Genomic DNA, 284,999 nt, shown 5'->3' with positions numbered 1-284,999 from the left:
ACTCAATATGCTTCGCTTCAGTGCTAACCTCGAAGAGATGAGCTGAAACAACCAAAGATTTAAGGTTTGAAAAATGAGAGGAGAAGTGACTGAAAACGAAGTTTTTTGCTCCTGGCAAGATATAGTCTGGAGAAGATAGCCTCAAAGAAGCAAGCTGCTTAGCATCCTTAATAGAGAGAGTTATTTGTTTTCCGTCATACTTGAACGATATAAGATTTAGGGCAAAAACTTGCAAATATTCTAGGTCATGACAGCGGTACAACTCGAGTAATTTCAGCTTCAAGTGAGGAGCTGTATTTTTTGCATTCACTAGCCCATAACTAAACTCCAAAATAAATCTTTCAAGAGAAAAACAGCTAGATAAAATCAAGTTAAAAACATCGTCTGTGAGGTTTACAGATCTTAGGCAGAGATCGGTTAGAGACTCAAAGTGTTTCCTAACATTGGGAGAGGCAGTATGCAATGAACCAAAAACATGAGCAGGAAAATAATAATTTTTGGAATTACCAGGAGTAAAACCTACATTTAAGTTTAGCTCGAGTTCACAAACACCATAATTAATTGCAAACGAAATCCATTGATCAAGATATTTCTCACCAGATTTTACCCACGGGCGGACAATCCTAAATTTATGCAATTTTTGAGCATTATATTGTCGTAAAATATTATCAATGCATCGCACGTATGTTCGTTGGTCCATTTTTAATGGTTCCAAATAGGGGTGATAATGAGACTGAGCTATTCGTGAACTATTCGAGCTCGATTCGGTCAAAGCTCGATTCGTGGTGGCTCGACTCGGGTTTGAGCTCGGCTCGAGACCTTAACGAGCCAAGCTGAGTTATGCCAAGTTCGGCTCGAAAGTTCGTGAACAAACTCGATTATTTTTTTCATATAAAGAAATCATGTATATAAATATAAATATATTTATCAATAGATATTACACAATATTAAGTTAGTGTTTTCATTATTAAAAAAATAAACTTGTTGTAAAATAAAAAAAAATTAATAATAAACAATAAAGAAGACAAGTAAACTAGGGATAAGAATAAATCAAGTTTGTTCGTGAACAGTTCGAGTTCGGCTCGGTCAACGCTTAGTCAAAGCTCGGCTCGGTCAAAGCTCGACTCTTAAAGGTTTGAACTCGGTTCGAGTTCGAACAAATTTAAACGATCACGAGCCAAGCTGACCATAGTTCGGGCTCGGCTCGCCCGATTAGCACCCCTAGTTCCAAACATCCAAAGTTGAGATTAGGGCAGGAAGCCCATAAGTTTTTCCATCTCTTAGAAAGGATGCCAGTAGCTATTGCTTCCTTAAGTGTCAACCATGTCAAAATATGACACAGGATTTCATCTGGCAAATCACTAATCCGGTCCTCCGCTTCAATTCTTTTACATCTCTGATTAATCAAACAATAATTCAATTCAATTCAATTCTATTCCCAGTGAGTTGATTACTTTTGAATAAAATACTTAACCTAACCTCACTTTCAACTAAGCATAAAATTTAAATACAGAAACAATTCAAGCAAAGAACAAGTTATCAGTCAATTCAGAATAGAAAAAATCATATCTTTATACTGGTAAATTTTTACAGCTAAAAATTCCACAAATATTATAAAATTCTACATCTTCGCATAATAAAATAATATTCATGTCCCAAGCAACAATATTAACTAAAAAGAAAAATCAACAAAAATTGCACAAAATCTTAACTTTAAATTTCTAATAAGTATTTCAGCTAAATATATCCCGAAATTTACATCTCTGGTAATTCATAATACATTCAAATCCCAAGATATCATCCCAATTGTATGTCAAATCAAGAGGAGATCATAGAATCAAAATTACAGAAAATTGTATGTGTATTGGGAATTTAAGCTAGACATCAACATCAGGTTTGTATATCATTTGGGGATTCAAGAAATCAAAATTAATACTATACCAAGTATATATCTCCAAAATAACTTAAGCTCTCAAAGCTGAAAATTATTTGAACACTCCCTAATTTAAAGCAAAAAACCCAAAAAAAAAAAAAAAAAAAAAAAACAAAAAGCAAATATACTAACCTTCAATACATCAAATTGATGAAGATTCTGCAATTTTGTGGTGGCCATCGACTTAAATTACCAATCAATTCTATACTAGATCGAAACCAAAGAAATAAATTTATTTAAAGTAACGAGAATTGAGAATCCCATTCGAATACATGAAATACGCTGAGTAAAATTTATGTTTTTTTTTTAAATTTTATTTTTACGGCTGCGTAAAAATTATGTGGAAGTTGGATGTTCAAAGTTCAAAGTAGTTAATCCCAGAACTACGGAGTACTTAACTAAAGAAAATCAGGCGGTTCAGAAATAATCAAATGGGCAAATTTGTCATTAGCTGTTTTGTTTAAGTAATTCCAACATGTATGTTTTAGACCCCACCTTGTCCGACTAGGCTTCAACATACTGGTTATTGGGTAGGGTAGCCCAATGATAATAGAGTTAAGGCCAAGCGTTAAGGGCTTTTAATGGATACAGTTTTTAACGAACATGGCCCTTATTGGGTAGGATTAAAATAGGCCCAAAATGTTTTTCCAATTTAATAATCAAATAAAATAAATAATGTAAAAATAATTACGTTGATAAATTTGTATTCATGTATACCTAATTATGGCTTTGTTCATTATTATTTTAATTGATATATTGTTAACCCGCCCATCATCAACCCACAATTGACCCACAAACGCATTGGCTCGACCTGCTATTAACCCTATAAAATATGACCCTCTTTGATCCGACCCGCACCAACCTTGACTTGACGCGTCCAATAATCAGGGCTACGTGCAATTATACAGCCCACCCACAAAACTAAACTGTTTTATAACCCTAGATTAAGACTTTGTTTGGCAGTAGTTTTGAGGTAGAAAAAAAAAGTGAGTGTTTCGCATGGTAGTAGTTCGAGTAGCGGTTAGTGGTAGAGTGATGTAAGTCTTCTCAAACGTTAAAAAAATAGTAGGGTTTAGAAGTAACACGTAACATTTATCAAATTTATTTAGTTACTTTTTATATATATGAATTTTGACGTATTATTCTAGTAGTGCAATTGCTTCTTTTTTCAAACACTGATACTATCAACAGTTACTTTGATAGCTACCCACAACTAGTTGACAACTACTCACTACCCTAACAATTACCTGCTAATCAATCTCTAAAAACTACCCGCTAATCAATCTCTAAAAACTACCCGCTACCCAGAGCCGGCTAAGGCCCTGTGCATCCTGGTCCTCAGCACAGGGCCCCCGGATTTTGAGGGCCTCATAAGTATGGAGCCCAATTACCAAAGGATAAAAAAATATCATGTGTATTTAACTATGTTTTGATTCTGTCAACATTGTATTAACTACCCTAGGAATCAATGCAAGAGTTTAAATGCTTTTTTGTCTTTCCAATTTATATACCCCGTAATTCTAAAAGTAATTTAACTATGTAACCTCTTGAATTCCATTCAACTTATTTTCTTATTTTATCATACTATAGTATACTGTATTTTCTTGTTAAAAAACAATTGTATGAATTATTAGCAAGGATGAAAATTTAATTTTTTTTTTTTCTTATTCCTTTAATAAATTTTACTTCTATCTACTTTTAAGAATCCTTGAATTACCAACAACCAAAGAGATTCTCAATTATCTGTTTTAGAGGGAATTAAGATCTGCTTTATATCATCATACATATCATTCTTGATTCATTATACCTATTCTACAATTCTCCAATAATTTTTTTATTAACCTTCTGCTTTTGGGAAAAGGAAAGCCACCCCTGAGTCCACTATACATGCGAAAATTCAGATTGCATTTTATGTCAATCTTTTCAAGGTTAAGATTAATTTAGAGGTGTCAAATCGGGTACCTAGATGGAGTTTAGGTTGATCCACGACGGGTCGGGATGTTTGGGTCGGGTAATGATGGGTCATTTTAATCTTACAAACCAAATCAAATTGGGTCGAGCTTCATCAGATTCGGGTTAAAGTTGAGTTCAAGTATGGTCGGATACAAATCGAATTGGGTCGAGTCAAATTCAAATCGAGTCATATCATGTTAAGATGAAGTCGGATCCGGATTTTATTGGGTTTATTTGGGTCAAAGTGAATTTATTTGACTTTGGATCGGGTCATTTCCAATTCGATTAGATCTTGGTTCAAATCAATTCAATTCCGGTTAAAATTTGAATGTGATTGCTTCGATACAAAAATAATGGGTTAACTTATTACTTTATATTAAATTGTTGCAAATAATATGAAACGAAGGTAGTACAACACTCTTTGCTGAATTACTTCATTAATATGACATGTTAAGATCGAGCATATTGTATACAATAATCACCCCGGATCATATACGAGTCAACTTTGCAAGTGGATTGCTTCCATGTGAATTGTGGTACTCGAATAAACGATATTGTTGTATCCACTTATCTAATTAGCTACATTATTTAGGTATATAATGATAATATGGGATTTTTGACTTTAGAGTACTAAAATCATGGATTAATTCACAATTATATCGATCAATGTGCCGTTCCTATAATGTTGACTCGATTCAAACATATTCTTATTGCTTTGCTTTACTTTTGTGGTATCTCATTCATACGGAGTATCAATTATCATTCCTTTCTATGACTCTCTTCTTTGTTCTCTCTACAAATTCTACAATTCACAACTTGAATGTTGACTCTAGAAAAACTTCATCAAACAACGTAACTCAAATGTAAGGATATGATTCCAAGGTTGAGCCATCAAACATTCTCTACCACGAATGTACCAGTGGTAAAGAATTTGATTTCAAGATAGAACAAAAAGTTATGTTTAGAAACAAGTTGGGTTTAATTGAATTATGAGTGATTTCGGGTCGATTTTAATTGGGTCATGGGAAGTTTCAAATCGGATAATTAAAGGTCGGGTAAAAAGTGGTATTTATTCGGGTCTAAATGGTTTCAGGTAGATTTCATTTCGGGCTAGATCGAATTCAAACCTTATATTATCGGGTCTTATTGGTTTCAGTTTAAATATGAGTCGATTCCAAATTGGGTTTGGATCATAAATTATCAGGTGGAGTCGGTTTCGAGATAACGTCGAGTCGACTCTAGATCGGATTCGGATAAAAAATATCCGGGTCCTACCAGTTCGAAAACAATTCGGTTTCAAGTAAACCTTTCGGGTCGGGTAAGTTTTTGACACCCCTAGATTAATTGCAGATTTTGCTGGGCATTATCATGTTATTTGATTTCTATTTTTTTTACAAAAGTAAATTCCAGAAAAAGTTATTTAAGTTATTAATTAGAGCTGTATTTTTAAAATTTAGGGCCTCATCTAGAAAAATAGAACAAGGCCTCCAAAATGTATAAGACGGCCCTGCCGCTACCGCTAATTTTACCAAACAAGACCTACCTTTAAGGCTTTAAGGATCAAATTTTGAAGTAAAAAAAAAAAAAAAAGTCACAAATGTCCTAACTAATGTTTTATTTTGACTTTTTTTTTATCAAATCAAACTATTATTTTATTTTGAAGTCTCGGATCACTTAAGCACGAAATTGTTAAAGAGGGTCACTACTATAGAAAATCAAAAATTCAATATATTATTTTTGGTCACTTAAGAATTGTTACAAAACATGAGGTTGTTATACAAGTACGAAGTACTCTGTATATTGCCAATATCGGTATGTATAGAGAATTTCCTAAATTAACTACTGAATGCTCCATATTGAATTATTGTAATGCAACACTAACTAAGTAACCAACTTAAAACTTTCTCTGTTTTTATTTAGTTGACGCATTTAATTTAGGCACACATACATATTAAGGAGGAAAGAGGAATGAGAGATAATAATATGTTGGGTATACTAGTAAATGCAAGGTATAAAACTTACTCATTCAAAAAGGATATATGTATATCAACTAAAAATAAACTTCCTAAAAAGAAATACGTGTCAACTGAAAAATGGAAATAAGTATTAAATAATGATCAAACTGTTAGAATTGTTTAGTGGAAGTGGTAGTGGGTTATTGGTTTTAGTTAATAAATATTGAAGATGTTAGTATGAAAAATAAAGAGGAGAGTTAATGACTTTTTTTGTGGAAGAGGCTTTTTGTATTATATGGCTTCATTACTAATGAGAGCATGCAACACACATATATATACTACCTCTATGTCGGTGCTTCCACCGTCACTACGTTTCTACACTTTTCTTAATTCCTTCAAGAAAGATCTAGGCTATTATTTTTGCTAGCTTTCTAGATATTTCTAGGATATTTTATCATAGATTTTTCTTAACTTATTTCTAGATACATTTAGAGATGTTTATATTTCTCCTAGATTTTTCTAGATTAGTCTTTTCAACACTCCCCCTTAATCTGAAAAATCTTGAACACCGAGTTGTCTTCGAAAACGGAGGAATTTATCTGTTGGTAGTGCCTTAGTAAATATATCTGCAAGCTGCTCTCCCGTCTTGCAGAATTGTACCTCGATCTCCTGTTTCTCAACTAGTTCTCGAATAAAGTGATGTCGTATCTCGATGTGCTTCGTGCGACTGTGAAATACTGGATTCCTTGTCATGGCAATAGCTGACATATTGTCACAGTAGATGGTTGTTGGTTTTTCAGTGTCTTGCCGTAGATCTTGAAGAATTCTCCTTAGCCAGACCGCTTCACATGCTGCACTTGTAGCCGATATGTATTCTGCTTCTGATGATGATAGTGCCACCGTTGCCTGTTTCTTTGATGACCAGGAGATGGACTTTGATCCTATCTGGAACACGTATCCACTCGTACTTTTTCGATCATCGATGCTTCCAGCCCAGTCGCTGTCTGTGTAGCCTGTGAGCTTGTAGTCGTTCTCGGTCTCGTACATTATTCCATGGCTCTTCGTCCCTTTGATGTATCTGAGAATCCTCTTTACTGCTGCAAGATGTGTCTTTCTGGGTTCACTCATGAACCTAGAGACAATGCTGACTGCATGTACTATGTCGGGCCTTGTGTTTGTGAGATAGATGAGTGATCCGACCATGCTACGATAGAGCGATGTATCTACTTTCTCCTTTCCGTCATACTTGGAGAGTTTCTCATTCGTAGCCATTGGTGTCGCCATTGGCTTGCAATCGCTCATGTTGAAATTTTTGAGCATGTCTTCAACATATTTCTCTTGTGAGAGAAAAATTCTTCCTGGACTTTGCTTGACTTGCATGCCAAGGAAGTATTTCATAGCTCCAAGGTCGGTCATCTCATATTCCGACATCATAGCCTTCTTGAAATCTTCGATCATTTTTGAGTTGGTGCCCATGTAAATAAGATCATCTACATAAAGGCACAAGATGAGAAAATCATGTGACCCTTGGGTCTTGATGTAGAGTGATGGCTCACTTGGGCTTTTTGTAAACCCATTTTGAATAAGATAGCCATCAATATTGCTATTCCATGCACGAGGAGCTTGCTTGAGCCCATAGAGGGCCTTTCGAAGGCGATACACCTTTTTTTCCTTGCCTTCGATTACATATCCTTGCGGTTGCTCAACATATACTTCTTCTTTTAGCTCGCCATTAAGGAAAGCAGACTTGACATCTAATTGAAAAACTTGTAATTTAAGTTGAGCTGCGAGTGCAAGGACTGACCTGATCGTCTCCATTCGAACAACTGGTGCATATGTCTCGTTGAAATCAACTCCGGGTTGTTGTGAATAGCCTTTTGCAACTAGGCGAGCCTTGTATTTTTGAATGGAGCCATCTTCATTGTACTTGATTTTGTAGACCCATTTGAGGCCTATTATTTCTTTGTCTTGTGGCTTGTCAACAAGCTCCCATGTGCGATTCTTCTCAATCATCTTGATTTCTTCATTCATGGCGTCAATCCATTTTTCTTCTTGCGCCGCCTCTTGGAAGCCTTGTGGTTCGCTGGCAATGAGGGCCATGATAGCATGATTACACTGATATTTATCCAAGTAAGCTGGACGACGCCTTGGTCGTTGTGATCGTCGAACTTCTTGTGTTGGACTTGATTCTGGTGTTGAACCTGAGCTTGATGGTGACCTTGGGCTGCTCTGTGGTGATCTTGGGCTGCTTGGTGTTGATCTTGGGCTGCTTGGTCCTTCGTCTTGATCTGGACTTGAAAGTGGAATGACTGCTGCTGGAACTTCTAGATCGTGAACATCTAAATTGCTCTCGTTCCACTGCCATTGTCCTCCTTCGTTGAATATAACATCTCTGGAGATGATCAACTCCTTGGATTCGGGCTGATAGAGACGATATCCTTTTGACTCGTCACTGTATCCAATGAAGATACATTTTTCTCCTTTTCCATCTAACTTATCCCGATTCTCCTTCGGGATGTGGGCATATGCAATGCACCCGAAAACTTTGAGGTGCTCAACTCTTGGCTTTCGTTTGTGCCAAGCTTCATACGGCGTCATGCTTCTTATTGCTTTCGTGGGAGACCTGTTCAGGATGTAAAGAGCTGTGCGGACAGCTTCTGCCCAAAAATGTTTAGGCAGATTTTTTTCTTGCATCATACTCCGAGCCATTTCAGCAATTGTCCTGTTCCTCCTTTCTGCAACACCATTTTGCTGTGGTGTGCGTCTGACTGTAAGCTCCTTTTTTATGCCGTGCTCTTTACAGAATTTGTTGAATTCATTACTTGTGAATTCTCCCCCACGATCGGTTCTTAGAACCTTTATTGAATGCCCACTTTGTTTTTCTGTGAGGGCTTTAAATTGCATGAAGTGGGATAATGCTTCTGATTTTTTCTCCAAGAAATATACCCACATCATGCGTGAAAAATCATCAACAATCAACAGAAAGTACCTTTTTCCGCCAAGAGACGGATTCTTGGTAGGACCCCATATATCAGCATGGACAAGCTCTAATGGAGCTCTAGCCCTCCAAGATGAAGTTGGGAATGGTGATCTATGTATTTTGCCATAGATACAACCCTCACAAATTTTCTTTTCATTAGTGATTGGTGGTAGCCCAATCACCATTTCTCTGTTTTTTAACAGTTTTAAACTGTCAAAATTTAAATGCCCGAATCTCAAATGCCACAAGGTGGACTCATCCACTGTTGTGCTTAGGGCAATGTTTGACTCCAATTGCATCTTAAGTGGAAATATTTTATTTGGAGCCATTTTAGTGGTGGTGATTAATTGCCCCTTTTTCTTGTCATATATGTGGCATTGATTATTATCAAATTTCACCATATAGCCCTTTTGGACTAATTGGCCCACACTTAGTAAATTTTGTGCTAGCCCAGGAACATAAAAGACGTCGGGGATGTATTTAGAGGAGCCATTTTTTGTTTTAACAACAATTGTTCCCTTTCCGGAAACTTCTTGATTACTCCCATCACCAAGAGTAATTTGTGATTTTATATTTTCATCAAGAGTTACAAAGAAATTTTTATTTCCGGTCATGTGGTTGGAACAACCACTATCTATATACCATATGTCGTTTTGCTCTTCTTGAGCATTTAGATAGGTATAAAATAGTTGATCATTATTTTCAGTGAAGTTGGCCTCTTCTTTTTGCCGGAAATAACAATCTTTTTCAAAATGAGAGTGTCGTGTACATCTTTTGCATTTGTACCGACAATCTCTTGTGTTATGGCCATTTTTCTTGCATAATATGCAAAAAGAGTTATTATCTCGGCTCCCTTGATTTTTATAATTTCCTCTTCCCCGACCTCGATTAAAAATTTTCTTTTTTGGTTGAAAATTATTTTCATGGCCATTTTTATTTTCACCATTAGAAAATTTTAATTTAGCCTGAAAGGCTTGTTCTACTGGTTGCTCATCAAATCTACGCATTCTTTCTTCATGAGCCAGTAGAGAGCCCATTAGCTCAGTTATGCTGAGCAATTTTAAATCTTTATTAGACTCTTCTATAGCAGCCACTATGTGATCAAATTTTTTGGTGAGAGTGCGTAGTATTTTCCGGATTATTTTAACATCTTCAATTGTGTCTCCGTTAGATCGAATTTGGTTAACAATATTTGAGACTCGATCAACATAAGATTGAATTGATTCATTATCGGCCATTTGTAGACTATCAAATTGACCCCACAAAGATTGGAGTTTAAAGAGTATTACCTTTTCTGAGCCTCTGTATTTTGTCTCCAGGATACTCCACGCCTCCTTTGCCGTTGTAGCGGCCATGATCGTAGGTAGTATTGTTTCATCTACCCCACGATAAATAATGGAAAGGGCATAATGATCCCTTCTTATGTTTTGTTTGTATTGGCCTTTCTTGGAGGCATCCCAAGAAGCCTCTTCATTGGCATCTTTGGGTTTCTCATAACCAACTTCAATAATTTCCCAAATGTCTTGGGTGATGAAGATTGATTTCATTTGCATACTCCATTGATCAAATTTCTCCCCCTTAAATGTAGGTACCCAATTAACTTGGGGATTAAAATTGTTTGTGTTTGTGTTTAAGTTTGTGTTTGGATTTGGAATAGGGGAGGCCATTTGAATTTATGTGGAGTTGTTATATTTTAATTTGGATGATGAATGTAAAATGGAGGCTTTGGATTAAGTGGCTCTAGATACCAATTGTTAGAATTGTTTAGTGGAAGTGGTAGTGGGTTATTGGTTTTAGTTAATAAATATTGAAGATGTTAGTATGAAAAATAAAGAGGAGAGTTAATGACTTTTTTTGTGGAAGAGGCTTTTTGTATTATATGGCTTCATTACTAATGAGAGCATGCAACACACATATATATACTACCTCTATGTCGGTGCTTCCACCGTCACTACGTTTCTACACTTTTCTTAATTCCTTCAAGAAAGATCTAGGCTATTATTTTTGCTAGCTTTCTAGATATTTCTAGGATATTTTATCATAGATTTTTCTTAACTTATTTCTAGATACATTTAGAGATGTTTATATTTCTCCTAGATTTTTCTAGATTAGTCTTTTCAACACAAACTAGGAGCAAAGTAACGAACACCAGTAATTAAGTCAGTAATACTGAATAGTTACAACGAACATAAGTAAACACAATCAGATCAAACCTTTTTATTTTTAGTCAACAACATGCATAAAAGATAACCAAAGTCAAAGATGAAAGTGTACGAAATATATATGCACGCTTGATGAAATAATTCTTTTTTTTTTTTTGATGAAATAATTCTTTTTTTTTTTTGATGAAATAATTCTTAAAGATGAAAAATTGTAACATTGTATCCAACAATTGCATTAAAAGAAGTAAGGTTAAAGAAGTAGGTTTGAGCCACAGCATAACCACGAGCCATACGAAAAACCCCAGTCCCACCAACAACCGGGAACTCCCTAACCGGATTCATGATTGAGTTCCGGCCAAAAATAACCACGGAGCTCCCATTATAGATACCATCAACAAAGCCATAATTCAACCCCACGATCAAGTTCACACCTTCTTGTGAGGCTGCTCCATATAGACCTTGTGCGCGGCCAACAAGCTTGGAGGTCGGGTCAGGGCTTATGGTGAGTGGTTCATCGGCCATAAACAAGCTGCCAGAGCCCAAGGCCGAGTTGTTGCCTCCTATAGGTTGCGCGATTAAGGCCACAGTCGGGGAGTCCCCGTTCATTATGTCGTGGAAGTAGAATTGTAGGACAGTTTTACGCTCGTGGCCATAAGGCTCAGTTTTTGCCCATGTCTTAGCAAAACTTGCATTTACAATGTAGGATGATAATATCACAAATAATGTGATAATAGTGAATTATATTGATTTTGTCATGGTTTTTCCTATTTGGTTTATTTGTAATTGCAATTATATTATGTGGTTTATCGGCCGTTTTATGAGGAATATGTAATGCTTTAATTTGGTACTAGTGCCTTATTATATACTCCTTCCGTCCCTAAATTACATTCCTGTCTGGAAATTTACACGGGAATTAAGAAGGGAAGAATAAGACAAATAACAATAATTAAATAATGTAATGGGAAATTTATTACTCATGACAAGTCATCAATCCCTTGCAAAAAAAAAGGACCAATCACATGCTCTAATTAAAAAATTTTAACCAATCATATTCATTGTAATTTGGCACAAGGATTATGAGTGAGATTAGGTAAGGATGAGTGAGAAAGCATTAAATATAAAACAAAAAAAGAGAGTTGATTTACTAAAAAAAACTTACCAAAAATAGAAAGGAGGAATGTAATTTTGAAATACCAAAATTAGAAAGGAGGAATGTAATTTAGGGATGGAGGGAGTACAATGTGAGTAGCAACTTATGAAAGACAAGTACTTCACAACTTCTCAGGGTTGAATTGCATTAATTTTTATTATAATCATTAATCATAGGTGAATTAATTAATATGGTTTAATTTTTTTTCCTTATCTTCTCTGTCGTCTCTCAACTGGCAACTGATCAATTGAATTTTTATTTCTAGGACAAATTGTCTCTACGGTTATTTTTTTTTTATTAATTTTGTAATTTGATTATTATGCGTATGGTTTCTTATCTTGCCTATGGAGTATTAAAGATAATTGGTTTTTTTTAGTAATTTGAACTTTATAACTAAGTGAAACTTTTTTAGTTAAAAATTGAGTTAAGGTTACCTTTTTTTTTCTTGAACTTATTTTAATCTCTTAAGAGCTAGAACTCTTCACCTTTATAAAAATAGGTTTCAAAATTTATAAGTTTATATCAGTTCATATAAGTTACAACAAGATCCAATAAGTTTGATAAGGTCTAATAATTTAAAAAAGGATTAATAAGTTCTAATCAAGTCTAAAATATAGTATTAATCTTTACAATCTGTAATGCATGGCTAATTGTAACAAGTTGACCTTAGCTTCCATTGATTAACTAGCTGGATTATTAGCCAACAAACTTATTACGGCACTACCTTGCATCTTTTAAATATATATAACCTCATTCATACTTAAATTGCCGACCCCACTTTTGGGATTAAGGCTTTGATTGATTGATTGATTGATTCATACTTAAATTAATACGAATGTTAATCATCATCAGCTTGGTCAAGTATTGTTAATTATATAAAGTATTAATATTCATATAACGAACTTAAAATAATTATGTATGTATTAACATGTTGGCCTGTTCAAGTCTTCTATCTCCAGTCATTATTTCACTCATTCGCCATTAGGCCCATTATCAAACTAGTCTAGTACGTAATGCTGATGACCTGATGATAAAAGGTCAACTACTTTAGTTTGATTTATGCGAATAGTTATTATTTATCAAATTATTTTCGTCCCATTCGAATTGAAGATTACTAAGCTACTCCCTTTATTTATCTTAACTAGCACATATAATTCAAAAAAAAAAAAAAAAAATTATGTGACAAATTACGTAGAGATAAAAAATGTAGTGATTAATTTAGGACAACGTAATAAAAAATGTGAAAATTAATCTAAGATAGTGCTTCGGTGAAGCTATTATAAAAATAAAATAAAAATAAGATTATACAACATACAACTCTACAAGTAACATTGTAACATTAATACATTATACTGTTGTGCATTTTTTTATGAATGTGCAAAAATCCATCTTATTGGTGAACAACAGTAACATTATACCCTACAATAACAATCCCAGAAGTAACATTAAAATAGTATGTTTGGGCTATTGCATATCCACGGGCCATCCTAAAAAGCCCAGTACCACCAACAACCGGCATTTCTCTAACCGGGTTCAAGATCGAGTTCCGGCCCAAAATGTTGATGGAGCTCCCATTATAAATACCATCAACAAAGCTATAACACAAGCCCATAAAAGAGTTCACACCTTGTTGGGAGGCTGAGCCAGAGAAGCCCTGGGCCCGGCCTATAAACTTGGACTTTGGGTCCGGGCCCACAGTGAGTAGCTCGTCGGCCATATACAAGTTACCGAAGGCGAACGAGTTGTTCGGGTCAACGGGTTGGGCTTGGGCGATCAAGGCAACGGTGGAAGAGTTGCCAATTGCAATTTCATGGAAGTAGAATTGTAGGACAGTTTTGTGTTCATGGTGGCTATATGGTTCTGTTTTGGCCCATGTAGATGTTTCGGGCCAATCAGCCCTACCAAGGCCCAACTTTGCCACATAAGATGTGAATATCAAATATTTCAAAATAACAAATATTAACTTCATGTATTACTAAATTTGGTTGCTTAAAGTTGTTGATAAATTTTCCCTCAAAAAAAAAAAAAAAAAAAAAAAAGTTGATAAATTTGTTTGTTTGGAAAAGAGATAAAGGGGTGGATTTATATAGGGGATGTCTATCTACACAAGAATGGAAAAAGGGTTTTATTAATGCTACTACTTGTAAAAATGATGGATTCCTACTCTCTTCCAAGCAACGACCACACAAGACACAACTACATAATTTGACTTCTATTTTATATTCTACGGTGAAAACATTGCATGACTTTGAATTAAATTGAAATTGTATAAAGTCACAAGTAATGTATCTAAACATATTTTAAAATGATTAGAATATGAAAGGTTGGCATTGACTTTATTTGATGAGCAAGGTTAGCATTGACTTTTTTAAAAAATTTATTAAATACAACCCTTATGTAGTTATGTGTTACATAAGGTTATTATGAAGTATAATGATGGGATACTAGGATTGAGCCTTAAGAACAAGCCATTGATGTGTGTTACATAATGCATGCATTGTTTGTAAGTGCCGTATGACTATCTTTTATTAATGAAATCCTTTTCTTCTTGTCAAAAAAAATAAAAAATAAAAAGAAACATGCATGTTTTATCAACAAGAGTTGATCTAATTTCACCACTTTCTCAATTCATTGACAAATATAAATTGAATACAGTCAACACCAATTACAAACAACTAAAGGGGATGTAGCTCAGATGGTAGAGCGCTCGCTTAGCATGCGAGAGGTACGGGGATCGATACCCCGCATCTCCATGATTACGACTCCGTGGCCCAATGGATAAGGCGCTGGTCTACGAAACCAGAGATTCTGGGTTCGATCCCCAGCGGAGTCGTTTTGTGTCGTATATTCAAGTTATTTTTTAGCTACTGCTAAGAGCATGTTGGCATTAAGAAGTGTACTACCTCCGGAAAACAACTGGTTTAATCACAGTTGACCATTGAGGAGGAAAGATCAGTTCATCAAGTGTTATCTGAAAGCCGGTGACATTATAAGGTTTTGCACTTTGTTGAATATGGGATTTCATCAGTTGCAATACTTGCAAACATGCTAAAGATCAGACCAACAGCGCGTGCTTTAGCCAAGTAAAGCAACAGCGTTATGAATGTTGTTATGTACAAGACTAACCGAAAAGGGATAATATTACACATGTGGCAACGGACCTACAATTTCATTCCGATGTACAATAATGGTCTATTACAAATAATTCTTTTCGTTACCCTGAACTTCTACACTTAAGTGGTAATTTTAAATCACCATCAAATAAGAAGAAAAAGGTTAAAAGCCCTTCAATCATTGGGGGCTTAGCAATCCAGACAGCAAATGTGAATCAAATCAGACAGCATGGCCTTTGGTACATAGGATGCTGATAAATTCTCTGTATCATGTGGAATAATCTACTCACAGCTGCACAGATACACAACTTTTTGGAATCAGAAACAATATTAGTAATAATTGTCCAAGCAGTCATATCCCCACTGTCAACATAAAGCACAGCAAAATATAAAGATTAATTAGACAAACGGTTATCTACCGACTTCTTTGTATCCTACTATAAGTTGGAACAAATTGATGTCGTGACAAATCAACAGGTTGCAAGTTAATATAACAAGTGAATAATCCCATACCATAAACGTAACAGGTTCAAATGAATCATTTCATGCCATACTCAAATTTTTAGTATACCAAGGAAAAATCTAGGCCGTTTTCTGGGACAGGATAATTTTAGTTTGAAGTTACATTGATATTGAGATAAAGCATTTAATTTTGTATTGATTCTACAAAATATTATGCGATGCTATAGTTGATATAATTTTGGGTTGTGTTAGTGCTGTGGAGCTTAATTTTGAACTACACTTAAATTTGGATTATAATTTTTACACGGAAAGACAACAGACAAGAAAAGAAATCCAAGCTCATGCCAGCATCCTGGCATATCTGAGATTACACAGCAGTACAGCACACATTTAGTGGCATATTTCACAACTTTTAATATGAAAAAGAAAGAAAGCAGAAATACCTATCGTATTTGACCTAGCAGCTTAATCACGTTTCAGTTTGAGTGAACCAAATAGGGCACTGCAGAAAATCAAACAGAGAAAACATTTAGATCTTCAATTCAAAGGTAACATAAGAATATTACACAGAAAATGAAGCAACAGCATATATAAGTTCAGACATGCAGGATATTAAGGAGGAAAAAAGTGATATGTTTCCATGTCCTTCAGCCAGATATGGAGGTTTATTATACAGGCTGCTATGAGACATGCGTTACTAACAGCATAGGCCACATAGCCATGCCACGGCTGATTGGCAACAATTTAACTTCACCAAACGAACTAAATTACTCTTGCAGCCAAAACCCTACCACATGTACTAGAAAATACACTTGCCCAACAACTTTAAATGCTCCCATTTCTCAATGCACATGAAGGACCAACTTTTGAGCCAATCTTCAAATGAAGACAATTTGACAAACATTGAACATAAAACCTTGTTCATACTTCAATAAAAGTGGAAGGATAATGAAGGATCAGTGGCAGAATACATCAACATCATCCACTAGCAAATTTGCAATCTCGCATGCTTCAAATAATGAAGTTCAGTCAAAAAGGACCTATTGACATTTCTTGACTTACAGGTGAAAGGAAGAAATTTCTATTCAAAACTAAGTTTTCAAATTAGTCAGCAATATAAGCATATATGAGTAAAGCACTCAATTCCCTACATATCTTCCTAGCATCAAGCATCCTTCAGAGGAAACGCATTCTCATTCGTTTCATAAAGTTGAAAACTTGAAAAGCTTTCCAGCTTTACTTGAGAGGATAGTAAAACTTTCCAAAAGATGTATTTTCATATCCAACTATAAGGTATAAACCAAAAATCATTATCTATTTTCAGTGAAGCCACAGATTTACATTCCTTTTGGATTACAATGAACTGGACTCAGTGAAATTTCTGTGCTTAATTGTGGATTATCTGTAAAAGCAATCAGTAATGACGAATTGGATCAAAGGAGGAATCAACTCTTCACTATGTATAAGGTTGTGTACAATCAAATCCCCCTGTTCAGGAGCTTATTCAGAGGCATTTGGGTGTAATATAACAGTGTGACGTATAAACACTGTATCTCATTAGTAGAGGGAGAAACAAATGCATACAGGAAGGTAGATTATGAAATATAAAGGTTTTAATGTCTGCAAACTTTGCAGTAGATTAATTTTTTGACTTCCTAAGGAAAGCACTTACCCAGCAGGAAAATTGATAGCATCAAAATGAGTATGAGTCGCATGGAAGAGCTCAACTGTAAACGTCTTGAGCCTTGCATCCTATAACTTAAGCCACCGGAGCATGTAAAAAGCTGCAAAAAAGTAACCGTTAGTGGTAGTTTGTAGGTATCAAGGTCAATGAAAAATTAATCAAAATAAATAAGAGATAGAGGGGTGAGCCCCTAAATGACAAGGATTTTAATTCTAACATAGTGCAATACTTCAATCAGCAAGAGAGGCAGGGGACAGGGGTAGAGCGGTATCATGTAATTCAATGCTTTCCAGAACTTCATTAGTAAATTAATAAATCCACAGTTTTGGCTTGGATATTGTAAAAGCTTTTGAATGATCAAACAAAACAGAGCAGAAAGATGAATAAATCATGGAGGAGGAAAGGCCATCAATTGGGAACTTAAAATTTATAGAATTCCTTTTACAAGTGCAAGAGTTGAGGGGGAAAATGGGTGATTTGTAATGACTGAAATATATAATCACTATTCTGCAGGAATTGAGCATCAATTTCTGGAGATTAGTTCAACTAACCTTATTAATGCAACTAATTCCTCTGAATTGAAGTAAACTTGACGTTTTGAAGCCCTTCACCTTTGGTGTGGCCTCGATGGTTGACATAGTACTCATATTATCATCTCCGTTAGGAATCAAAATCTTTAATGAGCCAGAATTTGGTGATATATGAGTCCTCTTTGCACTGCGTGTTCTATCCGCGTCACAGTTCATATCACCCCTTGTCCCAATTGCTTCCCTTGTACTTAGTTCTACGAGAGAAATAGGTTGCTCCATGTTAATCACAATATCATCTTTCAAAGTAGGTGAACCTTTTCCCTGCATGTTGGATGCTGCACTGGTACTAGTGCTACAAGCAGCAAAGTCCAAATCTTTTTTCTTACATAAATTCTCTTCCGTTAGACTATTGGAAGATTTTGCAATTTTATTTCTTGCACTCTTAGTGAATGCTTCAGAACCAGAGAGGAACATAGCCAGGTCATCTCGTTCTTCTTCATCCAAATTCACCCATCGAAACGGTTGCTTTCCTTCCTCATTTAACGTATCCCTCAATGTATCTTCAACACGGGTTATCAAGCTTTCAATGGCAACAAGGAATTGCTGGTGCCTTGCCATTCTACTATGATCACGGCAATTTCCATAACTTAACCTCACAGCCTTCTCAAACTCTTCCAACTAATACCAATATAAAACAAAGATTACTAAATAACTTAAACAAACATCAAAATCAGACAACACACTACAGTTTGTACATACAATTAGAGCAGCTAAACAGAAATACTATTGGCAAGTACCTGCCATTTCGCGGTGCCAAGAGCTGTTTGAACTTCACGACGAAGCTCATCTAAATCATTCGAAGATAACCCATCTTTCTTCTGTCTAATCCATAATCGATAAGCTGATTCCAAGCTGAAGAAAACACCATTGAATTATTACAAAACACCCCTTATAAAATTCAAAAAGTTACCTAAGATTCTGGACTCAAAGATACATTTCCAACCATAGATAAACTTGAAATTCACTCTTTTCCTCAATAAAGTAGCTCATGATTTCAATTTCATTCTAAAACTAACATAATTTGAGGAGGAAAAAAAAAAACATCAATAGAATAATCCAAAAACACTACTTAAAGAATACAGACAAAATCCATTCACACTGACTAAAATTTGTACAGCATCATAATCATACCCCAGAAATAATCATATGAACAGCAATAATTATGCAATATTAAAGTTTTATTAATAAAATTAAACTAAAAACTACAACCCATAAAATACTGGCAATAATAAACCCTCTTCTACCAACCACCCAAAAAATAAAAAATTGGAAATAAAAAATTCAAAAATCCATGAAAAAAATAAAGGAAACCCAGATCGGAAAAAACCTAGAATAAGTAAACATACATGTCGGCAGATTCTTGAACTTCTTCAGCAGCAGAGAAGAACGCATCCCTTTGCCATAAATCAAAAGAATTAGAAACCAACATTCTTAAAATTCAAAAATATAGTTCAAATCAATTATAAATTGATTGAAATAATCGAATTTAATCCGCCCAAAGCAAGAAATTAGGGGAAAAAATAAATTTAAGGGTAAAGATTCTGGAGAAATTATTATTATTATTATTATTGTTGGGGTAAGATGGATAAGGGTTTTTGGGATTTTGCTTTCTTCTTCTTTATTCTCTTTTGATTGAAGAGAAAGAAGAAGAAACTGAAAGCAAAATAAAGAAAGAGGAGAGAGAAAGAAGGGTGGTTTTGCAGGCAATAAATCCAAAGAGAAGAAGGATGGTGGGAATCCTTTTTTGGTTTCTTTTTATTATTGTGTTGTGTTTTTGGTTGAATTATTAAATAATTTTCCATGTTTTTTGTTTAGTAGGACAAGATGATGAAGGGAAAAGGTAAACTAATTCTAATAGGATTTTTTTAAGAGAAATCTAATTTGTGGAAGAGAGCTAGTGTTGGTATGTGGTTATTGGTCTTTTTTTTTTTTTTTAATAAAAAAAAATTAAATAGAATTATAAATGTAAGAGCAAGATTAGCCCTGAGTCTTAAGACTCATGATGACATCATCATTTTTTGATTTTGTGATCTTAAGACAAGACTTTGTTTTTTTAATGCATTTAAGAAGCTAAGTCTTAACAAAATCTGAAGTGGAGTCTTGATAACTCAAGACTCAACTTAAGACTCAACTCTATACACTATACACAGTGTTTTCCCTATATATACATCAAAACAAGGTGTTTTGATAATAATTTTTTTTTTTTAGTTCTTTAAATACATTATAATTTATGTACATTTCTTTTAAAAAAAAAAATCTATGTACGTTGTTTAAAAAAAAAAAAATGTATGTACGTTGTTCCAAAATTTTTTTTTTATAGATATGAACGTTGTTTTTAATTTTTTGTATACAAAAATCATGTTGCTTGTTTTATATTATCTTAATTATGTATTTATCTTGTTGCAAAAAAAAAAAATATTCATACATACCAATCATGATTTAACAACGTTTGATTTCTTTCCAAAAAAAAAAAAAAAAACGTTTGATGACAATTATCAATAAAAAATATATTCAACGTTTATCAATTTAAATTATCCTATTTTTTTTGTTATTGTTGGTTGGTTTTTAATATCTATCATGTATGTACCTAGTCATAATTAAACTAGAGAACGTATAATATTATAGCTTTCTCTTAATATGAATCCCATTCAAAATTTTGATTTGCAATCTTTTATGAACTTGATTCAAAGCAATAAAAATCAAAATCTACCCTCACAATCAATGCAAAATTCCCAACTCCCTGAATTTTCTAGCCAACAAGGGTTGGAACATATTGAGGTACAAACTCCTCCTACGACTAGTCAAGGCCAAAATAGAAAATCGACTCCCTGGGACGATTAAAGATGATTTCAAAAAAATATATTGAAATACATATGTTAAAAGACAAAAAAAAAAAAATTAATAAATATTTTAAATAGATCTAAAATAAGTTTTAGGATTGAAGAGATAAATCTGATTGAGTTTTAAGGAGTCTTAACATAATTAAAATTAAAAAAAATAATTAAATTTAATATAAAATCTGATGTGGAAATTAGTTAAAATCTTAAGTCCAGACAGGGCTAATCTTGCTCTAAGGGTAAGGGAATTTGGGGGGGGGGGGGGAGGGAGGGTAAGGGAGTGCCTCTGAAGTTTAATCCCACAATCTCTTTGGTTGTGAGGTGACAAAGCTTACCACTAGACCAAACTTAGCTTAGTAATAAATATACACATTATAAGTGAACATAAATAAACTGAGAGGTAATTGTATATGGTTGTATATTTCCCTCAATTATTTACAAGCATCTCTTGATCAAAAGTCCAAAAATCACCCCTCAGCTCTATATGACCTTACAAAAAAATGATTTATCATATTCATGAATAATAAATTAATAACTATGAAACAATTATATATGTTAGTCAAAGTGTAACACTTATTAAAACACGGAGGGAGGAGTAATCTAAATAAGTACACTTATTAAAACACGAAGGGAGGAGTAATCTAAATAAGTTATAGTCCCCTAGCCTATATGTTGACATTGTATAAATTACAAAAACGGAATTCATTTGAAGCATTAAGTGACTTAGTCTTTGGAGACTTAATAGTGTTTACTTATTCATCAGTATACACAATTTACAGTTCATAAGTTGTTATAGTATACTCTATATAAATATTAAGTATTAGTTGTCTCCTCTAACGTTCCCCAATTGCAAGCTGGGATTTTATTTATTATTTTTTTATTTCTTCAAACACAATTTATTAAAAGTACTAGTGACTTATTTTTTTAACAATATGTTTCGCCGACATTTGTAAACAATTTGGTCAACAACAATACATACAAAGAAAATGATTAATTATATAAAGTTGTAATTAAGGAGAAAAGCGAGGAGATTACTACTCCATATCATCGAGTTATTATTCCCTTAGCTTCATTTAAAAATTAATAATCACGTTGATAATGCATGTAGTTTAGGCAGTAACTTCGTGACTAGTCGAATATTTTAGTTGATAACGTAATTAAGGTAAAACTAGGAAGGACGGAAGAAGGAAAAAAAAAAAAAAAAGGAAGCAGGGGTGGTTGGTTCATATTGTCGTTGGCCCGCCAACTAATACTGATTTTATCAAAGCTGGCAAAATCCAGCACCGTATTATACTACGGAGTACTACCATTTCTTTTTCCTTTTTTCTAGCGGGACTCAGCGTATTTTTCTACCGAGGACGAGGTACGTAGTACTCCGTATCTTTATACTTATGTTTAGAATAAAAAAATACGATTACTATAAAATCTCTTGATTTATAATACTTGTATTTCTCATATGTTAATTGAAATTGCACTTAAGAGATTATTGTTTATCAGTGGTGAATTTAATTATTGTGATCTTGTGAATGTCAACTAGTTTTGTTGGTAAATTTTGAAAGAGATACCTTAATTTTTAAGATCAAATTTTATGAGGTGAAAGCTAATTTCGTTCTCCCCCAAACTAAACATAAATTACTTAAAATAAACGTTGGATTTAGCCCTTTTAGTTTGTATGTATGTATGAATCACATTATTTTGTTGTCAATGGATTATTGGTAACTACGGAGTGTAACTCTATAAGATTAATACTCTATAAGATTAATTAGCTTAAGACATTATTTATATAAAAAGAAACTCTCTTTTTAATTTATTACATGATGATTATTCTACATATACTCTATATGTAGTATTAATTTTTGACGTAAGCTAGCTTCTCCTTGCAAGTACGTGTTTTTCTCATAAGAATATTTTGACATAACATAAGACCATTTTCCACGTTGAAAATGATGTCAACATCAATTTTTAAAGTGGAAAATTCATTTTGATTATAATTAGTACTTTTAAACAATACATGATGAAAACTTACAAGAAGTTTAATTAGCCTTTGGCCTTTGGTATCTAAAATAAAGTAATTGAAAAAAACATTATAATTGCCAGAATACAGGGCACTAACCAAACAATTATTTGTAGCAACATACTTTTTACATTTTCAAAGTTTAAAAGTTTTTAACAAGATTAATAGATTCGTATATATGGTTGTGACTGGAGACAGTTTGGCATAATAATGACGTCCAAGTTGTATGATGATATGAACATCATCAAATGAATACCTAACAAGTGTTGCCTGGCATAGTGCCTTGTCAACCTCATTATTTTGATGTATTCTTATTACTTATATATTTAATCATTTAATTTATTTACTAAGCCTTAATTTAATCTTATTATACCGAGTTTGAATTTTACTTTCAATTCAACGAACAAATTTGTATTACACAGAATATATCAGTTGTTTTTACGCTAATATTATCATTAGGTACGACTAAATAAAGCTTGACTCGCTTAGTAAGACTTTTTTTCTCAAATTTAATTGAGAGATTAGGGCTTAAATCTTGTCAACTAAGGGTGCCAGGGGGTAAAGATCCCTTTATCTTGCAAATATTTAACCAAAAAAAAGTTATGGTGATTAAATTTATTCCGAAGTTAGGGTTTCTCTTGCTTTTCCCCAACTCTCAAAATATTTACAAGATTGTGTGAGAATTTTTGGACCGAAACACATACTACCTCCGTTACATATTAGTTGCAACTTTGGGAATTATTTATGAGAGATAAAATATTTCAAAGTTGCAACTAATATGTAACGGAGGTAGTACAAAACATCAATATATATGTAGATAAGTCAAGGTTTAAAAATTCTTCGGCCTCCAAAGATTTAGTAACCTCTGTCGGTAGTGACAAAATCAGTTGCTTGATAGCAACATTTTAACAGGCACAGTATTTATGTGCAATAAGCATACAGACTAAGAGAGCAGCAATAAAGAAACATTTCCTTTCACCAAATTATTAATGTCTTCATTTTCCAACTCAAAGTGCATGATTGATCCCTTTGTGTCTGCGCTTCTTAATAATAAGTCACTCAAAACACATGAAAAAACTTTAAGTCAAATTTGGCACCCACCATGCCACCTCACGTTTTATTGCATATTTGCACGCCCTTTAGTAAATACGAGGGGATTATTATTTTATTTTATTTTATTTATTTTTCACACAATCTTACAATTTTTACTATCACACGGCTCACTATATGCAATAATAAGCTTACATGTAAATACACGATACTTTCTTTGTTTCCAAATACTACACAATATATAACATGTATGTCACATTTAGTATTTGAGATGCTTTTACGTGTATTATATTATAACAATATAATCAACATACTAGTGTCCCAAAAATATTTATAATATGATTGATCGATGTTTATTAATGTTTAAGAGTGTTCAGTGCCACAGTGATAAAATATATAGATCGATCACGGTGAAGGAACGCAATGCATGCTTACCTATATATTTTTGTTACTTTAACTAGCAGCCACCTATACTGTTATCTTTTGGTGATATGATTTTCATCTTTAGAAAGCACTACTGATGGTATTCAGATAGAGAGAGTCAGCAAGCATGATATAATAATATAATTAGGTCCAATATTCCCTTCAACTCCTTTGGTGGGAAAATGTTCAATCACCAATTAGTTGGAACGAACTTGGAATGGAAATCACCAACTTTTATTTAGTTTGGATTTGGATATTTTGGATATTTCACCTTACATTTATATTATACACCTCTTCATCACCATTCGTTGAGGCTCAAGGCCCAAACTCCTACTTTGAACTATATAGAGAATAAATATATTGCTTAATAAATTGACATAATAAATGGTTAACCTATAATAAGTAGTACAATTATACGAAGATTTTAACCAAGAAACATTATCACGATTTGTACTTTTGTAGTGAATTTATTTGGCAAGTACTTGAAAATTGAAATCTTCATAGAGGGGTATGTCAGCCCAATGCTTAGTTGGTACTTGGTAGGCCGCAGGCGCATGGGCCTTCAGCCCTTCACCTACTCAGTTTGAGACTTTGAGTTTAAAATAAAAGTTTAGGTTTTATTTTACTCTTAAAATCTTTGATGTTGGGACATACTCCGTATTTGTAATACTACGTATTTAAAATATGACTATATGGGCCTTGCTGATTTTCCACAGTCACAATCACCCCCTAAAATTGTGTAGCTATATACAATATGATTTTCCACGGTTACAATCACTTTTAAAATTATGTAGTTGTACAATGTATTGCAAGTAAATACAAACGTAGAAAATATGATTGTATGAGACTCACATGAAACTCGACTGCTCGAGCCATTACAATAGAAATAACCCCATTATATATGATAAAGTGATAGACAATATATTACGGAGTAATGTTATGGAATGCTCTTTAATTCTTTATTGCATAGCCTGATGTATGGAATTTAGAAGAGCAATTATCAAGTTATTCTCCAAGGCCAACCATAAGCTTCTTTGCCATTACCACCATAAGAATGTGGCTTTCTCACTACTCCATAGTACTTACAGCTTGATTACAACATATTTCACCGCAAATGTAGGATTCCACCCTAAGCTTGTCGGATCTCCCCTTCCTTATATTCACTCTCAATGGTGAAGTTTATCCATACCCTTCTCCTCCTACTTCTCTCAATTTCTCTTTCTCTCTCCTTTGACCTTGAATTGACCCACATGGCAAATAACGGTCAAGATTTCCCAATCGAAGAAGCTACAATCACAGCCATCCATCAAGCCTTCTCCCAAAACAAACTAACCTGTAGACAACTCGTTGACTATTACCTTAATCGCATCGAAACATTAAACCCTATCCTACGCGCAGTTGTTGAGGTTAACCCCGACGCGCAGGCTCTCGCCGACGTTGCCGACAAGGAAAGAGAAAATGGGTGTCAATTGGGCGCGTTGCACGGTATACCAGTGTTGGTGAAGGATACAATTGGGACAAAGGATAAATTGGGGACCACAGCTGGGTCGTACGCGCTGGTGGGGTCAGTGGTGGCGCGTGAGTCAACGGCTGTTGAGAGGTTGAGGAAATCTGGAGCAGTGATATTGGGGAAGGCTAGTTTGTCTGAGTGGTATAAACTTCGGTCTATTGATCATCTCCCCAATGGTTGGTCTGCTAGAGCTGGCCAAGGAGTGGTTAGTTCTCTAATTTTTTTATTTGAACAAATTTAATTTTTGGACATTTTTCATTTTTGTAGAATTAAAAGTTACTTTAAGACTCGTTTGATAGATTGTGATTAATGATGATTTGTTTGGATCCTTAGAGGGCTATACATGTCATTTTTATCTAATCCATTAAATTTAACTAGTGCTCTTTATGAATGAAACATGTATGTTTCTTGATCTTGATTAGTGACATGTTTATTTTTCTTGGGTCGAACTTTGAATTTGTCCTATGATGATAAAGATTACTCGTACAAAGTACTTTTTAAAATTATACTCCGTATTATGGTGGATTTTCCATTTGTTTAAGCATTGACATACGAAAAACCAATTGTTCTATGGTCATATGAAAAACCAGTCGTTCATAAAAATTGTTGGACATTTGTGTAAAAAACACTAATTCAAGGCGTAAATTGATGAAAGCTTGCATTAGAAATTAGATTTTAGTTGTTTACAGATCAATGAGACCCTTATTTACGTCTTCAATGGGGTAATGTGCGGTTGTTCAGGATAGAAACTTGTATTGTACTAGAAACTTAAGTTACTATGACTATCAATTTAGTGCATTTAGCTACTTAGCTGAGTTTATACGATTTTGATTTGCCAACCTCATCTTACTGATCTCGATCGAACCATGTAGAACCCATATGTAAAATCTGCTGATCCATGTGGCTCAAGCAGTGGTTCAGCTATATCTGTAGCGGCGAATCTGGTGGCTGTATCACTTGGTACTGATACTCACAGTTCCATCATCTGCCCTTCTGATCATAACTCTGCTGTGGGTCTTAGGCCTACCGTAGGACTTGTAAGCCGGGCTGGTGTAATTCCAATTTCATCCCGCCAAGACACCGTTGGGTAAGCAAGAGATAATCTAAACTAATCCATGTATCTTGTTATAACATCACTACATCAGAGTATACAGAGTATCAATTAAATCTTTGGTGACAATGTGATCAACTTGCAGGCCTATATGTAGGACTGTTTCTGATTGTGTATATGTCCTAGACGAGATTGCTGGTTACGACCCTAGGGATGAGGAAGCTACGAAAAGATCATCGAAATTCATACCTCAAGGTGGATACAAGCAATTCCTTAAAGAGGATGGACTTAAAGGAAAGCGGTTAGGCATTGTCAGACACCCCTTTGTGAGCTCCCTACATGAATCTACTGTGGCTCAAGCTTTCGAACGCCATCTCAAAACATTAAGGTATTGCTAAGCTAAACACCTACATTTGGTTTCCATGAATGAATTTGATTATTCAAGTTAGTAGGTTGAATTGTAAAAATGCAGGGAGAAAGGAGCAATATTAGTGGATGACCTTGAGATTTCGAACATTGGTGAGATCCTTAACCCTCATCATAGTGGTGAAATAACAGCAATGCTTGCTGACTTCAAGCACGCGATTCCTGAATACCTTGAGGGACTTGAGTCTTCACCCGTGAAGTCCCTAGCAGACATTATTGCGTTCAATGAGAACAATCCTGAACTGGTATGTAGTTAACCATTTAATTTCCTCTTATAAAACAATTACAATGAGCAGATTATTCTAAAATCTTGTCTGTTACAGGAGAGGACTAATGAGTACGGGCAAGATGGATTTATCGAGGCAGAAAATATGCAAGGAAACGAGGAGGAAATAGAGCAGATAGTCAAGCATCTTGACAAGCTGAACAAGGAAGGATTTGAGAAAATGATGGAAGAGAACAAATTGGACGCGATGGTGACTCCTGGAACAAAGGCTATCCCTGTGATGGCTATTGGAGGGTACCCTGGGATTACAATTCCAGCTGGTTATGATGAACATGGTATTCCCTTTGGAATGTTGTTCTCGGGGTTGAAAGGAACGGAACCAAAGCTAATCGAGAGTGCTTATGGGTTCGAACAAGCTACTCTGGCTCGGAAGCCTCCCCTGTTTGATTCACCTGAATGGCTTGAAGGGTGAAAAATGTGCCCTTACTATGACTCTTAATGTGCTTGACTTTGATAACCTTATGACTTGTGACATGTTGGCATTGATGATTTATTTTCATACTTTTAAAAGAAATGATTCTTAATGAATGATGTGGTTGTTAAATGTTAATTAAGTCTGCTAGCTACCACAAATTGCATACTAATACAAAATTTTCATGGGTAATTGGGTTATACAATCAAGGAAACATCAAGATGTAAATACACTTATATTGAAAATCTTGCAAAAATTGCCTCCATTTCCAAATTGACCCCAAAGTATCACAATTAATTAACAAAAATAAAACCAATGTTTCACAAATGAAATCAAAGTAAGAAACAAAATAATATTACAACTTAAGTTTGTTAAAGAAAAAAAATGTTACAGACATGTATTGAGTATGCCTTGCCCTAGCTAGCCATCTCGTTCGAGAAAATGATAATGGTGATCACCTACAAAGTATACCTGTGATTTAGCTCTTGGTCGTATGGGCTCTATGGGAGCATTGCCTAAGAGCTTTCTTATGCCAAAAAAAAAAAAAAAAAAAAAAAGGGTAAAAAAAGAAAAAATGCCCTGAATCTCTTTTCTCTGGGCAACAAGTATATATGAACCCCACCAAACTGTGTGGATAACAAAAATAATCCACCTTTTTCTTTTTTTTGGGTTGTTTTTATGATCAGTAAAATTGAATTTTTATGTTAGAGATATAATCTTATGAGTATTATATCATTATATGATATACTAGTATGTTGTATAGTAGTAGTAAGTTTGAAGCTTCTTTGATCAATCTTCTAGAGGCAGATTTATGGAAGTTCCTTGAGTTGAACAAAGATCAAATATGTCTTCAAACATAATTGCTCCTTTCATGTAATCCTTGAATTTGTCACACCCCAAGTTGCTCATTTCTTGATGATGATCTATTGGCTTCAATGACATTGTTGTCTCTGATATATTCATTTGAGGGAAATCATCTATCGCCAATGGCGGTAAATTGAAGTAATTGTTTGCCATTTGCATATCCTGTTGCAAATATATGTTACATTAGTATGAATTGCTAGAAATAGAGCATTTTACCTTAACAAATCACATTATGTTACAGGTCGAATGACATTATTAAATAATAATTAATTCTAGCATTGTATGGAATTATTAAGTTATCACGTTACTAGCTAGCTCATCAATTAATACTCTTAAGATGAATACGTGACTAGTTATCCTAGAAGGGCGGGCCGGGGCATAATAAAGGGGACACAAACAATTCAAGCTTATTTGGCTACTAAAAATGATGATAGGAAGTGAGGAAAATGAGGGAGAAAGTAGAAAAAGATGTTTAGAGTCAGTCAAAAGAAGTCATAGAAGTTGGTGAAGAAAGCTAGCTAAGCTCACTAGATAGATGATTCTCTAGTCATAACACAGTCAGTGAGTGAGTGAGTCAGTCCAAGCTAATTTTAAGAGAGATGAAGTAGAAGCAAATCTAATAAGCTTTATGAAAAGGAGGTAAATATATCACTTGGGAATTAGCCCTTTCTTACTTTAATTTTAGGATCAAAAGAGATACTCAAAGGTCTTATCTTTGTTGGACCATTTCCAGACTATGAGAAAACTCTTCTATCTACTTTACTCTTTTTTTCTTTGTGTAATAATCATTACTAGTTTTCTAACATCACAATCCTTTTTAATTTTTTTTTAAAGAAATTTTATAATCTTTCTACAGTAAAATTATTTGAGAGAATTCTCTTAAAATTTTAAGCAATAAACACAACAATTATTTTTTCAATGAAGTATCATCATTTTCTTATTACTGACAAAGTGATATTTATTCTAAATAATTAATATGCTCAAAAACCGAACAATTAGCTAAAAAAAAAAAACACTTTTCTCTTTATAAATTTAAGCAATGAAGAAGGGTCCATATAATTTCTACCATTTTATTTAATGTAAAGAGAATCACAAAAGACAATGATTAAATAGAATACGATCTCAAGTTTTAGGTCGTAGATATCACCCCAATAATTTCCCCAATTAAGCTAAATAGGACCCAAGCCACACAATTTTTCGAATGTGTTTGTTCAATAATTTTCCCTAAAAAATTTAAGTGTTTGAGTAAATATCTCCTCATAATTAAATAAACGGTAATGAGTTTGAAAGGCAGGAAAATTATTTGATAAGAAAAAACTTTCTTCCTCAAAGAAGAACATTAAAGCAACAAGTATCACATAGGGCCGCAAAACAAAAGAAGATACATGCTTAAAGAGTTAAAGCTTGATCAAAGACTCTTGACTTAGCTTGAAATGTAATTTGACCTCATGATTAATTGATTATTAAAGCTAAACAGTAAATTTCATGATAACTCAAATTTGATACTTTATTATATAATCTTTATAAACTTTTTCATTCAAAAAAAAATTTACCTGGTAAAGATTTGATGAGTAATCAAAGGCAAACGGGTAGAAATGTGCGGAACTATTAGCTTCATCTGCGGCAAATAATGGGGCTTGTACATCTTGGTCCGTACTTAGGGCACTTCCTGTTGGTGTACCTTCTTGATTAGTCAGCTCTGAAGATGCCTCTGAAGGAAACTTATTAAATCCCTCATTGTTATTAGGTCTTGACAAGTGATTTTGATTTTGATTTTGATTTGCTTCCCTAATTCGTCGAGAAATCTCAATCCCTCTTGCATGATCACCCCCTTGTACATCTTCGTCTATGCTTTCGTTATCTGGGATAAAAACATCTTCAACTTCTTTTGTCCTCGGATTGTTTTGAATTGTTTTCTTAAAAACACGGCATAATGCATATGATTCCTGAGATTTTTAGTTGAAAATAATTAGATAAATTAAAGCATTGGCATAATACATAAATATTAACATTATTATATGTATAAACAAAAGTATTGAGTATTCAATTTAATTAGGACTCAAATCGACAATGAATGACTAAATCTCGATTCGAAATTGATTAACACCCGTCAAAATCTAATCTTATGTGAGACGATTGTCTAGTAATAAGACAACATATATAAGATATTGTTCGACTATTATAATTAACTTCCAAATTAAGGTTACTTAAGAAGTATACTTAGCTTAATGATTGACATGATTTAGTAGTTTCACTAGTCAAATGAAATTGATATGATTTTTGAAATCATTATGATAATTATATACATTGTGATTAACAACATCATTTCAAACATTATGGTGAAATAATTATTGAAACTCATCACTTCAAATCACAATTTACGAAGCCGACATCTTTTATAGAAGGTGAGAAATAAAGGGTGATGATAAACCAAATTACAATGTATGTCATGATGATTTAGTGTTAAAATGTTTTAAAATATAGTCAAGAAATGAATAAATTAAAGGGGTTAGTTTTGAAATGATTCAAATTGATGAAATGTACGTATGTTTGCTACATGAAAAGAAGGGTTAAGGAAGATAAAGTAAAGAAGAATAATTAATGAATGATAAAAATGAAGGTTGGATCTAGGTTATGACGCGGTAATAGTAGAAAAAGACGATCAAGATGATGATTGCATGATTACTGTCGTCTACGTTTGCTGGATCTCATGCATATAATCATCATTTTTTATAGAATCTTGTCATGCAACGTTCCTTTCTTTTCTTTAATTTTTCAATGTTTTATTCCTTTATTTTATTTTATTATTAATCTTTCTTATTTAGCAAAATGCTCCTCGTGCTTTCAAATACTACAAACCCTAGATCACCACATTATTTTTAGTACTTCTGATTTTCACCCATACTTTTTATCTTTTCATTTTGTAGCTATACATAAATTTATTAATTTTTCAAACTTTGAAAAAATTTATAATTTGTACTCAATATAATATAATGTAAATTTCATATTTTCTCTCTCTCTTTCGATCCAGGCCCCAACCCTTTATTGTTTTTTAAACCTTTTTAATAGTTTTGCAAGATTTCATTGTAGGAAAATCGTAAAGGAATCTTACACGGTGTATCTGAGAGTACCTAAAACAATTCTTCTTATTTTACGTGTTATGTACGCGCTATGCACCGCCATATAAGTGTTAGAGAAATTTACAGTGTTTTATCTTGCCATTTTATATTAAGTATAATTTTTCTAGATTATATGTTGCATAACTTAAAAACTCAAAAAATGAAATGAAACCCCTACAATACATATATATATATATATATATATATATATATATATATATATATATATATATATATATATATATATATATATATATATATATATATATATATATATATATATATATATCTAGTAGACTAGTACTAATAGTGATAACTAAGAAATAATGCTCCGTATTAGCTGAAGGTATATGAACGTACCTTAAGGGAGGGAGTAGAGCCAGAAAGAGACTCAAGAAGGCGATATTCATGCATAACCCAATTAGTCCTAAGCCCGTGAGGAGCTCTCCCTTTGTAATACACCAAAGTCTTCTTCATCCCTACTGCCGTCTTCTGCGAGTGCACCGGTCTATCCTTCCCCGTTGCCTTCCAATAACCTGCCCTTGTTGCTCGGTTTGTCCTTGATCCGTTCGGGTACTTCCTGTCCCTTGGGCTGAAGAAGTACCACTCCAAGTCCTTCCCCGGCAAAAATGACTTGTCTGTACAACATCATTATTCACAATGCCTTTTTAGTACATTATAACTTAATCAAAATACTTAATTCCATCTAATGAGTGGCGTAAGAAAAATAAAAACCTAATTTTTGTAACTTTTTTTTTTTTTGACTTAATTTATTATGGAGACATAACACATAAGTGTACACTTATATTTTAGCTTGATTTAGCTACCTTAATATTCAAAAACTTAATTAAAAAAAATTATGTTAACTTGAATTTTTCAATAATACAGATATACAGCTAATCTATATTGCTATCTTTGTCTAATTTAGTTGTCATATTATTAGTAGTTCAAATTACAATATGAATATTGGATAAAGATCGAGAGTATATATATATGAAAAAGGGTTTATTAGAGTAGGAAATTAGATTACCAGGTAAATCCCAAGGCTCGCACTTGTAAAGATCGATTTCAGGAATAATCTCTAGGTCAATTTTACGACCAGTAATCTTCCTATCAAGATAATAAGCAACCAACTCTTCATCAGTAGGGTGAAATCGAAAACCCGGTGGTAGACTAACAGGCGCCATAGGAGAAGCGAGAGCGTACGAATTCGAAAGAGAGAGTATTAAATGAGCCGAGTTTGATGAAGAAGAGAAAAAGAAGTGACGAAGAAGCTAAGCTAATAGTATGTGATAAATCCTTTTTAGAGAAAGGAAAGTGGGGGGCCAAAGTAGAAGAGAATGAAGAAGAGAGAACAAAGAGAAGACAAGCTTGTACCTTATTGGAACTGAAATATATAGAACCTACTGTTGGGATCGTAAACTAAAGTTGATGTGCTATATTTTTGAGATTATAAATTACATACTTTGTTACTATAGTTTATGTTTATAACGTTTTTTATATTTGCTTTTGCGGCCTTTGCCCTTTGCTTTATTTTTATTTTTATTTTTTCCCCTTTTCCCATCTAATGTAAATGCCAAATAGTTTGGGTTTCAAAGTGAAAAGAATGACAACCACTTGATATGAATTAAGAAAGATGAGAGAGAGTGAGAAAGAGAGAGGTGTATAAGCCAAGACAAAACTAAGTGAGATATAATCTAAAAGGGGTGTGATCAATAAAGATACTATGGATAAAACATGATCAATCCAACAAGATTGTAGGCTCCAATTTTGGTGTACTTTTTAATTGATATGGCCCCCTACCCTTAGTGAAAATATCAGGAGTAGATGCTTAAGTTTCTTAATTAGGACATACAATTGCATTATTTGTGATAGTATTGGTTAATGTAAAATGAAAATTATTACGTAAAATGTAGCATGTATGTACTCCCTCCATCCCTAAATTACATTCCTCCTTTCTATTTTTGGTAAGTTTTTTTAGTAAATCAACTCTCTTTTTCTGTTTTATATTTAATGCTTTCTCACTCATCCTTACTTAATCTCACTCATAATCCTTGTGCCAAATTACAATGAATATGATTGGTTAAATTTTTTTAATTAGGAGCATGTGATTGGTCCTTTTTTTTTTGCAAATGATTGATGACTTGTCATGAGTAATAACTAATCTATCTTTGTACTTCCCATTGCATTATCTAATTATTATTATTTGTCTTATTCTTCCCTCCTTAATTCCCGTGCAAATTTCCAAAGAGGAATGTAATTTAGGGACGGAGGGAGTAGTGAACAATCCATTAAAATTTATAACACTTTTATTTTTTTATTCTTTTTGCATGTAAGGAGAAGGCCCTACTGTACCTGGTCAAAATCTCTCACTAGTTAATCCGGCTCCGGTTAATGGACTATAAGAGTAAGAAATTAAAACCCGGGTATAGATACGTACATCCAAATTTTCTATTCTCCATCCACCATTATATTGACAAGAGAGTGTCTAATATATAAGACTCAAAGCTAGGGTAGAATCAATCAATTAATGAATATAGACTCCATCATTATTTTTTTTATTATTTTTTTTTTTGAGGGAAAGACTCCATCATTAATTGTTCACAACAAAAATCAGCACAGCGAATGTCAACTAGTTTAAATACAACAATGAAAAAATATTAGCATTACATTATATGAAGTATTTCACAAGTACTACTATATCACAACAAGTATAGATCTTCACTACTACAAAAATTGGAAAAAGGACCCCTAATTATAGACCCGTTATCTTAACTAACGGGTATGTTTGATGTAAGAGATCCTTTAATAGAGACAACGGGTCTCTTATAAGCCCTTGGGCCCACAACTTTATTGAGAGGAGTGAGATAAGAAACCTGTTGTAGGAGCAACGGGTCTCTTACATTATTTTTACTTCTCATTATTTACGGGTGTAGTGCCATCCTTTTGGCCGCTCAATCTCTCTCCTCTACATCTCTTTCTATCTCACCGACATTGCTTTGCTAATTTTTTTCCTTAAAAACTCATTCCTCATTTACCTCTAATTGTGCCATAATTTTGCTCTATCACTCTGATCTGCATCTTTTATCACCGAATCCCTTTGTTATTTTTTGTCCTCAAAAACTCATTCTCTTTCACCTCCAATTTACTCCCTCTCATCAATGGCTTCTTCTACTTTTTTTTTCCCACCTTCATCAACGACTTCTTCGAGCATATGCATGCTCCTTGTATTTTGAGAAGTCTCCACCTTCAAGATCCCTCTTTGCTTAGCCTCCGACGACAGTTGCGAAGTGCTAATTCAGTGCAATAAGATCTAGATTTAAGCATTCAAGGTACAATTTTTGCAAAATTCACTGAGTTTATTCGAATTTCTTTCTTTTTTTTTCTGGATTGTTATGGGTTAGCGATGGTGGTGGGTAGACGTTTTTGATTTGTTTTGTGAGTTGTTTTTCTTTTGATTTTTGGTTTGTTTTGTGATTTGGTTTTTATTTGATTTTCGGTTTGTTTTGTGGTTTGAATTTTGTTGTTTGTTTTTGGGTTCATTGGTTTTTGGTTTGATTTAGATCTGCTGGGTTTCGTATAATTTTGGTTTGATTTAGATCTGCTGGGTTTCAATTCGTATATTTTTGGTTTGATGTAGATCTGCTGGAATTTCGGAATACCCAATTTTAACATAGAGTTGCAATTGATTTGGTAAGTGTTCATTTGATGAATTCTAATTTTTTCAATATGATTGTTTGATAATGTAATTACTTCTCAATTCAATTTAGTTTTTAAGTTATATGCTTTATTTTTCTTTTCGCTTCAATAATGTCTGATGAGCAATGGGCTTATCCTTGCAGAAATTCCCAACCCCAAAAATTCAGAGAGACCGGATCTTGACGAATGAAATTGCAGATTATGGAGTAGTACTCCAGCCTTATTGATATAATATAGCTGTAAATTTTAGCGACTTTAAATATTTTTGTGTTAATTTTGCTTGAATTTTATGTTAGGTTGTTTTTTTTTTTTTTTTTTGTATCTTATCAATTTTTTTTTTTACCGAGGCTAATTTCATATGGTCTAAAAGTATTGTAACTTACAATTTTTTAATTTTCTGCCAATTTGTGTAAAGCATAAAAATTCAAAATTCAAAATTCAAATGCAAACCACGTCTAAAGAAAATTTCTATTTTTTTTTATAAAAACAAAGAACAAAGAAACCCGTTAAGTTACATGACAGGTCTGTTTGATACCACCAAACAGACCCCTTATCTCAATCAACGGGTCTTTTTTCCTTCTAAATTATCAATTTTGAAACTTATGTAACATACCCGTTATCATTAACGACGGGTCTCTTTGTCCTCACAAACAGACCCCTTCTAAGGAACGGGTCTCTTTATCAAACAGACCTCTGAGATAGAGACCCGTTGTAAGGCGGTCTCTCAAGCATATTTTAACGGGTCTCTTTGCCATTTTTTGTAGTAGTGCTTTTTTATGGCGCGTGTAACTTGTACATGTATGTAGATCGGTAAGGTCCATGAACCTCACACGTAATTGCATTGTCTGCATCATACATATAATAAATAAATTATAGTATAACTAACCCTAATAGCGAGTGAGATATTCGTCCTGATATTAATATAACAAGACTTGATTATGATTTTAACATTCAAAACCCTAGCTAGCTAACTCAAACACAGTACGTGCAGTAAAGATCCAATTTGACGAGGATACGAGGTTACAATATTGCCTGTAAATCCAATTCGTTCCCACGCTATCTTGAGTAAACTTTTTTTTTTTTTCTTAAAATAACTATTTTTTCTAAAATCTTTAGCATGCAAGCTACTTGTCTAGGATCAATATGTTCATTATGTTACTTCCATTGTTTTTGGAAAATCAACTACTTGTAGTATGAAAAACATTCTACTCCGTAATATGGACTAACGCGTACCATTTGCCACATATATACAGTCCATATCAACAATGCAACATATATTTGCACTTTGGGAAAGGACAAGTACGTCGTGCTATTGTCAAGTACGTACTGTAGATATATGATGTGGGGCAATTCAATTCTTGTATTAGGCTATAATTATAGTTGGAATAATAAAGCAATCAACGACTATTACGTGTAAATTCAAAATGATTAGTAAGCTCTATGTCCCACAAGCAGTCAATCTCCCGTTCAAGCACCACATTTGGAAAATTACTTTTTGAACGAATAGTTTTACTTTCATTATACTCGTTCTAGAATTCATTAAATATTATTTCATGCATTTTATGAGTTCATAAAATAAGAAAATACAAAATTTGTTAATGTCAGATAATATAAACTCCTTAATCAGAGTGATTTTCATTGATCAATATTTATGGGTTACAATGAGAAACCTAATCATATTAGGTAACTATAAGATATGTACAGATATCAAAGATAATCTTATACAAAATATATCCTAAACCTAAGACGAGAATATTCTATGGATATTCTATATCACACCCCCGCAGTCAGAGCGGGAGAAAATCGGATGCTCAGACTGGATTTGAATCACGCATCGAACGGTAAGGATAGTATGATAACCCATGATCAAAAGAGAAGTAGTAGACATGTGCCGGTGATGACGACGAGAAGCAACAACCACAACCTACGTAGAGTAGAGATAAGCACTGCTAGGCCGGAGGAGAAGAGCCGCACACAGACTTGGGCTAAGTTGCAGATCCAGAGAAAAAGAAGCTAAGGTATCAAACCATCATTGGGAAGAAGACACTACACTACTACATGAAATCAAAGTCGAAGAAAAGCAAATAAATTTGCTCAAGAAGCTACTAAAATCCCACCACTTAACCACTTGATAAAATTACCTAAAAAAAAAAAAAAAATTGACCCGCAAAAGGAGATAAATTCCACCAAAAATAACCAAAGTTGCGGCTATGCACTTGTGACAAAAATAAAAATAAATTTTAAAAAAATTTGTTGCTGGTGCAAAAATAATCCAACACCTTCCTTTTAAGTAGTTGTACAGTAGTTGAATAAGGCTCCAACCAAAGAATATGACCTCCGCTGGGGAAGGGGGCTCGAAGTGAGCGAGACGACAACTAATTAAGGTGGTGGAGGGCGACTTTGTTGGTGGTGGTGCTATTGCTGAGGAAGATCCTGCCAACAACGACATCGAGAAAAAGACTAACAAAAAAGGTGGTTCGTGAGTCTGGTTCAACCAACTAACCAAGACTACTATAATTCATTGGAGACGGCGAAACGTTATGCAATCTTGCAATTCACTCACAGATTAGGCTAAAGAAGGAGGACTGAGAGTGAGTAGGGTGGCATAATAGGTGGAGAACCAAGAGGTAGAGGTGGACAAATCTTTGGTGTGTGGTGGGAAGTCGGAGCACATGAAGGCTGCCAGGCTGGTCAACCATCGTACTCCATAATTAAATCGCGGAAGCAAAATAAAACTATGTTTTGTATAATTGTTTGTGAATCCCGCCGGTGGGTTTAATTTTCTAACCCACCGGCAGGGGAAGAGAAAGTTTTAGATCTAAACAATCCCAAGATCTAACCTAAGCTGTGATACCATGTCAGATAATATAAACTCCTTAATCAGAGTGATTTCCATTGATCAATATTTATGGGTTACAATGAGAAACCTAATCATATTAGGTAACTATAAGATATGTACAGATATCAAAGATAATCTTATACAAAATATATCCTAAACCTAAGATGAGAATATTCTATGGATATTCTCTATCAGTTAACTTCATTCGTTCTTTTTTTTTCAATAATTTTCGTAACATTACTTTAATTTTACACTAATTATGAGCTATTGCCTAACTAAAATATAAACATAAGCTTGCTACAAAGTATTATGTGAAATATTATTGAATTAGTGTAGATTTATATATTAATTTTGAAATATAAATTTGTAATTTCATAATTTTTATCAACGGAACATTAATAATAAAAATTGATATTGCACATTAACAAATATAAATCTTAAATCATTTTAAATGTTAAAATTAAAGACAAAATAAGAATGAAGCTAAGTAATAAATAGTATCTTGCTAGTAATAAATAGCGAATGTCAACTAGTTTAAATACAACAATGAAAAAATACTAGCATTACATTATATGAAGTATTTCACAAGTACTACTATATCACAACAAGTATAGATCTTTCTTATGGCGCGTGTAACTTGTACATGTATGTAGATGGGTAAGGTCCATGAACCTCACACGTAGTTGCATTGTCTGCATCATACATAAAATAGATAAATTATAGTATAAACCTAATAGCGAGTGAGATATTTGTCCTGATATTAATATAACAAGACTTGATTATGATTTTAACATTCAAAACCCTAGCTAGCTAGCTCAAACACAGTGCGTGCAATAAAGATCCAATTTGACGAGGATACGAGGTTACAATATTGCCTGTAAATCCAATTCGTTCCCATGCTATCTTGAGTAAACTTATTTGTTTTTCTTCTTAAAATAACTATTTTTTCTAAAATCTTTAGCATGCAAGCTACTTGCCTACTTGTCTAGGATCAATATGTTCATTATGTTACTTCCATTGTTTTTGGAAAATCAACTACTTGTAGTATGAAAAACATTCTACTCCGTAATATGGACTAACGCGTACCATTTGCCACATATATATACAGTCCATGTCAACTATTCAACATATATTTGCACTTTGTGAAAGGACAAGAAGTCGTGTTATTGTCAAGTACGTACTGTAGATATATGATGTGGGGCAATTCAATTCTTGTATTAGGCTATAATTATAGTTGGAATAATAAAGCAATCAACGACTATTGCGTGTAAATTCAAAATGATTAGTAAGCTCTATGTCCCACAAGCAGTCAATCTCCCGTTCAAGCACCACATTTGGAAAACTACTTTTTGAACGAATAGTTTTACTTTCATTATACTCGTTCTAGAATTCATTAAATATTATTTCATGCATTTTATGAGTTCATAAAATAAGAAATACAAAATTTGTTAACTTCATTCATTCTTTATTTAATAATTTTCGTAGCAATTACTTTAATTTTACACTAATTATGAGCTATTGCCTAACTAATGTATAAACATAAGTTTGCTACAAAGTATTACGTGAAATATTATTGATTAGTGTATATTTATATATTAATTTTGAAATATGAATTTATAATTTCATAATTTTTATCAACGGAATATTAATAATAAAAATTGATATTGCACATTAACAAATATAAATCTTTAATCATTTTAAATGTTAAAATTAAAGACAAAATAAGAATGAAGCTAAGTAATAAATAGTATCTTGCTAATTTATATATATCGTACGTTTTCAATTCATTTCTATACCCTCATGTTAATAACTAACTTGTGATGATGAGGACAACTATTACATTGGGAATGTTAAAAACACTCTATTAAGATAAGTAATAATAATAAAATATATAAAAAAGGAGTAATATAGGCCTTATTAGATCTCTTAAACAATTTAATAACTCCATTAAAGGATAAAGTTAATTCTTTCATGTTGTGGGGTTAGGGGAGCAAGTGCATGGCAAAAATTAATATTATTACCAAATGACAAATGTGAATATAATTGTGTAAGGATTAAGATTAACAAGCTAAGATTGATAATATTTAATTAAGCAAATAATACATACTTTTAAGGCCAAAATTAGAGTTAAGCTAAGCTAAATAACTAGCATGACATGCCAGCCCAAGCTTATTACTTTGGCTTTTTTAGATTCTAATTTTAGAGAGAGAAAGAAGAGAGAGAAAGTAATAGAGAGGGGTAGTATTGGGTGTGAAAACCCACAGGAAGGATAAAAGAAGGTTCCCTGCTTTTGCCTGCTCTCATACTAACATCAATCATGTGGGCCCCTTTAAAAGTCATTTTGTGTGCCCCACTCAACCGTCCTATTCTCTACAGTGTTTCACGCAATTCTAGGATAATCTTTATTAATTAATTTAATTAACTATATTCTGATCAGATTGATCACATTATAGTAAATCATAAACATATGGTACGTACATTTTTTAATAATCTCAAAGTTTGATAAACTATGTTATGTTATGATAGTGTAGCAATGAAGTTGATAACAAATGTTTAATTTATTTGGTGATCACATTATCTTTGATGTTAATTATTCACTAATTAAACTATTTGTTGATAAATCTAGGGTTGTGGTATGTTGTCTTGTTTGGGAAGTGCAGCTTTCTTTAGAGAAGATTTGATCTCAATCTCTCTGCCCTAGGTTTGTTGTTCTTAGCTAAAGTGTTCCTCTTTATGTATTTTTTTACATGGTAGAAATTAAAGTGCTTGATCTTGTTAGTTGTTGCTATGGCGGTTGTGGTGGCACCTATAAGTGTACTAGGTTAATAGACTTGTAGTGTTTTATAAGCTTGTTTGATCTTAAAACTTATTGGTGGCAATTGGCATGCAACATGACATGAGCCTAAGTGGTAGAGGAAGGCACAACATGGCAAGCAAGAGAATTATCTAATACGGAATAACGAGTTGTAGGTTTTATTATATTGTTATCAAACGACAATAAGATCAGATTAAATTAAAGGTCGTCACCTAACCTATAAGTTAATATACAAAGTAAAATAAAAGCAGAAAAAACTACTCTATGTATCCGCAAGACTTATATGTACATATTCATACAATTATAAAAGAGATCGAGTAACTTTTGATTGAGGGTGTAAATAGTATACTTATATGCAAGTTTTTATAAATCTACAAAATCATTGTTTTTTTAAACAAAATATTTTATAGAAAAACAAAATGATTTTTTGTAGAGATGAGCTCATCAGGTAAAGAGTGCTAATGACTTTTACATACCTTGAAATAAGCAAAGGAGTCACTCATATCAACAAAAGATTGCTTTGAAACATACCAAATCATTGAATCAATCAGGCTTTTAGTAGGTTTTACCATCCCGTTGAGATTATTGGTTGACCAGCTTGGTAAAGATTAAAGATTTATTTACAAACATATTTTCTGTCAATAAAAAGAAGAGTAACTAGCTAACAACATCATTGCCTTGAGCTCAATGGTAACTTTCTCTCTGTCTTTCTCTATCAAAAAAAAAAAGTTTGAATGAAAGTTATTTAAATTTGAAACTTGTAGTATGGCTGTATTGATGCTAACACAGTACTAAGCATGATCAATCTCCCTATCATAACTTCCAAGAGGTTGATTTGCGATAGATTATGTTTCAATAGATACAAAATAAGGGCCTGTTCTCATTGACTGAACTCAGCTGAACTGGACTGAGCTGAATATTTTATAAGAGAAGGAAATTAGGAGCTGAAGTGAACTGAACTGAACTGAACTGAATTGAGCTGAACTGAACTGAGCTAAGCTGAACTGAACTGAACTAAATTTCAACGTAAGAGAACAGGCCCTAAAAGACTAATGATAAACACCACATTGTATACAACCAATTACGTGGTTCACTAACAAGTGTTTAATCAAGGAGAGTATATATACATATGCTTGGCCACGTATAATAAAACCAAAATTCTAAATTATGCTAGTACTGTTATTAGTTACATAATACTATATAGTAAAGGGTCATCACAAACTTATTATTCTGAGATAGAGAGAGTATGATATAATGACATGTCGCTAGAGCTCACGATGGGTATGACTCATTGCTCATCAGTCCACGATAATATCTAGCTTCAAGCCTTCAATTAATCAGGTAGTGCTTGTGAAGATGGAAATGAGAAGCGTGTAAATAACAAATGCGTGGGAATAAAGAGGGTGTACATACTATAAGGTTAATTTATATTATGAGAAAATAAAATTGTAACACAATATTCTTGGGATGATACGAGTCATAAGATTCATACATACGATAATGAGTATGTACGACCGACAATAATAATACCAGCTACGTAAGCCAGCCTTATTATTAAAGTACAAGTACAACCTTCCTATTCAAACACGTAGGGTATGTATCTTCTTCCTTTTTCTTTCCTCTCTAAACTGTAATCATGTCTCAACTATGCTACAAATACGCTCTATTTAAAGACTCCATTTATTTATTATTTTCTACTTCGTATCTTTGATTTTATACCTCGTGTTCAAATTGGCTTCATTATGTATTTCATTTTTCTCTAAAAAAATAATTCTAATTATCTGGATTTGGCCCACATTAACTGCTTAGTTTATTGTTAAATTGGGTCCATATACCTTAATTATCCATAGCTATATTCTGCATTTGAAGATTTCAGGTATGAGTACTAATTTTAAATGTTTTAAGGGACAAAAAATAATGTTCCAATATTAATATCTTTACTACACTTTGGAATACACATATATACTCTATAATTATCATAATTATCAACCTTAAGGGTATACACGTTAACACGTACAGTAGTAAGGCCAATTAAGTCACAACATTTTAAACCATAATATTATATATGTACTAGGTACTTAAGTTATCTAGATTATTATAATATAAACATTATTGGATATATTTCTTTTAAGTGAGGTTGAGGCGGTGGAGTAGTAGGTTCGCTCCCTACCTCAACTCGTATCCTTAAGCTAAGCTAAATTCTAAGGATCATGACTTCATGAGTAGCCAACAAATGTGTTATATACTAATTATAAGAAAAAAATTTGTTTTTTGGACTGTAATACACGAAATAGGAGCGATTTAAGAGGTATTGGGAGGTGGTGTTGGAATTTCACGGAACACTACGGGATGAATCTCGGGATCATATAATATTGTGTGGACCTATATATGACCATTATTCGGCGACGTAAAGGCACCGTGAGAGCTTATAGCCAATACAAGAGGCATGTACGAAAACGGGTAAAATGATCATAAGCTCTCATTTAAAGGCAAAGGTAAAATGAGAGCTTATGCCCTTATATGGTCATATTTATATAGAGTTTACAGGCACGTTTATGCTAGTTTTATAGTTGATTTTTGAGTCTTTTGTTGCTTTTTAGGTCGCAATTGCATAAGTTGTCCATTTTGTGCTCTATTACGCTTCGTTTGTGTTTTATTAATGTTTCAGGTAGTTTCTATAACTATTCGAACGCTTTCGGAGTGATTTTGGAAGAACGGGACTATGAAAGGATGAAAAGTCGATGAATCGAGGTCGCTCAATGAAGGATATGTGTTTGTGAAAGCTTGGGTTGAGGTTTATATGAATGATTAATAAATATAGAATTCACAAGGGTCGCTATGCATCTTTCGGAATTGAATTTGAGTTAGAAACGAAGAAAAACGATGTTTTACGAAGTGGCAAAACTGACCTTTGCTCACACTTTTGATCATAACTTGAGTTTTACAGATCAGATTGATGCAATTCAAATTGAGTTGGAAACTAGACTTGAAGAGCTTTCCAATGATAGGTCACACGCCCCGAGAAGATTCCTAGAACAGAAGTTATAAGCATTTGAATCTAAGCGTTGCAATCAGCCAACCGCAGGGGTGGCTGTGCCCCTGTCCCGCGCCCCCTCGAGGCTGCTGCCGCCACTGCCAGGGCGCGGGAACCACCCTGCGGCCGCGGGTTCTGACGAGCAGCCAAAGAAGCAACGTGAAGCTCGTTTTCTCGACTTCTCTTGCGGTTTTAAGCCACGTCATCTTCTATCATCCACTAATAATTCAACTTATGTAATTTATATTTTCTTATTTCTTTTCTTTAATTATTTTTAGATTAGTTTTAGGATAATATAAATACTCAAGGGATAATTATTTTCCCTTATGCCTTTTTATACTTTTTATTTTACGTTCTTTTGAGTTTTCTCTTGAACCCTAGTTTGTCATGGCATCTCCATGGATTCTTCCATGGATGATTCTTGGGTTTATAATTTTGATTCATTGAGGTATTTTTATTCCTATTTCTTGCTTTCAATTATGCTTTCTTTATTAGATCTAGTTTTTATTATTTATTTCATGTTTGAATAGTTTATTTCTAGGGTTTGGGAATCCATGTTTATACTATGAATCTTGATTGATATTATTAATATTTTGATTATTGATTTCTCTAATTGATAGTGTTTTATTGTTAATCTTGCAACCTGATCAATTGTATGATTAATTCATGTTAATAAGAGGTTGAATCGAAAGATCTTACTTTTAGAGGCTCACCTACAATTAGCAATTTTGATTATGTTAGCGACCGAACTACATATGTTGAATTGAGAGCGTTAAGACCCGACCGTAGGCTTAGCAATTGCTCTAGATAATTGATTTATTGAATTGTTATTGATTTTTGATAGATTTAGAACTACAAACATGGTGAACCATAACCCTAGGTCCTTTTATTAATTGTTTTATTTCTTTTTTTTAAATTTAGACTACTTCTCTTCCCCAATTTCGTGACATAGGTTAGTTTCTCCAATTTCTTAGAGGTTAGATTAATATTATCTCCCTGTGGATTCGACCCTACTTACCCTACTACATTGTTAGTTGGTTTTGTTAGGAATTTATTTTTGACAGGTGTAGGACAACCTATCAACCCGTTCAGAACTTGCAATGATTTCGTAAATTCAAGCCTACCACGGACGTTTATGACAACATATAATGATCATATATGGTTTCAAACGGCATTATATGACTTTGAGATTTATCCTTTAGGGTCTCAATGCTTTTCGTCACCGGGTTTCAAAACCTCAAAATTTCCTCAAAAAGCGTGGATTATAGTCTTCAATTTCGTAATTTTTTGACCTTTTTTCGTCCGGAAATAAAAATTGCCGAGATGTTTTCTATGGTCTCTAATACCCTCCGGGAGTACAATTGGGTCGGTGGAACCATCCAATATGCCCTTAAACAGTCATTTTTCCCGTTCACAACTTGTAGTGATTTCGTAAACTCAAGCCTACCACGTACGTTTATGAGAACATATAATGATCACATATGGTTTCAAATGGCATAATTTGACCCCGAGATGTATCCCCTAAAGTCTCAAGGCTTTTCGTCACCGGGTTTCAAGATTTCAAAAAGTGTGGATTATAATCTTCAATTTTGTAATTTTTTGACCTTTTTTCGTCTGGAAATAAAAATTGCCGAGATTTTTCTTATGGTCTCTAATACCCTCCGGGAGTACAATTGGGTCGGTGGAACCATCCAATATGCCCTTAAACGGTCATTTTACCCGTTCATAACTTGTAGTGATTTCATAAACTTAAGCCTAACACGTACGTTTAAGACAACATATAATGATCATATATGGTTTCAAATGACATTATTTGACCCAGGAATTCATCACCTAGGGTCTCAAGGCTTTTCGTCACCGGGTTTCAAAACCTCAAAAAGCGTGGATTATAGTCTTCAATTTTGTAATTTTTTGACCTTTTTTTCGTTTGGAAATAAAAATTGCCGAGATGTTTCCTATGGTCTCTAATACCCTCCGGGATTACAATTGGGCCGGTGGAACTAGCCAATATGCCATTAAACGAACGGTCATTTTCGTTCATAACTTGCAGTGATTTCGTAAACTCAAGCCTACCACGTATGTTTATGACAATATATAATGATCATATATGGTTTAAAACGGCAATATATGACTCCGAGATATATCTCCTAGGATCTCAACACATTTCGCCGTCGGGAGCTGAAACCTCCTAATTTCCTCAAAAAGCGTGGATTGACGCCTTTGATTTTGTAATTTTTTTGACCTTTTTTTTCGTCTGGAAATAAAAATTGCCGAGATATTTACCATGGTACCCAATACCCTCCAGAAGTCCAATTGGGTCGATGGAACCATCCAATATGCCCTTGAACAGTCATTTTACCCGTTCACAACTCGTAGTGATTTCGTAAACTCAAGCCTACCACGGACGTTTATGATAACATATAATGATTATATATATGCTTTCAAACGGCATTATATGACCTCGAGATGTATATTATAGCCTTATAGGGTCTCAAGGTTATTGGGCCCCAAAACCTCACAATTTCCTCAAAATACGTGGATTATAGCCTTCAATTTTGTAATTTTTTGACCTTTTTTCGCCCTAAAATAAAAATTGCCGAGATGTTTACCATGGTCCCTAATCTCCTCCGGCAGTGCAATTGGGTTGGTGGAACCATACAATATGCCTTTAAATGGTCATTTTACGCGTTCACAACTTGCAGTGATTTCATAAACTCACTACAAAAATTTGGCCTTTTAGCAACAGGTGAAATCCGTTGCTAATTGCTAAAAATCCGTCGCTAGACATAGCTAGCTACGGATATATCGACGGAATCACTCCGTTGGCAAAAACCTTGTCGCTAAATGAATTTAGAGACGGAAAAAAAAAATCCGTCGCTGGACTTAGCAACGGAAAAAAAAAACCGTCGCTGGACTTAGCAACGGAAAAAAAAAACCGTCGCTGGATTTAGCAACGGAAAAAATAAATCCGTCGCTGGATTTAGCAACGGAAAAATAAATCTGTCGCTAGCTTTAGCAACGGATTAAAAAAATCCGTTGCTAGATTCAGCAACGGAAAAAAAAATCCGTTGCTAGATTCAGCAACGGTAAAAAACTTTTTGAATCTAAAAAAGAGTTGCTATTTGGGTCGACCTCACTCGGGTCAAGGTCAATCCAACTCGGCTTTCCATGTAGCGCTCCTTGAATCTCTAATCGCAAGATTGTTGTTGGTAGGAGTCGAACCCGTGACCTCAATGTCAAATAGTGAAACTCTTACCAACTATACCAAATATTATTTGTTTACTTTTACGCACATAATTGATAATAAATGAAAGAAATATTAGAGACGGAATTTAAAATCCGTCTCTAGTTTAGAAACAGAATTTAAAATCCGTCTCTAATTTAGAAACGGATTTTCAAATCCGTTGCTAATTTAGAGACGGATTAAAAAATCTGTTTCTAGTTTAGAGACGGATTGAAAATCCGTTTCTAGTTTAGAAATGAATTTAACTTACATAATTCGCCTCTAATGTAATATTTTACATAATTAGTTTCAAAAATTATCTAGAGACGGAATCAAAAATCCGTCGCTCATATTAGCAACGGGAAAAAAAAATCCGTTGCTAACTTAGCAACGGGAAAAAAAATCCGTCTCTAAATTTAGCAACGGAAAATAAATCCGTTGCTATATTCAGCAACGGAAAAATATCCGTTGCTATATTCAACAACGGAAAAATATCCGTTGCTAATTTAGCAACGAAAAAAAATCCGTTTCTAATTTAGAGATGGATTTTCAATCCGTTGCTAATTTAGCGACGGAATTAAAAATTCCGTCTCTAATTTAGAAACGGATTTTTAAATTCCGTCTCTAAATTAATTTAGAGACGGATTTTTGGATTCCGTCTCTAATTTAGAAACGGATAAAATTCCGTTGCTAGAATTCCGTTTCTATATGGACATTTTTTTGTAGTGACTCAAGCCTAACACGGATGTTTATGACAACATATAATGATCATATATGGTTTCAAACGGCATTATATGACTCTTAGATGTATCCCTTATGGTCTCAAGGCTTTTTGTTACCGCGTTCTGAAACCTCAAAATTTTCTCAAAAAGCGTAGATTATATATATAGCCTTCAATTTTGTAATTATTTGACCTTTTTTCGCTCGGAAATAAAAATTGTCGAGATGCTTACCATGGTCCCTAATATCCTCCGGGAGTTAAATAAGGTCAGTGGAACAGTCCAATATGCACCTAAACGGTCATTTCACCCGTTCACAACTTGCAATAATTTCGTAAACTCAAGCCTACAATGGACGTTTATGATAACATATAATGATCATATGTGGTTTCAAACGTCATTATATGACCCCGAGATTTCTCCGTAAGGGTCTCAAGACTTTTTGCCACCGGCCCCTGAACCTCAAAATTTCCTCAAAAAACATGGATTATAACCTTCAATTTATAACCCAAAACCGATTTCCAGTATTTATAATGGCAAGCGGTTAAGCCCAAAACCGCTTGCCATTCCATATATGAGGTTTTTTTTGGTAGGCTTTTCGAAGCGGATTTGAAAAATTGTTTGTCATTTGGGGGCTTCGCATTTAGTTTTTTCTACTAGTGCTACCACGGACGTTTATAACAACATATAATGATCATATATGGTTTCAAATGGCATTATATGACACTGAGATATATCCCCTAGGGTCTCAACACTTTTCACCACCGGGTCCCGAAACCTTACAATTTCCTCAAAAAGCGTGGATTATAGCCTTCAATTTTGTAATTTTTTAACCTTTTTTCGCCCGAAAATTAAAATTATTAAGATGTTTACCATGGTCTCTAATACCCTCCGGGAGTCCAATTGGGTCGATGGAACCATCTATTTTGTCCTGAAAACTCAAATTTTCCTCAAAAAGCGTGGATTATAGCCTTTTATTTTTGTAATTTTTTTGACCTTTTTACTTTGGATATAAAAATTGCTGAGATGTTTACCATGGTCCTTAATACCCTCCGGGTGTCCAATCAGGTCGGTGGAACTATCCAATATGCCCTTAAACGATCATTTTACCCGTTCACAGCTTGTAGTGATTTCGTAAACTCAAGCCTACCACGTATGTTAATGACAACATATAATGATCATGCATGTATGGTTTCAAACGGCATTATATGGCCCCGAGATATATCCCCTACTCCCCTAGGGTCTCAACAATTTTTGCCACCGGGCTCCGAAACCTCAAAATTTCCACAAAAAGTGTGGATTATAGACTTTGAAGAGTAACAACGATTTAGTTCATAACGTTGTTGAGATCAAGTATACCAATAAAATAGGTCAAAAAAACAGCATACAATATATCTTAAATTAGTAATAGAAAATCAGACACATACCAACCAACAACTGATGTTACCTTCCAAAATTAATCTCTACATAAACAAACATGATATATAATCTATTAGATAATTTCGTAACATATTAAACTTAAGGACTACTATAGCTATAACAAATATATGTAGCAGCATACATAAATATATGGATCAATAACTAGCCAAGTAAATAAGCTTCTAAATTATTTATTTGCAAGCTTGAAATTTGCAAGGAACACGACCATAACCAGAATTAGCCCTCTTGAACCTCAAGGCAGTGAGGAGAACACTACGAGTAGAACCAGTCATCGCGGTGTTGAAGCTATGGAGCACTTGAATCGCGTTGTAAGGGAAATGGAAGCTGTTGTAGGAGTTAAGAAGTGCAGTTACAGTTTCCCTTAAGAGGGTCTTGTAAGGGTCACCTTTGCCTTTAAGTCCTGACCACAATGTTAAGTCATTGCCATATTTTTGGGCTGCTAAAGGTCCAAATACTAGAGCTACTGGCATTTCAGGGTTCACTAATTTCCAGTAGCATTTGTACTCTGGCTTCATCCAATATCTGCTCCATTCAATCAAATTGATTAGTTTTAATTTCACGTATAAATTAAAACTGAATATACTAATTAATTATTAAGTAATGGTACTTTTTTTTTTCATTATTAAGGAGTTATGTACTCCCGTATTTATTCGGCCTTAATAATCTATTTGGTGGGCTGCCAAAAAAATGGCCAAATAAACAAGTCGTGGTCCAAGGGCTAGAATTTCCTACATAGTAAAAAGCTTTTAAGGGACTTAATGTCAAAGGAAACTATCAAAATAATTACTACTCCTTAGAAAATGTGACAATGAATTGAGCATGCTACAAAATTATCATAATATAGATTTAGTAAAAAAATCTCATAGCTAGCCATTCTAATTTTTACATTCCCTTAAGATAAAGTTACCTTTTAACTAGTCCATCACCTAATCATCCCAAAATAGTTGACATTTTTATGCACTAGACTATAAGAATTTAAGATATGAAAGTGAAATTTCATTGAAAGAGTGACACAAGTAGTACTTTAAAAGAACATGTGGTTAGATAAGCCTTTTAAAAGAAATGGTGAAATTAGATGACCTATAAGTGAGGTGATTTAATGAGTTAATCTACCTTAAAAAAATTTAATACCAAAAAAAACACAATTGTACTTACTCATTGGAGCACGCCGAATTTTGTGTGAAAGGCGATGGTGGCATGTGAAACATAGGAGGAAGCTTAAAGCCGGGAGTCGTGGGAGTTTTAGGAGGGGCCGAGGGAGTGACCGGAGTGATGGGTGGAGGATTCGAAGTCGTAGGTGGTGGTAAAGAGACAGGAGTAGTATTAGGAGGTGATGATGAGGGTGAAGAAGTAGAACAATAAGACATAGGTTGAGCAGGTTGAGAAATTAAGGGATCAACAGAATACATCTCCATATCAAACATGCTAAACATTAGCCTAAGTGATTTGGGTGGACCAGTGGCAGCCCCACATTTGTTATTTGGGTCAGGCCCATTTTTAGGTGTGATCTGAACAAAACAACTACTTAAATCAGGTGAACCCCCAAAACTTATGGTATAGCTGCCCATCATGTTTGTGGTCTCTTGCCCAACAACTGTCTGCCCATTACTCCCTGGACATACCATTGCCACATTCATATCTGCAAATACATTCAAAAATAAATTCAATTCAATTCGGATCACTCAAATTAAATGAACTATTACATTGAGTAATGTGTACATATGTGTGTAAAATGAATTACTTCGTATGATATAAGGACCTGTACTTTATAAATTCCTTAAGTTGTTTTTAAATGAAATATAAAATAGGCTTATATTACTTTAAATTTTATTGAACTGAACTTTATTTTACTACTCGTAATAAAAATTGCTTTCAAGTTCTGTACTTATACTAGATTGTGCTTATAAGTTTATAACAATTGTTTTTGTTGGCTCAAAACAATCATACAAAGCTCTATTTTTGTTGTATACTGTTAACAATTTTTACTGATTAAGTCTAAGACGAGTTTTATTGTTTTAAACTTTACATCAGGGTTGGTTTTCTGATTAGGAAATTTAAAATTGATTTCTTGAAGAACAAAACTTTTTTTTTTTTTAATGATCAAATTTGATTATCAAAAGTGATTCTATTATTTGAATAAAGCTAGGCCTAAGTTGTTTGACATTGATCAAAACAATGACTACATGAATAAAAAACAATAATATTTATTTGAGGATGGAAATGGTTTTCTTTTTTTATCAATAAGAAAAAGTCATTTATTATATTTCCTTTGGGATGGGAATACAGAATACATCTATTTTAATGCTTTGAAACTACATACCTCCTAGACTTTTTGAAAAATAAAAATGCCATTTTTGGTAAGTAAATAATGAAATTACGTACTTTTATTGGGTTCAAATGAGCAACAATGGCTTTGTTGGTTAGCAAACACGTACTTCAAAATTATGTAGCACCCGCATACACTTAAGGATTCAATTTCCATGTAACCAATGCAACAAATTATGAATTTTAACATAACCAGCTTGTAATATATGGTTGACCTATTCAGAACCACAATATTAATCTATTAAACATTAAAACCAATTAGCACAATGCTTTAAAAATATTCCTAGCTACTTCTGTAAATTTATTCCTTCGTTCAGATTATGTTGTCACGTATAATATTCCTAGCTACTTTTGTAAATTTATTCCTTCGTTCAGATTTAGTTGTCACGTTATGATAACAAGATAGTTAAAAGTACACTATCAACGTACTCCTATAATTCTTAATCCCGAAAAAAATATCATATTGATGAAGAGTTGAAGAAACATACCAGATAGAGGATAATCAAAGATGGACACATGGCCATCTTTACATTGGTCACAAAAAACAGTACCAGTGATTATTGCTCCACCTTGAACTCCATGAATATCTACTACAGCAACAAAGACAGAAAAAACCAACAAAAAGTATAACTTGTTCATTGATGAATCAATCAATATACAATCTGAAAATTGAAGATAATTTGATGGGACCTTAAAATTTAAAAGGGAAAAAAGTTAGGAGAAAATTTAGTGTGAAGTTGGAATAAGATCAAGTGATGTTTTTATACGAGTAAAATCACATGAAGTAATAAATAACACTAGTAAGTTGCATCACCAACCTTCAACTGTCTACATTTATGATCTGTTTGAAATTAATGGTTACTACAAACGTTTATATTTTACAGTTTAGTCTATGCTATCATTTATACAACGGTGCTAGGCTGCTAGCTGCTTTCACATTTGTATTTGGCTAGCTTATGGTAAAAGTCTATATTTGTATGTTGATTTTATGGCAAATGTTTCTTTTACTGTCAAATAAATCAATCATAGCTAATTTTGGATGTTATGAATACTCGTATATGTTTTATGCTTAAGTTTTGGTCATATTATCATATAGGACGTACATACATATGTCATATGAATAGAAGTATTTTGTAGATATTTTTAAGAGTACTCTTAAGGATATAATGGCCGGATTTGTGAGAGCAGATATAAAACTAGGATATATAGTGTCAAAAATCATTGTACACTTGCATAAAGTTGTATAAGGTACGTGTTTCATGATTATTGTCTGTAACTTTTACTATAACACTTATGATTTCCCTAGTTTTATAGTAGATAATATCACTCCATATCAAGTTGAGGACACCCATCAAATGAAGTATAAGAACTCTATAAAATATTTTACTGTACATGATTTTCTAAGTCGTCATGCTTCAAAGTATAGCGACAATATCCATTCTTTATAGTTGAAAGAAATATGCATTAAATATTAATGGGGATCGAACCACTTGTCATCACCGACGTAATAATAATGCTTATCAAATATCTATGCATCAAATTTATCAAACTCAAATATCTTGACTCGGTTTGCTTAATAAAATTGCATGTAGCACCAACTTTTCTAGAATTCAAAGTTTTTTTTTTGTTTAAGATAATGGAATAATAGTACAATACGAGCAGTATAAGAAACAAAAGCTGATCATAGAATACTTTTGTTAGGGAAATATAAAGTAATAGTAATACTTAAAGAAATGCATATTAGATACTTACACCTAGTCTGTCTTTTTTTTTTTTTTTAGAATGACTCTGAGTAAATCTCAATTGCATTGTCACGTTTTTTTTTGGTTCAGTATTTGCGGGTTAGACACTTAAAGACTGAGGGGAAAAGAGTAAGGAATCTCCACCCTCAAAGTGTCTATAGTGGAATTGAACCCCCAACCTCAAGGTGGAAAGGTACAATCCTTACCAGTTACCACTAAATCGTCATTAATAAATAGGAAAACTATGTCATAACAAAATCGTCACTATTAAATACTCCGTACTTGGTAAATAAAAAGAGCGGATATAGCTGAATGACAGTTTAGAGAATTGTGGACAGTTGAGAGCTGCATAAATGGGCGACTGGGAAAGCAGGAAGGAGTCTGATTAAATATGTTCCACAAAAAAAAGAGGACTTTATGGATACAGAGTAACACTATTCATATGCTGATAATCTGTACACAACCATCTGGACTAATAATCTATTTTTGTGCGCGTATTGGTTAGCCGTTACAGGTTGTTGGACGCATTCATGAATGAGCTTCATTTTTTTTCATCAGATCATACTTTATACCAATATGAATGGAAGACAAACCAGAACAAAGAATTGGAACTTTCACATTGGTATATAATCAATACTAGCTCATTATATCTCGTGATTTCATGAATAGGCCAACTCAGACTAATGGAAAGTTCAAAGTTGCTTGGCCCTTTGTGATTTGGGAGAGTACTAAAAAGCATGCGGAGTTTTCAATCCTAGAGTGTTTAGGTTTGATCCGACTACAAACTTTCAGATTGTGTAAAATCCAATGAACATAACATTAAACACTATAAAAGGCCTTAGATGCTAAGGAGTTATACACGAGTTTTTTCATAATGTGAAGTTCATGTCAATAATTGTAATTGGTTTAGAATTCACCTTGTTAAAGGGAATTTTCCCGTTTTGAAATGCAATATTCTTGAACAATTTTGGATGTGGCACTGGCATCATATATAGTCTTGATAGCCAACTGCCTATCAAAGAATCTTAGCCCATAAGTAGGAATTTATAGAAAATTTAATTTACAATTTTAAAGGGGTCTCTAAACATGACTATTGATGCTCTATATATAAGGCAATCAATTTAAGTATTTGGTATCATCCCAAAGCATCAACATTTTCTACTACTGCTTAAGGTTTCAGAATAATTCACATAATTGAGCTAAACTATTGTACGAGATCCTGCTAGAAAATTTCGGGCACAAGAAGTTTAATTTAGTGTTTAAGACCCTCATTGATGGAAAAGAATAGAAGTTATCATAAATGCAAGAAGTATATACATCAAGTGTACATATTATTGGTTAGTGTTCCCGGCTCCAAAAGGAAAACCGGGCAAGGCAAGAGTTGGTGGCAATTGCTGCATCACTAGTGGGCAATGATGAGTAAACAATAGAGGTCTGGCTTGGCTATATCATGCATGGTAGCTAAAAAATTCGGATACAGCTCGATCAATTCAGAGATGCTGCCATGGTTATAGAGGTTGGAAGATCACGGATTCATCATTGTTGTCAAAAGTTTATCTAGTTGCAAAGATAAAAGTCCTAATAATGGTGTTGTGTTGGATCAAAGTTTAGTACTTTCAGAGACAAACCCACTAACAAGGCCAGTAAAACTTCTGGCACAAAAGCTCTCTAGACTCCTTTCAAGTTTTATTTTGGGTTATCTACTGAGTAACTTGCTAAATTCATCTTCAATCACATTGCTTAGGCACAAACTAGGAACCAAAAAGTCAAGATTTAAGTATCGAGAATTAGAAAAGCTATAGCTAAACAATCGTACATTGAATACAGAACTCCAAAGCATTTGCATAAATTTTATACTGAACTCTAAGTTTCTAAGGCCACAACCGAAAAACAGTTCAACAGTTACAAGATTTCAAAGGATTTACTAAATTAACACGGCAACAGCAGCCTAGCTGCTGTTATTGGATCCCTTTTATATCAATAATAACTCACTATCACACAAAAATCTTTTTGCAAAGCCAGATACTCCAAGCATAAGCAACGAAACTGTAGTTATAAGTTAAAACAAACATTAACACTTAACATTCAGGTGACCACCCTGCTACCCAAAAAAACAGCACAAACACTATGACCTTTCAGGTTTTCCAGGCCCTAAAGAATGTACCTATCTAAGACGACTATCAAAAATTGATTCTCAATTGATCAAAAACCCACGCTCCACTCTGCTATTCCATCATTGATGGTCTTCAGTTATCTTCTGAAACTTTCTCAACACTCTCAGAAGCGCTCTCAGTAGTACTCTCGGCTGTAATGGCGTTATTCTCTGTTGTATCAACACTATATCATATCCAATAGGAAGAAGAAAAACAAGAGCAATTAGAACTGTTATAAGAGAAATAGCTTATATTTTATATAAAAGATACACTAATATATATTATGATATAAATAAATAAACTGCATAAATTCTTCAATATTCCAAATTCAGAGAGTTCAAATGCAATGCTAACACATAAACAGACTATCCAGATGGAGACAGACTGATAAACTAAGAGAAAACAGATAACTTTCTGTGAATTCAAATAATAGAGAAAAACCACCACAGAATTTGAAAGATATATCTTAAGATCTAGTGCACTATCACGAATTCACAATTGTAGCAAACTGCCAAACAGCATCACATACTTGCAAGTTGCAACCCCCACCTCTTACAAAAAGATACCAAAAATGAGCAATAAATTTTTCTGATGAAAATAACAAGCAGTTCTAAATTGAATAATATGTGAATGCCGTATATTTTGTAATGAGAAGCTACGATATAATTCATGTCAAGTACTCAACAGTCAATTCTTTAGATAGCAAGGATCTAGTGCACTTAAGTTTTTTCCATGAAAAGGAATATTAAATTATTAATACTTCCCTACTCACATATATAACAATGGAAAGCATCAACATCCTTATTCTCATGTCCACACAATCATGAAACTTTCATGTCATGCTCATAAAATTCTGATCCCTAACAATATACAACACCAAGAATCAAAGTTATGAAGACCAAAACTAGCAGCCCAAGGCATTAATCCAATGCCAAATGAAGCCTATCCATAACTATTACCAAAAATCCATCAATCGAGTAATCGTAGTTTTTGATTGCCCAAACTCCAAACAATAGATACTGCAACAATATCCAATGATTTCTACACTCACATAACAGCAAGTAACTAATACTCTAAGATAAAAACATAACCCATGTCAAATTATCAACAACTAAAATGGCTTATAATGTCAATCTAGGGATTATTTGCAAACCCCACAAATTCATTGATTCTTCATTGCCCTAACAAGCATCTCAACAGCTTAATCCCAACCCCACTAATGATCATATTGATTACAATTTGCAAGCATCAACAATATACTACCATAATGCAATCTTCCAAAGAATGTATTCATAATAAATTCTCTAAACATTAACAACACAACCAATAAAAAATCAAAACAATGAGCTTTACACATTCACAATTAGAAAAGAACAGGATCAAACCTTGATCCAGGAGGAGAAGTAACAGCATCAGCCGATTCCGGCTTCCTCCAACTCTTAACATCATCACCAGAGTCAGACCTCCCAAGCCCAAACCCCCTTCTCCCAAACCCTTCACTCTTCTCACCATTAATCTTTACAGCCTCCAATTTCTCATCAATTTCCTTCCAATCCTTCCCTTTCTCTGCCAACACCTCCTCCCTAGGCCTCGCCTCCCCGAACGGATTCGCCCCTTTCGCCTTCACCTCGGTAGGAGTAAAACTCAGCCCGGAATTCACCCCTTTCGCCGCCTCAGTCGGAGTCACATTGTCATTACTCACAACAGGCAATGTCCTAGGCTGCAAATTCAATCTAGGCCTTCCACTTCCACCACCTCCAGCCCCAACACTCTCCCTCCTTCCCCAAGTATCCGCCTCAACACCACCACCACCAACACTCCCACCTCTCTCCTCCTTCGATTTCGACCAATTACCCGAATCCGGACCCGACCCATTTGAATACGACTCAAACCCCATCCGTCTCTCCCTCCTAGGCCCATCAACAGGGGCAGCAACAAAACTCTTATTAGAGGCCCAATTATCAACCTCATCAGCCCGACTCGAATTAAAGAACCCAACTTTCTCTCTCCTATCAGACCTCTCCGGCGCACCACCACCACCGAAAGAGCTAAACTTCTTCGTCTTAGACCAATCATCCGCTTCGTCGGCCCGAGAAGGGCCCATATCCCTATCTCTGCTAGAACTCCTATCAGAAACCCTAACCCTAGAATTATCATTATTGCCGCCGCCATAGTTTCGGAACCCACCACCAAGGCGAGGTCTTTCGAGCTCCTCGGCGGTTCGCTCGCGTGGTCCGGTGGGAAGAACGAGCATCTCATCTTGGGTTAGCCGTTGGGGGACGGCGAAAGCTTTGGGCTTGGGCTTTTGGGCCGGTGCCCCATAAGTGGTAAACTCAGCCAAAGAAAGGGTTTGGGCCTTGTTCTTCTTCTTGGGCTTGGCGGCGGCTGCGGCGGCTAAGGATGGGAAATCGGCGGCAGGTGGTTCGGGCTTAGTGGGCTGAGGCATGATCTGTTGGGTGAGTTCGTCTTCGTGTTCTTCGGAGTCTAAGGCCCAAGCTCCGGGCTTGGCCCAAACTGATGAAACAGTTGCCGCCATTGTTTCTCTCTCTAAAAGGGTGTCTGTTTGTTAATCTTTCTCTCTCTTCGAAGTTTGTGTGTGTGTGTGTGTGTTTGGAGATGTGAAGTGAGAAGAAGGATGAGGATATGTTAAAGAGGGGTATAAAAGGGAATCGAGTTGCGTGAGTTGGCAGCTAATTAAGGAAATTTTGGTCATACTAGGAATTGGGAAAAGTATAAATACAATTGGAATTTATTTTGGTTTTGTTTCCTAATTTTGAGTTGATTAGTGTTGTTTTGATTGTGTTTATACAAACTTTGATAAGGATTTAATTATGGTTTTTTTTTAAACCAAATTTCAATCCTAATGTCATTTGACTTCAACTTCGTATCAAAAGAAAAATTATTCAATAAAATACGTAAAATATATTAAATATTAATTAATTCAGATAATTTTAGATAAGATAATGTTTAGATTAGTAAAAATTACGTTAAAAAAAAAATAACTATTAGTAAAAATTACAATAGTAAAATAGGAAGTTTTTTTTTTTTTTTTTTCCCCCCCCTTAGATTGAAGGGAGGCCCAATATACATGTATTACGACAATATATTCTTCCACATCCTTCCAATAAACCAATTTTATCTCCGGAAGGTTTGAGAGACAACAATTGAAGAGAAATTCCTCATTGTATTTAGTTTCCTTGTAGTATGAATTATTCTACTAACAATATGAGGTTCATCATGTAATGTGACCTTAGAGCAAGTGGTCCAGCCTGGATATTTCTCAGAAATTTGGAGTATTGCACGTTCAACTTCATCATTTACTGTATTTGTCTAGACTCTAGACTGCATTCTCAAAATTCCACGTGTTTTTCCCAAATTGTGTAAGCTTCATAAATTGACACTTACTAACAGCACACCACATATTCTACAATGTATACCACTGAGTATTTTTTTGGAATTATATACAAATTGCATTATGCAAATTGCAAAACTCAGGTTTTCTGGCAAAAATAAAACCAATTATTTTTTATCAATTCAGAAGAATGTGAGTATGTGACTGTCAACAATAGGATTACATAAAAGATACAGACAGTGTTGCTCACAGAATGAATACATCAATTTAATCACAGAATAAAATCATATCTTCAAATGCCAGAAAACAATGGGGTTATGTACATGTATAGACTATGAGGCAAGCAACACACACAAAAATTAGATACAAACATTGCTGCTGGCCATCGCTGTATCTAGCAATGTGCTATCAGATGACTTGCAATCTGCAAAGGCAAGTAATTTCAAACCTTAATTGTTCAGACAGTGTTGCTCACTTCAGTGCCACAGGATTACCAGCACGCTCTAATTCATCACAACAGCGCACTTCCTACACAAGGCCATTATCGATAACGAAAAGCTCTTTCGAGCTTTAGCTGAAGGCACTGTCAGTGACTGCTTTCCTGAGTGGAAAAATGTCTCACCATACTTTTAAAATCGAGTTTATCTCAACCTTGTCATTCAAAAAAGTCTGTATTGTGCAATGTAATTAGGTGCTCCTCATCACCAAATTTTTGACTCTCTCCAGTTGAGTACCAATTGGCAGGTCCTGCATTGCCTCGTGAATCTGTAGTCATAAAACAGGAAATTGAATGAATGTGATGAAACAGAGCATAGTTTGTTAGATCTTTGGAAAAAATTGTTGTTGGTTATTCTATGGCATACTATGGTGATCATACATATTGCAAATCACAATTTTCGATTCAAGAAGCTGTTGTTTAAAGTCAACACAATATAAGAAGGATAAAAAGTGTCAGGTCAAGACAGACCATTTTCTGTTAATTGTAAGGGAAAGGTAAATTGATAAATAAAAATTAACTTAGGGAGTTAACATCATGCCGGATAACCTACCTGAGGTGGTGGTTTGTTCTTGTTCTCTTGTAGCATGTAGTATGATTGTACCAGTGAGAACTGTAATAAAGCCGCATATTTCAGAAGCTATGCTGCTTGCATCTTGACCAGACCAATCCTGAAATGATACATACGTTTTAAAGGTTATTCTCCCTACTTGGAGCATAATATTGATTAAACTCATAAAAGTATATAAAACAGAAAAAACTCGATGATTAGTCTACGAATCTACCTTGAACATGATTGCACTAGCAGCAATAGTCAGGGTCGTGAACATCACATAATATATTGGAGATACTAATGCCGCATTAAATGTATCAAGTGCCTGCAAGGAAGATATCACAGAATATAGACCTTAAAAAATGACATACTGAATTGTACCGCATTCGATTGATACATCATAAACCCTACATGGGCTATAGCAATGGAATAGGTAAATATTGAGAGTTCTTGATAACCCTTCCATTGTTTACTAAAACTAAAACCTTTACTTAAATCCTGGACGCAAGAGCTCATATAACATTCTATCTTTCATTCACATCTCAGCACTTAGGAGCAAGTGGCAAAGCCATACATCTAATACCAAGCCCCCAAAGGAAAAAAAAAAATAGCAACACCTTTGAAACAAAATGGGTTATAAGTCACAGATTAAAATTGAAAATACTTAAGTGATTAGGAAATGAGGTTCTGCAAGAATGTCTTGTCATCACTCAAATGTACATACATCCCAGGAAGAGAATATTATATAGCCAGAAATTGAGGAGAGAATTGATATTCACCACGATAATATTACTTTGATGGCTCGTATTAGCAACAAATCACTTCTAAAAAAAAATGAAAGGAGTCAAATTGAAAGATAAAAGAAAGAAAAGCATACAGTAAAACAATATGCAAACCTTGTTCAGGTAATTTAACTGTGTAATGACACAGACTGCTCCCACAGTCATGAAAAACCAAGTTTGTGGATAGATAAGCTGGTTTGTCCCCTCCAGAGTAAGTTTTATAGCTATTCCAATAGCCTTGATGCTCACTACCTGCAGAGTGGCTATATATTAAGACCCATAGTTTGAAGGAGGAAGCAAAAGTCAAATAGACAAGTGAATTTTCAAAGTATCAACAGAACTTTTTACCGTCAGTGAACCTATCAAAGAACATATCCCTAAGTAAACCAACAAATTTGTCTGCCCATAGAGTGGCTCCAAGTGCAAAATCAAAACTGCCACAATGGATAATGAAGCCGCCACATAAATCAAGAAATCTGATCATAGAAGAATATGATAATATCAGTTAGGATGACTATAGGCCAGAACAGGTATAACTAAATATATTGCTAGACGTCATTTGAAATGACCTGTTTGACTTGCCAGATCCCAAATTTGTTGAACAGAAGTTGGTGCTGCCTCCTGTGGGGCATGAAGAACAATTACCACCGACCCCACTATACAAGACACACATCCCAAGACACCAAGCTTTGACAGCCTTTCCTTGAGCATGAAGTGTGCTAAAACCGCACTGAACAAATCAGGCAAGTGAAATCAGATTATCAGACTAACTGCATTTGTAATTAACAATATTTCAAGATATTCAATCCAGTTTACCTAATTATAATACTTAACGCTCCAAGAGGTGTTACCAAAACAGCTGGAGCATAAGCATATGCCACAAAGTTTGCAGCCTCTCCAATAAACACTGTTTTTAAGAATTTCAGAGAGAAAAGATTTGATCTTTAAAAATGAGCAGTAACCCACACAAACATTAATAACTTAAAAGACTAGAGTTTAAGGCAGGGAAAGAGCCTGCACTCACTTAAGGACATTCCTGCCCACCAGAGTGGCTCTAGCAAATAAGTGTAGCCTCCATATCCTACATTGTCAGACAAAAATGATTTAAAATACAGAATAAGTAGGCTGACGGAGTAAAGGCATAATCAGCATTGATGCCAGTGAAATATAGAAAAACAGGTAAATAATAACTTTCTATTACCAAAACAAAATACCAGCACACTGTATATGGAGGATCATGGGAAACCTTTTGTGCACTATAAAATGACATGGCTCTATCACAGAACTATGAAAATATGCAGAGACCCTTAAGTGGTAGGTTGTTAACTGTTAGACAGATAGCATAGAAGGAAAAGAAGTTTATACCGTAAATACATTTGATTTGTCAAACAGTACCTGACTATGGGTGAATTATTTCATTTCTTTAGTGAATTTAATCATCGTTATTGAGAAATGGCATCTAGCATACCTGCAATAGAAATCAGATAACACTTGTAGATGCCCTCATTCTGATTAAATTAATATTAATCTAGAGGAACTCTTATTTTTTGATTTGGGAAGCATTAACAAAGGGAAGGGCATTTCTCACTGAAATTATTCTCACAAAAGGAAGGCAGATTCACTAAAGATAAGAAGGACAACAATGGTCATATGTTACATCTATGTATGCAAGTACTTATTGCATAAAAAGAGAGCAACTTCTAACCTATTGGAAAATAAATTTCTTAAGTGCACGAATCCAATATCTTTAATGCCTTTCGTACAGCGCCTACTGATTTAACGATCAATCCATGGCCATCAGAGTGATCAGACAGAATTCGGGATTAAAAAGCATAGCAGTCCAACAAGCTCCCAACTTTCAAACCATCCCACGTCACATACACTGCAGAACTACATACTGAGCCAGTGTTGCCTTAATTGTACTGTTTTACTGACACTAATTTTGTTTTACTACTACATATAGGCACTCTAGTTTCAACCGGTTGGGGTAAGACAAATTAGACCAGGATCACCATACACAACCAATGGTGTTGCTGCTGTATAACCACCTATCAGCTATCACACTAAGCAATTCGACTGTTGATTTCCACCGATTCAGGTAGCTACCATTTGCAACCTAATAAGTGAGCCAATTGACATGGTGTAGAACCCCCCTTCTCCTTACACTCACCACCCACCCCACCTCACCTCACCCCACCCCACCCTCCTTACAACCAACAAAGAAATACTTTTCACAGCCCAAAAAGGTCACCCACCCCAAACTTGTCATGTAAGCAACCCAAAATTTCATACTCCACGACGATGTCCACATAACTAATTCACTATTCCTTTTTGCATTCTCATGATTCAAGTTAATATCTAAGCCACCAAATATCATCCTTTTCACTAAAAGGAGGGAATTTCACACAGTAACTGACTAGAATTTCAAGTTCATATACCAGACAATTCGACTTCTTATTCAATCCAACATATATTAACTTGAAATTAACATACCAAACACTGCAAATCTACGAAGATCAACCCATAGACAAATATAAACAAACTAAAGAAGAGAACAACAGCAACAATTAACCATTTCAGAGCCAAAAAATGTTAAATTTTGTCAAATTGACAACATTCACAGGTCAATTGCTTAATCTATATTCAAAGTTTAATAACTACTATAATCATCAAATATTTAAATACCCAGAATCATACAACTCAAAAATAAGTCAATTAATAAAAAGCAAAAGTTGGACAAACCTGCACGGGTGCCATTAGCAGCAGCACGGCGAAGACCCTTCTTCTTCAAGATAAAGCTGGTTCCAATAAACACACTTGAACCCACTGCTAGTACCAACCCTCTTACATTATCCTCCGCCATTAACAAAACCCACTAACTTCCCGCCAAATCACCGATCCCCAATTACTAAAATCAAATACCCAGAAAATATTTGTCTCTAATTTCCAAAATTAATCAATCAAAAAGGTAAATTTCAGATCTTTCTTTTTTTTTAATTCTGGGTTCAGATTCCAATGGCCGGAAGTCACTCAATAATGATAAAGAAGACGAGTTATATTTGACTGATTACTTAAGATTGCTTTTTGTAATCATTCTACTGCAACGACCAAATTTATAATTTTTGTGGGTATTTTAATTTGATTTTGTACATCTTCTATGAACTGTCAATAATTCCGTAGGGTAGGATGTCAAAGTGATGAACTGGCATAATTACGCAGGATTCAATTAAGATAGAAGAGTGATCAAGAGAGAATTAAAGACGTGGTAAAGTTGATCATTTTGTTTGTCAAGACTATAATTATTGTGATTACAAATATTGGGCTGAGACAATATTATTCCTTGGACTCTTTGGTATAAAAATGTACAAATGGCCCCTTATACGAGTTTGGTGTTGATGGTTGCTTTTGCTTCTTTGGATTGGATTGGATTGGATTGGATTGCACAATTTTGTGTGGTTTGTGTTCGATCCACAACGTGATTAGACTATCTAACAATGTTGATTTTATGGACTTTGTTTCAAAATCATATTAATATCGTTTCATATTATTTGCAACGATAAAAATTGTCTAATTGTTACAAATAATATGAAACGGAAGTAGTATCGTATTAGTGATCTTGAAGTAACTCAATATTTATCAATGGCAATGTATTAAATAAGACATCTACGCATGTTAGCACACTTAGTGATTTTGGTGGACAAAATGTTAATAGACTATAACTAACTGAGCTCCAACCAATTATACATGGGCACTGAACAAGTTATAAAGAATCAATTTTCATAGCAATGAATAGAAGGAAGTAATTTCAACTTAATCAATTCCCGTAGAAATCTCATAAGATTATTGGACTATAGAGTACAATACTTTTTAATCCAAGTAATTTAAATGACAATACATCTATTTTTTTTTTAAGTAGTTTATGCAAAATACCATAGACTATGATGTAAGTAAGATTTAATCTCCTTTCTAATTTATCCCAAAATTTTATCAAACACTCATTACTAATTATAATATAATACCTTAATAAGCATACGTGTACCAAAGGGTCCACTGAACTACAAGTAGTCAAACTCTCAGTGCATTGTGCATATAATATGCCTTAAAGTTTCCACTCCAAACTTACGTCGGCGTCTCTTTATGCAAAGTTAGTTCACAACTTTACTCCCTCCCTAAAAATTCTACATCACCTATCACCGCATTTCATCATCATCCTCTTTGTGTTCTTGCTCCCTTTCTCACTCACTTCACCCCCTCTACATCCCACTTCCCCCTCACACCACCTCGGCCGCACCCGTCACCAAGAGAGAGAGTCCACTTAACCCGCTACGAACCAAACATGGGACTAAGTAACAATATAACAGCAATACTAAACTTCATAGCACTCCTATGTTCAATCCCAATCATTGCTTCGGGCCTATGGCTCGCTTCCAAGCCCGACAACGAGTGTGTCCACCTCTTCCGGTGGCCCGTTGTCGTGCTCGGCTTTCTTATCCTAGTCATCTCACTAATAGGCTTTGTTGGGGCTTATTGGTACAAAGAAAGCCTCTTAGCTCTTTATCTTTGTTGTATGGCTATCCTTATTACTCTCCTCCTTGTCCTCCTCATCTTCGCTTTCGTCGTAACCCGGCCCGATGGGTCGACACAGGTCCCGGGCCGGGGGTACAAGGAGTACCGCCTAGAAGGGTTCTCTAATTGGTTTAAGGACCATGTTACTAATGATGAGAATTGGTTTAAGATTAGAAACTGCTTGATTGATACCAATTTTTGTGCTAAGCTCAATTCTCAATTTGTGGGTGCTCCTGATTTTTTTGTTGCTCATATCTCACCTCTTCAGGTACACACTTTTCCTATTAATTATCTTATTCTTCTTGTGGAAAATTACTAATGTGACGCGTAATTTTGTTATGCAATTTCAATTTTATGTAACACTATAATTAGCATAATATTTGAAAATGTAAGACATTAACTGATTTAACTCGGATTAGAATAAATATTAAGACCACATATAAGGGTAGCACTAATTGTTACGGAGTTACTTTAGAAATACTAGCAATCCATAACTTATTTTTGTTGTTAGATTAAGGTTATAGAAATAGGGATTCGCATTTATGAAGTTATGAGTCTAAAATTAGTTTGGTTAGATGTTGAAACTTGAAAGAAAATGTTGAAAACTTGTCACACTTAAAGGTTGACTTGAAGTCTTGATAAGTACAAACAGTAAATCTGATCAAGAATGAAAGGCTAAGAAGGTACTCTGAAAGTAGCTTGGCGTTTTCATACGCTGCTTCTCTGACACACTCCCCTGCTTTGTACTAAACTTTTGAGGCCCATAATTAAGAAAATACGGATTTTGTTAAGTCTACTTAATTATACTTGAAGTACTGAGTATTTTTTACTCACATGATAATTACTCGTTCTCGTTTTAGGTAATGAAGTACTCGTATAAAACAAATTTCACTTATAATTAGCGTTTTTGGAATACTAATCTAATTTACCTTAACTACTTGTAACAACTTTGTACTGTAAGTACTTAAAGAGTTTAAAGGAACTAGTAGTACAGTACTAGATAGCTAGTTGAAATGATGAATATGTAGAAAGTGTTGATCATAGCTTAGAAATTGTGTATTTCTATAATGATCTAGATCTGGAATATCATAAAGTGGATCAAAATTATTGAGTGAAAACCATATGAATTATCTTTGCTGCTAATTAGTGGGTATGGTCCACCAGTGGTTGCACTATTTTTATCAGTCATGTGCTAACCAAAGTCAATTAAAATTGTTGTTTAGTTTAATATTAATCAATCACTAAAATTCCCACTATAAAAATTTAAAAACTCTATTCAAAATTTTATGAGAAACTTCTATAGTTAATCAGGTACTATGTGGGGAATCAATTTTATTTTGAAATTCAGAGAATCAATCTTTTTATCACTCAAAGAAAGTGGTCTGTTCTAGCCGAAAAAAGTAGAATAATTTAGAAAATATGGAATTGTCTTCATTGTAGCAGGTAGAAAAGCATTTTATTGTTTGCAAACTGATGCATGTCATCTTGTGAACCACTGGAATTATAAAACTAATTTTAAGTAGAAATTAGTGCATTTTTGCCTTTTGTTTCGGCTGTTAATTACCAGAATTTACGTTGATAATGTGGGGCATGCATATTCGCACTAAAACTTGTCACACTGTGTGGTGTTGTCTCATTGGTGGTACATAAAACACGAGATTCAATTCCATCTATATCATATCTATTGTAGCTCTTTCATCGCATCTATAACTCTAATAAAAGACGGTAATTGTTAATGTTGTCGAAACGAAACAAGTAATCACTTATCATTGGACCAAGACATCTAGCTAGTCATCTAGTTGTCAATAATAATCTAGTCATGGCCGTATCATAGTGTTAATGTTAATGTTTCCCTATATAGCATTAGGTGGGTCACATTAGCATGGTGTAACATTCATAAAATTCAATTATTGATGATCTTTTATCATTGAAAATATGAAATGACCTTATTGCCACTTTCAACTGCCCTTCATTAGCAAAACTAAAATGTTACAGTAATTGCTGAAAAATAGTGGACTTAAGATTTTGAAGTACTTTTCATTCCTGTTATTACAGTCAGGGTGCTGTAAACCTCCAGACATCTGTGGCTACCAATATGTGAACCCAACAATATGGACTAACCCTACAAACCCGGCAGCTGACCCGGATTGCACGTTATGGAGCTCCGATCAAAGCCAACTATGCTACAATTGTAACTCTTGTAAGGCAGGGCTTCTAGGAAACCTAAGGGATGAATGGAGGAAAGCCAATATCATCCTCATAATCACTGTCGTCGTGCTCATCTTTGTTTACGTAATCGCTTGTAGTGCATTCAGGAATGCTCAAACTGAGGATCTTTTTCGCAAGTATAAGCAAGGTTGGGCTTAACAAGACTTGAATCCAAAAAAAATTAATTTCATCTTTAAGCTAGTCAATTAGTTTAATTTATTTGTTTCATAGAAATTAGTTCAATTTTGTATATGGAATGCACAAGTGTATGTTCAAGTTTATAAGTATTCGATAGAATAGAGAACAAGTTGTAGTAGCATGCATTATTTTCAAAGAGATTCTCATAGTAAACCTTTTCTTTTCTTTGTAAGGATCAGATTCCAATCAATTATAAAAATAAAAAATAAAAAGAGAAATTAAATGTAATTGTTTGATTCCCATTTCTTTAGTGGATAGCTTTGTATTATCTGCTCCTATATGATTCAAGCGGGTATATCATATCACGACTTTCTTGCGTGCGCATGGTAGCGTGTGTAACATAACCTACAATCCTACACATACATAAGGAACGTATCAACAATCACATATATATTCACACGTACATAATTATTATAAAAGTAACTTATTGGTCATATAACGTTTATCTAGTCTCCTAACTCTTAAGGGTTCGTTCAATTAGTCATCATGTGTGTGAGTTACAGAGAAATAAACTTAAGAAAAATTGATGGTTAATCTATGAGGCAGAAGCTAACTTATTAACAAAGCCAAACAACATAATCTAGTGTATGATATCATAATGTTTTCGATCATCACTCTCATATAATTAATTGCCTGGTCTTTTATAATTGATCCATTTCAAATCTAAAAGAATCATTACGACTCATTTAATTTGTATATATAAATAGGTTTTTTTTTTTTTTTTTTTTTTTTTTTTTTTTTTTTTTGACAACAGCAGTATATATAAATAGTTATGACTTGTTTGTATGTAGGAATTGCAGCCCTAAACTTTCATTGGTTTATTTTGAGATATAATATTACCTATTTACCTATATTATTGATCTCGGAAATTATCAAGAAACTATGGTCTATGGACAACATATACTAATATAGAGAGACACTCTAACTCTTTATGTTGACGTGAGTTGACCACCGACTTTTATTCTTTCAACAATTCGATACCAATGTTGTCCTACTACGAAGAATCAATTATACTTCCAAGAAATTAATTTCTGTTAAATAATACTAATAATAATAATAATAGTAATAGTAATAATAATAATAATAAATAAATAAATAAATAAATAAATTAAAAACATCAATGTCAATAATAATAATGTAGATTTATCACATGGGATGTGCCCTAATTGTAGCTTTGACGTTGGTTCTTGGCAGCTTATAGTTGGAATAGTTCATTTTTTTTTTGACGGGATGGGAAAATTCTTAAAAGGCCACACTTTCTAGCCTTTTGAACATAATCTAGCAAACTTGAAATTTCTAGATTATTTCCTTTATTAAATGATGCCATCAAAACCAATTGTGTGATTGTGTCCGTGTGTCTACATGCTTAATTCCTTAAAGTTATCATCAAACCATATTACAAGAGTATATATATTATCTCAAGTCATGTACCAAGTACTTCCTCTGTTCTTTTTTACTTGACCTGTTTCTTTTATCACGCTTGCCAATGCAAAACTTTAATGATCAATGACTTAAATTCTCCATTAGTAATAATTATAAAAGTTATATACTATGATAGTTCTTATTGAGACGAATCCAAAAAATCATACATGAATATATTTTTCCTTACATATTATTCACAAAAGACGGTCAAAAGAGGGGTGGTGAATAGTGTAAAAGTCAAAGCGGGTCAAGTAATAAAGAACGGAGGAAGTATATAATAGTCATTAGAGATTTAGAGATTGGAGTACTTCATAAAAAGAGAAAAAATAAATTTATTACTTAACAAATATAGAAAGAAAAAAAAGTGAAGTAAATTAAGTTGAATGACACCTCGAATATTACAAATTAAAGTCACACGAATTTGGAGATTCGACCCACATATGTTGTGAAAAATGGCTAGGTTTTGATACTTTTGAAGGACCATCATAATATTTGTCAAGCATCCCATTTGTTATTTTAGAGGATTGGAGAGAATCCCTTGACTTCTTACCTCCTCCCTATACTATTTCAAAAATAAAAAAAATCACTAAATGCCACTGAGAACTTTAATAATTCACCAAATACCACCGAGTTTAAATTAAATTGACCGAGTGCCATTAATGACTAAAGGCCATGAGCTCTGTTAGTCATCAAGGCTAAATCATGACATATGTCATGATATATATGATTGGTTTAATTAAAAAAATCTAAAAAAAAAAAAGAAAAAAATTTAATAAAATTTTTTTTTTAAAAATTCCTAACCCTAACCCAGCTCCACCACCACCACTGTCGCAGTGCCGCTGTCAGCAGCCCAACCCCAGCCGTCGACACTTATTTGCCTCACCTCCACCGTCGAAACCAGCCTAACCACCACCCCTTAAACCAACGACTTAGTGCCTTCCGCTTTTCCCCCTCACGAAAAAACACCCAGGTTTTCCGACCACTACGCAAAACCACCCATCCTATATCCTCCACCCTTGAAACGACGAAATCGTCCATAAAAATCGACCATTCTAGTTTTCCAAGGTTGATTTCGGCCGTTTGAGCCTTTGAGGGTGAAGGGTTTCCATGGTCGGATTCTATTCTAGGTTTTCATGGTCGGTTTCGGTGGCTACGGTGATGCGTGATGTGGTTGTGCGGGCTGGGGTGGGGATTAGGGCGGGGTCGTCAGGAAGGCGGAGTTTTGTGGGTCGTCGGGCAGACGGAGTTATGGGCATGGCGTGAGACGGTTGCGGTGGCTGGGGTGGTTTTTCAGGAGGAGGAAAGGGAGATTAAGTGGAGTCGGCGGTTTTGGTGGGTCAAGGGGTTTCTGAGGGAGGTAAGGGGGTTCCGGCAAGTTCCGATAGCTAGACGGGAGGTTAGGGGGTTCCGGCAGGAGGTTAAGGAGTTCCGACGGTTGGCTTAGGACCGTCGGTTGGCTATGACAAGTGGTTACGATGGTGGGGCTCGATTAGGTTAGGATTTAGAGTTTTTTGTTTATCTTTTAATTTATCTTTTAAAAAAAAAACAAATAGCAGACTGATATGTGTCCACATGTGTCATGATTAAGCCCTAATGACTAACAAAGTTAACGGACATTAGTCATTAATGACACTTGGTGAATTTTTTAAAAACTCGGTGTCATTTGGGGAATTTTGAAAACCGTGATAGCATTGGTGAATTAATAAAGTGTTTATTGACCTTTGGTGAAGTAGCCGTTGTTAATAATACCAAAATGGGCCGAACCGGATTAAAATTTCTTTGTTAATAATAACGGGCCAAGTATATAGTCTTCCCCAGTCCCAACAACGTTAGTTTGAACTTCCAACTCCCACACACACAGAGGCACACAGCCATAAGTATAAAGCGTATCTTCGTGTTCGAATGGGGTTCTCAAATTCTCATTGAATCAAATAATTAATTTAATTAAAGATTAATTAGTCGATGGCCACCACAAATTTGCGGAAATTTGGTGTATTGAAGGTTAGTTTTTTTTAGTGTTCAAATAGTTTTTGGAGATTTTTATACTGATTAATTAACTAATACTCTCGATTGATATACAAACCTGATGTTGATGCGTAATTCAAATTCCCCTGATTCTATGATCTGCTCTTAATTTTGGATGAAATCCTGGGATTTGGATATTTTAAATTAAAAAAAAAAATAAAAAATTCTGGGTCTTTGTTTTAATTGTTTGATGATGTGAATATTGTTACTTATATATCTATGCTGGGACATGAATATTATTTGAATTTTGTAATATTTGGGGAATTTTTAGGTACCAGTATATGAATTTTCTATCTTAATTGACATACAATTTTTTAGTTGAAACAACATTAATGAGGTGACTGGGAATTGGATTTAATTGAATTGAATTATTGTTTGATTAATCAGAGATGTAAAAGAATTGGAGCGGAGGAGCGGATTAGTGATATGCCAGATGAAATCCTGTGTCATATTTTGACATGGTTGACACTCAAGGAAGCAATAGCTACTGGCGTCCTTTCAAAGAGATGGAAAAACTTGTGGGCTTCCTGCCCTAATCTCAACTTTGGATGTTTGAAACCATTAAAAATGGGCGAACGAACATATGTGCGATGCATTGATAATATTTTACGACAATATAATGCTCAAAATTTGCATAAATTTAGGATTGTACGTCCCTCAGAAATTAGTGGGAAATATCTTGATGAATGGATTTCCTTTGCAATTAATCATGGTGTTTGTGAGCTCGACCTTAACTTAAACGTATCTTTTAGTCCTGGTTATTCCAATAACTATTACTTTCCTGCTCATGTTTTTGCTTCTCCCAATGTCTTTCAGTCTCTAACAGATATCTGCCTAAGAACTGTAAACCTCACAGACGATGTTTTTAACTTGATTTTATCTAGCTGTTTTTCTCTTGAAAGATTTCTTTTGGAGTTTAGTTATGGCCTGGTAAATGCAATAAATACAGCTCCTCACCCAAACCTGAAATCACTCGAGTTGTACCGCTGTCATGACCTACAATATTTGCAAGTTTTTGCCCCAAATCTTATATCATTCAAGTATGATGGAAATATAACAACTCTCTCTATTAAGGATGCTAAGCAGCTTGCTTCCCTAAGGCTATCAATTCCTCCAGTCTGTAAATCAAGTGTGATCTTGCCTAGAGCAAAAAACTTCGTTTTCACTCAGTTCTCCTCTCATTTTTCAAATCTTAAATCTTTGGTTATTTCAGCTCATCTCTTCAAGGTTAGCACTGAACTGAAGGACATTCAGTTAGCATTTTTTTGTGTGTGTCTGTGGTTTTTGCCATTTACTGATGTATTGTTATGCGCCTTGTGCAGGACATGAGTGATTTTACGGAACTTTGTGTTTTTAGTAATCTAAAACAACTGGTCGTTGATGTTAAATTTACTTGGTTGACCTACCTGGGCTACAGTGTCGTTGCTTCCATAATCAGGGGAGCCCCTTTATTGGAGCTACTTGAGATAGTTGTAAGTACTTCTGAACTCCCATTTCCTGGCCAACACTTGAATGAATTCTTAAACATATACGTAGTATTTTTTTTTTAAAGAAAATAAAAAAGGGAAAGCTATTTGTTTCCGACAGGCTAGAGCATATGTTACTTGAAAACAGGTATGAATCCATTTGTTTCCTAGAGGGAGTGATAAAAGAGATGGGATAGGTGGTCAATATCATTTGTCTATGCTTCTATGCTTTTTTGTTTGTTGGGGGGTGGGGGGAGAGGGTCATAGTGAAGCATACATTATATCATTAACGTTGTAGCTTATGAAGTTACAATCATAGACGAACAAAGCAACAAAGGGTAAGACATTCTTACTAAGTAGGTACCCTAAGCTACTAAAACGTATGAAACAGCCAACTAACAGTTTATCCTAAACTTTTCAAGCCAAACAGTGAGAGTTTTCCACTTGCTAAGCTTAACAACATTAATACTTTTACAAATTTCTATTATAATAATCTTCTTCAGGACTGATGTAGTTAACACTTGGATCCTGACCATCCATAGATGATAGATCATTGCACAAAGCCATCATTTTTCTGATTTTCGAGCTTAACTAACTTCCCCCTTTTTCAATCATCTCTAAATAGTCTTGAGTGCTGAAACTGATGCCATTCCAGGAATATATACCACTGTGCTGAAAGGAGTGACAGGTGAAGTACATATGCTGAACTGATTACTTGTCTTGACTGCACATCTGACAACCTGATTGTGCACAGATTAAACTTTTACACTATTCTAGCCTCTGTTAGATGTGCTCCAGTCACCAATTCACTTTGTCTTGATTCCCTGTAACCAAGAAACCATTGGAAATGGCATACCTTTTTCTACTATCTGATTGCTTTTTTCAATAGAAAACAAGCCATCTGCAAACAAGATGTTCTAATACTTTAAAACAGTTGGATACAAAATACCTGTAACATAATGGCTACCATATCGTAAGAGCATTTGGAGGTTAATGACCTGTAAAAACAGTGTACTATATGCCAACAGCATTAACTGGGGAATATTGTACATTATTGTGCTAAATCTAGCACAATAATGTACAATATTCGGGGATGTTATACGGAGACCACAAGGTGTGCTGATACGAAGAGTGGAAGAGTGGGATCAAGGAGAGCTTAAGCGAGGTAGAGGGAGACCGAAAATGACTTGGTTGGAAGGAGTTAGGAAGGAAATGAAGCAAATGGACTTGTATGAGAATGAGGTATTTGATCGTAAGCGATGGAGGAAGAAGATTTTTGTGGATGAATATACGGTATACTCACTTTTGGTTCATGTAGCCGACCCCACTTTTGGGATTAAGACTTTGATTGATGATGATGATGATTGTGCTAAACCTAGCTTAGTAACATCAACTCTATTGTGCTAATGAATCATGATATCCACAATTTTTGGCCTTCTTATGTATCTTGTATTATTCCAGCAGTTTAACTGTTTGAGCTCTAGACATTACCTACTGTTGTATTTTGTATTTTGAAAAACAGTGTTTAGTAGCTCCCTAACCATCATTGAGCTTGATGTCAAACATATGTCACGTGTCTGCATTAGTGTCTCTAGCGAGTTTCATACTGTTTGTCAACATGCATGTGTTACATGTTAATATGTGCTAGATTGTCTTCATTAAGTTTGCTTCCAAAAGTCTTACAGACTTAAGTTTCAATTCATGAATTTCCATTTGTGCAGTGGATTATTTACTGCCTGCCTTATTGTTATAGATTGATTGGATAATGCTGATTGAAAAACTGTCTGCTGCTTGTAGCTCCCACCATGTATTCCTACATGGCAGGAATACCCTGCACTAGAATTGGCTTCTATGTCTCCGCACCAGAATCTAAAGGAGGTCAAATTATTTGGCTTTCGAGGTGATAAAAACACCATGGAATTTCTTTCCTATCTTTCTAAGAACACTGTTTCTCTTCAGAAGATCAATATTACTGCTTGTTTTGCTATAAGGCATGGAGAAGATCTGACAGTTAATGATTCATTACATTGGAAAATTGATGCTGCTGAACATGCTAAGAATTGTGTGGTGCAGCTTAGACAAACAATGCACGGAAATACCCAGCTGCTGTTTCATGATGGGTGACTACTAGTTCAGAACTTCAGAAGTGTGTTGTGGCCTGTGGTATGACCCAAGTGTTGCTCTGGGTTTTTAGTGTTTGTAATTTTGTTTTCTCTCAGATATTTATCAAATAGATTATTCCTGAGCTATACTTGGGTTTTGAAATGTATAGTATTTGAATTATAATAAGGATTTTGCTAATTTAAAATGTTACCTAAAGTGATATTAATTAGGGAAAGCATGACAAAATCACGCGTCAATCGGTGTATTTAATGTTAATTTAAATTAATCTTTAAGCTTATCCAACGCCCCCGGGGCGTTCGTTAGCTTTTGTTTATTTTATTATAATTCATATATTTATATAATGTGTATTAATTAGTTCAACTTTTTTTTTTTTTTTTTAATTATTATGGAGGAAATGAAACACTTCATTTTCTTCCTTGAATTTGCAAGTTATAGAATGCACAAAGACATAAATAAAAAAAATTAAAGGAGGTGACATGTGTCATATGGGGGTACAGTAGGGACAGGAAATTTCCGGTGGAGCGGTGAAATGCGGGGATAATGAGTGACTTGTGATGACATGTGTCATATGAAAAATTTGTGTTTTGTGTGTATTAAATACTTGTGGTTCAGATGGCTTTCGGGATTTGGGTTTCAAGCTAGCATGATGTGGAAAATGTCTCATTTTACTCAAAAAGCCTCATTTTAAAATAATAACCCGTGCCAAAGAGAACTTCATTTAGCATTGCTTGAAAAATATCTCAATTTACGTGCTATTATATTCAAGCCCATAAAATTGATGGTTTAAGGTTTTTGATCTCATTTGGTCCTTGAGGAACGAAATTGAGATCAAAATTGAAAAAAAAAAAAAAAAACAAAAAAAAAAAATAATAATAATAATAATAAAAAAGTGCAAAATTTATTTTTGGTAAATGTTTCTGTCCGACTAGCCTTGTATAATCCGAACTATATATATATGAATATGACTACATCAGATGATTGAAATAATTCGAACCTTCTATTGGGTGATCTGAAATCCGAATTGCCTGAACTAAAGTACGAGAAGTTTCATCTTTTAAAACTCGATTGAAAAAAATCATAAATCGATAACCCATTAACCCTAAGTCAGTTTTTCTATAAATATAACGCTAATAGGAGGATTTCACTGCCAAAAACTTACAAAAAATTCAAATTTCTTTAAAAGCGGGAAAGAGTCTTCACCTTACTACAGAGTTTGATAATGGAATTCTATGCACAATCACAGAGAAAGAGAAAGAGAGAAGTGATGAAGGTCGAGAAATGGTCCAAGGAGGAATTACGCAATACGCCTAATACATGTATGTAACTCTTTCTTCTTCCTTAATTAAGCTTCTGATATCTTCGATTTTGCTTGTATTTCAAGAATTTTACTCTAATTTTCTCTGCATTTCAAGAAACTTAATGTTATGATTACATTGTTTTGTACTGTAATTGTTAACTTGATAACTTAATTCTTTTCAAGAAATTTATGATTACTATTTTTGTGTGATCTTGACGTGTTGCTTTGATCTTTCCTGTTTCATTATTATTATTTTTTTTTGTGAAAAGAATTCCTGTGTTTATTATTGTATTTCCAGAAAATTTATGAACTAAATTAGTAATTACACTTAATTTTGTTATAATGGAATGAAAATGTCAATTATGAATTATGCGATAAATCTCAAGATTTGATCGAATTCTTCGGATAGAAACTCATAAATTTCCGGTGGAGAGAGAATGAAAAAAATGGGAGATGAAAAAATTATACGCAAATTTAGTGTTTCTGCTATGATGAGATGAAAAAATTGGTGCGAAATGTTGAATTTGAATTTTTGTGTTTATATGTTGAATTGCTGGTTAATTTATGAATTATTGTACTGTACTCTGTATTTTGTTCTGTGTTATGTGATTGTGGGTTAATTTTGTCTGATACGAAATGTCTGAACGAGGAAAATTGTGCTTACACGTGTATTTGTGTTGTGTCTTTGAAGCAATTTTAGTGGATAGTTTGTGCAGTACGAGTTTTGTCAATTCTTAACAAGTTTGTACTTTTAGGTGGGCTTAATAATTGGGGGTTTGTAGATTTTATCATATCTTATTTTTGCTTATTGTTTCTCCTGGTTGATAGGAGTAGACAATTAATGGATTTTGAATCTAAACATGTCTTAACAAGTTTTGTCAAATCTTAACAAGCAATTTTAGTGGGTAGTTTGTACAGTACGAGTTTTGTCAATTCTTAACAAGTTTGTACTTTGTAGCTTTGATTAGATGATGTATTGTCAAAAAAAAAAGATTGGATGATGTAATTTGCTAGGTAAGAATATTAATAGTCCAATGAAACGTGTGTTACCAATTACCAATTTTACCATCACTAACTTATGGTGTTAGACTATTACTCCGTAGCATAATTTCGCTTATTGTTTCTCCTGGTTGATAGGAGTAGACAATTAATGGGTTTTGAATCTAAACATGTCTTGGGCTTAATTGTTTAATGCTTCGAAAACTATTAACTTTTGATAATAAAAGGTCAAATGTGTTGGGTTGAGTTCAAGTATTTTATCAGGGATATGAGATTGGAAAATTTTCGTAGATATCATTAAGAGAATACTCGTAGTATTATTAAAGATATTAGTTAGAGAATATTTCTATAGGTTTATAATTATACTAGTGTATCTTTAAAGAAGATTTTTTTTTCCTATCTACCTATTGATCAATGTTAAATATATTGTATGAATATCTTGTAATCAACTAGTTTCCTAACTATCAGCCTATAATTTAGCCTATGATAAGGCTTGTATGATGTATTTATACGTTGCTCCTTTTTGTGAATAAGGAAAATATTCCCATACTCTTTCATAACTTAAACTATAGGCTGATAATTAGGAGACCTATATACCTTCACTTCCCCTAATCAAACTTTGAACTTGTGGAACTACTATTGTGTATCATAGTGGTAGTTATTGGCATATCACATATTTCATTATTTTACAACCTTTGCTGATGTTTTATTAACATTATTTCTATTTCAAGAGATTTATAATGAAAATTAATCCTCAATTATTTATGCAGCAACAGCAAGCAAGAATAAGAAAAGGAAGAATAAGAAAAAGAAGAATGTCAATGCAGATGAAAAGAAATATGGTGAGATAGGATATAGGATAAAGTATTAAAAAGATCTTATATTTAATAGTATGCATTTCCCAATTTTTACTCTTTGCTTTTGTTGGATAGATAAACTTGCAGAATTAACTTTTACATCTGGAGAATTGGAAAGAATTTCCGAAGAGACCGAGGAAAGGGCCAAGTCTATGAAGAGACTGGCAAAGAAGATGAGAATAAAGTTCAGGGTTTTAGATTCCAAATTACCAACTACTATGGCTAAGCATTATATGGCAAGATTGTAGTTGATGTGAAAAAGAAATCCAGAGGTTTGAAACAACATGCAAAAAAGCTACAAACAAGGCTAACAGCATTGCAGAATCTTGTAGAACAAGGCTTATATGAGAAGATATTATGGGATTTGGAGTGGGCTACTGACATTGAGGCCAATCAAGCTCTAATGGTGATGGCAAATCTAAGGCTAAGTGATGAAGCATCTGCTATAGCTAATCAGCATAAACTGCTTCTGGAAGAACCAGGGCAATCTAAACTCTGCAAAGAAATCCCTCTTAATACCATGACTAAGGCTTACAAGAAAGCGAGGGATTATATTGTACGGAAGTCAGCCAGGCCTAACAAATACTTGAAGAAAACACAACCTTATATATCATACAGAAGAAGCTTGGAAAGTGGGCTGGAAGTTCTTCAACAAAATGCTTCAAATTTTGCTGCTGAAGCCAGAAAACATTTTGAAATGGTGATGGTGAGGGACCCTTCAGAGCTTGAAAGAATGAATTCTGAAGAAGTAGAAACTAAGCCAAGGCTTGTAATTCCTGCACTTCCAGAGAGTAGAGAAGTATTGCAAGAAGAAATATCTCAAGGTTTTACTGTGATGCTTTTTTGACATCAGAGAAAGTCAATTTGTAGGAGAATGATGTGTTTGTTCACTTTGTTGTGCAATATAACTTGCTGGGAACTGATATTCTGTTTTGGTTTGTTTTTGGGTTTAACACTTGGGGGTAAAGACCAGCTTTAATGCAACAGGATTTATTGTATGTGGTAATGCCACATCAAAGTACTACTTTATGTAATGAATAAGCTCAGTGAGATATGCGTACCTGTTTTTCTCTAATAAAAGCAAGATAGCCGGATTGGCTGGCAAGTTATTGTCAAGAAACTTCTCATATTTGTCTTTCTTATTACTACCTCCGTTATACATCAGTTGCAACTTTAGAATATTTTATCTCTCACAAATAATGTCCAAAGTTGCAACTAATATGTAATGGAGGTAGTAAATTCTTTATATTCACACTTATGCTCTCCAAGTAATTAAAAATAACAAGCTAAATTTTGTGTAAGATAGTCTTATATTATTCAATTATGGATAGTCTTGAAGAGTTACTCTTTGAAGTTAAGAGAATATATATATATATATATATATATATATATATATATATATATATATATATATATATATATATATATATATATATATATATATATATATATATATATATATATATATGCTAATAGATAAGCAAATTAAACAAAAATACTTATCTTAATATATATATATATACATATATATATATATATACATGTACATATATATATATACATGTACATATATATATATATATATATATATATATATATATATATATATATATATATATATATATATATATATATGTACATGTATATATATATATATATGCTAGTAGATAAGCAAATTAAACAAAAATACTTATCTTAATGTTGTGTAGACCAATTGACAATTGCCGCGTCGTGGTAAACCACGCACTGACCTAAAAGACGATTCCGCGCTACCCCGGTGCAGTAGACATCTAGTGGTCGCCCTCCAGGATAAGCAGAATACTTGCCCAGAAAACATAAATGATTAAACTCGTGTTTAACAATTTTGAGAAGAGAGAAAGTGATGGTTATTATTTTTTATGACTGATAAGAGCAAGGGTATTTATAGGGAAAACAACTCATGGTAATCATACAAATGTGTCTAGGTTCATTCAGCCAAATGACTAGATACATCACAAACACAAAGGCGTCTAGGTTCATTTAGCTAAGTGACTGAATACGTTACAAACACAAAGGTGTCTACGTTCGTTCAACCAAGTGTCTAGGTTCTTTTAATGTGGGACATGTACCTCACATCAATACCACTCTTTTCTTGTTTTTTCATCAAGAATTTCCAACAATATATACATGTCTTATATTATTCAATTATGGATAGTCTTGAAGAGTTACTCTTTGAATGAAAACTGTGGATAATTTTACATCCAAATATGCATATTGTTTACTCCTCTTATTTCACCTAAACATAGGTATTTTGGCAGAGAATGCACGACATTACCAATTCCAGTAGACATTCCAAATTAGGGCTTGTTCACATTTACTTAATTTCAGTTCAGTTCAGCTCCAATCAGTTCAGTTCAGTTTAGCTCAGCTCTTAATTTCCCTCTGTCATAAAATATTTATTTCAGCTCAATTCAGTTCAGTTCAGTTCAGTTCAACTCTAAGCAGTTCAGTTCAGTTCAGTAAATGTGAACATGCCCTATTCTTTAGTTTTAATTTAGTTTCTTAGTTTTCTCGTTCATTCACCTAAAAACATAATGCTTATCTTCTCTCTCATCCTCGATCCATTTCCATTACTTAGTTTTGGAACAACATTCATTGGCGATCGTTGCGGGAGCCTCAAATAATGAAAATCTATGATCTAAATGGTGAAGATGACCATATTGCTTTTACTAGAAAGAAGGATTGAAGGCAAGGAAAAAACTATCATGAAACATGTGGGAAGAAGATAGAGAAAAGACAAATATATAGTAAAAATTGGGACAACGGCCATTCGTGATTAGATGGAAGTGTAGCATGAATTTGTGGGAACTAAGCTCTGTAATTAAGGATATTTAATCAGTAGAGAGATGGTGAGAGAGATGACGTAGAGAAGTGTGTTTTTTTGTTTCAATATCAACTGCTGGATTGCTCATAGAATGGTTGAGATTCCTTCTCATTGGATCACAACCCTTTCGCTATACTAGTATGACTCATCATATTGCTACCCTTGCCGTTGATTTCTTGGAATATACAACGTACATAGGATCTGACCGACCAGGATTGGGAGATATGTCTACAACCTGCAAATTATAGTGTAGAAACATAATTAAAGACGACAAACTTGCAAAAATTGTAAAGACAAAAGACAGATCTCAAGAAAATATAGGGTTTTCATTCAACAAGTACCTAAAGATGGTTAAAATGCAAGCCTATTTGTCACAATTTGTCAACTCAGAATACCTGAAGTTTTTACACAACAATACAATAAAATAAAATTTCATTTTTATACCTGATATGCATCTTACACAATATAGTGGAATGTTGACAGATTTATGCAACGAAAAGTTACAAAACTAGCTTAGTAGCTTAACAACATACTGATTAAACCAGTCTATTACATCTGAACATCAGATGTATGACATGTATCCCTATGGATAAATTTTTTGCTCTCCATAAGCGGCAGAGGTGGGATGCTCTGTTCATGCCTGAAGAAATTCTCAGGGTCATATTTTGTCTTAATCTTCACTAGCCTGTTGAAATTATCCTTATAGTACATGCTACCCCATGCACTTGCCTTTATAAAGTTAGCTTTGCCATCTTCATTCATACCCAAGTCAAGATCCTTATAGTTCACATATGCTTCCCTAGGGAGCATTGATACATAAGGTGTCATATAGTTATATAGCTTCCTAATCCATTCCATATGCCTACTTTTACTACTTTCCCCATCTTGCCATGTTACCACATACTGGATCATACATATGGTCCCATTTCTGTGAGGAAACGGGATTTGAGACTCCGGTATCTTACTCATCATCCCACCATAAGGATTCCAGATCATTAGGGAGCCCTCATCTTCCATAAGCTGTTTCCACAAACCTTCAAGTCCACTTGCTGGGATAGGTTCCCTAACAAAGTCCGACTTTGCCTTGAAATAATTAGTGAAAGTTGGCTTACCTTCAAGTAGGATTTCAGGCTTTGTGCCAGAGGGGTAGTTAGCAATATATAGAACTGATTCTATCCAGCTAATTTCAGAGGTATCTTTCTTTTGCAAGCCTAATTCAGGGAAGTCACGTTGCATAACCTTGAGCAGCTGATCAGCTTGTCCAAGATACAAGGCCTGGAACAAACCCATCACAGTTTTGTCACCCTTTGGGGTTTTGGAGTTCTGCATTATGACTCTGATGAAGAGATTTTCATCAATCTTATCAGCAATTTGTTGCCATTTAGATAAGATCTTTGTAAAACCCTGCTCCAAGGTTTTTGCAACAGTGAAAACTGTCACCTTTTCCGGTACTGGGACTAACTGAACCTTCCAAGCTAAGATGATCCCAAAATTCCCACCCCCACCTCCTCTAATGGCCCAAAACAAATCCTCCCCCATGGACTTACGATCGTGAATCTGACCATTGGCATCGACCATCCGAACATCAATGGCATTGTCGGCTCCAAGGCCATACTTTCTCATCATTGGACCATAGGCACCTCCTGTGATGTGGCCTCCCACACCCAAGCTGGAGCACAGCCCAGCAGGAAATCCATGGACCTTGCTCTCCACCGATATCCTGTAGTAGAGCTCACCTATGGTGGCACCAACCTGCACCCATGCACTATTCTCTTCGATCTCAACCGTTACTATTCGAAGTTTGGCCATGTCAAGGATAACAAATGGCTCTTCCATCTCAGATGCATATGAGCCCCCTTCGTAGTCATGGCCCCCACTACGAACTCTTAGCTGAACACCAAGCTTTTTAGCACATATAACAGCAGCTTGGACATGGGATTCATCAGTTGGCATAATAATTAGTTCAGGCTTTTTCACAGAAGGCAAGAGATACCTTAGATTTTGAGCTGTGGATTGGAGGACAATAGAGAATGATGTATTTGTTGGGCTATAACTTGCTGGGGGAACTGGGGCATTGGATATTCTGTTCTCGTTAAAACATTCAAGGAAATTCTCTTGGATTGAATCTCCTGAAGCCCATGAGGCATGTATTGTCAAAAATAGGAGAACTGACAGAAATTTCGAAGTGCCTGAAGGCATTGTCAACTTAGTTGTTTTTGGGTTAAACACTTGGGGAAAAGACCACCTTTGGGATTTTCTATAATGCAAGAGGATTTATAGAATCTGGTAATGCCACACTTGACATAAAGCATAGGTCATGCTTTTCTTTGAAGCTTTGAATGCTGTTTGTTCAGAGGTATATCTTTTGACTGATTATTTTATACTAATCCTAAATACTGGCTTTCCTTATTTTTATGTGCCCCCTCTAAACTAGTTGCTCACCACAAAATATTGGAGACTTTGGTTCAATTAACTGTAAAGTTGGATATTTCTGCAGAATCTGGATTAAGTGCTGACTACTCGAAGAAGAAATTATGAGCAAAGAAAGTTGGCATTATGTCACATCAGCATGATAAACTTAGAATTCTGTTTCTTTAAGGCTGATTTAGCTGTAAATATGTACTTTTCAAAGTATAATCTAGCTTATAGCTTCAAATTCTGACAAATGTTACTTTGAAGGTAAATTTATATCTGAAACTTGCACATTCTTGAATGCGACCTAAGCTTGCAGTCCCAGTAAGGTTTGTCCAATTAGAAACTTAACTTCTCACTTTCAGGCATTCTATGAGGCCACAAAATATACATACATGTATGTATAGATTCTATGTAATGTTCGAGATCTTTTTCTTTTAAACCAAGTTAAGCACTATTAAACTATTCCATCATCTTTCCAAAACACACTATCCCATAAAAAATAGCAGAAATTTGGGATAAATGCCCAAACAGTATGTGCATGAGAATTGAAACATACAAGAAATGACAGACACTAGGAAGAGAAAAATATACGGTAAAGTCAGAATTTACCTTTGGAGGTTCAAACCCTCCAGCATAATGGAAATACGCTCCAACAATCATAACATGATCAGCATCACTCGTCGATGTCCATATTGAGATTGCTTTTGTCCAAAAGCATCGATTAGAAAAGCTGTGTGTCACACAACTTATGATTACAGACGAGTACACAAAATAAAACTAGGGTGGGGTAGAGAGACAGCAGAAGTAAGATTTGACAGTTAAGATTTGGAAAGAAAATATAAAACTGTGGCAGAGATTTCAATTGCTCATCTTCAACCAAAAAAAAAAAGTCACAAAAGTCAGAATATAATGTAAATCTTTCATTGGTTCAGATACAAAATATATCTGCATAATAATATCATGACAACAGAGAAAGAGCATCATCCTTTTCTAAAATATCATGACAACAAGAAACAATTTCTTTGGTTGTAAGAAATTCTATAATCTAAATTGAAGAAGAAAAAGACTATAGCTATTAAATACGTTTGAAGCTAATGGTAAGCTAATTAACAAATTAGCTTGTTATGCCACATAAGATTATAAGCTAATCACTTTTGTAGCTAATTTCTACTCCAATGGTTAGCTAGTTGCTTGTGATTTAATTGAGTCTCAATTTGTTAATTATTTTTTTACATTTAATTTTAAAAATTTATAAACCTATCTTTTTGGCAAGTTTATTTCTCAAGCAAATTAGCTTAGCTAAGCTAATTTGCTTGACCAAGCTAATTTAATTTGGTAGCTCCAATGAATCTAGTGTTTGATAAGGGGTTAGAGAGAGGCCTTTTTTTCTGGCTGCTGTTAGCAGGTAGTTTCTCATAGCATGCACATAATCAGGCAAATTCAACGTCTATAACATGAAAGGGGCATTGACATATCACCTCATTATAGCCAAACCACCAGGCTTAAGAATTCGTTGCATTTCCTTGAATACCTCAAGCGGTTTTGTCAGATAGTCTACGCTTACCTGCACATTATTAAAAAAGAGATAACTTACATATAATATCATTCTTAGTGTTACATAAGCCATAAAACTTGCATCTAGTTCATAATTTTTTAAGGATCAAAATAGGCCATTATGTTCAATAGCAAACATATTATCGTCGCTCCTGAAAAGTTCAACTCACTTTCCATATAATGGTTTTACTTTTTACATACGATCTGCTAGTAGGGGTAAGGATTTTGAACTTCAAGGTCATGGCTCATGGCATCAAAGTGACAGATGTGCATACCACATTAGTGATAACGTCAAATGAGTTATCTTCGAATGGAAGCTTTGGATTAACATTCAAGTCTTGCACAATATATTCTGTCAGGACCTGCAGAAAGCAACTTGTTACACTTGCTGGGGATCAAACTAATATTCATCTTGAAGAAAACCAGAGGATCAGAGAAAGCATGAATATCAGAATTTGTCTTAGAGATTTTTCAGTAAATAAGTTGAAATTTATCATATAGCCGGCACTTGCTATAATTTGCTATTAAAAATGTAAGAAAATAGTAAAAGCAAAGATCAGCTTCCATCACTCATTTCAAGTAAAATACTAAAATCTCTAAGAGAAATACTTGTAAGAAGTATCTGTTAGCTATAAATTAGTAATACAACAATGATACTAGTTTGAAAAGTTTCAGATAATTAAGAAGTGCTACTGTGCGGTAAATGCTATTGTTGATTCTATCTACATAAAAATGCTCAGGCACTTGCATTTTAGGTCGGAGTTGATTGAAATAATGATAATTCTTTTGCAAAAGCAGAGAATCTACGAGTTCGATTTGTTTCTCTTTGCTTCCCAACCCCTTGTCAATCTAACTTTGTTATTTGCAACAACTTATTGAAACTCTGTATCATGGTTATCAACCTTTGAAGCTTGAAAGCCCTTTGTAGGATAGAAAGTCTAAATTGGTACTTAGCAAGGGAGGGGAGACAATAGAGTTAGAACTAGGATGATAAAAAAGAAAAGACATAGCAGGACTAGAGCAAAAAGAGAAGACCTAATTTACTTTCAAGTTTCAACATCCTAAAATGCATACTAACCCGACCTTGTGATATAACTTAATTCAGCAATAACTCCAACTTTATTTTAATCTTAACTTTTTGGAAAAAAAAAAGGAAACAAATTGGCAATTAAGCTTCCCAAAATCCTAACATTGCCTAAGATAAAAGTACAGGGTACCCTTTTATTTTTCTGAAGAATGTTTGATATAAATCATAAGAAAAATACAGTTGCTACACATTAGAAAAGTAGGAAACAGATCTTACTGGATTCCGCTTGAGCTCTTCTTCATTCAAGCCCATTCCCACTATCCTCTCTTGCTTGTACCCTTTTGGAAAATGGCTAACCTAGAGAAAAATTGAAATGCATGAAAATACATATATGCTCATAAAACATTCGTTGAGGTAACAAAATGATTTGAATTGGATTACTCACCCAGCTACTACACATATCCAGCATACTGACCCCTGGGGTATTACTGGGAGGGAAAACCTCTGAGTAATATTTAGTGAGTGCAGCAATAGCATAATCATCGATGTGAGTTACAAAACGTGGTGTATCATAGAACAATGTATCATTTGACCTGCAAGCAAAATTTGGTAAGAAAAATTAAGAGACCATAGGTTCTAGAGGCTCATGTGATACTACACAGCTGGTGCAAAAATCATCAAAGTCACATTTAGGTATACACACAATCTCAAGCTTGATGCCACTAGTTAATACAGGTTATACAGCAGCAGATTTATACATGGAATTCCAATGCTGATAAGATTATAGGCCCTAATGGCAAATGGTGTTTATTCATCGAAAACATGAAACATATGGCCAGACATAACACTATAGAATCACATATCCTGTACAAATCAGAATATCATAATGTGAGAGATAAAATAACAAACACAAGTAATTATATTAAATGCATCAAACAAATGTATCTAAAATTCTACTCGTGAATTTAAAAAAAAAAAAATACAGAGGAAGAAGTCTATACGGAGTAACGTAATCTAGATTTCTGTTAAAACAAAAGAGCTATAATATTTGTCGTGAGCAGCAAAGATGAGTTGAAGAAAGGTTGGTGTTGCTGCATTAATCACATCACCACATTCAGATTTATAAGTAGTCAGATAAATACCTTTTATCGCGTTTTTTCTTTCAGTTTTTTCAGCAATTAAAAATAAAATCTAATAACTCCATGGTACATGCAACATGCTCACTACATTAAAACACCTAGATAATAAGCTCCATCAGTACAACCGTACAGGTATACTATGCCAAAACTCACTTCTCAGCATCGAAAATTATAATATAAAAGTGATGTTTAGATGCAAAAAACTATGTATTTTAATGTGAATAGATCAATTCTGCTGATTATAACACCATTACTGTGTCCATCTATGTGACAAGATTATAACCTAAGTTACCATGCATCTAGATTCTAGAGTATGAGAAAGTTGCTGGAGATTGCATCAAATCAATGAAGCACTTATTTCAGGGGTTTAGATATCAAACACACAATGTCCCAAACTCTTAGCCTCAAGTATTCGACATGATTTACAGAAGAGACCCCAAAAAAAAAAAAAAAAAAAAGGTTTGACAATTTCTATCATCTTCCCATCACTAAAGCTAAGTACTTAAGCAGTCGTGGAGATCTAATCTATAGCTTTTCTTAAAACACTCTATATAAAACTCTGTCAATATTACATGATTACTACTACGTAAAAGAATTATATAAAGAAAGTAACTATTAAATACGAGTACAATTTCCGATAACTACTTGAAGCATAGCAATTCTTTAGAACCTTACTCATCATAGCGTTGGAAATCTTCATCCTTAAATGGAAACTGCTCCGGCCATTCCACATTCTTCAAAACCTACATGATTTAAAGAGAAAAAATTCACTAAACCAACAAACAATAGTTCCGTATAACACGTTTCTGCCCAAAAGTTTAATCTGAATATCACCATTATTCATTATCTAAGATATATAGCATTAGGTTCTTTATCATCAAAAACGTTCTAACATAATGTTTATTGATAAAAACAACTACAATACAATGGTTTGGAGTAATCATATAATTTGCCTAATAAATTGGTAGCATTAACAAATTTCCACAAAGGACCATATATAACAAGGTTTAGGGAGGTTAAGCCAGACTTTTTCTGAATCCTCCCATATCATTTTACAAAGAAGGTAATAGAATTCTGCTAACTCCAATATATCTGATCCAACAATTACAATAACACTACACTATTGCACAATGATGCTAAACAGTCATCAACACTATACACGAGTGGATGTCAACTAACTTAATTCGTTAAATTCTTAGAAATGAAATGATTGAAATAGAATCCGGTCTATATCACTAGCTAATTACCCATTCAGGGTCCCTTTACACCATAATCAAATCAACACAGAACAATAAATAACATTATAAAAAAGCCAAATTATAAATTAGGTCCAACATTAGCATGAATTATAAAAATTAGCATAAACCCATGAACATAAATGACATAAATACTAAAACCCAGAAGCAGAATTACAAAATTTTGTACCTCCTCAACAGCACTCTTCTCCCTAGCAGAAGCCAAGAAAGAATTCCCCTTTTGAAGGCCAAACATGCTCATAAACTGAGACCAAGATGAACAAACAACCCCAAATCCCAGAATTAAGCGACGATTTGTCCTGTTCTTGTTGTTCTTCAAAAGTCCAGCTTTCAATTTGGAGGGGAGAATTCTGGAATTGGAGAGAGAAAATGTGGCTACTAAATTAGATACTGATGAAATTGAAGGACCCGCGCAAATTGGTTTTAGACGGTTAGCCATTTAGATGGAATTTGAGGTGATCGTTTGGCTTCTGAAGATTGAATTATCATATTCATGACCTTAAAATATATTTATTGGTTCATATTTGTGATTTTAAATTAAGACACGATATGATTATGGTTTATGGGTGAGATTTAGGCTCTGTTATCTTACGTTGAAGTTCAGTTCAGTTCAGTTCAACTCCTAATTTCCTTCTCTTATAAAATATTCATTTTAGTTCAGTTCAATCAATGAAAACAAGCCCTTATTACATATTTACATGTGAATATTGATGTGTTTTTTTACTCTTCAAAGTGTAAAGTAGTGATGAGTTACAGCCTTGTAGATGGTGGTAGTTAGCTAGTGCACCACTTGAGCCAATAGCTCAATGCGACAAACAGTCAAACACGGGCAATGAAGTACGGTTTGATTCTAGGTTGGCCCGAGTAGGTAATAGGTATGTTGTGGGACAAAACTTAGTTAGGCTACGTTATTATGGGAGAGGGCGATTGAAGTTAGAAATGATAAAATATTTATGAAATCCGGAGTTATTTTTTCATTTTCAAGCATCCATAGGTCAAATTGGATGTAATTATTGGACTGATAGTTGACATCAAATCTTGTATAGGCTAAGTTTTTTTAGAATATCGTGCAGAGTGACTAAATTCACTAAATAGTCGTAATTACAATTTATGTCTATTTAATTTAATACTTGGGAAAAAAATATATATTAGAGCAAGTTCAAAGCTAATCACATCGGTAACACACAATGTTTGTTAGTATAATGCATTTTTTTAATTGTTGTATAATATTGTAAAAATTAAACAACATGATTTTTTTTTTTGAAGTTCAGAGTACAAAATGACTTTATTAGACAATGGCATAATAGAATATAATACGGAGTACGAGTAACACGATTATGAGTTAGATAACCATATAAGAAATGTCAAATTACCACCCAATCAATCCTTGCAATTCTACACCATCAAATTTTATTCACATTCGTTGTCAAAATAAAATTTAGAATAAGACGTATTTCATTCACTTTTCCAATAATTTTATTTATAAACTCAAATATCTAAATTATTTTTCATCACAAAGAATACTCCGTATATTATGTGTATAAGCACGGGTCATTTTACTCAATAGTATGAACTATGAAGTAACTATTAATTAAATGTCGAAAATACCTGATGAGTGAAAATAACCATGTACAAACTACGAAGTAATATTATTTAAGAAAAACAATCATTAACTTCCTCTTTAATTAATAATACTCTGTATGACTGTATCAAACAACATATCTAAGCTCTCCTTGGGTAACAAGTAACCGGGAACATATGTAACATAGTCGGTCATATACTATACTCATTTGTTTTCTATAAAATTAAATGTTGAGGTTCACTAATTCAGACAATTCTAATTCAGACAAGTAATTATCTAAACATGGGTAGTCAAACAAAATCAAAGATACTAACCCCAAAAACCCTAAAAAAGTTCAAGCAAAGGAAAGATGGGATCTTGAAGAAGGCATTCGAGCTTTCAACATTATGTGCAGTCGATGTTGGTGTAATTATTTTTGGCCCCGATGATGCTTCGCCTTCGATTTGGCCTAAGGAACCCGAAGTGTTACACAACATCGTTACAAGGTACCAAAAGACAAGTCCCGAGGAACGTCAAAAAAGGGCTAAGTATATGTCGTGTTTTCGTAACAATAAAAAAGATGGTAATTTGGTCACGGCTGAAGTTCCTACGTACAATCTTGACTATTTCTCGGCAGAAAAATTAATGGGTTTGTATTCTTCAATTGAAGAAAAGATTGAAGCTGTTAATGCTAGAATTAGTATGATGAAATATAACGGTCAAATTATACCTACTAATTATAGTATGTTTGAAGAGGTGCAATCTTACGGTGAGGGTTTAGGGTTAGACCAAAATTTGATGATGATGAATCAATTATTGGTTATGTCTAATTACTATCAATGTGGGTATCCTGTTAATGATGATCAGGCTAAGTATCTTGAAGATCAGAGGCTTAAATTAGAGTTGATGATGATGTACGATGGCGATTATCGCGATGTTGATTTGGGTGATTGCACTGGATTAATGCTTGGAGATGATTCTGATGGAGTAGTGTTGAGTGATGATACAAGTTCTTTGGAGTGGAGTGTTGAGGATCTTCTTAATGAGATACCAGAACAAGTTCAATATGGTGGTGATCACGGTCAAGGTCAAGGTCAAGTACCCTTTGATATCGATTTTTTTGATTTTGATGATATTAATTTTGATTTAATTGATTGCTGATTTATTCTTGAATCGCTAGTTTAAAGGGTTTAATTTCTCGAGTCAGATAATTATTAGTAGTAGCTATTTGATCCGTATATGTAACCTAGTGTAATCGGGAGATGATGCGTTTAGTTATTAGGTATCGTACTTAGTGTTGATTAATGTTTTGGCATCATCCCAATTTTGTAAACGGCATTCTTGTAATGAGTAGACCTTGAATTGTCTTTGAGGTATTTTCTTTTGTAGTCCATTGTTAATTAATCACGAATGAGATTCTTAAATGGGTAAGAGAAGATGTTATGAAATTGTTTGTGTTTTATTCTTTAAACTTTAAATCTCCAATGTTAGTTTCTCAAAGATACATCAAAATTACAAAAATTCATTATGTCATTTATTTTGTAATTTTCTTCCGGCAAATTTCATTCAAGTGATTAGCTGTAGGTCGGTGCTGTTGCGCCACGTTTTGCTTGCTGACATCAAAACTTAGTTCAATGTGTGTTCAATCATATTAGATGTTACCATAAATAAGAACCAAAATTTATGATTTGTTGATTAAAATATAAATATAGGAAGTAGAGTAATAGTAATTCAGCTGTGAATTGAGAATGTTTTTCCTAAGCGTGTAGAGGAGGGAATTTAATTTCCTAAAGTTTAATGTTGGTTAGATATTTTAAAGATTCTTTTCCTATTTATTTTGATATGTAAAGATTTTTTTTTCCTATTTATAAGATATGAAAAGATTCTATTCTAATTTGTTGCAATAATTCCACAATTGTGATTTTATTTTATAAAAAAAAAAAAAAACGTTTGCATATAATGATAAAATCCTAGATGAAGAGATTTATAGAAGTGGCTTTGTCAAAAAAAAAAAAAAAAAAAAAAAAAAAAAAAAAAAAAAAAAAATCACTTCAATAATGTTAAGCCTAGAATAGCTTAAAAAAACTACTGGTATATATCAATGCCTCACTTTCAGCAAAAATGGAGAATGCTTTACAATATTTCTAATTTTCTATGCATAAAGGTCTATATGTCTAATGTCACTGCCCCAATACAATAATCAGCCCAATGCAAAAATAATACACTTCAGTACACTCCTAGTCCTAGGTTAGCTATGTCACTGTTAAGTGTTAATTGCTAAGGTGTTTCAATTATTAGATACTACGGAGTACGGAGTATAATTTTCTATACGATTTTGTTTAGACCATTTAAGTAATAGTTTGCTTTAACAATAAATTATATAGTAGTTTGTGACGGCATTAATAGTTAAATTTACGTCCTTAAATATTAAATACAATCTACTTTATAAAGCGAAGTACAGAGTAGCATTTAAAAATATTTTACAGTATTATATTGGATCAAGCTAAAACCAATAAAGAAAATGTTTGTTTTTTTTACTTTCTTTATATCAAGCTAAATCCACTTTAGCATCTTATATGTTGAAGGAAACCCCTTCTTTTTTGTAAGCAGTGTTTAGTCCTTTCTCCTAGATGCCAATAATGAGTTATCGGTAGGATTATTTATTTATTTATTTTTTAAAAGAAAAATAATCAATGGAGCAGGAACTTAGGTAGTGGGTGAAGGGAAATTTGCTACCAGTGCTTTATTTATTTATTTATTTTTATTTTCATTTTCATTTTTTTTTCTTTTTTTTTTTTTTTTTTTTGTACAAAAGGGAAAGAATCAAAGCTTTTTTTCATTTTTTTTTTAAAAAAAACAACTTTTTGACTAAAAGTTTCCACCAATAGATATGCCAAATGCTAAAGCTGTGGTTATCAATTTTTATTTGCCACCAATATCCGTGTTTCATGAATCAAATATCAACATCTCTTTAGAAGAATGAGTTCTTCTTTTAGCGCTTTTTTCCCTCAATATTATCCACTGTATACATTGTTTTCACTTGACTTAGACAAGTAGTTAAAATTAGATAAACCTTAGGTGCAATGACTCAGATTAGATAGGGAGGAACAAGTGAGGGATTGAGCTTGGATGATCTAGTGATTTTTTCACGTACTACTCGTAAATATCATACTCCATGCACATAATATAACTAATCTAGAGGGTCCGATGGTACCTTTTAATACGTACTAATATCAATGACACTTTAAAAAAGAAAACAATAAAATAATCTAAAATACTAATGCAATCTTACATGTATTTAACCAATACCTTCATAAATATTAGTTATATATCAAATCTAGTGTAGAATTTATAAAGCAAAATTGCAAAATGGAAAGAATGTCTAGCAATTTTCTTAAATTACTCCGTAGTTGTTAATTTACGACTAAAAACTCTTCATTTTATTACCAATGGCGTTTTGTGTAACAAGTTCCTCTAATAATTGTAAAAAGTGATTTGATCCAAAAACAAAATTCAATTCTTCACAAATTTAATTTATTCAATTCTCAAGAACTTCTTTGGCAGTTGGACTACAAACTACATTTACCATCAATCCATTATTCATTCATTCTACTAAACCTCAAAATAGAACGATCTAAATAAACTGTATTTGCTCGGATTTTGGACTATTATAATTTGGACTATTCAAGTGATGTAAACAGCCCAACTACCAAGCCCAAGAAATAGATCATTCCAGAAACAGCCAAATAGTACCGCGTTTCACAGATATAATATTTTATTCATTTAATTAAATACGTGTCGAGTAATAAAACAGTCACGTGACCCACCCATAAAAATCCTCATCCAAATTTCCTACACCACACCCCCTCTGCTACTCTTTCATTACTTGTCATATTTTCCGTACTTTCTCTCTCCTCCCATTTTTTGTCTTCTTCCTTCATTACCAACCGTTAGATCCACACTCACTACCATCTGACACTTGATTTTTTTGGATGCCACTATTTTTCTTATTTTTGCGTTTTCATAAGGATTGATCATAATTAAAAATCCGAAGGGATAGACGAGATTTGATCACAAGTTTTACGAGTCATTACTCGAACACGAACATGATAGACGAGAATTGATTGCTAGTCAATATGAAAAACAAGTGAAATAGAGATTAAACTAGAGAATATTCATTATTAACCCAAATGCCCTAAGAAGAGAAACATGATCATCATCAAACAACACCATAACACAAACGAAAAACACAGAAAAAAAAAACTGAATAAAAATCACAATATCTCTCCTCTTCTCTCAAACGTTCCTTCTCCTAAAACCCTAAAAAAACAACCATATTATTTGACTAATAGATAGATAAACGAAGATCAGATCTAAGATCTAAGATCAGACCAAACGATAGTTGAAGATGAAGATGATGATGATACGATCAAATCTCCTCAAAGTTGACCACAATCAGCAATAACAACAGGCTTAGAACACTTTCCACTTCCAGATCCAACCTTCTCGATGTTTCTAACAACATCCATACCTTCAATCACCTTACCGAACACACAGTGCTTGCCATCGAGCCACTCGGTCTTCTCAGTGCAGATGAAGAACTGCGACCCGTTGGTGTTGGGACCAGCGTTAGCCATGGAAAGGATTCCGGGACCAGTGTGCTTCAAAGTGAAGTTTTCATCGGCGAATTTGTCACCGTAGATTGACTCGCCGCCGGTGCCATTTCCGGCGGTGAAATCACCACCTTGACACATGAATTTCGGGATCACACGGTGGAATCCGGAGCCCTTGTAGTGGAGTGGCTTGCCTTTACGGCCGACGCCCCTCTCGCCGGTGCAAAGAGCACGGAAATTCTCAGCGGTTCTTGGGACGACATCGGCGAAAAGCTCCATCACGATTCTTCCGGCGGGTTCGCCGCCGACTGTCATGTCGAAGAAGACCTTTGGGTTCGACATTTTCTAGGGTTTTGGGAAATCGAATTTGGGGGTTTTGATGATTTTTTTGATTGACTTAGGGTTTGTTGTGAGTGAAGATGGTGGGGTGGAGGGGAGAGAAGGGGTTTATATAGAGGGGTTTTAGAAGGGTAAGTTTGGGATTTGATCGTGGGTTGATCTCAGCCGTTGATATTGGACACGTGGTTGGAATTTGTGGAGCGTTGATTAACTAGGGTTAAGTTGGAATTGAACTAGGGTTAGAATAAATTGAAGGATATCCGGTAAACAGTGCTTTAGTGGAAAGGGGGGTATGTGTGAGTCCTGTGAGATCCGGTTTTCCGCTTCTATTGGTTTTACTTTTTTTTTTTTTTTTTAAAAAAAAAAATTTAAAAATGGACTATTAATGCTGTAACGGTCTAACGGATATATTTTCCAGTCTTCTCATTTCTCAAACCCAAAATATTTTTAATTTTAATTTTTTTTTTATTCTAAATAATGAGGAAAACTAAATTCGACTGATAATTTTTTTTTTTTTTTTTTTTTGAAGAAAGGCCATTGTTATATAATAATATCGTCTTAATTCAATGGTTAAAAAATCGTTTTGAAATGTATGGAAAAATTTTACGAGTAGTGTTTTCAATACGTTATGCGTAGTAATACAAAATACTCCATAATAGTTTATCCCTATAAAAATTTCATGTGTTAGAACTTAAGATGACTGACGTGAATTATAAATAATTGGACTCGGTTTATATTTGCTTACAACCTTCCATGTTCCATCTAACCCCAATAATTTAAAACCGTGCTTTTCATTTTAATTCCAATGCACCGAGGATCATTCTCATGTTTTTCCTTTCAATAATAGTCTCATGTATTGCTGCCTTGAACATGTTAAGATGTCTAACTAATTGATAGTATAGCACAAATGTTGTCGTACTATCATGGACATAGACCAACATTTGCACATTATAATAATTAGCCTCATGTTTAAGCTGAATTTTCAAATGGCATGTTAAATTACAAATTCTTTTTTTTTTTTTTTTTTTTTTTTTTTTTTGACGAGATAAATTACAAATTCTTAGGTGACCCTAACATGATGGACAAGGGTGTTGAATTGGAAAAGAATTATATTGAGGATAACCTTTCGACACCACCTATATACCCATCATTGTTCTCTTTCTTTATGTTGATTAAAATTCCCATCATTATTATCATTCTTATATTTTGGAATGCCCATCATTTTCTAGATAAACACTCAAAAGGAAAAGACTAAAGAACAGACGCTCCATTTAGCTATATATTGTCATGTTTTTTTAGGCATGCTAAATATAAACATGAAATAGAAGATTTTTTGCTACGTTTTATTGATTAAAGAGCCGGGCTAGGCCAAAAATCGCAGGCTCAAATTCGGGATGGACCATGAAAGGCCATCATGGCGAGAATTTTCGATCCACCTCTACTATCTTTACAGCTGAAAAGTTAAACAAAATAAGAGCCGAGAGATGTGAATGATCAAGCTCAAACTTTGAATAGTTTTGCCTCATCAAATTGAATGGGAAAAGTATCTCTCTCGTAGTGGGTATATGGATTTTTTCTTACTTGCACTTCTCTCCAACACTCTTTCTATCCCCCTAGGTTCGCGCTAGTGACTGGATGCAATGAAGGTCAGAAGATTCTATAGAAACATAAAGGAACTACTTTTACAATATTCTGTACAAGTTTTAGACAAAACTCTTATCTTGCTGTATAGCCGAGTTTACAAAATGCCTTCGTTTTGTAACAAACCTGGATACACAAATGATACAATTTGCTTCAAATGCTTCATGGAAGATTTTATGAACGCTTGTCCCTCAGTAGCTGCAACCAAAATATTAAGATTAACACTATTAAAATTGATTAACTAAGGTTTATAAACAGTTTTCTGCAGAAATGACTTGTAAGTGACTTACCTCGGACCAAAAATCTCATTTGTTTAGAGAAATCTTCAACACGTCCCATCACAGGTCTAATTCCGCAGATTTGAGAGACGCAATGTTCCAAATACAGAGCCATTTCCACTATCTTAAGCAACAAAAGGCATACAGCTTGGGTCTCAGGTTGTATTTGTTTGGATCTATTGCTTTCACAAACTTCAGTAACAATAGCAATGGTCTGGTCCTGGATTTTATTAAAGCCGTAAAAACAATCAGAAGTCAGAACCCAAGGTTCATATGTAATGAAACGGCATTATGGCATACAGATAAACTGATCATCTAATCAAAGTTGATGTTAACTGATGTAAAATCTATACAACAGGAGAAACATATTACCTGCAAACAATGTAATATTTCTGGATCTGGAAGCTCTGGGAAATGGGAAAGATCAATGAAACCCAGTTCTTCTGCTCGTCCAGCAGCATCTTTAGCTTGTAGGAGTAAGAATTTCAAGATGAGAAATGTGATATTATATATCTGTACAGCAACAGTATCTGAGAAGTATGTAGATCTCCCTGACTCTGCATTTCCATTTACTTGGTCCTTCACCACAATAGCAGTATGTGAATATTCATCAGGGAGACTGGCAGCTGAAGCACATCCAAGAGCAGCAGCAGCAAACCAACCATTTCTGCTATTTACAAATGATGGTTTTTTGCAATAATCATTTTCCTCTTTGGATATAGGAGCACATAAAAGAGGCGCAGGCTGGCCAGATGACTCTCCAAGACGGTGACTTCTCCTACTAATGAAAGCTAAAAGATGGATAATCCTACCCCGAAGCTCAGAACCCATTTCTTTGGTGGCCTTGACCCATGAGTTTCTATGCTTGGCAAGGATGCAAAGCAGCATAAGAGTATGCTCCATCTCTCTAAAAGCAGATAAAGAGGTCTTACTCTTCTGAGCCCGTGCCCGTTTCTTGTCATGGTCATCAGATGGGATGTCGGGTGCACTAAGATGATAAGCTATAAGATACGCTTTTTCAGAGAAGAAGTATAATATCATGTTATCTACCACTTCGTTGCGAAGCGAAGTTTCTCCTAACGAACAAATTGTTTCTGTAAGAACAGCCAAGCCTAATCCCCAAATAAACTGTGGCTTTTCCATCTCAGCTCCCACCATTGTGGATTTCTCAGGCTTAACCCAGTTACCCACACAGCCAGTTGATAATTCGGCAAACAAAACTCTCAGAGATGACAAGAAACCAGAAGCAACAATCATCTCAGCACCTCCTCTCACACTTGCAAGGGTCAAAAGAAACTTCATTATAACTGGAAGAGATTCAAAGCAGCTCTGATCATGAAGCTTGAGAATGAGTTGCTGCAACTGAAGATGTTGTTGGATGATAGGAAGCCATGTGCCGGGTGCCAGTAATTTCTTAATTATTAGGTCAATGGTTGCAAGGGTGATAGATTGATCAGGAATTTCAGTGCAGCTGCAAAGTATTGGCAATATGGCCAAACAATTATTAATCACTTCACTAGAGACTTCTGATTCACTGCCATTTGTGCTTGAAGAAGAGATACTGTGACAACTATGATCCACCACCAAATGAAGCAGCATTAATAAGGACCTAATTATTTGTTTAACCTTGTTACCAAATAGTCTAGACTCAAGCAGTTTTTTCACACCAAAACCGCAAGTTTTCAGTATGACCAAACAAGTAGGTGAAGGCATGCCACTGTCAACATGCCTAACAAGACAAAGAAGCAATTCTGTCTGAGCAGCTACATAATTAAGAACTTCCTGAGGTGGAGCATCGGATGCAGCTGTCAGTAATCCCAAAGTTGTTTGTAACTCATTGCATTCATGATCTACACAGGAAAGAAGTCTGTCCCTGGATATTTTCTTCAACATACTCTTCTGTTTGTTCACCGACTGAATTAAATAAGACAAAGATCATAGATCAGCGAAATGAACAAAGATTATCATCCTATGCACTGTTCAAGCAGCATTGCAACATTCCACAATGACAATTTAGAATAGTCAACATGAAATGAACCATCTCTCGGAACTATTTATCAGCAAGTTATGGATAGATGTATAATCTGTAACAGTTCAGAAAGGTCTTATGGATAAATTGAACATGTGCTGCTTAAGAAAGGATCTTACTTAAATATCCTACTGAATTAAGATTATTTATACTCCGTAACAGTTCAGAAAGGTCTTAAAGACATCTCATATTTGAAGCTATACCACCTAGTTTAAATTGGATATGTGATAAACCACATAATGTGGAGTAAGCAATCAAAAAGACCAATTGGAAATAGGAAAGCCAACCTTTAGGAAAAAGGATTGAGGATTGTTCAATGCATGCTTGTAAAATAGACACTATAGAAGTAAACATGTAATTGCAGAATGCAACCAAACTGATCAATTGAAATCATAAAAGATAAATGCTCTGGTAGATCCAGCATACTGAGCACAGATAAGTGGACACATGCACATTCCAGATGGCTATCCTTAAGAACCACACTAAAGAACTAATCATAGTAATCAAGTCTTTTATGACCATGCAGAACTTACCCAAAACTCAGATAATGATAACATAAGCAAACTAAGGAAAGCTAGAAACTTACATCCCCCATATCGAGAGTTAAAATTGTTACAAGAGCTCGCAACGCTGGGAGTCTAGAACCAAGGATTAACAGCATGGAGTTGGCACGCTGCACATAAAGCAATGTAGTCTCCGCAATCTTTTTTGACGCTTTCCATTCCGAGAAATCCCAAATATGAAGGCCAATGTCACGTTGGAGACGCCAAAGATCAAATAGGTAAGCATTGTTGGCTCCTGCCGAGTAATCATTAACACACTTCTTCTGATAAGCTTGCAGAAGACTTGAGCTAGATAAGAACTGGGAAAGCTCCTTGAATGCACCATGCTCAATGTCACGTCCCTCCAATTCTCCTTGCAGATGATAATAGAGATCATTGAGTATCAAGTTCTTTATGTGGATTCCTTCACTGAAAGAAAAGAACAATATCCCATTACACCAGAATAAAAGTGCACTAAGGATCCTAAAGACAGAAACAAATAGCAGGGATGGAACATGCAAGAGTTTAATTTCTGAAATAAATACACAAAAGGCATTCAGAAAAGACATATAAAAAGAATTGGATATGCATCACATAGACAAAAGATCCAATCAGTATGTAAATTCTTTAAAACACAGATGTAGCTCCAGACCTCCAGTTACACAAGCAGCCATCACATCTTTTTGGCAGACCCACATTTTATGACACTGGCATACAAGCATTTTTTTTATATAAAAGTACCTATCTAATTCATCCCACAAACTGAAAAACTCATTCCTCAAACAATAATAGCCTTCAGAATAAATATTTCATAAAAACCAATCTTACTATTTCTCAACTGAACTAATTTTCACAAACAATTTTCATCTTTCATTTGACTGGGTATTCACACCTGTAACCACGCTGAGCATATTGGGTGCATAACCTTCAGAAATAATCTTAAAATTTCACAACTGAACTAATTCTCACAATCTCACAAATAGTTTTCATTCTTCATTTGACTGGATATTCATACCTGTAACCATGCTGAGCATATTGAGCGCACAATTCCGAAAACGCAGGTAGCTTGAATAACTGCATGAAGTTACCATAATAAATAATCAGACTACGGCATCAGAAGAGGAAAGAAGGCGAATAATACATTAGTATGAGCATACACACAAAAAGGGAACACAACAAATTCTATAGAATATTATTCCATCATAATCTGCTTGCAACTTACTTTTCACAGTTTTCAAGATTTAAAAATACACAATACTTGTTCACGGCTATAAATTTGTTTGCTTATTATTCAATAACAACATAGAAGTATACAATCCATACAGGTTCTTTTATTTTTTATTTTTGTATTCGTTGGAGACAATTCAATTGGTAAGACGTACAGAGTAACAAAGGATTAAATTAAATGTTACAAGAAACATAAGTAGCCCAACACCAAAAATGATTTTATCCCAAACAACCCCATTTACATTTATTAATTTTTTCAAAATAAAAAAGTTTCATCACCAACCAAAAAGTGGTCAATTGTCTTTATCAAAACCTAATGATACTAATAGTAGCAGTAGATCTTAAGCATGAAAATATAATCCTTATACTAACTGAAACTGTCACTCCTTTTCACAACATAATAAACAAATAAGCACAATTTCATAATTAACGAAAAAACCAATGAGAGCTTAATAGGTACACATCATATAATTGAAGCTCTCGAAAAGTGAGATGAGAACAATCACATCTCATGCATTCCAAAACATATAGCTTGTTAACATTTCAATCTATTTGTAATTCTCTTGTTCTGACAGGTTAACACATGAATTCTTTCCCTAAACAAGATATCCTCTGTCCATAGATATATTCAAGACAACATATACATGCAACTTTTGGATGTAGGGACATGTGGCAAGGAGTACTGAGTACAAGTTCTATGAGCAGTAAACTTAACAAGGTTAGTAAACACATTCAAGATACACAACTATGAAAGAGATATATATGTTAAGAGGTCCACATAGCAGGTGGAACCTTCAGCATGAAAGAGAAAGGAACTGACCTTTGTAGACAATGCGGTAACTTCTGCTATGAAAGATAAAGACATGCTACCAGAATCACCTGTGGCCAACTTCCCAATTATGTGTGAAACAAGCAAACCAAAAGCAATCTGCAGGGAGGACATAATATATATTGTAAAATATAGAAAGAAATCAAGAATACAGCATGCATCCCAAAAACCACTATCATTCTGGAACTTGGGGTTAGGGAAAAGAAACAGCTGACCTTGGTACACAGTGCATCACTTAGAAAACAATTAGGTGAAGCATAAAAAAAATTGCTCGAGGATAGTCCAGTTTATAAATTACAATATTTAATTAAATGGAGAGAGAGCGGACAGCACCTATAAAAAGCTAGTATATTCATTAATATTACTATAGTATCTTTTATATAAATCTGAGATGAACTAAATAAACCCAATAGAGAGATTCTCCCTTCATTCCTTTTCTTTGTCCCGTTTGCCTTTTGGCACAATGCTCAATGCACAGATTCCAGCATCAAAATCTCTAAGCAGGAATAAAAAATAATACTTTCTCCTTTTCACTAAGTCCCCATTGGTTTGATGTAAAACAATTTTAATGAAAAATTAGTTTTCATGGAAAACATATTTTCAAGGGAAACCTCACTTGCAAGATAGTTTTCCTTTGTTTGGTTCGTACAAGAAAAGTTAAAGAGAAATTAAAAATTAGAGTGGAAATGTGGGGATAGATGAAAAGAAAGTATAAAGGAGATAAGGAGGGATTCGCCTCAATTTATACTTTCACAACATCAAAATTTAATTTTTATTTATTGATAAGAGATTAGTAATTGCAATAATGCATTGGAAAGCGTGAAATGAGAGGTGTTGTAATTTTGGTGAAACTGCATATATTGAAACTAAACATCGAGATGAACCTAACATCCCAATGAGTATGTTTTTTTCTCATATTTATTAATGATTTTTCATTGTTTAAGTTGATCTATCCTGAAAATTGGAGATACTAAATGGGAGTATGGGACAAATAAAAAGAAACAGAAGTGCATATGCACTTCAGATTATGATGAACAGCAACAAAGATTCAATATTCTAAACTATCTTTAGAGTAACAAGGAAGATAAGGATAAAAATGAAGCCTCAACAATGTAACAAGCTAATACAATAAACTAACCTTTGCTTGAAGATAAACATCAGTATCATACATGCAAGCTGCAGAAGATTTTAAAAGATTGCTCAAACAAGGGGTATCAGACCAAGATAGCAGGATATCTTCTAGCTGCTCAGATTCTGCGGAACCTTGTGCATTATTCCCAACACCACCAATTCCTTCTTTCAAGGATTGATCAGTTTGTCTCATCAGTGACTTGACATGCATTAATTTCTTTTGCAGGAATATTTCTAAGGCCATAATGTCCAATGCAGCAGATTGACATTGATACTCATAAGATAATTTCTGGGCCTCAGTTTCAGGAAGATTTATCGGCAAGGGAGCTTCTTTACGGCTGATGAGAATTACAGATTCAGACAACTGTTTCCAAAACATCTTAGATTTTCTAATGGCCTTCAAAATATCAAAATACTGAGCAGCTCCTTGCCACAGTGCTTTCATAAGATTCAGTATACTCAAAAGAACTCTGGCATTCCTGGATGTAAGATACAGACGATGAAAAAAATTAACTTGGAATAACTTTTTTTTTTGTTTTGTGTGTGTGTGTGTGTTGGGGGGGGGGGGGGGGGGCACATACGCTTACAAGATAGATATACAATATATCAGTCTTATTACCTCTCAATAAGTGTAACAGATGTATCAACATAAAGCACAAGCATATCCACTAGTAGCGTTGCATTGTCAGATTTCAAAGCCTGGGAAGTTGAAAAACATCCCTTTTCATTTAAATCACCATTAGTCCCTAATTGGTCAGCTCTTATCTCTTCACCAGAAAATATAGCAGCGAGAAAAGCAGGCTGCGCAAGCAGAATAGTTAACAATGTGAACAGACACCAAAGCAGGAAGAAAGTAAGATGTGGTACCAGATAAGTGGTAACATAAAACTCAACATGAGAAGAGATTTACATGCTTGCTTTTCATTCTCGTTGGAAGAGCAGAAAACCATGATAAGGGGGAATATTATTGCACAGACCAACAAATTAAATTGGAACTACTCTTAAGCAGGGTACTATACTACATAGAAACAGCTGTCATGGCAGCCTAAATTCAATGCGAATCTAATTATAAAATATTCAACATAACAAAAATAATCATCTACATTATCAAAAAGAGTTTTTTAGCTTAGTGCCTTAGCATTGTCTAAAGCTGAGTATCTAACATGGTGGACCAAGCTCAATTAAACCCAAGAAGATAGGACTCTAACCCATCTACAAAAAGCACAAGTTCTCTCCAATCAAATATTTGATAATAACAAAAGCCCAAGTTCTCTAAAGTTTGGATCTGTTTGACTTGCAAAGGTTTTCAAGTTGTATGTAGCATGTGCCTCAGTCTTGGCTTGCACAAGTAGTCCATGGAACACTTATTTCTCCATAATATGGGCATCTCTATTCCAACTCCAAAACTTCCATATCCACGGGTTCCATCTTGATAGTTGGATGTATTTGCATACTTGGTAACCATTAATACAGCATAGCTCTTGTTTCACCTAATTAAACTATAGTCCAAGAAACTTCCTAAACACATCCATAGGTATGACAGGAAAAAAAAGAGTAGAAGCAGTTGTAGACATAGCTAGATGATTCATACAGAGTCAGCAATAGTTTACTCCAGCATAAAATTCAAATTTTTTTTAAGCACAACTCAATCCATTCATATAGAGTTCAACAATAGGATACACTGGCATCATTATTTCTTATTGAAAAGTACTGAAACGCAACAAACCTGGTGAGTTGCTGCAGAAGTGAGTAGCTCAATAGCTGCTACAAAGAGGGGTTCATTTCTTTCAGGCTGTTCACGAATAATACTTTCAATGGCAGATCTTAGTTGCACAACCTGAGGCAAAACAGTTTCAGAAAGCTCAAAACATGGAATCTCCTCATTTATTTCTTTAGGCAAACAATACAATTAAATAAAAATTCATTTAGACCAACATATCAAGCTTTTAAAGACAAGGACTTATATACAAAGCCACAAAGTCTGTGTCCAGGATAAAGATAGACAATAAGATTCCCATTGATTTTTAATTTCAACCAAACAGCACATAAAGTTTGATTGAACAATATTGTTCCAGATATAAAATTCAACCTGTTTAGCACCGAGACCGAAGTTTGCATTTCCAGATAGACAAGGTTGCAAACGATCAGCAGTCCGGCACAGCAGTGAAAGTGCTGTAGTAGCTCCCAATTGTATAGCCTGCACAGTGCTCCAATCAGCATACTCTATACATGTATCTAATTAAAACAGAAATATTTACAAATTTTCCGATCCTCTTAATTATCTCATATTACCTCTGTTCTTGAAGTTTTTTATGCTTTCCGTTTCAGTCAATTCCTAAAAGTTCAAGAAACTTTTGCTAAATTCTATTTTTTGCAAATTCATTTTACTACCTTAACCCGTTCTCACAATGTATACTTTTCTCCAACCCACTAAACACATCAACATTTTTACCCAATTGCCTTAATTTCTGTGCAAACACTAATCATAAAGAACTTCTGGCAATGGAGGTAGTATATGACAAAAGAATGTAATAGTTAATTTTTCTTTCAATTTCAACAGCCCTAATTAGATTGACTTAAGAAGGAAATCTTATGATAAAAAAGATTTAAAGCATACAGGATTTTGGAAATACGAGATTAAGGATGCCAGGGCCTCAACAACAGGAATCGGCTTAGTAGAGTTTGACAGCAATGCTTGGTAGAAGACTGGCAAGCCAGAGTAGTCATCCTGTAAAATAGCAGGGGAATATGGCAGGTAAATACAATGTTGTCCAAGAAAAGTTGCAAATAAATCAAGATGTACCTTGAAATGAATTACAGCAATATGTGAAGCATTAAATTCTATAAAAGTTACACCATGATCTATGGCTTCTTATGTACTCCCTTGAGTCCCTCCTTTGCATATAGTTGTTTCACTTCAATTTACATGCTTTTTATGGCTAAGTTCAAGGGTGGTGCAAGGGTATAAATGTAGAGTAAAGCAAGGGTTGATAGAAAAACAAGGGTATAAATACCAATTTGAGTCGGAGGCAAAAGTTACTTTGGAGAAAAAAAAAATATAATATATATATTTATTAAAATAAAAAATAAAAAATAAAAATAAAAATAAAAATAAAAAAAACAGGGCAGCACAACTACTTTAAAACACCACGAAAAGAATGTACAACAACTTATTAAAAATGGCGGGAGTAAAAGCTTTGGAAGGAATGTCTATCATATTGTACCCGAGATAAAATACCAAACTTAAATAAAGGCTAATAGAAGATCTACCTAGTAGTTACACAACCTACTTCAGAATACCTTCCCCTTATCCTGTCCCCTCTTTGTCATTATGCCTATGGACAGGGAGGATTTTGTTCAACATTCATAATGTAAATGAGATCTATATTGCAAAGAGAGAAGTAGTACCTCTGGGAAGGTGGAGAGAATGTTCACTAGAATATCCAACATGGAGCATATTGCATGCTGCAACCCATCAATCTCTCTCCAATCATAAAGTCTACTGACGTTGAGTTTCTGAGCATAAAAGGAAACATTTAACTCTACAATTGAAAAGTAAAAAACCTAGAAATAAGGATGAATGTAAATTTAAAACGAGTCACAATTACCTCTAATGCTGGTGATGTTGTACAAATAATACGAAGTATCATACCATGGATGGAAGAATCAGAAAGTATAATATCTTTGATATACCCACCAAGCTTTGTAAGGTATGGGACAGATATAATGCTCATTTTCAGCACTTCAAGCACCTGTGCAGAAAGGAGAAATAAGATGACACAGGAAATAATCAGGAAACAGTTTTTTTTTTTTTTTTTACTAAAACAGCAATAGAAATTCAAGAGAAAGAAAAAAAAAAAAACCATTAATTGGTGTAGTGTCCTATTGTGCAGAAGAAACATCCACAGATGTGGCCCTGGAGCAATCATATCTATAAATCTATCCAATGTTCTCAGGCATTTGAACCCTTCCCATCTCTAAGAGATGCGTGACAAATAGATGATTATGATGTGAGGGGAGCTTTAAACAGAAAATCTACCAACAGGACAGTTATCATCAAATGCGATTTGGTAAGAACGACATAATCTGTTTCTATGCAGACTAAAGTCTGTCAACATAATCTATTTGTTTGCAAATAATATCTCTCAAAACAATCTGTTACTTCGGAAATTAATGTCTATCAACATAATCACTATGAATATAGCATGCGAGTAAATGTACGGTACCAGGCTTTTGACAGAATCATATACAGATATAACAGCCTCCTGACTTTCAACTACATTCAGACTCCAATAGTCCTATTTCAAGACTTTTGATACTACAAATATTGACTTGATACTCGGATTGTTACAGGATACTTGATTTTATCATCACAAAAAGTTATGGAGACATTTGTTTAAAAAGAAGGTGCTGATGTGCATGTCCCATAAAAGGGCAAACCAAAACATATCATAAAGTTCAAGATGAGAGCAAAGGATGATGTATTGGTATATCCAGATAACTATAAAAGTCAATTGATTATGCAACTTCACAGTGATCATGCAACTTTTTAGCCATAAAAAATAAGGCAAAAGAAAACTAGAAGGTACCACAGAGAGAAAAATATTACATACTTTCAGAGTCACATTCCATCGATCTTGCTTCACCTTATATTTCCAGTACTCATGATTTACAAAGACATACTGAAGACAGAACATGACAAGAGCATGGGAAAATTCATTTTCTACCTCAGCTCCAAGAAGTTGCTTGGTGAATTCTAAAACTGCAATATCAAACAAAGTTGTATGAAACCTCTGTAATATATTATAGTAGTATAACAAATACAAAGTGATAGAAATAGCAAAGATTAGAAAATAAACGAGAGCAAACAAAGATTAGGTATAAGAATGTGCCATAGATGACAGATGTCGGAAGCCAGTGACGAACAATAGGATATCTAGAATACTCCAGGATGTTTACAGCACTCTAATCCTAGATGGCAGTTATTTATAAAATTTTCACACACCACTATCAAACTCAGAAGCAAAACAGGGTAGGATGAGAGGCAGGGAAAAGAAATTACTCTATCTATTCTCCTTCCAACCAACCCTTGAAGTTAAATCTAGTTTCTTGAGAAGTCATTTGAGCATTACAAATAGTAAAAATTGACCATACAGAAAATTAAGTATATACTGACAAAATAAGGGTATTTTGATGATACAGCAAGAATTCCAATAAACCTTGCACCAAAACATCTATCAAAGTTCCACTTTGGGAAACATCAGGAGGAAATAAGAATACACAATATCTTTTTTAGATTCTATTGTCAGACAGAGCTCGGTAATTTGACATAGGACCTCAAGATGTAACAACTAAATCAACAGCGTCTTATATATTATAAAAAAAAAAATAACAAACTTGTAGCTTGGCAGAAAAGATCAAAGGGTTTCCAAATTTGTAGGCAAAGTTTATAAATGTTAATATGTTTGATGATTGTAGCTAAGTTGATTGATTAATAAAACGCATTATTTAATCACTAGATGTTAGCACTTTAGACAATTTAAATGAATGATTGAACTATTTTGCTGCATAGGCACTTATGCATATTGAAAAGAATGACACCTTTCCTTTTTGAGTACTGCTTCATCTTCTATATAATTATTGCCTGTACCTTAAACTGACATACACAATAATTTGAGAAATATATTTTTCCGTGGAACATAAAAGTAATACACATTAACACTCTCTTCATTTATTAATTACATACAGCTTCTTACACATTTGAATGCACGTATAAGTCGGTGGCTAAGAGGAAGTACGAAAAGGAAAACTTAGCTAAAATAATACTAAAGAGACAAGTGTACACTAACGAGTTAACAAAAACGATTCTGTGACTTAAGTGTGGAGAAAATAGGCAAATAGGTAACAATAATTTCCCAGGCAATATTCAACCCTTTTCTGAACAAAAAAACAAGACACCATAAGCTCAGAACAGTAGAAAAATGTATAATTTGAAAAAATCCAAGGAAATTAAAAGGTGACCATCAAGGGAAGTTAACTAGGAGTAACCGATAACAAGAAATTGTATGACTTTGGCATTGGTTACCCCCAATATCAAGCAAACGGAAGCTAGAAATGGAAGAATGCATGCTAAAGCCCCAACCAGAATTACATACAAAGTTTGGATACATTTACTCAATAGAAAAGGATGAACCAGTGCAAGGGACAGAAGGAAAACTATGGAAGCTTTCTTTTTCCTTTCTTAGGAAAAGATACATGAAGAGAAACTAAGAGATAGTAAATAGTTACATAGTGCAGCCACCTTCAAAGCTGATTAAATACCCAACATGATCAAGGGCCAAAACTCTACAATGAAATTCAATTTAAACAATGGTAAACATAGCACGATTCCATAAGTACATGAATGAGTGACTGCAAAAGAGAAAGAGCTAAAGTAATAAGCATGATCAAAATCAATGTAGATACCTGAAATAGTCAGGGGACAACCACCATTGTGCTCACAATCAATCAAAAGCATTTTTGCAAGTCTTCCAGAAAGTAACCATGAACCACTGGTATAAAAATAGAAAGCATCAAATGTCAAGTTCTACATCTTGATATGTCCATTTGTCATTCACCATTTGTCCGAGATACAAAAATCATTTTAAGTAAATCATTGAAGCAATTTACTGGAAATTATATTGCTCAAACACTAGGTCTAAGTTTTAATTTGCTACACCAACACATCTTGCCAGTTTTATGATAAGAGTTGTTGGAGTTTACCATAAAATTGACAAATAAGATGAAAATGACAACACCAACAGTCCATTGTAAAAAACTAAAAACTACCATAGACAAGATTTTTACAGTACACAAGCAAATTGTGTAAGAGACAGAAGTTTCAATTACAAGATAGAATTAGGTACTGCAACCTGGTCAATCCAACGAATTTATAATTAAAAAAATAATAATAACATAAACCCAGTAAGTAGTTAGTTAGAGGAGTTGGAATAGATGCAAACACAAAACAAATAAATGATATCCACAAAAGCAAGTAACGACAATGCATATCTGTTTCACTTGAAAGTTACATGGTATAATGACCAAAAGATAAGCACTAACCTTGATAAACTACTGTTCTGATCATCGAATATGCTAGATTTTAGGGACAGATCAAATATATTCATCTTCAAAACCACAGCACTAACATGTGATGGTGAGCTGAATTCAAAGGACAATAAAAGGAAAAGAATTAATTCTCAAAAAAAAAAAAAAAAAAAAAAAAAAAAAAACACTTTTGTAATCTACAAACTTTGTTTGTTCAAGGAATGCTTCCAGGAAAATAGACAATCAGCCAAAACATAGAACAATTGAGAAAATTACCCTTTCATCATCTTTGCAAGAATATTAACAGTCATGGACATAGCTAAAACACTGCCACTGTATGGTGACAGATTTCTGACAAGGTTGCACAAGACTTCAACCATGTCAATCCTGCAATAAAAAAAGAAATTTGACATTAAAATATTAAAAACTAGACAAGGAGAAATAAACAAAAGCAAAATGAAACTCGGACTAAAAGGTACCAGATACCACCATCCATATGCTCACCGCCATAGCTTGTTTGAAGATAAAGCGATTTGCCAATATTCATCATAGAAAAACAAACATCCTGCATATGATTAAGCACAGGACAGTGTGAGAGGATGTTGCAAGTAAATGGTATGCAGTGTAAAGATATATGTGATGTTTTATTCATGCAGCTAAAAACAAAGCCTATCTATTTCAGGTGAGCAGATATTGTTCCTACTGCGCATGGCTTAATCCTTAATTATTTTTCAGATATGTGGCCTACGGAACCAGCAAGAAGCTTAGAACCTTAGTCATTACCACTATCGGACACGCACAAGATAAACAGCCTACCACATTCGGAAGTCCAAACTCTCTGCTTCCTCTTGTATACAAGTTACTGATATATTGTGATACCTCATCATACCATATTGATTTCACTATAACAGCAGGATATTTTCACCTAGTATCATTACTCTGTAAATGTTAACAGTGCAGACTATTGATGTATACTGTGAAAGCATTCATTAGCAACGGATAGTCATGTGGAATATTTGCCTATTTTGGGATAATTTCATTCCAGAGGCCACAAATAGAAGGGTATTAACACCTCAGCTTGACTACTCGAAACTCCTTAAAGTAGTGCATACCCTAAGACCTGGCTATATGATGTAGGGCTCTGAGCAACAGCACTAATCTCCGTAGCTCTGCAATAGCACTATGTTGTAAAGGATAACACCCTGCTATTTACACACAAGGGGGAGTGCATATCAATACATTATACTCTCAATCTCGAACCGACCTTTACTGGTCTTCAAGGTTGTTCTTTGACTGATCATATCTTTTTAACATAATACCCAAAAAAATTTCAAAAAATATGTCCATAATAAGGCTGGTCCAAAAAGTATAGCTGTACATTTAAGATCAGCATAAGTTTAAGATTCTTATTGTTAACCAAGTATAAAAAAAAAACTTTGATTTTAACCTTTCTTAGGTCTGCATTTATTTGACCCTCACAACCTAGGCAAGGGCCTTGGTAGAAAATTGAAGTGAGGTAGAAAAACAAGAGTTTTACATCCAGATCCTAGAGGTTACTAAATCCAAAGCCAAGCACTGAAATTAATTGGACAAGAGGCCAAGTTAGACCAACAAAACTTTGGAGGACCAGATATACTTTCAAGGAAAATTGTGTTACAGGGTGTTGTACAGCAACATTCACCTAAGAGGCTATGACCTACTTAAAATTCTATCAATAATGAAGGATTAAAATCTTATTATATAATTTCATTTGAAACAGCCAACTCCAAAAAATTAGAGGCTAATTAATTCACTTAGCAATCAGCATGCCAACAAGAGTATCAAATAGCTTCTTACCATGTTGAAGGATACAACTCGACTAAAAAGGTCAAGGATCACAAGAACCTCTTCATTACCATCCAGCTCCAGCATCTGGGCTAAACGCAGAAGCAAGACAACCATCCCAGACTGCTTGTACTGCAGGTTTATGAAGCAAATGTTAATGCCACATAATATCACTCCAGCTCAAATCAAAACAATCTAGCACCAAGTCATAGAAAAATCTAAGCAAGTAAAAAAGCACTTTTGAAAGATTAAACGCATGAAGTAATAAAAGATTTTTTTTTTAAAAAAAAAAAAAAACAAAAAACAAAAATCGGCCACAATATTATACAATAACAACAGTCATCATAATAAATGTCTATCATGCAACAAGTTCCCAAATATCAACCAATCAATGTTCTAGTAATGGCAAGGAAAAATGATTTAATAAACAGGGAAAATCAATTCGAAACAAGGCACCTTTGTACCTTACTATTTATAATTTGTTACAGGCTAATTGTAATCATCCAGAATAAAGAAATTTAAAATGCAAGGGGCACTGAGATGGAATTTTTTTCATCCTATGTCATGAGAGCAAATGGAGCAAAAATGAAGCAAATGGAAGATACTTTAATTACCTCCCAGCGCACAAGAGCAGTTCTGGAATCAATCATTCTCAGAATACGACCACGGGTTTTACTTGGAATAAGTAAACCTTCAACAGTAGGAACATGCAATGGAATTTGAGTCTCAATTAACTGAGATGCTCCAGTGACCAATAAATCACTATCTATCTCAACCACAGACGAGATTCCAACAGATTTCTCCATGAAATTGTACCTGCAAACATAAATAAGATGAGAAATCCAGAGTTATGACTTATGAGACAGTGTGATATCCCAACTTTGATTGTTAAATCATTTATGCCTAAGAGTATAATTGGACAATAAAAACTGAATCCACAAATTTCCAACATGTTCACTCTCATTAGAAGACAAGGTTCCAGAACAAGTCAAAGATTTTGTTTGCAACTATGGATTCTTATGCTGGAAATTCCCAATGCCTAAGATAACCTATGAGCATGATGACCCCATAATGCAATAAATGCATCAAGCTAGAGGCAAAACTAGGTGACACTAGTTTCTGCATTGTAAGCTAGTTTCCTCTTATGAGAACGATATCTTAAGTGTGCTAAGGGTGTATTGTGCATCTTTCTAAGAACTATATACATGAATATGTGAATTTGTTGATAGGTTATGGGAAAAAAGAGAGGAGGAGAAGGGAGGAAAAGGAGTGTGGGGGGGGGGGGGGGGGGGGGGGGGAGTGGACTTCCATTAATAACAAGCGGGTAAATTGGTAAGTGAGGGGCGTCAAATCTAAACAAATACTTAATTATGTTCCTTATATCATCAATATGCATGTATGTGGGAGATTAGTATAACTAGCATCCCTTTGGACACATGATCATCAGAAAAAAGATTTCAGTTACATTTATGGTAATTATTTACTTTTTGTAGGATGGTGTATCTTCAACCTTAGAAGTTAATGTTACTCTCGCTCATAACTAATCAATCAATCAAAGCCTTAGTCCCATAAGTGGGTAGGCTACATAACCAAAAGTGATTATTCCATATAGTCATCCACAACAATCTTCCTCCTCCATCCCATACGATCAAATACCTCATCCTCATGCAAATCCATTTGTTTCATAGCCTTCCTAACTCCTTCCAATCAAGTCATTTTTGGTCTCCCTCTACCTCCTCTCGCTCATAAGGTAAAAAAACTAATTCTCCGTCCAATATAAATTAAATGTCCTGCTTTGAGTTTCAACAATTAAATTAGCAAACTGTGAGCAATAACAATAATTATACAAATATATCAAAACCTCAGCTTGAAAATAATGTCACTAAATCTAGCTTCCTCGTGTTAATATTACGAAAAATGCAAATAAATCACCATAATCCTCGTGTTAATTATGTTCCTTATATCATCAATATGCCTGTATGTGGGAGATTAGTATAACTAGCATCCCTTTGGACATATGATCATCAGAAAAAAGATTTCAGTTACATTTATGGTAATTATTTACTTTTTGTAGGATGGTGTATCTTCAACCTTAGAAGTTAATGTTACTCTCGCTCATAACTAATCAATCAATCAAAGCCTTAGTCCCATAAGTGGGTAGGCTACATAACCAAAAGTGATTATTCCATATAGTCATCCACAACAATCTTCCTCCTCCATCCCATACGATCAAATACCTCATCCTCATGCAAATCCATTTGCTTCATAGCCTTCCTAACTCCTTCCAATCAAGTCATTTTTGGTCTCCCTCTACCTCCTCTCGCTCATAAGGTAAAAAAACTAATTCTCCGTCCAATATAAATTAAATGTCCTGCTTTGAGTTTCAACAATTAAATTAGCAAACTGTGAGCAATAACAATAATTATACAAATATATCAAAACCTCAGCTTGAAAATAATGTCACTAAATCTAGCTTCCTCGTGTTAATATTACGAAAAATGCAAATAAATCACCATAATAAAAACATTATGAAGCTGTATACAGCTAGGAACACGGAAGAGGGTCAGCAAGAAAATCAAACCACTAACACTGCAAGAAATTTTCAGAGAAAAATTCACTATTTTTTACTCAACACACAAAAACAAATCTTTACTCACACACACTCTGCGGGCCAGCACCCCTCAGAGACTGCAGTTAAAAAGCGAGTCAGCTCGATAATTCTGTATGGAAATTCACCCTCCAAATTGCAAAGGAGACAACGAACAGGACCGTCAACTATGCTGCTCTTGTCCCAGAATTGAACACAAAGTGACTCCTGCAGCATATTTAAAATCAGATTACAAAGAAGAGCACTTCTCTACCAAATCAGTGATTACAAGTATAACTTTAGCGCACCCTAAGGTTTCACAAAATTCCATCTTTGGTGCACCGCGTTTATACTAATTCCATTTCGGTAACCTGACATTGAAAGTTTTTTCCCCCACTTTAATGTCATGAAATTAAGTTCTTCAACAGTTCCATTTAAATAATTTATCCCGTCAAAAAAAAAAAAAAAAAAAAAGATTATCACGTGTCTTTCATTATTCCATGGATAACTGATGTCATCTAAAATTCTTACAAATCCCAAGTTCATAAAAACAGCACAAAAATATAAAATAAAAAATTATTCCCTTCCTTATATTCTGGTTTTTTGCTAAAAAAAACAAAGAAGAAAAACAATCTTGGCAAATTCATCAAACACGACAAAGTATAAAAGAAGGCTTAAATTCTGCTCCAACTTGTAGTGGAATCAACATGTAAAACAAGAATCGCATGAAAGAATGTCAGGGCACCAGCATAAAATTAGAGAAAACACAGGACACCAAAGTGAAACTACGCCAAATTTCAAGGTGCAAAAAGTTTCTTAAAAGTAAACTGCACATTTGCTAGTTTGCAAATATCAACTTTATAAAAAGCATGCACATAATAGATGAGACCATACCAAATAACGAGCACATGGTTAACACCATTAATGTTGACCCTTTTGGATCAATAACCAAATCATACAGTACTAAAATACTACTTCCTCCCGAATCACTCGTAACGCCCTTAAGAGGTAAAGGATTTAGGCAATTTAATTGGCGTTATATTCTGCTGGGTGGTAGTTGATAGTTGGGTAATTTTTTAGTGGGAAATGTATCATTACTTATGAAGATATGAGTGGGGGGATTTATTTATATGTTTTTAAGAAAGTAACAAGTATATTGGTCTGAAAGTCAGTGAGAAATATGAAAGATACTGACGGTTCATGCCTTCGTAAAGAGTGTTGTAAGTAATAGCGACGGCTTTATAGAAACTGATACACATCATTCGGGACAGAGGGAGTATATTATTAAAAAAAATCCCAGAATAAGCACATAAAAAATTGTTATGAAATTAAGGAACCTTCATTTAAGAAAATTTAATGGCACGTCCATCTACTTCCAAAAGAGATAGTGCAAAAATGCTAAACATCCATCCCACTTTAGTTGTCCATTTGACCAAAAATGAGAGATTTTTGGTCAAACAGGGCAAATAAAGTGGAACAACGTGAGCATTTATCAAGTTAAAGGAATGAGGATTTTGCCTTGCTCCATCAACCAAATGCTTCTGGCAAGTAATATATTCACAAATGTAGTTATCAATGATAACATTCAAGAAACACTTTACGAAAAAAAAAAAGTAGAATACATACCTCTCCACGGTAGGTCTCACATAGGATATTTAATATAAGTCTGAAAGTATCATCTTCCAGCTGCAAAACGATTAAACCATATAGGTGAAGATAAGAAAAACAATAAACTTAGTACATTAATGATGCCCCCCTTCATCCCCAAAAGATAACAATTACCTGGGTATTAATTTCATAAGATGCAATAAACGCAGAAACAAATGTCCTCAATATGCTTCGGTATCCAGCCAGAGGTCCCTTAAGCAAACACATACAGAATCCATCAGGAATAAAATGATAATGGCAATTGATTTCGGCAAGAACTACAGATCAATTGACAAGTCTCTCCATAATAGTTCATAACTTCATATAGTTGCAAACTTACAGCAAAAAAAGGCAAAGCAACATATCCAAGATAACAAAAGGAATAAAATCACTAACTATACTTGCTACATGTACAGATGAATATCAGCACGTATAACTTACATCTGAATCCTTCATCACATCACTTCGAAGAATTTCCATAAAAATGCTCAACGAAGAAGACTCGAAGGCTTGACGAACATACCCAACATGGTCAACTTCCTGAATAAATCATAAAACATGTGCTTATACATATGATATGTGAAAGAAAACTATATTATCAGATAAGCTTACCGTTAGCTCACTATGTTCCTCTTTTCCAGGAAGAGATACAATCAGGCAAAGAAAAACAGCCCAGGCAAGGATCAGAGGACCCGCTTCTTTGGTTTCATAAATATCAAAACTGGATATTACAGAATCCATCTCTAGGATATCACTTGATGAAAACACACAAGAGCTATCCTTGCTGAATAATCAAAACACAAAGAAGGTTTTCAGTTGTCATATAATTGTAAATAATACAAAAGAAAGACAAACAAAGGAGCCACCGTCGCTGGAAACTTGACCAATCAAAAGCCTATAACATTGGCTACAAGTCTTTGGGCACAGCAAAAGAAAACTTTGCAGCAGCTAAGTCCATAAGAGATATGGGCCCAATTTAAGCTTTCAACCGCATTATTAGATACAGAGAAAGTTTATTTGGAGATGTTTAACAGGATATTAAAGCTACTCCAGCAGAAATTTGTTATTTGAACATAATTTTTCAAGCCCTAAAAATATGTGCATGGGTACACATATCCTTGCTAATGAGGTGAAAATACAACCCTAAACCCATAGGGTAAATAAGGTACCATTCCTTCTCCCATTGAGTGTTAGACACAGAAGAACGAGCTTCTGATAGTTGCAATGCTATGCAGAACAAATTTCCCAATACTATAGAAACTGCAGTTCAGGAAAGGAAAAGGAGCCAAAGGAGGACTAGGGCAACATTTTCAAGAGCAATGACACACTTTGGATTTTGTAATTCACCACTACACTACTACAGAGTACAGACAGTCATGCCAATAGCTGAAACAATTAAGTCCCACTCCTGACATTTTACTTAATTTTGTTGGTGACAAAATCGGCAACATACAACATTCGCAAAAGCAACAATATTAATTATAGGTGGTTTATCAATGTTTAGAGCAGAAAGCAACACCATATCAATTGGATCAAATTGAAAACTTGCCTAAAGGGAATTTCATCATGTATCATTTGAAGAAGACTCTCAAAGTCCAAGGCCTCTATAAGTATCAATAGCATCTGAATCTTAGCACGATAACAATATTTACAAGCTTCAGCAGACACCCCCAGCTTAACAAAGTTTGATGATCCAGCTGTCATATCCTGAAATGCAAATTTTTGGTAAGTGAGAAAGTGACAATATATATTCCACAATTACATTGAGCAGTAAAAGAACAACAGAAGGACCAACAAAAAATATACCTTATACAGCAGGCATAAATCCTTCCATTTAGAAGCACTGCAAGTAGAGAATGACTCATAATATACAAGAAATAGAATGTCCAAGATCAGGTTGGCTTCAATTAGAATCTCTTCACCCCACAATATGAAAAGATCAACATCCTGGATGCCATTGCCATCAAGAACACAGTAATGAGACAGAATCCTAGCAATAGGCTATTGATGTATCGTAAACTTAAGATCAGGAAATTACTTTCCTAATTTCACAATGATGCAACAAAACAATCATGCAACGACATACCATGTGCTGAGGAAAAGATGATGATAGTTGTCCATCCAGAATAGATATCAACTTGCTCTCTAGACCATCAGAAATGAGCTTGGAAACCTCATGCCAAATGGCTTTTTCTTCTTCAACAGATGATCCAACATTCACTGAACCATGATTCAGAAATCAATATTAACCACATTGAAGTTATTCGTGGATTACAAATACAAATGTTGATGAGATGAACAAAAAAGCTACAGAACAAATGAGGCGGATATAAAGACATTGTTAAGGATATTAAGGAAGGGTACCAAATCGAGAGAGAGAGAGAGAGAGGTGAATAGACAATTAATGATTAATTGTACTCCCTCTTATTTTTATTACTTCTTTCTTTCCACTGCTAAAAGAAAAGTAATAAATATCTTCAGAAGGAGTCTCAACCAATTCAAAAAATACACCTTAATCTCTCACACCACTCTAACCCAAACAATTGATGATCAAACTCCAACATTATTTTCATTAACTAACTGCCCTGATAAGTGAGCACACTAAATTGGGACAAGAAAAGTAAATAAAATAGTATTTAAGCACAAAGGTAGCAAGAGAATGTAAACTCACATCCGTGAATAATCATTTGGCGAGCACATTTAAGTAAGCATTGCCTTTGAGTGTAATATTGCAGCACTATCTTCAAAAGAGACAACAATAAGACAAAGTAGTAAGCTGATATGATGCTGCTTTACTATAACTGTAATTGTTAGGCACGACTTCATTGATAATTACATAAACACGAAGAAGTGCACAACCATAAAACAAGATATGATAATATTACTCAAAGGTAGGTGAAACAACCAGTTGATAAAACACAATCTGCTGAAAAATGAATAATAAATATAATGTCGCATTCTATAATATCTAGGTGATATGAGTTGCGTAGAACCCCTCACAGCTAGGGTAATGAAACACATTATTTCTACCAGCACTCGATAAGACATAAGAGGTGAAAGCCTCTAATATATTGTCATGATTTTTCTTTATTTGTTTTGGCTCAAGTAACAATGAGCATTGCTAAAACACACAAGGGGTATAGCCCATGTGTAGGAGGGTTTGTCACATAATTCATAACATATCTTCATCAGCAGGCTACACTAGAGTCCATAATCCATATTCTAAGTGCACCAAGTATTCACCAAGTCACCAACAAAGTTATAAATAAAAAAAGAGGCATCAACAGATAATTGTAATACATTAGGTAGATAAACTACAGACCTCATGGAGAAAACCTTGTATGGCACCATCAACAAAATCACTTTTCTGATCCATCGACCTTTCAACAAGAATATACGACTGTATCTCATCTAAGCACTGCACAAAATAAAAAGTGTTTGATTATTACTCATAGTTTGATTAAAATATATATATTTCAGCAGATGCATTTAGCATGAAAAACCCTACTATCATCTCTGAGTACTATTCCAGTTGACAGAACAAGAAAACCAGGAAAGCCACTGCATGTAATAGAAAAAGTTGATAACTGTAAAATTTAGGACTTGCAAGTAGAAATCCACTGCATGACCTACAGAAATAAGAGCACCAGATGTATAAATGGAATTATGGAAGTAACGCAAAACAAGAAGATTTATACCATAAGCTTTTGCCTTCATCTAGAGTGAACGGTCACTATATTCACTTCAATTGAACTTGTCACCTTTCCAAAATTAGTAACAGTTTTTGATTGGTGAATGACATGATTTCCTAATATGCCACTCTAAGGCCCTATATTCTTCACCTTAATTTTTCTGAACTAAAATTATTTTAACTGAACTTAATTTATTTCTACTTATCCTCAATTATTTTACCAAACAAAACTAACTTTTACTGATTCCCTATATTAATGTTCATTAAAATAACTAATTTTTTTTTTTTACTGATGAAACTTTATTTTTGCTGAATTGAAATTAATTTTTAATTTTACACAACTTGAATTCCTTTTACAATATATTATTTGAATAACTTGAACAAAGCAAGGCCTAACTTAAGTAAAAGAACACGATATCACAAAGAGTTTTTAATTATGCCAAATCCTTACTTATTAATAAATGACGAGCTCAAACATGAGATTATCTTAAGTAGGCTTTGCACCAGCCCCATGCCAAAGGAGATTTTGACAACATATAATCCTAGTAAGGTTCGGTCCTATAACCAATTGGTGATAGGTGGAGTAGCTCTTAGTCATTCTCCTCCTACACTTTCCATGTGGGACAACAACTCACATGTGGGTTGTTTTCCTAACAATTACTCTATCTTGCTCGGAAAAAATTGGCATATGGTCCTTAGACTCCTTACTCATCTTATGTAAGGAGTTAATGTGAATTTAACAAAATAACCTTTGTAGCGGCTGTGTGACTTGTCCCTCCAACATTCTAAATGGAGAATTATGCATTATGCAAAATCAAAGCATGACCAATTGTCACATAGAAAATGTGATCTTTTTTTCCAAGCATCTAAAATTGGATATCTATTATTCCCGGACAAAGAAATAATGATTAGTTTCAGACAGATTAAAATGATATCAGGAACTATACTTTTTACAATGTCTAGCCTAGGGATCAAACAACTCTTCTATAGTTGTTCAAGATAGAAATGTCAATTACAATTAACATCAACGATCAAAATTACAATGCCTGATGAATCATCACACCTATAAATTTTCAATAAACACAATGCCGAAATGCAGATAAATGTACTTCTAGTAAATTGATGCCACCATCATTAAAGAAGCATCAACTAGTCTAGCAAACTACAGAAACCCTTAGTATCCATAGCATAACCGCGAAAATCACGAAAATACTTTCTTGTAAAGAAGCAAATTAGCAATTCAAGAAAATCAATTAAAACAATGGAACAACAAATTCAAATTAGCAGCATTGAAGCAAATAACAAGAAATTAATTTGGAAAAAAAAAATCGAAAAAGCATACCACTGTGGAGCTGAGCTTCAACGCCAATTCCTTCAATTGAGGTTTAATACTCAACTTATGCGAACCAACACTAACTTGCTCAGAATTCAACGCCGATTTCGACGCTTCACTCGGAGGTTTAAACTGAGTGACTGTATTCAAGAACCAAGCATGATTCTGCTTCAACTTCTCAACCTACAAATGAAAAATCCACCATTGTTAGGGCACGAAATTTGAAGAATTTGAGAAAATGTGAAAGAGGAGAGAGGAAGTACCAGAGAAGGAGGGAGGTCGGAGGAAGAAGGAGAAAGATTCTCGAGGTCAGTGAGGAGGAGAGAGAAGGAGTCGAACCAGAGAGAAGAATGGAGAGAGTTGGTTGAGGTTGCGGCGATGGAGGATGCCGCCATTGGAGAGAGTGAGAAGAAGCTGTGTGAAGTTAGGGCTCAGAGGTTTTTCTGGTTCTGTGTTGTGTTTTTAGAGCCCGCGCTTTTGATGCTTTAAGTGGAGAGAGAAAGAGAAGAAGAGAGTTGAAGAAGGGAAAGACGATATGAGCCCAATGTCAAAACATTTTACAAGAGTACGGACTAATTTTATTTCGGTACTGGAATGTCGAGTGATTTCCTTCAGGACTACTAAAATACAAATTAATTCCCTATATAAGTCGGTTTTAAAACTATTTCCTACAATACCGTCCACATAGGATCGGTTCCTAGGTTTGGAATTTGACAGTATAGAACCGCTAATACCAATAGAGGTTGCTAATACCAATAGAGGTTCTATGCATAGAACCTCTAATACCATTAGAGGTTCTATAATAGTTAAAACCGCCAATAATGCTAGCGGTTTTATGCTTGCAAATGCCGAACCTTGAAACCGAGCCTACGTGGACGGTGTTGTGGGAAATAGTTTTTAAACCAATGTATATAAGGAATTAGCTTATAATATTACATTATTTTGGGAAATCACCCCTGGAATGTCAACTAAATTAATTGGTTAAAAATTTATGTTTAGTTAAGAGTCTTAAGATCATTATTTTTCTCAAAAATTTAAATAAAAAGTTAAACTACTACTCGAGATTTTGGATCGATTTCTTTGCAACATTTTGTTGTTTTTCTTCAATGTCGAACATATTCTAGAGATTTTACTCCTTTTAGGTTGTGAGTTATTTAGAACAAGTGCAAAAAAAAAAAAAAAAAAAAAAATGACTTTCTCACTATGAAATTATGAATGTTCCTATATCACCAAAAAAAAAAAAACCAATTACAACCAATTAAAACAAATTGAAGTGTTGTCTAATTTGCTTTGTGTTAATTGTGCAATTCTTTCCCTAGTTTGAGAAGTCTCATTCACTGATTCACGAATATATGTAGGTGTAAAGCCCTAATGCTATGAGAATATGGACGTACTTCACAAAACCAGTTATAATACATCTTAAATATTTTAGTTTGGGGAATCTTATTGTGTGTAAGACCACTTATAAGACAACAGTTTTCACATACTCCATATCAAGTAAACATACTCATGTCTAAGCGTAGATGCCATCCTACAAGGGTATTTGAAATGAAAGAGCATTCTATAAGGACTGAGCAGTATATTAAAAGAGCATCCTCTGATAAGTCTGATTGAATAGATAGGTTATTAAGTCGCTAAAATTCGATATTAATGTCACCAACTGTCCTTTAATCCTGATTTCCTGTCACATACTGTACATTATTTAGCATATCCAATAAAATTTACCACTCTCTTTTAGGATCTCTTGCTGAAATTCATAGAAACATTTCTCAACAATCTTTCGCTTATAGTCTTATAGAGATATGATAACAAATTCAACAAATAATGTCACCAATTTTATTGGCAAAATAGATATTACAAAAGATATGGTGTAGCAAGAACATTGTACAAGTAAATAAGAAACAGTAATAAAAACAATGATGACTTATAATCACTCTAGTAATTCAGGGTGAAACTGCCTGCTGCTGCCTGCATCTATTGGAGTGTAAACTGAACCAGCACGCTCGTTCTTGCATCAATGCAGAATGAAGAACACATTACATATATTACTGCATCCATAAGAATATGATCCTGTAATGAAATGAAATAAATCACGGCGCTACAAATAAAGCAATTGGTCTCTTGATCAAGGATGAGGAGTGAATGGTGGGAAAGAAGGCCACTTTTTGTACTTGGGATGTTCAAAAACCTTTGGAGGAAATTTGGGGTGATCTGGGAACTTAAATGGAGGGAGCTTAGGAATACTAATAGGAGGACATGGCTTCTTAGGGGGGAAGGTAATAGGAGGAAGAGGCTTTGGCTTATATACTGGGATAACAGGCGGCTTCTTGAATATAGGTGGCTTGTATATTGGCACTGGTGGTGGGAGTGGCTTCTTGTATACTGGTACGGGTGGTGGGCATGGCTTCTTGTATACTGGCACGGGTGGTGGGAGTGGCTTCTTGTACACTGGCACGGGTGGTGGGAGTGGCTTCTTATACACTGGCACGGGTGGTGGGAGTGGCTTCTTGTATACTGGCACGGGTGGTGGGAGTGGCTTCTTATACACTGGCACGGGTGGTGGGAGTGGCTTCTTGTATACTGGCACGGGTGGTGGGCATGGCTTCTTGAATATAGGGACATGTGGGAACGATTTCTTGTACTTTGGGATAGAGATAATTGGCTTCTTGAAGAAATGTTTCTTGAAAAAGGGTTTCTTGAGAAACGGAGGGCAAGAGATCTTAGGGAAAGTGAATGGCAACTTAGGGAAGGACTTCTTGTGCAAAGGTGGGTACTTAAAGTGAGGCCACAAGAAGGCAGATGTGCAAGTTTCTGGTGAGAATTTTAGTTTTCCAACTGGGCTAAATGTGTGTTTTCCATCAGATTCAGAAACAAAGGTTAATTTCGATGACTCGATCCCATTATGAGCCGAGCATGGTATGCCTGATGCACCGTGAAGTTGTGCATAACATTCTTCCTTCAACTTCTTCCCATCCTCCACAAGGTCATGTGGAAGGTCTACCTTAAAGTTTCCTTCTTTATCGAGCTTTCCTTCTGCTCTTCTTTTCATATTCCCATTTGCAAGCTTGCAGTCAATTGTAACTTTAAGTCCTGCATATGAAAACCATGATCATATTAATATCAGAAATAAAAGAAGCTGAAACTACAAAGACAGCGCGTTTATTTTTACCTTCAAAAGCATGGCTGTGCTTGATATTGTTCTGCTGACAATCAGCACATTCACTAACTCCAATGACCTCTACAGTCTTTTGATCGCCATAACAAAAGCTTGTGGCAAACAATAGGGTCAAAAGGATCGGGATTGATATCCGCATTGTGAACCCCTAACTTTACACGCGCTCACAGAACAGCTAGACTGGTCTGATAAGCAGGCAAACAATGCAGGATTAAGAGCTGATAACCCTGCCAGAAGATCTTGGCATACAACTTGAATAAAAATGATAGGCCTCGGGAGTTATTATATATGGATGGATGTGAGATTATACAACCAACTCTCTTAAAGAAATCACGGACTCACATGTTCTTCAGGGTCCCCCTAAATAGCTTGCGAATTAAGGCCAATAATCGCCGTTTAAGTAGATAGATAGCAAATCCAAAGAGGTCATCTTCACTATTGAATGAGTTATGATCTATCACAGCACATGTCCAAAGAGTTGTGGTTGGCTGGGTTAACTAGTTTCTGCACACCTACTTATTTGTACTCATCAATGCTATGGTCATTTCTACACAAAAAAATCTTTGATTTGGCTTTTAGCAGACTAGCAGAGTTCATAGATGTGGATCCACATACAATCAAGTATTCCCAAACCATCTATATTATTTGGTCAGGAAAATTCTTATCACGACTATACATGTATCATCTTTTGGGTACGGACTCAAGAGTCCGTGGTCCGAGGATATGCATGGCATACCAGAAGTACTGATCAGATGCATTTAGTGAGAATCCTATGAAATGGTATTTAATATCTTAGAGTTAATATGGGTAATATTTTGAATGGCAGATGTACTGTATCTCTTTATATTTCTGGTCTGAATCAACAAGCTTATTACAGAAGAAGCACATTGAACAATTTAATGTGGCAGCAAACAAGATTTCTGTCTACTATCGACAGTAAAATACTGAGTAAGCCACGAAGGGGCAATGATATAGACGGGATTTAATCCCAAGTCTTGGAACTACCCCCAAGACTTTAACCAACTAAGCTAGTTGGCATCCACATGTATAGGGTAAGGTGTGTGCAAGCATGTACAGTGAGGTAAGCTACAAAGGGGTAGTGATATAGACAGAATTTAATTCAAGTCTTGGTACCACCCTCAAGACTTTAATCGAGTAAGCTAGTTGACATTCACATGTTTGAGGTAAGATGTGAGCAAGCATGTACAAGGCAAAACGACTAACTTCTTCAGTTTTACTATCTGTGTTAGCCTGTTAGGCCATCAAGTCACATAGCAAGTCCTAATCAAAGGTTACTCTCAGGAATCCAATTCAACAGGTAATGACCACAGTCCACAAATCAAAAAGGAAAGGCATGGCAGATCTTTTCTTCTCAAGTACATCAACTAAAAATTTGAGAACTAAAATATCCAACTAAGCTAATTTCACAGTGTGTACAGAATTTCAGAAATTGAGTTGTTAGTCAATTACAGCCTCAAACCATAATTAAATTCTTGTATATAAAGTAGTTAGATTATAAACTATGGTTATTAGGTGAGCTGAAGGGCGTCATCAAGCAAGGAAATTAAGTGTGAATAATTAAGCATGGAAAACTTAATTCAATATCATCCCTGCTTACGTTTCGCCTATTCATGTACCAGTGTACCACCATCCAAAAATAAATTTATAATCATATCATTAAATACAGTATGAGTTAAATTTTGTTCATTGTGAATTTTCTCATGGACCCTCATTTTTTAATCAATTTGCTAAAGAATCACTTCATAAAAGAATGGCATTTACTGACTAAGTGCTAACTCTGGCAGCAATTACTCTATAAGTAGAGCTGAAGTACTGTATTGTCCATAATTAATTCACATTTAAAGAAAAAGTGTACTGCTACTTTTACCTAAAACGTTTAATTATTGGATACGAATATGATTTGGTTTTGTGCAGCTTAGAAGAGGTAAGATAGCTTATACGACAGCTTGCAACATAAAGATTCAAACGATACTACTTCACGCAACAGCAAACTTTTCCTAATTCAGATTAATTAGTAATCCAACAATATAGTACTCTCTTCGTTCACAATAAATCGACTCATACTCACAGTGATAATATGGCTACTATGGTACGGACTACGGATTAGAAACAACACGAATCTAAATTATAGGAAAACAAGCAATTGTATTCGAAATCGAGAAGATCTGTATGCTTACAGAAATTTAGAAAAATGACTTACTGAAATCACAAGATTGGTCAGTGAGAGCCTGAGAGGCATCAGCAATCATTACTACTCGAAAGCTTAGGTCAAATACGGAGTAGAAAGATCAATCAAATCAATACTGTTTCTGAAATACGAACGTAAGCTGTATTAGAATTTGTAATATACACCCAGTGCTCAATTTGTTATATACACCCGGTTTGTTATATACACCCGGGAGCACCGTACACCTAACTAAGCCAAAGTTAATTTTTACTCTTCATTTAATGATTAAATAAAAACTAATCATCAAAATGAGGACAAAGTAGTCATGGGTATACAGTACACCCGAGTGTATATAACAAGCTCTCGAGCTGTATAGAACAATTAGAGCTGAACAACATCAAGTATGTAAACTGCTCCATGTCAACCAAAACTCAGTTTAAAATACAAGGAGTTGAGAGCCAATGCAGGTAAGCATACTGACAAGGGAGTTTGAAACAAAATGGAACATCAAAGACTAAATATTAACGAAAAGTGGATAAATTGTAACTAATTTGTGAAGATCTACATGCTTACAAAAAAAAATCCTGTTACGAAACTGTATAATTTGTATGACAAGTAATTGATGGGTGAGCTAAAGAAATATCATTATAAACTAAACTCCCATCAAAATTCCTTGCATATTCTACACTAGAGAAGTAGTCTCTTCCGCTCTAACAAAATCAAATGCCGAGTTTTGAGTTACATGGGCCTATAAATAGACAACAGTTTTTTGTACCAAAGCAGACCAATCTATTTCTTCTTCTTCAATTTGTTGGCCTGGGTGTATGCGGTACCCTGCATTAGCCACGAAAGACTGGATATTAGCAATGTATCATAGAGATCCTACTAAGATCTTTTATTAATCCTTAAAATTTCAATATAAAAAACCAAAAAACATAAGCTTAGAACCAATATACCTGCAGCCATTCATCCAATGATGAATCAGTTGATCGAGTTCCAACTTCCACCTTAGGTGCTTTCTTAGATTTCTGTGGCAGATGTAAATATATATCATATGTAAAGATTACAAACACCGACTTACAACCATACTTACTTATCACATCTCTGTTTTGACAACAGAATCAGCTACTTGCTGAAGATAATAAGATGTACCATAATGGAATTCAAGTTCAACTACATTAATCATGCTCATGGTAAAAAGAAATATACAACAAGACATCATAAAGCAAATTTGTAACCTCCATCCAGCATTAGGTATTTATACTAAGATATCTAATGTCCAATATCAAGCAAGCCAAAAAACCTAACCCCACAAAACAATCAACATTCAACATGAATAATTTGGACCCCAAAATCCCTTAGAAAAGCACACTACTTATGTGCAAGGACACATGAGAGGTGTTTGAAAAAAAGAGTTAAAAAAAAAAGATGGGACATACAAGATTAAGAAAATAAAAATTGTACAAAAGATTACAAACATGGAGAAAGAATTTACCTTTGAAAAGCGTTGTAATTGACCACGTATCCACAAACCAAGAGCAGCAACAAGGGCAAAAGCAAGCATAACCAAGAAAACAGTCTCAATGGTCAAGGGGCCACTGGCCTCGGTAACTTCAATGGTGCCATTGAAGAAAGTGCTCTGATACGGAGTTTTGTCAATCTCATAGACGATAGATCCTACAAGATCAAATGATCCAGGCTGCAATGGAAAGTGTTGCCATTAATTTTACAAGAATGATATAATTTTTTTTTTTTTTTATCATGAAGCCTTTACAAGCAACAGCAATAAATAAAATAAAGTCTGAACTTGACAGTCGGAATTATCACGTACCTGCAAGTATTTGCTGACAGCAAATACATAGGGGAAAGTGGCTTGAGCTGATGAAGGAACTGAAGCATTGTTGAATACCTGGTATTGAAGAAGAGATCATTAAGCATAAATTGGAAGCAAAATAGAGAAACAGAAGATGAACAGCTATAGATTAAAATACGCCAGATACAGGACAAAATAAAATGCAGATGAACCAGTGAAATCAATGCAGACAGTGTATCAGTGACAACCTGACAGGTTTACTGTTTACATTGGTTAGCCAACCTTCCCTAACTTCACTAAAATGAACATACTTACCAAGCAATCTCAAAACTATATCAAACAACAGCACAAGTAACAATTTATTTTATTTTAGTTTATTATTTATCCAAAAAAAAAGTCACATCCTAAGCCTAGGTAGTTGGATATCTGCAACAACAGGCTACATGTTCATTCCTCTTTTCCAACACACGACGACAAAATGAAGTATTAGGTGGTTAATAGAATGACAATAGTGATGCAGCCAATAGATTGTACGAAGTGTTAATTATAGTTTTAAAAACAAGACAGCAGGGATTAGCATGACAAGAAGGTTAAATTGAGAAAACTTCACCACAGCATGGATCATATACCAAATTTTTACAAGCTAAACTAGTTGAGCTACTAAATTATATAATAAGGACAATCTACCAAATAACCATAACCTAGTGTAACAAATAATGCTTCCAAACTCAGATGACATAAAAATCAATCTGATTTGCTAAATTATACTAATGGAGCAAGGCCTAAATGGAAAAGAAAAGAAGAAAAAAAAAAGGGAAAAACCATATATTTTAAATAGCAAGTTCACTATTCTGGTGGTCAGGTATCCATGTTTACATGAAAATTAAAGGGCCTTATATACCTGTGCAGTAAGGTTCTGAACAAGCAAACGATGATCATATGGGAGATGAACGCTAGCATGGATTGCAACAACACTGAAACTTGCATCCCCTGTAAAATAAATTATAGTGAGATAACATCACAATGTCTTGACTTTGTAAAATTAAAATCATAAAATTTCTTGCTTGAAGAAACTACATCCCCATCATCAACCCATTATAACCAACTAACCAAGTCAAGATATACTAAATTCACTTCTCACTCGTGAAAATAGTAGATTATTAAAAAAAGGAAAAAAATAAAAGGCTTTTAATTTTGTTAAGATATACCAAATTAGTGGCCACTTTCACATCACAGTAAAAAATGCTCTTAGTATCCTCATATAATCATCTTAATCAACTTGTTCCCTTACATTCAGAATTATGTAGTACACAAAATAACACTTTTAAAAAAAATGTAATTCTTATCTAACTTTTACAATAGCCGAAACATATTCTTATAATTGGAAATTTGGTAGCATAACACACACACACAAACAAAAATCATTTTGTGCTGAAATATAGGTGTATTAATAGATGAATTGTTGCCACAAAGATAAAATCATCACCAGTTCCCCGCGTAAAGTTCCAAGTATCCAACATAATCTCTTTGATGGCAATATTCACAAAGAAACATGACAACTAATAGAAATCTCTCAATCCCCGCCCCTCAAAGTTGCTAACTGTATTTACATTCCTATAGTTCTAAAAATCTAAAGACGCTCAATTCCAACAGTGAAACAACAACATTGCACAAGACCACATGCATAAACATCACATGCAACAACAATTATAGTTCTACACTTGAAGGACAGTGAAAGAAACAAACTTTGAAAACACCACAAACAATTAACATCACATGCAACTACATACAATTCCAAGAAAACTACTTGCCAACTATCATCTCCTTTATGAAACCATTAAGCAATTGAATCTCAAGTTCCCAACCACACTAAGTAAACAACCCGAAGGCGAAGAAACCGAGGGAAAGTACGAAAGTTCACAAATTACCATCATATTTGATTCCAACAAGCACCTCTGATTCTTCCCCAGCTGTCACAACTGCAAAACAAACCCATTTCAGATTAGGTTAACAATCCCAAAAAAAAAAAAAAACACAATGCAGACAATACCAAGCTGTAATTCAAACAATTAAGACCAGATCATACCTTTGCCACTATTTTTGGGGAAAACATAAGCTGTTTCAACCCCAGGAGCAGAGCTTAAGCTCTCATCACCATAAACTTGAGTGTCATCGTTAACAACTCCAAGATCACTCATTTCCTCGGCGATGGAATCACCAATGGGATCATCCGTAGCCTCCGATTGACATCTAGCAACTAACAATCAAATCCCACAAATACAATTCAGAATTTTTCCAATTAAAATCAAAATTTGACAATAATCAAACAAAATTTCAGGGTCAATAAATTCAACACATGCAGATCTAAATTAAGGATAAACAATCACATAGTATTACTGCAAATTTGGATCCTCAATCGTGCAAATTAAATCCCCAAAAAAAAAAAAAAAAAATCAGAAATTCAGATCCATGCATGCAATAGAAATTACAGAAGAGAATTGGTAAATAAATCAGAGTGTAAGTATGAATATAGAGAAGATGAAATTAGAGATCTGATGGGAAAAAGGAATTACCTTGAAGGAAAGGAGAAGCAAGGAGCAGTAAAGCGAGGAAAAAAACCCTAATCGCCATTGTTAGAGAGAGGAGAGAGAAAGAGAGTGTTAGATGAAAAATCTTTGAGAAGGGAATGTGTTGAAAGTCTTATAATGAAGGACAGGGGAAGGAGAGTTTTTTTTCTTTTCCCTTTTTTTATGGTGGAAAATTGTAATCGGAAGTAGGAGTACTATAGATTTTTCAATATTGTAGCACATGTGACATACTGACATGTGTGTTTAGTTAGGGCTTGTTTTGTTTAGTTTAATTTAGGAATTAGAATAAATACGTTTTGATAAGGGTTGTTCAAGTATAAACTACTTGATTTAGACCTAGTAAATATAAAAAAAATTTAAAAAAATCTAATAAGTTAACATAGTGTTAGAAAGATTGGATGAAATAAGAGAAGTTCAAACTTGAAAATTCGATGAATTAAACAAATCCTTAATCCGGGTTGGATTGATCCGTAAGGGGTTTTGGTCTAATACAACACTTCTTCTTACTCCTAACCAAACAGAGCCGACTACACTATAAGGTACCTTGAGCAACGGCTCAGGCTCACACCCTTTAGACGGGCCCCACCTCTTTGAATGAAATTTAATTTTTACGAGAAAAAACTTTTCAATCCATGAGTTTTCGGTGGTCGAAAAATAGTCAAATAATTCGAATTAATAATTATCATTATATAAGGGGCAAAATATTTTGTTGTCAAATATCCTGAAATACGTCTTTGTTATTTAGTGCCCTTGTTTAATTTTCACTTTAGGCTCCAAAATATCAGGGCCAACACAGCAATCGAACACAAATAAAATAAATAAAATTTATTTTAAGATTTATTAATGTAGGATGCACATCATAATTAAGAATGTACAAAATCAAACCTAATTATTATTTCAGAATAAAAATCATTATAAGTCCTCATATATTTGTAAGAATATAGTACAATTTTTGGTTAAATTTCAAATCATTCACAGGTTACATTAATTTATACCCTAATTCAAATGCCACTTGTTGAAACTACATAATCCATATTCTTTACAACAATCAAGCGAATGCGGAGTATACCATAGGTCATTTATCAGTTTGTAAAATTCAATTATTCATTAATAAAACAGAGAAACTCTTCAAGAGTACCAAATTATCCATAGTGTCTCATACTCATACTACGCATAAAGTGAGTTTTGATTAATCATCTACTACTATAAGAAAAAGAAGTTGCGCATTACACGCTTAGCAATATCAACATGTGTTGGGCAATACTATAGTGGTTTAACAACTCTTCTCCATTTTAAGGAATCACGACGAAAGTAGTTGGAGTGAAATAATGTCATCACTTTATCCTCAACAAAGTCAGCTGGATCAATTAGAGTGAAATAATGTCATCACTTTGTCCTCGACAAAGTCAGCTAGACCAAACTATTTTTCATAGTGATTAAATTCCTTCCATGTTTTCTCTTAAAACTTACATATATGGATTAATCTATAATCTTGTTTCAGAACTTGGTAAGGAACGGGAAAAGTGGAGGACGACTAAACTTCAAAAATCACATTCTTTCCTCTCGACAGCAAAAAATACAATAAAATGTAAGTTTAGATACAGAACTATGCTAAAAAAATGTCAAAAACAATATCTGTGTTACAGGTCGATCTTTTTCTTGGGTGGATTAATCTCCATGGATTGTGTATCGTTCCCATTTTCTTGCTGGGTCATATATCTGCAAATGATAACACAAATAGGTCCACAGATACTGATCAGAACAGAGGAGTATCCGAATTTGTACTACAATGGAAAATGCTATGTAGTAATATACAGAAAAGCACGACAGTGGAATGCAACAGGACATATATTTGGTTTATATTAACTTGAAAGAAGAAAGAGGATAGACATAGCACAACTATTGTAGAGGGTATATTTGTAAATCACGTCATACACTTAATAGTGAGATGTTTAAACAATGTGAGCACTGATTCCGGAATGAAGGAAGAGAAGTGGGGCTGCAAGAGGCTAAAACTTGTTTAAACTTGAACACAATTCAAATATACTCCAGAGTCAACCCAGGGTCAAAATATACTTAAAAGGCCAGCATCATCAAACCAGAGTCAATCTTGTTAGGAAATTGAACACAAGCATAATACAGCTGAACCACATATTTTGAGGAGACAAGGGAAATAATTTGCTCAGTAGAGTTAGTACCTCCCATCTTGATGCAGGGAAAATGTGTTTGTTCTTCTCATACCAGTGTCTTTCTACAACTTTTCCAGCATGCGACTGCAAGGGAATGATGCAAAACAAGATTATAAATTTAATTCACTTTGTTGTAACATGCAACCAGATGCTAGTGATTTACTAATCGGACTATTGAAGAGGGGCAAAAGCACAAAGCACAGGCATGGTGATTCTATTCAATCATCTCAAAGACCCCAAGTAAGAGAAGGTCCATCCAGCAACTTAACATATGCACTGGGATAGTGGGATGTAATCAACTTGACATACTACTACTCCTCGTTCCTTAATGTTTTACCCAGTTACCATTTTAGCTTGTCCGTTTGAGTTTGCCCCTATACTACAATATAGTTGACCACTGCTCTCACACCCACTACATTTGTTTTCTCAGTTTTCTCTCTCATCAACTCCTCCCAACCAAATATTCAAAAAAGTGACTTCACCCCAATGTGTTGAACAAAAGGGGACATAAGAAGTATTATTCCTAAATCACCTGAGTATAAACATAAAGCAAATGGCATAATGTCATTAACATTGTCCACGTAAGACCACTAAACTGAGCAGAACTGAATTTGCCGTGCATCTTGATAAAAATTCCAGCTTTATCAAGATCCCTAAATCATCCCACAAAGCTTTGATATGATTTTGTTTAAAAAGTGATTAATTGGTCAATCATGCTTTTGGGCCCAACTTTGGTTGCATGATTCAGAAGCTCAAGTGAGCTTATCAAAACATAGGCAACAAAAGCAGAATGATTCAACTCAAGATAGTCTAAGAAATCAAGTATCAACTTCAGCCTCTGAATGTAACTTCTTCCCACCCCTATCTACAACCTGGCAACTAGGACAATGCAACTATTATCACTACTATCCCTAATGCGTATATCATTGGTTACATTCTCACTTCTAAGGAGCAGTCCTCAATATAAGCTAAGACACACAAAAGTGACAGTCAGGAAAAAGTTCACCTCATCCTTTTCAATTGTTGCATCAGCAATTGTTCGAACATCTTCATGTACATCAAAATGGAAAAGCTGTAGATAACAGAAGGAGGGAAAATCATTAATAAGAGAAAACAATAAAGTAACATTGATGTGATACAGCCTTAAATCATCAAGAGTCATAAGGTTAAATACAAGATCAACTCAGTATTAACCCCTATGAATTAATTAGACAAGGTTTGGAGTCCAAATTGAACATATTCCCTTTCACTTTTATTATTCAGTTAGATAAACATGAATAATCAAAACATCCATTTCACATTAACCAGTCAAATTCACAAAGTCACAAATGATCTGTTATAAAAACTAACGAAACAGACAATAGTGCTGCCTACCAGTTATTTCAGCAACAACATCACCACACCAACTCCAAACATCAGAACAAAAAGGCAACTCTTGAACCTTCCACTACCAGCATGAATCAAGTCCCTATTCAATTGTTATTAATGGGAAACACAAAGCTCCAAGTTCCAACCAACTAAGTTTAAACTTTTTTTTGAAAGAACACTTAGGCAGGGTTAGAAAGCTATGCTTTCTCAGTTTCTCGGCAGACTCACTAGAGCTTGGAAGTACAAACTATCACGTCAAGATTCAAGTCACCAGGGCCCAAATAGGAAAGAAACCAACTGGACAAGGATCAGTAGCACATATCTATGTATTACTTTGCTCCAAAAAAAATCATTCATAAATGAAGAAAGAGACACCAAGTTGATTTAACCCTAGATGCTTCAATTTTTGTCCACACAATGATAGATTATCGATCAATTTAACCCTTCATTATTGGAGCATGCAAAGTATTCTCACCATATCACTATATTACCCTTGCTGACAAGACTAATGCTAACATCAAAATAAAATAAAAAATGAATGCAACTTAGTTAATATCAGAACTTTTTCTTTCTCTTGTGTTTTCTTGGAATCATTTCCAGCTAAGCCCAAAACATGATGAGCACAAAATAATTCAAAAAGAATAAATCAAGCTAAAGAACAGAAGAATAAATTACCGGTCCACTTTTGCCTCTGGCCTTGTTTATGATCAGGTCATAGAAACTGTGTTGCTGTAAAACAGAAAATGCAGAATTGTATGGAACAAAGTCAAGGGCAGGGAAAGATAGCAAACTTTTAAAATCAGAAAAGGATAAACAAAAAGAGTTTACATGTGGAATGATTAGATCCTCTTTTACATAAAGCAGATTTTCCACAGTAGTAGTCCGAACTTCACGAAATTCAGGAGCAAGCTGCTGCTGAACTGCCCGAAGAAATGCCCCAATAGTATCACCTTTGCGCACCTGAAACAAACCAAATTATGTTCAGAAAACTAAATAAAGAACATTACAGATGCTGCCGGTCATAGATTCAAGGATTTTAAGAATTTCACTAGCCTGGATTACTCGTCGATGACCAGTTCCATCCCAGTAACTATATGTGATTTGAAGTGGCTCATCTGAAATTCAAGAGCAAATAAAGGAAAGCAATGAGTAAAATATATGTGTATTCAATGCAAAATTATTTTATAAAGATTCATACGTACTTTTTATCATTGCCTGCTCACGAAGCCATTGTCTTCCTAACCTCTCCCTTTCCGCTTGTTCTTCTGCTTCTCTCTCACTAATAAGCATCTCAAAATAGTAAATTTCATATTCTTCCCAAAGACATGCACAGAATGAAAGTCATGTAAGAAGATGCAAAACCTGTCTGGCAAAAAACTAGTTTCAACAGTAGGATCTTTGCCAAGCTTTCCACATTTTAATTTGACAGGTTCCTCATTATCTGTAACGAGCAAGCAGCAGCATCAGTAAAGGTATTGTTAAATACCTTAAATTATACCAACTGATAAACATTAGCAGACATATCTTAAAATGGCACATTATATTACAAACATTCATTTTATCAATAAGCCATTGTTAGAGTTCTTTGTAATTCTCTTCATGGTAAAAAATCTGACCACAATTTGTAATACTCCTTAGGACAGAATGTGGTGATATACGAAGTAGTAAATAAAATACACAGAGAGCACTGAATGGATGGTATAAACTTTAATGATTATAAAGGAAAGTTTCTCACTAATTTCTTCTTCTTCTTCAGACCCATTGTCCAGTTCTTCAGCAAATGATAACCGGGAATTCACTTTTCTCTTCCTCTTTTGACGCTTTTCTAACTGAAGCTTTTCTTCCCTACAAAACATGACATAAAAGAAGGCAAGGTGCACAACTGTAAGGACTTACGAACAGAAACCACAAGGTGTCTCTTTTAAGTACCAACATCATTTTGAATTCAACTCACTCTTCCAGTAGCTTCAGTAGTTTCTCTTTCTCTTCCTCCTCAAATTTGTTCTGAATATTGACCCTCTACATAGACAAAACTATACAAGTGTCAGTACAAGACAAGGTCACCTTCTCAAACCTGGGGAGACAAAATAGATTTACCTTCTCGACATATTCCTCCCTTGAAACAAGACCAATAGTTTCTTTCTTGAATGCAGTCTCAAGAATCTGCAAAATTTGTTAGAAATTACATTAAGTATGTTTACACATGACATAGATTTAGAATAACTGATACCTTGTATGAAAAATAGCCAACTTCGAAGATATATAAATAAATAAATAAATATATTTCAGCTAATTAGAAGCAACAGAGCACAGATAACTAGACAGCACATAAAGATAAGTAGTTACCTTCAACCATTTATAAAGAAAATCAAAAGCTGATCATACCGTCACAAAACAAAGAACGACAATAAAGTACGGGAGACAGTCAAAGATAAGTTTGACCAATGATAATGATAAAGCAAGCAGTCTACAAGCATATAAAAGGGGTTAGCAGAGGCCAGGAAGTTCTCAACAAGGTATTAAACAAGACCATAATTAGATTTACAAAAGGTTAGCCTCCATACTTTTCCCGGAAGGGGGAATAGAGAAGAAGAAGAAGAAGAAGAAGAAGAAGAAGAAGAAGAAGAAGAAGAAAAAAGTAAGAAGTCACCATCTATTTTTCTTAGACTCACATACCCATGCATAAGTATGTCACTGTCAGCTTAATATAATAGTATGAATGTTTCCATGTTTTGGTCAAAAATGAAGTATGAAGTGTCCATATACATGTAGGACTGTAGGAGTAAAGAGGATATAAGTCATATAACAGGAGCACTTGAGGTAAGATGAAGAATCCGAATGCCATAGGTCATCAAATACACTAGCCATCTATCAGATCAAAAAGTTATTTAGAGCTAAGCTAAGTAATTAGGAAAAGTAATTCCTAGGGCAAGATAAATAGATACACAGCTTTCGACATAAAGCTCTCTATAACCCAATTATTAGGCACAATACTTTTACTTAATACCACATTTTTCTCTCGAAGAGACTGAACTAAGCTCAAGTCATTACCCAAATCCACTCATTCATCAACTTAGCACACCATCAGAAAACTCCATGTCCTATCCATTAAAAGAGACACCCCTATCAATGATAACCCATAATATTTATATAACATATGAACTTAGAAGCACGTAATAGAAGATTGAAAATGGAGCCTGTATCTGGAAGATGTTTTACCATATTGGCATATCCTTATCATCTTCAATGTTCTTTGAAAGTAAACTAATCAATTTTGTTTACTACACTCAGCTCTACAGCGGTCCTAAGTGCGATTGGTCCATGTCATAAAGTAAGAAGATTGATGGTTGAAACCCTAAATCCCTACATACATGATTCATCTAAAATTCATGTTCCTCAGATGAGGCACTACTTAAGGAGGTTGGTTCAGGAAATTGATCCTATAAGTGCATAAAAAATTCCAATTCTTTGGGTTAACTAATAGTTAAGCTCAGAATCGATTTCGCATCACAATATCTACCAATATAAATTCATATGCCACCAAATTTTTTCTCATTCAATAATTCAACAAGAATAATACAAAGGAAATAAACAATCATTTGAGTTTGAGTGTCATCAAAATTGAAATTAGGCTCAACAAAACCTTAACAATCCCAGATTAAAACCCAGAACAATTCCGTATAAATAAACCAGACCCTTCAATTAACAACAACCCTAATTGCAATAAACCAATGAATTCAACCCTCAGCAAAACCCTAATATAAAATACCCTTGAATTACACAAAAAATCAGAAATCAACCAGAAAATTCAATCCTAAAAACAGAAAAAGAGAGAGAAAGTGATTTGTATGACCTCGGAAGTGCCGGAACCAAATTGAAGAAGACCAGCTTGGCCTTGAGTAGAAGAAGTTTTGTTCTTGAGCTCTTCAATTTTGCGACGCTCAGCTTCTCGTTGCTTCTCAAGCCTCCTTATTCTGACGGCATCTTGGGCACTGCCCACATACCCATCTCCCATTCCCGCCATTATTCTTCTTTCACTTCAATGATCTTCGACTTTTGCTTCAATGGAGAATTTCTGGTTCTTCTTAGGAATGAAGAACAAAGAAGACGAGAAGTTGGTAGGGCACGGTAACACTTTTTATTTGATCTAATTTTCAATTATTCGTGTCTTGTTTTGTTACCCGTAAGAATGTCACTAGTCTAGTACTCTAGTCTCGTAATCTTGTAAAATCGTATGGACCTCCTAAGCAATAAAAATGTATTCTTTTTTTGGTATAATTTACAGTATAATTTTGAGTTTCAATCGTTAACTTAAACTCCAACATGATATAATAATTTACTAACGAAATTGATATATCATTAAACATTATTTTAGAAATATCATAATTCTGTTACATATAACTACGTGAATATATGTAAGTTTTATGAATGCTTAACTTAGCAATCAAAGTATCAAATAAGATTGTAAGGATGTAAAATTGTAAACCATAGGTGTAGGTTAGTTAGATTGATTGTTCATTAGAAATACTTCATATTTTATTACTCCCTCCGTCCCCAAATGATAGTCCCTTATGGCTTATTTTTAGTCCAAAATTGATAGCCCCATTTGCTTTTTTCAAGTACCATTAATATCAATTTTTTATCAAAATTTCCTCCAATTACAACAATATTTGTGCAAATTTAACTTTCCCATGTAAATTTTGTTTTTCAATGTACTTTTATTACTTTCTCTCTCTACTATTTTACATACCCAATGTAAATTTATATTTCCAATGTAATTTTATTACTTTTATTTAAGTTTCTTAATTCCCGAGATTTTTGCCCATAAGGGACTTTCATTTGGGGACGGAGGAAGTATTAATCTTTTATGATTAAGCACAAAATCGATAATATTTGGACATATGACATTGAGAATTTATTTGAAAATTGTATTAACCACTAACAATGTTTCAACACTAACAATATTACACAATTATTATACGTAGTATATTTGTAACTATTTAATAAGTCAAAATACTCGAAAAAGCATGTGTCGTATCTCATGATACGTCTGAATTGTAGTATACAATATCATAGTATACACGTGCAAGTTTTGCACTTCTTGTAGTGTTCCAAGTGCTCCAACTTTCTAGTCAACATGTTGTTCATATAATGTACTCCATATCGATTGTGGTATTGTGGACAAGTCACTTTCCTTGTAATGATAACCTAACTAAAGATCCTCAAACTTTACACTTGATTTTAGCTTGCACTCCATAAAATCATATGAAAATGAATTCCTGCATAGAGTTAGCGTTTGTTTTACTCAATTAGTAAAGCATAGTACCAACTACCAAATACGAAGGTCAAACTTGTAAGAGTTTAAAAGAACTCACCTGCTAGTAATGCAAAAATGCTCAACGAACCCCTTAAAATAACACTATTTGCTGTCATTGATTCAACTGCAAGATTAGAATAAAGAGATTTTAAAATGGTTAATTACTATACTATAAGAAAACAATTGAACAATAATGTTTTTTCTTTTTATTAAAAAAAGGTTAGCAAAATGATAAGCCAATATTAAAGATGTAATAAAAATTCTAATCTATCTGATAATAAAATACTCCGTAAATAATTTTCATTTATTTTCTACTAAGTATACAATTGGTCATTTTTAACTTGAAATCATAATATATATACCATTTCGCATGTCATAAGATGAATGAACGTATAAGTTCAGATATTAAAATAATTTGTAAGGATATATATCCTCATTCATTAAACAACACTTATTCAAACAAAATAGAGTAGTACACAATACAAGTATCATTTTAAAGATTAAGCTGTTTAATTTTTAATGATGAAATGCACTAGGAAGCCCATTTTCACGAGAAAATTCATGATGTAAGGTTAAGTTGTTAGTTTCTTACCTGAAGTTGATTCACAATTTGCAGTCGAATTCCAAGTATCGCACATACACAATTCACTAATCCCGCTATCATCACTACCTTTATAACCACACGTGCCTTTGGTAGCCTCACACGATCTACAAAATGCATTATGCCCTTGAATCGAGTATTTCACACGTATGCCATACGACCACTCGTGTGGCCCATCAACTCTTAATGGTGCTAAATTATAAACACTACTATACGCTTGACACTCCAACTTGGTAAGATTTATCCCTTGGACCGACCCAACTTCATCAAAAGCCACCGCACAACATTCGGGTGGGCCAAGCCCAGATACCAGGCCCACTTCAGTTGGCCCAATGGACCCCCAAGCTGGACACCTATAGTAGTCTTCACAGCCCAAACCCGATATATTCCTGCATGGTAGATGTTTATTGGAAGGAAACCCTTTGAAGAGTGGTGAATTTCTTGAACACCCGAGTAGTAAAAAGGCGTTATCGGGTGTTGGAGTCAAATATGGTTTCCTCCATGGTTCGACCACAAACCCATTACCGCGTGACTCGAGAACAATTGTGTTGCACGTTGATAAGTGTGGGTCGTGCAGTGTGAGGGCTTGAAACATATAATCGATGTCTAGTACTCGATATGACCCCGAACTTATATGGAACATGAGGACATCATTGACACAATATAGAAGATCTCGGTATCCCGGGTGTCCACAACCGTATTTGACTCCAAACGGGTAGTCAATTGTAATGTTGCCACAATAGGATCTACATGAATTAGCATGACTATAACCAAAACTTAAGGGAAGTAGAAATGAAGCTTGGATTAATATTACAAAGAAAGTGGTCGATAATCGAGGTTGATGCATTTTATTGAAATAAATTAGCAGAAAATACAAGATTGTAAAGAAAGAAAATGAAGATGAGTTGAAGTAATAAGTGTAGTTGAATGGCAATTAGTTAGTGTTTGTACTTAGTGATGGAAGTCATGGGATTCTTTGCTTAAGGTGGTAACTAATGACTTTATTCCCATGTGTATAGAATGATTAAGGTATCTTTTGTAGTTTTGTTGTTGAAGTTTAGGACTCGTTATTTTTGGGCTTCTTAGCACATGTAGGATGTAGCATATTATGTTAGGATTTGAGGTGTCTAAGGACTATTCCGATTGGGCCATTAAGAAGAAGTTAAACAAATAATCATTTTACACCGGGTCAAATCTAGTTGTGCATATTTGTGTGATTGTGTCAAGTTTTTTAAATTTCACAAGACTATACAATAAATTAAAAGGCATTTCACTCACAACTTTAAGCTACAAAATTAAGGTGCTAGGCAATAACCTATTGTCATACTTGTATAATATATCATTTTATAAATTCAATATAAATACTAAGAATTTGAATTATGCAATTAATGCAATAACTTGGGGCATGTCCAGGCCTAAAAACTAGTGAATGATTAAAATTAGTCACATACTATTAGATTCTTATATGGGTAGGTACAAATAAATTAAGTTTACTTTTGATCCATGCAAAGTTATTGATATCTGAAAACAATTTGATTTTAAATCTGAATATTTTAGTAAGTAAGTGTTAATATCATTTCATTTATGTAGTACTAGTTCCATTTTTCAAACCACTCCTTTCGTTTAATATTTACAACTATATAGTCCGTACTTAATTCATACGTATTACGTATCATTGAGAATTATAAAAACAAGAAATTGATAGAATAAAAATTTACATAAACACTAATCTAAAAACATTTGAAGCACTTCTACAATAGCATTACTGGAGTATCAATCAATCAATCAATATACCTATACTAAAGGCGAAACTAGAAATGACACTTGTCATAATCTGGTTAAAAATTTTCCCTCCAAAAGGTCCTCTTTTTTTTTTTTTTCAAAGCTTCTTAGAGAAGTATTTAATTTACTACCTCCGTTTCATGTTTTTTGCAACTTTGGACATTATTTGTGAGATATAAAATATTACAAAGTTGCAAAAAAGATGAAACGGAGGTAGTAATACTTACTTTACAATAATACTCTGTATTTCTTTTCTATTTGGCAAGTACATTCATTTTCACACATTCAACAAAGATTTATATATTTATTTATTTTATGACGGGAACAAAGTCATATAATACAATAATGTAATATTATCTATAACTTTGTAATGTAATCCATAGTTATTTTTATTAGTCATGCATGTATTTCTTCCTCTGTTTTCTTTAAAGATTCAAAAAATTGTAATTACAGAACTTTCATCCTATTTTGCAATTTGATATTATTTTTTATAGTAAAATAATTGTATTAAACTAATGATAAATATTGAAATTAACTAATGATAAATATTGAAATTACCGTGCATGGCACGGGATCTAACCTGCTAGTATGAATAATATGGAAGTCAAATTGTTGAAACAAAGCTCAGTTCTGAGTTTTGGTCATTGGGTGGGTATTACTCTGTATGACATGTAGTGTGGAGTAATCTTAAGTTTTTTTTTTTAGTTGACACGTTTTGTTTGTCTAAGGGCTTGTTTACTTCAATTTAATTTCAATTCAGTTCCTAATTTTCCACTCTCATAAAATATTCATTTCACCTATATTCAGTTCAACTCCAATCCGTTCAATAAATTCAACGTGTCAACTAATAGAAACGGAGGAAGTGAGGAAGTATATGATACCCGAGGTTTGAAATCGAATTTCGTCAATATCATTTTCTCTCGGTTCTCATCTGCGCGAGGTCTTCTAAGTAAGAGCGAAAGCCAGAGATCAAATTCCTAACACCATTTTCCTGCTAAGCTCGGTTCTCATCAATTCTAGGTACGATCCCTTTTTTTTTTTCCCGCAATTTTAAATTTGTTTGCCTAATGTTGTTGTGATTGCCAACGAAAAATGATTTTGATAACATGTTCAGAACATAGTTGAAATGTACAGTATGATATTGTTAATTTGTTATACATGTTTCTAGCTAATACCAGCTTAATTTTTATTTTTGACTTTGAATTTGTTAATTTTTAGCTGATTTGCAACCGAGTAAACGGATTTTTTTCGAGTGATGGAAACCGCTGAAAATGCAGAAGAAGCTGTTTCAACTGTAAGTTCAAGAAATTCCCGTTTCAATTTGCATTATTTGATTGAATTAGATTTGCATTGTTGTTTTAATTCAAAATTTGGGGTTGAATTTTATGTATGTCTTTATATTTATATGTAAGTTGCTAGATTGTTTTTATGGTATTAAGTATGAATGTTGTAAGCAATTGTTTTAACAATCATCCAAAATTTTAAGCTTGTCTTTTCAAGAAGAAGGGATTATTTTGCGGTTGTCGAAAAGTTGGGTTTGGAAGATGCTAGCTAACTATTGGGCATTTTGATATACCTGATGAACAACTAATATATGTTCATCCTTCAAATTTAGTCATATTACCAATATGTTAATTAGGGTAAAGATTCTTCTGATGAATTTGATAGAACAAGGGGAAAGAATAGACAATCAAATTCTGGGGCTTCAAGTGTTTCATCTGGGGTTAGGTTAGAGGACATTAGTAAGAGTTACAAGGTTGTTACAGTGCTGAAAAATGTGAGTTGGGAAGTGAAGAAAGGGGAGAAAGTAGGGTTAGTTGGGGTAAATGGGCCAGAAAAAACTACCCAATTGAGAATTATTGCTGGGTTGGAAGAACCTGATGTTGGAATGTGATTAAGGCCAATAATAGTATGAAAGTTTCATTTTTGAGTCAAGAATTCGAGGTTTCAATGAGTAAGACATTGAAGGAGGAGTTTATGAGCACGTTTAAGGAGGAGATGGAGGTTGCAGAGAAGATTGAGAAGGTGCAAAAGGCAATTGAGGGGTCTGTTGATGATTTGAAATTGATGGGAAGGTTGTTGGATGAGCTTGATTTATTGCAGAATATGGCACAGGCTGTAGACTTGGATCAGGTGAATTCTAAGATCAATAAGTTGATGCCTGACCTCAGCTTTTCGCCCGAGGATTCGGATAGGTTAGTGGCTTCTTTTAGTGGTGGATGGCAGATTAGAATGTCACTTGGGAAGATTTGCTTCAGGTTTGTTGAATTCTTACTGTTGTTGGATGCATAGTTTATAAACACTTTAAGTTTCTGTTTATTTTATTATAATGTTTCTTTGCTTTAAGATAGATACAATATTGTTAAACAAGCTCATGAAATGGTATTAGGAAAAAGTTTTCTTCTGTTGTTAGTGGGAATAAGCATGTAATATGTATAGGTTCTGGAATTAATGCATGAAATTTATAGACACTGGCCCAAATTTATGACTAAATTTGCAGGATCTTATAAAAGGCTGCAGGATCTTTAATTCTTTATAAAAGGCTATTTAAACATATGTTTATAGTTTTGATAGTTTCCGAGTAATAATATAGCTCTAATTATTTCACGAAATGTAACATGAAGATAGTGGTTCATCGCCTTTGTTTCGTGTTGACAAATTCCCAAGATATTTTTAAAGATATCCTTATGAGAAATAGATTAAGAGAAGGAGGTATAACTCACTCGTTTATGTGGTTAAATTAAAGTTAACATTTGCAAAATGAAATAATGCAGTTTTCATCCTTATATGTCTTTGGGAGGGTGCGGAGAGGAGGGAGGGTTGCGTAGTTCGATGTGTTGCATCTTCTATTCATAATGTTACATCTGTTTCTGGTCTGTTTAGGGAACTCCCAAGTTAGCTGGGACTGTTAATTGGGGAACAGCAACTGTCATCGGGATATTTGCTGGTATGTTATACGGTGGCAGCAAGGAAGCAGCTGCTTCTGCTGTAAGTTTATCAATCTCAATCTAATATCAATTTTTTGTTTCTATTATATCCTTCTCTTCTATATGAGGACCCTTTTGACATTTTTCCAGAGTAAGGATGCTGAAGTGACACTGAAGCTTGGAAGTACCCCAGACAAGCGTGAGCAGTATCGGTTGATGAGAGATGCAATGGAGAAGAGGTTTTATAGAGTTACTCGTGGATCCCTGGTTGGGGGAGTGCGCCTTGGGATATTCACTGCTGCATTTTACGGTCTACAGAATCTGCTAGCTGAGGAACGAGGAGTCCATGATGTGTATAACATTGTTGCAGCTGGTTCAGCCACTGCTGCAACATTTGGTCTGATAAGTAAGTAAGAGTTGAAATCCTTATTTTTTGCTGAAGTATGTTGCAGTAGTCGTCTAGATTTTGTTATACAAGGTTAACCATTTTATTGCAAGTTATATTTTCTTGGATAATGTGCAAAAAAAAATACTAGTAAAAATTGTTGAATATACTGGCATGTTTTGCACGAAGAATTGAACATTTGCCCAGTCGTATGGAGCAGGTTTTTTGTTCTGATGAGCTTGCTATTAGTTTCTGTTTGTGATTGCTTTAAGCAATTGTCATTGGATCCTTGCTTTGTCTTCTATTTGTCAATTAACATCTTATATAAAAATTCAGTGCCAGGATCTCTTCTTTGGCGTGCCAGGAATGTCATGATGGGTTCTGTTCTTGGGGCAGCCTTTTGTTTTCCTCTTGGTAAATCTACCCCCTATTATCTTTGTATCTATTGTTTCCATCACCTTAAGCATATCTCAGATTCTGTATCGTATCGTCATTGACAAGCAAACTTTGGCATATGTTGGGCCCATTTGAAGCTAGTAGAAAAGGCAAATGAGGAGAAGTTCACCCCTCATCCTCAACTAAACGAGAAGGGAGAAGTCAAGACTGGTCTTGAGGTTGCCATAGAAAGACTTGAAGGGAGTATAAAAAAGTGAATCTACATATTTTGAATGCAGCTAGCCAGCTATCATCTCAGCTCATATTATGCAAAACAGGGAAGTTTATGTCATGATACTATGTCAGGGAACACTGGAAAGATACATCCAAGTGAGATTTTACCAATTTTGATGTATTTGTGCGACCAGTATTATTCACTGGTACCAAAGAAGTGAATACTGTATTTTACTCCATAGTTTGATATGTAGGCTTTGCCATTCAGTTTCATTGTAATTGGCTTGAGGCAAGATATGCTCAATAAGTCAATAGTGAATTATTTGTAGGGCAGGGGACTTTTGTCTGAGAAAGCAAGATTGGGTTGATTTAGGTAAACCTGTGTTACTAGAAATGTTTCCCCTCTGTTACAACCTATAGCTGAACAAACTAAGAATAAAGCTGCCTTGATCTTTGGCAGATGAATATGTAATTGATCTTTATATTGAGTTTTTGTTACGGAGTTTCTTGTTTTGTAGAGACGTGCACTAATTATGGTATGTTGTTTTATTTTCCAAGCATGTTTTAGTATGCTTATGTCGCTTTGTTTTCACTCAGTAATCACAAAAATTAATAAAATTTGATTAAATTGAGTAAAAAGAATCTGTCAACTTATACATGTAGATAAATAAGTAAGAAAAAACCTAATAATTTTTTTCCAAAATTGTGCTTGAAGCTCCCGACAAAACCATCCAAATTTCTCCTGCGGTTTATCCTCTCTAAGGTGAGAAACTAGTGTTGTGTGGCTTCAGCTAGTTGACAAATGCCACCTCTAATGATCAAGGAATGAGGTGGGCATGTCTGTGACAGCTTTAATTCCGCATTCAATGAATTGTTAGCCATGCCCAAATCTCAAGGGGCAGTCCTAAATTTAAAGGGATACTACTGCTCCTTGCCTGCACAATCAAGGAAATTATTGGTGATATACTATACTTATATGTACTCAGTTGAACAAAATGCTCCATACTACAAATTAGGTACCTTCAGTTAGAGCTTGCGACGGTTTCTCGGGTGCTCTGTCTGCTACCTTTTTCGCATTTACAGCTAAAATTAAACAAAAACCAAAGAGAATATATAGCATGAGCATGCTACTGAAGTGCAACAAATAACACATTGAATGAATCCAGAAAAGATAACTGCATACTCCACATATATCAATTTTACCTTTGAATTTTCTTTTCTTCTTGGCTCTCCTCTTCTTTCTGTCCTCCTTTGTTAATTCATTTTCCTCTTTGATATCTTTCTTACCAGAAAACACTTCCTCAGGAGCAAGCATAGCAGCATCTGACACAGCTACTGGAGCAATCTGTTCAAGAAAAACCACAATATGTGAGTGCGCAAAGAGAAAACAAAACTTGTATTAATCAAATACAAAATCTTAATAAATGCAGCAAGAGGCAGACATTTACCTCTTCCATGGCTAAAGCTGGAACATTGGTCTGAATAGACATATCCTCAATAACCTGTCCAGCCAATATAGTAATTAAGCACAGGTAACTTGGTCCTCATCACACAAACATAAGAGTTTATCAATATGCCATAAGTGGGATAGAAGCTAATAAAACATACCGGCTTGGGAGCAAAATGGAAGTGGGAAAGTGCATCCAGCTTCAGGCACAATCTTTTGAACAGATTGCTTGCCTGGCAAAAAGTGAAATACAGTTATACCAACTATGAAAGACACCGAGGGTTGGGCACACAAATAGAGAGAGAAGCACAAACCTAACATATACAGGCAATAGCAACTAAGAATACTAACTTATGTTTAAAGTCTAACTTCTATTCTTTATTTATTTATTTTTTTTCCATAAATTGAAGCCCCTCCCTCTATTTGCAAGGAAAAGTGGCATCCAAATACTAAAAAAATGATTCTAATTAGTGAAGAAAACAGTAGCCCAAAGCCCCACCACCCCAATACAGATATTTGGTTCTATGTCAGCTTATTTTAGATCTATATATAAATGCTAATCTATCAAGACCGTAATCATGTAAATCGAGATCGGCTATAGAGCTCTACATTGTTGCTTCTAGGTAGGACATGAGCCAGCGATTTAAGCTTGACCTCACACAGCTACTCCCAACCCACCCCCACCCAAAAATATTTTTGCTTGTTAGGCAGAAAGGAAAAAAATATTGTTACACGAGAAATGTCCTGTAAAATGAAGGTTCGAAAGAAATCATTCTGCCTGATCCCACAACCTTAAGCAACAAAAGGAATAGATGAAAACAATTGTACAAACAAAATTAAACAGATAATTTATTGTACATACCTCCTTCTTCAATTCATCATTAAATGACAAGGGTGCAGCAACAAATCCAGTTTGCTGAGCATATTCTTCCTGCAAAAATTTCATTTAAGTTAAAACTATGGAATCTTTTATGATGGTTCCAGATATATTATCAGCTCATAATCTCATACTAGGTGACACAAATAATTTCTACAATCCATTTGTCAAATACTCAAAGAACATACTACAAGGCTGGAAAATTTTGCATTTCAGAAAGTGATCTAACCTCATAGATTTCAGCAAGGCCTTTCTTGCTTTTATTATCATCCTGCACAGAAAGTAAAATTAGGGTACGCAGGTCATTTATATATAAGAAGTAAGAAGCACGAAGACAATATAGGATATTGAAAGGGAGAACAAACCAGCTCTTTTGTTTCCTTAGGTGCTGCAGATGGCAATTTAGGAGCCCTTTGCACATCATCAAAATGTCCCTGAAAACATATAATTTCTACATTTAAATCAGCTCTGTTGAGTATGGCATGCATGCCCACTGTATAATATGAAAATTGTAGTAGTGACTAGCAAGGAAATGAAGAAGCAAAATGTGGGGTGTCGAGCACACTATCAGACTTTATACAAGCAAATCAAGTCAAAAATATTCAAGACAAGAAAGGTCCAGGGAATAATAAGAAGGCTTATAATTTTAATTTGCAGGGTGCATGCGGTCTGCAATCCAATATGATACACATAGATAAATGAGTGTTTGGGGTCAAATAATAGGACAATCTGGGTAGGATTTTTTAAACGTAGGCATTTGAGGATAACAGTAGCATTAGTGGGGATTTTATAGGGTAGTCAATATTTAATGTACAATGTGGATAACAAGAATTCTCTATTATGCTACTGAAACTACAATACTGTTGTTGGACTTGGATCCTGGTCATGGTCTCATATAGTCATATGCAGCCATTTATAATTTTGGAAAACTTAGCATTTTGTTGGTTCTAATTGCCAATTACATGTAACCATGGGAGAGTGACAAGTATCTGCCAGGAGCTTCATCTTCATGTAAAATGAAGAAGCCAATATCAAAGATTTTTATGGTAGCTAGAAAATTCCTGGTCCTCTGTCCTCTTAAGAGAACGATCCTTCTTCATTATTGATATGATTTTTTAGTCAAGTCAAATGATAAAAAAAAATAAAATAAAAAAAAAAAAAATGACTTCCAATACTCTTGTAAACACTCTAAAGTTATACTGATTTCTCTGCAGAAGTCTAAACAAACAAACCTTTTTGGTTTTCTGGGCATCTAAAGTGTCAAATCAGTACAATAAACATTGATAAGGTAATATACCATAGAATACCAAACATAAAGTTTTTAAAACAAAAACATATATGAACCAAAAGACAACAACTTATACCTCAAGTATTCTTTTCTTTATAATTTCTTCAAGAGATGCTGTCACCTCTTCTGTTATAACAGGAGGAGGCCTTATGTTGTGCTCAAAATCCAGGTCCACTTCCAACGCACTATCTACTGGCCTCTTGGATGCAGATATCTATTCAGAGTAACCAAAGGGATGAGAATGAGAATTTAGTATAAACTAATCATTGGAAAAGTGGCAGGCTATTAAACAAGACACCCTGACAAAATTTATATTTAGAATCCAAAAAACTTTACCTCTCCCTGCATGGTCCAATCTTTTGGAGCCAAATTTTCTGCTTCCATCTGCTTTATTTTGGCTTGTATCTTTTCGCGCTCCTTCTCATAAGTAGACAAATTTCCCTTGTTCTATAAAATTGACAGCAACCCAAGCTCAATGTTAAATGATAAAGTCAGAGCATGTTGCGTTACAAGAAAACAGAGCATGTGGCATTGCACAGAAAACAGAACACTTTTACTACCTGCTCGTCATCATCTTCCATCTCTGAATCATCAGCATCACCGACATCATTATCTTCCATTTCTAGATCATCAGAAGCATCAGCATTTTCTTCCTCCATTTCTGAGTCATCTGACTTGTCAACTTGCTTCTGTTTTTTAACTGGCCTTTTCTTGTCAGGAACATAGAAATCTTCATACCTAAAAGTCATAAAATGAAGAGTGAGTGCATAGCCAAAATAGCACAAACAAGAAGGTTTTGACAAGTGCAGCCATCATAATAATGTAAATTATATAGCATTGACTTAAACAGTGAAGAACGTAAGTAAAATAACGTCTTCTGCCAAACAAAGATCCATGCTCAAGGACATTGAACAAAAGAGAATGTGGAGAACAAACAAAAATTATTGGGTCTTTATTGTTTCTTTAAATTATTCTGATATTACTATGCCAAAAATAAGTACAACTATACATTTACACTAATCAACAACTAATAATCAAACAAAATCACTTTAACTACTGGATGCATACCTAACATTGTTGGCTATACATGAACTGAAAAAGATATCCAGACTATGCTTGGGAGGTGCCTACACTAGTTGTTAAATTCATTGCAATAAATAGATTCCAATGCTTTCATCATACATTCATACTCAAGCACACTGGTCTTGTAACCAGCAGGTAGATTTACAAATATTCACATATCAGCAGCTGTATTTACAAACCAGCATAAGCTTTACAAACACAAATAAAGCAAGATCAGTAAGCACCTGATGTTATCTTCGGACCCATCTTCAGAACCTCCATCTCCGCCATACATGAGAAGCTACATGATTTAACAGCAAGTCAGATAACCACCAAAAGATGCGAACCAACTCAAACTGTCAAACATACCTCCCCCGCAAATAAACAATCGTTCAGGGATTATACATACACATTTAACACATAAAAGCCAATTTCACGAAATAAATAAAACAAGCAGGTAAAAGTATGCTCACCTCATCAGCATCATCTTCCTCACTCTCCTCACTTTGATCCTCTTCATCATCAACATCTTTACCACTCTTTGCCTTCTTCTTTTTCTTTTTACTCTCCTTCTTCTCTGACCCATATTCTTTCTCCTCCTCCCTCACAAGATACTTCTCCAAATCCTTAATCTTCAAAAATTCATCTTCAACCTCTGGAACCCCATCACCATCATCCTCAATATCCTCCTCATCGTCGTCGTCATCTTCTTCTTCATCATTTTCCTCATCATCTTCCACATCCTCCTCACTTTCATCTTCGCCTTCATCACTTAACCCCTCAGATTCCTCACTATCTTCCTCAGAATCCAAATCTACATTTTCCTTAATATCTTTCTCCAATACCCCATTGGCCCCAGGCACCCCAAAATGCTTCAAAATTTGCTCCGGATTTTCCTCATATCTCTTAATTTCTCGTTTAAGAGTATTAATCAGAGGCTGAGATTGAAGGTCAATCTGCTGCCAAATTTGCTCGGCATCAAACCCATCCGAATGAAGCTGATCAAAAGGTGACTTGGGTGAGTATGGTTTTAGGGAAGCAAATAATTGTTGAGAGGCTAAGCGGGCAAAGCTAGCAAGGTCAGAATTCGGGGATAGAAATAACGGCGGGTCAGTCGACTTAAGCTTATCAATGGCTTCCGAAACGGGCTGCCCCTGAGCTAGGGCAAGAGGGGCGGCCGCAACAGCTCCGTTTTCACTTTTCCGTCCTACCATTAAAATACTACTGTAAACAAAACCCTGCAATACATTAGCAACCAATTTTGATTCAATCATCAAAGTATGCTCAAAAATCAAATGAAATTCTTCTCGCTAGTGCACATACCAAAATTCTAACAACAAAATCACTCGTTAAAAATCCTTCAATAAGTTCATTAATTATAATTAATAGTTCAATAGTCTGAACTAGAAGAACCCTAAAGTGATAATAGTGACAATAAGAACCCTAAAATAATCATACTGGCAATTATATAAACTACAGGGTGAAAGTAAACCCTAGACTGCGAGATTAATATTCGGTGATTGAAAAAGAAAGGAAGAAACAACTTACCACAAAAGCTTCTTCAATGGAGGAGAGAAAGCTCAGAAGGCGCTTCAATGGAGGTTTTTGAGTACGCTTCAATGGAGGAGAAGGGTGGAGGGAGGGAGTTGCAGCGTATAAGTGAAAAGCTCCAAAGTGTGAAAAATAAATGTTAATTTCAACCGTCCGATCTAAATATTATCAACAGTCTTGATTTATTCTTGGCTATAACTTGTCTTCAAGACTTCAAGGTTGAAGTTTTATTTTATTATTATTATTTTATTTTTTTTTTGAGAGTGGAGTTATATTACTCGTATTTCCTTTCATCTTAACAAAACTAATGCTTGTACTTTATTTATTAAAGATAAATTAACATTAGAAAAAATCATTATATTTCAGTAAAAATAATTTAAGTTTAGGAATAATCGAATGAATGAGTTATTAATTTTCGCAAATTATTGAAATGATTTTGATTAAGTTGAAAAAGTCTCCTTCAGCTTCAAGTCAGTGTTCGATTAAACTACCCATCATTGTGGATGCTAAGGCTACTCGTATAATATTAGCTTTTATTTTTATTAGATTAATGTATCCTTTCTCTTTGAAAGGTATAGGTTGTACAAATTACAACTCAGTTGTTTCTTTGTTCCATCAAAAGATGATAAAAGCTATTACAATTATCATTTTAGATAGAATAATTTACAAGATGTATTGTGTATTTTTCCCAATCAACTATTTTATTGCTTAACTTCTTTTGAATTAGCTTTACATTGACTTTATCACTAATAGATAATCCTTCTATCATGGTTCTTGAAACTGATGACAACTTGTAAAGTGTAAACCTGTGTGAAGTAGTAGTGCTTCTATTATGTAATACTCATAGTATATACGAGTTGTTTCCAACTTGAAACTTGAAAATGTGTGCCACTAAAGTGTTGCCACCTACCGATAATTGTGAAGTATGTGTATCTATTAGAAAGGGTGTGAAAGAGGTTGAATTTGAGGACGAAGAAAATTGAGGAAGATAAGATTGAAAAAACAAAGTTTGTTAATTGACAAGAGCCTATTATCATTCCAAACTTCCATCCATGACATTAAAAATTATGTTTTTGGAAGATGGAAATATAGGAGAGGACTTAATTGCACTCTTTCCATATGTTACAAACAACGAGAATTCAATTTTGGATGATAGTCTATTGTTTTTCCAACATATTCATTACTTTCTCTTTGTCAAAAAAAAAAAAAAAAAAAAAAAAAAAAAACATATTCATTACTTGCAAAAAGACCATCTATGATTATAAAGCAGCCTAACCAATTTTGTTGTTACGTTATTTTCCTATATGAGTTTTTGTTAGAGCCGCATTTTATTAAAGAGTGATTGGTACAATTTTCAAAATGACTACATAATGCCATGTGTGAGATTAGGGATGTCAGTGGGGCAAGTCAAGTAGGAGACCCGCCCCATCCCCGCCCCAGTGGGGCGGGGATGGGTCTCGGTTTGGTGGGTGGTGGGGCGGGGATGGAGATAAAAACCATACCCGCCATGGGTGATGGGGCGGGGGTGGATTTTAAGTTATACCCGCCCCATCCCCGCCCCGCCCCACCCACTCCACTTCGTACCCGCCCCATCCCCACCTCATACCCACATCTATATATCTTTTAAAGTAAAATTACATACTTTTGTAGTATTTATAAAATAATTACGTAAAATACAATATTAATTATAATACTTTGTACGACACTTATATTATAACACAAAAATATGCGTAGAACGTTTATTTTATAATTCGTATTAATTATGTAGGATTGTGTATTTGAGATACGGAGATTAGGTGGATCTTGGGTGGGGATTAGGTGGGTCTTTGGGGGGGATTAGGTGGGGATGGATATCCAAGTGGGGGGTGGGGCGGGGATGGTTTTGGAGTTGTACCCGGTGGGGCGGGGATGGGGATGAAAATTGGACCCGCCGCGGGGATGGGGATGGGGATGAAAATATTAGGTGGGGATGGGGATGGGAGGCCAACATCCGCCCCGCCCCATTGACATCCCTATGTGAGATAGCATAATACGTTGTTTGTAAAGTGTATATTTGACTCGAAGGAAATCTCTTAGTTCAGTTGAGATCCCATAATTGTACATCTGTTATTTAAAAAAAAAAAAAAAAATCATTACTATAAATATTTCCCAAAATTAATACTCTTATAGGATCATTATTCTAATACATGCACATGTTCTTTGTAATAGCTTTCTTTAAGCCCGAACAACCTGGTTTTAATCATAGTAGATTTAATCTACTCCGTATTAAGAAACAATTGTATAATAAAACTACTCAACACAAGCTCAAATTCTACCATATTTTTGTCAAGGGGATAAAAATGATCAACTTGGGAAAATTAATGGAACGATTTGCACAATTGGTGTTAAAAAATAATTAAATTACAAAAATAGTGTTCACTTAAAAATAATTCTCAAAGTAGTGTTCATGTAGGTTTGGAAATTACAAAGCTAGGAATTAAAAAATAATGGCTAATATAATCCATATATATATATGTATACCATTAAATTCTTTATGGTAATGTATATGAGTTTATCTTTACGGAGTAGTACTTAACCTATCCCTGACAAAGACTATTGGACACATTATAATGGACCAAAAGTTGTTGCTGATGCTAGTCTCAAGCGTAGTCCCGGACGACCTCCTTCCCAAAGATTACGAAATGAGATGGATGAAGGTAATCGAGCAAAGGTGACATGTAGTGTTTGTCGACAAAGGGACACAATAAAAAAAATTGTTCGTCAAGGTTAGCTAATTTTTTTAAGATTATTAAATTTCTTATATGTATATATAGTTGTTCAAATGGAATTATTTTTCTTACTAATAATGTTGCCTGTCTACTTTTTAACAGATCAAATGGAGCTTCCAATTCTACTTCTTGGCCAACATGACCCTTCAAATTTTCATTTGAAGCATGAGCACACATCTGTACTTTGAAGGTTGTTCGATCATCATCTCCAAATTCATAAAAAACGGTGCTAAATTGATTTTTTTATTTAGCTAATATGACATGTTTTGAGCTATTTTGTAATAAAGTAATACCATCTCCGATCCAAATTGATAGTGCATTGTAGAACTAGCAGTTGGTTTCAAGAATGGTGATTGAGTTCCCTTTGATAATTTAAATCCGTCTAAATAATGTGCATTATATATCATGTTATATATACGTTTTTTGATAGGGTTATGTCCGTAACAAAAATGCTAGAAATTTTTAAACATTTATATTACTTTGAAATTCATAATTCATACTCTGGTCAAGATACCGTAAGCGTTAAAAATAAAGAATTTAATGGTATACATATATATATTTGGATTGTATTAGCCATTAATTTTTAATTCCTAGATTTGTAATTTCCGAACCTACATAAACACTACTTTGAGAAATATTTTTAAGTGAACACTATTTTAGTAATTTATTTATTTTTTAACACCAATTGGGAAAATCGTTCAAATTAATGTACAAACGCTAATCATCAAATCATAATAACATAGTTTTTTTTTTTTTTTTTTCGGGAATCATAATAACATAATTCGTTTTACAAGAAATGACTTGAAACCAAATCAAATGCCCAAATAAGTCATAACTCCATACTTAACCTTTTTTCTTTTGAAAACAACTCCATACTTAACTTTAATCCAATATAAATGACCCAATTGTCATCTTATCCATAATCTACGATACAGGAATTTTATATCCCGTACTTTTATTTCAAGTGACTTATGTGTCCCACATTGAAAGCATCGGTTAGAAGAGTAAAAAAAACAAAGGAAAGACTAATCTGGGGGTAACGGGCGGCCGATGGGAATTTCTGGATACGGAAATCCAATTCCCATTTGCCGATTCCCCAAATTAGAGAGAGAGAGAGAAAGATCAATAAACTATGATCATTATTCTCCTTTACTCCATTCAACTACCGCTTCCTTGCGACTCATCTTCAGGTCAAATTTCTACCCTTTTCCTTGTTTTTCTCCGCTGTTCTTTATCATGTCCTATATTTTGAGAATTTATATCTGTGATTTCTACAGTTCAATTCTTATTGTTGGTTTTACTTGAATTAGCAATGTGGAACTTTGTACAAATCTAGTTTATGTTAGCTTGAACTACAAAAATTGGTGAATTAAAGATGGGATTTTGTTGTGTTTGATGATTGTTTTGTTTAATTTTTCTGGGCAGTAGTATATTGTGTCAAATATTTACTATTTGTACCTGAATAGGCATCTGGGTATGGTTGTTTCTTGTTGAGGACTGGAATTGGTGTAATGGGTTTTGATTTTAGGGTTAAGAAAATTGTTGAAAACATAACAAGCAGTTAATTCTATTGCCACTAGAATGTTGAACTTTGTAAGGTAGTGTTTGGATATGAGGATTTGATTACAAAGAGTATATCGAATGGCGCTATCACCCTGTGTTATTAAGGGTCGAATTCCTTCCTCGTTTATTCTTAGTTTGTTTGATGATCAAGCGGGGAGATCATTTGGAATAGGAAATGAAGGTACTAATTAATCTCGGTCTACTGGGATTATCTGTAACTCTGTGAGCCTCATAATGCTTTTAAGTCATTAGGGAATGGAAATGTTCCGATTCAATTTAAGTTTCGCGAGGTGAAAGAATGCAGATTAGAGTTGATTGAAGCATAGTCATGTATTTTGTTTTGTTTTGTATTGGGCAATGATGAAAACTTGTTTTTGTAGAAATTTTTGAATAAATTGGTTTCTCTGATGTATAATGGTTTTATCACCTGCAGATTCTGCTGCGTTGCTGATCTAGTTTGCTAGTGTTGTGCTGTGTTCCATTGCAGAGTTTGAATTAACTTAGCTGTGAAATGGACTCTGATGATCCTACTGCTGTTAGAAAACTTCAGAAGGCTGGCCGTGAAAAACAACGCAGGTGTCGGCTGAATGAGCAGTTCATTGAGTTGGGAACCACACTTGGTATATCTATTGACACCTTTTGTTTGAATTTTTCATTTTGCCACTGTAACTACATGCTAAACATGTTATAAGCTCATGGCACTCATTAGTCATTACCAGACTTTTATCTTCTGTAAAGGAGTTATTTCTAAACTAGACCAATTTTGAAAATTGAGTGCTGCTGGCTTTATTCAGGGGCATTCCCATAAAGTTCCTATTTTTTAGAGGGGAGGAACCCATTATATACATATATATAGGTTAGGATTATGTGATCTGAGAGGTGAAGCTATTTTCTGCTGTTCCATAGTATCCAACAGGGTACATTGCATCAATAGCTACTTTACCTTTATAGGTTAGGAGAAATAAGTGTCAATTACGAGTAATATAGATAAATCAGGTAAGACAGTTTCAAAAATGTCAAATATGAATGAAAAGAACAAACTCTTTTGTCAGTTCTTTCTCTGTGGGGAAGAGAGCTGCTGGTTGCATATTGAAGCTAGTGATCCTTGGTTAAAAAAGTGTATCATGTCAGCTGCATTAGGGAAATCCGTCAATGATGTCTTAGAACACTAGAAAGACAGAAACATGTAACAAGGCAGAACGAGGGGAAAGGGGCTCTTGTTTTGATGATTAGATGCCATGAGACAATGACATGTTGCCACGTTGATTGTTGGAGGAGGATGTGTTGATGGATTGAGGCTGAAGCCTTGAGTAACTGATGTGGAGATTTGAAGTGAAAAATGACTAATAACTTAATAGTTATGTCTTGGGTCTAGAGCAGGGGTAGTCTGTTTTCAAAGTTGATACACTATCTGTCTAAACTCAATAATATCAGTACAACAAATTTATTGTTTATACACTGTTATGGTTTATAAATTGAACCTGGATTGCTCAATATACAACTATACTTTGTGTTATATTTGGTTTTCTGCTGATAAGTTTAACTGGTGAGTATTTATGGTCAAATGCAGATGCTGAAAGGCCAAAGAATGACAAAGCAACCATACTAACTGATACTATTCAGCTGCTCAAAGATTTGACTGCTGAAGTCGACAAACTTAAAGCCGAACATACAGCTTTGAGTGATGAATCTCGTGAGGTGTTGCTTTACGCTTATATAATTATAGTTTCTTTATGACAAACATCTCTCATGAAAGCTCTCTGACCTCGTGGCTCGTGCTCTCCTACAGTTAACGCAAGAGAAGAATGATCTTAGGGAAGAGAAGACAGCTTTAAAATCAGATATCGATAGACTTAGTTCACAATGTCAGCAGAGAGTTGGTCCTGCTTATCCATGGGTAGCTATGGATTCAGTTATTCAACACCCACCTTCTTACCCATATCCCATGCCGATGCCTGTTCCTTCAGGTGCAGTCCCTATGCATCTATCTATGCAGCCATACCCATTCTTTGGCAATCCAAACCCTGGAATGTATGCCAACCCATGTTCTACTTTTATTCCATACATGGCCCCGAATGTTCCAGCTGAGCAGCCATCAGCCCAAGATGTTTCTCCTCCCATGCAGCCAGGTAGTAGGACCCAAGTTCCAGCAGGACAAGGTGTTGGAACTTCATCAGATAAGCATGATAGACAAGTCAATAAAAACGATGACTCTAGTGATGTCCCAACAAACCTGGAGCTCAAAACGCCTGGATCGACTACAGATGAGGTCTCAACTTACACTTCCACATAGATCTCTCATATGAATAATCGTTCTATAATAAGTGTTTGTTAAGAGATTGCCAACCTAATATGACACCTCGGATTCTAAATCTGACTCATATGCCTCCTTTGTTGTGCAGAATACATCATCAGGGAACCGTAAGAGAAGGATTGCAGAAGGGAGTTCTTTGAGTAGATGTTCATCTCACAGTGTACAGGATAGCTCATCAAGTAGCATAGTCGGTGGTGGCAAGGGTAATGATTGATGGGTTGGAGAATTTTGACTATTGCCTAAAGCTCTAACCTCTATACTCCTATAGGAAGTTCCCCTCACACTGTAATTTGTCCTCTCGGATCTCAGTCTGCCTAATCATGTAACACACTGGCATATTAGTGCGCTTAGATCATTTGATTAATGATTTATTAATTCACTTCTGGAGATGAATCATGTCATTACAAAGTATTATTGTAGCAATTACACGAGTAACGTACACTACACCTTGGTCTGTGAGATTATTTGACAAGTTATTAGATTTGTATGTGTTGCAGCTCAGATCAGAAGCTCTTCACTGTTCTGTTACTTGACTGACTTCTGCAGTTCTGTACAATAAATTGTTAGTTATAAATGGACAAGGGTGGTCTTGTATTAAAATTTCATGTAAGCAATTAAGCACACTGTCTATAGTACATTTGTAATCCTTACATCTTATTATTTGAATTCCATTTTTTAAATCATTTAATTGTGTAATTTCGATTTACACTTTAATGTGAGAAACTTGAATCATCCACCCAATTAACACAACTTTGATTCAATATAAAAGTTTTATCAAGTAAAACGGTTACCATCTAACCTGATTCAATATAACCCGAACCTGACCCAAAAAACACAATTACTTGTCCATTTTGACCTTTTACAGTACAATAGAAGAAACTATACGTGTTGGGCAGATGAAAAAAGCACCAAAACATCATGCTTTACAACTGAAAAAATCCAAGCAGAATCCTTCATCTTTCTCCTTTTCACTCATCACAACGACGACGTATGACGACGACCACACCAACCGCATGTCTCAGATAAGTTTAGGGCCACCTTATACAAACCTACAACATATTCCCCCATCTCTTCATTGGCGTGTAAAACTCACTCTCCAATTTCAACTCCTCCGCAATAGCACGTGCACCACACGCGTAACCTTTCGGACAAAAATTAAATTTACTCCCCTAAAGGTATATGTCCTTTAGGTAGGTTGATGGTCCATTTTCTCTCTCCTAGAAATAAAACCCCTAAAAACACTGACCACACTCCTTTCAGTAGCTACCACCAGTAAAGTTATTCACAGGAAGAATTTGAGGAGAGAGAAAATCGAAGAAGGTCGAAAATGGCGGTTGTCTCAACATCTGTTGCGTCGCAAATTACAAACCCTAACTCGGTTGTTTCGACTCAGTTTTCTGGTCTTCGAAGATCGTTTCTGAAGCTCGAAAGCTCCGTTTCGACTCAGTCGTCGTTTTTCCAGAATGTCGATTCTCATTTGCACTTGTCTTCCTCCTCTCGCCGTGGTCCTCGAGGTGTTGTTGCTATGGCTGCTTCTGGAAAGGTATCACACTTTTTTTTTTTCTCAATTTTCTATTAATTTTTTTCGGATGAATTGATGTTTTAGGAAAATGTGAAATTAATTTGATGTTGTGTATTTCTCCGTGTATTTTACTGTGTGAATTTATGATTGCATTATTATTGGTGAGATTGTGAGAAAATGTGAATGTGCTGAAATTTTTGTGTAAAATACTGAGTTTAATTAGATGAATATGCTGATTTTGGTTGCTAAATGGTTTTAATTGAGCTGACAAATGATACTGCTAGGTCTGTTACTGTATTCTGAAATGTAATTTCCTGTTGTGAGAAAAAACATATTTAAAGAATCTGAGCGTGTTGAACATTTTGCCTCAATCAATTTGAGCGAGTGAGATGGTGTAGTGTATTCAGTCCAATTCAATATATAAGTCAAATTAGGCGAGTGTTTTTTTTTTTTTACAGAATAACAAATCATGACTCGTTCTACGGCTTTGATGTAACACCAATTTTACACAGAAAGATTAATATAACATGTGAAATCGGCTAAGATGATTGATAAGATAGTAAGCGGAATATGTGATTTTATAAGTTTTTGTTTAATAGGTTTTTGAATTGCTGAATTGACTCCTAATACATTTTGTTCTATTTCCTTTGCAGTTCTTTGTTGGCGGTAACTGGAAGTGTGTAAGTACTATCATCATTTGCTCTATTTGCAATATGCTAAACTAGCTCCCCAGGGTCTTGATTTAGTCAATGATATCAGTTTTCAATTTGCGTAGCGTGATTTGTCCATTCTTGCCATTTAACATTATGTCCTGTACCAAATGGTTGTCTATGACTCTATGATCATCCCTTACTTTCCTTTTGATTTATGCCTCGGGCTTCTGGACTGATAGTGACACATCTGATTCCTTGTTCTACTGTTCCTAGTTATTCCTTGTTGCCTTCTCTTGTCTCGATAATTATAGCGTCAACTTATTTTAGTTGTATAATTGCCAAAGGAGGGAAGTTTTTGAAATGGCCATAGATGAATTGTAGTTTGGTATTGTTTTAAGCCTGTTATATGTCTTCAAGTTTCAGTCCTTTCCTCTTTATATATTTATATTTTGGTTTCTAAAGCTCTGAATTTCTCTCTGTTTCAATAGAATGGGACCAAAGAATCTATCACTAAGCTTGTTTCAGACTTGAACAGTGCTACATTGGAGGCTGATGTTGGTAAGATAATCTTATGTTTTATTGTCATGCACTCATACTGCTATATTTTTAGGGTAGCTTTCAGATTCGGTTTCATTTGCTGAATGGTTGCTTTATACAGTATACTTTAATACTGTGGATTTTTCTTCAAATTTCTGCGTTTAGAGTTATCGTTATTTCGTTACTTTATCTTGCTGTAGCTGGTTTCTGTTTTAGCCTTTTTATGGTTACAGCTTACAGGTTTGTAGTTTGAAAATTAAAACATAGGGTAGGAATGTCTAATGGAAGGCATGGCTGTGTATGTGTGTGTGTGTGTGTGTGTGTGTGTGTGTTGAGTGGGGGGTTGAAATTGCTACTGTTGAGGGGTGCTCATAAGATTTGTTGCATAAATCTAACTTCACAAGGCTTTCAATAACACATGAGATATTCATTTTTCATCTGTGAGCTCCCTGGGAATATTGCAGATGTTGTTGTGGCACCTCCATTTGTTTACATTGATCAAGTAAAAAATTCCCTGACCAGCCGAATAGAAGTATCAGCACAAAATTGTTGGATTAGCAAAGGTGGAGCTTTTACTGGAGAAATCAGGTGAGCTATTATTCACTTCCTGTTGTATACTATTTCTTTTAACTTTTTGCATCTATTTCTATCATTTTTCATTTGTTGTTATTTCAAATTTTCTTGGAAATCATTCACCTTATAACAATAGTTAGATGGTATTTTATACATCACATCCAAGCATGTTTCCCTCCATCACTCTATGAATATGTGGCAGCTAAAGTACCATGTCTTCTGTTGATTGGTCGAGGCCTAAGGTGGTATCATCTACATCAAGTCCAAGCATGTTGCCGTCCGGCATTATATCAATAATGTGGCAGCTAAAGTACCTTGTCTTGTCTTTCCAAAAAAAAAAAAAAAAAGAACCTTGTCTTGTGTTGATTGGTTGAGGCCTGAGGGTAATATTGCCACATATTCCCTAGGGTCCATACATCACTAGAATGTTCTTCTGCTACATTAAAATGTTGTTTGATCGTGTGGTTCTATTGGTTCACTATGTGAGAGAGATTCTCATTAAAAGCATGCTTTAAAGTAGGTTGGTTTTCCAAGAGTGATTTGTGAATGGAGAATTGGAGATTAAATCACCTATTCTACATTTCTAGTAAGATTTGTATTCAATGCTCTCTTGAATTTTAAGGTTGAGGTTTGTGACTAATAAAGGTACACAGTAGTTTGCAATCGGCTAGGTATGCCAAAATCTTGAGTTCTTGACTCTTTTTCCTGATAAAAAAAAAAAAAAAAAAAAAAAAAATTTACCCCAAATAGAGTGGGGGACTCAATACAATTGTGTAGAGGCTCTTTAGCGGTTTAGCCTTCCTCTTCAGTTGCATTCATATTGCTTTTATTAGACCCTTTATTATGATTTGCTATATGTTTAATAGAAAGTGGAGGACAAATTGTGAGATGTTTGATTTAGTCCTAATTTACCTCAACTCTCAAGTTGAAACTTTACCTTTGGGACTCTTGTAAGGGATACCCTTGTCAAAATAACTGAATGTGGCAATATATGGCTGTTTATATTTGTTTTTTTTTTTAAGTTTTCCCATTTACTTTGGTTATGTTAACATCATGATAAACACAAATTTTATGCATTTGAAATTGTATATTTATTCAATTCAGGTCATTGAATACGTTCTGTTATCATGGTTTCTAGGAAAATTCTAAATTGGGCTTATGATGATCAAGTGATCAATAAAATACAACACTGATTTTAGAGGGGCATAAATTGTCATGATTATAAAAAAAAAAATATATTAAGTAATTTATCTTATACTATGCCATTTATTTGTTTAAGTTCTTTGGAGATGATTTGTCTCTGATTCATCTACTCTAGTGACCCGGTATATGGGGTTTCAATTCACTTTTTTTTAACATCATGACATCATATGTCCTTACTATAGTTTTGTTGAGGATTCTGTGTAATTCTCTTTTAGACAGTTTATAATTTTACCTAGATATTTCTGTCTCTCAGTGTTGAACAATTGAAGGATCTTGGCTGCCAGTGGGTTATTCTTGGGCATTCTGAGAGAAGGCACGTTATTGGGGAAAAAGATGAGGTAAACTTTGTACTGGACATGCAATAGTGATACCAGAATACAATTATGGTACTTTAAAAAGATCTATTACCATACTCTGTAGTAAAGATCAATTGCATCCAGTTTATAGGTAAAAAGGCTGCATATGCTCTGAGCCAAGGTGTTGGAGTGATAGCATGTATTGGGGAACTGTTGGAAGAAAGAGAAGCAGGAAAAACCTTTGATGTATGCTACCAGCAAATGAAGGCTTTTGCAGGCAAGCTATCATTTAATTTTCTCCATTGTGTATCATCTTTTATACATGTGAGTTTTGATGTTAGAGAAGGATGTTAATAACTTCGCAAATACATGGTGTTTTTCACATGTGCAGATGCCTTACCTAGCTGGGATAATGTTGTTGTTGCTTATGAACCTGTATGGGCTATTGGTACTGGTAAAGTAGCTAGCCCAGAACAAGCTCAGGAAGTGCATGTTGCTGTTCGAGATTGGCTTAAAAAGAATGTTTCTGAGGAAGTTGCTTCGAAGACACGCATCATTTATGGAGGTATTAAAAGTGCCAGTTTCTCCCTGCCTAGAACTATGTTCAAATTGATTGTCCCGTTGTGTCTGATGCAGTATAGGGATCAAATTTGAGGTCTTGGGGCACATTTATCCTGTAATCACATGATCTAAAAAGAAGTGACAGCCCATATCTAGAACGGGGAATTGTTTGGCAGCTATCTTTATTTTCACCTTCATATATGAGACAGATGGGGGGAAGGGGAGAGGGGGGGCAAAAATTTCAAAAATTTGGGCATTGATTAGGCCCACTTTATTGCATAAAGTAATGTGTCTGAAGTCAAATGTCAACTTAAGATCCTGCGTATTGTCCACAGTAAACTTGTTAATCATCTGATGATCTGATCACTATTTTCTGTTGAGTCATTGCTCAACGTAATTTAGTTTAACAGCTAGTTGGCGATAAGATTGACCTGCAGCTTAAAATGAATTTGATGATTAAGATAATTCATGAAATGCAACTGAATTTACTGACATTCATTTATGCACTTACAGGGTCTGTTAACGGAGGCAACTGTGCAGAGCTTGCAAAAAAAGAAGATATAGACGGCTTTCTTGTGGGAGGAGCTTCTTTGAAGGTAACAGTATTGCTTCCATCCCTCTCTTTCCCTCTCCCGTTGTATGACCCACCATTTTCCAAGAAATTTTATCATCATTATTAAGGAAATCAAGCTGCTCTCTGGTTAGATAAACGGGAGATCAGCAACTGGAGGATGAGAAATACACTAGATGAATGACTAGTATAGATTATGACAATTATGTACAGTAGTATGATATGTTGTACATTAGTTTTGAATTGGCTTGGGCCTTTGGATTAAGAGTATGTACATCTTAACCTGCACAAATTAGACCACCCTGGGTGTTAACCAACCACCTATGTATCCATATTCCATAGCATGCTTAAGATGAGTAGTTGACTTTTCTGCCCAATGAGTTTACACACTTTCATGGTTAGGTTGTCCCCAATTAGTCTATTATGGCCTGGGCTTGGGAGTACTTCCTCCAAGGTTCCATATCACATTTATTTTTTCCATTCTCCCCTCTATATAATATCACGTACCTTTTGTCCTTCTGTTTCTCTTCGATTACTCGCTATTGCCAATCACATCTACTAAACCACAGCTTAGCAATCACTCTTCCAGACCTGTAGCTTGTTTTGCATCGGAGGCTGTAACAAACATCCTATAAGGCAGCTCTTTACTACTCCATTCTTAATAAATTGGAACATTAGCTTTCACCCTGTAATTCATTGGAATTGTTTCGATGAAGGTTTCCTCTTAACTGATAATATTGATCTTTTCAAGGTGTTATATGGCATTGTATTTATATATTATTCTGATCAGCAACTTTTGACTGTGTAGGGTCCTGAGTTCGCTACCATCATTAATTCTGTAACAGCGAAGAAAGTTGCTGCCTGACCATTTTTATGAATATGGCTGCAATGGCTATTAGAGTTTCTTGATGAATCGTGTTGTAACGAAGATGTATTCTACTATTGACCTGTTCTATGTTCAATGTATGTTTGATGTTTTATTGGGTTTTTTTTATACATTACCGAGAATAATACGGTCAACAGAATTTTTTATAGAAAATTTTGAGCATTAGTGGATGTATCTTAAGTCTTTACAGTGTGGTACTCCGTATTTATTAATAACAAGAGCTTGTTTCCACCAAATAACAAGAGCTTGTCATTGGAATGCTTTGAATCAATAATTGCATTCAAAGACCTTTATTGATGCAAAACTATTTATAAATTTCATTAAAATATTCATTTTTTACATTTTAAGTGCTACCTAAATTTGCGTTGAAAGAAAACTTCTTTCAATCTCTTAACCTTTTTACATAAAAAAAAGGGAACAGAAATATAAATTTGTTTTTAAAACAGGATAGATGTTTAAATTTGAATTTAATTGAGTATTGAAAAATTTGAAATTAGAACTACAGGATAATAACGAAGATTTTTTTTTAAAAAATGTTTTGTTATGTACTTATCTTTGTTATAAAAAGATATTACTAACAGTTTTGCATAAATTTTGGTTAAAAATTAAACAAATCTCTATTTTCTTCTGTTATCCTATAAAAAGGATATTTTATTCTATTTCTTACAACAAACTTCATAAGTCTACTCAATCAAATTGCTTTTATTAATATCTGAATAATCACAACAGTGAAACTACTTACTTCAATAAATGTTATTATTGCATATGTGCCCATGGCAAGAGCTTGATCGACGTTGGAGACTTGGAGCTCAAATGCTCAATACAGATCAACGTTATATGTTACTGTTCTTTTTTTTTTTTTTTTTGAAATCTTGATATTATTGGAATTATTTTGGGAATATTAGATAGAGTTTTAATTTTAATTTTTTTATAATTTATTAAATTTTACAGATTCAAAATTTAATTAAGTACTTTGAATTTGTTCCTAAAAAAGCACGTAATTTAAATTTGAAATCAGAATATTTTAGATTTTAATTTTAAATTTTAAAATCTTATTTTAATTTATTAATTATATAAAATTGAATTTAGAAATTTAGGATAACAATAAAAAACAGCATCTGTTTTGATTTTTATTTTAAAAAGATATGAAGTATCTAACCGATTTAAATCTATAATTAATCCTATAAAACATGACATTTCATACTCTTCCCTACACCAAACTTCATTCATTAATCATCTTTTTTTTAAAAAAAACTTTCATTCTTCATTACTCCAAAATGAAGAGAAAGAACTCAAACTCTGCTATCCAAGAAAAACAAGAACAAGATGATGATTCTCTCCTTGATCTTTCTTTATCTCTCCCTTCAAACAACCCTCCAATCCCACCTTCCAACCCTCCTAGCGATCCCTCCTCTTCATCGTCCAACCCACCGCGTGTTCGACGCAATCCTACACCTTCACAAGCGCGGTCTGAATCCCAGGAAGTGGCCAAGAGCGACACAATCACACCACCAAATCGTTGGGCAACCGAGTACCGAGCCAAGGTCCATTCAATGCAGTACTTACTCGACAAAGGGATCGAAACCATATCTGACCAAGTACAATGCAAGAAATGTGAGAAAACTTTTGAGTTAGTGTATAACATCCAAGAAAAGTTTCAACAAATTAGCGCAATGATAGTAAACCAGAGAGACGAGTGGCATAATCGCGCTCCTAGTGCTTGGACCGATCCTGTGCTTCCAACGTGCATGTTTTGTGGGGAGATAAATGCATGTAAGCCATTGATATCAGAGAAGAAGAGACGTATCAATTGGTTGTTCTTGTTACTTGGACAACTTTTGGGGTGTTGCACTTTGGAGCAATTGAAGTATTTTTGCAAGCATACTGAACTTCATCGTACTGGTGCTAAGGATAGGTTGATTTTTCTTTCTTATTTCGAATTATGCAAGCAACTTGATCCTAATGGTCCTTTTGATCTTGATGATTAAGATTTGGATGATTAAGTTTATGTTTAATAATAAATAGGCCTAATAGAGTTTTTATAGTAGTAATTAGGCCTTTTAATTTTCGATTATGTAGCTAGATTTATCTTTAATGTATTGTATTTCAAATCAAATTCCGCCAAAGTAAGAATACTTTGAATGTATTGCAATTTTTTATTTATAAGTGATTTGATAAATTAAAATATGTTTTTTTTTGGCTTATTTTTGATACATAAGTTTATTTTTAATAATAAATAGGCCTAATGGAATTAGGCCTTTTAATTTTCAATTATATTGCCAGATTTATCTTTAATGTATTGCATTTTTTTTTATCTGTTTAAAATATGTTTTTTTTTTTAATTTATTTTAGGTGATTTTTGATTCGCATTTTATTTATTTATATTTTGAGTGTATGATGTACGACTATATAGTAAATACTAAAAAAAAAAAGAAAAGAAAAATGTACCGGTGTATACCTTGTTAGAGTTCATAAATGATACTTAGAGCCTGTTCAGCTCCAATCAGTTGAGCTCAGCTCCAATCAGTTCAACTCAGTAAATGTGAACATGCTCATAATCTAATCTTTTTGAATGAGTACCTCATTTATCCTTTGTGATGAGATCACGGTAATTTTAATGATTTAAAAATATATGTTTTCTTTGTTGTAAAAAGATGTTACTAACAGTTTGCATAAATTTTGGTTAAAAATTAATCGAATCTCTATCTACGAGTATTATTTTATAAGAAGGATATTTCACACTTTTCCCAAATTAATTCTATTAATCTCTGAAAAATCACAACAATGAAACTACTTACTCCAATATTTAGTATGTATTTTTCAGACCGAAGACCAGACGTATCACATTCGGTCCGAGACCAGAGCGACCCTAGTCGTAAAAAAAATAATTAAATTTAACTCTCTAATGATGTACTTTCTCTGTTTTTTTTTTTACTTGCAACACACCTTTTAAGCACGCAAGATGATCAGTGACGGTAAACGAGCGATTTTATCAATATAATTTTTACACGAAGAATAGGGTTAAGTATCATTTGTAAAAATTATAATGAAAATTTTGTCCGTTTACATTACATAAACCCGACCTCAAAACACGTGCCACAAGGCTGTGTTGCAAGTAAAAGAAAACGGAGGAAGTATATACTAGTGTATAAAAAATACGCCGAAAATGTAAATAAAAAAAACCATATTTTAATTAATCAAATCACTAACATATATATAAAAAAAATCACTAACATATAAAAATGCAATACATAACATATTGTTAAACATGAAATCAAATCTAGCAATGTAATCGAAAATTAAAAGGCCTAATTACTATTATAAAATTGAAAGCACAACTTATGGAGCAATTAATTATTGGTTAGAGACTATTAGTCGGGTCATGTTTAATTAGTCTCGAGTATATCTCTATTTTTCTCATTCATACCATACCATATTCGACAACATTACAATATACTTCGATACAAGAATAAGTATATATGAAGTATAACCTTCTCGTCAAAAAAAAAAAAAAAAAAAAGTATAACCTAATATTCCTAAATATCGAACACAAAAGTATCAAATTGTAGGCTAGGGTGTGGACTTATGAGTAATTTGTAGCATTGAATTACCAAATAGAAAAATCGGTACTTGTAGTTTGGGCCTTTTTACCCGAAAAACACGAATAATAACCCGGAAAAAAACCCAAATACCCTCCAAAACACTCTCTTCTTCCTCAGTTGCTCAATTTCATCGTTTACCTGTAAACTTGGTAGTTTCTCTCTCCTGAAATCATCAAAAATGACGAAATTAAGGAAGCTCAATCGACCTACTGGTCACCGTTTGTCTATGCTCAGGTTCTTCCCTTTACATCATTCAATTTTTCATTTTGATTTTGTTAATTTAAGCGAGAAAAAAGTTGATGATTTTAATTTTTTTTGAGGATAGGACAATGGTTTCTCAATTGGTGAAACACGAGCGAATTGAGACTACTGTTGCTAAGGTTTGTTACTCTTTCCTCATTTTTCACTAAATATTTGCAGAAAAAGGGTTTTTGTTAGGGTTTATGATCTGGGGTTTAGCTGATTTTGAGTAATTTAATGTTGGGAATTTGATTTTAATAATATTGAGTACTATTTGTGCTCTCTATTGCAGGCAAAAGAGGTTCGAAGATTAGCTGATAACATGGTTCAATTGGGAAAAGATGTAAGTATTTGATAAGAAAATATATTGTTTTCAAGTACTCTGATAGTATTCATTTTCAATGTCAATTCTTGTAATTTAGTTGGTTTGGATTGGATTTTATTGTTTTTGCTTTGTACCGGGGCAGTTTAGTGATAATGGCTTATTGAACTTTTGATGGGTTTTCCGATTTTGATGAAATAAAAGGGATATATTCGAATTTAAGATGCTTATGAAGGAAATCTACTATTTCGAATTCATTTCTTTGTGCATTGTAGTTGCTTCTCCTTTAGGCATTATACTTTATTGTACGAAGATGCCTTACTTTGATGAAAATAAGTACAGAATTAAGGTTGAAGAGACAATGGACATGTTAAAGCTTGCTTGTTTGTTTTCTACTAGAATATAGAGGATTAAAGGGTGTAACTGTAAGTGTAGGATTCACTAGATTTATGAAAGAATTGCATTTTGTGTCGAGTGGCGCATACTTGTGTTGGGATGTCAAGTGTTATACATGGGATACCTGAGGTATATAAAGACTGACTTTAAGAGTAACATAGCTGCCCATTTTTATGATTAGAACCATCTGTTAGTATTCTGCCTTAATAGAATGGGATACAACCTCCTGAGAGGTGAGATTATTACTGGTAGCATTTGTCAGCTAGCATTTCCTTACACATTTATACCTCATTATTAGCTCTCAGAATATCAAGTATTGGTCTGTATGCATACTGTGCTGGTTTTCCTTTTAGTGAGGAGGAATGCTTTTATGAGATATACTAGTACTATGGACTTCTAACTATTTTATTTATTATAATAACGGGGTACGAGAGGGAACAAAATTTGCTACCTACATTTGTTACGTTAGCCCAAAATTGTACCACTAGCACATAACAATTTGCTACTTCAAACCGCGGCTTGAAGGGGACTTATAATCAGGTTCTGATGGTCATGCTATAAGTCCTGTTCATGTTACCTACAACAAAGCTCAATTTTTGATGCTATCAATGGCCAAGATAAACTTGTAGCAATCCTGCAAGCAAGTACATACTACATTTCATGACACTTGTAATTAACTGCTTGGGTTTTCTTTGTTTGCTTCATATTTGCTATGTGATGCTTTGGAATCTCCTTTAGGGTGCTTTATAGCAGTATATCCAGCAAATGTTTTTCCTTGAAAGAGCTCTGTTTCAGTTCCCTTTCCCTGGAAAATTTAAGTATTATAGCCCATATATATGGAATAAGCTATCTGAGCTCAAATTGTTACGCTGTTTCCTCAATATAGTGTTGTCAGTGTGATTACCATACTTTATTTTTGTAGAACTGCTTTGTATCAGAATCAAGTCTTTGGGATAGATAATATGAGCTTCATTAGAAACTTAAACAAGATAACTTTTCCATTAAGGTTGAGAGTATATATGTGTATATTAGAAATCTCAGTGTCCTCAAGTTTCTCATGCAAATTGCGATTCAAGTTCTCCAATTTCTGTTATTCTTTCTTAGGTGTACTTCTTTCCCTTTGTTAATCAAAAGGTGGGTAATTTTACTTAGAGTTTTGTAATCCTTGCCCTTCCTTTTATCTTGGTTTAGTACATATTCGCCACAGTTACTTCTATAATAATTTTTAAACTGATAGATAATTTGATTGTATTTCAGCATTTCCTTTTTTTAAAGAAAGGTCAATGTATTCTTGGTTTCTCATTGTTCATCCTTTTATGCTACATGGCTTAAAATTAATAAGAAATCAACATAGTGGCACTGCAGCTGCTTTCCATTTGCCTTAAAACATGCACCGTCATCAGTGATCAATTAGCCATTAAGGTGGAAAACAGGAAGCTAGGAAGGGTAGGTATGGGTAATAAGAGATGCAGGAAAGCTGGATGTAGGCTCTAGATGGGTTTATTTCTGGCTTCTAGTGATGAAAAATGGATTTCAATGTTATTACTTTATCTCTTATTTTCCATTGCACTCACATGGCCATACTCTTCAATGTTCCATAGTCTTGCATGAGCCTGTGTCATGACCGGCTGTTTCTGACACAAGTTTTATGTTCTTACATAATGGTGCTTGCAAAACCATTCGGGCATAAACTTAGATATTTATCTGATTGTCACCCTCTTGTGAAAAGTTCTGATTTTAGATGCTAACACACTAACTTTAGTTTTATTACACGATTTATTGAGAGTTGGCATTTTTAGATCTTCTGAACTCGTAACCTTCAAACCGTGAAACCAGTGTGCTTTAGTTACTAATGGGATAGAAGAACCTAATTGAAACTCTTTAGAGCCTTGATATGGAGAAATATTAAAACTGGTTTAAATACATATATTGAATCCTTGATAACCTACAAATTGATTTTTGTATGCATCAGGGTTCCCTTTGTGCTGCTAGACGTGCTGCTGCTTTTGTCAGGGGTGATGATGTTATTCACAAGTTATTTACCGAGTTGGCATATCGATACAAGTAAATCTCAATCTGGGCTGCAGAACATTGTGGTTTAATGGGTGCTGGTGGATAGAATTTTATAAGACTATTAACCTGTATTGCTGGGTGATATTTGAAATGACTTGCAGAAACCGAGCTGGTGGTTACACGAGGCTGCTGAGGACACGTATCCGAGTGGGTGATGCTGCCCCAATGGCATATATTGAGTAAGATTTGTTTCTTTTGAATTCGTCTTGAAACTGTTATCCATTAAGTCGGTTTTTTATAACAGATATGTGCTGTAGTATCTTTCTTCGTAGTTGCTGGTTTTTATTGCCTTAAATTTAGTTGCCAGCGTCTTTGGAAATCAGTTTCCAGTGATCCAGACGCCGACCTTGCCCTGTACGGCTGTACCAGGTGGACAATATTGAAATTGTAAACTTTTGTGCTTAAAAAACCTAAGCTCGGAATTCATAATTTTGGCCGTAGACTTAAAGCTGCACTATAGCTTCTTTTTTGGGTGACTAAATTGTGAAACATTATAGTTTTCCCCTATGGTAGAAAATGGATTGAGCTATAGTATTTCAAATTCTTTCGCTCATAGTTCCCCAATCTTTTCCATTTGAGTTGCACCGTATGTGTAGCCTGATTTCCTCTGTTTAGTTAAGTGCCACTGCCTCTCTCCTTGTGTGTCCTATCTGACATTGGGCTCAATATAATTTGAACAGATTTATTGACAGAGAGAATGAACTTAGGCAGTCAAAACCTCCAACTCCACAACCACCACAGAGAGCGCCCATGGATCCTTGGACGAAATCAAAGCTTACCAGACAATATGCTCCACCCAAAGAGGAGAAGAATTCTAGTACTGATATTTAGTATAATCAGTGATTTTGTGATAGTGCAATATATGAATTTTGTTTATTTCATGCTCAACACTGCAACACTATATGTTAACTCCGGTTTTTGTATCATTATGGATATTTGGTGTATGAACAATAATTTGGCTAGTTAGTCGATAATAAATTGTTTTGCCCTGATATGCCAACTATGCTTTTAAATTCTTATAAATTTGAAATTAGCATTTGTTATATCCCTAAAGTTGTGCCCTGCTACATTTCTCCTTAGAAATGATAACCTCACATCTATTACAAAGTATACTGCTTGCATGACCAACACGCCAGGAGCCTCCGACGGTCCGACCGGTATGCCACCTGGTCAGATAACTCATCTTTCCCTTTATGTATAAGCTTTGTTAGGGCCTGTTCTCTCTAGCTTAATTTCAGTTTGGTTCGGTTCAGTTCTAATCAGTCGAGTTCAGTTGAGTTTAGCTCTTAATTTCCTTCTATCATAAACAACTCATTTAAGCTCTATTCAGTTCAGTTCGGCTCCAATCAGTTCAATTTAGGGCCTGTTCACATTTACTGAACTAAGCTGAACTGAACTGATTGGAGCTGAACTGAACTGAGCTGAGTTTAAATGAATAATTTATGAGAGAAGGAAATTAAGAGCTGAATTGAACTGATTGGAGCTGAACTGAACTGAAATTAAGTAAATATGAACAGGCCCTTGGTTTAATTCAGCTCAGTTCACTAAATGAGAATAGACCCTTAATTGAATATAAGAATTGAGATCAAATTTTATCTACTTACATAAAAATATGCATAATAAATTATTTTTAGTATTAAATTAAAATTGAAATTAAGCTTAGAGATTGAAGCTAATAAACCAAAACCTAACCAAATGTTGTAGAATTTTCCCCTCTCCGTTAATTGCTAAGATGCATTTAATTTTGACTATCCGAACCTATTTTAATTCAGTGACTAAGGCCCTGTTCTTTTCACCTTAAAAAAATAATATTAAGTAAAAATAGTTTCAGTTCAGTAAAAATAAGTTCAATTCAGTAAAATTAATTTTAGTTTAGTTAAAATAATTTCATTTCATTAAAAATAAGTTCAGTTCAGTAAAATTCAGTTTTCCTAAAGAAGAATTATAATAGAAAATCAGTAAAAATAATTTCAGTTCAGAAAAAATAATTTCACTTCAGTAAAATTAATTTAAATTTAGTAAAAATAATTCCACTTCAGCAAAATTAAGGTGAAGAGAACGGGGCCTAATTTTACTAGCTCTTAACTTTATATATTTGCCTTAAATTAAAGCTTCTTGATACTATAATAAAATTCATCTAGAAAATCTACCATATACAATAATTTATACTCTTTCTTTTTGTTGGTCATCTTGTTTCACCTTTTGTCCTTTTGCAATATGTTTATTGCATACAGCTAATTATTAACAGGCATTCTAGATTTTTGAAATAATGTTATACATATATATTTTTTGTTGTAAAATATATCTTAAATACATATTCTAAAAAATATACTAGTATAAGCATTGAGACGTTATTAGCATTGAGTTTCATTAAAAGAACCTAGAAATGACTAATAAAGTAAACAAAGAAGTAAGACAGAGTTAGAAGACCAAAATTTGGTTAATTTGGTGGCAATTTTGATTCCGAATATTCTCTCTTCATGCATATACTTAACAAACAAGAAAGAAGGCATTAATCCATCAATATATAAAACAAATTGTATTTGACTACGCTAACATAACCTAAAGTACATGTCATTAAGGTTTTTTTTTTTTTTTTTTTTTTTTAGTACACGTCAATGTCATTAATTGAACTAATACTTATTACTGTACTATAATCTATGGAGTTTATAGGTAATACAACTTGCAACATAGTATATAAGAGAGGGTCCATCTAATTTTATATGTTGATGAAGGGGTCCATTAAATTGTGAACCGTATCATTTTGAACTCGGAATCTTCTCCCAAAACTCACCGAAAATCACAAGACAATTACACTTACATTTTTTTTTTTTTTTTTTTTTGAAGAAAAGACAATTACACTTGCATTGTTAAGATAACGTGTGTATATATATAGGCCAACATACACCAACGAATACTCAAATCAACTTCCTTCAGAGAAGAAAAAAAAAAAAAAAAAAAAAATTCACATTCAATTCAACATGTTAGAATATATGTAAATATATTCTTGTATATCTTAGTTTGTTAAGTGTATATTTGAGTATATATCCTTTCCTAAGTTAGTTAGCTTAATTGTAGTTAGTTAGCTTAATTGTAGCCGGAGATTGCTACGATAGTTTTGTATATATACTTTACAGAGTGAATGGAAATCGGCAACGATCATAATCTTTCATGGTATCAGTTTAGGGTTTCGATCCTTGGCTTATCTCTCCCTCTCAAACAGCCCACCCCTCTTTCTTTTCTTATTCTTCCGCTGCTCATACTCCATGGCAGAATCAAACAAGTATCATCCTGCTTTAACAAGCACCAATGTCAAATCTCTCATCCCGATTACCTTGGACAGCCATGGTATGTATCACTCTTGGGCTGCACTTTTCAAAGTGCTTTGTAGGGTTCATGACCTCACATCTCACATCATCCCTCCAACGGAGGCCACAGAACTCGCAGCATATGAAGCTTCAAAGAAGGCCGACCTTGCTTTTTGGAGCCGTTTAGACGCTGCGGTTCTAAATTGGATTTATGGTTCAATTTCTCCTGATCTTCTCACTGCCATCTTGCTCAAAGATGACACGGCTCACGGTGCTTGGACTCGTCTCGAGTCAATGTTCCAGGACAACAAAGCATCCCGGGCTTCCCACCTCGAACAAGAGCTCGCTGACCTTAACTTCGAGGACTTCTCTTCTATTGACGGATATTGTAATCACATCAAATCTCTTGCCGATCGTCTTGCGGATGTTGATGCTCCGATTCCCGATACCCGTCTCATTCTCAAACTCACTGCTGGACTTCCCGAGGCGTATGCAGGCACGGTCGACTTTATTCAAAATCAAGAACCACTCCCCTCTTTTGAGAGCTGTCGTTCTCGCTTGAAATTAGCCGAGCGAACAATCAAGAATCGCCTAGCTAAGGAAGGTGGGTCATCTAGCCGTTCTCAAACCGCACTCATCTCCACCAAATCGGAGTCCTCTGTTTCTCGGCCTAGCAATAGAAATGGGAAGCAGAAGAATAACAACTCCAAAAATTCTGGGAAGGCCCACAACTCTCCTCTTGGATCCCAGCAGCAGCCTCCTCTCTCTGGGCCTCACGTGGCATTTAATTGGCAGCAGCATCCGTGGGCTTTTGCTCCATGGCCCAGCCCTCCTTGTCCTTATCCTTCACAATCATGGGCTGCTAGACCTCCTATTCCTTCTGCTGGATCACGGACAAGTGGGCCTGGTATTTTGGGTCCGCGTCCACAAGCGTACAGTGCTACAACTCCTGCTCCAAATCCATCTCCTACGGACATTGAAGCTGCGATGCACATGCTTGCCAATCTATCTCAGCCGGATAATAATTATTATATGGACACCGGTGCAACATCTCACATGACGGCCGACCAAGGTATTCTTTCTTCTTATGTCAATTCGAGCATTAAAAATCATAACATTGTTGTTGGTAGTGGTGACTTAGTTCCAATAATTGGTCATGGTAGTGCTACTTTGCCCTCCCCATACCCTCCATTTACCTTAAAAAATGTTTTGCATGCTCCTAAAATCATTAAGAACCTAATATCTGTCCGCAAATTCACCATTGACAATAATGTTTCCATTGAATTTGACCCATTTGGATTTTCTGTCAATGATTTACAGACGGGGGCCAAAATAATGAGATGTGACAGTACCGGTGACCTCTATCCAATCTTCTCAAAAAATCAAGCCAACTCTTCAGTCCAACATTCAAATTTTACTGCTCTTTCTTCCGATCTTTGGCATAATCGACTAGGACACCCAGGAGATGTTGTTCTTAGATCTTTAAGTAGTCAAAATTTTATTGAATGTAATAAGGCTTGTAACTCTTTTTGTTCTTCGTGTCCTCTAGGGAAACACGTAAAATTACCTTTTTTTGATTCTATGTCGCATATTGCTTTTCCTTTTGATATTATCCATAGTGATTTATGGACTTCCCCTATTGCAAGTTCTTCTGGTCATTGTTATTATCTCTTATTCCTTGATGATTACAGTAAATTTTTTTGGACTTATCCTATTGCAAAGAAATCTGAGGTCAAACATCTTTTCCAATCTTTTCATAAAATAGTCCAAACTCAATTTGAACGTAACATCAAGACCTTCCAATGTGATAATGGCACTGAGTATGTTAATGGTACACTTAAGGATTTTTTTGAGAACCATGGCATGCTTTATCGTCTCTCTTGTCCTCACACCTCTCCTCAAAACGGAAAAGCCGAACGCCACATAAAATCAATCAATAACATTATTAGGACTCTTCTTGCTCATGCCTCCTTGCCACACTCGTTTTGGCATCATGCTCTAGCTATGGCTACTTACCTTCTCAACATACTTCCAACCAAAGTCTTAGGTTTTAAATCTCCTACTCAAGTCTTATACCAACGTGATCCTATTTACTCGGCATTACGTGTCTTTGGTTGTTTATGTTTTCCCCTCTTCCCTTCTACTTCTATACATAAATTGCAAGAAAGATCCACCCCTTGTGTCTATCTTGGTCCCGCACCAAGTCATCGTGGTTCAAAGTGCTATAACTTGTCAAATGGCAAAATCATCATTTGTAGGCATGTGAAATTTATTGAAAACGAATTTCCGTTTTCGAAAGTTCACACACCCACAACTGATGCTTATGATTTTTTGGATTTTAATCCATTTGATCACCCTCCCCATTTGCGCACTCATGAGCCCACTCCCACTCATTCTCCAGCCCAGCCCACACATCAAAATGTGCGGCATCTCACTCCCCCCTCGTCTGGGCCTTCCTCTCATTCCGGCCCACGACACCCAGGTACTGTCACAGCCCATGGGGCACGCTCCCAGCAGCCCGCCAGTGAGATCCCACCCCCTAACGGGCCTACTCCCCCTGACAGCCCACCTACATTCACCACTCCACCCATCACTACTCCCACAATTCCCAGCAGTGTTGCTCCCCCTCCCCCCCCACCGCCACTTGACCTTGAGCTCACACCGCACCTACATCACCACCACATGGACCACCCGGCCACCCACCAAATGACCACCCGTGCCAAAGATGGCATTGTTAAGCCTAACCCCAAATATTTTTCCAACCTAAACACGATGACCACTACCTCTATCTCTCCTATCCCAAGGGACCCCGTTAGTGCTATTCGTGACCCAAATTGGAAAAATGCAATGTTAGACGAATATAATGCTCTTATTGATAATCATACATGGGATTTGGTTCCTCGGCCGCCTAATGTGAATGTTATTCGTTCTATGTGGATTTTTCGTCACAAACGAAATTCCGATGGTTCTTTTGAGCGGTATAAGGCTCGTCTTGTAGCGGATGGTAAAACTCAGCAACAGGGAATTGATTGTGATGAGACCTTTAGTCCGGTTGTCAAACCGGCTACTATTCGCACTGTTCTTAGCATTGCTATTTCTCACTCTTGGCCGATCCATCAGTTGGATGTCAAGAATGCTTTTCTGCATGGTTATCTCAATGAAACAGTTTATATGCATCAGCCCATGGGTTTTCGCGACAAAAGTCGCCCTGATCATGTGTGTCTATTACGCGGCTCTCTCTATGGTCTGAAACAGGCTCCTCGGGCCTGGTATCAGCGATTTGCAGATTATGTCACATCTATTGGATTTGCTAACAGTAAATCTGACACTTCTTTGTTTATTTATAGACAGGGATCTGATACTGCTTATATACTGTTATATGTTGATGATATCATTCTTACAGCTTCTTCTGACCGTCTACGGACGCATATTATGGATCGTTTGAGCTCTGAGTTTGCAATGAAGGATTTAGGTCCTTTGAGTTTCTTCTTGGGTATTGCTGTAACTCGTGATCATAATGGTATGTTTTTGTCGCAGCAACAGTATGCCTCTTCCATCATTGACAAGGCCGGTATGTCTAACTGCAGTCCTTGTCCTACCCCTGTTGACACGAAATCAAAACTTAGTGCCACTCATGATGCTCCGTATGAGGACCCCACTAAGTACAGGAGTCTTGCAGGTGCTCTTCAGTATCTGACTTTTACTAGACCTGATATTTCATATGCTGTTCAGCAGGTTTGTCTTCACATGCATGATCCGCGCAATGCGCATATGGGTGCCTTGAAGCGTATTCTGCGCTACTTACAGGGTACATTGTCCTATGGTTTGCATCTCTATAAGTCCTCTATTGACAAACTTGTTTCTTATACTGATGCGGATTGGGGGGGATGCCCCGACACCAGGCGATCTACTTCAGGTTATTGTGTATTTTTAGGGGATAATTTGATTTCCTGGTCTTCCAAACGGCAGCCTACATTATCTAAGTCCAGTGCAGAGGCCGAATATCGTGGGGTTGCTAATGTGGTATCTGATTCTTGTTGGATCAGAAATTTGTTGCTTGAGCTTTATTTTCCTATTCATACTGCAACTATTGTTTATTGTGACAATGTGAGTGCCATCTACCTCTCTGGCAATCCGGTGCAGCACCAACGCACGAAACACATCGAGATGGACATTCATTTTGTCCGTGAGAAAGTCGCTAAAGGCGAGGTACGAGTTTTACATGTTCCCTCTCGGTATCAGATTGCAGATATTTTTACAAAGGGACTTCCCCGGGTTCTTTTTGATGACTTCCGTACCAGTCTTAGCGTCCGCGAGTCTCCCGCTACGACTGCGGGGGTGTGTTAGAATATATGTAAATATATTCTTGTATATCTTAGTTTGTTAAGTGTATATTTTAGTATATATCCTTTCCTAAGTTAGTTAGCTTAATTGTAGTTAGTTAGCTTAATTGTAGCCGGAGATTGCTACGATAGTTTTGTATATATACTTTACACAGTGAATGGAAATCGGCAACGATCATAATCTTTCACAACACTCATACATCGTCAACATTATTAAGGTAATTGCATGCATGTATATTCTTTTGTAAGAGATTTTATTTTGTCACTATTTTCGTTTACGTAATTGTATTTAATTTCTTTCATTTCTTGTTACTAGATATAATTCGAGCCTGAATCATGGCGACTCATTGGAGCCACCCAGAGCACCCCCTTGAGATAGTCGATAGTCCAAGGGTGTACACGTGTGACGGGTGTAAAACCAAAGGCATAGGGCAAAGATACAAATGTGAGCGATGCATCTTTAGTTTACACCCTAAATGCATGTTTGCACCCCTTACAACAACAATCCAAGGGCAAACATGTCATTTTCTTGAAAAACCTCGCCGTGGGGTGCACTGCAAGAAGGTTGATTGCACCAAGTGCCGGAGCTGTGACGCGTGTGGAATGACAATTATGGGGTTCGTCTACCATTGCCCTAAGACTGATTGGGATTTTCATCCTACTTGTGTTAATTTGGAGAATGAAATTAAAATCGAGGATGTCACATTTAGGCTTGGGAAGCAAGGATCATCTAGTTGTGCGTGGTGCAAAAGGAAGTTGGTCAAAGGTCAGTTTTCTAACCATACTAGTTGGGTTTTTTTTTATTAAATAAATTATTGTAGGAATCTCGTATTTAATTTATTAATCAAATTAATAAGCTAGCTAGTATAATTGGTAAATTACTAATAAATTACAACTACTTTTTCTGTTTTAAAATACATGTCCTAAGCTAGTCTCTTTTTATGAATTTACAATGACTTTTATGTTGATTTTATTTCACCAAGCCTCAGCTCTCACATATCTTTTAATTGAGCATGGATTGTAGTCTTACGTTATTGGAATTATTTAATATTTTAATAGTAAGAAGAAACTCTTTAATGTAGACCTCGATTAACTCTCATCGTTTTTATTTTGGTCTAACATTTACGGGTTGAGGGATTCCACCCTTGAGTAACTTTATTTGGCAAGATTCGAACCTTAAACCTCTTAATATACTAAGTGATGAGTATAGTAAGAGGTAAGAAGTTTTACTAAGTGATGAGTCAATTACTGTTTTGAACTATAAAATGATTTGTGTAAAATCAAAACGTAACATATAAAATAAACTTGGCCTATTGACTATTGTACACATACATCACCGTCCATGTATGTAGCTCAATTAATTAATTAGTTTGTTAATTTAATTTTTTTTTTATTACTTAATTGTAGGTGCTGTTAAGAAGATTCCTGGTTGGTCATATGTATCTGAAGAGGATCATGACTACAATTTCCATGTCTATTGTGTGATGGAAATGGCCATGCAAGGCTCTTCTTCTAATGAAGTTTCTGGGAAAACCATGCCTTTAACATTTCAAGGAAATGAGCTGCCTCTTAAAACAAAGTCCAAGAAAATTTGCAAAAGCAACAAATGGTTGAAAATCCTCAAGATTTTTTTAGGAACTGTTTTCTCCATTCTGCTTGGAGATCCAACCACTATCATTGCCTCAACCATGGCTCATTTGGTTATTGAAGGACTTTTTCACAACACGGGATAATATTATATATTTATCTATCACGCTGCTTTTAGATTCGAATTTTAATTTTTTAAATAGCGTATCTGTGTAATTGTGTATGTATTATATATAGTCTACATTTAATTTCTATGAATGATGTATTTTAGGTGTGTAATACGATACTTTGTATCTTCTTTATATTGTACTTTCTTTCTTTTTTTTATTTTTTTATTTTTTATTTTTTTCTTATATATGTTGGGTAAGAAAAAAGAAAACATTAGGAAGTTCCTTCCTCATGAGGAGAATTCTTTGAATTTTCTCTTATATTATATGCTCCTTACAATGCATGTAACATACATTTATTCCGTATCTCTATACAAATATTCCAGTGTCAAATGCTTCTTTCTCTTATTAACATAACTAGATTAGGTTCCGTGCTATGCACGGTAATTTCACTACATTATTTAATTAAATACAACTATAACAAATGTATTATCTTCTTATTTTGCGTATATAATGAAACGAAACATGAAATAAAACGAAAATAGTCGATTAGACAAATGAGTACTTTATAGCTACATGATAAACCATATAAATATTTTAAAAGTCAATGAAAAATTAGTATTAATTTTTTTTATTAACCATATAAGTATTAAAAATAATGTATTACATCTAATGGTCAGGAATTATAACCCCGATTTAATGATATTCGGACAATTTTTTTTCCTAAAATATGATAATATATGAAATTACTCGTATTAGAGATACAAATAAAAAAGAATGAATTTTTAATTAATCAAAATTTCTTATATGATTACATGCACAGATAAAAAAAATTCTTTGATAGAATCCGTTAGTGGTACCGACTCTGGACAAGTGTCAATAAACGATTTGTTTATATAAAAAAAATAACACTAAATCCTAACCCAACCCAACCCCACCACCGGAACCACCTGCCCGACCGCCGATGATGAGGATGGAGGAGGAGACGAAAGTAACACAACTCATGATGAGGTCAATTGAATCAATGGAAAAATTGAAGAAGTGAAGGCAGTGGCAAATGAAAGACCATTTAAGGCAATCATTTGCCTTTTCAAGATCAATTTTTAGAGCAAAAATACCCTTTTTTTTTTTTTTTTTTTTTTGCATTGAATGGATTATCTCGGAGGCAATTACAAAATTAATGTCAGTGCCTCAACCCGGGAGGAAGCTATTTTGGCTCGGGGAAATTATCGAATTTAGATGGGGTCTAATTCGATTAACCAAAATTTTTGACACAAATTTGTAGCACGAGTTGACAATGATTATTATCTACTTGTAATAACTTAACTTAGCTTGCTAGTACATTTAAGGCATGCACTAGTGAAACAATGTTGCTCATTGTCACTGATTGCATTACTTGCTGCAAAATTAAATAGTAAAATTATGACATTATATTTGTTGTAATGTTTTATGATCTGTAGAGAATTGAAATATATACGTAGTAGTAAAAGTGCTATTAATCATTAGATCAAACTTATATACAGGAAAAGAAATATACCATAATAAATCAACATAAAAGAATTTTTATTAATGACAAACAAAATGAGTACATCAATTGTTCTATACCAGGTACTACTAATAAAACGTATATAACGTACTACATGAACAATACCCTAATAAAAAAAATGAAGAGAATGAAATAAAAGCGTCCAAGATCCATGAAAAAATAAAGACCTACCATATCCAATATCAAGAAGATGATCTGATAGACTAGATATTCTCAATGCGATTAAGTTGATGAAAAATTAAAATAGGAAAAAAAAAAAAAAAATGATTGTATGGAGTATGTAGTACATATACTGTAACATATACTCTACTAGTATGAGACTAGCAATTAAATTCTTTTGTAATCTTTGTATTGGGAAATGACTAAAATATTTGATAAAAAAATACGGTAAATCTATTTTTTTTTTAAAAGGAAACTAAACAATGAAAAATTATTATTTTTCAAATGATTTATCGAACCTACCATTTTAAGCCGGTAAATATTTGTCAACATCAAATTATAATTATTATAGGGAAAGCAGATTTCTTAATATGTGTCCATGGGCACATGCTAGAAAAACTAAAATTCGATAATTATAAACAATAAAGGTTTATATGATATTTTTGTAAAAAATAAAAATTTCTTAAGTTTATCTTAAACAAAACAATATATATGATTTACTTTGTTCACTATTGCTAAGCTCATCTTTTTTTTTTTTTGACAACAAGCTTATCTTTTTTGCAAATGAACATTGGTTAATTTCTTTAATTGTTTGCGTAAATAAATGATCTATTTTAATCCTTGTGATCATTTTCCCTATAGGATTTGTCTACCAAGTGCAGACTGTCGTCTTTACAATGGAAGCACTTATGATTGCCAGCGTAAATCCTCATACTAATTATTAATTGGCACATACTAAAATTATTTAAGAAAATATATTTTTTTTCTTTTGACAACCAATAAAAGGATGTTTTTACAGTAGTCTTTTGAAAAATGACTACCATATTTATTTAATGGTATAAAATATGGTTGGTTGATTTTTTTCACCTTATAATATTGTCACAATTAGTATTATTATATTTACAATGCACATAAATTTTTTAAAAGTTTTAATCCAACATATTATTAATATTTTTCGAAAGACTATATAATAAGAATAAAAATTTGAAAGTTAAAAATTAATGAATAATCTATTGAAAGTTAAATTATACTCCATATTAAGTTTTACTCAAAAAGAAAAATAATAATAATGTTAAGTTTATCAAAAATAAATTTCTAATATTTTAAGTCTTAGAAAATCTATCGATTTTGTGATGTGGGTCGTATATATATGACTACTGGCGAGGCATTGGGTACACGACTAAAATCAAACCCTAACTCACCACGTACGATGCCTTCACGCAAGAAGTCCAAGAATGGGAAGAAGCATGAAATCAGCGGCGAAACAGACAGATTAAGCTCCCTTCCTGATACTCTTCTGATCACCATACTCTCTCTTTTGTCAAAGGATTATCCCCTCAACTTTGCGGCTACCACCTCCGTCTTATCCCACCGTTGGCGTTACCTTTGGACCCAAATCACCCACCTTTATATTCTACCATGGAACACCCGCCTCAATAATTTCCATTATTTCAACAACACCGTCAATCACATCCTCTGTAAGCTCGCCTCCTCAAAACTCGACACCTTTATCCTTCATTTCCCTCATCCTAACTGCAAGTTACCCGATCAAGTATATCTCAACCAGGTTTATGATTGCCTTGCCTCTTTAGTCCCTTGGCTTCATCTTATTTCCCGACGTAACCCGGAAATTATTATTGTTCATTTCAATGAAGTTTATCCTCCTCCATTACTTAATCTGCCACCCATACCCATGCCTGTTCCCGTACCCGTCGATTTTCTCCAAATTCAATCACTTGTTAAACTTTTTTTAAGTGCAAATATCGATCTTAACTTCCCTGACAAGGATACTCTTGTTGTTAATCTTCCTAATTTGAAGATTCTTCGCATGCATTTATGTGACTCACAACGTCATATTATGGATACTCTCTTTAGGTCTTGCCCACTACTGGAAGATCTATTCCTGACTTTTCATTTAAACCAACATGATCACCTTGTTCATATATCCGCCCCGAATTTGAAGGACTTGCATATAGATATGGATAATAATTCATTGTTGTTATCTTTTCACACCAAGTTTGTGGTTGATGCTCCTAGACTAGAACGACTCAAGGTTCAAGGACTTCCAGCGATTTATGACTTTGTTACAATCCCAACCAATTTACAAAAAGTTACAATTTCCTCGCGCAAAATAGATGGTTTTACAATTGGTCATGATTTTGTTAACGCGAGACTAGGCCTATTTCGAGGAATTTCTTGTGTTCGCGAATTTTTCTTTTTCGGTGAGTGGGGTATAGTTTGTCTGTTAAATGTTCTTGCTAGTATTGAAGATCTTCCGTTGTATCACAATCTGGTCTATCTCCACTTCAATTATGACGACGAATCTCAGGTTGATAATTGGAGACCTCGACTACCTCGTTATTGGTTGGCTAATCTGAAAACAATAGAGGTCACAATCGAGATGAAGAAGAAGAATAACGTCGTCCACATGAAATTTCTTAGCTACATTTTAAGTTCAGCAACTGCTTTAGAGCAGCTTCATGTACGCGTGCGTGTTTCGCGTCCCAACGGCAGATTTAGTCCAAGGCCAAATCAACTATGGAATGAATACGCCTTTTGTAGGGAGCTTTTCATGCATCAAAGGAGTTCGCCGACTTGCAAGATTCAGTTTTTTGGTAAAATGATCACTGCTTTGAGTGACGATTTTAATTATAATAATGATGAGCTAACATGTAAAATACTCACACAGTATTTACGTCCGTTCTACTAGCAACATTCTAGTTCTTCCTAGTCATGTTATTGTGAGATTTTATTTAACCATGTAGACTAGCGGACGAGTAACATTATTTTCATAAATATTGTGATTTGTGAGCTAATGAGATGTCAATCAAGATGTATTTTTTTTTATTGATTAAAGTAATCCTTTTTATTGGTTGTCACTAGAAAAAATAAACATTTTGACTTCTTAAGATATCTCAGCGGAACTGAATTTGAACAGGCCCTAACTAGATCATATACATGCAAAAAAGATAATAAATTAACACATGTTTGCAAAAAAAAAAAAAAATGAATAAAGTACATCATATATTTTATATATGATTTTATTTCCGATAAACTTAATTAATTAATTAAGAAATTTTAACTATTAATAAAATATCAAATAAGTCTTTTATTGATTAAATTTATTCTAATAAAATATCATTTAAATCTTTATTGTGCCACATTATCCAATTTTGGTTTTTCCAACGAAAATCAGATTACCAACACATGAACGCTTGTTCAAGATTGGTGATGATGATAATAAATTAATAAATCTCTCTTCTTTGAATTCAATTCAATTCAATCATGGATTTTAACCAACCATAGTCCCGAATTCGAATTTGGCAGCGTTAATTTGGTGGGTGAACGTACCATGATCATCCAATTGTTTTTTGTTTTAATTTTTTTGTACACAAATATCAGCAATCTAATATATATATATATAAAGGGGAGTTTTTTCCCGAGTTTTTAGAGAGCCACGTAGGATCTAATTTTCTCAGCGCGCCATGTAGGATTATAAATCTTAGTAGTAGCCAATTAAATATAAGATTATTAATTTCTTTAGAATTAAATAATTCAAATGACACGTAAGCAAAATTGGCCAATGAGATTTTTAAGTTTAAATTAATTAAATATTAAATATTATCTTTTAATATTAGGAATTTTATCTAAATATATAACAAATTTAAGTCAAAAAAAAAAAAACCATGCATCGCACGGGCTTCATCTAGTTGTTGTATACTTTAGAGAAATGATCGAGTCAATATGGTGGATAATGTGATGAACTGATGATCCAACTGTTGTATTATTTGTGTTTGTGGGCTAGCTGTTTGGGCTTTAGGATCCTTACGGTTTGTACTACTACCTCCGTTTATTATTAAGTGCAACTTTCATGCACATTACGGATACCTAGGCAAAATTTGAAGGGCAAAAATTAAGGGTGTAAGTGGGTGAGTAATTAAAGGGGGAGGAGAGAGAAAGTAGGTCCCCCCCACTTGCATTTTGGGTGGGAAATCAGAAAAAGTAAGAGGGAATTTGTTTTCCCTCCTACTTTTTCATCCCAAAATTTTCGGGGGATTTTGAAGTTCCCTCCAAATGAAATTTTTTAAAAACACACAAAAGCTTTCAAATCCAAGCATTTACTTCCAACATTCATCATTTATGAAGGCTATAAATACCAGCCCTCATTAACTCCCTTACAATCAATGTTCCAAAAGATTTCAAAGTTTACAACTTAAACATGAAGAAATTAAACCCTTAACAATTGTTTTTGTTAAACCCAAAAGTTAGCACTAAGTACAATTTGTCCAAAAAAATACCCCTAACTAAAGTTAGTGCTAATTATCTACCATCTTCATCATCGTTCTTCTTCTTTGCTTGGCGTTTATGTACACAAAAAGAGCATAGGGCAGCTTCATCTTCTCAAAAACCATCATCAGCCTACCCTATAATCTGTCAACACCAATCTGAAAAAAAAAAACCACACCATGGCAGAATTTGATGCACATCAGTTTTATGGCATAGAGGCATTGCTGACAGAAGAAGAACTAGCTGAACTTTATTTTGAAGAGGAAGAAGCAAGGCAAGATGAAGATGAAGAGGAATATGAATCAGAAAATGAAAACAGGCAAGAAGAGGATGAAGATGACACAGACACACATGCAGAAAATGAAGAGCAAGACATTCCTCACCAAGGCAATGCAATCATCAACAGAAAACAGCTCACACTTCAACAAAAAAGGGAAATTGTTGATGCTATGCTTCTAAAAATGCAAGATGGTAATTTACCAAGGGGTTTTAGAATCCAATTATCACACCAATTTAATGTGCACAAGTCTACAATAACAAGAGTGTTCAATGACATTAAAAAACAGATGGCAACTAGGAATTTGATTGATGTCAGGACCAAGAAGATAGGCAGAGTTGGTCCAAAGCCAAGAGTATTCACAGATGAATTCCTACAGTCAGTCCCCTTACATCTAAGGCAAACAGAGAGAAGCTATGCTGCTGCTCTCAACATATCACATGTTGCACTCCATAATTTAAAGAAAAAGGGCAGACTAAGGACACATACAACAAGCAACAAGCCAGCACTTAGCTCAGACCATAAAGTGGCAAGGATGAAATGGGTTCTATCCTATATCAACCCAGTAGCAGGAAATGAAGACCCTACTTTTACTGACATGCACCAACACATACACATAGATGAGAAGTGGTTCTATTTGAACCCTGATAAGAGAAGGTTTTATCTCCTACCTAGTGAAGAAGACCCATACATGGCACAGCAATCAAGGAGGTTCAAGCTAAAAGCTATGTTCATGGCAGTAATTGGGAAGCCATTGTATGACAGCAATGGGGGACTCATTCATGATGGAAAGTATGGAGCTTTTACATTCACATACAAGGAAAGAGCTAAGAAGAGCAGCAAGAACAGAGTAGCAGGGACATTGGAAACAAAAGCACATCAGAATGTCAACAGAGAAGTAATCAGAGATATGCTCATTAACAAGGTCATACCATCAATCATAGCAAAGTGGCCAGAAAGTCTGCCAAAGAATGTCACCATTCAGTGGGACAATGCAAGGCCTCATCAAATTCCCACAGATGATGAGTTTATTGCTGCTACAACAGCTAGTGGGTTCAACATACAATTTGTATTCCAACCACCACAATCACCAGATCTGAATGTGTTGGATTTAGGGTTGTTTAGATCTATTCAATCATTACAATACCAGTCATTTCCCAAAAATTTGGATGAGCTAGTTGCAAAAGTCATTGAGTCATATGACACATTCAAACCAGAGGTCAACAAATACATTTGGGTTACTTTGCAAAGATGTATGATTAAGATTTTGAGGGATCAGGGAGGGAACAAGTACAAAATACCACACATGAACAAGAAAAAGTTGGAAAACTTAGGCATTCTGCCAGACCAAGTGAAGGTGCATAGAGCAGTTGTTTTAGGGGCTGTGGACTACCTGGACACTATGTTTAGGCCAGCAACTCAGGGGTATCATGAAGCATCAGAGGAAGCCATGGAAGTAGATGCAGACTAGAACAGAAGCAAGGGTAAAAAGAACAACAACATTGACTGCCACACATAACCAATATGTCATTATGTTTAAGTTGATTTTGGTTAGGTGTATTTTGATTAATAGCATAGGTCAAGCCATTAGGGCAGTCAAATGTATTTTGGGACACTTGTTGTTCATTTTGAATCTTTTGGAATGAATTGAAAACAAATTTAATGAATAATATGCTATATATGTAAATCCATCTGAACAGAACAAGTGTGTTGAATACAACACCTCAACAAATCAACCAATATCATCAATTAAGCCACCATCAACAAAAATCAAGGGACTATTAACAAAATAAAAAAGATTAGGGTTAGAAAGCGTTACGCAAGCAGTCACTCAGAGGGTGGAACTCCAGGGTTCCTCCGCCTCACGTAGTGTTTCAGAGAAGAGGATTGAGCCACCGCAGCAGGAGGAGGAGGTGGTGAAACCCCCCTCTCAACCTCGTCATTGGAGGACAGAACAATGAGCTCCTCGTCAGGCAAACCCCTAATTCGACGCAGCGCAACCCTAGCAGCCTTCCTCGTGGCCCAGATCTGCACTGGAGGTCTCTCCCTCTTAGATCTGGGCTGCTTAGGTTGCACAGAGCTTCCCTCACCAGCAGAAGGGACTCCTTCAACAGTCAAATCAGTCAAATCAAAGGTTTTTTTACCCCCTGACTCCCCAAACCCCTCACCCCTCGCAGATCTCTCCTCCTCTTCCAGATTTTCAAGCACCTATCCTAACGCCTTGTAGGTGGTGGAGGTGCAGTAGTTAGTAGCTTCTTCAGAAGCATAGAAATCACGCGCAAAAGGGGACTTTGTCTCAATTGCTTGAATGAGAGAGAGGATCAAGTTCTGCTCTCCTGCTTCCTCAGCCAACATGAAAGCATCTTCAAGAGGTTTTAGGCAAACCATATCAAACATTAGGGACTAGATCTGAGAAAGGAAGAGAGAAGATGAAGAAGTGTGGAGAGAGAAGATGAAGAATTCTGGGTTTGAAGAGGAGAGAGAATGGAAAACACGAAGAACTAGGGTTCTTCTGGAGAATTCTCCAGATGAAATACAGAAGCCCAGCCATCTCAATTAATGTTGGGTGGTTGGGTTAATGGAGGGAGTAATTAGGTTAGTGTAATTAGATTAGTTTAGGTTAATTTTAGATGTTAAGATAATAAGGGCAAAATTAAAAAAAAAATCAGATTTCATAAGTAAGGGTAAAATCGTAAAATCATTAGTTTTTTAGTACTAAAAATAGAAATAAAATAGAAAGTTGTACATAATAGCAAACGGACAAAAATAGTAAAAGTTGCACATAATAATAAACGGAGGTAGTATAATTTTTTACTATTTTGATTTGGTTCGATTACCCTCATAAAAAATTAGTTGACTTTTCTCATTGCGGTATTTAGTACTTTTTCAATTGTTTTTTTTTTCGTAAATATAGTACATGTGGAAAATTATGCTAATAAGAGAGAAGAAGCATTTGACACTGGAAAAATTGTATAGAGATAGGGAATATGTATGTTACATGCATTATTATATGGAGTATATAATATAAGAGAAAAATCAAAAGAAATGGTACAGTAAAAAGAAGATACCAAGTATCATATTACATACCTAAAATACATCATTCATAGAAACCTAGACTATACATAAATACATAAGCTATTAAAAATTATAATTCGAATCTAAAATAAAGGAGCGTGATGGATAAATATATAATATTATCCCGTGTTGTGAAAAAGTCCTTCCAAATGAGCCATGGTTGAGGCAATAATAGTGGTTGGATCACCAAGCAGAATGGAGAAAACAGTTCCTACAAAAATCTTGAGGATTCTCAACCATTTGTTGCTTTTACAAACTTTCTTGGACTTTGTTTTAAGAGGCAGCTCATTTCCTTGCAATGTTAAAGACATTGTTTTCCCAGAAACTTCATTAGAAGAAGAGCTTTGCATGGCCATTTCCATCACACAATAGACATGGAAATTGTAGTCATGATCCTCTTCAGATACATATGACCAACCTGGAATCTTCTTAACAGCACCTACAATTAAGTAATAAAAAAAAATAAATTTAATTAACAAACTAATTAATTAATAGCTTAGGCATATCGCCGGAATGAGTTAGTGCTATAAATCACCAAATAAACAACCAAACGAAATCCAACAACCAAAAAACTAACAAATAAACAAATCCAAGATTCTAGAATAACTAACCCAACAAAATAACTAACCCAACACAAATCGTTTTTTGGACTAACCGACCTTATATTAAAAACTGTATATAAGGTCCTCTACTAGCTAAGTTAGCTTAGTCAATTCAAGATCTCAAAAAAATCAATCCCTCCTTTTTTTTTTTTTTTTCCAAGAATCAAATCAAAACCCTACTTGTTACTTGTTCTTCTTCAGCTCTTCTTCAAACAATGGAGAACAACAACCAAAATCAAGAAGAACCCGATCTTTCCCTTTCACTTTCACTTCCATACAACAACCCTACTACTACTATAGCTACTTCTTCCACTAGCGTTCCTGCATCTTCTACCACCACTGTTGCGGCATTGTCTACTACTGTTGCGGCACCGTCTACTTCTACCGGAAGTCCACAAAGAAGAAAGCGTCGAAGAAACGATGAAAAACCCAAAACGATTCCAATACCTCATGGACTGCTGTGGGCGACGAACAAGCGTGCTGTGGTTCGTTCCCGCCAAGATTTGATAGCCCGTGGAGTGGAAACCATTAATGGCCAAGTTAAGTGCACGCGCACTAGTTGTGGGGCAGAATCTACAGTTTCTTTTATTCTGAATGACAAGTTCCAGGAAGTTTCCAACATGCTAAGGTCTCAAGATCGAGCAAAAAAGGTAGAATGGGTTAATTCGAAGAACTTTATGAAATGCATGCGCTGCGAAAAGTCCAACTGTTGTATTCCTGTGATAGCTAATAAAAAGAGGGAAATCAACTGGCTTTTTATGTTTCTCGGTGGTTTTCTGGCCCATTGTAACACGAAACAATTGCAGTACTTCTTGAAGCATACAAACAATGAGTGTACTTACTATCAAACTTTCAGAACTGAAAAAGTCTATGAGAAGATTCTTGAACAGCTTGAACGTGTGCCAACAGCTGATGATCTTGGAGAGGCTAACAACCCTACTGCTGATGAGGATCCAAGTCCTGCGCGTGCACCCGAACCTTGATCAGATCGAAAGTCCTTCAATAATATCCATGGATCAGCTATATTTCTTATTCGGTAGTTAATTTTTCTAGTAGGGTTTATGTAGAATTACTTAATGGCACAACTTTCGCTTTGAATAAAGTACATTAGTACATTGTACGTCTTTTGAACCTAGGTATGCTTGTTTTGATTAATAATAAATTTTCATTTTTAATTGCATCTGAATTCTTTTAAATTCTTTTTTAATAATTCTTTTTATTTATTTTATGTTACGTTGGATTATAATTTTCATTTTTTATGCCCTAATATTTCTCTATTGAATAATTTCATCTTAATTTAAATTAAGGTGAATCAAAATGGCACAACTGCCAGTTTGATTCACCTTAATTTTGTTGAACAGATATTATTTTTACTGATTTGAACTTATTTTTCTAAACTGAACTTAATTTTACTGAACTAAAATTATTTTTACTGAAATTAAATTATTTTTACTGAACTGAAATTATTTTTTATTGATTTTCTATTATAATTCTTCTTTAAGAAAACTGAATTTTACTGAACTGAACTTATTTTTATTGAACTGAAATTATTTTTACTGAACTGAAATTAATTTTACTGAACTATTTTTACTGAACTGAAATTATTTTTACTTAATATTATTTTTTTAAGGTGAAAAGAAAAGGGCCTAAGTAGACAAAGTTTGTTAAACCTTATTACATTAGTAACTTCACTTTTAATTTTCTTATGTATTATATGCTTATAACTCAAAAATAAAAATATTTCGTGAATTGTAGAGTATAGATATTAATGCACCTCCCGGGGGCGTTTGGTTAGAAAAATGAAAACGAGGTGGAAAAGAAATAAATAAGAGGAGGGAAAGGAATAATGTAATTATTACCTTTTCATTTATTTAGTTATAAATATGAAATGGAATCAATTTATGTTTGATGAGGGTAAGGGTATTTGTCCGTATTTGTTACTTTAGGTTTTAGCTGGAGTGATAATAAATTTATCTTTAAGAAACACGATAGTCGCTACCATTATTTTTTAAATTTATTAATAAAGAAATAAAAAATACCCTTAATATAATAAGTTGTTGTTGCCAAATAAACAAGAACTAACTATCACTCCTTCTTATAGGACAATACCCTTCTTATATAGCATAAAGTCAACTATGGACGTCAAACAGATGAAAGGTCCACTAGAAAAAAGCTATTCCATATTTGTTATCACAAGGGTGGTAGAATACATAATGATTCTATTACTCCAATTTCTGTAGGCACATTAAATTGATTCTATAATATGGAGTGCTAAAACAAAATTCAACTGTGATTCCTAAAGGCATTTGCAAAACCTTCATGGTGGCTCATTTCTTAACAAAAGTATCACAAACTTCATTCCATCAAATACCAGTTCTTGATTGGAAAAATTGATTCTTATACTCCCACCTTTCAGCAATTTGCTATGAATAATCCCACCTTTTGATTATTATTTAATAATCCCACCTTTATAGGGCATTCTCTTCTATTGGTCCTTTATGACCGGTAACCTGTACATTAGGTAAATTTTTCTAAAAAATAAATAAAAGTAACACATGTCACTTAGTAATGGGTCAACAATAAAAAAACTAAAATATAATTTTAAAAAAAATAAAAAGAAAAAGAACCCCGGAATCCCAACCCCCACTTCACGGCCTCCTTACCACCGCTATTGGAAACCACCCTCGGCCCTTCCCCTGAAACCACCTTGACCCCCGCCCATTTTTCCCCAAAAACTACCCCGATTCATCGAGTTTGAAAGGGGAACCGTGATTGAACTGATGCCCACTTGCCCAGCCACGTGGCTGCCAATGCAGCAGCCAGGCGCGCATCCCAGCTACCACAAAATCTTACCGCCGCGGCCAGGATGAAGCCCAACCACAACAGGTTAGCAGCTGGCCGACACATCCAGGCCGAAAACCCAGCCGCGCCAACCAGCAAGACAACGACCAGAATCGTGGGTTCCAGCCACCACACCTCCCCAAACAGCCACCACAAAATGCAGTATCGCAGCCAAGCGAAGTGTCTAAACACGCCAGCCTATAGAGCCGAAGCTAAAACGTGCAACCGTTGCTGCTGCCGCTGCCTTCCCCTAGTTCCGCCTTCCCTGCTGCCCTCCTCCCCACATGAACACCGGATCAGTCACCTTGTCCCACCGAAAGGTGGTTCCGCCACCCAGCCCGCCAGCCATGGGGGAAAATTGGAATGGCTGAGTTTTTTCTCTTGTTTTAAAATTTTTTTTAGTTTTTCTTTCTTTAATTAATTTTTATTTTTCAACCAATAACTAAGTGACACATAGCATCTTAAGTTTTTTAACCTGTTAAAACAAGTTACCAACAGGTTAAGGACCAATAAAAGAGAATGTCCTATAAAGGTGGGATTATTAAATAATGATCAAAAGGTGGGATTATTCATAGCAAATCGCTGAAAGGTGGGATTATTAAAATCAATTTTTCCTTCTTTATTTGGCGATTTTAATTTGATTTAACGATCAATGCAATTCCATTGCTGACTAAAATATTAGGCGTGATTTAATCTGACATTCGTATTACCAGACTCGAAATTTGCTGTATGGGTTAGATCATTTTACTGTGATAGTTTTACTATTCTCAAAACTGACTGGTAATTAAAAAATTGGCAAACTAAGCTAGCGTCTTTTCTCATTTCAGACCAGCCTTGATGATGTTTTCCTCTATCTTATAGTGAATTCTTGCTAAGGCCAAAATAGGGGTTTCTTAGTACTTAGCTTATATATCCTAGATTTTTACATGTATAACACGTGCATTTGTTTCTTGTATTTGTTGTACTATTGGCTTTTATTCTGTATATCATGATTTCCGGTTTACCTTTCATAGTTTCCGCAACTTTTTTTGCTCTATAAGTTGTGGACTTGGCATAGGTTACTCCATTCTTTTTGATAAAAACACTAAAAGGGCTACAAAATTCTGGTTAGATAGCTTTATGCATGGTCATTCAGGATTTCTTGCTTAGATAACATTCATCCTGTAAGTCTATAACCTACATAGGGCCATCCTTTGGTGGATAGAGAAATGAGAAAGAAAGTTGTATTCAGATGTGTATAGAACAAAAACATGATGGTATACAATGAGTATATATAGTATGTATTGGCTTATGTTTGTAGTGTTGCCGTGCTGAGATAGGTTAAGTAACATAGTTGGATTCGACTACTAGTGTAAATTCTTTTTAGTTGGGAGTAATTAGATAGTTCCCTCTATTCTTGTTTTCTTCTCTCTGATGCATAGAAATCGGACCCATTTAGTGGAAAAGGACAAAAGGTAAACAAGGTGAACTACTGGATGTTCTTGTTAGAGTGTTCTAGTTGAGCTACTTTTTATTAAGCTTATTGGTATTTAAAGCCATTTAAAGCAAGCCAATTGCTAGGGACTATATTTATCACTGACCTCCTTTAGCAAGCAAAAGAAGTGTGATGCATATCACTTTGTGTAAACCATGTACGTAGTTATAGCCTAATGAAGCAGAGAATAATGTAGCTAATATCACTATCCTTAGCAATTGAATTGATGGGTGAAAAGACTCATCAAGTCATGGTATGAGTATACTTATATATTTTCCTAAGATTACAAAAAAAATATATGGTAGTTAATGTTTTTAGATATTAGATTATTTATTTAATTTGTTTGTGTGATTGAGTTTGAGGATGAGAATAATTGGCCGGTGTTAATCAAATGATTAACGTGGTATGTCTTAATGTGAATTGAAACAGGTTTATTTTATCCTATCGGAGGGAATTGTTTAATTTACAAAGGAGATGCTGCCGAAATTTTACTAATAATTACTTACATTAGTTATTTTATTACAAGTGTTGTTTTATTTTTATTTTTTTAAAAGGATTTTAGTCTTTTAAGTTTGAATAATTGTGACCATAATTACTAATATATATCTTATTGCAGGGAGAATATATAGAAAAACTTGAGGAATAAAAGAACAAAGGAATTGAGATAAACCCCACAAAGTCTACTTGGAGGTTGTAGGTGGGCAAAGAAAGGAAAAGTATACAGTTTAGGGAGTGCTTCACAAATGTACTACAAGAGCAACTCTAGCATCATCTTCCATTTTTCCATGATTTCTCAACTAAGCTCTCAAGTTAAAGAATTAAAGAAATTGTCGAAATCATAAGATCGAAAAAGCTACATGAAAGAAGGAAAAATCAGCTATGCACAAAACATTAAAGGAGATGACATCACTTGTCCAACATTACTGTCCTTCTAAGCCTCTTATGTCTACAGTCACCAGGTCTCGTGATGCAACTCAGTGATTTTTATTTTCTTGGCGGTAAATTTGTGAACAACTGATCTTTAGTTTTTAGAGGTATATTTGTATATCGTCATTAGTTGTTATTTGAAGTAGCTTTCTTTATATAGAAGATGATTTTTTAAACAATTAGTCATATGATTTTGAATATTGTTTTTTAATACATTGATACAAAATTGATGATATGTTGATTAAAATTAACATTTTGGTTAGTTGAATTTATGCGTGGTACCCTTTTTTATTGATATTGCTCGTTGCTAAATTATGGTCTCTAAATAATCATAGTCAATCTCAAAAATTTAGCGACTGCAGATTTGTTTTAGAGACTAATGGATTAATTGCAAAATAATTAGTCTCAATAGTCGCTAATTTGTCGCAAAAAATTAGTTTTTGCAGTCGCTAATCCGTCACAAAAAAATGGTCTCAATAGTCGCAAATCCATCGCAATAAAATTAGTCTCCGTAGTCGCAAAAGTTTGGTCTCGTAGTTGGAAAAGTTTGGTCATGTAGTCGCTAATCCGTCACAAAAGTAGTTTTAAACATTGGCCTCCATAGTTGCTAATCTGTTGCAAATATTTTACGACAGGCAATTATTTAGTTGCTAAAATATCAAAGTTAGTCGCTAAATGATAGTTGCAAAGTCGTTGCAAATCCGTCGCAAAATTTGTAACTATCCAAAAATTAGTCGCAAAAATGGATTTGCGACGAGGTCTTTAGGGACTAACCAAAGTAGTTGCAAATCCGTCGCAAATCAATTTTTGCGACGGATTTGCGACTACTTTGACCATCGCTAATTACCCTTTTTCTTGTAGTGTATATATTTTGAGTTGTGTTTTTAATGCTTAGTAAAATCATAAAATAAACTTACGAATCGATGATGAATGATAAAATTTTGGTAAAAAAACACACGTAAACGTCTCTTTTTGCGTATTAAGAAATATCTCGATTTGCGTATTTACGTATTATTTAATACGTAAAATAAGGTATTTACATTATTTTTTGTCAAATCTGAGCTTAATTTGGAACTTTAAGGACAAGAAAAAGGCCCCAAAACCTTTAACGGAACAATTTTCAACATGTTTATCGATAAAAAATATTATTAAGTGGAGAGTGCGTGGTCCCCGCTAACGGAATTTGTTAACGGTGGGATAACGTCAAGGTTTTCGTTTAGAAACTATATGTATTTTGGGGTTATAAGGTGGATCTATGAAAAGGGGGGCACATTGTAGAAAATACAAAGTTATAGAGTTATAATGTAAAAAAACCCAAAAAAATTAGTAAACAAACCCGTTAGCACGTGGACTACCCGTCCTTTTTAAAAGGGCGAGTAAGAGTAGCTTTTTAGGCTCGTTTTTAGGGCCGGACTTCTTTTATCCAGCCTATTAGGCACATTTTATAACTTGCGACCTGTGTCCGTCCCAAGCCTACAAATGATTATCTCTTATTGCCAGTTTGTTTTTATAAAAAACAAGGCGACAATTTTTTAGGAAAAATACATTTTAATAATCTCAACTATTGTCGATTTCCTTCTAATGTCCCAAAACCGACTACATAGTTGAAAGGGTAAAAAAAATATGTTTATATATTAAATGCTACATGTCAGCACATGATTGGCCTAAATATTGAAAAAAAAGAAAAAACAAAAAATCAAATCAGAAAACCGCTCAGGCAACCCAACTCACCATGGCACCATGAAACCCCAGCCACCCCACACAGTCAAGCGGCCACCTCCCTTACCCCGCCCCCCTGAAAATGGCACTCGACCCTCCCAACCCCCAAAACTCACATTATCCGATCCACCGAACCCTCTAAACCACTCCCTTCCCTGCCCTCCTCCTTCGCGGAAAACTGAAACCAAAAAAAATAATAAAATAAAATAAAATAGATAATCAATGTCGCTCCTCCCTTCCCACACCCTCGACACCGGTCAAGGAGCTCAATTCGGGGGTTGAGGAAAAAGGGGTCGTTTTCGACGGTGGAGGAGGTTGATTTCGACGTTGGCCGAATGGGGGTGGTTAATATCGAGGGAGGATAGGTGGTTTGGGGGTGAGAGTGGGCCGCATAAGGTGGTTAGTTTTTGGTGTTGGTAGTTGTCGGCCGTCCGTTTTCGAGGGGCAGGCCAGATGGACGGTCGTTTTCCGACAGGCTGGGGGTTGACCCTAGCGTTTGGCAGTGGCATAGGGAGATAGTGGTTGTTAGGGTTTTTTTTTTTTAATTTAGATCACCTATTACAACAAGTCATTGACTTGGTGTTTACCGGTTTGGACTATTAGAGGCAAACTAAGGGCATAATTAGGATTATTAAAAAAAAAACCTTAGTTAGGATTATTAGAAGTAAATCGGCAATAGTTGGAATTATTATACATTAGCATACTATGGAGTGTTATTTCTAGATATAGAAGGTGTATATATATATATATATATATATATATATATATATATATATATATATATATATATACCATTCACGGAAATATTATAATTTTGAGTTATAAAAAGTGAGTTAATAATCAACTTTGTCGATCTTCTTACTCTTATAAAATGTTACGTTGCTCATAAGCTGATACGGTTAATTCAATCTAACAATAACTAACTTTAATCATTAACTACCTAACTTGCTGACAGCTAACACAGGATCTTGGAATTTCTACAAGTTAGTTAACTTAGTTTGCTGGTTATCTCGGTTTAATAGTTATTACTTAGCTTAACTAATAATTTCGATTGGAAATTATCGGTTTTTTTTAATTATATAAAAGAAGTGAAATCTAGGAGTATTATCTACTTGTAATTTAGCTTGTTAGTACATTTAAGGCACTGGCTAGTGAACCAATGTCACTTTTTGTTACGTATTATATTATCGTAATGTATTAATAGATAATAATAATTTATTGCTGCAAAATTAAGCATGATCAAGACATATTATTGTCACACTGAATCTCTCCTATCGCTTTGATTTAAAACAAGCAATTTTTACTAATCAATAGAGAAATATAGTACATTTACAAAAATGAACACTGTAATCCTACATAAAATAAATAAAAAGAATAAAAATAGAAATTAAAAGAATTCAAAAATAAAAATGAAATTTTATTATTAATCAAAATCAATCAACAATTACAGTACAATAACACCAATTTTACTACACTACTAGACGCATTACATGAAAAATAGACTAATACAAATGAAATTAAACACGAAATTATCAAAGCACCATACACTAATCAATTGATCTAATGATGTTCAATCAATATCGATCTTGCTAGAATCCTTGCGGCTTTTGCCATTAGGTCGAATTAAATTGCTGAAGAAATTCTTCGTAAAGCATGAAAACCAAATCAGGTTTTTTGATTCCCAGAAAAAACTTATCATCCAAATTTTTAGTGCGTTTGAGAAGATCTTTAAGTGGTTTGACTTTAAAGTGATTAAGAAACCTCCCCAAAAATAAAAACAGCAAATCCATGGCTTGTTTTTCTTGGTCAATTTTGACCGGGTTTGTGGTTGTTCCATATCCACAATTCCCACAAACTTCGTGCCTTCTGCAATGTACCAACAACGAAAAACTACAGTTCTTGGCTTCTATCAAAGGGTAAAGTTCCTTAAACTTTTCCTTTATGTTGTATGTAATTTCTGTCAGTTGCTTGCATTTCAGGCACTCAATCTGACCAATTACATTTTCGATACCTTGTCCTTCCAAGAACTTCATCGAAGGGATCGAGTTGATTATCGTGTCGCCGCGTTCATGTGTAGTCGTAGTAGGAAGTGCGAGAGAAAGCGCAGCATCAACCGTAGTCTTAGTAGGTAGTGCGAGAGAGAGCGCAGCATCAACCGTAGTCGTGGTAGGAAGTGCGAGAGAGAGAGCGCAGTATCAACCGTAGTCTTCGTAGGAAGTGCGAGAGAGAGCGCAGCGTCAACCGTAGTGTGAAAATCAGCAAGAATGTAGAAAACAGAACAATTCCATTGATGATTGAAGCTGAACTTCGAGCTTTTACATGAACAAAATAATGGAGAAAGAAAATTCTAGAGAGAAGAAAGAGAGAGAGAGTTTTAGTGAGAGAAAGTAGAAGATGGTAGTTGCATTGAATGAACGCTCAACTAATTACAGCAGCAAGTAATAAAAGAAAAACAGAAAGGAAAAAGCCAACTGGAAAATAACAAACATCTAAAGTTTGTTATAACAAACTAGCTGAGCTGGACTCTGCTGACGTGGAGCTGGGTGCTGTAATACCCCCCCTCAAGCTGCAGGGTGATTGAGAATCAATCATACCAAGCTTGACACAAAGATCCCGATGCTGGTGAGAAGGCAAAATCTTAGTAAACAAGTCTGCAAGCTGATCATGACTGGGCACATAAGACAGCTCCAAAAGACCCTCAAGGACCTTTTCCCTGGTGAAATGGCAGTCAATTTCAATATGCTTGGTGCGTTCATGGAACACAGGGTTCTTTCCAATGTGAATAGCAGCCTGGTTATCACAATTCAATCTAACAGGCAATAGATCAAAAACACCAATCTCCTGTAATAACCTTACCAACCAACAAATCTCAGAAGAGGCAGCTGACATTGCCATGTACTCAGCCTCAGAAGAAGACTTAGAGGTAGTACCTTGTTTCTTTGATTTCCAAGAAACAGGAGAATTTCCCAACAGCACCAAATATCCTGAGACAGATCTTCTAGTATTAGGACAAGCACCCCAATCAGAGTCTGAATAGGCCTGCAAAGTGAGTTGCAGAGAAGCCTGAAGTAAAATGCCTTGACCAATTGAACCAGCAATATACCTCAGAAGATGATGCAAAGCCTGAAAATGATGCACCCTAGGTTGCTGTAAGAATTGGCTCAGTGTTTGGACAGAAAAAGAAATATCAGGTCTAGTATGGGTAAGAAAATTAAGCTTCCCAACTAGACATCTGTAGAGAGCAGGATCTGGAAAGAAAGGTCCCTCATCAGAGAGAAGCTTGTAACCAGTAGGAAGAGGAGTCTTGGCTGATTTAGAAACATCTAAACCACATTCTTGAAGAAGCTCCTTGGTAAACTTTCTTTGAGTTAAGACAATGCCCTGATCAATGTGACTAACCTCAATACCAAGGAAAAAATTCAACTTTCCCAAGTCTTTGATACTGAAAACAGTATGCAAATGAGACTTAAGATCAAGAATGACAGCAATATCATTTCCAGTAAGGATGATGTCATCCACATAAACAGCAACAATAGTGATAGAAGAATCAGACTTCAACAAGAAAAGGGAATAATCATTCTTGGATTGACTGAAACCCTTTAGAAGTAGCTCAGAAGTTAATCTTGCAAACCATTGTCTAGATGCCTGTTTCAAACCATATAGAGACTTGTTTAATTTACAAACAAGACCATCTGGATTAGGTATCCCCTCAGGGACTCTCATATAAACTTCCTCTGTAAGAGCACCATGCAAAAATGCATTATTAATGTCCAGTTGGTGAAGCTCCCACTTATAACTTGCAGCCAATGAGAGCAGACATCTGATAGTATCCATCTTCACAACTGGAGAAAAGGTTTCCTCAAAATCCACACCATACCTCTGAGTATAACCCTTAGCAACAAGCCTAGCTTTGAATCTGTCAATTGAGCCATCTGCTTTTAATTTCACTTTGAACACCCATTTGCAGCCTATAGCCTTTTTACCAATAGGTAACTTGACCATAGTCCAAGTGTTATTATCAATAAGAGCTTGTATCTCTTTATGCATAGCAGTAACCCACTCAGAAGACTGAGAAGCCTCAAGATAGCTAGTTGGTTCTGTAACTTGACAGACCAAAGAAATCAAAGCTCTATGTGGTGCAGGGATATCATTATAGATAACTAGGTTACACCAATGATGTGTAACTCCAGCTACATAATTTTTCATCCAAAAAGGTGACTTAGTGGGTCTGGAAGATTGCCTGACAGGAACAGGACAAACAGAAGATGGAGTATGAGATGGGGTTTGTGTTTGTGTTTGTGACTGGGTTTGTGTTTGTGTATGTGACTGGGTTTGTGTTTGAGGTATTGGTGGTGACTGTGTTTGTGATTGGGTTTGTGTTTGAGTGTGTGAAGATGGTTGTATAGTAACAGAATCATCCAGATAAAATGGCTCAGGAACATTAAAATCTGGATCAAAAGTAAGAGGAGTACTAGCAGGAAGAAAAATAGAATTAGGTGAGGTGGTAGATGTAGAAAAATGGAAAGGGAGATGTTTTTCATGAAAAATAGTATCCCTGGAAATGAATACTTTCTTTGATTCTAAATCAAACAATTTATATGCTTTTTGGCCAGGAGGATAACCAATAAGCACACATGGTGTAGCCCTTGGATCAAACTTAGATCTATGAGCTTTAATAGTAGAAGCATAGCACAAACATCCAAAAACCCTCAAGTGATCAATATTGGGTTTGAAACCAAATAATCTTTCATAAGGACTCATAAAACCAATAGTGCTTAAAGGCATTCTATTGATAAGGTGAGTAGCAGCCAATAAACACTCACCCCAAAGGTATGCAGGAACCTTAGACTGGAAAAAGAGAGCCCTAGCAGTCTCTAAAAGATGTCTATGCTTTCTCTCAACCACCCCATTTTGTTGAGGTGGGTCTGTACAGCTTTTCTGATGCAAAATGCCATGAGTCTGATAAAAAACCAGCATAGCTCCTTCACACAATTCTCTAGCATTATCAGACCTAATGCATTTAATACTAGTGTTGAACTGATTCTTGACCAAAACAGCAAAATTTTCAAGAATTCTTACAGCATCAGATTTGTTTTTCATTAAGAAAGTCCATGTATTCCTTGAGAAATCATCAACAATAGTCAAAAACAAGCTAAAACCATCATGAGTCAATAGCTTGTAAGGACCCCAAGTATCAATATGTAACAACTCAAAACAAGCAGTAGTTTTGATGCTACTATGAGGAAAAGAAAGCCTAGATTGTCTTGCCTTAGGACAAATCTGACAAATGCTGTCATGATCTATAGTTGAAGAAAAAACAGACTTAACATAGTGTAGCTTATTAAAAGGCATATGACCTAACCTCAAGTGCCATAACTTGGCTTCTTCTGCACTAGAAACAGAAACAGAACCAACTTTGTTGTCCTTGTGGAAAGTAGTTCTCTGCATTGCTGCACCACCACCATCATCCAAAGCATATAACCCTGATTCCAGCTTACCAAGAACAATTGAACAGTTCTTGACTGGATCCTGAATTACACAAGTATCATGTGTGAACTTGATGTCACACTCAAGATCCTTGCATAATTTGTGAGTTGAAATTAAATTGAATTGAAATCCAGGAACATGTAAAACATTTTTTAACTCAATTCCATTTTGAAACTTCACATTCCCAATATTCTCAATAATCACTTGTTTTCCATTAGCCACAGTGATAGTATTAGGAAACTTAGTATACTTGTGATAAGTATCAAAAAGATCCAGAGAGGAACACATGTGGTCTGTAGCACCACTGTCAACTATCCATTTTGTATTGAAACAAGTCAATAAACAGGTACCTGCAACATGTGCTGAAGCTGCAGGCTGCATCACATTCTGCACAGGTGGTGAATTGATACTGTGATTACCTGCAATCTCATCATCCTGAGTCACTAAGCCTAATAACTGATTGTACTGTCCCATAGAAATGTGTGCAGGCTCAGAAGATTCTGCATCTCCAATATCATCATCACCATACACTATAGCAGCAATTTTCTTTCTTTTGAACTTGTTTTGTCCAAAACCAGATGGATAACCATGTAACTTGAAGCACTTTTCAATAGTGTGCCCTGACATCTTACAATGATCACAAAAGAGATAAGATGGTCTCCTAGCACCAGAACCAAAATTGTTGCCTGCATTTCCAGTATAGAAACTGCTAGGCCTAGAGTGTCCTGCTTGCTGAAATCTGCTGAAATTTCCTGGCCTAGGAGCAGAATAATGCTGATTGAATCTCCTAGTATCAGCTGTATAAGCCATAGAATCAGGTGTAGTATCACCTATACTAGCTTGCCTTTGTTGTTCTTCTTGCATTAAGAGTCTATAAGCAACTGAGACAGTAGGGAGAGGTTGCATCATAAGTATATTGGTCCTAACTCCAGAATACTTTCCATCCAACTTCATCAACATTTGAACCAACCGTTCCTCTTGCTGTTGTTTGACAAACTTATGGGACAAATTACATGTGCATTTACCACAAGTACAAACAGGAACAAGATTTACTCCATTAATCTCATCCCATAATGCCTTGATTTTAGTGAAAAACTCAACAACAGAAGTAGAACCTTGTGCTAAATCATTCAAGGATTGCTGTAAAGAATATAATTGTGGTCCTGAACTTTGAGAATATCTATCCTCAAGATCCTTCCAAATTTCTCTTGCAGAAGTAAAATACAATACACTCCTAGCAATAGAACTATCAACTGAGTGCAAAATGTAGCTTGTGATCATTGCATTGCAACGATCCCAAGCCTGAACCTCAGAACCAGTAGCTGGCCTCAACAGACTTCCATCAATGAAGCACAACTTATTCTTAGCAGACAAAGCAATAACCATACTCCTCTTCCATTCATTATAATTTTGACCACAAAATTTCTTAGTAACCAAAGAATTTGCTGGATTCTCAGAAGGATGAATGAAATAGACACTAGAAGGATCACTTGTAAGGACTAGATTATGAGCAGCCATTATAACAAACTCAAGATATTCAAAACAAATTCCAGAAAATAGATCTGAAATATCTTCAGATTAAGCCAGAAATCGAACAAAAAATAATCGCAACCAAAAAATTCAAAATCGCAACAGAAATTGATGAAGAAGAACAACAGAAATCGTAACAGAAATTCAACAGCAGAACAAATTCACCAAAATTCAACAGCAGAACAAATTCTCCAGAAATCGCAAGCAGAACCAGAAATTGAGCGAAAAATACCTCGAATCTCAATAAAACGAAACTACGAAAACCTGATTGATCACCACGCTCTGATACCATGTGAAAATCAGCAAGAATGTAGAAAACAGAACAATTCCATTGATGATTGAAGCTGAACTTCGAGCTTTTACATGAACAAAATAATGGAGAAAGAAAATTCTAGAGAGAAGAAAGAGAGAGAGAGTTTTAGTGAGAGAAAGTAGAAGATGGTAGTTGCATTGAATGAACGCTCAACTAATTACAGCAGCAAGTAATAAAAGAAAAACAGAAAGGAAAAAGCCAACTGGAAAATAACAAACATCTAAAGTTTGTTATAACAAACTAGCTGAGCTGGACTCTGCTGACGTGGAGCTGGGTGCTGTAATACGTAGTCTTCGTAGGAAGTGCGAGAGAGAGCGCAGCATCAACTGTAGTCGTAGTAGGAAGTGCGAGAGAGAGCGCAGTATCAACCGTAGTCTTCGTCGGAAGTGCGAGAGAGAGCGCAGCATCAACCATAGTCGTAGAAGGAAGTACGAGAGAGAGCGCAGTATCAACCATAGTCGTAGTAGGAAGTGCGAGAGAGAGCGCAGCATCAACGGTAGTCGTTCTTGGAAGTGCAGTAGTAGGGTTATCGTTTGGATGGTGTGATGGAAGAGAAATAGAAAGGGAAAGATCGAGTTCATCAACTTCTTGGTTTCTGTTCTTCTCCATAATTTCTGGATTATATTGAGGAAGAAGCAGTATAGTAGTAGAGTTTGGTTTCAGATCTTGTTTGATTCCAACGAGTAGAAAAAAAAAGGATATGATTGATTGTTGTAAGGCAGAATGAAACCGAAGACTGGACCTTTTATAGAGGTTGTCAATTGATGTCGGTTAATTCTAAAAATAAAGGAAAATTAACAAAAAAAAAACTACATTCTTGGTTAGTTACCCATTCTTTAATCGTTTCTTGATTTATTCCGTTACAACTTTTACAGAAATTTGTTATCCAAATTTAATAAAAAAAAAAAAAAAAAACCTCATATTTAATCTGTTTCCATCTTATAGATACATATTTTTTTTTTCTAAATTTTATTGATGTTCCGTTAAAATGTAAGGATAGATTAGTGACACCTTTTTCTAATAATGTTACACGTAGTAATAAAGATAGTCATTTTAGATAGTATAACTACACTTACAAATTAAATATTCTATACATTTTATAATCAGGATAGTTTTGTAATGGCTATATATTTATATACACTAATTTTGTGGCTGCTATTATAACATTGTAATCTACACCGTTATCTTTTTTTTTAGTAAGATGGAAATTTTGACAATTATCACCTTCTGTTATGTTCATTTTAGCAATTATCACCTTCTATTTTTTTTTTTTTTGAAAATTACCACCTTCTATTTTCAAAAACATCAAAAGTTACCACCTTCTTGCCCCCCAACTACCACGTGACGTCATTTTGGGTCCATTCTTTCCCTTCCTTCCCTATTTCCCTCACATTTCTCATTCCTATTTGGATTCTCATCTCCCCTTTCACTTTTTCCCCCAAACCACCAATAATTGTTCGTTTATTTTGATTTGGAGGAGTGAATTGAAGTGGTTTTGATTGTTTGGGGGGAAAAAAGTGAAAGAGGGGATGAAAATCGAGTTAGGAATGAGAAATGTGAGGGAAATAGGGAGGAAAGGGAAAGAATGAGCCTAAAATGACGTCACGTGGTAGTTGGGGGGCAAGAAGGTGGTAACTTTTGATATTTTTTAAAGTAGGAGGTGGTAATTTTCAAAAAAAAAAAAAAAATAGAAGGTGTTAATTGCTAAAATGGACATAACAGAAGGTGGTAATTGTCAAAATTTCCTAATAAGATCTATACTCTCCAGTATATTGCCAAGATTGTTTTTTTTTTCAATGAAAATATACTTAATGACCCTTTCCACTTCCTTCTCTCAACCATATTCTCCAATTCCTCCCTTTCTAGTCATTTCACATTCAAAAATCATTCGTGAATACTTTTTTTAATCTCACTCAATTTTTTATAGGAAAGAAAGGACCATGGTATCTCAAATGTTTCCTCCATTCTTTTAATATTACACCAATTGCCTTTTAAACAAGTTTCACAAATATTGCACCCTTTTCAACATACTCTTACTTTGTCATGAGTACTAATCATTCTTTAGTTTATGTTTTCACATTACATGAACAATTTTGTATTTTTCTCTCTCTCTTTTTCATTTTCCTACTACGCCCTTTGTTTCGTAATAATCACAACACTTTCTTTTTACATTCGTTTTATAGTAATTGCTACACTTTCTTTTTTTTGGTAAGGATCGATTATTATTTTATTATTTCTCTCTCCTACCAATCTCACTTACACGGTTTTTTTTTTTAGTTCTCTCTCCTACTAGCTATTATATATATCTTCACTAATTATACTTTATATTATAAAATTTCCCTTGTTGGATCATATCCTATAGATTTCCTATAACTTTGTACAACACTTATAGTGTTGTATTTTATTTTTTTTTTTTTGACGGGAAGTGTTGTGACTATTACGAAATAAAGGGAGTACCAAAATTATTGTGTCTAACCTATATGATGCAATAATAAAAATAACGGAGAAAGTATTATAGATGCTAATAACTAGATGCAATGGTCCTTGATTTTCAAGCCAAAAAGTGACATTTCCAATGCTAATTTTACTCTCTAGCTTAGCACATCTAGGGTGGAAATCCCACCCCCTCTTAGAGCAAAGATACACGAACCCCGGGCCTACCTTAATCATCATCCCAGGCCACACGCGTCACAGCTCCTACACTTGGTGCAATCAACCCTAGTGCAATTAGGCCCTGGGAGGGGTTGTTCGAGAAATCGATATTTACGTTCTTGAATTTTTAGCTTAGGGGGTGCAAACATGCATTCTTGTTGTAAATCATTAGTGTGTTGTTCCTTCAGACGACTGTACATTTGTACCGTGCATCGTACAAACTAACATTTCTCTGGAAAAGAACATAAAATGTAAAGAACATACAACTAGAGTGAAAAGAACATATTGTTAAATTGGGTAATACTATATACAGTCCTTAGGACTACATATAAGCATTTAATATCCTTCCTTTTTTTAGTGTTAAGTTGGCAATTTATCAACAATTCACGAGTACCAAATCGGTGTAATAAATGTGTATTTATTGTCTATTCTTTCCACTTTTAGATTCTTATGGGCTGTATATATCTTTTTCCCATTAAATTATAATGAACATATACCTAAAAAAAAATAAAAAAAATAAAAACATATTTGCATCGAAAAAGAGTGAAAAGAACATATATGTCTATGTTCTTTGATTGTCAGTGTAACGTACTTTTATTTGTGATATTAATACTAGTGGAAAATTATCAAGCTAAGTTAGCAAACTTTGCAAATAATAAAGAACTAGTAACCGATGTTGGTAAGGCTTACAAATAACAAAGAATTAGTAAATGACATTGGTATGGCTCGTTACAAATACAAGGTCAAAATCTTGACTTTATAATTTGTAACTAGCATAAACAAGTCTTGTTACTAATTAGTAATGTTTCTCACATGAAATATAAACAAAATAAACAATAACATTGTAGCAATTATCGTTAAACTTGGTTAATTATTTCTTTATTTTTTTTTGACAGGAATTATTTCTTTAATAACCTCACTCTGACAAAGGATTTGTTCACATTTACTTAATTTCAGTTCAGTTCAGTTCAGTTCAGCTCCAATCAGTTCAGTTCAGTTCAGTTCAGTTCCAATCAGTTCAGTTCAGTTCAATTCAGTTCGGCGCTTAATTTCCCTCTCATATAAAATATTCATTTCAGCTCAATTCAGTTCAGTTCAGTTCAGCTCCAATCAGTTCAGTTCAGTTCAGTTCAGTTCAGCTCAGTTCAGTTCAGCTCCAATCAGTTCAGTTCAGCTCAGTTCAGTAAATGTGAACAGGCCCAAACACTCAAAAGAGGCTTTATTCTGATAATTCAGATTATGCCTTTTTCGGTTTTTCCTCCGTACAATGCCCCACTCTATTAGAATATTTTAATTTTATTTATTTATTTATTTATTTTTTTTTTTGAAACCTTAGGATATTTTAATTAATTTGATTTGGTTTCTTAAAAAAAATGGTACTCTTTCAATGTTTTCACATTCCTTAAAGTTTATGATATAATTTCATCGATTTTTTTTTTTGGGCATTTCCAGTGGGGTTGTAATTTTGTGCAGTAACATTGTAGCAAACACTATTGTGTGAATTGAAACTTTTTCGGCTAATTTAGCAGGGAGGTGCAAAATAGAAGATGAGATTTGGACCCAACTACTACAAGAAAATAAATAAACTTTATTTTTGAGGGCAGAAAATAAATAAACTAGAACACTTTATATTTTTCTTATCTATATCTATATTTATATATAGTATTATTAAAACTCCAAGGTAAAAAGTGTTATAACGCCATGTGTCATTTTTTTGTTTTATTGCGCCACATCATATTTCAAGCTTGTCACATAATCAAAGTGTATTAATGTTGGGCTGACCTTCCTGCTTGATTTCTCGATCCAATAGTCTTCTTAGAAAAATCTTCACTGATTTAACTTTCATGTATTAATGCTTAATTTAATTGAAAAACTTTTCTGTATAACCACTACTCTATTTAATTTCCTTTTTAATAATTGCACAATAATTTTATTTGATTGAAAAGCTTTTCATATGTGTAACCACCCTATCTAAATTCCCCTCGAAATCCTTAGTAATTGCACAATAATATAATGTGTAAGAAATTAATCATTACTCCATTTTTTGTGCATCGATTCATAAAATCTATATCTATACTATATATTAAAAGGCGTTCCTTTTAAAGGAACAGTGCCACGTGGCACTCTTCAACAGAGATGAAACCATGTCACCATGCCACGTCATTATTCAAAGTGCATGCGACACATAAGCTTACAAGTTCATTTAACAAAATAAATTATGGTTTGATCTAGATTCGAACCCGCAACCTGCAACAAATAAAGGTTTTACACTTACCATCTCAACCAACTTTTATTAGTGTTTTAAATTTCACATAATTAACATTATATATTCCTTTCAAATTAGAGGTTATTTAATTTATTTATTTTTACAAGATTAGAAAATAAATACATATGAGGTAAAAAAACCATAACATCCGAGGTAACACCCGAATCACACTCAGTTGAACATAATTATCAAATTAAAAAAGTTCAAAGTACAAAATAGCACTCCGGGGCATCGCCCGGGACACACACTAGTTGTAATTATAAAGTACGAGCAATAATTAATAGTATATATTTACATCAAAATTATAAAGATTTGATTTATTATAGGTTCGATATTAACAAAAAAAAAAAAAAAAAAATTATAATCATAGTCAAACCAACTAGCTCACACAAACAACTAACTACATACTTAAGGTCTCATCTGTAAAAAAAACAAAAACACACACTATAAACTCTCGGTGTCAAACAAGGCTAAAGTATAAAATGATTAAAGTAATAAATTTATAATTAATCGCCGGGGCGAATAACTAGTCAATCAATATTATATACTAAAAGACACACCAGCAATGACACGTGTCATTTCCGGGTGTGTCGATTATATTTTAAATTTTTTTTTTTAAAAAAAATTTCCTTTTAAAAAACAAATACATAAATAAAAGATTTGATCCGTCCTAATATTTATTGCCAATTATAAACTTAAGTATAAAATAGATTTCTTATTTACATAAATAAAATATTTGATGTATGCATGTATCCTTCCACAATCAAATGCATAATTTGAAAGATCTGCTTGACAAATAGGCTATTTTATAATCCATCATAATATTTACATATGTAAATTTATTTATAAATTGTTAATTTAAAATTAGTTATTAAAAATTGTCGTGTATGACACGGGGTCTAACCTAGTTTTATAAATTTATAAGTATCAACGGAGCATTCGAGTACTCGTAAAAAAATGAGATAAAAATAAAAACTGTAATGGAGTATCAAAGAGGGCAACTTAGGCATTCCATCTTATTATCAATTTATCAACTAGGATGCTGTTTGATTATACTACGTATATGAGGGACCTATTGTCGGTTTCTCCCTCCCCACTCAAAATTGAAGAACCCTAAAATCCTCCCAAATTGATTGCTGCTCGAATTTCCCAAATTGATTGCTGCTCACTTGCTCAATGCTCACAAATTGATTGCTGTTCGAATTGCTTCCAATTGGGATGAAGCCTAATTCGCCTAAATCGAACGTCTCAGGTTTTGATTTTTTTTTTTTCTTTCATTTGCTGAGTTTTTTATCTGGAGAATTTGTGTAATTTCTTGATATTGAATGCTTTTAGTATTGTAATAATTGGTTGGTTTCTTGAAATTGACGCTCTTAATATGTTGATTGTTAGTTTAGCTAATTTTATAAGTATTGTCGCTCTTAATTCTTTTTTTTTCTTTAATTTATCTGATCATTGTTAGTTTTGTTAAGTAGAATGACAATGCTCATAGTTCTATTTATAGGTAAGAAGACATATAAATCATATAATGATTAATAATTAAGGGATTGAGCTTGGGAATCAAAGAACTAGGTACACTTTCTAGTGTAGTTGTTAAAATTAGTCCCAAAAATGATTAAATACATGGCTATTATTGATTTTAGAATGATCTTATATCTTTGGACGAATAATTTTAGGCTGCCTATGCTTTGTATTATAGATTTATTACGCTTCTACTTGTCAACCATTTCAATTAAAAAAGTGTGTACAAGGTAGGGGTTCAGAAAATGGATATATAGTTTAATTAATTGATCTACGGATTAGTACTTTCTTTTTCGGATTACTGCTGTATCATATTTGCATCCTGATGACTGTTACAAAATATTGTTTTCAGCTTATTGCCTCAAATATGTATGAATTCATCATTGTATTACTAAAGTGATCTTGTATATTATGCCATAAGCAACAGATATGTGATTATAGGTTAGATTTCTTAAGACATTGCCCTTATATCTATGCAGTAGCTGGAATGTCTTACTCAATGTTACGAGTTTTTTTTTTTTTTTTTTTTGAATGAAAAAGTATCAATTATAATGAAGTTAGTTTCTATTACAAAACTATTTTCTGAATACTTCTAGTGAGGCACCTAGGTTGAGAATGAGTCAGGGGGTTAAATGTCAAATCAATTTTAAAGAGGCGCAAGCAAGCCTAGATTCGTACTCTAAAGGTTTTTAAGTCCATGCGGTTCATAGTGATGCACTGAGATGTAAATTTGGAAGCACTGAATGATACAAATACCACTTTTTATTCAGAAAAAAGTATTGTGACACTGTCCTTTGCTTTGAATTTATTTTATGCATGGCATGCTACAATATAAAGGCCAGGGGATAGTTGACTTGACTGCTTCATAAATTCAAGGCGTGTTCTAGTTGCTTCAGATTGAATTTCATGCTAAACCTTATTTTCAAGACCACGTGTTTAATATTTATTATGTTATTTTTGTGTTCATTTAAATTTGGTGCTATTGCATCCCTTTTTACTTTCTAATTGCCCTCCAAACTGTTGTTTTTTAATTATCTGTCAAATATATGATTTTTATTCTTTCTCTTAATTCTATATGCATTGTAAGTTTCTGTGGAAGTTATGTAGCGGTAGATTATTGAACATAAAGCTTAAAGAACACCATTGGTTTGGTTTATTTTGGTTCTTACGCTCATAGATCTTTGCTTCAGGGGCATGATAGGTCTGCTTTTGAACTACTCTGCTTAAGTGTCACATATAAATAGTTAGTTTTGTGGTAGACTAATGATTGTGTGTCCTGCTTTGAAGCAGTGAATGGGAAAGCATTTGTAGCCTTGTAGGGTGTGATGAATGTGAATTTCCAATTTGCAGGCCTTGTGTTTTTGAATGATTGTGAAGTCCTGCTGTTCATGGAGATGTTGAGGAGGATGCTGATTCTAATTTTAATCAGAATGATAAACTTAATACTGCACTTTATTTGAGGAAAAAAAATGTAAGCTGTGTAATTCCATCACTAATAATAATGCATCCATGTACCCTGGATACTTATTTCTGTTTCCTTATAATTGTACTTTTGCAGCTCATACCAGAAAAGCTGATACTTCCTGAGAATTTGGCATGCCTCCCTTGGGTTATATAGCCTGGAAAGAGAGAGAGTTAATGAATGGAAGATGAAGAAGGAGAAGAATGTTGTACCTGCTAATAGTACCCGTCCTCCATATGAAAGAGATGCTGATGATGTAGCCACTACCATTTTAGATGAGTGTTTACTGTAAGTTCATATCTCTCCTTTTAGTTTAGGTTGTATCTGTCTGATATCCTTACAGCTTATACATCTGCTAAACTTTAGATTTATGGTTAAGCATTTCTAAATCATTATTTGTTACTTAGATTTGCATTTTCTGTTCCCTTGAAGCTACATTATACAGAAAAAGCCAGTTTGACGTATTGATTCTTCCTCAAATTTATGCAGGAATGAGGATGCTAGGCACCCGCTGTCTAGAAAGGTCCCCATCCACCATCTCAATTTTAACTTCTAACTTAATTATATTGTGTATGCATATGATGGGATAAACAACTTGAAGGAGCAAAGAGATCAAGGTTCCAATGAGAAAACAGATGAACAAATCATTCAGGAAGTGTTTGGCAAAGATACACATGAGTACTTGAAAGCTTATGGCCTTGTAGAAGTATTACAAAACATTTCAAAGTAAAGCCTTCACGATTAAATCTTTCTCAAGAGGTAATTGAAGTTAAAAAGAAAGCAGTCCAAGCAATTGAAGAACTAAGAAAAGATGCTGAAAATGCTAGAACAGAAGCTGAACAAGCCAAAAAAAAAAGTGGAAACTGTTAGGAATGATGTGAACCGAAAAATTGTAGAGAACAACGTAGTTTGGGAGAAAAATTCAGCCAACTTCTGGATATTATTATTGGAGCATGGGGTTCGTTGAATAATGATGATTTAGGAAGTGAAGGTTCGTCCTCTATTAATTCCCATTTTCTCTCTCTTTGCTTTTTTCCATTGAATTTCTTTTCTCTTCTATCTTAATTTTTTTAACTTGGAGAACCACTGACCTATGAATACAAGTATAAATGTCTCTTCTCCAATATCAGTATAGTCATCTTTTTTGCTTTGACTTGACAGTAATCTGCTGTGTACCCTAGACATCAACATGATTATTGCACATTAACTTTGTTTCTTTTATGAGACTCGAGTGAATTGAGTTTCAAAGGAGTTGTGGTTTCTGTAAATATTTCTATAGAGGTATATTGGTGCTTACATGGCTAAATTGTGAATAGACCCAGATAGCTAACTGTTATAGACTCACTCACTCAACAATAGACGTTTGATTGATAATTGAACAAAGTTCCAAGTTACAAAAAAGTGAGTTTTATTCTGAAAGTTCTCACTAAGAAGAGTGAAATTATATTATGTAAGTTTTGAATCAGTGGATTGTCTTGATTTGGTGTGTTGTATGTCTCTAATGCTCTGCCTTGGGCCCACAACCTCGTTGTACTAATGTCGACACGACACTTTGATTTGGTGTGTTATATGTCTCTAATGCTCTGACTTGGGCCCACAACCTCGTTGTACTAATGTCGACACGACACATCCACGGTTGTGGCCCTTGTGGTTACAGAATCCAAGTAGGACTCTCAGGAGAGAAAGTGGACTCATCAGTGAGCTATCTAAGAGGGGAGTTTTACTCAATGAAGGAAAATTTGAAACTATTAAGGACAGGGATAGTATATCTGTATTACTTTGCCTCCCACAGTTCGTTTTATATATTCAATTATCTGCAAGGTGTAGGGAAAAAAAGACTTAGTTTACAAAATGATTTGTGTTTTTTTTTTTTTATTATTTATTTTTTTTATATAAGATTGGTTATTGTATTTTACTTATTTGTATTAAACTCTTATAATATTTTAACTTATCAATTTTTTTCCTTTCATCCTTGTAGGTAAAAAGGAGATTGGAGGCACAAGATATCAAAGGACATATAATGTATTTTTTTTTTATTTATATTTTTTCTTTTGCGAAGGATTTGTTTTTTTAAAAAAAAAAGAAAAAAAAAATTAATTTTGGTGTGTGTGAGAGAACAGTGATGAGACATTGAGCCATATTATTTTCAAGGTTTTTTGTATGTATGGATATTAAACATCAATTGAAAAATAAATTTCTCCAAATTTATTGTGTTAGGAAAAATATCTATTTGTCTCAACAATATCAAATGTGACCCATTTGTTGAAATATATGTTATTTGTCACGATATTATTTGTGGCAAGCAAGCTTATTAGCGATGGTAATATTTGTGGCAACAAAATTGATTAGCGACGGTATAATTTGTGGCAAATAAGCTATTAGACACGGCATAATATATGGCAACAAAAGAATCTTTAATTTGAAGGTTAATACATATAATAAAATCATATCACCGATTGTACGGACGTATATTTTGTTTGAGTATTTTACATGTTAGCTCATCATTATCATAACTATAATTGTTACATGAAGCCGTCATCATTTTACCAGTAAACTGAATCTTGCAAGTCGGCGAACTCCTTGGACGCGTGAAAAGCTCCCTACAAAAAGTGTATTCATTCCATAGTTGATTTGGCCTTGCACTTGGTTTAGCTTTGGGAGGAGAAACTCGAAGCTGTTCCAAAGCAGTTGCACAACTTAAAATGTTACTAAGCAAATTCATCTCTACCTTATTCTTCTTGATCTTAACCGAGACATCTATTCTTTTGAGATTAGCCGACCAACAACTGGGTAATTGAGGTCTCCAATTATTGTCGATTTCGTTGAAATCGTAGTCAGATTCGCCACAGTGAAGACGGAGATAAACCAGATTATGATAAATTGGCAGGCCATTAAAACCAGCAACAAAATCTAACAGACGTATTATTGTACTACGACGATAATTTACTAATTTTATGTTTCGAACACAAGAAATCCCTCGAAATAGACCTAGTCTCGCGTTAACAAAATCACGATCAATTGCATTCCTTTTTTGCAAGGTCATTTTGACTAGTCGTAAATAGGTTGGATTGGTTACAAAGTCATAAACCGCTAGAAGTCCCTTGACCTTGAAATGTTCTAGTTTAGGTGTACTAACCACAAACTTGGTGTGAATAGACAGCAACGACGAGGCTTCCATATTGATTTTCAAATCCTTCAAGTTCGGGGCGGACATATGAATAAGGTGATCAGGTTGCGTTAAATGGAGAGACAGTAATAAATACTCTAGTAAAGGGCAAGACCTAAAAAGAGTATCCATAACACAACGTTGTGAGTCGAATAAATTCATGTCAAGCTTCTTCAAATTAGGAAGATTAACTCGGAGATTATCCTTAGGAAAGTTAAGCTCAACCTTTGCAATTAATTCAAGTGTAACAAGTGATTGAGTTTGAAGAAAACTAGCGGGTACAGGTGGCATATTAATCCATCGAAGATAATCCGAGTCATAGAAAGTCACGGCAATGACCTCCGGGTTACGACGAGAGACAAGCCGAATCCAGGGAGCAACACAGGCAATGCAGTCCCTTAACTCCGAGATGAAGGTGACGTGTTCTTGTTCTAGGTCGTCAGGGGACGGGAAGTGAAGGCAAAAGGTGTGGAGTTTCGAGGAGGTGAGTTGGAAGAGAATGTGATTGACGGTGTTCTTGAAGTCCTTTAAATTACGGATGTATTCCCAACCCGTCCATGGTCCTAAGGAGACGTGGGTGACTTGGGTCCAGAGATTGCGCCAACGGCGGGATAAGACGGAGGTTGCAGCCGCGGAATTGATTGGAACAAGAGAGAGTATGGTGATCAGAAGACTATCAGGAAGGGAGCTTAATCTGTCTGCTTCAGTACTATAATCATCGTTGATTAATTTCCGTTTTTTGGACGTACGCATCTTTTTCATGGTGATGAGCAATTAGAGACAAATTATAAAACTAGGGTTTTAAATATAATCATATATCTGATACAACAAGTCTAGTACTAGTATATATAAAGGAGTCGGAGTGGTTTAACTTTAGCTAGATCAAGAAGATAGATTTTCTAAAGATAAATTTCTTCGTTGGTTATTTGGTTGATACTTGATAGGATTTAATTAGCCTAAGATGGAGATCTTCACTTTCCCTATTAAAAATATTTATTTACCAAAAATATAAAATTTGCTAAAATCTATAATTTAGGTAGCCGTTATGAGTCGGTGATGCATGATCCAATTTAGAATAGAATTTGAATTATCCTTCCGTGATCATAATTAAGCATCACAACTATTCAAAAAAAATAAAATAAAAAATAAAAAAAATAAAAAATAATTAAGCATCACAAACGCAATGCGGAAAGTTACACGTACGTACATAGTCACGTACATTTGAAAAAAAAATTGAGTGAGCTCACCTTTAAATGATTAAGATATCCTCCAAGAAACGGAAACAACCAATCCATTGGTTCCTTTTCTTGGTCAAGTTTGACGGGATTAGTTGGGAAATTGATTTATCTCACTATTACAAGGCCTGACATTGCCTTCTCTGTGCATATTCTGACTCAATTTATGCAACACCCTACAACAGTTCATATGCAAGCTGCAAAGAGGCTATTGAGGTATCTTGTGGGAACTATCTCTCGAGGCATTCTTCTTGCTACAGATTCTGCTGCTACTCTCACTGCCTACTGTGAGAGTGATTGGGCTGGATGTCCCTTCTCTAGAAAATCCACCACTGGTTACTGCATTTTCTTTGGTAATTCACCAATTTCTTGGAAAGTCAAGAAGCAAGCTGTAACTGCAAGGTCATCTGCTGAAGCTGATTATAGGGCTATGGCCTTAACAACCTGTGAAGTTACTTGGCTGACTGCCTTGCTCAAGGACTTGGGTCTCAAGAAGCTTCCTCCCACTCTTCTGAAATGTGATAATCAAGCTGCCCTGGCCATTGCTGCAAATCCTGTTCTCCATGAGCGCACCAAGCATGTTGAAATAGATTGTCACTTTGTGCGTGATCATGTTAAAAATGGTACAATCATGCCTGTAAAGGTGTCTTCCTCTGATCAGATTGCTTATATCCTCACAAAAGTCCTATCTGTCAAACTTCATAACTCTCATGTGTCCAAGCTGGGAGCTTCTCTCAGTCACTCACCAGCTTGAGGGGGAGTAATGAGATTATAATCATAATTATCTCATAATTAGTAGCCACGTCAGAGTATCAAGAAGGAATAAATTTCTGTTTTGTATTTTGTCCTTTTCCCTTAACAGTTTGTTAGGTTCAGTGCATGATTGATGAGCTGTAATAAGTTGTTAGAATATTCCTTAGCCGAGGTTATAAGGATCAGGGCTGTAATCATTAGCATATTATCTAATATCATAATCTATCTCTCTCTAAATTCTCTCTGAATTCTCTCTGAATCCTCTGCATTGATATGATTATGCAATCAATCTGATTTATTCATCAGTTTCATATAATAATTACCGCAATCTTCATGCGTCTTGCCATTTAACAACAATGGAAAACCATGTTTGCTTACGTCTTTAAGTTCATCTATTAAAGGGAAAACTTCTTCAAACTTTTCGTTTATGTCGTACTTTATTTCGGTGTGTTGCTTGCATTTTGCGCACTCGATATAACCAGTTACAGTTTTGGTTCCTTGTCCTTCCAAGTACCTCCTTGAATGGATCAACTTGATTTTCGTGTTTGTCGGGTTCGTGTGCAGGACCTTGAACATCATCCATATACCGTAGTAGGAAGTGCAGGGTTAAATTAGGATTCGAGAAAGGAGGTTATTTTGTTTTCATTGTAAGAAAAATGGAAAAAGGAGTACCTTTTATGCGCGGAGTTTTAGAAGAAATTGAGAAAGTAATAAAATATGGAGTGGGGTAGGTAGAAAATAAAAAAAAAAATTAAAAAAAAATTGTGTATCAACTACAAGTGTTGTTACAAATCCTAACAACTACAAAAAATCCAAATCCTAATACTACAAGTCTACAAGTGTTGCTAGTTCTGTAACAACTACTACCCAGGATGATTTATTGTTGAGCCGGAAACCAGCAACTCCACCACGGTAAACTCGTCAAAAAAAGATCAAAATAAGCAAACTCGAAACAATCGTACAGTTGGGCCGGGCAACAAATAGGCGTGCCAAGGTCCATTCTAAGGCGTACTTATTAGGTAACGAGATCCAAATTATTTCTAGTCAAGTCAAGTGCAAGAATGTCTTTTGCGGGTTGCAATCTGAACTTAAGTTAAAGCTAAACACGAGTTTCGAACAAGTTAACGCAATGATATCATAGGTTAAGGAACAACCTGCGATATATGAGTTGCTAAAGATGAAGGGTGGAGTAAAGTGTGATCATTGTCACGCTGAAATTAGTTGCATGCATACAGTGATTTCTGATAAGAAGTCGACAAATGGGTAATTCATTTATCATTTAAAACGTATTGGTGTATCGATCGGAGAATATAGGTGCATCGACTAAAATATATAAATTAAACAAGGTTTGATTATTAAATGTCTTTCAATGTAATTGATCGGACAATCTTGATGAGCAGTTATAGCTTACTGAGTAAATCGAAATTAAAGATGAGTTGGTCATAATGTTTTATCAAGAATTACTTGGTACCCTTCAAAAAAAATATTACTTGGTAATTTAATTCACAACCAATTTGGTTAACTGAAGACTTATTTTTTTTTTTTTTTTGAAACTAACTGAAGACTTATTTTGTTTTAAAAAATATATATTTTATTAAATTTATCAACGACAATTGATATATTTCAAAAAAAAAAATTATCAAAATAATTTGCATTTTTATTATAAGATAAATTGAAAATCACTTTTAATATATTCTTTTTATGTGATAGAAGAGAAATCCTAATAGGAAAATTAAATTATAGAGTAAGATTTGTTGATCGATCGACATTATTAAATGTTGATAAGACTTTAGATGTGGTGGAAGAGAAAGGGAAATCGAAAGATTGAGGGGAACACCTTCATCACCAACTTCTTGATTTTGATTCTCCATGATTAGTTTTTGTTTGAAGAACAAGTAGTAGTAGGGTTTTGTTTCAATTATTGTTTGATTCTTAGAAAAAAAGGATTGATTTTTTTAAAGACGAAATACCGAGAATCTTGACTAGTGGAGTACATTTTATAGAGTTTCTTAATTAATATTGGTTAGTTTAGTTTCCAAAATAAATAAAAAATAGAAATGAAAACTTTTTTTGGGTTAGTTCGTTATTCATTTTTAACACTTTCTTGATTCCGTTACAACTTTTAAAAAATGTTAACCAAATTTATTTTTTTTTCAAAAAAATTATCTTGTGCTTATACTAGAGTTATACTACGCTGTAATAATAAGGGACACGTGGCAGTAATACTACGCTGTAATAATAACTTATAAGCCACTTAAAAACTGCCACGTAGTACATAAGAAAGGAATTTTTGCTTTTTAAAAAATTAGAAAGTGGGACATGTGTCAAATTTTAAGTGTTTTCTCATATTCTCATTCTCATTGTACCAATTCTCATGATATATCCCCAAATTATCCCTCTTAAATTGTAAAATTATTACGAGCACTTTTTTTTTTTTTTTACAATTACAGTTAAAAATTTAAGAATTATTTTAAAAAATACCCTATCATAACTACCCTATAATAACCGCTCCCTTTCTTCCACATAAATTACATATTCAACTGTTCTCACTCCCTATAAAAAATAAAACCACTCTTGAATCAATTATTTTTTTTCATCTAATTTCTTATATTATACACGCATAGCGTGTATCTCTCAACTTGTAATGAATAAAATCACAAATTGAATTTCATTTAGTTTATCGATCTTACTATTGTACCCGTATTTCTCTACTTATGATATTGACAATCAATCAATCAAAGCCTTAATCCTATAAGTGGGGTCGGTTAACATGAACCAAAATTGATTTTTTCGTGTAGTTATCAACATAAATACTTATGATATTGACTATAAATTTTATTTGATTTTATTATTAAATTTAGTATTACTCCACATAACTTGATTTAAAAACATTTAGGCGTATTGAACATGAGAGAATTAGGTTTTTTTTTTTTTTTTACAATAAGAGTTTAAAATTAAGAGTAATTGACTCGTTAATTAATAATATATATATAAAAAAAAATAGTAAAGAGAAGTGAAGTTTCTTAATTAATTAAAATTTTCTATTAAGAATAACATTAGAAAAAGGTGGTAAGCGTGGCTGGTATCATTCATAAATGATCCTTAATTTTATTTTATAGTTTTACTAAGAATTGGAAACAAAACTCAAAATATATAGTAGAAAAAAAAAATTACAATAATGTACTTTTTAATTAGTTCTCCGTATAATAATAATGTTAACAATTTCGAAGAAACTTAGCTAGCACACATCAAGTTAATGTATAACTTGATCAATACGTTAACCACGTATTACTACGAAAGAACCTATGAACATTAATACGAGTACAATAATATCATATCACCGAATGTAAGGACGTATATTTTGTTTGAGAATTGTACATGCTAGCTCATCATTATCATAACTATAATCGTTACTTGAAGCCGTCATCATTTTACCAGTAAACTGAATCTTGCAATACGGCGAACTCCTTGGACACATAAACAGCTCTCTACAAAAAGCGTATTCATACCATAGTTGATGTGGCCTTGCTGCATTTGGTTTACCTTTGGGAGGAGATACTCGAAGATGTTCCAAAGTAGTTGCACTACTTAAAATGTTACTAAGCATATTCCTCTCTACCCTATTGTTCCTCATCTTAACTGAGACATCTATGCTTTTGAGATTAGCCGACCAACAACTAGGTAGTTGAGGTCTCCAATTTTTATCGATAACATTGTCATCGGAATCGTTGTCGTTTTCGCTACAGTTAAGACGGAGATGAACCAGATTACGATAGATTGGCAGGTCATTAATACCAGCAGCACCATCTAACAGACTAAATATTGTACTACGACAATAACCTATTAATTTTAGGTTTCGAACACGAGAAATCCCTCGAAATAGACCTTGTCTCGCGTTAGCAAAATCACGATCAATTGCATTCCTTTTTTGCAAGGTCATTTTGACTAGTCGTAAATTGGTTGGATTGGTGACAAAGTCATAAACCGCTAGAAGTCCCTTAACCTTGAAATGTTCAATTTTAGGAGTATTAACCACAAACTTGGTGTGAATAGACAGCAACGACGAGGCTTCCATATTGATTTTCAAATCCTTCAAGTTCGGGGCGGATATATGAATAAGGTGATCAGGTTGCTTTAAATGGAGAGACAGTAATAAATACTCTAGTAAAGGGCAAGACCTAAAAAGAGTATCCATAACACAACGTTGTGAGTCGAATAAATTCATGTCAAGCTTCTTCAAATTAGGAACATTAACCCGGAGATTATCCTTAGGAAAGTTAAGCTCAACCTTTGCAATTAATTCAAGTGTAACGAGTGATTGAGTTTGAAGAAAAGTAGCGGGTACAGGTGGCATATTAATCCATCGAAGATAATCCGAGTCATAGAAAGTCACGGTGATTACCTCCGGGTTACGACGAGAGACGAGCCGAATCCAGGGAGCAACACAGGCAATGCATTCCCTTAACTCCGAGATGAAGGTGACGTGTTCTTGTTCTAGGTCATCAGGGGACGGGAAGTGAAGGCAAAAGGTGTGGAGTTTCGAGGAGGTGAGTTGGAAGAGAATGTGATTGACGGTGTTCTTGAAGTCCTTGAAATTACGGATGTACTCCCAGCCCGTCCATGGTCCTAGGGAGACGTGGGTGACTTGGGTCCAGAGATTGCGCCAACGGCGGGATAAGACGGAGGTTGCAGCCGCGGAATGTATTGGAACAAGAGAGAGTATGGTGATCAGAAGACTATCAGGAAGGGAGCTTAATCTGTCTGCTTCATCCTTGATTAATTTTCGTTTTTTGGACGTACGCATCTTTTTCATGGTGATGAGCAATTAGAGACAAATTATAAAACTAGGGTTTTGAATATAATCATATAATTGATACAAGAAGTCTAGTCTAGTATATATAAAGGAGTCGGAGTGGTTTAGCTAGATCAAGAAGATAGATTCTCTAAAGATAAATTTGTTCGTCGGTTATTTGGTTGATACTTGATAGGATTTAATTAGCCAGGCCATTAGGATGGAGATCTTCACTTTCCCTATTAAAAAATCAATAACTTTTGTATACATCCGGTGTACAGTAATTTACTGTACATCGGAGGTCACTTTTTATCAAATTTAGGGTCACTTTTACAATTTTTTGGGTAACTTTTATCAATAAAGTATAAATACTTTGTAACATTTATTTATGTTAGGGTAACGTTTATCCATATTAGGGTAACTTTTGCTTATAATAGGGGTTACTTTATAACGGATGTACAATATTTATTGTACATCCGATTTATTTAAAAGTTTGTGTTAAAAAATATTTATTTACCAAAAATATAAAATATTTATTCGGTTATTTGGTTGATACTTGATAGGATTTAATCTAGAATTTAGGTAGCCCTTGTCAAAAAAAAAAAAAAAAAAGAATTTAGGTAGCCGTTATGAGTCGGTGATGCATGATCCAATTTATAATAGAATTTGAAATATCCTTCTGTGATCATAATTAAGCATCACAAACGCAATGTACACATACGTACATAGTCACGTGAATGGAAAATAGATTACCATAGAAAAATACAGTGCTCATCAATCATTAATTCAAGTATATACGTAGTATCTATAATACTTTCTCCATTATTTTTATTATTGCATTGTATAAATTAGGCACAATAAGGCCCTAATCTATTCACCTTAAAAAAATATATATTAAGTAAAAATAATTTTAATTCAATAAAAATTAGTTCAGTTCTGTAAAATTAATTTCAGTTCAGTAAAATTCAATTTTCTTAAAGAATAATTATATTAGAAAATCAGTAAAAAAAAAATAATTTCAATTCAGCAAAAATAATTTCAGTTCAGTAAAATTAATTTAAGTTCAGCAAAAATAATTTCAGTTCAGTAAAAATAATTTCATTTCAGCAAAATTAAGGTGAAGAGAACGTGGCCTAACTTTAGTACTCCTAATTTCGTAATAATCGCAACACTAGGAGTTGTACAAATTAAAGTTATAGGAAATTTATAGGATAGTGTCTAAACCGTCTTTACCCGGTTAATTCAAATCACTAACTAAGGGAACGGAATAAGGAGAGCTTAATTACTTGATTAATTAGCTTATAAAGAAAAAAATTATAATGAACATAAGGATCAGATCGAATCGAGTCAAATGTAGTATAATATGTACGCGCGGAGTACGTTGTATGTGTTTCAAAAAATAATATAGTTATGAATTATTATTATTTTTTTTTCCCAAAAGTAGTTGTAGTAGCTATCTAACAAAGAGATATCACATAGTTAAACCCCTCTTTGAAAACAGCATTTCATCAACTTCTTTGATCAATTCAAAACCTAGTAACTTCCCTGTCATGTCTTCCATTAACAAAACCAAAGTTAATTAAACAAATGATAAAATTTGGATGATATATAATTATATGTTTATTAAGATCGATCGTCATACTACTATACCTAGCAACATCTCAAATGACATTTATTCACATTATTGCATGCACGTATTTGACTTTTGTCCTTGGGAAATTTCAAGTAAATGTCGATGAACCTTAAGGGAAATTATAAACCAGAACTACACGTAATTTAATATATAAACTTTATGTATTTTAGTGTTTAATTAAATCATAAAAAAGTTTCTATATATAGTTATATTAAGGCATCCAATCATCCATGAAAGTATATACGTCAATTCATTATTTCAAAAAGGTATTGAAGTCTTGAAGATACAAACTCTCTATTACAAAAGGTATTAATCTTGTCCTTTATATCTTTTCAATTTTGATCTAGTATATATATTATATGTACATACTTAAAAGTTGTCCTTTTTTTCTTGATTTTGAGTATGAGATGATCAATATAGTAGGTTACTAATCTTATATATATGTATTACCCTAATAGGATTAAGTTTTGAGTTGAACCATGTCAAGTAACAAAATGACTTGTCATCCAAGTCACCGAGAGCATCCACTCGTGGCGGTCAATCGCCAAGGTGCATACACATGTGACGGGTGCAAAATGGAAGGCATGGGGCTAAGATACAGATGTGAAGATTGTAACTATGATTTACACCAAGAATGCATGTTTGCACCCCCTAAGCTGAAAATTCAAGAACAAAAATATCGATTTCTTGAACGACCCCTCCCCGGGCCTAATTGCACTAGTGTTGATTGCACCAAGTGTAGGAGCTGTGACGCGTGTGGGATGACGGTTAAGGGGTTCGTGTATCATTGTTCTAAGACGGGGTGGGATTTCCACCCCAAATGTGCTAAGCTAGAGAGTAAAATTAATATTGGAGATGTCACTTTTTGGCTTGAGAAGCAAGGACCGTCTAGTTGTGCTTGGTGTAAAAGGAAGCTGCTCAGCGGTTAGTACACTAAGCTACTTTCTCCCTTTGACTATATTTTATATACTCCGTGTTACATTATATTTTCTCCATATATAATTTTTCATTGGGTAATTTTACGTAAAGATTCAATTCATACTACTTCATATATATTAATATATGTATGGACCAATTTATTAAATTAGTAACTTACGGAGTATGTAGTACGTAACTTAATTGTATGTTGTTGTGATATTTTGCTAGAAGCCTAGAACTAGAAAACAGGATCACTAAAAAAATAACAAGACAATTTCTTTTAAACTTACAAATGTTGACTAGGTCATTTTATACTTAATCATTTCTAGATATTATTCTAGACTTTCTAGTTATCTATCGCTTTCCTGGCACCTTCCATGTCCTTTACTTTTTTGTTTGATTAAGATGAAAAAAAAAAAAGAGGAGTACGTAGAACAAATAAAAGAAAAAACAATATTATGTTCCCTTTAAATACACCCTTTGTCGTTATACACGATTAATTTTAAAAATTTGGATATTTTGAAAGTACATATGATGATGAATCGAATTAACAAGATCTAATATAGCAGGTGCAAAAAGGAAGACTCCTGGATGGTCGTATGTATCTAAATATGATGACTATAATTTCCACGTCTATTGTGTTATGGAAATGGCCATGCAAAGTTCTTCCACTACCTCCTCTTATCTTAATGTAACCACTGCTGGAGGAGACTCTTCTTTAAATGTATTTCAGAAAATGAAGCTACCAATTATACCTAAGTCCAAGAAAGGTGGTGCATTTTCTAGGAACAAATGGTTGGAAATACTCAAGATTTTCTTGAGCACTGTGTTCTCCATTCTTCTTGGTGATCCAACCACGATTATTGCTTCTACCGCGGCTCATCTTGTAACACAAGGTTTATTTCACCAAGGTTGAAGACACTTGAATAGATTCATATTATCATCTGATCATATGAGATGAATAATATATACGTACACGATACATTCAAAGGATACCTTATAACAAATTAAATATGAAATGGTTATATGCACTGCTTATTATGTTAATTAATTTCGCGATTCATTCTAGATTCCTTAGTTTCTTACAAATCTCTTTTGGAAAACATGTATAATATAATTGTTTTGTCTCTTGCTTATATTTAATTTGTACTGTCATTGTATATAGGTTGCTTTTTGTGTATATTGTTGTTTTTACTATTGCTTTTGGTTCAAATGATAATAATACTACGTTTATAATATATAGTTAGTTATTAATTAAATGTCATTATCTCTTATTTTAAATTTATTAAAATCTTCCTATGATCAACAGTCTTAATTGATTTTAATTCATGTTGATTGGACTTTGTCCAGCTACAATAATTATATTCTTTTTAAGTAACAGTTATTGCTATGCATGCTAATATATACCATGTACATGATGACATACATGCCTTTTATTTTTCTTAGTATAATATGTAAATGTATATGTACGTAAGTACATATAAAGTAGACTGTCATACTTATATGTTGGTATCAATGTTTTGCGTGTAGGCAAAGTTAATCACTTACAAAAGCTGAGGCATGAATTCTACCATTAGGGTTTTCTTTTACACTAAATAACGCATTTATACCAAAACCAACTTGTAATCCCAAAAAAATACAACACATCCCCCTACTTTTTTCGTGTACAAAAAGCGTATTTGTACATTAATCTTAGTATATATAGAGCAATATATACTTTTCCAAAATGGTTATTATTACGTTCTACGTACAAAATTAAATAAGAAAGACTAATTTCTAGCTAGAAATTTATATAGAAATGGAGTCATGTACACAAATTAGAAGAAGGGGACGAGAATGGAGAGATGAAGGGTGGACAAACCAAACACTTTCGTCCATATCAACCCTTCCTCTTCGTTTACTAGCCGTTTTTGCTATCGTTATTCTTTTATTATCCTTCTCATCATCCAATGGTGACTACAAGGCTCAGCTCGAAAGTAACGTGTCATTTTCGATGATTTTAATTCCATTGATACTGCTGGTTGTTCTGGTAGGGTTCTTATTTATGTATGGGGACTGGTATTCTCAATTCTTCTCTAATACAAAGAAACTTGGGTCGCAAACGACATCGATTTATTATCAATCGGCTGCCTCTTTCCCTTGGGGAGTCGCCGTGGTGGTGGTAGTGGTTTTGGTTTTGTTGTCTTACCAATCTTCGTTTCAAGCCAATTGGACCATTTTCTAGGTCACTCTATGTATTTTGAGCTAGGAACTTGGTGTATCATGTTGTTTCCCCAAGAAAATTTACTTGTAATTGAAGAAAAGAATACTCGAGTTTAATATTTTTCTGATCACTTATTTTTTAATACTTCGTATTAATTAGAGTAAAGTTATTATTAGAAGTTTAATTTGTTGTACAAGGTAGCTAATAAGCTAGTAGTCGCGCATTATGGTAAGTGAGATATGTATCTTTTCTTTGCTCTTGTATTGTGGAGTGTGGACGACGTCAAATAGTACTACCCATACATAAATTAGTAAGCCATATAATGAACCCATGCATTATTGGCACATTACAATTTAATAATATGGCAGAAATAGATTCAAATATTGTATCATTTAAAAAATAAAAGCAACTTTTTCATTAGACCCACCAAAAATTAAAGTAGCACATGGTTGTTCGTTATATATGTACTTATGGGCAATGGTACTAAAAATGGACTAGCAATAACACACACTATTAATTTACTCATATGATGGCTTTAAATTTGTTAACAATTTTGCTTAGATTTATAGTTTCTCATAAAATTTACCACTTTCAGATATCAAAATCAACTAATTTACTCTGTATATACATTTAATTACAAAAAGACTTTTTACGGATCAATAGTTTATCCTCTACTTAGATTTAAACATCCAAAAGACGAAATATTACATCCATTTACTTAGAATTGCAACAATCTTATTTTTTTTACCCAATGAAAGTGAAATGTGTACTATTTTAGAGGTGAAAGTGAAATCACTAAATTAAAGTGTACCTAACATCAATGAGACAATGAGAGAAAATGAATTGAAGTTGGTTGAGATGAGGATAAGTAAGTAAGTAACAAGTGGGTGTGTGATTGGAATTATAAGCAATTAGAAAAATATCTTATCAAACTAATATTTACGTAAAAGTGGTCCCTTTATTTTCCCTTTTTCAAAAATAAAATTCCAAGAACTGACACCACTAATGTAAAGTAACGTTGATATTATGCATGTGGTATTATACTTCCTTCACCGTAACAAATACGTATACTTTTGTACGTACATTCAATTTTTTCTCCCTTGAGAAAAGTTGAAAATTAAGGATTTAGTTGTTTACTTGCTTTGGTTCGTGAGCATATATATGCTCTCAAAATAATACTGATGTACTTTTATTTGTGTGTGAAATGTCTTGTATGCGCAAAAAGAACCAAATAGTAAATAAAAATCCGTAAAATCTTTAATCCTACAAAAGAATGTACGTAGTAACTTTTTTTTTTTTTTTTTTTGGTGTGAATTAAACTATATACATGAAGTATGAAATATATACAAAGTATAATTATTACAAAATTATACGGAGTAGGACACTAACAATATATTATATATGTGAAAATTTTCCATAAAAAAAAAAAAAAAAGAAAAAAAAAAAGAAAAAGAAAAAAGTGTATGAGAAAAAGTAAGTAACTTATGCTAGAATCATTTTCGTTCTCCACTAATAACACTTTATAAAATTCAATGAAAAAAGTCTAGCTTAGAATAGAAAGTAGTCAATGCCTACTGAGTACTGGCATAGTGGCATGGCTCAACCAAACACAGCCGCCTTTGTTGGCGGAAATTTTATTTTCTCTTAATTACAAACTCCTAAATTATTAAAATTGGAAATACTTTTAAAATTACACAGAACAATATACTACAAAGGAAGAGTTTTTTTTTTTTTTTTTTTTTTTTTTTTTAGTGAGAATTATTAGGAAAATTTGTTTTTTACCACCTCACAAAAACACGAAAATCTCTTTTACCACCTCCCAAAAAAAAAGTATTACTTTACCACCTCATAAAAAACACGAATATAGGTTTTACCACCACTTAACGGTTTCCATCCAAAAATTCGGTTAAGTGTGGCCCACGGTAACACGTGTCAGCATTTTATTTGTTAAAAAAAAAGAGAAATTAAAAAAAAAACAAAAAAAACCTAAAACTACTCCAGCCACCACCACAGCACCACCCCCCGCCACCGCCGCCTTCCCCCCCAACTCACCACAGCACTCCCCGAAACCACCACCAGCGTCGCACCACCAGCCCCAACCCACCTAAACCCTCCCCCTCCCTTTCCCACAACCGTAACACCCCCAAAAACCACCAAACCCAAAACCCTCCTTCCCTAATACGGTCACGATTTCGGCCACAAATGGCCGAAATCGGCCGATTTTAAGGCTGAGTGGCTTTAATCGGCCGATTTCGGCCATTTGTGGCCGGAATCGTGGCTGTTTTGGGGGGGATTCGTGGTCATTGAGGGTTGTGGGTTGGTGGTTTTTGGGTCGATTGCGGTTGCGGGAAAGGGAAGGGGGCGTTCAGGTGGGTTGGGAGAGGGAGGGGGTGGAGCCGCGCCACTGGTGGTAGGTTCGGGGGGGTAGTCGTGGGTTGGGTGGTGGCGTGGTGGTGGGGCTGTGGTGGTGGCTGGGTAGTTTTATGGTTTTTTTTATTTTTTTTTCTTTTTTTTTTAATTTTTTTTTGGCCAATAATAACACGACACGTGGCTTTATGGGCCCACTTAACGGAATCTTAAACGGAATCAGTTAAGTGGTGGTAAAACCTATATTCGTGTTTTTTATGAGGTGGTAAAGTAATACTTTTTTTTTGGGAGGTGGTCAAAGAGATTTTCGTGTTTTTGTGAGGTGGTAAAAAACAAAATTTCCGAATTATTATGAATGTAAATTTTCTGTATCTTGTTGGTTTATCAATTTATCACTAGATTATCTTCGCTTCAATTTCTAATTATTAATAAAAAATAAATAAAAATTAAAAAACCTACTGAATAAGTAAATGACATACACAATAAAATTCGATCAAGTAGTGTTTATATCTAGACATCACTTACAAAATTTACAAGCCTCAAAAGCTCATCATACACGTATTACGGTATTATACAGTACAAATTACAACGTACGGAGTATTTGTTACACTTACACTTTGAACTTGTATTAATAAAGATTTTAAAACACTATGAAACAATACATTTAACAAATATACTCCATCTACACAACGTAGTATTGTGCTAAATATCAAATTACATATGATTAAAAACTTACTACGTACAATTATAGAAGTACAAGAAGCAACTCAATAAGCACGGCAGTTGTAGCAATAACAGCCCGTTGGGGCCCACCTTCCGGCGGTACATCCACCGTAGGACTTTCGCCGGCCTTGGAAAGACGATATCATTTTAACGGCGAAGATGATGAGTAAAGGGGTGATCAAGAGCAACCAATTAAATTCAAACTCGACGGCCTCAGCAGCTTCTTGAGAAACAAAGTAGAATTTTATGCCAAGAAAAAATGAGATTAGTAAGAGGATTAGGAGAACTGGGTAAGGAAGAGGTCTTAGAGTGAATCCATCAAATATAGAGGGACTTCTTCTTGGTGGATATGTATAACATTCATGATATGAGTAGTTTACCATTTTTTCCTTTCACAAGGAAGAGTGGTGTTTTTGGAGAGGGGAGTTTTAAAGAAAAAGGTTGGGATTATTAATTAAGGTCTATAAAGTTGTCCACGAAGATGTCAATTTATTGTGTTGCTCGTTTGTGCTTAGTATTATTTCTGAAGTGGGGTTATCATGACATATACTAAAAGATCTCAAATTCAACATAAAGATGATAAAAGGAACAAAAAAAAAAATCAAGGGTATTTTTGTAATATTCTTAGCCATTTTGGAGTTTTGCTGAGCAAAAAGGAGATATTTTTGCAATAAAAAAAATAAATTAAAAAAAAAAAAGGATTGAATAATTTTGTCATCTAATAAATGGATTTTCATTAGTGGGGCACTGCCGAGTGCCGACTTGTGCAGTGTGTAGATATGGGTTGATGTATTGGGCTACAATGATTGGACTTCCTTGATCATTAAATTAATATATGTGCCACTATATTGTGTCACTATTAGTATCATACTATCATTCTATCCAATTTTGATTACCTATGTAATTAATGTGAAAAACTATGGTAATCTACTAAAATAAGTGTTACAATGTGAAAATGTTTGTGTTCCTAACTGTAACATCATTGAACTATGTTCTTAACCCCCCACCCCCACCCCCCCCCCCCCCCCTCTTTTCCCACGGCATCTTTCTCGTTGAGACAAACACAGCTGGCCGTGTTGAAAGCAATTCGTCTCTGCTGAATCTGTTCGTTGTTGTGGACCTGCAGTGCATCAATGAAGACTTTGATAAGAGCTGACACTGTGCTATTCTGTAACCACCACAAGATTTGTGTGCAGGCGCATCTAGTCTTCATAACGCAAGGTTTCAAAATTGTTGCCGTGGTACTATGTACACAACGGCGATCATATCAGAGAAGGATAATGCAGGATACTGTCTACTTCATCACACTTTTCCTTCATACTGTTGACGTTTGTGATCATCCTTCAAACTTGCCAAGGTGCTTCTGCAAGTACCCTCTGTAACAAAAAACATCATCAAAGTCAGACTTTGGAAACCATTGGGAATTTAATCATCACAATTGTTTATGTACTTATGCATTGTCAATTTAAGATGTATATGCGTTAACAAATTCAATTTTTTATTTTTTTTTTTCTAAAAAAAAAAACCCCTTTCAACTATACAGATACTCTGCATGTATGTTATATAGCAAGGAATTTTCCAATTTAGTTGGTGATTTTTTCGTATTTTGCTTACCTCCAAATTTAGTATGAAGATGCTGAAGGTCATCCGCTGAGCAAACATCTAGCAAAGCATAGATACCTGGCCTTAAGGCTTCATCAATTTCCCTAAAAATACATTGAGAAGAAAATTGTAAATCTTTTGTACTACTCCATGAGTAACCATGTAATACTCGTCAGAAGTCTTAAAAGAAAAATTACCTTTTGATTCCCATTTTCAGTGGACCATAGCCTGAATAAACCTTAATGTATTCTGATAAGAACATAAAGCAGTGTTGACCTAAATTATCCTTCTGCTGTCCAATCTACAAAAAATGATACACAAGACAAAATATGATATTAAAAAGGGAGTGTAACAGAATCCAGTAATTAAGGTTCCAAAGTCAATATTATATAGATAAGTCCATGAGACATTTAAATAAGATTTTTGAACTACTACCAACTCATGTCGACAACAATGCACATTCAGTAATAACAAGGCCAGAAGTGAATTCATAGGCCTTCAATGACCAATTAGAACGAGTATCTTATGGCTATAAGCATGTTCACCATTGAAATCGTATCACTTAGCAATGACCAGCTCCAAATGTAGTTACTACGAGAATTCTGTTACCAAAAAAACCATATTCAGCTGAAAGGTTTTTAATTCCCTGAACTAATGTACTGCACCGGTATGAGTTCCAGAATAAGTACCCAAAGTATAATTACCAATTGTAAACCCCTGGGCTTGAGAAGCCCCTGTCTAGAAGACAAGCCCATCCTTAGGGGGTGATTGTAATATTGTCAGCTTTGTATATTGTTCGCCATAATAAATTAATATGATAGAGAGAAGTCAGAGAACTTATGGACTGATAGTAAAGTGCATGTCCTCGGTATGAAAGAAGCCATGTCTAAACCAGTACACTTCTCATGTACAGAATTGGTCAAGGACCAACTAACCACACAAGAAACTCAACATGGAGAAATCAATGGGAATTTGGGAATATTGCAAAGAATTTGGGTTTCAAGTCTTTCAACTAATAGCAAAAGAAATTTAAAAGAAACAGCAGTGTAGGTAATCATGATTATTATCAAGCAATAGAGAGCTAGAGAGCCAAATGAAATGAAAGGCAGATAACAGCTGTTAGCTTAACACATACCTCTTCATAAACCCTTCTCAGATAACTGGCACATTTTACACCATCTTCCAAAACCCAAGTAAAGTAAGCCTTTCGGTCTTCTGAGTCAAAATTAATAATCTCTAGACAATAGAGGAGTGCTTGAAGTGAAATTTGAAGTTCAGCAATACACTGTATACATTCACTAATAATTTACAATATGGTTAGTAGACATACGTACATAAGTTGCTGAAAGTAATAAGACTTTTAAAAACAAAATTAATAATAAAAAAAAATTAAAAAAAAAAGGAAAAGAAATATATACCTATTGCGGTGTTTTACAACTGTCCACAACAAACGGCAAGATGCTGCATATAAGTTAACTGAGAACTGCCTGTCAACCGAAAAGTAACTTTCAAGTTCTTCACACTCTTTGCCATCCAATCTAATGGAACTTTGATGAAAATCTTTGCCTGCTTTAATGAAGCAAAAGCCTTGGAAAAGTGCTGCTGGTATACGCAAAGACTGTCTCACATGGTGGGAATCTAGGTGAAATTGAGAACGTTTTCCAGAAATCCTGGTTAATACCTCAACACACATGAGAATCATGGACCCAGAGTCAGGATTCTTATTTATTGCAGTACTGTTTGGTTTTGTGTGGAATACTGAGGGCCCTTGTAGGTGTACAATAATATTGAATAATGATGAAAAAAGGCTATTGATCTGCGATCTAATGACATTCAATTGGTTTTTCCCTGCAACAGAATCAGACATCAATCATGTTATAAGTACTAGTCATTGCATCAACAGTTAACCATGTTTAAACCAAGTTATATGAAGGATTAATAAACGGGAAGTTAGAGCCACATTCATGTTCTGATCATATAGCTAAGCAATGCATATCACCAGAATATTAGCACTTGATATAACACAAGGGCACAAAAGAGTGACACAAATTGAGAAGAAACAGAGCTTGCACCAACAGTCTGTATGCCTTCTAACTGTTCAGTTCATATTATTAAAGAGTATGTGAAATTTGATTTTAGACAGGCTTTCTGCTAATTTAGCAGGTGAACAAATACAACCAAACTTCTACTAATTTAGCAGGTGAACTATTTACATACCTTGCAGTTCTTCATCAGACATGCATTACTCTCCTCACACTTTTATTACACTTCTCCAACCCAAGTTAAGGTAAGTAAACATATTAAGCGAAAAATAGGGCCACGACAAGTCAACAACAATCAAAAAAGGTCTTCAGTATTGTAAAGGCATTATATAAAAATCAACTTACAAAGTATATTTAGAATACTTTTTGAACAGAAGTACCTTTATAGAATTCTAGAAGCAAGTCCAAGCAATCAACAGAGCCTGCAACCATCGCAGAGACTGTACCTCCGGCAGTACCTTCTTTTTTTACCTCATAAATCACTGGAAAGCCTTCTCGTAGACCAAATAGTGCTCGTTCTAGGGCTTGCAAAGCAGTTAAAAGGAGCGATTCCGATGACTTCTCAATGAGAGATTTGAAAGACATCCTCAACCTTGCTTTGAGATCGTCTAAGCCATAGAGAGGGTCACTGACAGTTGATTCATAATCTCGGCTTGGAGTATATATCTTGGCACTTGAACCAATATGGGAAGCTAACCTAGCTCCTTTTCCTTGTAAAGAACTGCATTTACCGATAGCTTTCAAGTGCAACTCTACCAATTTGGTGTAGACGTTTCTAGTTGTGATGGAACTAGTTGATGCAAATAAACTCCCTACTGCCTCCAGAAACTTAACAGAACCATCCAACCAAACAAAAGAAGATGAACTCGGAATATCAAGCATTTCCGAGAATTTTATCAACAATACTTCAGAGCATCCAAGAAAATTTTGAATCAAGTTAGCCGATAAGGATGAAAAATCAATCAGCGTGCTTATCCTCAAAATTGCTGAAGAAACAATAAATAAACCTCTCAAGAAAAATGCTGCCTCTAGATTCTGACCATTTAAGAAGCTCCCCAACAAATTAATTTTCAGACAGTTGTAATTGAATGAGCTAAATTCTGTCAGACCATTAATGACAGAGTGAGAATTATCTGACTTCAACCTTTTTTTCTTTCGACTAGAAACAGAACCATTTGAAAGATCACATGTAGCTAAGGTCGTCATCTCAGAACCTGAATTGCCAATTTGATTCTGAAGTTCAGTATCAATTCCATTCTTAAGCTGCCCCTTGCCATCAGACAATTTGATTGGGTGATTGTTGTGAAGAAAAATCCGAGAGGATTTACCTATGAGCTCCATAACAAGATTCAAAAAACTGACTACTCTAGACATGATGTTATCTTTACTCTTCATCACTTTTACTTTCAAATAATCACCACTTGCAAGTGTATCATTCAAAGCGCACTCCAATCCCCATAGCATTCCTTGAATGCAAGATATAGAAGAGGACAATTTACTCAAATCTACAGGCCAAACATCTACCTCCATATCTCCATCACTGTAGGCCTCTTTCAGAGAAAGAAGGGACTTTTTTGTCTCTTCCTCCAATGCCTCAACTATCATAATTACACCTTTGCAAGCTTCAACATCATTCGATAATTTCTCAGAAAAATTAAATTCATTTGAACAATTGTTGTCACAGTTAGAACCAGACTTTCCAGTGCCTGTGGGACTGGCAATTGAGTGAATTGCAGTATAAAATTGGTGCTTGCACAGAGTGAGAAATACGTATGAAGTCTGATCCCTCAGTGAAACAATCAAATCACTACAGTGACTACTACTGTTCTGTGATGATAATGTATTCCACCATGTACTGACAATCTTCACAGATTCCAACAGCCAATGAATAGATGATGGAACCTCTGACAGTATTGGAATCTTTGTGGGATTACAAACTCTTGATTTATCCGCACAGAATGTCATTAATACATGTTTTAAAGCACGGCGACATGACAGCAGTAGTCGAAGGAACTCGTGATGGTCATGAACATATGGTGATCTATGAGTACCTAGTAAGCAGCCAATTATGAGCCTGGACAATGAATTTACATTTCAGATGAGCAAGCAGTCATAGGTGAGCTAAGGTTGAGAAATCAAAAGAAAGAAAACAAGAACATCAAAGAGTAATAAGGAAATTGGAAAGGGGAAAAAAAAAAATCAAAATTGGACTTATAACACATAATTTTGCATTTACAAATCAAATAAAAAGAGGAAAAAAAAAAAAAGAGTAGACATGAGAGAGAAAAGTTAAATGCAACATAACCTTTCAAAGTTGATTAAGTAAAGCACGGAGCATGAGAAAGATTTGAAGCTTAATGTAATCTCACACATCTTGCACAACAGATTCAGTACACTTTGACAACCAGCAAGAGGGTCATTGGTTGGAGTAAATGATGTTCCTTTGTCACTTTGTTTATTGACTAAATCACCACCACGACAAGTAAGCTGCTTGTCCCTTGCATATAGGGCAGAGTTCTGAAGCACACCCAGAGCATTGGTCCAATCAAAGGAGCCAAGTTCAGCACTAGTGTTTGTCGAATCATTAAATAACCGAGATATACACTTCTTTAAAACATGGCAAACCCTCGATGGCATATACCTGCGCACAAACTAGTAGAATAGACCATGATCATGTATTATCTCAAACCTATCACTTAGCACAAGAAAAATAATTGGCAAGATGATATGAGGTTCAGGCATCAAGCAAGATTGTACAACTTGGAGATTATATAGTAAGAGGCAAAAGGACCAATTTTTGTTCCAAATTAACAGTATTATTAAAATTTCGGAAGTAAAATCTTGATGAAGCAGCTGAGGTATTGAAGATCAACCTCTCACCTTTAAGTTTTTTACACCTCAGCCAGAACAATGATTTTCAAAGCATAAAAAAGTGATGAATATTCTACCACCCAGGTCATCTACTTACTTTATTAAAGTTTTGATTCTTACAGATGTTGATCTTAAAATCATATGACCCTCCAATACTGATTATAAATACTAAGGCTGGCAATCCCTGGTCCGAACCGATAACCTGACCCAAACCCGACCCAAAGTTACTGAGAGAAACTCGAACCCGACCTGAACCGAACCCGAACAACCCGAATTGACCCAAATATCATATTTTGTAATATTTTTAAAATTATACACTAATTTTGATACTTTTTAAGCACAATCCGTAATCGACCCGAACTCGACCTGCTGACCCGAATTGACACCCCTTAAATACAAGCATCTATTAAAAATTCCTGATCATTCAGGTAGAGACAACCATCAAGAGACTTCAACTGAAATGCACAGGTCTTTTACAGACATGGCCACTTAGGAGTTAGGACACTTTACTTGGGATTCTCTAATCAACATCATGTCTGAGGACAATTTACTTTGATTTTTATAACCAAACATAGAAAGCTTAACTATTTTTGGTTTTCATATTTTTATCTTTAGTTTTCAAATAAATACAGAAAACTGGACCAACAATGATAACATAACATCAGTAAGACATCCTCAGATCTCCAGAAAAGAGAAACAGCTGATCAACCTATTAGATAATGTCATTCGCCAAAATATAGATATGTGGTGCCATTCTGCTACTAAATTCCTTAAAAATGACCCTAATAAAATGTGACCTATCATTTAGGGATCAAGGAAGTAATAGACAAATAGATATAGGAACAGAATCAACATCTGAAAGTCTGAAGTAATTTTTTAATTTTTAATAAATAAATAAATAAATAATCACATTTACAAAATAACTAGAAGGCCATAAATTTCAATAATCAAGAGGTATTGTATTGGATCTTACTCTTTGATCATAGAAACTGGTATCACAAAGAAGTTCCTGTGAAATTTGATGCTTGGTGACTTTCATTGCCTCGCCAGCATAATTTCCATACTGCTTCTCAAACTCCCCAAATCTTCTATATGGAAGTGAATTCAGTATTAAAAGTGAAAGGAACAACTTCAACTTCTTCTTAGTAGAATAATGGCACCATATATCGATATTGTGGCAAATTATCCACCAGATTGCAGTAGGTAACGTCTTTTCATTCACTGTACAGACACCCAAATCCCAAGAGTCAAGGAGCAAGTACTTTGGGGCTGGACTAGCTGTTCCACTAGGAATGGAGGTAGGCTGTTGTTTCTCGTCCACCGTGGAAAGATATTTCATGATGAAACTCGTTAGACCAGCTGTTTCTTGCTTTAAAGCCGACAAAAATTTATCCAACTTCTCTTGTTTTCCTTCATCTTTACATAGAAGTGATAGATCAGCATCATCTGCCGTTTCGCCATTTCTTCCATTCTCACTACACCACAAAAGATACTCCACGCAATGAATTTGCCTACTTAGATCAACAAGTCTTTGTAAAGCCATCATATGCATTACATAAATCAAACAACAGTAATCTACAGAACCTTCTCGGAAAATACTATTCTTTATATATTGCATGATACTAAGAAGAGAAACTGGAGATTTGACCCAAGAAAAATATCCTTTATCTTTAAATTTCGTCCTCTCCATGCAATTTTTGCCAGAATAAGCTGTATAAAAATCAGACATCACTTTTGACATCTTTTTTGATGAATCAGGAGGCATGAGGCTCAGTGTTTGGCGATATAAGCTTCGACAGGACACGTACACACGAAAGAAGAATTGGAGATACAAGGGAACTTTATTTAATAAATCATTTCTGCATTCCACGTTCTTATTTTGAGTTATTCCCAGCACTGAGAAAACAAACTCATCAGGGCCATCTTGCTCCAGGGTAGTCAAGTGCCTCATGCTGGGACGTAAAACCACTATCAGCTCCTCTATAGACTCCCCCATACGGTAACTGTAACCGGCAGATACTGAGAGAGAATCCAGGACTAGAGTATAAATTTCAGACAAGACCACACCCAAAATTTCTGCTTGAGCGCTGAGTCTACAAGAATGAACATCTCCAACTTCATATTCATCTACCACAGAATTGTCAACTTTCATCCATTCCAAACAATCCAATATGTCAGCAGACAAAGTTTGAACAAAATCAACAGCCTGACCTTCAGGAATAGATTTTATCACATTGCAAATAGCCAGCCTAAACTTTTGAGAAAACAATAGCAAACAACCTGATTTGGCAAATTTATCATAATGAAGGGAGGAGCTGTCACCATCTCCTTGGTGAAATGAAAGATGCCTCAGTCCTTCACACAGTGCAAAGACAGCACGATCCACCTACATGATAATATACAATCAGACCAATCAATGGAAGGAAGATAAAGGTGTAAACACTATTTGTCCTCAATTTTTTTTTTTTTTTAAAAAAAAAATACGTAGCATATAAAATTGTGCTAGTACGCGTTAGGTGGCAAAAGACGGCAGTTTAAACACATGCAGCCTAATTTCAAAAGGCCTGCTAAAATGCTACTATGTGCTGTAGGAACTTGCTAGGATGTATTAGGCAGGAAAAGAGAGCAGTTCAAACACAGCCAGCATAACCAAAAAAAGAGGTTGCAAGGATGCTACCATGTACCCATAAGGACTTTAGAGAAGATGGAACACTTCCAGCAGCCATTGCAACCAGATTATCAATAACATAATTAGGGTTTTGAAGGTGGGGAGTAAGGCCAATTCATCAAAAATGACCTATTATATAAATGCTTAGAGTGCCTCGAGAGAGAATTAAGCTGACAGTCTGGAAAATGAAGAGCAAATTTGATCCATCAACTAGAAAGCTTTAATTCGTATTTACATGACTCTCTGTCAACAAAAGCAAAAATGTTCAGTGAAACTTGCACTAACCTGGCGAAGCTCGCTATAAAGGTTAATTAGTCGGCATCCAAGGTCAACTGTCACTGGAAACAACTGGCAGGGATGTGACACATCCGCTGAAGAATGTTCTGATGCTAAACAGGCGAGAATGATAAGCCATATGCTAACCAAGTCATCACCAATGACTCCATACTCAATATCAAGGAAGTTTCCAACTACAAGAATGAACTCTTTGGCCAATGAGTTCAATGTTTCAACTTCCACAAAACTATCTAAGCTCCATGTTGACAGAAAGAATTGATTAAATTCAGCATAACACGACATCAATAGACGATAGCCTATCTTGAAGAAATTCAGACAAGCCCCTCCAGAACTATCCTCTGTTCTAAGATAGGCGCTTTCACACACCATGCTAGACAAAATTTTATTTACAGATTTGAGAGTGTGGTAAAACTTCAGTAAAGAGGTTTCAGATTGAAGGTCAGACTGCAGATTCTTACTAAGATCAAGTAACAACGGCTCCATGGTAAGCACAAAAAAATCAAAAAACGAATTCCTTGTTTCTGAGGCAGAAGTCGAAGAAGTATGACTCTTCTCTGAGGTCAATTTACTAGCCTTTGAAGGATGCTTTTTATCTTGAGTTTCAATGGTCCTCAAACCTCCAGCATCCTGCGAATCCCTCTTCAATTTTTTAACATTAACAACAAACAAACGAAACAATTCTCCTATACCAGACAAAGCTTGTATCTTTCTCTCATAAACAAGATTTTCCACTTTGTCAAAAAGGTGTCTGTGATAGCTTTTGATGACCGTTCTTGCACTTTCCAGTTTTTGATCAGCTGAACTGTACCTATCTGTGACATTTAAGCAAAGATATTCATCAAGGTGAATTGGATGAAACAATCCGTAAGAAAGAATCTCCTCTGCCAGCTTGAATAAATTCTTCACCAAAACAGGACTTCTGTCCCTGATCTGATCATGCAAAAAACCAAGCAGGTGCAACAATGATTCAAGAAATTTATCTACAAAATCACGAAATCCATTTTTACGGCAAGGGTGCAGCCTCAGGAACTTGGAGAACGGCTCAAGCACCAAACACGAGAATTCTGTGATCAAGTTTCGCACACCACTATCTTGATTAATGTCATCATACACTCTAATAACAAGTTCAAGCACCGAGCTAACAGCCACTGCCCATAGATCGAGGTTTTCATTCAACAACCGGCAATTGGAGGAAAATATCAACTTTAAGCAGTCAATTATAGTATTGAATAATATCATTTCTACATTAGTAAAAATGGGTTCCTTAACATCTGTATCTGCAATATTAGATGAATGCAACACACTCTTAGCCACACATGAAATAACCCTTAATAGATCCCGTGATAATTTTAATGAAACATGCAGCCTATCAGACTCTTTTAAGCAAAACTTGAGTATCTCCCAGCATCTACAATCCATGAAAAACTGTGACCCCTCATACTCCTTTTCTCCGGCCCTAATTTTCTTTGCAGAGGTGATCAACAATGACTGAATCCGATCACTAATGCGTTCTATTAATCTTGAAAAATTCAATGTGTTGGACTCCTTCTCAGAGTCATCATCTCCTTTAGCGGCCCTCATATTCACAAACTCAAACATTAACTCCAGCTTCCTGCATTTAAAACATTGTATTGGTTTATTCCAAAGACCATGATTGCAATCGACTAGGCAAATCAAGCAATCTACACATTTTAACAATAAAACCTAAATCTAAGCTCTCTCACCATGCAAGAGGCTCTAAATTTTTAACCCCCAATAATCTCACTTGTTTATAGTGTAAACAAAATAAAATCCCAATTACTTATTCATAGTGTAAACAAGAAAAAATCCCAATTACTTAATCATAGGTTATGCAATAAAAATAGCAAATTGAATAACACCCAGAAATTTATTCATTAGTGTAAATTTTCCAATTACTTATTCATAGTGTAAACAAAAATAAAATAAAACCCAGAAAACCCAGTAAATTACACCTAACAAACAACATAATCTACAAAAATTAAACATAACCCAGTTCATAAATTCAACCACATAAGATAAAATCAGCAAAATCTTACTCATGGTCGTTGAGTTCATTGTTTTGAATTGCCAAAGCGAGGTCTAAATTCCTCCATAAATAGGGCCCACCAAAAATCCCCGGAATTTGTTCCTCAACCTCCATTTTTTCCAGCTTCTCTGTCTCTTCAACTGAACATTGTTCTTCATCTTTTGTATCATTTAATTTGCGAGCTGTTTTAGAGGGTTTTGGTAAGTCTTGGGAAGTTGAGAGTTTCCTCTTATTCTTCTTCATTGAATCGTTTTTAGTTGTTGTTGAGCCAGCCATGGTAGAGGGGCTACAAGGTTGCAAAGTATTGGCTCAGGGGTGGGAAGGGAGGAAGGGTTTTACAGGGTTTTAACAAACAAAGAAAGAGGAAATTGGTCAATAAATTAATTACTACACTCTTTTATATCTCACAAATAATACCCAAAAATTGCAACTAACTTGGACCGGATGTAGTATTTTTAAAAAATTGTACGGAAAAATGGGTAATCTTTGTTTTTACATCTTTTTACCACTGCTAAAAAAATAAAAAATATATATTCGGAGTAATATTATTGGCAAAATCGCTACTTAGCTTAAAACTAGAGCTAATAAAAAGCTAATAAGATACGACAACACGGCATGAACTAAACATGAAACACTAAAGTAGCAAGCAATTCACCAAACAAACAGCACAAACGGGTCAAAATGATACGACATGTTTAATTAAACAGGTTGAGTTAGTGTCGAGATTCCCAACACAAAATTAACACGACCTAAGTTCTTTAAGAAAAAATCTCAATGATTAATGGAATTATTGGATTAGATATTGTATGAGACTAGTAATTTTTCATATAGCATGACAAAGGTCAAGGGTTTCTAACACGCTTAATTAAATGGGTCAACATGACATGACACGTATATTAAATGGTCAGTTTAGTGTTGAGGTTCTCAGCCCGTTTAATTTCCGACACAAACACGACATGAAGTATGATTGATAGCTCTATTTAAAAGTTAAAATCAATACTGATAAATAGAGAAAATAGTTGCATTTATTTATAACTTTGTCATTTGAGAAACATATTCTTGGTTTTTTTTTTTTTTTTTTGAAGGAATATTCTTGGAATTTTTAGTTAAGTACTTTGCATAGGAACTGTAAAGTTGAGTGTTATTTTTTTTTATTTTTTTTTTTAAATAGAGTGAGTTATTTGGAATAGATAAGAAAAAAAATAAAAATACATAATTAACAACTTATTTATCAAATTAATATCGTGTTAATGGGGAATTAATATTGGGTTATTTATTTCTTTTAAAAAATATAAGTTATTTACAAATTATATGATGTCGTTTGGTTGCTATGAGAATTTACTTCCCATAGGAATTTGTATTTCATGGGAATTAAATTCCTACATTAAAATCATGGAAATTGTATAAAGTTGTTTGGTTGGCATGAGGAAAGTTGCAAATCATGGGAAATTTGACTTACCTAGGGTTAGATAATTAACTTCTCATGTTTTGTGGGAAGTCACAATTCCCATGAATTTGCAATTCCCTCATTTACACTTCTTATTGTCAACCAAACAATTCATGCATTTTCAAATTCCCATGATTTTCTACTTTCCCCATTTTCTTTGTATAACCAAACAACCCCATAATCTAATGGGCAATTAATAAAAGAAAAACGGAGAAAGTAGACTAAAGGGCTAGAGCGGAAGTTGGGTAATTGAGAGGGTTTGGTTAATTTCCAACCACGCCAAGATTGTGCTCCAACGATCACCAGTTACATGACCTAAATGTCCTCATGAGTTTGACCGCCGTTAGTTATACTGTAACGCTCTTTTCAGACACTGCTTTCATCTTTTTCATTTTTACATACACTCTTTCTCTCTCTACTCCATTGAAGCTTACTCTGAGTTCTCCATTGTAGCAGCTTCTCAGCTTTCTCCCCTCCATTGAATTAGTTTCCACGGTATAATTTCTTTGGTTTTTTAAATTATTCACTATATATCAACTTTACAATCTAGGATTTCAGTTTCACACTATCTTCTTCTGAGGTAGATTTATTAATTCAACTATTGGTTAGAAATTAGAACTACCAAAGATGATAACCAGTGATTTTGTTGCTAGAATTTTACTTTGTGCAATTTGAGTTGATATTGTTAAATGATAATTCGAGCTTAATTTGATAATTCAGTCAAATTTGGTTACTAATGTGTTGCAGAACCCTTAAGTGTTACTTGAGCATTTTTTTGGTTACTAATGTGTTGCAGAAGCAGAACCCTTAAATGTTACTGAGCATTTTGTGCAATTGGTATTTCAGATGGAGAGTGAGAATTGACAATTGAAAATGGGCGATTATGGAATGGAAGATTACAAGAATCGAGTCGATGTTGTGTTGTCACAAGTCAATACGGTGAGTTTTGCTTCTGAAATTGGAGTTCTGCTGTTTGTTTGGTGAATTGCTTGCTACTTTAGAGGCATATAGTCTTTCAATAAGCCCTCACCGTCTACAATAGGATTTGTACTTCAATGCAAGTGTCACCTTTGGCCCGGATTTTGACTTAGAGGTGTTCCGGATTTGAGCATTGCTTTCTTCGTTACAAAGTCTATTACACACTAAAATATATTTCCGATGTTAACTGTCTTGCAGACAAATCTGGGAGTGTTTTTTTTTTTTTTTTTCCCTTTATCGTCAATGTGTATTTATTGTGTGTATGAGGTATAATAACATGAGTTATATGTATGCAGATTGAGAAAAAGGTTCGTGAGGTTGAGCAGTTCTACCTGAACACCAGTAAAAAGCAAGCGAACAGCTCAAAAGGTGGCTCGGCTTCTAAGGACAAAGACAAGGATAAAGAGAGACATGTTGCTCAAGCTAAAAAGCAGCAGCAGGATGCAACAAGCAAGGAAACGGCTGCGTCAAAGAGAATGCAGGAGCTCATACGTCAGTTTGGCAAAATACTAAATCAGGTATTTTTTTGTTATACTTCTGCTTTTGTGTATACCTGTTCAAATAATATATTTTACGAGTGTAGATATTGGAAACAGTTTTGTAATTCTGTGAGTTGCGTCCTTAAGTAATATTTCTTTGGTATGTACCTTTCGTTTTTGGGTATTGTTGTCTACTTTTCATGAAGTTATTGATGTGTGCACTGCAAATATGGCAAAGTATACACGAGTGTCCTCTGTAAACCATGGTTTGCTTATGCTTTTTAGGTATGAAGTGTATTTGGGGTGATAATGGGCACATGAATTCTTCATTAGAGGGATAAATCCTCTGATAGCTGTTCTCCTCCCAATTATTCAAGACGAAAATTGATATTTCGAAAGTATAAATCAAGACGAATCTAACCAAACTTCACATGACTGATTTTCTGTACAAATATAGTGTGTAAATTTAGATATGTTTCATCTATAAAGAAACGGAATAAGTATATCTGAATAATCTGATTTGCAGAGTTTGCTTCACTTATGCAGTGCCAAAAAGGTGTTTGGTATGGGAAAGAAGGGTGACGTAGTTTTAGCTTGCTGATATGTCTAGTTTGTGTCCTTCAGCCATTTGGTTGTGCGTGTGACTAGGAGGAACCATTGAACTTTGGGTGAAATTCTTCACTTATCAGTCCTGCCTGTTTTACTTCCTTTTTCCTGATAAGATGTTTGCTATGTGGATCTCCTCAATTGCTACTGCTGTCCTTGTTCTTATGCTCTTGGTCAATTGCCGCAATTTATGGAATAGTACTTCAAATTGAATAATTGTCCTGATAATATGCATTTTTTCCCTTTGCTTTTCAGATCACTCAACACAAGTGGGCATGGCCGTTTATGGAACCTGTAGACGTCAAAGGCCTTGGTTTGAATGATTATTATGAGGTAAAGTTGAATCCTTTCTCATTTTATTCACTTGTTTAATTCTTTTCATTTTGTTCTATGCTCTGTGTCTGGTCAAAGTTTGATACTGTTATCCGTTAATTTGTTAGAAGTTGTAAGAATATAATTGTTAGATTTGTCTTTGTATCTTCCCTCACGTCTTTCTAACGTATAACTGGAGAAATTGATTTTCAAAGTTCCATCTTGGAGAGCGCAAAATGTCAAATAGGAAGTTAGAATATTTATTAATGGACAATGATATTGCTTTATCTAAGTGTTTATTTTTTTATTTTTTTTATTTTTATTTTTTATTATTTTTTTTAAAAAAAATAATGGGGGCTGTCTTTATTGCACTTGAGATGTTTTCTTTGATTTGTTGTGAAACCTTTACGGACTGTGTCCTCCAACTTATCTGCTTTTGTGTGCCTTTTGAGTTATTTAGCTGCTGGAAATTTTCTACTAACTTTTCTGTTTCTATCAGATTATTGAAAAACCTATGGATTTCAGTACAATAAAGAAACAAATGGAAGCTAAGGATGATAGTGGATATAAACATGTAAGGGAGATCTGTGCAGATGTAAGGTTGGTTTTCAAGAATGCGATGAAATATAATGACGAAAAGAATGATTTCCATGTCATGGCAAGGACCTTGTTGGCAAAGTTTGAAGAGAAGTGGCTACAGTTTTTGCCTAAAGTTGCGGAAGAGGTGAGATTCCGGTGATCATTAGACAATTCTTTGTGTGATCACAGTTGTTAGCTGCTTGATATATAAGAGTTTTTGTCATATTTTATCATTCTTTCACGTTTAAAAAAAGGTAGGTTGCTGTTGCAGGAAAAAAGACGAGAAGAAGAGGAAGCTGATGTACAGCTTAGCATGCAGCTAGCTCAAGAGGCTACTTATGCCAAAATGGCTAGGGAAATAAGCACTGAGGTTTGTTCTTTTCTTCGGAATGATTGGACTGTTTCTCTGAAACTTTTAGGATATCTTTAGCAATCATCCAATCAATGTGCCTGTCAAACACGATGCATGAGTTCACTAAGGTAAAAATATATGTTTACATTTTATTTTATGTTATTATATAACAGAAATACTTTCTGAAACCATTGCAAACTACTCCAAATTTGATGCCCAAAGTACTTTTAAAATGAATGGACTATAAGTATTCCATTACTAACCCTGGTAAGTTGCACTTAAACGTCTTAAAGCGATTTACCCTATATAAATATGCAGAGGATGTCCACACTGTTTGAAATTTTCTCATTTAGAATATAACCTGAACTCTCTCTTCAAACAGCCATTTAAAATATCTCTTGTCTTTCTGGTTGATTTCTAGTTGTTTCCTAGCTGAAATTGACTTTGAATAAAGCTTCACCTGAACAGGTTTGCATTTCTGAAGATTATTTTTCCAACTATGATTTCAGAAGTCCATAATTACCTTGTGACTCAAATAACTTGTTGCAGCTAAATAAATTTCTCAATCACTGTTTTGACTGTTACAGGACTGGTTATTCCTGAAACACCATGTTTACTTTTAATGTGTCTGTAATAATGATTAGTGCACAACATATCAGAAATTCTCTGAACATCTCAGGTCATTCTTTTGTGAAGTAAATTATCTGATATTTGGCTAATTTTCAAGTAGAGATGTGGTACAAATATCTTATTACTATAAAGTTTATCAGGGTAAATGGCTCTTATAACTTTAACCATTTTCCCTTCAGGAATGTTCATTTATTTGTTGTTAATCTTGTTATCTATAATACAAACTGCTATTCTATGGGTTAACAATTTTAGATATGTATTTTTACCTTATCTTTCCTCTTAAATCTTATTTTCAGCTTTTTGAGGCAGACATTCACCTTGAAGATCTTAGGGAACAACTGGTTCGAAGGTGCAGGTAAACGATGATTGTCCTATGTGTATCGATTGTATTTGCTTAACTTATTATTGTTATATTACTACTTTACCCAGCAATGTGTATCTGATTCAAACCCAAGTTTTTGCCCAAAACATGACCTTATTCTAGTCCAAATTGAGATTGATCCAACCCAATTTAAAAATTAATGTGTACTTGACAAAGGATATGAAGATATTCCGATCTGAATCAATCCAAAATCAAACTAAATGACTTATCACTCAAACTTGCTGATTATGACCAAATTGCACCCAATCCAACAACTAGTTTGCAACTTCTAATTAGTGTGGTTCATTATTTTAATATTTATTTTGGTTCTTCGACTGAACATTGGCCTATGTGCTCTCTGCAATTTTAATCTGAATTTGATCTATCAAATTTCAGGAAAATGTCAACCGAAGAAAAAAGGCAGCTTGGCACAGCACTCACAAGACTATCCACCGATGACCTCAGTGGGGCTTTAGAGATTGTTGCCCTGAGCAATCCTGGGTTTGTAGCAAATGCTGAGGAGGTAGACCTCGATATAGACGCTCAGGTACCCTTTTCCTTATCTAGTTTGATTAGGATATATTGTCTGCCCCGCAGGCTAGCATCTTGTCAGATGAATTTAAGATTTTTTTATATATTTGATATGGCTTTCGGTTGCACAGAGTGAATCTACATTATGGAGGCTAAAATTCTTTGTAAAAGACGCGCTGCAAGCTCAAGGCAAGCCTGCAGCAAGCATGGGTGGCAACAATAACGATAACAACGAAAACATTAATAATTGTAAACGAAAAAGAGAGGCCTGTGACGCCATTACCAAGACTGCCAAAAAGAAGAGTAAAAAGGTAGCATCTTGATTGTTGTAGCTTGTAACAATGTAGAATAGATTAATTAAGCTCTGTAAGATCTGTAACTATAGTACTATCTTGAAAGAAATATCACCCTTTTTATTACTTATTTCACAGTTTGGTGCTGTATAATTGACTGTTTTTATGTAAGATGTAGTCTGAACTTGGAATTAAGTTTTAGAAAAGCAGGGAGTGATTGAATTTCTTACTGTAACAAGATGACATTTTACAAAACCTTTCCCAAAGTGCCCCACTGAGAACATAACTGGAACTCAAGGTTGAATTTCAGAAAGTTATCAACAGCCCTCAGATTTATGGAAAAATTGCTGTCGAAAATGAAACTGGAACTCGAGTTTATGGAGTATACATCCCTTGACTGGTTATGTGTGGGAGGTTCTTCAAGGGATTCATCAGCGAACTCTGTTTCTATAAAAGGGAACCATATCTCTTTGAGATGGTAGGCAGCAGGAAGGCAGGAACCTGCACCATACTGACATCTTCGTGTCATGCCATCATTTTCTATAGTTAATATTGACATTGTAAAAATGTCGCAAATTAGATGGTACTCTTCGGTGCACTCAGTTATAAATTACACCTTATATTCTTTAAACTTAATATTTCTTTCAATATGGTTTATGTTCTTTTAGTTATGAACTACTTGTATGTGTAATGTGTTATGTCTTTGTTTATGTGTGTTTTTTTGAGCCTTCATGTTCCTTGCTTTGTTATTCATGTGTTTGAGTAAAGCATTTATGTTGTTGGGGTGCAAATAAAATAATAGTTTTTTTTTTTTTTTTTTTTTTTTTTTTTTTTTTTTTTTTTTTTTTTTTTTGTCAAAATCAATGTCTTACTCTAAATTTTGCACTAGTTATTAAATACTTAACTACTTTGACCAATATTGACAAATGTGTTCGACAATTTGGGACATTTATTTTGAAATAAAGAGAGTATTCCGTCGATAATTATCAGCCAATCACGCTAAGCCTTTGCTACTTGCTAGTCGTGAGGCAGAGGTGTAAAATAGACCGCCGTAAGTTTTACTGTACATAGTCAATGCAACTACCAGACACTGAAAATTGCTGCACTTTACTGCGTATCATGCAGCAGCTATACATAGCTATCTATCTCACGTCAGATATTTATTGGATCCAATCACCCGTACACGTGCATGTTTTCAGCTGCAAAAATACCCCAAATATCAATTTCTTTAAATATCATTAAATTAATTATTATAACTTTGTAATTACTCGTAATAGTAAGGGCTTGTTATCTGAACTGAGCTGACCTGAACTAAACTAAATTTAACTGAACTGAAATGAATATTTTATAAAAGAAGGAAATTAGGAGCTGAACTTGTTGATATTTGGAGAATAACTCCTTGAATAAGAACTTTAGAGAGAGAAAGTAGAGAGAATTCTATTGATCAAAAATATAGAAAACAGAATAATGATCATTACAGAAAATAGAGCTTAGAAAGCAAGCTAATATATCAAGCTTATTACAAGGGATATGACATCAGCAATCATAACAAACTCGTGAACCAAGAGAATGAGTTATAACCAACTGAGCTGAGGTGGCACAATATGTTATTCAAGGAGGGAATAGCTGATCATATTCAGTAGCTTCAATAGAACTGAAGTGAACTGAGCTGAGCTGAACTGAACTGAATTTCAACATATGAGAACAGACCCTAAGGATATAAAATTAAAAAAGAAAAGGACAGTACTAATGCAATTGGTATCAAACACACATGCATCTTGCTTTCCTCCTAAACCCATCTTACCTTTGTATAATACGTAATTTCCTAACCAACCAATTTGTCCTTATCTTTTCCCAAAATGAAAAATTAACATAGAAAGATTGTTGCCTCATTTAATTAAAGAAAGATTCTATATTCTTTATGGTCAATATGCTTACAACAGATGCGGGTTTTGTCAACTGATAATTTTTAATGGAAGTTTATTTTTACTTTTTGATTAATCTTTTTGTTGAATATTATTCCTTTGATTTATAAAATTACAAGATACTCTCTTATAAATGTTTTTAGGGAGGTAGTTTTGCAAGGTGTAAAGAAAGTTATAATTTATAACGAAATTCTATCCATGTTTGTTTGAATTTATAAAGCAAATCTGCCTATTACATGTAAAATTAGAATTTCCATGTTTATTTTTTCGAATTTATAAAGCAAATATATCCATGTAAAATTCAAAACACAATAACTCAATAAAATCTTTTATTTTGAAATTAAGGGCCTGTTCATATTTACTGAATTGAGCTGAACTGAACTGATTGGAGCTGAACTGAACTGAACTGATTGGAACTGAACTGAACTGAACTGATTGGAGCTGAACTGAACTGAACTGATTGGAACTGAACTGAACTGAACTGAACTGAATTGAGCTGAAATGAATATTTTATGTGAGAGGGAAATTAAGAGCTGAGCTGAACTGAACTGATTGGAACTAAACTGAACTGATTGGAGCTGAACTGAACTGAACTGAACTGAAATTAAGTAAATATGAACAGGTCCTAAATCAATGAAATATGTAACCATACTTTGCCAATTATGAAGGAGAATCAACAATTTCAAAATTTAAACTAATTGCAGCCTTTTGGATTTTTTTTTTTTAAAAAAATTCAATATTATGCAGAGATTTCATTAATTATTGACTTGTGTTTAACATACTTGGATACTCAAATAACACTGAAAGCAGGTAAAACACATGCTTTGAATATATGAGGGTTTACTTGAATTGGGAAAATTAGCATCCATATTTAATAAACAAGATTACCCTATAAAAATATTGTATATGTTAGAATATGTCTAAGCTTAGACGACATATATTCTATAAGGAGTCTTATGATTAGTTTAAGTTGTAAATCTTTCAATGATACAACATCCGGTCCTATAGGAATCATTGACATCATTTTGATATTAAATGCCTTGATCATTTTGACAATTAATTGCATAATGATTATATATAGAAACTTGGGTTTAAAAAAAAGTGAATTATTAACATGCCATTAGGATAAACAAGTTGTGATGGAGAATAGCCTTGATGTTACCCTTGCGAAAACAAAAGATTCAAGATACGTAAGTTGTATTACTTTTATGTACAGAGTTTTAACAAGACAAGATTTCAGTCCAAGTCGCTTTTTAACTCCATTGACTATAACAGTATTAAATATTATATGTAATCAAGCCAAGCTTAATATAAACTACTACGTGTTTATTAACATCAGAAAACGCTTATTAGTCACAAATAAAACACGTAATGCAAATTATTTCGTATACATTACCGTATACATCAGTCATCTCAATAATCACACTCCGCAAGAATCATTCAAACAGAATATTTGTATACAACACTTTGGACCACTTGGGCATTTTCTTTTTTCCACGTACGAAAAACAAGCACCTTCTTTTTAAAAATTTCAATATACTAAAAATGTTCTTTTTATCAATAATTTGTTAAACCTAGTTTATTTTTTTCACACATCACTTTCCATCTAAAGACCTCTTTCTAAAAACACATAATTTTTTTAGACTAAAGTGACACCCCCTACAAATACAAATAAGTTGAGTTGATGATGAGAGAGAGATTTGATTTGTCCTTTCGTATAGACCAAACTCTCTATTCATAAACTTAGCAGCCAGTCATTTTTTCTTGTTTTTACCGGTTTAGCCGGTCATTTCTGGGTTTTTTAAGTTTTTTTGATCAAACTTACTAATTACCCATTTTTGTTTATGATGAATAATTTCTGGGTTTTATTATTTATATAATTATTATAATTGTATAAATATAAATATCTAATAATAACCTTGTTTTGGTGGGAGCTGTCTCTTTTTTCTCTCCATTTATTGCTCAAGTGAAGTTGTGGGTTTTTATTATACGAGGTCAGTCTCAATCATCTTTATTTCAGTCATTTTTTGACACTTGATTTTGATTTTTTTGTTGGGTATTTAAATCATGCATAATTATTTTGTGGGTTGTGTTTATTTTGTTTCATTATGATTTGGGTATGTTGTTATTCATGATTTCATGCAAATATTTATGTCATTTATGAATTTTCTTGTTAACAACGATGTTCAATACTATTGATCTTAAAATTTGATGCTTTTTTCTAGGAATTGTCAATTCATTTTTTCGTTAAAAATGATGTAAAAGTGTAAAATTCAACAAATATAATCGGTTTCTAAATCTGGAGATGCCAGAATTTGCAAAATGAGGATTTGAATATGGCCTGTGTTGTAACTTGTATTTTAGGACTGTTCTGGGTGTTAGAGATTCATACTTATCGTTAACACTTGTATTAGTATTGGTTGTTTGGAAATTCTAGCCGACTTAACTAGAATCATTAACACTAATATTCGTATTGATTGTTCGAAAATTCTTGCTGACTTAACTAGAATATGAGTGTGATCATGGTGTTATGATTGTTGAAGTGAAGTAATTGAATGAGTGTTTGGGCCTCACGGGAATCACACTTTAGTTAGTTGAAATCGCGCTTACCTATAAAAAGACAGAGCTGTCGAGTGATGATTGGCTGGGGACCCGGCTTATTTTGAATGAGGAAAGTAATAATTTAAAACTTTGAATAGGGGTTCACGAGGGTTATGTATCTGTTATGGAAATGGAAAACTACAATTAATGTTGTTTTGGTGCATTAGGAGCCACTAAGGCAATAGTTGTACACAATTTGAAGACAATGTTCTTGGTTGTGATAATAGAACAACTTTGATCAGAAAAACTATGAAAGTTTTGCAGTAGCTAAATTAAATGAAATTGCTGATTTTTTTTTTTTTGCTGTAAGTGGAAGTTGTTTATATGCTGTTAAAGTGGTCCATTTGTCCTGAAATCGAGAGCATCATAGGCAAAATTTTTTGGTTTTAATCAACAATGTATGGCCATGTAGAAATGTTCTTGAGTTTTGCTTGTGGATCACCTGCTTGAGTTTAGTTTGCTTCTGTAGTGTAGTTGATGCTTTTCATACAAGGATTGTCCTGCTTGTTGGTGTGTGTAATGGTCTGTTAGAAGCTGAGATTTGAGGTATGTCTTCATGATTTCGAATGCAGGATTCAGAGGCAAAATTTGACATCAGATTTTTTACACTTGAACCTTTTGCCTTTAAGAATGTCGGGGATGTCAGTTGAAGTTCCCCAGAATGGAAATATAAGCCCACTCGATGTTCCATATGCACTAGATGAAACTGAAGATTCTGACTTTTCAAAGCTGTTAGATAAGCCAAGGACTTTGACTTTGGAGAACAGACAAAGATCCCTTGATGAAAGGTCTCTTCATGACTTCCTTACGTCACCTCGGGTTTCAACTAAAAATGCTGATAATATTAGCCGCTTAGCAGATCATCTAGAAAATATTGTTTGCTCTGGTCGTCGATCTGGTATCAACACCCCGAGGTCTGGTTTTAGTACCCCTAGGTCACGTTCTAGCTTTGAGCCTCACCCAATTGTTGGTGAAGCCTGGGATGCATTGAGACGTTCCTTGGTTCACTTTCGTGGTCAACCTGTTGGGACTATTGCAGCCTTAGATAGTTCTGAGGAAAAATGCAACTATGATCAGGTAAATTCCTAATTTTATCTTGCCATTTTATCTCCATCCTGTAAGATGCTGAACCACATATCAGGTTGCCGAATAATGGAAATCTCATAATTGACCCTCTAAATTGAAGCTTGGAATCTATGTTAATTACATTGAGTTCTGATGATTTCATGCAGAAAGAAAGTGTGCTTAAACCTGTGTAACTGTTATACTCTGGCGCACTTCCTTACCTGTAACAATATTTGAATCTAGGTGAATTGAAATTTCTGTAAGGTTTGCCAATTAGTAATTGGAAAAGGTCTAATTGCATTATTTCTTATAGGTCTTTGTTAGGGATTTTGTTCCAAGTGCTTTGGCTTTTTTGATGAATGGGGAACCAGAAATTGTTAAAAACTTTCTTCTGAAAACTCTGCGCCTGCAATCATGGGAGAAAAAGATAGACCGGTTTCAACTGGGAGAAGGAGTGATGCCAGCTAGCTTTAAAGTTTTCCATGATCCAGTGAGAAATCATGAAACTTTGATCGCAGACTTTGGTGAAAGTGCAATAGGAAGAGTTGCCCCTATTGATTCTGGATTCTGGTGGATCATATTGCTTCGAGCATACACAAAAAGTACAGGAGATACTTCATTAGCTGAAATGCCAGATTGCCAGAAGGGTATGCGCCTTATTCTCAGTTTGTGTCTTTCTGAGGGTTTTGATACATTTCCGACGCTCCTCTGTTCTGATGGTTGCTGCATGATTGATCGCAGAATGGTAAGCTCGCTCATACAACTTTTTACGCTGTTTCTATTGAATTTTGTTGTCATGGTTTTATTACTGTCTTTTTTCTATTGTATGATTAATGCCTTCTTTGTAAGAAGTTGTTAATGGAATGAGGAAATGCACATTTTTCATTAGAATATGAGCTCATTTAGTAACAATGATGTATTGTGAATGAGATCAAAATTGACTAGGTTAGTTCCATCCTTGGTTTGATGTGTCAATTAGATGACGAGCTTCCGTGAATTGTCAGTTTGTCACTATATACTATTGTCAAATAAGAATAGACCAACAAGGAGCTAAATTAAATCACTGTAAATCTTGTAACAATGACTAGTGACTCAAGTTCTTCCACCATATATCAAAGTTGGTTGAAGTTGAGTCCTGTCAATAATTAATTTGGATCTTTTACCAATTAGAATTTTCTTTGTCTTGGCAATCATCATCCTGAATTATTTAATTGCCTTCAATTTTGAGGGTACTTAGCTTTTGATGATACTTGGTGTCTTGGTTTGCTCTGCATGGATATTAATGTTAATATAGAGTTTGAATACCTGTTTGAATGTTTTGATGTCTTGAACTCCTAAAATTTTTTTGGTCATAATAAGCTTTAATTTTACTTTAGCCTTGGCAATAAAGATTTATGTCCTGCGTGAGATAAGAGGAGCTACGATAAGCCTACTCAAAGTCATATGTGACAGAGAGCCATAAGTAGGAAATTAGAATCTATAGTTCTCATAGAGGCAAACTTTGTCAGATAATAAAACTGACATTTTGAGGACTTGTTTATTCCATACATATATTCTGTACATGATCTGAGAACTTGTTTTCAGACTGCTTATACCGTGTTTCTCCTTAATTCATTTTAATCTGTGGATGCTGTGGTGTAGGGTGTTTATGGATATCCGCTTGAAATCCAAGCCCTGTTCTTTATGGCTTTAAAGTGTGCTTTAGTTTTGCTCAAGCAAGATGTTGAGGGGAAGGAGTTTATTGAGCGGATTGTCACGCGTCTAAATGCTTTGAGCTTTCACATGAGAAGTTATTATTGGATGGACTTCAAGCAGCTTAATGATATATACCGTTACAAAACAGAAGAATACTCTCATACTGCAGTAAACAAATTCAATGTGATGCCAGATTCTCTTCCAGAATGGGTCTTTGATTTCTTGCCTAATCGCGGTGGCTACTTCATAGGAAATGTCAGTCCTGCGAAAATGGATATCCGTTGGTTCTGCTTGGGAAACTGTATTGCAATCCTTTCATCCATGGCCACAGCGGAACAATCCACTGCTATCATGGATCTTATAGAAGCAAGGTGGGAAGAATTGGTTGGTGAGATGCCACTAAAAGTTTGCTATCCAGCCATTGAAAGCCATGATTGGCGCATTGTTACAGGATGTGATCCTAAGAATACACGATGGAGCTATCACAATGGGGGATCCTGGCCAGGTACACACCTTTTCTTTTTTTATTTAAAAGTACTATTCTCATACTGCGCAGGAGATATCTGGCCTGGAGAGTACAACTCTCTTTGCGGCATGATGTTGCAAAGGCCAGTATAATAAGTATATGCACTTTCGAAGTGGGTTATTGGTCCCCTAGACACAATATGCTCTCTTAAAAACTGTGCTAAGATATCATGATCAATATAAGCTCTTCCTTCAAAAATTAAGTAGGGTCTCATACATGGTGAATAATTGTGTAATTTCGTGTACCAGAAGATTGTGAGTCTTGCTCTCCTGCTCTACTTCTTTGTCTCGGGACAAAGAATTGTATTGGGGAGCATCCTGGTTATTTTTAGTTTGCTCTCAAGTGTCTAGACAATGTAGAGAGAAATTTCTGTATGTTATACATAACCTTCTTAGACTCAAATAACAAGATTTATGCTAGGTGTTTCAACTTTTTTTAGAAGGATGATTTATTCTTTTTGAGCTTTAAAAAGGTGCATCTAACGTAAACTACAAGTTTCTGTGGTTCAGTGCTCATATGGCTCCTTACAGCTGCATGCATCAAAACTGGACGCCCACTGATAGCAAGACGTGCCATAGAACTTGCAGAGTCACGGTTATTGAAAGATAACTGGCCTGAGTATTATGATGGGAAGCAAGGGCGATACATTGGGAAGCAAGCCCGAAAGTGTCAGACATGGTCCATTGCTGGTTATCTAGTGGCAAAGATGATGCTAGAGGACCCTTCACATTTGGGTATGATCTCTCTGGAGGAAGATAAACAGGCGAAGCCCGTCATGAGAAGATCCGCTTCCTGGACCACCTAATTCAAGAACTGTTCCTTTTAATTAGCTTAGGGTGTAGAACCTAGCTCACTGTACACCAGGAATTGAGATTTCTTTGCTTTATGGCTTTCTTGTACATGCACATTTCTTGCTTAGGTGATCCCCTTCCCCATGAATGGTCGTGATCGAAATATATGATGCTATTTGGTGCATAGTGCATGTGATTCACGCACACCAGATGCCTGCATACATTGGAGGTGCATAATGTTCATTTGCACATGGCTCATAGGTATACCCACGATTGATTTATGGTGAAATTAGCTGGAAGGGAAAAAAGGCCATTGCCTCGAAATAAAATTGTTTTCGAAATATGGATTTAACATAGTATTCCAGGCTTTCCAGCCTTAGCCTTTTCTTTTTGTTTGTGAATGATGAATGAAACAATCTACATTTGTGAATTGTTATCCCATTACTTATTCAAGGCGAGCTCCTTAGTCCTCCTTTTGCATGGTTAGGGCGTCCCCCAAACAGTTGGGAATCTATGATCACATATATCATTAAATCAATAATGTGTTAAAATACATATACCTTAAAACTTTTTTTGCTACAATTGTTTTGTGAAAATGATTTTTGTGAAAGTCTCACGATTTCACTCTATATTACAAAGTTGGCCAAAAAAAAACCTACATGACTTATAATTTTATCCCTCGATAGTTTCAACAGTTTTGCAGAGTTCTTAGGTTTAAGAAATAAATCATTAAAAGTTGGTTTCTCACACAAAAGATATCTACTACTCGTCTACTATAAACCATGCCCATCTAATGCCTCAATTAAATATTAATTAGGAGCTAAATTTCAAGTCTTTAACATGTGAAGTTGAGCTGGTGTCCAACCCAATCTCAATAAACAAGAAGGGGGTAACATTTGTATAATGTTCCAAAGAAAATAAACATGTGCGTTATATCGTGAACCGTTTTAAGGTTTTCAATGTGGGCATACAAGTAAAAATTAGTATTAGAATAAGATATGAAAAGATATTGCCTAATTTAGATTTTGATTCACTTAATTTCTCACATTTTCCCATCACCTCTGAATTGAAAATTTTAAGGAAACTTACCGTAATCATTGTAAGTGATCCACACATATTTACTCAAATTTCTATTTTAAATACAAAACTTGCTATAACCAAGGATTCCTAAAATTTATATAATTTAACCGAGATTTTCTCATACCTCACAAACACACTATCCCGGCATCTCACCAAAATAAACAAAAGGCTACGTTAATTTTCTATTTTGATACCAATACTCTTTTAATCTAATTTAAGAAAAAATAAAGTTATAAACTCACTTTTTCTTTCCTTTTTATTAAATCACATAAAAAAAAAAAAAAAAACACTTTTCACCCTATTTATATTTCAAAAAAAAAAAAAAAAAATCCAATTATAAATTTAAGATTGATTTGATAAATTCATATTCACTTCCTACAAATAAGATAAATATAAAATAAATATATTAGTCCAACAAAGTCACTCAAAATCATTCATAAATTCCACAAATCTCTCAAAAAATCCACCAAAAAAAAAAAAGAAGAAAAGTAAGCTAATTTCTTTATCTCTCCTCATTTCTCATTAATATTCATATTCAATTCTATGGAAAATCTTTAGCTAATCACACCATTTTCTCTCTCATCACCTCCATTACTCCACCACCTTCCCAATTCTCAAATCAAAGCTGTTTCTGTGCTCCCCCCGTGGGTTGGGGGTCGCGTCCTTCGAAAATCCGAATTCGAGGCTCGTTGATTCTTTATACTTCAGTATAGCCATCAAATCTTGATTAATTTATAACAGCAAAGAGGGCAAAAAAAACCCTAATTTCTGAAAAAAGTTTCCAAATTTGAAGAAATTTAGAGAAGATGAGGCCTCAGAGAAAGACGATCCATACGATTATGGCGTGGTTAAGAAGGCAACCGCCGAAAGTGAAGGCGTTTCTTGCGGTGGTCGCCGGAATGGCGGCGTTGGTGTTGCTGAGAGCGGTTGTTCGTGACCACGATAATCTCTTTGTTGCTGCTGAAGCTGTTCATGTTATTGGAATTGCTGTTCTTATCTATAAACTCACAAAGGAGAAAACTTGCGCTGGTATTCTTCTTTTTGCTTTTATTTTCAGCTTATTATTTGTGTTTAATTTTGTTTTTTTGATGTTGAATTGTATAATTAGCTGTAATAGTTCATCAATTACAAGATCAAATTGGGTTTTTGTTTAGATTTAAAGGTTCTTAATATGGGGGTTTGGTAGTTTAATTTGTGCAATTGTTTTGAAAATGTTTGTGAGTTATTGTAGAGGATTTGTATCGAAGTTTAAGTATTTGGTGCTTCATATGGTGTTCTATCTTTTGCTCAATTAGATGGATTTTGGTAAAGAAAGAATTTTGTGGCGTTTTTGTCTCGAATTTTGTTAGTGTATCTTAGGGATCCTTCTGTTGGAGGGGGTTGGGGGTCGGGGCGGTTGCTTGGAGAGGATGTGGATTGGTTTAAGATTCTACCATTTGTTGTTGTTGTAAGTTGGAGAGGAGCAAGTTCGAATTTATTCATCAGTCTAGTTGCCCTCCTTTGATTACATATGGGATATGTTGAAAAGAAAAATTCAAAGTACTTTTAACTCGGCAATAAGCTGTATTGAAATAAGATTGCTTGGATGTTTGTTTTAACTGTACATCTAAATGATTAGAGTGGTAGTGAAATTTTTTTCGAGAAAATGAAGGTGGTTTATGATGAAGGCAATGCATCTTTCTTGTTGTCTGTGGTCGATAGGAATGTAATTATCTGTAGTATTGCTAATTGCAATTAGGGTGCTTGACTTCGTGTATGATTGGGATTTGGGAGTGACTTTTCAAGAATGGAGGTGGTTGATGATTAATTATTCTCAATTGCCCTTTAAGTCTTTAAGATGATATCTAAGGATATAGTATGTAGAAATTTGTATTTCATCTAGTTTGTTCGATTGTGTATTTTAGATCTGTAGTGAAATTTTCTAAAAAATGAAGATGGTGGATGATGAAGGCAATAGATGGCAACAATTTTTCTTTAACTATGTATAAATAGAGTATGGATTTTGGGCCAATAAGATAGAACCAGTTAGAAGAGGAGTGAGATTAGATTTTGGTTGCATTGTATTGAAAATTCACAAATTAGTTGAACTTTTAAATTTTGCTTGAATTAAGACCATACCATGTTGGTGTGTTTGTCCAATGTGTAGTGCCATTGTTTTGGAGTATGTCTATTACATTTATGAGGTCCACAGTATTACTTTAATACCTCCATGATCCATCTACCCCTTCATTGTCGAAGTAGGCTTGATTGGTCTTGGCGATAGGCCATAATTTGTTTGCTAAAAGCTCTCTATGAAGAGTCATAGTTGAAGCTAAATATCTGGTTATTGAGGGTTTGTTTGGTATCATTTGATATTTTCAGTTTTTAGTTTTCATAAAACACAAAACTGATTTGGTTTCATTTTTTATTTTTTTCAAAACAAAATAAAAACTTCTTGTAATTTCGTACTTCAAAGCATCTCTTAACCAAAAAAAAAAAAAAAAAAGTTTCAGGCCGACTTTTATTCATTTTCACGACAACATCATCATCATCTCTATCAACCCACCCATGCGAACTAATCAGACTATTCATTCACCTATCTCGCTGCCATAGGCTTGAGTGTTTATGGTAGATTTCATAAACCAAATTAAAATTTGAAAAAACCTATATCAAATTTAGAAAATAAAAAGAATAATTAATTTTATTCACAATTTCAATTAGCATTTACAAATTAGAATAATCACCATGGAAACATGTGATGCAAAGCTTTAGAAACTTTAATCCCATTTAAAATAATACCAATCTCTTATCATTATTTGTAAAAATGATTTTACAAATGCAGATTTAGGATTGAAAACTAGAACCTCAAATTGAAGGATCGTCGAATACCGTATAGGGGTTGCGTTTAATTGCTGTTGAAGTGAGAAATTTTACAGTAATGGTCTGATTGGTCTAGCATCGCTGATGAATGGTGAGCATAGATGGAAAAGAGGAGGTTTTGCTTAATCTTGTTTTATAAAACGACAAAACAGTAAAAAGGAGTTTCTAGTTTTCCGCTGTGGTTTTGTGAAAACTGGAGGAAAGTTGTTTTTTAAAACGAATTTACCAAACGCGTTTTGCTTTTTATTGGGAAAAATAAAACCAAAAACTGAAAACCAAATCAGCGCCAAACGGGCCCTGAATTATTTATTTCAATTTGAACTTTTTATAACTTCTCTAAGTAATAGAATTCCCTTCTTTTGAAAACCAAATGACAATGCTGACTTTTTATTTTTGTATTCTATAGCTGTAGCTACAATCTTGTGCGGTGAAATCATCTTTTCTGGTTTTTGAATAAATTTTTTCCACTATGGATGTTTGCAGGGCTCTCGCTTAAGTCACAGGAGCTTACAGCTATATTTTTAGCTGTTAGGCTGTATTGCAGTTTTGTCATGGAATATGATATCCACACGCTGCTTGATTCAGCTACGTTGGTTTTCACATTGTGGGTCATCTATATGATTCGATTTAACTTGAGGTCAACATATATGGAGGACAAGGACAACTTTGCTCTATATTATGTGGTGAGTGAAAGTACTCTGACATTCTTTGCAGTTTGCACCATTATCCTGATGATTGGAAATCTTTAAATTATTACTCTTATCATTATCTTATTATTTGGGTTGGGATGGGAACATATTGAGAATAATTACAACATTACTTGATACCCTTAACTAATACTCTTTTCCTTTTTAATGGCAATATTTCCAATTCCCACTTCATTAGAACCACCCTTGCCCCCACCCCCCCCCCCCCCCCCCCACCCCCCCCCCCCCCCCCCAAAACTTGGTATTATTTTATTATTTTCATTAAGAATAGACCTCGTATGTTTCAATTGAGATCAGAATCCCAATTCCCAATCTGAAATCCTACGTATCAAGTAGTAGCGGTGATATTTCCTTTATACTACCTCCGCTTCATATTTTTTGTAAGTTTTGCCAAAAATGAATGCTACACATCATTAGCAACATTTTTTTTTCCTTTTAGGTTGTCATTTATCTCTATCTCTCTCTCCTTATCACATGCATTCATGTTTCTCTCTCCATTTTATAGTCACAAACAAATTTTGCCTAGTAGTCCGTGCGATCTTCAAAGTTGCAAACAATATAATGGAGGTAGTATAATATTATTTTAGTAACCAAAGGGTGATGATGAGAACAAATGGATATTAGAAGGTCAAGATAGTCCTGTACTCTTCTGTTCATGGAATTTGGATGTGCTGGATTCTTCCATCAAGGGTTTTTGGTGTTTTAGTTTGGAAAGCTCCAAGGATTAGTGTGTGAAATTTGCAAGTCAAAGGACCTTATTGATATAAGTGGTGTATTCCATAGAAAGATAAGATAACCCCCCCCCCCCCCCCCCCCCCCGGGTCGGTTGTGCAACAGGGCAATGTCCTGTAAACATTTTGTTTTTTTTTTTGGGTAAGATGGGCTTGCTAGGAGTTGCTATTCTTGTTATTAGTAAATTAAGTTTTCCTGCCGCACACATACTTTATGCTGAATTAGCGCTCTGCCATATATATGTTCTATGAATGCCCCATTTTCTTCATTTTTTTTAAAAATTGCCGTTAATGGTTTAAATTTTCTCTATCCAATATTTTGCAGCTAGTGCCATGTGCTGTTTTAGCAGTTTTGGTTCATCCATCAACTTCGCACAATATCTTAAACAGAATTTCGTGGGCGTTCTGTGTATATTTAGAAGCTTCCTCGGTGCTTCCTCAACTTCGGGTTATGCAAAATACTAAGGTTAGTATCTCGGAAAAGGTTAACCAAAATATTTCATTGTTGCTCTTATTCCTGACTCTTTCAATTTATTTTCAGATCGTTGAACCGTTTACGGCGCATTATGTATTTGCACTTGGAGTAGCAAGGTTCTTGAGCTGTGCCCATTGGGTTCTTCAGGTTTGCTTTCAACTTGAACCTCTTTAAATTTATCTTAAAAGAGGAAATTCACATAAACTTCCCCTTTTCTTCCTCTGCATCCAATTCTTGAGAATTAGAGACAATTAAATGAGAAAATGATAAATATATAATAAACTGTGCTCCTCTCCTTGTATTTACCTCCTAGTGCGATCGAGATATTGTAGGTTGCTGTACCCTTTTTGCATCATTTTCCATCACACTCATTCATGCCCTGAAATAGCGTCCAAACCAGCTTTCACTGATGCTACCTATATATCAAAATTTGTTGATCACTTGTACTGATTGATGCTAATTGTTTAAGTACCTTCTTTCCTCTCATTCTGTATCTTTCAATGTTAAGTTTGCTTTAAAGATCCAAGTGGATGTTATTTAGTGGACTAGTTTGGAAATTTATGTCTGGGGATTGATGCTGTCCAGCTTATTATAATGTTATGTTGTTCCCATGAAAGTATTCCAAACCTGACATAATATCATCCTGTTTCAAAATTTCTGAACTACTCTGTATTTGGAAAGTCCAATAGTAACTTTAGTTAAGAAAGCGTTAGCAATTAAATTGGTCAAATTGAAAAAGGGTGAGAACAAAGGTGGGATCCGCTATATTTCTGCAATGGCCGTTCTGCACAGAAGCACAAGAAACAGTGGTTCACTGGTTCCAAAGCTTACAGCCTGTGTTGGTCATGGTTTTAGGATCCAAGTTGTCAAACTAGCTTAGAGTTTTATGTAGAGTTGGTTCCTTTAGTTCCGCCTTCTGGGGTTGTTCCTTTATGTAGAGTTGGTTCTTTTAGTTCTGCCTTCTGGGGTTGGTCTGACCCATAGTATGCACTCCAATCAACCACCTTAACACTGTGTATAGTTAGCAATCATGCATAGGGGTAGAGGGAGAGGGAGGAAAGGGAAGATGAGGGAGGAATGATGGATTTTCCCAACATTGAGAGGTTTTTGTTTATTTCAATGAAAAGGAAAATGGATCTTTACAATATTCTCCTTTTCCTGCTCAATTCATATCCAGACAACTGAAAGAGTACGCCCAGTCACTCTCCCTCATCTTCCGTCTCAATTCCTCATCCAGACACACTGACACAATAGGAGCCTGCACTGTATGTCTGCATCTGCATAGACTTGTAGCATTAGAAGTTAAAGGCAATAAAATGGTAGCGTGGAGGAACTGCTACACCTTCAGCCTGTCCAATTTCTTGTTATACTTAGCGAATGTCAGAACGAACTGCAAACAGCAATCATTTTTCCATCAAAAAACTTATAAACCTGCATTTGTTTAGCAAACTAGCAATACAATGTATAAATTCTGAAGGTTCTTGATCATATATTTCAAGCAATGACTGTTTTCTTCACCAGGTTTTGGACAGCCGTGGGCACCTTCTAACTGCTTTGGGATATGGACTGTGGCCATCATTTGTTCTTATCTCAGAGATTGTGCAAACTTTCATTTTGGCAGACTTCTGTTATTACTATGTTCAAAGGTCGCCATTCTTGTGCCTGTCTTATTCGTTGCTTTTATTTGACTAACTGCTTTTGTTAAACATATCATGACTTCTTCATTGTTACGACTCTTACTGTCTTACAGCATCTTTGGCGGGCAACTTGTCCTACGTCTTCCCTCGGGAGTTGTGTAGACTACAGTTTATAGGAGGCTGCACCGATGAAAATGGTTTTGCAAGCTCAATGGTGGTTTAATTTTGCTTATTTAACCGTCTTTGCACTCCATATGGGCTATCATGAGCCCAATCCAGTTAGGGTTGTGTAAAAGTTAGAGGTGAAAGGGGAACATTGGATTAGTGTTGAATCATACGTTATTTATCTGGAAGAATACATTAATTTTACAGCTTCAGAAACTCGAAACATAGTTTATTGAGTATCTGGAGCAATTTAAACCCTGTTTCTCATCACTTGTATTTTATGTGCTTGTGCCTGTATTTCATGGATATGATATAGCTCATTTTTCACCTTTTGGGGATTCTTGTCTTTCTCCTCGCAAATTATTTAGAGTAGACTTTTTACCCTGTGATTGGTGAGTTATGAATCGTTGAAGTATCAGTTACATCATCTATTGTGAAACTCGTGATATTTTTTTTTGCTTGATATTTTTTTTTTTTACTCCATTCGAAAGGGATATTTTTTTTTGGATGTTTAAAGAGTCACAAGAATGGGCGTGATGAGAATCGATCTTTAGATTTACCTAGATCCGGGAGGGAAGGTCTAAATCTCAAGGCTTTTCGCCACTGGGCCCGAAATCTTAAAATTTCATCAAAAAGCATGGATTATATCCTTTAATTTTGTAATTTTTTTGACCTTTTTTTGCCTGGAAATAAAAATTGCCGAGATGTTTACCAAGGTCCCTAATATCTTCCGGGAGTCAAATTGAGCTGGTGGAACCATCCAATATGTCCTTAAACGGTCATTTTACCCGTTCACAACTTGCAGTGATTTTGTAAACTCAAGCCTACTACGGACGTTTAGGACAACATAAAATGATCAATTAGGGTTTCAAACGGCATTATATAACCCTGAGATGTATCCATTAAGGTTTCAAGACTTTTCGCCAACGGGCCCTGAAACCTCAAATTTTCCTAGATGTATCCCTAAGGTTTCAAGGCTTTTCGCCACCGGGCCCCGAAACCTCAAATTTTCCTCAAAAAGCGTGGATTTTAGCCTTCAATTTTGTAATTTTTTGACCTTTTTTCGCCCAGAAATAAAAATTGCCGAGATGTTTACCATGGTCCCTAATATCCTCTGGGAGTCGAATTGGGCTGGTGAAACCATCTAGTATGCCCTTAAACGGTCATTTTACCCGTTCACAACTTGTAGTGATTTCGTAAACTCAAGCCTACCACGGATGTTTATGACAACATATAATGATCATATATGGTTTCAAACGCCATTATATAACCCTGAGATGTATCCCTTAAGGTTTCAAGGTTTTTCGCCACCGGGCCCCAAAACCTCAAATTTTATTCAAAAAGCGTGGATTAGCCTTCAATTTTGTAATTTTTTGACCCCTTTTTTGTCCGGAAATAAAAATTGCCGAGATGTTTACCATGGTCCGTTATATCCTCCCGGAGTCTAATTGGGCTAGTGAAACCATCCAATATGCCCTTAAACGGTCATTTTACTCGTTCACAACTTGCAATGATTTCATAAACTCAAGCCTACCACGGATGTTTATGACAACTTATAATGATCATATATGGTTCAAACGGCATTATATAACCCCAAGATGTTTCCCTTAGGGTTTCAAGGCTTTTCGCCGTCGGGCCCCGAAACCTCAAATTTTCCTCAAAAAGCGTGGATTATAGCCTTTAATTTTGTAATTTTTTTGACGTACTTTCGCTCAGAAATAAAAATTGCCGAGATGTTTACCATGGTCCCTAATACCCTCCATGAGTCCAATTAGGTCGGTGGAACCTTCCAATATGCTCTTAAACGGTCATATTACCCGTTCACAACTTGCAGTGATTTCGTAAACTCAAGCCTACCACGGACTTTTATGACAACATATAATAATCATATATGGTTTCAAACGACATTATATGACCCCGAAATGTATCCCTTAGGGTCCTAAGGCTTTTCGCACCGGATTCCGAAATCTCAAAATTTCTCAAAAAGCGTGGATTATATATAGTCTTCAACTTTGTAATTTTTTGACCTTTTTTTTGCCCGGTAATAAAAATTACTAAGATGTTTACCATGGTCCCTAATAGCCTCCGGGAGCCCAATTGGGTCGGCGGAAGCATCCAATATGCCCTTAAACGGTCATTTTACCCGTACACAACTTGCAGTGATTTCATAAATTTAAGCCTACTACGGACGTTTATGACAACACATAATGATCATATGTGGTTTCAAACGACATTATATGAACCTGCAGATGTATCCATTATTAGGGTCTCAAGGCGTTTTGCCACCGGGTCCCGAAACCTCGAAATTTCCTAAAAGAAGTGGATTATAAGCCTTCAATTTTGTAATTTTTTACCCTTTTTAACCCAGAAATAAAAAATGCCGAGATGTTTTACCACGGTCACTTATATCCTCTGGTAGTCAAATTGGGTGGTTGGAACCATCCAATATGCCCTTAAACGGTCATTTTACCCGTTCACAACTTTTAGTGATTTCGTAAACTCAAGCATACCACGTACGTTTATGACCACATATATTAATCATATCTGGTTTCAAACGGAATTATATAACCCCGAGATGTATCCCTTAGGGTTTCAAGGCTTTTCGCCACTGGGCCCCGAAACCTCAAATTTTTCTTCAAAAAGCGTGGAATATAGCCTTCAATGTCATAATTTTTTGAGCATTTTTCGTCCGGAAATAAAAATTGCCGAGATGTTTACCTTGGTCTCTAATACCCTCCAGGAGTCCAATTGGGTTGGTGATACCGTCCAATATGCCCTTAAACAATCATCTTACCCGTTCACAACTTGCAGTGATTTTGTAAACTCAAGCCTATCACGAACGTTTATGACAACGTATGACGATCATATATGTTTCAAACGACATTTAATTATATGACCCTGAGATGTACTCATATGGTCTCAACCGTCTAACTGGCTTAGCTATCCCTCATTCTCTGCATTAAAAAGGATGTGAATTTATGGACTACTCACTAATTCTCTTTTTTCCTTAAGAATTGTTTCGTGTCTAAAATATTGTCCCATCTTTTAAAATACGGAGTATAAGAATGTTATATAATTGAATTTATAAATTAAACATTGGAACATGAGGTTGACATCCAATAATCTACATACCGAGAAATTGAACAAAATTTTTGGTAACTAGTTGTGATACTGTATTATTTTGGGTAATGCTATATTCAGCCCTAAGGGTTGTATATAAGCCTTTAATATCCCTTCTTTTTTTAGTATAAAATTGGGAATTTATCGACATAAATGTTTATTTACTGCATATTTCTTTTCCCTATTTTCACCAAAAAAAAAATATTTCTTTTCCCTATTATTTTAGTCTATTTTCATCGATTAACTCGAGCCAATTTCATACAGTCATACTCCACCGTTTTTTTTTAATTGCAACAAAGATTTAAATTCGGAAATTCTGAGAAAAAAATATGAGAATTTTTTTTTTTTCCAAAATTGACCAGTCTTTGAATATTATGTTGACAATAAAGGTGTGAAATGAATCAATTACGATAATCAAACTATGTACAGTATTTCAGTAAGTCCATAGTACTATAGTTATATAAAATGTGGTGATGTAAGACGTATAACATCAGAAGCAAAGTCGTCGACTGATGTTCTTTTGAATTTTTTTCTTGGCTTCCTCGAGAATTTCTTCCTAAATTCAATTTCCATATTTTTGTAAACTTTTAATCTCCAATTAAAAGTTATAATCATCTCGAAAACTACAAGCATTTGGTTAATTTTTGACGCAATTTCTATTGGTGAGTGAAGATTTCTAATTTCTCTCTTTTTCTGTAACTTTTTCAGCAATTCTACCCAACAAATTTCGCTAATTTGTTAAAAAATTGTACCTTTAGATGCATTATTAGCAGATAAACTTAAATGGGTGTTCAAAGAATCAATTTTTTTTTTTAAAAAAAAAAAAACTCAACTCACATTGAGGGTTTGCTGAAATTTGGCTTCATGGAATGATGGGGTCTATAAATTTTTGTTAATACGCATTGAAAATTATAAAGTTACTAAATTTTTACTAAGGGTTTCACCTAAATTATCGTCCTCGACAATGTCATGAATATAAGATTATATGTTGTAAGTTGTAACCTTGTTGCTGTGGTTGGTTGGTATTACATGTATTGTGTACATCATGTACTAGTGTGAGTTGGTAAGTATGAGTAGTTCCGTAGTTGTTTGGTTGAATGTTTAAAATTATGCTTCTCGTGATCCTTGGAAGTGGTAAAAACCTTTTTTATCGATATGGGATGGTTGTTCGTAAGAATTACTAATTAGAGAGGGGAGAAAGTTGTCTCGTAGTCTCATATATATAATTATTTTAATATGATGATAGTCAATTTCAATGCGAAGGTGGCTAACCCTTAATTTTTTTACTTGGTAACTTGGAATCAATGTATCTTGTCCAATTGATTGCCTGTAGGAGAGTTGAGTAGTTCAGTAGTTCAGTATATATATGTTATCTTATGTCTTATGTGCCACATTTTGATTTATATGACATTTTTAAGGATTTGAAACAATGTATTGCTTATTTTTAATCATCATTCACTAATCACTATGTTAAGATTGCTAACACTTTGTATTTACATTTCCATCATATTATTGTACATCATATTTACTTTAGGATGACTAAAATAGAAATCAAGAAATGTGGCTAATCCTTAAAAATGTATTATGAAGTACGAAGTATGATACTTGTATGACTTACTGAAGATCATTCTCACATGTTACTAGGTTTCTGGTAAGCGATAAACTATGCATAACAGGATGAATTGTGACAATAGTGAATACAAAGTCTTAAAGTCACAATTTCACAAGACTGTTCGAATTATGAGAGCGAAAATAATTCGTCAAAAAAAGATGAAGCAGATGCAACCTGCAAGGTTGTCCTTATTGAGTCAAATAAAAGCAGTTGTCAATCATGGAGATGCTGAATTCAGTGATCCAAATGCACTAATGCAAAAACATGCCAGACTTCTGAGAATGTTAGCTCTACGCGAAAAAAGGGTGGATTGGCATCCTCCTACAGACTCCAGCATTGGATGTAGTCAGCAAATTAATTATCCAATGTTCATTGACAAAATCGATTCAAACACGGGAGAAGTACAAGTAGATGGAGGTAGGAAATCTATTTCAAGCAAATTACATTCATTTTGCTGAATATGCAATTATTGCAGGTAGAATTTCTTTTGAAATGTTCCTGTCTTGTTAAGGTTGTGCTGAAGTGCTGTGATGCATATACACCTTGCTTCAATTTTTCATGACTTCAGATCATCTCCTTTTTCTAAATTGTTTTTGTACTTTATTTTTTTATCATAGAAGGTTATTGTAAAGGTCACAAGGCCTAGGACTTATGCATCTTGTGAAGTGCTTAGTTCTGTTGATGCACTGCATTTAAGTCCCTTTTATAAGTGTTAGCAAACAAGGTTCCGGACTTGTCCCTTAGTGTCAAGACTGTCAACAAGTTGGCACATAAGAACCAGGTTTGGCTGGTTCTAAAATATTGAGTATCTAAAAGAAGTTTTGCAGGTAGACAGGAACCGAAATGGTAAACATCTTAGCAAAAAATAGTGAAATTTTTACTCAACTCTCAAGAGTTCAACATACATTGCATAAACATATTTCGTGTTGGTTTCTTTGGGCTTCTACAAGGATTTAATTAATGTATTTCATTTAAATTCCCCTCGGTTGTTTAGGGGCGATTACACCCTGTGAAAACTCTGAGGACTTAGTAAATCATACCTCTCCTGAAATCAATAAAGGAAGCTACATAGGGGTTGAAGAGGATACTGCAACTCAAGACGTTTCTGAAAATGACTCTGAAGATGAGAATGTTGCCAACATATGGAAGGAGATGGAATTTGCAATGGAATCTTGTAAGGTATCTTGTGCTGTTGTTAAGTATTTTACTGATTGAGCTTTTAACACTGAGTATCAAGTGTATGGGATTAATACCATTCTAGATAATAGCATAGTACCATTTATAGACGTAGTTATAGTCTATGATTCCCATTGGTTTTTTATGTTTCTAGGAATTTCCTGAGAATCAGTTTCTCGATGAAGAAAATAAGGAAGATGAAGATGACTGTGATCATTCTTATATCTTAAAGGATGATATTGGCTATGTTTGCCGAGTTTGTGGACTTGTGCAAAAGGGAATACAAGATATGTTTGAGTTTCTCTATCCAAAGGTAAAGACTAAGTTCTTCATGTTTCTTCTTTTAACACATGTATGTTGGTAATTCTGATTAGGAGTTTTACGAGAGTTAACATATGTGTGAGCATTTGAGCTTGACTTTAGGTGCAAAACCTGTTATTTTTAGTCAGATGCACACTTCCATTGTTCTACTTATTTTCTCTTTGTTTGCAATCTTGCATGGTCATGAAAATTTTATTTGTGACTTGATATTTTGGTTGACCAAGATGCACCCTTCTTCTAGTATATATAGTGTAGGATTTTGGTTACTATTATGACCTTCAGTGAATCTTGTATTTTTTGGCTAGTGGTGAAAGGCCATTTCTTGTGCTTGCCTTGACTAATTTCGAAATTACCATCAATGTGAAAAACTATTTCTTGTGCATCAGATCCTTTTCTTCCGCTACATCTTTGCAAACTAGTACTATCTGATCTAAGTTCTCTTCTTGATACAGAGAACAAGGACGAAGTCTAGTTACCAAAATGAATCCCATAAAACTGAAGATAACAAGCCAGTTGACAGTTTTCCTGACTGGTGTAACCTGCTGAGCATGGATCAAAGTGTACTTGAAGTTATAGCTCACGCAGAGCACATTAAACAGATGAAACCCCATCAGATTGAGGGCTTTAATTTCCTGCTTAGAAATTTGGTGACTGAGAATCCACATGGTTGCATTTTGGCCCATGCTCCTGGCTCCGGAAAAACATTTATGATCATATGTTTCATGCAAAGCTATCTCGCTAAGTACCCTTCTGCTAGACCATTAGTAATCCTCCCAAAAGGAATTTTGGGAACATGGAAAAAAGAATTTCAGAGGTGGAAACTCGATGATATTCCCTTACTTGATTTCTACTCGGTGAAGGCAGCCAGTCGTTCACAGCAGCTGAATGTCTTGAAGCAATGGGCTGAGCAGAAGAGCATTCTTTTTTTAGGGTACAAGCAATTCTCTTCCATTGTGACCAGTGACGTTACTAGCAATGAAAAGGCTGCCTGTAAAGAAATATTAGTGAGAGCTCCAACAGTTATGATATTGGACGAAGGCCACACACCAAGGAATAAGAATACTGACACGCTGCACTCACTAACCCAAGTTCAGACACCTTGGAAAGTTGTGCTTTCTGGAACCCTATATCAGAATCATGTAATAGAAGTCTTCAACATTCTGAACCTTGTTCAGCCTAAATTTCTGAAGTTAGAGCGTAATCGTGTAATAGTAAGGCGTATTATGAGCAAAGTTAAGATTTCTGGGGTCAGAAAACAGTTGGCAGGAGCAGGGGATGCTGCTTTTTATGAATTAGTGGAAAATACACTGACTGATGATGACAATGAACAAAGAAAACTTGGGATCATAAAAGATTTGCGTGAGATGACAAGCCAAGTTCTTCACTATTATAAAGGTGACTCTTTTGATGAGTTACCAGGACTCATAGACTTTACGGTCTTGCTTAATCTTAGCCCGAAGCAAAAGTTTGAAGTTGATATGATGAAGAAATTGAAGGAAAGAAAGTTTAGAAGTAGTTCTTTGGGAAGTGCAGTATATTTGCATCCCCAGCTGAAGCAGTTCTCTGGGAGCAGTAACGAAAGCAATCAAGAAAACCGGATTATGAGTGATGAGAAACTGGATCAAATGATCACGAAAATGAATCTTATTGATGGGGTGAAAGCCATGTTCTTCCTCAATATGCTACGTTTATGTGAAATTGCAAAAGAAAAGTTGCTAGTTTTCAGTCAGTATCTCCTGCCTTTGAAGTTTTTAGAGCGGTTAGCAGTGCATCACAAAGGTTGGGCTATCAACAAGGAATTATTCATGATAACAGGTGAAACAACACCAGAACACCGTGAATGGTCCATGGAACAGTTTAACAGCTCACCTAATGCTAGAGTGTTTTTTGGATCGATTAAAGCATGTGGGGAAGGAATATCACTTGTCGGAGCATCACGTATTTTGATACTTGATGTTCATCCAAACCCTTCTGTCTCTTGGCAAGCAGTATGCCGGGCATTTAGGCCAGGGCAACTGAAAAAAGTGTTTACTTATAGACTGGTTGCAGCTGATTCTCCTGAAGAGGATGACCACAGAACTTGTTTTAAGAAAGAAATTATAGCAAAAATGTGGTTCGAGTGGGATGAATTTTCTAAGAAGAAGGATTTAGAACTGGAATCCATTGATTTAGAAGACTGTTGTGATATTTTCTTGCAGAATCCTCAGCTTAGGAAAGATGTAAAAGCTTTGTACAAAAGGTTTGCGATTTATTTATTTGATTTCTTATCTGAAATAGAAATATTATCAAGTAATGAAACTAAAATTTCCTCTCTTCCTTTTGCAGGTAATCTGAAGTAGTGAACCTGTATGGTACGCTCGAAAGTATGTGCTCCCAGATGATGTTTTGACTGTCCAAAGGGGAAGAATGATTCTTTGTCGTCTGACTTATCTTTTGAAGTTTTGCATCACCCGTGAGCACTACTCCCAGATGCGTCCTAACAATATCTTTGTGCAACTTTAAGTGCAACACTTAGATAGGTCTGTATATTATGTACAATTTAATTCTAATTTGTGGATTTGAAATTTTGGAATGGCAAGAAAATAAGAAGAATATGTGATATTCTCGCTTTTACAAGAAATGGCGCCTTTTAAGAAAAATGATACATTTTGCACCTTGCAACATTATGGAATGCTAGTCTTTTTGTACATTATGCTCAATTGCTCAACAAATGGTATAACAAGAACAGACAGGCATGAAGTCCATTCATTGCAACAGATAATTGATTTGGATTTGATTTCTGTTTTGTTAAAAACACTTACTTTTACTCTTTACATTGCTCCCAACTCGCGTACATATTGAACAATGATAGAATGAGTAGAATCAAACAATTCAATCAATCAATCCTGGAGATTGGATAAGAATTCTGTTCTATAAATTAATGTTACGGAAAGCCTTTTTACTCTTTTCTATTGTTCAATATCTTCAATAATCCACGGCTTTGGTAGGCTTGCCTTTATGATGTCCTCGATTTCGAGCTCTATATACTGCAAAGCAGAATAGATCTCATTTGATCTAGGGTGAGATCTATCTGCAACTCGGAACTCGTGCACTTTTCCATTAACCTCCAGCCAACTACAGCCAGGAGTCTTCTTCAAACCTTTATTTTTTAGAAAACTTCTCATCTTTGCTACTTTGTCCCATTTTCCTGATGCAGCATATATGTTAGACATCAGTACATAGTTCCCTGCATTTGTTGGTTCAATTTCAATCAGTTTCTCAGCAGCCAATTCAGCAACTGCGGTCTCTGAGTGCATTTTACAAGCACTTAACAATGGACCCCATACACGGGCATCTGCTTTGATGGGCATCAAGTTTATTAGCTCTTTAGCTTTATCAATATGCCCTGCCTTACCCAACAGATCCACCATACAAGCATAGTGTTCTTGACTAGGTTGGAAACCAAAGATTTCTGTCATTTCCTTGAATATTTTCCACCCTTCATTTACATGACCAGAATTAACACAAGCTGTTAGTAATCCAAGAAATGTTATTGAATCTGGTCTGAAATATGACCGTTTCATCTGCTCATAAAGATCAAAGCATTGTTGCCACTCTCCATGTTTAGAATATGCACTTATTAACGAATTCCAAGTAATCGTATCCTTATTATCAATCTCTTCCTCATCAAACAGCCTTTTCGCCATGTCTATGCACCCACATTTAGCATAACTTGCCAGTAATTCTGTATTTACAGAAGGTATAGAGAGCAGACCATATTTGATGGTGCACCCGTGAATATACTTCAACTGCTCCAATGCACCAGCATTCACACAAGCAGGCAAGATGTTCACAATTGCAGCAGAATCAACCAAAGATCCATCACATTTCATTCTAGCAAATAGACATAGGGCATCAAAATATCGTTCATGAATAACAAGTCCTTTAATCATGGAACTCCACGAAACCTCAGTCTTCTCTATTACCAAGTCAAAAACCTTTTTGGCAGCTCCCACACAATCACATTTACTATACATGTCTATCAAAGAATTCTGAACTGAAACCTGATGATTTAAGCCATTTCTGATGCCATGAGCATGGATTTGCTTCCCCCATTCAAGCGATTTCAACTCACCAGTTGACGGTATTGCTGCAAGTGCAGTGTACAGGTCCATTCTTATTCCTTCATTAGACATTTTCATCAATAACTCCAGGGATTTTCTTGGTTGCCCATACCGAAAATATGCTGAAATCATCAAATTACACACGACACGATCCTTTTCAGGCATCATCTTAAACACCAAACACGCATTCAGTAACTTACCTATTCTAGAGTACATAGTTATCAATGCAGTGCATACAGATAAATTTTCACTAAGGCCACTAACAACAATTAGACCATGAATTACTACCCCTAATTTCAAAGAGTTCAGTTCTGTACTAGCTCTCAACAAATTGATCAAACAAAATGAATTCGGCCAAATATTCTCCTTTATCATCTGCTTAAACATCCCAAAAATCTCCCTATAATTCCCATTTTGTAAACTCTCCACAATCGAAGAATTCCAGTAATCCAACCTTCTAACAGGCATTTCATCAAACACTTGACGTGCATTCTCAAACTCGCCAAGTTCACCATAAAACTCAGCTAAACCAACCCTCACTTCCTCATTCTCATCAAATCCAAGTTTCACCAAATGCCCATGAACCCTACTACCATAATCACCATCCAAAACATGCTTACAAGACCTCAGAACAAATGGGTATGAAAATTCATCTGGGTACATAGAATTTGATACCATTTTATCATATAACAATAGGGTTTGCTTAAATTCACCAGCATTTGCAAGAATTTGAAGTACCCTATTGTAAATTTCCCAACTTGGGTTAGAAATTGAATTAAAAACATGAAAACAGAGGCTATTGAGGCCCAAATTAGCATAGGATTCAATAAGATTAGAGGTGAGAGAGAGATTCTGGTGATGGCCATGAAGGATTAACCTAGCATGGAATTGTTTGAGAAGTTGGGGTTTATTGCAGAGATTTAAGAGAGAAGATAGAGTAGAAAAAGGGTGGTAATTCTGGGTTTTCTGGAAGAATTTTGAATTTGGAGGGAAGGGAAGAAGAAGCAATTGCCTTAAGCAAGGTTGGTTAAGAGCAAGCATTAAAGCTTTGTGGGTGCAACAAATGATTTTTTTGGCCTTTAAATCAAGTTTTTAGTAAATGATTTGTCTAACCCTGATTAATAGATTAAATTTATTAAATTATGACCGCGTAATATATGATAAGTCGTTGCCCCAAAGCGTGTATCGTTCTAGTTTTTAATAACGAAACTAGTTAACATTGGTAACATAAATGAATTGTTTTAAGAAATGAGCTTTATATGTAAAGCACTGTATTATCATGTCTCAATGAAGATGGGATAGTTTATAAACTTTCATTCACTTTTGAATTCATATGTCTTAACTCTAAGGATAAAAGAATTAGTCGAATATTGAATAGAATGTGTGAATGTAAATATGCAATGATAATGCTAAGGCGGTTTTTAAATGTTTTTAAGCACAGTAAATTTTGGTAGGTAGAAGATAAAGTCGACTTGATCCAAAGTGTCAGAATCGTACTTAGAAATTGGATCAATTAAATTACACCTAAATTGTTCCAACACAAAATAATATGGTTGGAACTATTCGTTTCTAGTAATAAAGTAAATTGGCATTAACCCAACAACAAAATAACAATCAATCACATCACCAAACAAATATGTAAATCTCAATGAATTTATTCCACACTACCGAGTAGCTTTCAAACAGTGGTACATTACATAGCATTGACTCTCTTGAAAAGGAGTTTAAATAGACACAAATAAAATACAATAATGGGTCTGGTACATTATAAAACACTACTTCGCTATTATACAAAATAGTACAACAATAATAGACATAAACTTTCATTAGTAATACAAATTAAACTCACTTAACATGACTAAACATCCCACTAGCTAGCTATAAGAATTGGGTCGTGCCTAAAAAATGGATTTATTTTAGTACTAGTAGCATGAATAAGATTTCCAACCCTAATCATTTCAGAACTAACACTTTATTGTTTCCGAGTGGAACACAAAAGTCCGATCCGGATATCTTAAGGGCACTTGTGCATTTGATTCTTGGTGGTCAAGCTGGCATAACAAGGACAGGCTTCGTAGTTGCCAAAGGTGCCTGGTGGTACGCAATTGCACTTGCTGCAACAACTTCCGCACGCCCTCTTGCATAGGTTTGGCCTCTTTGTGGCGCTGCACCTCACTGCACATGCTGCCCCACAATCTGCATGTACCATTTTCAAAACTAAATGCTCAGTAAAAGTTATTTATTGTTTTCATCAGAATTCTGTTGGAGTAAAAATCAATATTTCCTGTCACATTTATGATCGATTGGTTGACATCGAATTACACGTTTTACAAAATAAGTTGCAATTTTAGTGAAATTTTGCAAAATGGGAGAATTTGCTTACTTAATTAGTTTCTCATTGTTAAGTAAAGATTTTCTAATCTCCTTAATTTTATTTAAAACTCTAATGAATTGTCTGATTGTGAGTTTGTTAATGCACCCGAGAGTATAATGCACCTTAATATATTCCCGAAAGAACATATAATGCAAACTAAATGAATGTAGTTCAAATTAAAAGAACATGTGTTATCTTTACTTATATTTATATACAAAGTATATCGTACATAGTGTATATACATACAATTGTAGGAAGCACAATGCGAAAATCTAGAGCATGAAAGTTTGAAGTACATGCAATTATAATGATTAAAAAATTAACCATGCACATCATGCTCCCAATTGGCCAAAATAACAATGGCCAACCAAAGATTAGGAAAATATATAACAAGCTAGGGCCTATACTTATTTACTGAATCGAGCTAAGATGAATTGAGCTGAGTTGAACTGAATATTTTATGAGAGGAGAAAATTAGGAACTGGACTGAACTGAACTTAAGCTAAAGAGAACATGCCCTAAGTGTCAAAAAAAATTCTTTTAAGAAGCTAAAAATTAAAAATTTATATCTGAGGCTTGTTGTTCCTCATAATCCTATTTACATCTACTATGGACAAGTTAACATTTTACATAGTACATACCCATATTAATTTTTTTTATTTTTTTTTGAGGCATACCCATATTAATTAACATTAATCATTACGCAACTATATTGAAAGGGATATAAAAAATAAAAAAAAAAATTAAAAAACAGAAAATCATAGCCTAATCACTTTCTAAATAATTTGTAAATTTTGAACAACACTAAAGATTTTTTTATGTATATGTTACTAAATTTCCCAACAAATGAACATAGACTTTCATTTCCTTGAGTAATTATTGTTGCCTAAAATAACCAAAATGGGAGCTTTTCATGTAGATTAGGTTAGAGGAACTCACCCACTTTACTTTCAGAGACATTTCCAGTGTTGCTAGTCTGCAACATATAAAGTGCATCTTATGTCAAAAAAGCAAAAAAAAAAAAAAAAAAAAAAAAAAAAAAAAAAAAAAAAAAAAAAAAAAAACATATAAAGTGCATAAAATTTTGTATTAATATAACCACGTAATTAATAAGATTGAGAAAATTAATTTTACTAATTTAATTGGCAACTAATTAATTACATGATATCATTGAAAAAATGAAAAGTATAGAACATACCATTTGATTTGAGGTTGTTTCTGGTTCAAATGCATGAACAAGCTGAACAACAATGAGAGAAAGAAGTAGAGAAGCAATTAAAGCTTTGGAAAAAGCCATTTTTAATAATGTAAAGCAGAAGAATTGCTTGTAATAATAAATAGAGGAGGAAGAATGGATATGTGAGTTGTGAGTGACTAATGAGAGTAGAAGAGTGGTGTCTATTTATAGGAGGATGGTTGGAGGGTAATTATGGCCATGTTGTAATGTGACGATGTTGGTTGTAAATTTTACAATTTTACAAGTAGATTTGACTTGTAAAAATACCAAGCATCAAACATGCATGTACCAACACACATTTTTATTTTATTTTATTTTTTACAACTGTGAACAAGACACAAGACATCCGTTACAATTAGTCTATCTATAACTATTTTGCGTGCGGGCTACATACACATTTAGTCCCATGTTACATCTAGCATAATTGATTTTACCATGATTACAATCACCAAATCTACTGCAATGACCATAAAAACTTTTTTTATCCCTTAATTAGATAAATGAAGCATTTTGTGCCAATGACATACATGATGCAAGAATGTATAATTTTGAGTAGTAAATATTGTAGTGAAATTGATTGAAAGAGAGTATATTCGCTTTTAAACACTTTTTCATTACTCTTTATTATTGTTAGCCATTTAACCTTACTCTTTTTAGAAAGGTGTTGTTGATACGCTGATAAGCTGGCTAATTAGCTAGCTATTGATTTGGTCTACGAGTGAGCAATTCAATATAGCAACCTATATATCTAGCCTAAATTAGTTTACATACAAGTATATATGGTCCAAAAATGAAAGATCTATTGGTAGTCTCATCATCATCGAGTCCTTATCTACTTATACGTACACTTTTATGAATTTAGCTACAAGATAAATTCCACCCCCCCAAAATTAATTTGGACCTTAGCTAGTACGCCTTTGATGGAAATATCTAGACATGAGTGCATGACATGTTATAAATATGTCAATTTTTTTTTTGACAAGAAACAAAAAATACTTTGTCTAAATTAGTATTGTAGCCTAGCCAGGAGGCCCAGGACATACATCAATGGAAATTTCCAGTGTTACGAACAAAATGAATAAAGATTTTTGATGCACAAAAGATTAGTGATAGTATGAGTTGTATAAACAATTAAGACCACAATCACTAGTTGGCAAAACTAGTGGTAGTGATTGGTTGATCTCTTCGTTTATTTATTATAGTAGTATGTGTATAGTATCGTCTTATCTCATATTAATTCGCGTTTTATTCACTGTTTTCTACGTAATATTACATGTGAGCCATACCGATATTGATATTATGGTCTAATAATGAGATTGAGTTCCTGAAACTTAAGTTCATTATCGGCCTAAAGGCTCTTACCGACCTAAATAATACTTCCTCCGTTTCTTTTTACTTGCAACACAGCCTTGTGACACGTGTTTTGATCTGAGGTCGGGTTTATGTAATGTAAACGGATAAATTATTCATTATAATTTTTACAAATGATACTTAACCCTATTCTAATCTTCGTGTAAAAATTATATTGATATAATCGCTCGTTTACTCTCACTAATCATCTCCTAAAACTGCGTGCCTAAAAGGTGTGTTGCAAGTAAAAGAAAACGGAGGAAGTACATTACACTACATGCCATATCGACAACTACCCTAGCCTCATGACTCATCCCATGTCCCACCCTTACTCGCACTTGCATGCCTTGGGATGGTTAAGCTTATAAATAACCAACCCTCACAAAGACTTCTACAAGGTACATACGAACTATATGCATTACAAAGAGCTTTATTTAGTATCTATCTAGCTAGTTTATCACTCATATCAAACCATAGGGGTTAATTACTTGACCATTGTCAAAGGGGTTACTCAGTTAGTGTTATATATAAGGGTTACTTAGTTGGTGTTACAGGGGTTACTTGATCAGTTTTATATAGGTTACTTTGTTATTTTATAAGTGGCCACATAGTATGACTGGCCACACATAAGACGAGCTAAAGCTTAAAAAATGAAGAGCAATAAAAAGGATTAAAACCAAAGCAATGAGTTAGTTGTACGTTCTTTTATTGCAAATTCTTTATATTCTTACAATAACGTTTGTGTTAAACCCTCAATATCGTGTACGTTAACACCGACGGCAACTTAACATTGCACGTACACTAGTATGTGTATAATTTGGTATATTATATTATTATCCTATTCATAGACAGAAAGTATATTGGTATATATATGTGTATATATTTTCAGAAAATCGGATGAAATAAATGAATTGATAGTGTAATTACAACACGAACCACAACAACCTCGCAATAATAGCCATGTATATGTAACATCACTATAAATACTAGGTATATAGAATGCATGCAAAATATGCTCGTCATTTTATTTAATTACTAGGAAAAAAAATCTACTGTGATTCCAGTAAGTCTCAGAAACATATGGAGGTGAATGTGTTCATAATAATATTACACATTCTAGGAATTTATTAGCAAATGCTAATTGGCATGTGAAGGTTTAACATGTCTATAGGAAAGGAATCTAGATTGGTTAAGCATTATATTAGAAGTTAATTAGAACAAGTTCTAGTTGTATCAAATCTCTCCTTAGCTTTAGGTTGCTTGTAGAGGTGGTGGCTATGTCACGTATGTTTAATTTGATCCCTACACAGTAATACTAGATAGACATGCAAAAAGTTCCCATCGGTTTAGGTTATCACTGCACAAACTGGATAATTATTAAAGATACATAAAATTGAATTGACTAGAATAAAAGAATCTACTTTGTATCAACAATGATTCTACGGAGTTTAAAACAACCTGGTCGAATTGAGAAAATTGATTAATAGACAACTTGACTTGAGAAAATGATTAAAATTCATTGTTTTTCAATGGTACAATAATTAGTTGTCAATAATTAATGTTTGATTATGATCTCAATCATATTTGAAATAAACTAAAATAATTAATTACAATACAACTTGACTTTGAAATAAACCAAATATGATCCTAATCGAATTGAAATAAACCAAATATGATCCTAATTGTTGAATTTGAAATAAACCAAGTTAATTAACTAAATCGGATGTATGCTCAAATTTGAAATGACATGAACTAACCATGATTTGAGTATGATCACCTAAATTTGATTTAGTTGTAACTAACTCAAATCGAGTGAATATCATCACGTATAAACCCTTTCCCTTAAATGACTTTAATGTACGTACCACGGACTATATATACTTTGTATTACAATTTTTTTATTTTTGGTACTCCCTCCGTCCCTAAATTACATTCCTCTTTGGAAATTTACACGGGAATTAAGGAGGGAAGAATAAGACAAATACAATAATTAGATAGTGCAATGGGAAGTACAAAGATAGAGTAGTTATTATTCATGACATGTCATCAATCCTTTGCAAAAAAAAAGGACCAATCACATGTTCCTAATTGAAAAATTTTAACTAATCATATTCATTGTAATTTGGCACAAGTATTATGAGTGAGATTAGGTAAGGATGAGTGAGAAAGCATTAAATATAAAACAGAAAAAGAGAGTTGATTTACTAAAAAAAACATACCAAAAATAGAAAGGAGGAATGTAATTTTAGAATACCAAAAATAGAAAGGAGGAATGTAATTTAGGGACGGAGGGAGTATTAATTTATGTACTCCTTACTTTTTTTGAGGAAACTTATGTACTCCTTATTTGATTCTCAGGGTCTAAGTAAATAATTTCCAACTTGAATATGCATGTCATATTCGTTTTAACATCTTGATATATAAATTGGTTGAATATACTGTAATGAAAAACACAAGTTGCGACTAAAAAATCAGTGAAAGTACATTATTCCATAATCCAAATTGGACCAATAAATTAAATGGAGTATTAAATCTAAAATTAAGACTTGTTTTTTTGTGAAATTTTAGTCAGACAGTGCATTAGTGAGAGTAGTGATCATTTGACTAAAATAAAGAAGTGGGGGAGTAGGTCAGTTGGCCAGTAGGAAGGAAGAGTGGGGCTTGGAATTCAGAAATTTGAGAAATTGTTCATTACTCGAATTTGTTGGTACTCGTATACATTTTCCAGCTAAGCTCCAGGTAATCAATGCTTTTTTGCCAGCTTGCAATATTCCTGGAAAGTCTCCCCCACCTCAATCTCGATAACTTCATATTCCATGATCAAAATTTTCTACATGGTTGTTAGTGTACATACTCGTGTCAGAGGTGGCAAATATGTCGTTCGAATTGAGTACATGTACAACAATATTTTATTTCTGATAGGCTTAGATGAGATAAGCTCAAGGAAAATAAGGTGAATTACTGAATACAAACGATCATAATGATGTCGTAATCGTAGTACACTATGACTTGGTATGTTTGACAAAAGAAAGGCATGCATCCATGACAAATTGACAAGGTACATGGTAGGAATTGAAGAGATACTTTGTTGAGTTAATTAAAAGAGTTGCAAAGTGAGCACAAAAATAGTAATTAGATGGGATTGCTTGTTTGAAATAATGAGTATGTACCACATTTAAGTCAAGACTAATAAATGGCTAATGCTACAAATAGTTCTTATGATAGAGTGTTTCAATAAACCAATCGAGAAAAAGTGGTGGACAGCTCAGAATACTCTAATTCAACAGTACGAAATTGTATGAAGATGAAGATGTTTCATTGAATGTGCACAACCATACCTGAAATCATATTTATCCATTACGTATTAATAGGTTGAGATGACTACACATGTTGTATACAATACTACTATGAGTATAATATCTGAAACGTTATTAGCTGGAATATATTATACCTATTAGTGTCTATTCATAAGATTTTTTATCAATTATGATTACTATTTATCTGGAATAATTATATTAAATACACAGCTACATAAAGAAAATTAAGAAGAAATGATCAATTGATTTTTTTATAAAGTTTACAATTTTTGGATTGACCTCTAGTAGTCTATCTATATATTGGCTTTAATCATTATAATAACACTCACCTACATTTAGTATGACTTCTTAAGAAGATTTATACTACTCGTAGTATATTATTGTGAAAATCAAAGATAATCATCTATATTCTGTCCTCACTAATTTGGACAAGAAAAAGACATGAATGTAGTACAAGTATCCCCGAATCAACTTGCGTTGTGTGCTTCAATATCGTATAGCTGGATTGGTTCAATTTACAAATACTTTCTTTGACTTTAACTAGTGTTCAAAGAATCTATAATTGGCCGCCGTTTGTTTGCTTTAGTAAGCATTTTT

General features: G+C 34.5%; 34 protein-coding genes, 1 long non-coding RNA gene, 2 other non-coding genes and 3 pseudogenes across 40 annotated transcripts; 18 read left to right on the top strand and 22 right to left on the bottom strand.

Moving 5' to 3' along the window:
* Positions 1-11,178: 11,178 nt before the first annotated feature.
* Positions 11,179-11,739, bottom strand: LOC145620125 (dirigent protein 23 pseudogene; annotated as a pseudogene).
* A 1,259-nt stretch (positions 11,740-12,998) lies between these two features.
* On the bottom strand, positions 12,999-14,303 carry LOC145621259 (dirigent protein 23 pseudogene; annotated as a pseudogene).
* A 510-nt stretch (positions 14,304-14,813) lies between these two features.
* On the top strand, positions 14,814-14,886 carry TRNAA-AGC (transfer RNA alanine (anticodon AGC)). The gene has a single exon. It is a non-coding gene; the product is annotated as a tRNA-Ala (tRNA).
* A 7-nt stretch (positions 14,887-14,893) lies between these two features.
* Positions 14,894-14,966, top strand: TRNAR-ACG (transfer RNA arginine (anticodon ACG)). The gene has a single exon. It is a non-coding gene; the product is annotated as a tRNA-Arg (tRNA).
* A 195-nt stretch (positions 14,967-15,161) lies between these two features.
* Positions 15,162-19,731, bottom strand: LOC145621069 (uncharacterized). The gene is made up of 6 exons (XM_081675803.1): positions 19,329-19,731; positions 18,720-18,834; positions 17,944-18,600; positions 17,381-17,492; positions 16,152-16,210; positions 15,162-15,538 (listed from the first exon to the last, which is right to left on the bottom strand). Exons 1-5 carry the CDS (start codon positions 19,409-19,411, stop codon positions 16,185-16,187), a joined length of 993 nt encoding a protein of 330 aa, XP_081531929.1. The 5' UTR covers positions 19,412-19,731; the 3' UTR covers positions 15,162-15,538; positions 16,152-16,184.
* Positions 19,732-25,524: 5,793 nt separating this feature from the next.
* On the top strand, positions 25,525-28,106 carry LOC145621143 (putative amidase At4g34880). The gene is made up of 5 exons (XM_081675873.1): positions 25,525-26,021; positions 26,689-26,903; positions 27,013-27,255; positions 27,340-27,538; positions 27,617-28,106. Exons 1-5 carry the CDS (start codon positions 25,557-25,559, stop codon positions 27,989-27,991), a joined length of 1,497 nt encoding a protein of 498 aa, XP_081531999.1. The 5' UTR covers positions 25,525-25,556; the 3' UTR covers positions 27,992-28,106.
* A 248-nt stretch (positions 28,107-28,354) lies between these two features.
* Positions 28,355-33,389, bottom strand: LOC145621235 (protein NTM1-like 9). Its single transcript, XM_081675975.1, has 4 exons — positions 33,005-33,389; positions 32,335-32,612; positions 30,409-30,801; positions 28,355-29,017 (listed from the first exon to the last, which is right to left on the bottom strand). The coding sequence occupies exons 1-4, from the start codon at positions 33,159-33,161 to the stop codon at positions 28,781-28,783; spliced, it is 1,065 nt and encodes a 354-aa protein (XP_081532101.1). The 5' UTR covers positions 33,162-33,389; the 3' UTR covers positions 28,355-28,780.
* Positions 33,390-49,727: 16,338 nt separating this feature from the next.
* Positions 49,728-52,799, bottom strand: LOC145621228 (uncharacterized). Its single transcript, XM_081675967.1, has 3 exons — positions 52,557-52,799; positions 50,899-51,382; positions 49,728-50,265 (listed from the first exon to the last, which is right to left on the bottom strand). The coding sequence occupies exons 1-3, from the start codon at positions 52,705-52,707 to the stop codon at positions 49,914-49,916; spliced, it is 987 nt and encodes a 328-aa protein (XP_081532093.1). The 5' UTR covers positions 52,708-52,799; the 3' UTR covers positions 49,728-49,913.
* Positions 52,800-55,627: 2,828 nt separating this feature from the next.
* Positions 55,628-58,607, bottom strand: LOC145621090 (eukaryotic translation initiation factor 4B3-like). Its single transcript, XM_081675828.1, has 2 exons — positions 57,349-58,607; positions 55,628-56,147 (listed from the first exon to the last, which is right to left on the bottom strand). Exons 1-2 carry the CDS (start codon positions 58,497-58,499, stop codon positions 56,057-56,059), a joined length of 1,242 nt encoding a protein of 413 aa, XP_081531954.1. The 5' UTR covers positions 58,500-58,607; the 3' UTR covers positions 55,628-56,056.
* A 927-nt stretch (positions 58,608-59,534) lies between these two features.
* Positions 59,535-64,377, bottom strand: LOC145621091 (putative magnesium transporter NIPA6). The gene is made up of 9 exons (XM_081675829.1): positions 63,889-64,377; positions 62,171-62,227; positions 61,963-62,053; positions 61,716-61,876; positions 61,495-61,622; positions 61,261-61,398; positions 60,597-60,689; positions 60,365-60,482; positions 59,535-60,080 (listed from the first exon to the last, which is right to left on the bottom strand). The coding sequence occupies exons 1-9, from the start codon at positions 64,007-64,009 to the stop codon at positions 59,971-59,973; spliced, it is 1,017 nt and encodes a 338-aa protein (XP_081531955.1). The 5' UTR covers positions 64,010-64,377; the 3' UTR covers positions 59,535-59,970.
* An 898-nt stretch (positions 64,378-65,275) lies between these two features.
* LOC145620409 (tetraspanin-2-like) lies at positions 65,276-68,346 on the top strand. Its single transcript, XM_081675084.1, has 2 exons — positions 65,276-65,980; positions 67,768-68,346. Exons 1-2 carry the CDS (start codon positions 65,483-65,485, stop codon positions 68,077-68,079), a joined length of 810 nt encoding a protein of 269 aa, XP_081531210.1. The 5' UTR covers positions 65,276-65,482; the 3' UTR covers positions 68,080-68,346.
* A 2,033-nt stretch (positions 68,347-70,379) lies between these two features.
* LOC145619345 (F-box/LRR-repeat protein At3g26922-like) lies at positions 70,380-75,662 on the top strand. Of its 2 annotated transcripts, none has more exons than XM_081674020.1 (4): positions 70,380-71,033; positions 71,953-72,792; positions 72,888-73,037; positions 74,829-75,662. In XM_081674020.1, exons 2-4 carry the CDS (start codon positions 71,992-71,994, stop codon positions 75,153-75,155), a joined length of 1,278 nt encoding a protein of 425 aa, XP_081530146.1. In that variant the 5' UTR covers positions 70,380-71,033; positions 71,953-71,991; the 3' UTR covers positions 75,156-75,662. The 2 variants fall into 2 exon arrangements, with proteins under 2 accessions (XP_081530146.1, XP_081530145.1); XM_081674019.1 differs by lacking the exon at positions 70,380-71,033 and adding an exon at positions 71,047-71,541.
* Positions 75,663-81,029: 5,367 nt separating this feature from the next.
* On the bottom strand, positions 81,030-89,058 carry LOC145619346 (uncharacterized). 2 transcript variants are annotated; one of them, XM_081674021.1, is made up of 8 exons: positions 88,732-89,058; positions 87,982-88,049; positions 86,613-86,760; positions 86,444-86,524; positions 85,416-85,502; positions 85,065-85,150; positions 84,196-84,316; positions 81,030-81,406 (listed from the first exon to the last, which is right to left on the bottom strand). In XM_081674021.1, the coding sequence occupies exons 1-8, from the start codon at positions 88,999-89,001 to the stop codon at positions 81,320-81,322; spliced, it is 948 nt and encodes a 315-aa protein (XP_081530147.1). In that variant the 5' UTR covers positions 89,002-89,058; the 3' UTR covers positions 81,030-81,319. The 2 variants fall into 2 exon arrangements, with proteins under 2 accessions (XP_081530147.1, XP_081530148.1); XM_081674022.1 differs by lacking the exon at positions 81,030-81,406 and adding an exon at positions 81,543-81,566.
* Positions 81,592-84,175, bottom strand: LOC145619344 (monolignol oxidoreductase AtBBE-like 13 pseudogene; annotated as a pseudogene).
* Positions 89,059-94,276: 5,218 nt separating the features above from the next.
* On the bottom strand, positions 94,277-95,149 carry LOC145619077 (peptidyl-prolyl cis-trans isomerase 1). The gene has a single exon (XM_081673676.1). It carries the CDS (start codon positions 95,076-95,078, stop codon positions 94,563-94,565), a length of 516 nt encoding a protein of 171 aa, XP_081529802.1. The 5' UTR covers positions 95,079-95,149; the 3' UTR covers positions 94,277-94,562.
* Positions 95,150-96,239: 1,090 nt separating this feature from the next.
* Positions 96,240-121,444, bottom strand: LOC145619078 (uncharacterized). The gene is made up of 32 exons (XM_081673677.1): positions 121,184-121,444; positions 120,930-121,103; positions 119,219-119,314; positions 118,568-118,637; positions 117,983-118,116; positions 117,703-117,843; positions 117,442-117,603; positions 116,509-116,676; positions 116,338-116,436; positions 116,032-116,109; positions 115,876-115,935; positions 114,320-114,477; positions 112,277-112,478; positions 111,675-111,794; positions 110,318-110,403; positions 110,115-110,225; positions 109,854-109,952; positions 109,218-109,303; positions 107,366-107,514; positions 106,361-106,504; positions 106,161-106,268; positions 105,370-105,480; positions 104,842-104,949; positions 104,479-104,589; positions 103,372-103,553; positions 102,760-103,231; positions 101,613-101,720; positions 100,581-100,639; positions 99,610-99,994; positions 97,367-98,908; positions 97,007-97,214; positions 96,240-96,914 (listed from the first exon to the last, which is right to left on the bottom strand). The coding sequence occupies exons 1-32, from the start codon at positions 121,313-121,315 to the stop codon at positions 96,814-96,816; spliced, it is 5,964 nt and encodes a 1,987-aa protein (XP_081529803.1). The 5' UTR covers positions 121,316-121,444; the 3' UTR covers positions 96,240-96,813.
* A 1,289-nt stretch (positions 121,445-122,733) lies between these two features.
* Positions 122,734-124,369, bottom strand: LOC145620636 (uncharacterized). Its single transcript, XM_081675337.1, has 2 exons — positions 124,090-124,369; positions 122,734-124,010 (listed from the first exon to the last, which is right to left on the bottom strand). Exons 1-2 carry the CDS (start codon positions 124,232-124,234, stop codon positions 123,046-123,048), a joined length of 1,110 nt encoding a protein of 369 aa, XP_081531463.1. The 5' UTR covers positions 124,235-124,369; the 3' UTR covers positions 122,734-123,045.
* A 2,429-nt stretch (positions 124,370-126,798) lies between these two features.
* Positions 126,799-130,829, bottom strand: LOC145620314 (translocon-associated protein subunit alpha-like). Its single transcript, XM_081674958.1, has 8 exons — positions 130,670-130,829; positions 130,183-130,353; positions 130,025-130,075; positions 128,998-129,086; positions 128,115-128,192; positions 127,779-127,982; positions 127,240-127,311; positions 126,799-127,117 (listed from the first exon to the last, which is right to left on the bottom strand). The coding sequence occupies exons 1-8, from the start codon at positions 130,725-130,727 to the stop codon at positions 127,073-127,075; spliced, it is 768 nt and encodes a 255-aa protein (XP_081531084.1). The 5' UTR covers positions 130,728-130,829; the 3' UTR covers positions 126,799-127,072.
* A 1,266-nt stretch (positions 130,830-132,095) lies between these two features.
* Positions 132,096-138,400, bottom strand: LOC145620435 (protein XAP5 CIRCADIAN TIMEKEEPER-like). Its single transcript, XM_081675112.1, has 12 exons — positions 138,095-138,400; positions 136,339-136,404; positions 136,196-136,260; positions 135,977-136,086; positions 135,604-135,682; positions 135,444-135,520; positions 135,295-135,356; positions 135,070-135,201; positions 134,917-134,970; positions 133,880-133,945; positions 132,883-132,957; positions 132,096-132,403 (listed from the first exon to the last, which is right to left on the bottom strand). Exons 1-12 carry the CDS (start codon positions 138,263-138,265, stop codon positions 132,353-132,355), a joined length of 1,008 nt encoding a protein of 335 aa, XP_081531238.1. The 5' UTR covers positions 138,266-138,400; the 3' UTR covers positions 132,096-132,352.
* Positions 138,401-139,263: 863 nt separating this feature from the next.
* LOC145621385 (uncharacterized) lies at positions 139,264-141,082 on the bottom strand. Its single transcript, XM_081676125.1, has 3 exons — positions 140,151-141,082; positions 139,617-139,682; positions 139,264-139,520 (listed from the first exon to the last, which is right to left on the bottom strand). Exons 1-3 carry the CDS (start codon positions 141,004-141,006, stop codon positions 139,483-139,485), a joined length of 960 nt encoding a protein of 319 aa, XP_081532251.1. The 5' UTR covers positions 141,007-141,082; the 3' UTR covers positions 139,264-139,482.
* Positions 141,083-143,150: 2,068 nt separating this feature from the next.
* LOC145620124 (uncharacterized) lies at positions 143,151-145,906 on the top strand. Its single transcript, XM_081674770.1, has 5 exons — positions 143,151-143,235; positions 144,825-144,929; positions 145,019-145,274; positions 145,590-145,667; positions 145,755-145,906. The coding sequence occupies exons 1-5, from the start codon at positions 143,197-143,199 to the stop codon at positions 145,904-145,906; spliced, it is 630 nt and encodes a 209-aa protein (XP_081530896.1). The 5' UTR covers positions 143,151-143,196.
* A 553-nt stretch (positions 145,907-146,459) lies between these two features.
* On the bottom strand, positions 146,460-152,231 carry LOC145620286 (M phase phosphoprotein 10-like). The gene is made up of 14 exons (XM_081674931.1): positions 152,085-152,231; positions 151,010-151,774; positions 150,782-150,837; positions 150,035-150,212; positions 149,811-149,921; positions 149,551-149,688; positions 148,552-148,620; positions 148,416-148,457; positions 148,172-148,240; positions 147,471-147,542; positions 147,311-147,364; positions 147,066-147,207; positions 146,883-146,945; positions 146,460-146,797 (listed from the first exon to the last, which is right to left on the bottom strand). The coding sequence occupies exons 2-14, from the start codon at positions 151,748-151,750 to the stop codon at positions 146,784-146,786; spliced, it is 1,749 nt and encodes a 582-aa protein (XP_081531057.1). The 5' UTR covers positions 151,751-151,774; positions 152,085-152,231; the 3' UTR covers positions 146,460-146,783.
* A 3,602-nt stretch (positions 152,232-155,833) lies between these two features.
* Positions 155,834-159,389, top strand: LOC145620828 (transcription factor bHLH121-like). 2 transcript variants are annotated; one of them, XM_081675547.1, is made up of 5 exons: positions 155,834-156,045; positions 156,906-157,038; positions 157,989-158,116; positions 158,208-158,687; positions 158,821-159,389. In XM_081675547.1, the coding sequence occupies exons 2-5, from the start codon at positions 156,930-156,932 to the stop codon at positions 158,944-158,946; spliced, it is 843 nt and encodes a 280-aa protein (XP_081531673.1). In that variant the 5' UTR covers positions 155,834-156,045; positions 156,906-156,929; the 3' UTR covers positions 158,947-159,389. The 2 variants fall into 2 exon arrangements, with proteins under 2 accessions (XP_081531673.1, XP_081531672.1); XM_081675546.1 differs by having other exon boundaries at positions 155,835-156,045; positions 156,852-157,038.
* A 570-nt stretch (positions 159,390-159,959) lies between these two features.
* Positions 159,960-165,708, top strand: LOC145620328 (triosephosphate isomerase, chloroplastic-like). Its single transcript, XM_081674976.1, has 9 exons — positions 159,960-160,275; positions 160,908-160,934; positions 161,396-161,465; positions 161,909-162,032; positions 163,474-163,558; positions 163,661-163,793; positions 163,908-164,081; positions 164,591-164,673; positions 165,457-165,708. The coding sequence occupies exons 1-9, from the start codon at positions 160,060-160,062 to the stop codon at positions 165,511-165,513; spliced, it is 969 nt and encodes a 322-aa protein (XP_081531102.1). The 5' UTR covers positions 159,960-160,059; the 3' UTR covers positions 165,514-165,708.
* Positions 165,709-166,811: 1,103 nt separating this feature from the next.
* Positions 166,812-167,522, top strand: LOC145620123 (uncharacterized). Its single transcript, XM_081674769.1, has one exon. It carries the CDS (start codon positions 166,812-166,814, stop codon positions 167,520-167,522), a length of 711 nt encoding a protein of 236 aa, XP_081530895.1.
* Positions 167,523-169,242: 1,720 nt separating this feature from the next.
* LOC145620996 (uncharacterized) lies at positions 169,243-173,167 on the top strand. Its single transcript, XM_081675735.1, has 6 exons — positions 169,243-169,370; positions 169,462-169,516; positions 169,669-169,719; positions 172,067-172,158; positions 172,269-172,346; positions 172,848-173,167. The coding sequence occupies exons 1-6, from the start codon at positions 169,315-169,317 to the stop codon at positions 172,996-172,998; spliced, it is 483 nt and encodes a 160-aa protein (XP_081531861.1). The 5' UTR covers positions 169,243-169,314; the 3' UTR covers positions 172,999-173,167.
* Positions 173,168-180,154: 6,987 nt separating this feature from the next.
* On the top strand, positions 180,155-181,551 carry LOC145620122 (uncharacterized). The gene is made up of 2 exons (XM_081674768.1): positions 180,155-180,584; positions 181,226-181,551. The coding sequence occupies exons 1-2, from the start codon at positions 180,155-180,157 to the stop codon at positions 181,549-181,551; spliced, it is 756 nt and encodes a 251-aa protein (XP_081530894.1).
* A 2,876-nt stretch (positions 181,552-184,427) lies between these two features.
* Positions 184,428-185,927, top strand: LOC145620121 (FBD-associated F-box protein At2g26860-like). Its single transcript, XM_081674767.1, has one exon. The coding sequence runs from the start codon at positions 184,428-184,430 to the stop codon at positions 185,925-185,927; it is 1,500 nt and encodes a 499-aa protein (XP_081530893.1).
* A 1,756-nt stretch (positions 185,928-187,683) lies between these two features.
* LOC145620120 (uncharacterized) lies at positions 187,684-189,252 on the top strand. Its single transcript, XM_081674765.1, has one exon. It carries the CDS (start codon positions 187,684-187,686, stop codon positions 189,250-189,252), a length of 1,569 nt encoding a protein of 522 aa, XP_081530891.1.
* A 22,543-nt stretch (positions 189,253-211,795) lies between these two features.
* On the top strand, positions 211,796-215,912 carry LOC145621419 (uncharacterized). The gene is made up of 5 exons (XR_014108415.1): positions 211,796-211,912; positions 213,539-213,659; positions 213,747-213,938; positions 214,140-214,641; positions 215,629-215,912. It is a non-coding gene; the product is annotated as an uncharacterized LOC145621419 (long non-coding RNA).
* A 187-nt stretch (positions 215,913-216,099) lies between these two features.
* LOC145620119 (F-box/LRR-repeat protein 13-like) lies at positions 216,100-217,569 on the bottom strand. The gene has a single exon (XM_081674764.1). It carries the CDS (start codon positions 217,567-217,569, stop codon positions 216,100-216,102), a length of 1,470 nt encoding a protein of 489 aa, XP_081530890.1.
* A 4,572-nt stretch (positions 217,570-222,141) lies between these two features.
* Positions 222,142-223,608, bottom strand: LOC145620116 (putative F-box/FBD/LRR-repeat protein At1g78760). Its single transcript, XM_081674763.1, has one exon. The coding sequence runs from the start codon at positions 223,606-223,608 to the stop codon at positions 222,142-222,144; it is 1,467 nt and encodes a 488-aa protein (XP_081530889.1).
* An 8,864-nt stretch (positions 223,609-232,472) lies between these two features.
* On the bottom strand, positions 232,473-237,725 carry LOC145621128 (uncharacterized). Its single transcript, XM_081675861.1, has 7 exons — positions 237,390-237,725; positions 235,465-237,158; positions 234,461-234,890; positions 234,178-234,340; positions 233,240-233,343; positions 233,055-233,146; positions 232,473-232,816 (listed from the first exon to the last, which is right to left on the bottom strand). The coding sequence occupies exons 1-7, from the start codon at positions 237,719-237,721 to the stop codon at positions 232,743-232,745; spliced, it is 2,889 nt and encodes a 962-aa protein (XP_081531987.1). The 5' UTR covers positions 237,722-237,725; the 3' UTR covers positions 232,473-232,742.
* Positions 237,726-238,895: 1,170 nt separating this feature from the next.
* LOC145620115 (uncharacterized) lies at positions 238,896-243,243 on the bottom strand. The gene is made up of 3 exons (XM_081674762.1): positions 242,978-243,243; positions 240,909-242,532; positions 238,896-240,341 (listed from the first exon to the last, which is right to left on the bottom strand). Exons 1-3 carry the CDS (start codon positions 243,241-243,243, stop codon positions 238,896-238,898), a joined length of 3,336 nt encoding a protein of 1,111 aa, XP_081530888.1.
* A 1,512-nt stretch (positions 243,244-244,755) lies between these two features.
* LOC145620658 (transcription factor GTE1-like) lies at positions 244,756-250,269 on the top strand. The gene is made up of 9 exons (XM_081675364.1): positions 244,756-244,909; positions 245,261-245,353; positions 245,689-245,910; positions 246,733-246,810; positions 247,289-247,513; positions 247,640-247,738; positions 248,647-248,705; positions 249,108-249,258; positions 249,374-250,269. Exons 2-9 carry the CDS (start codon positions 245,288-245,290, stop codon positions 249,563-249,565), a joined length of 1,092 nt encoding a protein of 363 aa, XP_081531490.1. The 5' UTR covers positions 244,756-244,909; positions 245,261-245,287; the 3' UTR covers positions 249,566-250,269.
* A 4,206-nt stretch (positions 250,270-254,475) lies between these two features.
* Positions 254,476-258,499, top strand: LOC145619215 (putative alkaline/neutral invertase B). Its single transcript, XM_081673858.1, has 4 exons — positions 254,476-255,138; positions 255,440-255,871; positions 256,768-257,326; positions 257,857-258,499. Exons 1-4 carry the CDS (start codon positions 254,692-254,694, stop codon positions 258,150-258,152), a joined length of 1,734 nt encoding a protein of 577 aa, XP_081529984.1. The 5' UTR covers positions 254,476-254,691; the 3' UTR covers positions 258,153-258,499.
* A 1,165-nt stretch (positions 258,500-259,664) lies between these two features.
* Positions 259,665-266,119, top strand: LOC145619140 (uncharacterized). Its single transcript, XM_081673748.1, has 6 exons — positions 259,665-260,247; positions 262,561-262,760; positions 263,841-263,981; positions 264,057-264,137; positions 265,512-265,636; positions 265,741-266,119. The coding sequence occupies exons 1-6, from the start codon at positions 260,025-260,027 to the stop codon at positions 265,787-265,789; spliced, it is 819 nt and encodes a 272-aa protein (XP_081529874.1). The 5' UTR covers positions 259,665-260,024; the 3' UTR covers positions 265,790-266,119.
* A 4,458-nt stretch (positions 266,120-270,577) lies between these two features.
* Positions 270,578-274,350, top strand: LOC145620114 (protein CHROMATIN REMODELING 35-like). Its single transcript, XM_081674761.1, has 6 exons — positions 270,578-270,941; positions 271,142-271,144; positions 271,519-271,703; positions 271,855-272,013; positions 272,474-274,260; positions 274,347-274,350. Exons 1-6 carry the CDS (start codon positions 270,578-270,580, stop codon positions 274,348-274,350), a joined length of 2,502 nt encoding a protein of 833 aa, XP_081530887.1.
* A 562-nt stretch (positions 274,351-274,912) lies between these two features.
* Positions 274,913-277,165, bottom strand: LOC145621593 (pentatricopeptide repeat-containing protein At1g11290, chloroplastic-like). Its single transcript, XM_081676316.1, has one exon. The coding sequence runs from the start codon at positions 277,163-277,165 to the stop codon at positions 274,970-274,972; it is 2,196 nt and encodes a 731-aa protein (XP_081532442.1). The 3' UTR covers positions 274,913-274,969.
* Positions 277,166-278,044: 879 nt separating this feature from the next.
* LOC145619528 (gibberellin-regulated protein 1-like) lies at positions 278,045-279,869 on the bottom strand. Its single transcript, XM_081674240.1, has 3 exons — positions 279,697-279,869; positions 279,438-279,474; positions 278,045-278,320 (listed from the first exon to the last, which is right to left on the bottom strand). Exons 1-3 carry the CDS (start codon positions 279,793-279,795, stop codon positions 278,139-278,141), a joined length of 318 nt encoding a protein of 105 aa, XP_081530366.1. The 5' UTR covers positions 279,796-279,869; the 3' UTR covers positions 278,045-278,138.
* Between the last annotated feature and the right edge of the window lie 5,130 nt (positions 279,870-284,999).

Source organism: Chenopodium album, chromosome 27 (assembly GCF_948465745.1).
Source record: "Chenopodium album chromosome 27, dcCheAlbu1.1, whole genome shotgun sequence".
NCBI lineage: Eukaryota > Viridiplantae > Streptophyta > Magnoliopsida > Caryophyllales > Amaranthaceae > Chenopodium > Chenopodium album.
This window is presented reverse-complemented; position numbering and strand designations above follow the sequence as displayed.

Coding starts and splice junctions, on each gene's coding strand:
- LOC145621069 (XM_081675803.1), bottom strand. CDS start 19,411: ATGTTGGTTTCTAATTCTTTTGATTTATGGCAAAGGGATGCGTTCTTC. Junction 18,601..18,719: donor TTGGCACCGCGAAATGGCAG/GTACTTGCCAAT, acceptor TATTGGTATTAG/TTGGAAGAGTTTGAGAAGGC. Junction 16,211..17,380: donor GCTATCAATTTTCCTGCTGG/GTAAGTGCTTTC, acceptor GATTTTCTGCAG/TGCCCTATTTGGTTCACTCA.
- LOC145621143 (XM_081675873.1), top strand. CDS start 25,557: ATGGCAAATAACGGTCAAGATTTCCCAATCGAAGAAGCTACAATCACA. Junction 26,022..26,688: donor CTAGAGCTGGCCAAGGAGTG/GTTAGTTCTCTA, acceptor CGAACCATGTAG/AACCCATATGTAAAATCTGC. Junction 26,904..27,012: donor TCCCGCCAAGACACCGTTGG/GTAAGCAAGAGA, acceptor ATCAACTTGCAG/GCCTATATGTAGGACTGTTT.
- LOC145621235 (XM_081675975.1), bottom strand. CDS start 33,161: ATGGCGCCTGTTAGTCTACCACCGGGTTTTCGATTTCACCCTACTGAT. Junction 32,613..33,004: donor CGAGCCTTGGGATTTACCTG/GTAATCTAATTT, acceptor GATGTTGTACAG/ACAAGTCATTTTTGCCGGGG. Junction 29,018..30,408: donor ACTCATCAAATCTTTACCAG/GTAAATTTTTTT, acceptor TATTTGCAACAG/GATATGCAAATGGCAAACAA.
- LOC145621228 (XM_081675967.1), bottom strand. CDS start 52,707: ATGAACAAGTTATACTTTTTGTTGGTTTTTTCTGTCTTTGTTGCTGTA. Junction 51,383..52,556: donor CTTTGATTATCCTCTATCTG/GTATGTTTCTTC, acceptor ATGTATTTGCAG/ATATGAATGTGGCAATGGTA. Junction 50,266..50,898: donor AATTCGGCGTGCTCCAATGA/GTAAGTACAATT, acceptor TGAATGGAGCAG/ATATTGGATGAAGCCAGAGT.
- LOC145621090 (XM_081675828.1), bottom strand. CDS start 58,499: ATGGCGGCAACTGTTTCATCAGTTTGGGCCAAGCCCGGAGCTTGGGCC. Junction 56,148..57,348: donor ACTTCTCCTCCTGGATCAAG/GTTTGATCCTGT, acceptor GATATGATATAG/TGTTGATACAACAGAGAATA.
- LOC145621091 (XM_081675829.1), bottom strand. CDS start 64,009: ATGGCGGAGGATAATGTAAGAGGGTTGGTACTAGCAGTGGGTTCAAGT. Junction 62,054..62,170: donor GTGGGCAGGAATGTCCTTAA/GTGAGTGCAGGC, acceptor TCTTAAAAACAG/TGTTTATTGGAGAGGCTGCA. Junction 61,623..61,715: donor GGATCTGGCAAGTCAAACAG/GTCATTTCAAAT, acceptor TTCTATGATCAG/ATTTCTTGATTTATGTGGCG.
- LOC145620409 (XM_081675084.1), top strand. CDS start 65,483: ATGGGACTAAGTAACAATATAACAGCAATACTAAACTTCATAGCACTC. Junction 65,981..67,767: donor CTCATATCTCACCTCTTCAG/GTACACACTTTT, acceptor CTGTTATTACAG/TCAGGGTGCTGTAAACCTCC.
- LOC145619345 (XM_081674019.1), top strand. CDS start 71,503: ATGGCCACCACAAATTTGCGGAAATTTGGTGTATTGAAG. Junction 71,542..71,952: donor GGAAATTTGGTGTATTGAAG/GTTAGTTTTTTT, acceptor TTGATTAATCAG/AGATGTAAAAGAATTGGAGC. Junction 72,793..72,887: donor TTTCAGCTCATCTCTTCAAG/GTTAGCACTGAA, acceptor CGCCTTGTGCAG/GACATGAGTGATTTTACGGA.
- LOC145619346 (XM_081674021.1), bottom strand. CDS start 89,001: ATGGCTAACCGTCTAAAACCAATTTGCGCGGGTCCTTCAATTTCATCA. Junction 88,050..88,731: donor AGAAGAGTGCTGTTGAGGAG/GTACAAAATTTT, acceptor TAAATCATGTAG/GTTTTGAAGAATGTGGAATG. Junction 86,525..86,612: donor TGGATATGTGTAGTAGCTGG/GTGAGTAATCCA, acceptor ATTTTTCTCTAG/GTTAGCCATTTTCCAAAAGG.
- LOC145619077 (XM_081673676.1), bottom strand. CDS start 95,078: ATGTCGAACCCAAAGGTCTTCTTCGACATGACAGTCGGCGGCGAACCC.
- LOC145619078 (XM_081673677.1), bottom strand. CDS start 121,315: ATGGCGGCATCCTCCATCGCCGCAACCTCAACCAACTCTCTCCATTCT. Junction 119,315..120,929: donor TGAAGCTCAGCTCCACAGTG/GTATGCTTTTTC, acceptor TATTTTGTGCAG/TGCTTAGATGAGATACAGTC. Junction 114,478..115,875: donor GTGAGACCTACCGTGGAGAG/GTATGTATTCTA, acceptor AATATGCTGCAG/GAGTCACTTTGTGTTCAATT.
- LOC145620636 (XM_081675337.1), bottom strand. CDS start 124,234: ATGCGGATATCAATCCCGATCCTTTTGACCCTATTGTTTGCCACAAGC. Junction 124,011..124,089: donor GCACAGCCATGCTTTTGAAG/GTAAAAATAAAC, acceptor TTTCATATGCAG/GACTTAAAGTTACAATTGAC.
- LOC145620314 (XM_081674958.1), bottom strand. CDS start 130,727: ATGGCGATTAGGGTTTTTTTCCTCGCTTTACTGCTCCTTGCTTCTCCT. Junction 128,193..128,997: donor TTCAGAACCTTACTGCACAG/GTATATAAGGCC, acceptor CTTCAATACCAG/GTATTCAACAATGCTTCAGT. Junction 127,312..127,778: donor AATTACAACGCTTTTCAAAG/GTAAATTCTTTC, acceptor CATCTGCCACAG/AAATCTAAGAAAGCACCTAA.
- LOC145620435 (XM_081675112.1), bottom strand. CDS start 138,265: ATGGCGGGAATGGGAGATGGGTATGTGGGCAGTGCCCAAGATGCCGTC. Junction 135,683..135,976: donor TGAAGAAGAAGAAGAAATTA/GTGAGAAACTTT, acceptor TGCTCGTTACAG/ATAATGAGGAACCTGTCAAA. Junction 133,946..134,916: donor CCAGAGGCAAAAGTGGACCG/GTAATTTATTCT, acceptor TGTTATCTACAG/CTTTTCCATTTTGATGTACA.
- LOC145621385 (XM_081676125.1), bottom strand. CDS start 141,006: ATGCATCAACCTCGATTATCGACCACTTTCTTTGTAATATTAATCCAA. Junction 139,683..140,150: donor AAATTGTGAATCAACTTCAG/GTAAGAAACTAA, acceptor CTAATCTTGCAG/TTGAATCAATGACAGCAAAT. Junction 139,521..139,616: donor CATTTTTGCATTACTAGCAG/GTGAGTTCTTTT, acceptor AACTCTATGCAG/GAATTCATTTTCATATGATT.
- LOC145620124 (XM_081674770.1), top strand. CDS start 143,197: ATGGAAACCGCTGAAAATGCAGAAGAAGCTGTTTCAACT. Junction 145,275..145,589: donor TGCAACATTTGGTCTGATAA/GTAAGTAAGAGT, acceptor ATAAAAATTCAG/TGCCAGGATCTCTTCTTTGG. Junction 145,668..145,754: donor AGCCTTTTGTTTTCCTCTTG/GTAAATCTACCC, acceptor GTCATTGACAAG/CAAACTTTGGCATATGTTGG.
- LOC145620286 (XM_081674931.1), bottom strand. CDS start 151,750: ATGGTAGGACGGAAAAGTGAAAACGGAGCTGTTGCGGCCGCCCCTCTT. Junction 149,689..149,810: donor ATTGGACCATGCAGGGAGAG/GTAAAGTTTTTT, acceptor TACTCTGAATAG/ATATCTGCATCCAAGAGGCC. Junction 148,458..148,551: donor CTAAGGAAACAAAAGAGCTG/GTTTGTTCTCCC, acceptor CTTTCTGTGCAG/GATGATAATAAAAGCAAGAA.
- LOC145620828 (XM_081675547.1), top strand. CDS start 156,930: ATGGACTCTGATGATCCTACTGCTGTTAGAAAACTTCAGAAGGCTGGC. Junction 157,039..157,988: donor TGAGTTGGGAACCACACTTG/GTATATCTATTG, acceptor GGTCAAATGCAG/ATGCTGAAAGGCCAAAGAAT. Junction 158,117..158,207: donor TGAGTGATGAATCTCGTGAG/GTGTTGCTTTAC, acceptor GCTCTCCTACAG/TTAACGCAAGAGAAGAATGA.
- LOC145620328 (XM_081674976.1), top strand. CDS start 160,060: ATGGCGGTTGTCTCAACATCTGTTGCGTCGCAAATTACAAACCCTAAC. Junction 160,276..160,907: donor CTATGGCTGCTTCTGGAAAG/GTATCACACTTT, acceptor TTTCCTTTGCAG/TTCTTTGTTGGCGGTAACTG. Junction 161,466..161,908: donor TACATTGGAGGCTGATGTTG/GTAAGATAATCT, acceptor GGAATATTGCAG/ATGTTGTTGTGGCACCTCCA.
- LOC145620123 (XM_081674769.1), top strand. CDS start 166,812: ATGAAGAGAAAGAACTCAAACTCTGCTATCCAAGAAAAACAAGAACAA.
- LOC145620996 (XM_081675735.1), top strand. CDS start 169,315: ATGACGAAATTAAGGAAGCTCAATCGACCTACTGGTCACCGTTTGTCT. Junction 169,720..172,066: donor TGGTTCAATTGGGAAAAGAT/GTAAGTATTTGA, acceptor TGTATGCATCAG/GGTTCCCTTTGTGCTGCTAG. Junction 172,347..172,847: donor GCCCCAATGGCATATATTGA/GTAAGATTTGTT, acceptor TAATTTGAACAG/ATTTATTGACAGAGAGAATG.
- LOC145620122 (XM_081674768.1), top strand. CDS start 180,155: ATGGCGACTCATTGGAGCCACCCAGAGCACCCCCTTGAGATAGTCGAT. Junction 180,585..181,225: donor CAAAAGGAAGTTGGTCAAAG/GTCAGTTTTCTA, acceptor ACTTAATTGTAG/GTGCTGTTAAGAAGATTCCT.
- LOC145620121 (XM_081674767.1), top strand. CDS start 184,428: ATGCCTTCACGCAAGAAGTCCAAGAATGGGAAGAAGCATGAAATCAGC.
- LOC145620120 (XM_081674765.1), top strand. CDS start 187,684: ATGGCAGAATTTGATGCACATCAGTTTTATGGCATAGAGGCATTGCTG.
- LOC145620119 (XM_081674764.1), bottom strand. CDS start 217,569: ATGCGTACGTCCAAAAAACGGAAATTAATCAACGATGATTATAGTACT.
- LOC145620116 (XM_081674763.1), bottom strand. CDS start 223,608: ATGCGTACGTCCAAAAAACGAAAATTAATCAAGGATGAAGCAGACAGA.
- LOC145621128 (XM_081675861.1), bottom strand. CDS start 237,721: ATGCCATCGAGGGTTTGCCATGTTTTAAAGAAGTGTATATCTCGGTTA. Junction 237,159..237,389: donor TACTTAATCAACTTTGAAAG/GTTATGTTGCAT, acceptor TTCATTGTCCAG/GCTCATAATTGGCTGCTTAC. Junction 234,891..235,464: donor GCTTCTAGAATTCTATAAAG/GTACTTCTGTTC, acceptor ATTCTGTTGCAG/GGAAAAACCAATTGAATGTC.
- LOC145620115 (XM_081674762.1), bottom strand. CDS start 243,243: ATGGCTGGCTCAACAACAACTAAAAACGATTCAATGAAGAAGAATAAG. Junction 242,533..242,977: donor AATGAACTCAACGACCATGA/GTAAGATTTTGC, acceptor TTTTAAATGCAG/GAAGCTGGAGTTAATGTTTG. Junction 240,342..240,908: donor TTTATAGCGAGCTTCGCCAG/GTTAGTGCAAGT, acceptor ATTATCATGTAG/GTGGATCGTGCTGTCTTTGC.
- LOC145620658 (XM_081675364.1), top strand. CDS start 245,288: ATGGGCGATTATGGAATGGAAGATTACAAGAATCGAGTCGATGTTGTG. Junction 245,911..246,732: donor TTGGCAAAATACTAAATCAG/GTATTTTTTTGT, acceptor TTTGCTTTTCAG/ATCACTCAACACAAGTGGGC. Junction 248,706..249,107: donor CAACTGGTTCGAAGGTGCAG/GTAAACGATGAT, acceptor ATCAAATTTCAG/GAAAATGTCAACCGAAGAAA.
- LOC145619215 (XM_081673858.1), top strand. CDS start 254,692: ATGTCGGGGATGTCAGTTGAAGTTCCCCAGAATGGAAATATAAGCCCA. Junction 255,139..255,439: donor AAAAATGCAACTATGATCAG/GTAAATTCCTAA, acceptor TATTTCTTATAG/GTCTTTGTTAGGGATTTTGT. Junction 255,872..256,767: donor GCATGATTGATCGCAGAATG/GTAAGCTCGCTC, acceptor GCTGTGGTGTAG/GGTGTTTATGGATATCCGCT.
- LOC145619140 (XM_081673748.1), top strand. CDS start 260,025: ATGAGGCCTCAGAGAAAGACGATCCATACGATTATGGCGTGGTTAAGA. Junction 262,761..263,840: donor ACTTTGCTCTATATTATGTG/GTGAGTGAAAGT, acceptor AATATTTTGCAG/CTAGTGCCATGTGCTGTTTT. Junction 263,982..264,056: donor GGGTTATGCAAAATACTAAG/GTTAGTATCTCG, acceptor ATTTATTTTCAG/ATCGTTGAACCGTTTACGGC.
- LOC145620114 (XM_081674761.1), top strand. CDS start 270,578: ATGCATAACAGGATGAATTGTGACAATAGTGAATACAAAGTCTTAAAG. Junction 271,704..271,854: donor TTGCAATGGAATCTTGTAAG/GTATCTTGTGCT, acceptor TTATGTTTCTAG/GAATTTCCTGAGAATCAGTT. Junction 272,014..272,473: donor TTGAGTTTCTCTATCCAAAG/GTAAAGACTAAG, acceptor TTCTTGATACAG/AGAACAAGGACGAAGTCTAG.
- LOC145621593 (XM_081676316.1), bottom strand. CDS start 277,165: ATGCTTGCTCTTAACCAACCTTGCTTAAGGCAATTGCTTCTTCTTCCC.
- LOC145619528 (XM_081674240.1), bottom strand. CDS start 279,795: ATGGCTTTTTCCAAAGCTTTAATTGCTTCTCTACTTCTTTCTCTCATT. Junction 279,475..279,696: donor AAACAACCTCAAATCAAATG/GTATGTTCTATA, acceptor TATATGTTGCAG/ACTAGCAACACTGGAAATGT. Junction 278,321..279,437: donor TGTCTCTGAAAGTAAAGTGG/GTGAGTTCCTCT, acceptor TGGTACATGCAG/ATTGTGGGGCAGCATGTGCA.